Source organism: Oncorhynchus clarkii, chromosome 16 (genome assembly GCF_045791955.1).
Source record: "Oncorhynchus clarkii lewisi isolate Uvic-CL-2024 chromosome 16, UVic_Ocla_1.0, whole genome shotgun sequence".
Classification (NCBI taxonomy): Eukaryota; Metazoa; Chordata; class Actinopteri; order Salmoniformes; family Salmonidae; genus Oncorhynchus; species Oncorhynchus clarkii.
Genome location: NC_092162.1, coordinates 49460757 through 49749114, shown reverse-complemented (window position 1 = coordinate 49749114; position 288358 = coordinate 49460757). Strand labels below are relative to the sequence as shown.

The 288358-nt window shown below is 42.0% G+C and overlaps 4 protein-coding genes and 2 pseudogenes across 6 annotated transcripts; 3 read left to right on the top strand and 3 right to left on the bottom strand.

The window, feature by feature from the left end:
• The first annotated feature begins 59796 nt into the window (after window positions 1–59796).
• LOC139367336 (uncharacterized) lies at window positions 59797–60501 on the top strand (annotated as a pseudogene).
• A 10074-nt stretch (window positions 60502–70575) lies between these two features.
• On the bottom strand, window positions 70576–261489 carry LOC139367676 (nephronophthisis 4). Its single transcript, XM_071105959.1, has 29 exons — window positions 261158–261489; window positions 260810–260968; window positions 225299–225468; window positions 221589–221653; window positions 214001–214150; window positions 200986–201122; window positions 189128–189318; window positions 180893–181022; window positions 155942–156133; window positions 155641–155773; window positions 149966–150021; window positions 144424–144561; window positions 137064–137245; window positions 133044–133235; window positions 129911–130098; window positions 126239–126399; window positions 124095–124263; window positions 103731–103868; window positions 101514–101737; window positions 95453–95679; window positions 93449–93638; window positions 92990–93073; window positions 91458–91614; window positions 91025–91101; window positions 90516–90601; window positions 83828–83999; window positions 83190–83369; window positions 81486–81629; window positions 70576–71009 (listed from the first exon to the last, which is right to left on the bottom strand). The coding sequence occupies exons 1-29, from the start codon at window positions 261305–261307 to the stop codon at window positions 70869–70871; spliced, it is 4383 nt and encodes a 1460-aa protein (XP_070962060.1). The 5' UTR covers window positions 261308–261489; the 3' UTR covers window positions 70576–70868.
• Window positions 261490–263073: 1584 nt separating this feature from the next.
• On the top strand, window positions 263074–267485 carry LOC139368638 (DNA fragmentation factor subunit beta-like). Of its 2 annotated transcripts, XM_071107758.1 has the most exons (7): window positions 263074–263238; window positions 263389–263515; window positions 263967–264152; window positions 264306–264385; window positions 265796–265969; window positions 266072–266172; window positions 266332–267485. In XM_071107758.1, the coding sequence occupies exons 1-7, from the start codon at window positions 263116–263118 to the stop codon at window positions 266534–266536; spliced, it is 996 nt and encodes a 331-aa protein (XP_070963859.1). In that variant the 5' UTR covers window positions 263074–263115; the 3' UTR covers window positions 266537–267485. The 2 variants fall into 2 exon arrangements, with proteins under 2 accessions (XP_070963859.1, XP_070963858.1); XM_071107757.1 differs by having other exon boundaries at window positions 263967–264385; window positions 266332–267264.
• On the bottom strand, window positions 267368–271353 carry LOC139368639 (UPF0688 protein C1orf174 homolog). Of its 2 annotated transcripts, none has more exons than XM_071107759.1 (4): window positions 270322–271353; window positions 269939–270031; window positions 268909–269280; window positions 267368–267858 (listed from the first exon to the last, which is right to left on the bottom strand). In XM_071107759.1, the coding sequence occupies exons 2-4, from the start codon at window positions 270029–270031 to the stop codon at window positions 267724–267726; spliced, it is 600 nt and encodes a 199-aa protein (XP_070963860.1). In that variant the 5' UTR covers window positions 270322–271353; the 3' UTR covers window positions 267368–267723. The 2 variants fall into 2 exon arrangements, with proteins under 2 accessions (XP_070963860.1, XP_070963861.1); XM_071107760.1 differs by having other exon boundaries at window positions 269957–270031; window positions 270322–270543.
• Window positions 271354–274555: 3202 nt separating this feature from the next.
• On the top strand, window positions 274556–277369 carry LOC139368637 (UDP-GlcNAc:betaGal beta-1,3-N-acetylglucosaminyltransferase 7-like). The gene has a single exon (XM_071107756.1). It carries the CDS (start codon window positions 274897–274899, stop codon window positions 276142–276144), a length of 1248 nt encoding a protein of 415 aa, XP_070963857.1. The 5' UTR covers window positions 274556–274896; the 3' UTR covers window positions 276145–277369.
• Window positions 277370–281899: 4530 nt separating this feature from the next.
• The window catches only part of LOC139367335 (centrosomal protein of 104 kDa-like), a 9462-nt pseudogene continuing 3003 nt past the window's right edge, over window positions 281900–288358 (bottom strand).

Here is a 288358-nt window from a genome sequence, read left to right as displayed (position 1 = left end):
GTTAGCAAACTATAGTTTTGGCAAGTCGGTTAGGACATCTACTTTGTGCATGACAAGTCATTTTTCCAACAATTGTTTACAGAAAAATTATTTCACTTATAATTCACTGCATCACAATTCCAGTGGGTCAGAAATGTACATAAACTAAGTTGACTGTGACTTTAAACAGCTTGGAAAATTCCAGAAAATGATGTCATGGCTTTAGAAGCTTCTGATTGACATAACTTGAGTCAATTGGATGTGTACTCAGTGCCTTTTTGCGTGACATCATGGGAAAATCAAAAGAAATCAGCCACGACCACAGAAAAAAATTGTAGACCTCCACAAGTGTGGTTCATCCTTGGGAGCAATTTCCAAACACCTGAAGGTACCACGTTCATCTGTACAAACAATAGTATGCAAGTATAAACACCAATTGGACCACGCAGCCATCATACCGCTCAGGAAGGAAACGCATTCCTTCTCCTAGAGATGAACATACTTTGGTGTGAAAAGGGCAAATCAATCCCAGAACAACAGCAAAGGACCTTGTGAAGATATCTATATCCACAGTAAATGAGTCCTATATCGACATAACCTGAAAAGCCGCTCACCAAGGAACACGCCACTGTTCCAAAACCACCATAAAAAAAACAGACTACGGTTTGCAACTGCACATGGGGACAAAGATTATACCTTTTGGAGAAATGTCCTCTGGTCTGATGAAACAAAAACAGAACTGTTTGGCCATAATGGCCATCATTATGTTTGGAGAAAAAAGGGGGACGCTTGCAAGCCGAAGAACACCATCCCAACCGTGAAGCACGGGGGTGGCAACATCATGTTGCTTTGCTGCAGGAGGGACTGGTGCACTTCACAAAATAGATAGCATCATGAGCCAGGAAAATGATTTGGATACATTGAAGCAACATCTTAAGACATCAGTCAGGAAGTTAAAGCTTGGTAGCAAATGGGTCTTCCAGATGGACAATGCCCCCAAGCATATTTCCAAAGTTCTAGCAAAATGGCTTAAGGACAACAAAGTCAAGGTATTGGAGTGGCCATCACAAAGCCCTGACCTCAATCCTATAGAACATTTGTGGGCAGAACTGAAAAAGCGTGTGCGAGCAAAGAGGCCTACAAACCTGACTCAGTTACACCAGCTCTGTCAGGAGGAATGGGACAAAATTCACCCAACAATATAAAGGCAATGCTACCAAATACTAATTGAGTGTATGTAAACTTTTGACCCACTGGGAATGTGATCAAATAAATAAAAGCTGAAATAAATCATTCTCCCTACTATTATTCTGACACTTCACATTCTTAAAATAAAGTGGTGATCCTAACTGACCTAAAACAGGGAATTTTTACTAGGATTAAATGTCAGGAATTGTGAAAAACTGAGTTTAAATGTATTTGGTTAAGGTGCATGTAAACATCTGACTTCAACTGTATGTGGAAATATTTCAAACTGAATTCAAAATGGTGGATCGTGTGACACAGTGGCTGTTAGACTTTGGACAGCCGGTCATATTGGGACCGGGGTGGAGTTGCTGATTGGCAGCAATGCTTCACAGGCCATCTGGACCCTGCTGATGACAACAGTGTCAGAGACGGACCACACACCGCTGGAACCCAATTAGTGTGGGTCTCTGGAGGTCCCTTAGGAGAAGGTGGTGGCAACCCAGGACACATAGGCTGCACTGCTGTTCCTGCCCACCCCATCTACACGAGATGCACACTGGGTGCTACAGGATGCTGCCTTGCTACTACAGAACTTACTTTGTTATAGGCTGAGCTGAGACTAAGTGCTAGCAACATCTGGCCCTGAAGATCATCCCTCTAAGAAGACACATCCACACATCCACACATCCATTGTTTGCTCCTTTTTTGCATTTGTATAATTGTTTCTTGCCTAAGTCAGAGAACAATTAGGGGCCGGTGTGTAGGATCCATTTGGGTTGTTTCTGTATTGTGTATATGTTGTCGGTCAAGGGTTATTTTATATTATTTTGTACACTAGAGGGCACCATATGTTGGGATCACTGTTCGCATGTACTGTATATACTGTAGGTAGCATAGGTGACCAGGAAGGGTTAGCACAAGTGAGAGGAGAGGACATACAGTTCTTACCTTATCAAAGATACAGCTTATAGAATGCATCTTTCTGCACATTTTGTATAGGAGTTATAAATATTTTACATGCACAATAAATAGAAAAGAGCAATGTTTGGAAAGCTGATTCTACTGAACTCGTTTTGGACGGCTCTCTCCTGTGCCAGTGGCTTTTCAAAGGGAATTGCCACTACAGATAGCACTAGCTAGCTAGCATGCGGGGGCTCTTCGTCTGCTTCAATTGCTAAAACAACATGCCTGTTCCCATAAAAGTGTATTTTCTAGGGCAAAATGAAGGCTGGTACTTGTCTATCCTAAGTGCCAGTCTTTTTAACTAACATGCTACAAATACATGTCAGTGTCACACCCGTATCTGTTTCACCTGTCTTTGTGCTCGTCTACACCCTCCTCCAGGTGTCGCCTGTCTTTCCCATTATCCCCTGTGTATTTATACCTGTGTTCTCTGTCTGTTGCCAGTTCGTCTTGTTTTGTCAAGTCAACCAATGTGGTTTTCCATATCTATATTTTCTAGTCCTCCCTGTTCTGACCTTTGCCTGCCCTGACACTGAGCCCGCATGCCTGACCATTCAGCCTGCCCTGACCTCGAGCATGCCTGCCACTCTGTACCTCCTGGACTCTGAACTGGGTTTGACCTTTTGCCTGTTCACAACCATTCTCTTGCCTACCCCTTTTGGATTGTTTAATAAATATCAAGACTCAAACCATCTGCCTCCCGTGTGTGCATCTGGGTCTCGCCTTGTGCCCTTATACAATTACCAATATCTTCAATAGAGGAAGTTTTCCATTCAAACCAATCAAAAAATAAATTCTCACTCATTTGTAAGCAATAAAATGCCATTTAGCAGCGCATACCAAGTACTTTATGTAAGGCAATATTATGCTAGTAGAGAATAAATAGATTTTCTGGAAGTAGGACCTCATGAAGGCTAATAAGGGAGTTGGATGGCAAAGTATGTGTCTGACTAAAAATGTTTTTCATCAGCCCTCCCTAACTTAAAGCAGTTAATTCTGTCAGCGTTAGGAGATTTTTTTTTTGGGGGGGGGGGGGGGGGGGGGGGGGGGGGGGCTTAAAAAAAAACTCCTCCACTCTCTGACCAGACCGACAGAGCCTAAAGGCTTTGCTTATTTAGTAGCTTGTTTGAAGCAAGATCAACGGCGTTGAATTTAAAATAAATAGTGTAATGCCTCTTTAGGAGGAGATGAGAATATTTTTTCCCAAAAGCTTTTTCCTTGTCTTCAGTCACAACCAGCCAGCTAAATGCCTTTGCTCTTTCCCTGGCTACCTTCAGTCCCATTAGGGGATCAGAGTGTGCAAACAGAGGCCTGATGGGAGGCTTAATCAATCCCTTAAGCACACAAGTCACCGCCGTGCCGAATATAAATGTTGTCCGCCATCTCTCCCCGGGCACCGCCTAACAGGGTCTTAACATTCCCGGAAGAAGGGGTAAAATATTTCCATCATGGGGCTGGTGATGGGAGAAGCAAAGCGAAACACCTGTCTAGAATGACTAATCGGGGGAATGTTAAGATAAAGCCAGGGCCATGGACTGTTGACCTCCCGTCAAAAACAAACACTGGTGAACCAGGGCACATATCGCCACGCTGCACACTTCTGATGGAGAGAGGAAGTTTAAGTGGAGCACTAGAGATTGAGATGAACACAAACTATCTGCATGGGAGGAGGAGCCATAAGTGACAGAGAGAGAGAGGAGGCTAGCTGCCTTGTTTTCTATTCTGCTCGTCTCTCCTTTCAGCGCAGGCAGGTTGGAAGACTAAATACTCGGAAGCCTCAACTTTGTTTCATGTTGCTTGGAGGGGGCTTTGATATGGGGCCTTAATCTTTTCTCTTTGTGATTCTCTCTCCACCTGCTGCATGATGCTAGCTTCACTGTGTGGGGCTGAGACCCTCTGTTCTCCCCGAAACTGTGGAAGGTGGTCCAATTAGGGCCAGCAACATGGAACACTTCCCTAAACACACATGGCAAGTGGAAGGTTAAAGGATGGGAGGATGGCGTCTACAGGGGCCAGAGCCATCTCGCCTCCTTAAATCACTCGTTAGCTACCCTCTTCTTCTCCTTATGCTTTTCTTCTTTCCCTCTCCCAAACATCTCCTGCCCTCTCATTGATGCGCAAATGCTCTTATCTGTCTGGGTTTTTTGTGTTTGTTTTGTTGTTTGCAGTAGCAGGAAAATAACACATTTTTTTGAAGAATTGTATCTCCCGTGAAATGGAATTATGACTGTGGTCAATGCAAGTAATTATATCTAAAAACATGTCACAGTAATTAACCTAAACCCATAGACAATTTCTTTTCACGAGACCCCTGTGTGTTCAGTAGAGTTACCATCACTCAACGTTGACGAGATATCACTCCTCCGTTTACCTTCATTAGAGATACAATTACAGACTGTAATTATGTCATCCAATCTTAATTTTGGGAAACGTACCAACATTTTGCAACTCTATCTGGAATACATTTCCATCTAAAGTCAGCAGGCTATTTAAAGTTGTATAAATGGCTGCCATGCTCGTCGATGGTACGGTTAGACAGACAAAACCTTACCTCGTCGTTATCCCAAACAGCATGTGGACAGACTACGTAAACATAAATGGTACCGTAGATCTGTCATGATACAAGAGACTACATGAGATAACGAGCAGCATTAGTTCCGATGCTTTGGGCAAATCATGATTTCGCAGGTGTTAGAATCTTTAGAATTTCAGAAGGGGAGGTGACATTTGGCCCATAGACTTGCCCATAACGCAAAGAGAGAGGGTGGAGCTCTTCGTTCTGGTTCTGATCCTTGTTCTCTTTCTTCTCTTAACATGTAGAGTATGACCCAGAACTAATCGAGCATCTGAACAATTACGCAGACTTTAGTTCTGGCCTAACCGAGATTATGCACTAAGTGACAAGCCTTTAGAAAAGAGACTGAACGAGTTTCTCTCTATATATTCAATACAGAGAGGACAGTTCATTATTTACTCTGCTTTCTGTATGGACCTTGCTTTGTGCCCGGGGGCATTGTTATGCTAAAACAGAAAAGGGCCGTCCAAAAACTGTTGCTACAAAGTTGGAAGCACAGAATAGTCTAGAATGTCATTGTCTGTTGTAGCATTAAGATTTTCCTTCACTGGAACTAAGGGGCCCGAACCATGAAAGACAGCACCAGACCATTACTCCTCATCCACCAAACTTTACAGTTGGCACTGTGCATTCGGGCAAACCCAGATTTGTCTGTCGGACTGCCAGATGGTGAAGTGTGATTCATCACTCCAGAGAACATTTCCGCTGCTCCAGAGTCTAATGGCAGCGAGCTTTACACAACTCTTAGGCTTAGGCTTGTGTGCGGCTGCTAGGCCATGGAAACCCCATTTCATGAAGCTCCCGACAAACAGTTCTTGTGTTAACGTTGCTTCCAGAGGCAGTTTGGAACTCGGTAGTGAGTGTTGCAGATGATTTGCTCTTGTGGCTGAATGGAAACAAGTCCCCGCAACAATGTTCCAACATCTAGTGGAAAGCCTTTCTAGAAAAGTGGAAGCTGTAATAGCAGCAAAGGAGCGACCAACTCCATATTAATGCCCATGATTTTGGTATGAGATGTTCGATAAGCAGGTGTCCACATACGTTTGGCCATGTAGTGTACCTAGCGAGTCAATCTGGCACATTAAATCACTGGCATGCAGCACAATCAAGATGGAAGGAAGGGGGAAAGACGGTGGAGCCTGCTATATGAAGAATATAAATTCAACTCTTTTGTCTTCCACATTTTGTTGTGTTACAGCCTGAATAAAACAATGGCTTAAATTGAGATTTTGTGTCAGTAATCTACACAAAATATCCTGTTGTGTCTTTGGCTATGCAGGATTAAGTGATATGACATGCTATTCTATAAAATAATTTATCCGTAATTAATATTACCTGATTCAGCTAATCATGTAAATGTAATTACAGTGCCTTGCGAAAGTATTCGGCCCCCTTGAACTTTGCGACCTTTTGCCACATTTCAGGCTTCAAACATAAAGATAGAAAACTGTATTTTTTTGTGAAGAATCAACAACAAGTGGGACACAATCATGAAGTGGAACGACATTTATTGGATATTTCAAACTTTTTTAACAACAAAAACTGAAAAATTGGGCGTGCAAAATTATTCAGCCCCCTTAAGTTAATACTTTGTAGCGCCACCTTTTGCTGCGATTACAGCTGTAAGTCGCTTGGGGTATGTCTCTATCAGTTTTGCACATCGAGAGACTGACATTTTTTCCCATTCCTCCTTGCAAAACAGCTCGAGCTCAGTGAGGTTGGATGGAGAGCATTTGTGAACAGCAGTTTTCAGTTCTTTCCACAGATTCTCGATTGGATTCAGGTCTGGACTTTGACTTGGCCATTCTAACACCTGGATATGTTTATTTTTGAACCATTCCATTGTAGATTTTGCTTTATGTTTTGGATCATTGTCTTGTTGGAAGACAAATCTCCGTCCCAGTCTCAGGTCTTTTGCAGACTCCATCAGGTTTTCTTCCAGAATGGTCCTGTATTTGGCTCCATCCATCTTCCCATCAATTTTAACCATCTTCCCTGTCCCTGCTGAAGAAAAGCAGGCCCAAACCATGATGCTGCCACCACCATGTTTGACAGTGGGGATGGTGTGTTCAGCTGTGTTGCTTTTACGCCAAACATAACGTTTTGCATTGTTGCCAAAAAGTTCAATTTTGGTTTCATCTGACCAGAGAACCTTCTTCCACATGTTTGGTGTGTCTCCCAGGTGGCTTGTGGCAAACTTTAAACAACACTTTTTATGGATATCTTTAAGAAATGGCTTTCTTCTTGCCACTCTTCCATAAAGGCCAGATTTGTGCAATATACGACTGATTGTTGTCCTATGGACAGAGTCTCCCACCTCAGCTGTAGATCTCTGCAGTTCATCCAGAGTGATCATGGGCATCTTGGCTGCATCTCTGATCAGTCTTCTCCTTGTATGAGCTGAAAGTTTAGAGGGACGGCCAGGTCTTGGTAGATTTGCAGTGGTCTGATACTCCTTCCTTTTCAATATTATCGCTTGCACAGTGCTCCTTGGGATGTTTAAAGCTTGGGAAATCTTTTTGTATCCAAATCCGGCTTTAAACTTCTTCACAACAGTATCTCGGACCTGCCTGGTGTGTTCCTTGTTCTTCATGATGCTCTCTGCGCTTTTGATGGACCTCTGAGACTATCACAGTGCAGGTGCATTTATACGGAGACTTGATTACACACAGGTGGATTGTATTTATCATCATTAGTCATTTAGGTCAACATTGGATCATTCAGAGATCCTCACTGAACTTCTGGAGAGAGTTTGCTGCACTGAAAGTAAAGGGGCTGAATAATTTTGCACGCCCAATTTTTCAGTTTTTGATTTGTTAAAAAAGTTTGAAATATCCAATAAATGTCGTTCCACTTCATGATTGTGTCCCACTTGCTGTTGATTCTTCACAAAAAAATACAGTTTTATATCTTTATGTTTGAAGCCTGAAATGTGGCAAAAGGTCGCAAAGTTCAAGGGGGCCGAATACTTTCGCAAGGCAGTGTAACTAGAGAGTCGGGGCACCACAAAATAATATTTAAAGAGCTGTTATCTTCCGAAAAACTCTTAAAGACCTAGTAATATTTTACATCAATAGCAGTCAATATTAATCGTCACCTTAATTCAGCCTCATCTGAAAGTTGTAAATTCTTGGTTATCTTCACGAACCCTGGCTCACAAGTTGAATCAGCAATACAAAATTGGGTAAATTTTTTATTTACTAAATACCTAACTAATCACACAGAATTACACATACACATAATTAATCATAACTTGATTACAAATTACGTCATAAATGAAATGTCCCTAGCGGGCGGAACAGATATGACAGCTTGTTATTAAGGTTAATATACAAAAAACAAAGGGGATGGGTTTGAGTGAAAGAGCGGGAAGACTGAGGAACAAAGGGCGAAGCTGTGCTATCGTAAATACAGTATCTTATGCATTCCAAATTACCGCCCATTTGGAAAAGGAAAATGCAATAAATATTTACTCTGAGCTGCGCTTCGGTAGGTTGGTGGTAGATGGAAGGCTGTGTTGCCCAACCAAGTCCTTTGAAGAATGTCTCTGCTGGTAAATTGAATACGTTGTAGCAACGTCGTTGTGTGGTAGACGGGATACTCTGTCTGTTCCTTCCTAACCCATGTTTGCAGCGGCTGTTGCTAACTCAACGGCTAGGAGGTATCACTTCTGTAGTGAATAAGAGTTCAAAGTTCATACCATTCGCAACCAAAGCTCACGCTGAGGTTAGCTTCATTCTGTAGTTATTATCTGTACCATTCTGACATCGGACCATCGTCCTCACGTCCTCGGAACAGCAGGTTATATTGTCGTCAAGGCTTTATATAGGAAGGGAGAGGAGGGCGTGTTTGAAAAGTTTTATAGCCCATGTCCCTTCACAGGGGCGGGTCACTGATTGAGCAGAGCCCTATCTTATGAAAACCCAAATCTCACATTTTAGAAGCTAAAATCACATTTAATCTCATCACAAATAATCTCATATTCAAACATTTAAATTGAACAACAATTCCATGTGAATTCGATAACTCTGATGTGTAGACTTTCCACTGTAGAGTTTATGTCATCTTATCATTGATGTGAATGTCTCAGATGACAACCGAACCGATATCATATTCATTAAGTACCACCACATATGTTCGGTTGGTCGGATTACCAGAATATTGCTCATTTCCCCCCACCTTCTGATGTTCCCAGAATCTCTATGTTAACCAAGGGTTTTGCAAATGTAACATCAGTAGGGTAGAGAGAGGTATTTATGACTGTCATAAACCTACCCTCAGGCCAACGTCATGACAATCCCATAATGTCAAAGTGGAATTTTATTATATTTATTTGTATTAATCCAAAACTTAAAGCTGAAATACCTTTAGTCAATAAGCATTCAACCCCTTTGTTAGGGCAAGCCTAAATAAGTTCAAAATTTGCCTAGCCCCATCTCTGTACCCTTTAAGAGCGAGTTGGCTCAGGATTAAAAAAAATAATGGAATAGAGACAAGCACAGGCAAAATCCGACACGAAAACTTGGTTCAGTCTGCTTTTCAACAGACACTGGAACACAAATTCACCTTTCAGCAAGACAATAACCTAAAACACTAGGCCAAATCTAGTTACAGTATTGACTTAAATTGTCTTGAAAATCTATGGCAAGATTTGAAAATAGCTGCCATGCAATAATCAACAACCAACATGTATTGACTGAGGGAGTTGAATACTTTGTTGAATCTAATCAAGATATATTAGAGTTTTGTTTTTCATAAAAATAATTGTTAAAATAGTTATTCTACTTTGACATTAGAGTATTTTGTGTAGATCATTGACATAAAATAATTAAATCAATTTTACTCCCACTTTGTAACACAACTAAATGTGGAATAACTCAAGGGGGTCTCTCCATGAAAATGAATACAAATATTGTACTATTATAACATTTTACAAATGGTCTGCTATGCTTTTAGTCTATATAAGAGCTAGATAGGATCTTGTGTATTTCAATATGTAAAGAGGATTTTAAATCATATTAGAGCAATCTTCTCAATGTTACAGGGGTATAACCTCAATGTCAATAGTACACCATTGCTTTTTAACTCTCTGTTCTGCTCTGCTTTCAGTCTATGAAGGGCTATAAAATATATAAGTCCAAGACACTGCTGTGCTGGCTATCACACGTGGCTCTCCCAGTGCCACAGAGGCTCTGGCTTGGCCCTTGGCCAACCCTTCCAATTAATTTAATCGATGCTAGCCCCTGCGAGAGCCCGCTTCACCTCTAAAATATACAGCAGGGGTTGCGGCAAGCAGGACAATTATTAGAAATGCTGTAACGCGGGCTGACAGAAGTGTAAAATCTGGGGCCCTTCACTGGTCACAGTTCAAACTACTGTTGGAAACGCAGGAGATAAGCAGGGGGGGCAGGATGCAGGGCCACAATTACTGGTTACTGGGAAAAATGTAAGCTGATCTGGCCATACTCTGCATCCAAAAGCATCGCCTTGGCAACCGTTCAAATGACACAGGGGAGAAGAAAACAAGAAAAAAAAAGTATCGTAAGTACGTGTTAGGATGTGATATTTCCATGGCTTGAGACACTGAATTATAGTGCGTTGAAAATTGAATCATGTAAAAGAGGATGTAAAGGTAAAACCTGAAATTGGCCCCAAAACAAATAGGAAAATGACACCGTAAATTCATTTTTCTCTCTAGGGAAAGGCAAGGGAGATTTGCGAGGTGGAGATGATAGTTTTCTGAGCCCTTCAACGCAATTTCACACAGTCTCTGAGTTTACCACAACACCCTGTTTGTGTACAGTATATCCGACCGAGGAATCACTTTATTCCAAGGAGAGTGTAAAAAATATATATATATAAAGACAACAGCTGCCACAAAACCATATCTCTTTTGAAACCTAACCAATCCATTCTTCATATCGATGTTATCTTTTCGATTCTAGATTCCACACTTTGAGGTAGAGTTTCAAGTACTTTTTTACTTTAAAATGATCATCCTCAAATGGGCAGAGATTGTGCTGTGCATAGCAAGAAACCATATTTCTCTGATAAATTTGTCTTCAGCCTGGTATGTGTGTAGTGTCCTGTGGAGAGGGAGTGTGACACTGTGTGTACAAAGGCAGCAGGTTAGAAGTCCTGACCTATGACATTAAAACTGCTGTGACTAAGATCACTTGGCTAATGTCCATCAGGTAGGCACTGCGGTTGGTGGGGAAGGTTTAAGGTTAATGACGAACAAATGGACTTAGACTCTGCCTTCTCCGCAAGCTGAAGGCTGTAGTTCACACTTTAACTTACGTGTAAGCAAACCTGCAGTTTTTAGGGAGGCTAATTTGAATGAGAAAATAAATATGTTTGAGTGACTTCTAAGGATGTACACTTGTCGGAATAACATGTAACGTGCTACAATGAAAATCTAAAATTAAATGACAGATTGACCCCTCCCAAAAGTGAAACATTTATGAAATTATTAAACGGTTTGCAATGTACAGTACCAGTCAAAAGTTTGAACACACCTACTCATTCAAGGGGTTTTCTTTATTTTTACTATTTCCTACATTGTAGAATAATAGTGAAGACATCAAAACTATTAAACAACAAATATGGAATCATGTAGTAACCCAAAAAGTGTTAAACAAATCAAAATATATTTTATATTCTTCTAAGTAGCACTTGGCATTCAGACCAGAGAATCTTGTTTGTCATGGTCAGAGTATTTAGGTGCCTTTTGGCAAACTCTAATCAGCTGTCATGTGCCTTTTAATGAGGAGTGGCTTCTGTCAGGCCACTCTGCTATAAAGGCCTGATTGGTGGATTGCTGCAGAGATGTTTGTCCTTCTGGAATGTTCTCCCATCTTCACAGATGAACTCTGAAGCTTTGTCAGATTGACCATCGGGTTCAATCTGACAAAGTAGGTTTGGACAAACCTACTCATTCAAGAGTTTTTCTTCATTTTTACTATTTTCTACATTGTAGAATAATAGTGAAGACATAAAAACTATGAAATAACACATATGGAATCATGTAGTAACCAAAAAAGTGATTCTACAAAATAGCCACCCTTTGCCTTGATGACAGCTTTGCACACTCTCGACATTCTCTCAACCAGCTTCACCTGGAATTATTTTCCAACAATCTTGAGGGAGTTCTCACATATGCTGAGCACTTGTTGGTTGCTTTTCCTTCACGCTGTGGTCCAACTCATCCCAAACCATCTCAATTTGGTTGAGGTTGGGTGATTGGGAAGGCCAGGTCATCTTATGTAGCATTCCATCACTCTCCTTCTTGGTCAAATAGCCCTTACACAGCCTGGAGGTGGTTGGGTCATTGTCCTATTGAAAAACAAATGATAGTCCCACAAAGCACAAACCAGATGGGATGGCGTATCACTGCAGAATGCTGTGGTAGCCATGCTGGTTGAGTGTGCCTTGAATTCTAAATAAATCACAGACAGTGTCACCAGCAAAGCACCCCACACCATCACACAACCTCCTCCTCCTCCATACTTCGCGGTGGGAACCACACATGCGGAGATCATCCGTTGAACTACTTTGCGTCTCACAAAGACACGTCGGTTGGAACCCAAAATCTCAAATTTGGGCTCATCAGACGAAAGGACAGATTTCCACCGGTCTAATGTCCATTGCTCGTGTTTCTTGGCCCAAGTAAGTCTCTTCTTATTATTGGTGTCCTTTATTAGTGATTTCTTTGCAGTAATTCGACCACGAAGACCTGATTCATGCAGTCTCCTCTGAACAGTTGATGTTGAGAGATGTCTGTTACTTGAACTCTGAAGCATTTATTTGGGCTTAAATTTCTGAGGTGCAGTTCTCTAATGAACTTATCCTCTGCAGCAGAGGTAACTCTGGGTCTTCCTTTCCTGTGGCGTTCCTCATGAGAGCCAGTTCCATCATAGCGCTTGATGGTTTTTGCAACTGCACTTGAAGATTTTTCTGATTGAATGACCTTCATGTCTTTAAGTAATGATGGACTGTCGTTTCTCTTTGCTAATTCGAGCTGTTCTTGCCATAATGTGGACTTGATATTTCACCAAACTATCTTCTCCGTACACCACCCCTACCTTGTCACAACACAACCGATTGGCTCAAATGCATTAAGAAGGAAATAAACTTTTATCACGACTTTTGTTTGACTGCGGTTACAAAGGTTGTATGAATCGACAACCCTATAGCCTACTCCAGGTGCACTCTGTGTGTCTGAGCGTGCTGTTTCGAGATACAGTAGCATAGGCCTACTCCTGAAATGCTTTGAATTAATTGAGGAGCATGATAATGCTCTGAATTTATGAACGTCCTGTTTCGCAATTCACAACCATGTCATTGGCGATCAAAATGACTCTATCATTACTAAATATCAGTTTCACTTGCTGTGAAGCCTTTAAATAGTGCCGCAGCAAAGCCGGTGTTATGCCGAAAATCCCCCCTTCTAATTTCCTTCATTTTGTGGCTATAAACATTTCAGAACAACTATGGCTGAATTATTATCCTTACACTCTCAAAAATACTAGTCAAATAAGACATGGGAGAGATTATGAATTTTGGCAAAGAGATGTATTTATAGACTAATACAAATCAGTAGAGGATTTAGGTATGGGCGACATGGACAGCCACCCCGGGTGGCATCTTGCCGCCCCCCTTGGGCAGGCGGGACCTTAAGGGGGTGTTCGCCCAGCGCGCCATACAAGCTAGAACCACCACATACACATGAAACAAATAGCCAAACCGACAACTGCAGACAAAAATGCTTTCTGCTACTAAGATCAGTGAAATGTAAGCTAAGCTAGCAAGCAATTCGCAGCAATGAAGAACGCGAAGGGGGGGGGGGAGATTTTCTGGCAGGGGGAGATTTTCGGCACAACACCGGCAATGTGGTCCAGCGACAATTTTATTATTGACCATATCTTGGTTTTAAATACTTTAAATGGCCACTTCCGTTTTTTTTTATTTTTATTATTCCCGATTATGCTTAATCCCTACTCTGTGCTCTTTATCATGCTTGACCAAAGCCACCTTCATTATACGTTTGTAGTGTTTTGTCCCATTTCTTCCCCACATTAGTTTCAAATCAGGAAGATATGTTATTTTTTATGCACAATGGTTTCCCACTGTCATGGATGGTGTTTCGGTAAATGTTGTATTTATCCTTTGAAACACATCAGTAAAGTAGGTTTTCTAATTAACCTCATTGCATATGCGGATTGAGGCTAGTGGCGGCCTGACACTAAACTGGTCTCAAATGTGTTTTCTATTTTATTAAGACCTAGTTATATAGCCCAAAACACAACTACTGTAACTGCGAATTTACAGTAGCCTCCAGTAAACCTTTGCCAGAACTACAATGCTTTGAGAATATCCTCTAGTTTCCCTTTAAAAAATTTACAAACATTTACTCTCATTTGTTTCACTCCTTTGCACTATAAAAACATACCATGTTATACTTTTAATGAAACATTAGCCAACTGATGAAACAGCAGCAAACGATCTGAAGGTCATTGGCCCACTAACCAGGCTTTTTTCATCAGACCCAACGTTCTGTGGCCCCCTCTTTTTTTCTCCCTCCTCCACTGTTTCCTTCCACTGTGTGCTCTGTTTTCCACATCTTTTGTGTGCTCTCTCTAGTCTGACAGCCAAAATAACACATTTGATGACAGCTGCACCTTTGCAGTGTCAATGAAAGCCCTGTAGCCAAAGACCTTGGGGGGGGGGGGGGGGGGGAGACAGTTCCATCTATTATCTTGTTATCTCGTGTTAGGAAATTGAATTGGATGAGAGCGTCTATACAGTAATCATCCTGCCAGATTCTATACATTTTGTGTTTCAGTAAGCGTGATGCAAACAACCTCCTTGGTAGACTAGCAGTGAATATTTGTCCCGTAACTGTTGAAGCGCATATTATTTGACATTCTATCAGTTTGTCAAGACGCAAAGGAACAAATATTCCCTCCAGCGTGTCAGCCACGCTGGCAAGGAACAAAATAGAGAATGTGATATGAAAAGAAACTTGTTAGTCGTTGTTAATATGGAATGGGAAATGTGTGGATATGTATTATATTCCGGTTGAATGCTATGTGCAATAAGAGGACACTAGATCATCTTGACTCCAGCATACAGTATAGTGCAATTAACATGTCAAGTGACTCATGGCTGGAATAACTTATAAGCACTGTAGCACAATAGCTCAACAAGCCTGCGTGTATGACTGATGCTTCCACTCTGTAAACAGCTTTGTTAACAACATTACAAAGAAATGGCAAAGTTCATGTTTCAAGCTGGGTGGCTGTTATGGTTGACAAAACATTGATCGATAATACTCAAACAAGTAACATAACAGCTTGGAGGATGTTTATGGTTTATCATTTTGATTTATCTGCCTTTTAAAAATCTGTACCACAAAATGTTGGAAAAGGAATCTGTGTTTTTTGTATTTCCAAGAAGGTAACCTTGAGTGAAAGAGTGCATTGCTGGAAAACGAACATTGTCGCACAAACCCTTGCTGTTCAATTGAAATTCACATGCAGAGTGGACTATATGTTTGAAGGTTGCTCCTATCAAACAACAGCTGAACAAAAGAAAACAGTGTCTATGTTTGCCTGGCCTCTTGCTTTGCAGGATCATGACCCTGATCTCATTTGATGTTAACATCCATTTAACAGACCGGCTTATCATGACCAAACCTTTGACTCAATGTTGCCTTGATCAGAGGTTGCTTTGAATAAAAAAAATTGTGGCCAACACTATATTCCAAGCCCTAAAAGTCATCTGTCCACAATGCATATTCAAAAGGTTAGACGTTACACTCAACATCATAGGCAGGACATACGCAGATCATTAATATGGACCCAATACATTTCTCCTTGATGCAAGATCATTTCATTCAGTCTGCCAGATTCTTCCCATGAAAGGTAACAGGCATGCTTCATCCCCTTCAATATAAACCAATACTTTATTATTGTCTTTTTTTCCCCCTGAAGCTTAGGAGTAGGTAGACTAGGCACATCACACACAGACTGAGTTTACTTGATGTTCCGCAAACATCCCAGAAAGGAAAACCTAACAAAGCATGAGAGGGAATGTGAGTGGCACCTGTCACAGATATGGGTCAAAGCATGAGAGGGAGATGCCTTGTGAGTGACATATGAGACCCGAGCACAACATCGAGTGAGGCATGGAAAACGAAGACTGACACAGCAAAGTCAATATTCACTGTGTGTGCGCCTGCTCTGAGCTCGTTGGTCTGCCTGTCTGTTGCTGTTACGGTTGCTAATTCTACCGGTTCAAATGATAGGTCAAACATATGAATGACAACAGCGTGAATGGAAAATTCATCACCAATTGCTGTTTTGGTAAATTGGTTCAAGTGTGCCTCTAAATATTTGCCTTTTATTCTAACAAATTGCGAGACTGTTTTATGTTTCTCATATCATCCAACTGCTGCATATTGTGAAGCATAGAGCTCACACCTTTAGGGACTCAATCAGTAAACAGTTTGATGAATCTTGAGCTATGATTTCCATGCTGCTACAGTACCTGAAATACAGACATAAATCTGTATGTTGCCAAAGTCAACTTGTCAGAGTTGTAGAGGAATTGTAAGTGGCCTGCTTTACTCTACTCCTACAATTATTCTATAATGGGACAATAACAATGTCCTTCTGGAAATGTAGCCATAATAATTAGTTGGAAATTCTAAATTGTAATAGAATGTGGGAAGAGTACATTGTTGATATATTTTTTGTTGTTGCAATTGTTCACAAGGTCATGAATTCTGACCTTGGTTGATAATTCTGTAAGTGTTTGTGTTATCCAATCAGATCAGGGTTTAAATACCCACTCTTGGGAGTGCCCATGTTATTGTTCTAATACTGGCTGGTTTCCCGGAGACAGGTTAAGTTTACTGTAGTCTTTGACAAAAAAGCACTTTCAATGGAGATTTTACATTCAGTATGCTTTTTAGTCCAGAACTAGGCTTAATCTGTGTCTGGGAAACTTGCCCATACTGTAGAGAAGCATGCACTTATTTGTTATGGGAATCCCCCATCATTCAAACCCATAATTCTATTGATAACATTTTGTGCAGGTTTTCATGTCCTTTTAGTTTCATAAAAGATTACAAATATAAACAGCCTTTTACATAACCAAATTTGAAAGACTCTTATTAGCAAAGAGATTCAAAATCAATATGCAATACATTAAACATTTCCAAGTAAGATGTTAATTTTATTTATTTTTTGTTACGGTAGGAAAAATGAAAAAGGCTTTTGGGAAAAGTGTTATTTGGAACCTGGTATTGACCACTATGTTAGGTGTAACATCCTGGCCGAAGGGTATTATTGAACTCATCCTAATACCATAGATCCTACTACACCACCCAAACATTAAGCACATTTTACTGTATTTCAGTGGCTGTGAGATTACAGTAGAGCATAAAAGCAACATTCATCAGAGAAATAAAAGACTGAGCGATAATATGTCTACTACAGGGAAAAATTATAAATGAACAATATTATGTGCTATTGAGTAAGTGTAATGAGAATATGAGGAAAGATGGGTCATCCAGAAAACCCACACGCAATGAATGTTAAAGCCAATGTCAAACCCGAGCTCAGGCCAATCTGACATGTACGGGTGCGGAGACTCCGATGGCAAATCTCATTTATGTTTGATTGATTACTGCTCTTGCTACTTAATTGGGTAGGCAAGCAGGCTAATAACTGATGTAGATACATAGGGCCATTTCCTAGAGCCTCTTTGTACATGTCATCTGGCTAAGGCCACTTATCTGTTGGAGTTGTATCCTCTGTAATTTGATTAAATTGATAATCAGTTAATTCCATTCCCAATTTTGCAGGCACATGAAATCCGTCTTTACTCAATGAACTCTGAGGTCTTTTACATGTCTTCCCTCCATGCCACAATCTTCCGTCAGGTATGTGAATGACCTCTCCGGGCAAAGAACACTTGACCTTGTGATGCTTAAATCACGCAGGGAATTTACACAGGACAGAGAGCTGTTGGACCTGTATATACACTGAACAAAAATGTAAACGCAAAATGCAACAATTTAAAAGATTTTACTGAGTTACAGTTCATATAAGGAAATTGGAATACATTTATTAGGCCCTAATCCATGGATTTCACATGACTGTTAATTGTTTGTGCATGGTGCAAGAGTGACTGCAATGAATTAGTTATTGGATGTTATGATGGACACAGCTTTGTAGAACCATAACATACACAGCCTCTGCTCAACAGACTCAAACTCAAGAATGAATAGACATTGCACTTATCGCCCTCACCGCAGTCAATCAATGCATTCTGCCAAGAGTCGTTCACATTATAGTCCGGTTGCGGCCACAACTAGACCTCGTTTAAAATGTATCCAAACATAATCTTATTTGTATGCCTAGCATTCACAAATGTACATCGTTTAAAGCACACGTTTATAAATCTCAGTTAAAAATGAAAGCTCCAAAAAGCCACCTATGGTGAACGACGTGAATGAGAGGCTTGTAGAATAATGACTCTTTTGAGTTTTCAGTTCATTGTTCGCCGGTAGGGGGTCCTGCGTGCTCTGGGCATGACTGACTCAAATGAACGAAATGAGTAGAAAGATTAGAGACAGTAAAAAGAGCCGAACGTCCCATCACTATTGGCTGAGTGACATGACTGACTCCAGGAGGTTGGACTGCATTCATTAGAAACTGTTGAGTGATGTCAGAGAGACAGATGGTAATGTAAGGAAACGCAAGACCAGACTCAAGCCATGACAGCACGCCACTGTGTGCTTTTGTAGAGTTGTTGTTTGGTCTGACCCCGGGGAGAAAGTCTTTCCAAAGGAAGAGGAGCCCGTCCTGACATTGACACGCTAACAGGGGGATGTTCAGGAAGGTGAAACATTCAGAACGTAGCAGATAAAGCTGATTCGATTCTGTATTCTACATAACAGACAATCTGCTGAACACAATACATTTTTATCTGAACTGGCCTTCTTGAAAAAGTAGGTATATGTATACAGTGCATACAGTAACAGAATGGGTTCTGACCTAAGCTTGAACCAGGGACCTTCTGCACAAAAACACTTCATATTCAATAAGCATCGTAAATACCACTGATGCACATAAGCCAAGGCAGGCAACAGAATCCCAAACATAGCCACAATCCAATAAATCGAACAGCAAAGAATTAAAAAAGCATAACTCTTACCAGTTCAGTTCTGCTCAATATGTGTTCAGTAAGCCAAAGGAAAGTAATTATTGTAATCCAGTAGGCTTTAGAAATAGCCTCAAGAGAAGTTTCTCCTGTGGAGAAACTTCACTTGATTAGCAACACTCTAAAGATCCAGTGCAGTCAACAACGTATGTTTTTCTGTGTTTTATATATATTTCCATACACACACACACACACACACACACACTGTATATGTATATACAGTTGAAGTCGGAAGTTTACATATACCTTAGCCAAATACATTTAAACTCAGTATTTCACAATTCCTGACATTTAATCCCAGGAAAAATTCCCTGTTTTAGGTCAATTAGGATTACACTTTATTTTAAGAATGTGACATGTCAGAATAATAGCAGAGAGAATGATTTATTTCAGCTTGTATTTCTTTCATCACATTCCCAGTGGGTCAAACGTTTACATACACTCAATTAGTATTTGGTAGCATTGCCTTTAAATGGTTTAACTTGGGTCAAACATTTTGGGTAGCCTTCCACAAGCTTCCCCATAATAAGTTGGGTGAATTTTGGCTCATTCCTCCGGACAGAGCTGGTGTAACTCAGTCAGGTTTGTAGGCCTCCTTGCTCACACACGCTTTTTCAGTTCTGCCCACACATTTTCTATAGGAATGAGGTCAGGTCTTTGTGATGGCCACTCCAATACCTTGACTTTGTTGTCCTTACGCCATTTTGGCACAACTTTGGAAGTATGCTTGAGGTCATTGTCCATTTGGAAGACCCATTTGCGACCAAGCTTTAACTTCCTGACTGATGTCTTGAGATGTTGCTTCAATATATCCACATAATCGTCTTTCCTCATGATGCCATCTATTTTGTGAAATGCACCAGTCCCTCCTGCTGCAAAGCACCCTCACAACATGATGCTACCACCCCCGTACTTCATGGTTGGGATGGTGTTCCTTTACTTGCAAGCCTCCCACTTTTTCCTCCAAACATAATGATGGCCATTATGGCCAAACAGTTCTATTTTTGCTTCATCAAACCAGAGGACATTTCTCGAAAAAGTACGATCTTTGTCCCCATGTGCAGTTGCAAACCGTAGTCTGGGTTTTTTATGGCGGTTTAGGAGCAGTGGCTTCTTCCTTGTTGAGCGGCCTTTCAGGTTATGTCGATATAGGACTCGTTTTACTGTGGATATAGTTACTTTTGTACCTGTTTCCTCCAGCATCTTCACAAGGTTATTTGCTGTTGTTCTGGGATTGATTTGCACTTTTCATCCAAAGTACGTTCATCTCTAGGAGACAGAATGCATCTGCTTCATGAGTGGTATGACAGCTGCTTGGTCCCATGGTGTTTATACTTGCGTACTATTGTTCGTACAGATGAACATGGTACCTACAGGCGTTTGGATATTGCTCCCAAGGATGAACCAGACTTGTGGAGATCTACAATTTAATTTTCTGAGGTCTTGGCAGATTTCTTTTGATTTTCCCATGATGTCAAGCAAAGAGGCACTGCGTTTGAAGGTAGGCCTTGAAATACATCCACAGGTACACCTCCAATTGACTCAAATTATGTCAATCAGAATCTTCTAAAGCCATGAATTAATTTTCTGGAATTTTCCAAGCTGTTTAAAGTCACAGACAACTTTGTGTATGTAAACTTCTGGCCCACTGGAATTGTGATACAGTGAGTTATAAGTGAAATAATCTGTCTGTAAACAATTGTTGGAAAAATAACTTGTGTCATGCACAAAGTAGATGTCCTAACCGACTTGCCAAAACTATAGTTTGTTAACAAGAAATTTGTGGAGTGGTTGAAAAATGAGTCTTAATGACTCTAACATAAGTGTATGTAAACTTCTGACTTGAACTGTATATATATATTTTTTTTTTAACCTTTATATAACTAGGCAAGTTAGTTAAGAACAAATTCTTATTTTCAATGACAGCCTAGGAACAGTGGGTTAACTGCCTGTTCAGGGGCAGAACGACAGATTTGTACCTTGTCAGCTCGGGGGTTTGAACATGCAACCTTCCGGTTACTAGTCCAACGCTCTAACCACTACGCTACCCTGCAGCCCGTATATATACTTACACACCGTTCAAAAGTGTGAGGTCACTTAGAAATGTCCTTGTTTTTGACCATTAAAATAACATCAAATTTATCAGAAATACAGTGTAGACATTGTTAATGTTGTAAATGACTATTGTAGCTGGAAACGGCCAATTTTTTAAATGGAATATATACATAGGCGTACAGATGCCCATCAGCAGCAATCATCACTCCTGTGTCCCACTGGCACATTGTTAGCTAATCCAAGTTTATCCTTTCTAAAGGCCAATTGATCATTAGAAAACCCTTTTGCAAATATGTTAGCACAGCTGAAAACTGCTGATTAAAGAAGCAATGAAACTGGCCTTCTTTAGACTTTTGGGGTTTGATTACAGGCTCAAAATGGCCAGAAACAAATAACTCTCTTCTGAAACTCGTCAGTCAATTCTTGTTCTGAGAAATTAATGCTTTTCCATGCGAGAAATTGCCAAGAATCTGAAGATCTTGTACAACGCTGTGTTCACAGAACAGCGCAAACTAACCGGAATAGAAAGAGGAGTGGGAGGCCCCGGTGCACAACTGAGCAAGAGGACAAGTACATTAGAGTGTCTGGTTTGAGAAATGAACACATCACAAGTCCTCAACTAGCAGCTTCAATAAATAGTACCCGCAAAACACCAGTCTCAACGTCAACAGTGAAGAGGCGACTCTGGGATGCTGACCTTCTAGGCAGAGCTCCTCTGCCCAGTGTCTGTGTTCTTTTGCCCATCTTAATCTTTTATTTTTACTGGCCAGTCTGAGATACGGCTTTGTCTTTGCAACTCTGCCTAGAAGACCAGCATCCCGGAGTCGCCTCTTCACTTTTCATGTTGAGACTGGTGTTTTGCGGGTACTATATAATGAAGCTGCCAGTCGAGGACTTGTGAGGTGTCTGTTTCTCAAACTAGACGTATGCAAGTACAAATCTCCAGCAATACGTGGTGGAAAGTACAGTTGGCCACCAGGAAAGAGGAAAAGACACTGATTGTAAAAGACTTCTTAAGTACTTTGAATGCTGTCATTGGTGAAATGTCTGAAGAATTCAGTGAACGCAACAGCCAACAAGTGTGTGCCCTTGACCCAGAGAGCCTTGACTTTCTAGATGTGAAAAAGGTGAAACCACTGCTGGATCTAAGCAAAACAGATATGGTGGAAGCGGAGTTTAGTGTCGCTTGCCAGGTTTTGCAGACTGAAATCCTTCAATGATTCTCTGGGACTCTCGGCTGTGCCGACCGTGCTTACTGCACTGAAACATGGATTGACTTTTGGAGCGTCCACAGCTACATGCAATAACTAATTTTCCACTTTGAGAAATGGGTGGAGCAACTGCGGCCCCTCATGATGAGTTCAGATTTTGTGGCCCCCACCACCATCAAAGTTGCCCATCCCTGCTTTAGTGTGTAGGGCGCTGTCCATTGCACAGCAGAGATGGGCTACAGATTTCCAACCTGTCACTTCAAAAGCAGTCAAGGGTCTCGGAGTCTCTTCATTTAAACCTTTAGGTGTATTGTGGTATTGCGTAATATAATCAGAATTCAATATAATTCCAATGCAAGAATCCCCCAAGATTGTGCCCCCTCGCCGATTTCAACTGCCCCTTTAGTCACTTTATACTGGCGCCGGGACTACTGTAGCTGCTATTGAAACTACAGGGTTATTTCTTGGTTGGCTCTGGTGTGGCTGCCCTAACGAGCCTGAGTGGCATCAGATGTGAATGCGGAACTGCAGCCTAGCTTGCTAGGGGAAGCAGCTTGTGGTTGGGAGTGGCTGGAGCTTGAAATAAAGGGCAATTCTCTGCCTGTCTGCCACAAGACAGACAGACACAGCCAGACAGACAGAGAGAGAACATACTAAAATAAACAAGAATCAATACAAGAATCAATGTATTCCCCCCACACACACTTTATATATTACTATCCTTGTGGGGACCTAACATTGATTTCCATTCAAAATCCAATTTTCCCTAAAACTGACACCTAACCTTAACCCTAAATGTAACCCCTAGTGGGAACCTGGGAAATATCCCCACGAAGGAAAATGTTCCATGTTTTACTATACTTGTTTTACTATACTTCCCCCCCCCCCACACACACACACACTCAGATACTTCTCAGGGGATACCATGCACACTAGCTTGTGATTTGAAAATAAGCCAGCTTAATTAGAGGAAACTATTGGCTGTGCCCAAAGCCATAAATTACTTTTCATGACAAGGGCATAAATCGATTAGTTACATCTCATGCAATATCTATCAACTACTTAAATACAAGCAGCAAGTCCAGAAGTGGAGAGCACACAACAACCCTATCAGCTGAGATGGATGGCTCCACCCAGTGTAAATCAATATGTATCCAGCACATGTCGAGAATCAAGCAACTGCTCAAACTGAGCTGGCTTTAAATGAATCAGATGGATAATGTTGTGGTCAGTGTGCTTGGAGCAACTTCAAGCTCTGACTGTGGATTTCTTTCAGATAAAAGACAGAATTTCTTTGAGACATCTTCAACAGAACAGGAGCCATGTACACATACTGTAGGATGTGAAACTGATCACTGAAAAGAGAAACACAAAAACAAATATAGTCAATGCACCTGCTGTTTCAAAACAACGCAGAAGTGTACAGCCTATCATCAGAGGGCAAGATGAAGAAATGGCAGCCGTTTTACGGGCGCCTAACCAATTGTGCTATTATGTAGGGGTTTTTCGTGTAATTTGTAACTTATTTTGTACATAATACTCCAAACACCCGACAAGGCTAACATCCCAGTTATTGGCAAGAGGAAGAGACACAGATATAGAGGACACAGGGCGGGGTGCCCTGTAAGGACCCGCCGACAGCGAGTGGGAAATCTGCCTTGACCATCAATATTACTTGCCAACATATAATCATTGGACAATAAATTAGACGAGGTACGATCACAAGTATTCTACCAACAGGACATCAAAAACTGTAATGTCTTATGTTTCACCAAATCGTGGCTGAATGACGACATGGATAACATTCAGTTGGCGGGATATACGCTGCACCGGCTAGATAGAACAGCACACCCCGGTAAGACGAGGGGGGGCGGTCTGTGTATATTTGTAAACAACAGCTGGTGCACGAAATCTAATGAAGTCTCTAGATTTTGCTCACCTAAAGTAGAGTATCTCATGATAAGCTGTAGACCACACTATCTGCTGTTTATTTAGCACCACAGACAGATGCTGGCACTAAGACCGCACTCAGTCAGCTGTATAAGGAAATAAGCAAACAGGAAAACGCCCACCCAGAGATGGCACTCACAGTGGCCGGGAACTTTAATTCGGGAAAACTTAAATCAGTCTTACCTAATTTCTATCAGCATGTTAAATGTGCAACCAGAGGAAAAAACTCTAGACCACCTTTACACCACACTCAGAGACGCATACAAAGCTCTCCCTCGCCCTCCATTTGGCAAATCTGACAATAATTCCATCCTTTTGATTCCTGCTTACAAGCAAAAACTAAAGCAGGAAGCACCAGTGACTCGGTCAATAAAGAAGTGGTCAGATGACGCAGATGCTAAGCTACAGGACTGTTTTGCTAGCACAGACTGGAATATGTTCCGGGATTCCTCCGATGGCATTGAGGAGTACACCACATCAGTCACTGGCTTCATCAATAACTGCATCAATGACATCGTCCCCACAGTGACTGTACGTACATACCCCAACCATAAAGCTGCCGCTTTCAAGAAGCGGGACTCTAACCCGGGCGCTTATAAGAAATCCCGCTACGCCCTCTGACAAACCATTAAAGAGGCAAAACGCCAATACAGGACTAAGATTGAAGCGTACTACACCGGCTCCAACACTCGTCGGATGTGGCATTGCCTGCAAACTATTACAGACGACAAAGGGAAGCACAGCCGCGAGCTGCCCAGTGACACGAGTCTACCAGACGAGCAAAATCACTTCTATGCTTACTTCGAGGCAAGCAACACTGAGGCATACATGAGAGCATCAGCTGTTCCGGACGACTGTGTGATCCCTGATCCACCTCTACACAGACGACACCATTCTGTATACTTCCGGCCCGTCCTTGGACACTGTGCTATCTAACCTCCAAACGAGCTTCAATGCCATACAACACTTCTTCCGTGGCCTCCAACTGCTCTTAAATGCATGCTTTTCAACCGTTCGCTGCCTGCACCCGCACGCCCGACTAGCATCACCACCCTGGATGGTTCCGACCTAGAATATGTGGACATCTATAAGTACCTAGGTGTCTGGCTAGACTGTAAACTCTCCTTCCAGACTCATATCAAACATCTCCAATCTAAAATCAAATCTAGAGTCGGCTTTCAATTCCGCAACAGAGCCTCCTTCACTCACGCCGCCAAACTTACCCTAGTAAAACTGACTATCCTACCGATCCTCGACTTCGGCGATGTCATCTACAAAATAGCTTCCAATACTCTACTCAGCAAACTGGATGCAGTTTATCGCAGTGCCATCCGTTTTGTTACTAAAGCACCTTATACCACCCACCACTGCGACCTGTATGCTCTAGTCGGCTGGCCCTCGCTACATATTCGTCGCCAGACCCACTGGCTCCAGGTCATCTACAAGTCCATGCTAGGTAAAGCTCCGCCTTATCTCAGTTCACAGGTCACGATGGCAACACCCACCCGTAGCACGCGCTCCAGCAGGTGTATCTCACTGATCATCCCTAAAGCCAACACTTCATTTGGCCGCCTTTCGTTCCAGTTCTCTGCTGCCTGTGACTGGAACGAATTGCAAAAATCGCTGAAGTTGGAGACTTTTATCTCCCTCACCAACTTCAAACACCTGCTATCTGAGCAGCTAACCGATCGCTGCAGCTGTACATAGTCTATCGGTAAATAGCCCACCCAAATTTACCTACCTCATCCCCATACTGTTTATATTTATTTACTTTTCTGCTCTTTTGCACACCAGTATCTCTACCTGTACACGACCATCTGATCATTTATCACTCCAGTGTTAATCTGCAAAATTGTAATTATTCGCCTACCTACTCATGCCTTTTGCACACAATGTATATAGACTCTCTTTTTTTTCCTACTGTGTTATTGACTTAATTGTTTACTCCATGTGTAACTCTGTGTTGTCTGTTCACACTGCTATGCTTTATCTTGGCCAGGTCGGTTGTAAATGAGAACTTGTTCTCAACTAGCCTACCTGGTTAAATAAAGGTAAAATAAAAAATAAAAAATTAAAATGCTCTCCGTAGCCGACGTGAGTAAGATCTTTAAACAGGTCAACATTCACAAGGCCGCTGGGCCAGACAGATTACCAGGACATGTGCTCCGGGCATGTGCTGACCAACTGGCAGGGGTCTTCATTGACATTTTCAACATGTCCCTGATTGAGTCTGTAATACCAACATGTTTCAAGCAGACCACCATAGTCCCTGTGCCCAAGAACACTAAGGTAACCTGTCTAAATGACTACAGACCCGTAGCGCTCACGTCCATAGCCATGAAGTGCTTAGAAAGGCTGGTCATGGCACATTACACCATTATCCCAGAAACCCTAGATCCACTCCAACACCACTCAAACAGATCCACAGATGATGCAATCTCTATTGCACTCCACACTGCCCTTTCCCACCTGGACAAAAGGAACACCTATGTGAGAATGTTATTCATTGACTACAGCTCAGCGTTCAACACCATAGTGCCCTCAAAGCTCATCACTAAGCTAAGGATCCTGGGACTAAACACCTCCCCCTGCAACTGGATCCTGGACTTCTTGACGGGCCGCCCCCAGGTGGTAAGAGTAGGTAACAACACATCTGCTGATCCTCAACACTGGAGCCCCTCAGGGGTGCGTGCTCAGTCCCCTCCTGTACTCCCTGTTCAGCCATGACTGCATGGCCAGGCACGACTCCAACACCATTATTAGGTTTGCCTGATCACTGATAAAGACGAGACAGCCTATAGGGAGGAGGTCAGAGATCTGGCCGGGTGGTGCCAGAATAACAACCTATCCTTCAACATAATCAAGAAAAAATTAAATGATTGTGGACTACAGGAAAAGGAGGACCGAGCAGGCCCCCATTCTCATCGACGGGGCTGTAGTGGAACAGGTTGAGAGCTTCAAGTTCCTAGGTGTCCAACAAACTAGAATGGTCCAAACAGGGCACGACAAAGCCTATTCCCCCTCAGGAACTTAAAAAGATTTGGAATAGGTTGTCCTCAAAAGGTTCTACAGCTGCAACATCGAGAGCATGGTTGCATCCCTGCCTGATATGGCAACTGCTCAGCCTCTGGCCACAAGGCACTACAGAGGGTAGTGCGTACAGCCCAGTACATCACTGGGGCTAAGCTGCCTGCCATCCAGGACCTCTATACCAGGCGGTGTCAGAGGAAGGCCCTAAACATTGTCAAAGACTCCAGCCACCCTAGTCATAGACTGTTCTCTCTGCTACTGCATGGCAAGCTGTACCGGAGCGCCAAGTCTAGGACCAAAAGGCTTCTCAACAGCCTTTACCCCCCAAGCCGTAAGACTCCTGAACAGCTAACCAAATGGCTACACGGACTATGCATCCCCCCCCCCCCCCCCCCCCAGTAGACTCGCTACTGTTATTTTTTACTGTTTTATTTTTTAATAATGTACCTGTTGTATTCGGCGCACGTGACAAGTAAACTTTGATTTGATGAGGCTATAAGATACCTTGCTCCCCAACCCTCTCAGATCTTCTGGAAGTTGAAGTGCATATGGGGTCGGGTAAAAGGGGTCGATTTGGGATTGGGCTTTTAAAGGCCATCTTGAAGTTAGGTTATCAAAGTTGCTAACAACCATATGATTGCTAGTGGATTCCAATGTCACAGTCAATGTCTGCAAAGAGCAATTGTGCTTCTCCCCTGTAATATTTTTGCCGCAATCCATTTGAGCACAACATAGGCTACAGCACCTGTTACAACTGAAAATAATGACATTTTCTCACAATTCAAACATTGCCTAAGCAAAAGATAAATACTTTCATGACTTTTGAGCTCTATCTGATCCTTCTCAACCATGTGGCAGAAAGTCCAAGGTCCTTCCCCTCAGGCCTTCTACTTATTTTATCCAGATTGACTTACAGTAGTAGTAAGTGCATACATTTTTGAGAGCTTTAAGTTCCTTGGTGTCCACATCACCAACAAACTAACATGGTCCAAGCACACCAAGACAGTCGTGGGCACGACAAAACCTATTCCCCCTCAGGAGACATGGGTCATGGGTCCTCAGATCCTCAAAAGGTTCTACAGCTGCATCATCGAGAGCATTTTTGAGCATTACTGCAACCAACCTGGTATGTGGCAACTGCTCAGCCTTCAACCGCAAGGCACTACAGAGAGTAGTGCGTACGGCCCAGTACATCACTGGGGCCAACCTCTATACCAGGCGGTGTCAGAGGAAGGCCCTAAAAATTGTAAAAGTCTCCAGCCACCCTAGTCATAGACTGTTCTCTCTGCTACCGCACGGCAAGCGGTACCAGAGCACCAAGTCTAGGTCCAAGAGGCTTCTAAACAGCTTCTACCCCCAGCCATAAGACTCCTGAACATCTAATCAAATGGCTACCCAGACTTTTTGCATTGCCCCCCCCCCCCCTTTTACGCCGCTGTTACTCTGTCATCTATGCATAGTCAGTTTAATAACTCTACTTTTATTTTGCATTTTTTTGTAGGTCTTTTTCTTACAACTGCATTGTTGGTTAATGGCTTGTTAGTAAGCATTTCACTGTTGCATTCAGTGGATGTGACAACATTTTTGTTGTTGTTGGGATTTTATACTTTTTTTAAATACTGGTCTCCCGTGGGAGTCAAACCCACAACCCTGGCGTTGCAAGTGCCATGCTCTACCAACTGAGTCACATGGGAAATTGTATTTGTCACATGCTTCATAAACAACATGTGTAGACTAACAGTGAATTGATTACTCATGAGCCCTTCTCAACAATCCAGAGATAAAAATATATAAATAATAATAACACCAGGAATAAATACACAATGAGTAACGATATAGGGAGTACCAGTACAGATGTGCAGGGTACAAGCTAATTAAAGGTAGATATGTGTATATATAGGTAGGGATAAAAATGACTAGGTAACAGCAAAGATAACAAATAGTAGCAGCAGCATAAGTGTTGAGTCAAAAGAGTTAGTGCAAAAAAAACAATAGCTACCCGGACTAACTATTTAGCAGTCTTGTGGCTTGGGCGTACAAGTAGAAGCTGTTCAGGGCCATGTTGGTTCCAGACTTGCATCAGTAGCAATTGCTGTGAGATGGCAGAGAGAACAGTCCATTACTTGGGTGGCAGGAGTCTTTGACAATTCGTAGGGCCTTCCTCTGACACCGCCTGGTATAGAGGTCCTGGATGTCAAGGAGCTCGGCCCCAGTGATGTAATGGGCCGTATGACCTACCCTCTATAGCGCCGTGCAGTTCGATGCCAAGCAGTTGCCATACCAAGCGGGAATGCAGCCAGTTAAAGATTCTCATTGGTGCAGCTGTAGAACTTTTTGAGGATTCAAGGGCCCACGCTGAATCTTTTCAGCCTCCTGAACGGGAAGAGGCATTGGAGAAGGAGGTGAGAAGAGAGCATGAGATGAATCGAGGAAAGAAGAATTGGAAAAAGTCTCATCTCTATTGCCATTCCCAAAAGTGAGTGATTTCTGTTTTTACTCCCGTTTACAAAGCCTCAAGAGGATGTTGATAATCACTACAATTAGCAGCCAGCTAATTAAAGATTAGCTTCCTGGTGCCTGAATGGGCACACAATACAGACAAATTAATCAGTGCTTGGATAATAAATCTGATTTGACAAAACAAGAAACCATTAACCTCCTGACCCAATGACAACACCAGACAAAAGTCTAGGAGAAGTCTGATTGGCTGCAGCTGAGATTGGCAAGGATCCATTCTTAGCATAGGGCAAATAAGGCAGACCAACTTTTTTTCAGTGTTTGCTTTTGAAAATCAGTATTTGTATTGTAGGGAACGGTTGCATCTTACTGTACTTGTCAAAGTTCTTGTAAAAAAATCCTCTGACAACTTTTTTTTCTTCAAATTTTGGAACATGCAACTTATCTTGACAGCCTTGAGTTCCCCAGAGTATATCAAGCCTAAGGGTCTATACTGCTGTTTTTCCTGATGTTTATCGCAGTACAGAACCAACTTTATAGCCCCCCCCCCCCCCCCCCCCCCCAAACACTAGTACTGGAAACCGTAGATATCAGTGTGACATCACATGTTCTGCATTGTTCCTTGGGATTTCAATTTTCTTCTGCAGTATATCCCTTCAGAGATTCTCCGTATTCCTCTCCTCCGTGGTCGCCATAGGAGAGCGTCAATTGCTCCTCTTCTCGATTGCCTCCTCCTGTTGAGAATACTCAGGTGTATCCTGCCTGGAAGAGTTAGGAAATCAACCACACCACCCTTTAAAACAGATGTTGTTTTCTCAGATGAGAAAGCATGCACACGTTTAAAAACGATACGCTACTTACATTTTTTTTCCCAACTAGCTACATTTATTTTTTACCACTTTACACATGTATTTTGGGATTCCACCTCTGTAAACATAATTTGCCTGATGACGTGCTAGAGAAGGAGTCTCATTTCATTCAAGCTCATTTGTTTCCACATTTCCTCTCATCCACTCCTCAATTATCTTTTACCTTTTCCAATAGGAGGCGAGGAAAGGACTGAGGAGAGGATAAGAGGAATCAAGGAAATCCAATTGAGATTCTCCCTTTGTTGTGCTTCCTAATGAGGGGGGACACCACTGGGCAGTGTACGAAATGTGAATAACATTATCCTGACGTTGATCTAAAACCAGTGAGCTTGTCGCTGCCGTTGGTTGGAGCTCAGAGGAGGCTGAAGCCGGAGTACTGTGATTGCTAAATTAAGCAGCAACCGACATGCTTTGTGGTGCAGATGACTCCCACTGAAACAGGTCAGACGTTAAGAACAGAATTTCATGTTTTGCGCCACATTCCCAAAGCATCCTTTACTGGGATGGCTAACGTGTGATTTGGGGAGAAAACAAAGTCGATATTAATAAAGGTAGGCTTTCTACGGAATGTTGCCTTGATGATGTGCAGTGTGTTAAATTCATGCTGTGCAGTATAGTCATTCCATTCCATAAGTCTCATCTCATAGGATGAAGGAGGGGTTCTTGAATTCAACCATGCACATTTACTGAAACAGGTTTACTGCAACAACGTTGAATACACACAATAGCAAAAACAAACATGTAGGCCTATCGACTATATCAGTCTCCAACACCTTAAAATAACAAGAACCTTCAATTACCATGAACCTCTCGACCTTTACTGAGATTTATAGAAATGCATTGATTGCCTATGTATGAAATGAAGAAGCAAACACACTAATGGTCTGCTGTTCCATGTACATTGTAGTGTAACTATACACACCAGCAATTCAATAATAGTTCCATGAGATATTGGCAGTGAAATGATATACAATGTGACCACCATGGGGAATAGCACTTAAACCTCATCTCAGATATTGCTTGTTTGGTGCCTAGTCAATATGGTGGCAGCTCTATCTCCATGATTGATAAGTCTTGGGGGCGTGGGCCTCGGGTTTCCATTAGAGAAGAATGGCTCCCTACTGATTTATGCTGCCAAGTGAAGAAGCTCATTTCCTCATAATCCATTGTTTTCACCCATGTTTACAGGGATGGTATTCATGAAGAGGTATCCTCTCTCTCTGTGTTTGTGTGAGAAAGACCACACACACACACAGATAGAGACACAAATGTACACACACACACACACACACACACACACACACACACACACACACACACACACACACACACACACACACACACACACACACACACACACACACACACACACACACACACACACACACACACACACACACACACCATCTCGTTAAATGTATTAAGGGCTCTTTGCTCCAGGGAAGTGTATTAAGTGTTGAATACACTTCCTCGTTTCATTTATTTACCCATTTGAGCATGCAGCCTACACGCCTCTCTCTCCAGGCTGGGTAAGTTTGTCTGTTAGTCGGCTGACAGACATATTTATGGTGGGGGGGGGGGGGGGGGGGGGGGGGGGGCTGGGGGAGGGCAGGCAACATCTGTTTCTGAGGAGGTAGGCTCTCCCAAGCAGAAGGAGCCACCGGTTTCAGTACAGGAGGGCAGGTGCTTAAGGGATTGGCTGGGGGGAAGGGGGCATATTCACATAGCATTGCACTTTTTGGCAGAGGCACTCTGTGTACATTCACATTAGACGAGAGCTGAGAAAGTGAAGGGAATGTGATCACGGCAGCGCATTGTTTCTCCACCCTGTAATCATTATGCTGTCTCAGTGCTGCACCTACTAATTAGACTCAGACGGAATTCTTCAGCGCATTCATTTCCTGAAATAATCAGGCATCTTTCAATGCATTTTGGGGTGAGCGAATTATCACCTTAAAACAATAGGATAGTTAAAGTGGAAAAATTCAAAAACCTCATTCCTCAGCTCACCCAAAGTGCTGTTGCTGTGTTCCTCTCAAAACCCTTCCCTGATGCTATAAGAGAAAAAGAGGGGCCAAACACAATTGCCGCTGTATTTAATTCCGTAAGTAATGAGAGTGCACACTCAAGCTGCATTGGGATGGGCAAGCTGGAATTGTAAATGTGTTTTAGCACACTGATGCGTGGGTCCTTGACATTCTGAATTCATTGTCAATATCCTTGGGTTGTAAGTAAGATGCTTTGCCTTGTTTTGTAATGCGGGCGCAGGCGGCTGGTGTGTTTCGGGTGGAGAGACGATGTCTAATTGACTTCTCCAGTCCAGGGGTGAGGATGACAGCACAGAGCAGTTGAAGTGCTTGAGACACTTGACTCGTGACAGAGGTCAATCAAAGATGGGAGGCCGGCGGGCAGCCCAGCCCACACAGGTGATTTGAATTTATAAACAAACACACACACACACACCACCCCCCGACTTCATATTATGTTTGCATACCAAATTTTGTAGAGCAGCGTTATACAGTTTGACAGAACTAGAGCAAATACAGGCCACCACAAGAGTTCGCACACAACCGTTTTGTGATACAACACCAAACTTCACACTGCATTAAAATAGCATGTCATAGCATTACAAATGAATGACGCAGACATGTGAGAGAAGTGAAAGCAGCTCAACTCTTTGTAGGGAGAATTAATCATTTAAGTGAGGCTGGGGGCAAATCAGTCCATAGGTCAATTTTAATCCATTTCCTGGTTGCTACTACTAATGATTCTATAGGTAACTGCCAAAATAAAGGAAACATTTGAGTAAATGAGGGATGCAAAGTATATTGAAAGCAGGTGCTTCCAAACGTGTGGTTCCTGAGTTAATTAAGAGATTAACATTCCATCGTACTTAGGGTCGTATAGAAATGCCCATTGGCCATTATTTTGTCTACCATGGCTAGAAGAAGAGATCTCAGTGACTTTGAAAGAGGGGTCTCAAAGGAGCATAGGGGTTTAAAGGGTGTGTGTGTGTGTGTGTGTGTGTGTGTGTGTGTGTGTGTGTCTCAGTCACCAGATCTCAACCCAATTGAGAGATTGGGTTGGGAGATTCTGGAGCGGAGCCTGAGACAGCGTTTTCCACCACCATCAACAAAACACCAAATTATGGACTTTCTTGTGAAAGAATGGTGGCTCATCCCTCCAATAAGCTGTTCTGGCAACTCGTGGTGGCCCAACACCCTAAGACATATTGTCGATGTTTCCTTTATTTTGCCAGTCTGTATATCATCCCTACTAAAGGCTATGTTTGAGGCAAAGAAAACATGCTTCAAATAAGGCCTTTGATTCAATCCCTGCGAGTTGAATTCACTAAGTATGGATTGTTACCTCTTATGATCTATCTTTATTGTTCTTTGGATTTTCCCCGGAAAAGTTAAGTTAATGCAAAAAGTATACCATATGTTCCTTTGAAGGTTGAACACAATCCCCTTTCACATGTTTTATCAGAGAAATTTCAGTTTGAAGTCAATCCCAAGTCAAACGGTATGTAAGTCGCTGGCTAGATTTTGTGGATTTTTTGGAAAGCTATTACTCACATCTTCCTTAGACTGTGTTATCTCCATCTAAGACCAAATGAAATTATGTTATACTGCAATACATAGCCTCCACCCATACAAATATACATAATTACCATATCCAGCAACTCAATCAACATTTAATGTCTGTAATCAGTGCGACAGCACGGGTGAGTTGTTTGTTGGGTTTACCACGTGAGTGTTCTGTAATTGTAGAAAAGAGCACTTGAAATCAGACAAGGCTGGTGGGAGGAGCTATAGGAGGATGGGTTCATTGTAACGTCAGGAATGGAATAAATTAAACCGTATCAAACGTGATTTTCTAACCCTTGTGATGTGCCCTCAGGATGAGCAACTGAGCTGCCAAGACCAATGAGTCAGTACTAATATTATTTTCTGAATGCCATGCAAGAGTGCAACAGGTACAGTATACTTGGAAATTGTATCCATATGACACTACTATATTATTGATAGGTAAACAATTGTCGTGTCTGACTATGATTAAATTATATGACATGCAATTTTATCAAATCGATTACCTAACGTTCAATTGATTACGTGATTGCATTAAACCATGCAACAATTAAACCATTAATAAACCTTGGGCATGACAGAAGCATTCATTTATATAGAGCGGTTATCTTTCCAATCCACTCTCTTAAAGATCTGAAGATCTTTTATATCAATATCAGTCAATTATTAATCGACACCTCGATCGGCCTAATTCTGATTGCCGTAAGTACTTGGTTGTCTGCACAAACCCTAGCTAATAAGTTGAATCAGCAATGCACAAATTGGCTTAATTATTTATTTACTAAATACCTAAATAATCACACATAATTACACATATATACACAGGGGATAGCTCACAGATCGATTACTAATCATGACATGAAAAGCCACTAGCGGGCTAACCTGGTATGACGGCTTTTTACACAAAGGAATGGGTTTGGGTTTGAATGAAAGAGCGGGAAGAATGAGGGACAAAGGGATTGAATCTATCGGATCATGAGAAGCTATGCTACAGTAAATACAGAATCATATGCATTCTAATAACCTCCCATTCGGAAGAGGAAAATGCAAGATATATATAATTACTCTGAGCTGCACTTCGATAGATGGGTCGAAGATGGAAAACTGGTTTATCCAGCAGAGATCGCCATTGTCCTTTGAATAATCTTTCTGGTCGTAGTGTTGTACAGCGAATACGTTAAAGTACCCTGTCGTTCTTCGGAGATTGTCTGTCCTTTCCTAGGCCAAGTACACTTACAGCTGCAGCTGATAACTCAACGTCGAGGAGGTATTACTTCTTCTTTAGTGAATAATCGTTCAAAGTTCATACCAAGTTGCCATAATCAGCACGCGCTGTATTCTGGCTGGTCTAGTCGAAATTCACCATTCCAGTGTGGTGATCGTCACCTCCACGTTGAAATTTGCCCTTTTAAACGTTAGGACAGCAGTCCTAATATTTCTGGAACTAAATGCTAATTTCGTTAGGTTGTAGTTGAAATTAGCCCTTTTAAACGTATGGACACCAGTCCTCATGTCATCGGGAACTAAGGTTGACTTCCATCAACAGGCTTTTGTACTGTGGGAGAGAAGGGCGTTTCATAGTTCTCAACCAATTTCTGTTCACTTCGGCGTGGCCACTGAGTGAGCATAGTTTACTTATGAAATCCCATTTAATCTTCTCACAAATAGTTTCAAATTTAAACATTTAAATTGCACAACAATTCCATGTGAATCTGATAACTAGAATGTGTAGACTTTCCAAGATACAATTTATGTCGTCCTATCATCAGATATAAAGTCCCAGACAACAACTGATCTGACATCATATTCTTTAAGTACCAACGGACACTTTCAACTGGTTGAGAAAGGGAAATATTGTTCCATTCCCAAACCTTTTGATGTTACCATACTCTCTTTATGTTAACATAAGGCTTTCCAATAGTCCATTCTGTAGAGTGGAGAGAAAAGGGGAAAATGTATTTATGGGGGGGAGGGTCATAAACCTCACCCAACAGGGCAACGTCATAACACAATATTAACAAAAAATATGCACAAAAATGCACCACTGTATACTAGGTTACATAATTCATTGGGAACTTTCCTATTGTCCAGGAGACCATTGAAATGTTCTGAGACAATTTCTCCCCTGAAAGAGAGTTGTGGCTCCCATTCTCAATATGTTCAAACTGTGTAAAAGTATAATTTGATCAAGCCTTTCCACAATGAAAATAACAGAGTTTGTTTATCAGATTTCCACCTGTCGCTGAGTAAGAACTATTGCCCTGAGGTGCTGAGTTGCCATTATGTAACAGCCAATATAGAGCATTGTGGGACTGAACTGGAAAAGACTGGAGGAAAGAAAACTTTGCCTTTCTCAAGAGATACGATCCATGAGGCAGAGAAGGAAGCCATAAAATCTTAATCTCACTGTGAGAGGAAACCTGAAGTCGTTGTTTGACAGCTAGACAGTCTAGTATTGAAAGACCGGAATTACAGGCATGTCATTTGATAGACAATAATACACAGAGGGGGTGGCTGTAAAAGTTAAAATGTTGTAGAATTTAAAACAATATCCTGTGGCCCTTTAATAATTATAGTAGACAAAGCAACAGATTGTGGGTTTTGGCACAAACAAATAATCAAGTAAAAATAAAAGTGTAAAATGTAATTTTACGAGGCCATGGTACACTCTCTTATCTTGCTGTGCCAATCAATGAAGAGCAAACAAAGAAAAAACCTAAATATTTTATTCACTAAGGTGGAGTAATATCAAGCCCTCATCTGTCCCATGGGCCCGGACTTGCACTGTGCTAATGGATTTTGGATCAAGGGTGCATCTCTGGGCGGTTTGAAGATGCAATTATGCCAGTAATAGTGGTGCCACTGTAATATAAAAGCATCAGCAGGAGTGCAAATGATAATACACAGAACCCCACCAGTGTCCTGCATGATTGGTTTAATCACACAGCGTCTCTGATCCAACCCACAATGGTCGTTCCTTTGCTGTCAACTGAGAAAAGAAGGGTTGTTCTGCCGCGAAACGTACAACAACAGTGATAGATAATCATGATCGAGATTATCGTGATTTCGGGAGCCGCAACACCTGCTGGGTTTTTGTTGATTATGATGAAGTGAGCGTGCAAAACAATCATATGGCTCTGTGCGCTGCAGGGCTATAATTCATGCAGTGTCACCAGAGGATGCATTTTTCTTTATTATGCATGGTGTTTTTGGAACCAGAATTTGGATTTACAGGAGATGTTGAATATGGCGATTCTCCTTTAAGCCCAGGAAGCAGCCATTCAACTTGTCATTCACCAGCTTTTCAAGCTTAATAATGTCAAAATACATTCGGAATGGAGTTTCGCTGAGCAACTATTGTCCTTACTGCCGTTACAGTCGGTATGTACTTCCCTCCAAAAAGTTACATGCTCTGAAAAAATGCCAATACTTAAAAAATGCCTCTAAGTATTGTTTTTGATCAAGTACGCATGCGCCAAATCCACCTCTTGGGCACCTCCAATAAAATCCATAATTAAAATGCAATATAAGTAATGGAATTAAAATAACCTACATAAAGCTTATCTAGAAATATACAATCACTGTAAAAACTTACCCTATACAGTGTTCAGAAAGTATTCACACCCCTTGACTTTTTCCACATTTTGTTGTGTTACAGCCGGAATTTAAAATGGATTCAAATGCGATTGTTTTACACTGGCCTACACACAATACCCCATCATGTCAAAGTGGAATTATGTTTCTAGAATTTATTTTACAAATGAATTAAAAATGAAAAGCTCAAATGTGTTGAGTCAATAAGTATTCAACCCCTTTGTAATGGCAAGACTAAATAAGTTCAGGAGTAAAAATGTGCCTAACAAGTCACATAATACGTTGCAAGAACTCACTTCGTGTGTAATAATAGTGTTTTTCAATGACTACCTCCTTTCTGTACCCCACACATACAATTATATGTAAGGCCCCTCAGTCGAGCAGTGAATTTTAAACATAGAATCAACCACAGAAACCGGGGAGGTTTTTCCAATGACTCGCAAAGAAGGGCACTGAAAAAAAGCAGACATTGAAGCACCTTTGAGCATGGTGAAGTTATTAATTACACTTTAGATGGTGTATCAAAACACCCATTCACAACAAAGATACAGGCGTCCTTCCTAACTCATTTGGCAGAGAGGAAGGAAACCGCTCAGGGATTTCACCATGAGGCCAATGGTGACATAAAAAAGTTTAATGTCTGTGATAGGAGTACACTGAGGATGGATCAACAACATTGTAGTTACTCCACAATACTAAGGAAGCTTTGCAGTGGCAAACAAATTAACTGTCCTGAATACAAAGCATTACGTTTGGGGAAATCCAACAACACATCACAGAGTACCAATCTTCATATTTTCAAGCATGGTGGTGGCTGCGTCATGTTATGGGTATACATGTCACCGGCAAGGACTAGGGAGTTTTTTAGGACCAAAAAAAAAACAATAGAGCTAAGCACAGGCATAATCCGCTGCTTTCCAACCGACACTGGGAGACAAATTCACATTCAGCAGTACAATAACCTAAAACACAAGGCCAAACATACACTGGACTTTACAAAGACAACATTGAATGTTCCTGAGTGGCCTAGTTAGTTTTGACTTAAATAGGCTTGAACATCTATGGCAATACTTGAAAATGGCTGTCTAACAATGATCAACAACCATCTTCACAGATCTTGAATAATTTTTTGTAAGAATAATGTATCAATATTGTACAATCCAGGAGTGCAAAGCTTTTAGAGACTTACCCAGCAGACTTACAGATTAAATTGCTACTAAAGGTGATTCTAACATGTATTGATTACTTATGTGAATACTTATGTAAATTATATACATTTCTGTATTTAATTTTCAACACATTTGCAAACATTTCTAAAAGCATGTTTTCACTCTGTGCAATAATAGTGTTTAACATGTGCAATATTCTTATGTGTCAACATACTGAATTGTAAATTGGTTGAGACCACCCAGGTTGAGGTCAATTTCTGTTGATCATGGCTGTAGGCACATGAACAAGCTAGTTATAGCTAGCTAATAAAGAGCTACGTTTTATAAAGATCCTGTCGTACTGCATTGTATTATTTTGTGCAAAGCATGCAAAACAAGACATGGTGTCAGAGTAAAAGGACTAAAAGATGGATTTTGCTGGAGTTCCTTTACCTCAAATGCACTTACCCGATGCATGGCGTAAGTTCAAACAGCATGTGGAGCTAATGTTCACGGGTCCTCTGAAGGAAAGCGGAGAAGAGGGAAAATGCAGCTACCTGCTCCTGTGGATTGGTGAAAATGTACATTTACCAAGGCTGAATCAAAAGTACTGACAACATACTACGACCATTTTGAAGCATATGTTGTGCCAAAGACCAATACGATTTTTTTGTTGGTACAAATTCCATGAGAAAGTACAGGGAGCTAGCAATCGTTTGAACAGTTTTGACTGAGCTGCATCGGCTTGTGAAAGACTGTGATTACGCAAACAAGGATGAGATGGTCAGGGACTGTATTGTATTTGGAATGCACTCACCACGGGTTAGAGAGAAACTTTAGAATTATTGGGTCTGAGCTAACGCTGGACAAAGCTATCAACATAGCCAGATCTCATGAGCTAACACAGGCTCAGATGAAATCCATTTCGGGCTACAGCATGAGTGCATTATTAAGCAGTGCACCCAGTCAGGCAGACATCAAAGCACACCTCCAGTGCCCAGAGAGCTTGCTCAGAATGGAGAGTGACAGAACTACAAAATAGAGCGACACAGACTCAAAACGCCCCAAAACATGTGGATATTGTGGATACAAAGTGCATGGCGAACAAGAAAATTGCCCAGCTAAAGGCAAACAGTGTACTAAATGTGGAAAATGGAAACACTTTGCAAAAGCGTGCAAATCTTACCGTGGGAAAATAGTACACACAGTGAGTGAAGATGAAATCAAAGAGTCAATCAAAGAGTAAAATGCTGATGAACTGTTTACTGATTCAGTGGCACAGAAAAGTCAGATATCAGAGACAGAGCAAGCCTTTGCTGACATTGAGATAGGAACAGAAGGCACAGAGCTAAAGTTCAAATTAGACACTGGTGCACAAGTAAACAGCATTCCTCTGAAAAAGTACCGCAGCTTGACATCTGAGTGCGAGCTACATCCCACCACGTGCAGACTGAATAGTCATGGTGGTGAACAGCTCCTAGTGAAAGGCACATGCAAATGCAAATATAAGCAAAGTGACATGATGTTGGACTTCTACATTGTTGACATTCGAGGACCTGCAGTGCTAGGTCTTTATGCATGTTTAGACATGGACCTCATCAAAATAGTTTTATCAGTGACAGCACCAGAAGCGACAGAGAATGTCATGGATGATTTTGCTGGTGTTTTCACAGGAAGAGGACTATTCCCAGGAGAATGTACCATTCACCTTGACCCAGATGCAACCGCTGTGGTCTACCCACCAAAAAAGAGTATATCTCAACCCAAGAGACTTGAACAAGGCTATCAAACACCCCCATTATCTCTTACCGACGCTAGATGACATCACACACAAGCTAGCGGGAGCAGACTACTTCAGTGTCATGGACTCCAAATCAGACTACTGGGCTATTAAGCTCACAGAAGAGTCATCTAAGCTCACAACGGATGCTACAGGTTTTGTCACCTGCCTTTTGGGATTGTCTCAACCCAAGATGAGTTTCAGTGAAAGATCGACAAGATGTATGAAGGCCTTGACGGAGTTGTGGCAATTATGGATGACATCCTCGTCTATGGTTGAACCACAGAAGACCGTGACAGAAACCTTCGTGAGATGCTGCAAAGGTCCCGTGAGAGAGGAATCCGGCTCAACCCTGAGAAGAGCACAGTCGGTGCTACAGAGGTCAGCTACTTCGGACATCTAATCACAGCGAAAGGAATCAAGCCAGATCCACGGAAGATCTCAGCCATAAAGGAAAATGGAGCCACCAAAGAACCAAGCAGAGATGGAAACTGGCACCCAGCCTCTCCAATGTAAACGTACCCCTGCATCAGCTGCTAAAGCAGTCCGGTGAGTCCCTCTGGGTCAAGCAACACAACATTGCTTTCCAGAAAGTGAAAGACTTGGACCAATCCTTGAATACAATGACCCCAACAAAGTGGACGCGTCGAAGTTTGGACTAGGTGCAGTGCTACTGTAAGAAGGAAAGCCCATCAGCTACGCTTCAAAATGCAATCAAATATGCTCAAATCAAAACGGCATTTTGTTTGGATGTAAGCGTTTTCATCAGTATATCTATGGACAACAAGTCATTGTGGAATCCGACCACAAGCCCCTCGAGTCAATCATGACGAAACCGCTACCCGCAGCCCCGCCAAGGCTACAGAGAATGATCCTTCAACTTCAAAAATACAACTTCACAATCTGAAGGAGATCTGAGCGGAAACAGAAAAGGACACAACTCACACAGCTGAGGAATGTCCTACAGGATGGACGGCCTAAGGAGAGGAGAAAATGCCCTCTGAGCGTCTGAGTTCTGGAACCATCATGATGAACTTTCACAGATCAATGGAATGGAGAAAATCATCATTCCTACCAGTCTCAGAGAATAGATTTTGACAAAGATTCATGCTGGACACATGGGCATGGAAAAGAGCAAACAGAGAGTACGGGACATTTTGTTTTGGCCCGGAATGTGCAAACAAATAGAAGACATTGTTGGTAAATGCCCCACCTGTCTCGAACAACGCTCCTCAAACACCAAAGTGCCAATATTACCCCACTGTATCCCAAACCGACCCTGGCAAGTCGTGGCAACCGATTTGTTCACATGGAACAACTAGGGATACATCATACCAGTGGATTACTACAGAAGACACTTTGAACTTGACAAGCTTCACAGCACCACATCCGCAGCTGTGATCCACAAGCTGAAATCAGCCTTTGCCAGGCAGGGCATTGTAGACTTTAAGATCTGACAATGGCCCCTGTTACAAATCAAAGGAGTTTGAATCCAACACAAAACCATTGGATTTCACACGTCACCACAAGCCCACATTACCCTTAAAGTAATGGCCTTGCAGAAAAATCTGTGAGGATTGCTAAATCACTCATGGACAAAGCAAAGGCAGACAAGAGAGACCCCTACCTCAGCCTCCTTGAGTACCACAACACTCCAGTTGACATCTTAAAATCACCAGCCCAGCTGCTGATAAGACGCAGACTTCGCTCCCTCCTGCCCAGCATCAACCAGCAGCTGCAACCTGAGGTCGTCAGCTACAAGGAAATGCATGCAGCAACACCAAAAGCGATACTTTGACAGGTAAGCTAGACCACTACCACCACTGAACAACAGAGCATGGGCATGGCTACTGGAAGCCAGCAGTTGTCATCCAGCCAGCTGACAATGAACGTTCATATCACGTCCGCACCGGAGAAGTGACGAGGTGAACTGTTTCCCTGAAAGAGAACATGATGGACTAAACACACAACACAACACACACCATACCCACCTGCAACACCACAAGAACTGTTGACTGACACAGAAGCATGCTCAGCTTCATACCATACAAGGTCAGGAAGAGAGGCCAAGCCTAGAGCTGTCCTAGACCTGTGAAATGTCTAGGACAACTAACATATGGAACTGTTTTAAGACGATAATATCGAGGATCACTAAGACATTTTATTTGGAATTTTATGACCCTATGTTATCAAAAAAATATATACAAAAACTATTGGATGAAACATTGAATTTGGAATCACTGCTATTAGCCAATAGATACGCATTGAATAACATTTTCACTACATTGAACAACGTGCTCAACGGGATTGAGATCCGGGCTCTTCGCTGGCCTGTCTTGCAGGAAATCACGCACAGTATGGCTGGTGGCATTGTCATGCTGGAGGGTCATGTCAGCATGAGCCAGCAGGAAGGGTACCACATGAGGGAGGAGGATGTCTTCCCTGTAACGCACAGCTTTGAGATTGCCTGCAATGACAACAACCTCAGTCCGATGATGCTGTGACACACCACCCCAGACCATGATGGACCCTCCACCTCCAAATCGATCCCGCTCAAGAGTACAGGCCTTGGAGTAACGCTCATCCCTTCGACGATAAATGTGAATCCGACCATCACACCTGGTGAGACAAAACTGCGACTCGTCGGTGAAGAGCACTTTTTGCCAGTCCTGTCTGGTCGTGCGACTGTGGGTTTGTGCTGTTAGTGTCTTAACGACGGTTCCACAGGTGCATGTTCATTAATTGTTTATGGTTCATTGAACAAGCATGGGAAACAGTGTTTAAACTCTTTACAATGAAGATCTGTGAAGTTATTTGAATATTTACGAATAATCTTTGAAAGACAGGGCCCTGAAAAAGGGACGTTTCTTTTTTTGCTGAGTTTATTTGTCCCCTTAGTTTAGTGCCTAAAATATCTCCACACATACAATGTACTTCATTTTTTTTAAATGGTCCTGGGGACCTTCAGATGAGTCTTATGAGGCTTGTGGGTGTCCTAGAGCAAAACAGAGAACACTTTTGTGTTCACGAGAGTCTCAGCTTTCAATATATTGGTAATAATAGTCTCATGTTCTGACAAACACCACTCTAGATCTGCCACCTTTCACTGCAGATATCAGTGATATCAGCAGATACGGTGGATTGAGATGTAGCCCATGCAAAAAACATCTCCAGTTCAAGCAGATGGATTTTGATAGGGATTTTCTTTTTTAATTATGTCAATTCGATTTCCGCGGGGGCGCAACCATTGTAGGTCAAGGGTTAAGGACTGGGAAGTTTTTCCAGGATAAAAAAATTAACTGAATGGAGTTAAGCACAGGCAAAATCCTAGAGGAAAACCTGCTTCAGCCTGCTTTCCACCAGACACTGGGTGATGAATTCAGCGGGACAATAACCTAAAACACAAGGCCGAAACTATACTGGAGTTGCTTACCAAGAAGACAGTGAATGTTCCTGAGTGGCTTGAAAATAATTTTTGAAATGAATAATGGGCAAATGTTGCACAATCCAGGTATAGAAAGCTCTTAGAGACTAACCCAGAAAGACTCACAGCTGAAAATCACTGCCAAAGGTGATTCTAACATGTATTGACTCAGGGGGTTGAATAGTTATCCAATCAAGCTATATTAGTGTTTAATTTTTCATAAATCTTTTACAAAAGTTAAAATGTTTCTTCCAATTTGGCAGAGTATTTTGTGTAGATTGTAGACAAAACAATTCAAATGAAATCCATTTGAATCACACTATGTAACACAACAAAATGTGGAAAAGGTCAAGGGTTGTGAATACTTTCTGAAGCGACTGTCTTGTCTGCTTAATCTACTTACATGAAATAGTATTGCTTTCCATGTAGCGTGGGAGAAACAACAGATTGATATGACGTTCATACACTGTTGTAGGTGATAAAATCAGTGACCTTTCCTGCTGCTGGATAAGCCGACCTGTGCATGGCAGTAATGACACATTTTATTGGAGGTGCAGAAGAGGTGCCGTAACTGTAGTAATAACAGTAATGAAGATAGTTGCTCAGCGAAACTCCATTCTTTATTAAGTAGAAAACATATTTTGACATTATTGAGCATGAAAAGCTGGTGAATAGCAAGTTGAATGGCTGCTTCCTGGGCTTAAAGGAACATTCCATATTCATGTTCTCCTGTAAACCCAAATTCTGGTTCAGGTGTTTGTGTGAAAACACTGGACCTAAATAGGACCTAAATAGGCCGTTTAAGTAAGCAAAAAAATTAAGTTTTATTGTATGTGACATTTGAAAATCAAGTATACTTTAAACACACTGATGTCATACTCATTCATGCTTTGACAACAGCTTATTAATTATATATGGAGATGCGTTACCGAAAGCAACGAATAGCAGGAAACAACGCAAACGTGCATGGCATTATCAGTACGCGAAAACATAACATTTTATAGTATGGTTTAAATGCCACAACGTTATACTCAATTCGGCTTTTCATCGAGTAGAATTAGCTGCACATATCCACAATGCATTTTGCTCCCGAGTGGCGCAGCAGTCTAAGGCACTGCATTGCTAGAAGCGTCATTACAGACCCGGGTTCGATCCCAGGCAGTATCACAACCGGCCGTGATCGGGAGTCCAATAGGGCGGCGCACAATCGGCCCAGCGTCGTCTGGGTTAGGGGAGGGTATGGCCGGGGGGGCCTTTACAATTAGGCCATCATTGTAAATAATACATTTTTCTTAACTGACTTGCCTAGTTAAATGAAGGTTATATACAACCCCCACCCCAAAAATAGTGTGTGGCCGCAAGTTTTGATAGCTAGATCTCTTCAAGTAAACAACAAAACAACTTGGAAGATGGTGTATAGCGAAGCTTCTGCAGTGGTGTTCAAATGGAAGTAATTTATGTTGTCCTTAAAATTATCACGAGTTACGACTATTTCATCTTAACGTTACATTTTTGAATACAGATTTGCACCCTGCTGCCTGCCGTGCCTTTAGCTAGCTAGCTACGTGCTTTAGTAGCAGCAGCATACCACCCTGTGCTTTAGTAGCCAGCAGCATACCACCCTGCATACCACTGCTGGCTTGCTACCACTGCTGGCTTGCTTCTGAAGCTAAGCAGGGTAGTTCCTGGATGGGAGACCAGATGCTGCTGGAAGTGGTGTTGGAGGGCCAGTAGGAGGCACTCTTTCCTCTGGTCTAAAAAAATATCCCAATGCCCCAGGGCAGTGATTGCGGACGCTGCCCTGTGTAGGGTGCCGTCTTTCGGCTGGAACATTAAACGGGTGTCCTGACTCTCTGAGGTCATTAAAGATCCCAGGGCACTTATCGTAAGAGTAGGGGTGTTAACCCTGGTGTCCTGGCTAAATTCCCAATCTGGCACTCAAACTATCACGGTCACCTAATAATCCCCAGTTTACAATTGGCTCATTCATCCCCCCTGTAACTATTCCCCAGGTTGTTGCTGCAAATGAGAACGTGTTCTCAGTCAACTTACCTGGTAAATAAAGTAGGACTAGAGGTTATAACTGTTTGAAAGTAATGTTAGCAATAGGGTTTGTTGTTGAGTGACAACTTTGGCTAATAAAGTTCCCCTTTTCTCTGAGAGCAACATCAATTTCCCATCTATTTCCTATGCTTTTTGTAAGTGTGAATATATATATATACACTGAGTGTGTAAAACATTAGGAACACCTTTCCATAACAGACTGACCAGGTGAAAGCTGTGATCCCTTATTGATGTCACTTGTTAAATCCACTTCAATCAGTGTAGATGAAGAGGAGGAGACAAGTTAAAGAAGGATTTTTAAGCCTTGAGACAATTGAGACATGGATTGTGCATGTGGATTGTGCATGTGTGCCATTCAGGGGTTGAATGGGAAGAACAAAAGATTTACGTCCCTTTGAACAGGGTATGATAGGTGTTTTTCACGCTCCCCAGGCATCCAGCCAACTTGACATGACTGTGGGAGGCATTGGAGTCAACATGGGCCAGCATTCCTGTGGAGGCTTGACACCTTGTAGAATGCATGGCCACGACGAATTGAGGCTGTTCTAAAGGCAAAAAGGGGTACAACTCAATACTCAGTGTACATGTTAGAAAGGTGCAAGTATTCAATAGAAATGCACTGCAATTGGCATAATACATTTTACAGGGCTTTAAATGTAGTATGTTTGATGCTGAAAGATGATCATTTCCAATATTTTTCAGGAGTTAAAAGCTCCCTTCAGTCAGCACGGTGGGATGGGAGGCCACAGCCATATCCTGGAAGTGATATATGCTGATGGATGAGGCGCTGCCACTCCGTCACCCCACCGGTCATCATCTCCTCCTCTCCCTTCCGGAAGGGTCCAGATGTGGATGTGGTGACTGCCAGGGAAGCATGACTTATGGACATTTGAGGCCATGATTATTAAGAAGTAGTTTTATGTATTTTGTAAAAATAGTTAGCTTATTGAAGCTTACGTCTTGGCCTTTAATCAGAGCTTTTTGCTTTACTAAACTAAATAAACCAGCTTTGGTATAATAATAATTTATTACATTTCGATAGCGCTTTTCATAATCTCAATGCTCAAAAGCAAAAAAACAAGCAATACCTCGTCATGTGTAAACTGGAAATAGTTGGCTAGGATAACCAATAAGAGGCCAAGTCTGAGTGCATGCATCCGTCCAAAGATGGAGTTAATGGCTTGATCAGAGAAAGGTGGTCAGGGAGATGGTTGATGAAGATGGAGTCTGGTGATTATCTTGTAAAGGGCTAGATACTCGGAACCAGCCTGATTCGTGTATAACTTCACAGTATATGGCATCCACTTTAGGTGATGCCTCAGCAGCTTTTGGCGCCAGAAAACTCACCATAGACAATTCAGAGTAGTAGCTAGCTAGTCGTCCTCATTACGAGCCCTCTGCCTCAGCATTGCATTCCTTTACTGCATCTCTCATTCCTCTTGAGCTTCAGGTGACTCTCCAATTGATACAAGCTTAGGCCTACGGTTAACTCAAGTTTACTCCAAATACGTAAACTACTTAGCTAACGTTAGCCCAAAACAACAACATTCCGGTGCTCCGCTGTAGTGAAAGGTCACTGGATGGGGCTACAGGCGATCCTTCCCGCTTCATATGCGAAGCCATAGCTGATGGTGTGTTCAAGACAACAAAGAACTCTGGGGGAAAAAAACATGGTCCCACTGGGAAAATCGTTTTGAACGGTCATCCAACTCGCAAATACAAGTCGGAACGTGGGCATCATCCTAGAGCTCCGACTTCTCCATCCTGAAGATGACTGACACTGCAATATTTCCCAGTCTGAGCTCGTTTTTTCTGTGTTCCCAATTGTCTTGAACGCACCAAAAGTAGTACATTGCGGCATACTACATTCGTTTTACTAAACGGTATGCGCTAAATAGTACGTAGTATGCAGTTTAATAAGTAAGTAGTAGGCAAGCCAGATTTAGGACAAGGCGATTGTTTTACTGTGAATAAATTAATATTCTTACCCATAAAATTGATATGTAGAGTAACAATTACAAGTAGAAAATGGTACATGACGAATGGAGAAACAATCCATGGACGGGATTCAATAAAAGGTTGTCAAGAGAGCAGTTTGCTTGTCGACAATGCGCCTTGATTGAATCTCGGCCCATGAAAGGGCATCATCAAATAACGGTATAAATACATTTACTTGGAAGATAGTGGAAAAGAGAGTTTTCTAGAAGTCACTTTGTCTCTAAGAGCCTTTGTTTTCATAGGTAGGTCAAGGATTATTCTCAAGGTCTGTGTTAATATCTTCACTCCTGGAAACAGGTTGATAGGGCCTGGGATGAGGGCTTTTGCAGATTATTGTAGCAGATATATTTATGTCCTTATGGTGAAATTGTTTTGTTTTTTTTACATATGTTTCCTGCTGTAGATTTTGACCCATCCCACTGGGCACAGACATCATTTCAAAGTCTAGTTGGGTGACAAATAAATGTAATGGAATTTAGTCTATGACTTTTTGCAAATCCAATCAGTTTCCCACACTGATTCAATGTCATCAGATTACATTTTTTGTTGAAAGAACATGGAAACAATGTTAATGCAACCAGTTTTTGCCCAGTAGGAGGCTACAAATAAATATAGTTGAGACAATGCAGACACTTTAAAATGTTCAAGACATCTCAGGTTATACAGTGATGGTGATTTGGTTAAAGTTGTGTTAGACTTTAAAAGAGCCTGTCTGTGACTGTGTGATGTGAGAAAAATCCAAAATGTGGTTTACAATTCAACATTGTGCATCATTTTTTTTTCAGTCCTGTACCTCAACTGTTTTAAAGCGCTCCAAAGACTTTGATTACTGTCAAGGGAAGTAGCGAGAGAACAGCTTCGATAGCTGTCACTGAAATGCCACTCAAACCAAGGAGCCATGTTTATTCACAAAATAAATCAGAAAGTACAGTATACTATACTTTATCTGTTTTTTTGTTTGTTTGTTTTTTACTTCTCAGTGGTAGGCATATGTCTTTACCTTTGATAGCCTGGGAAAAAATATTTCTCAAAATAAACATATATTCGGAACCCAATAAAAGTCACTATGTTCACTTCAGAAAAGTGTAACTTTTTGGAGGGGAATGTATTCAGAAAAGCTTGGGCTTCTGTCCCCACTGAGGCATTTAGTATATAAAGTGCATTCTGAAAGTATTCAGACCCCTTTACTTTTCCACTTTGTTACGTTACAACCTTACTCTAAAATTGATTAAATCGTTTTCCCCCCTCATCAATCTTCACACAACACCCCATAATGATGAAGCAATCAATTGAATTTACCACAGGTGGACTCCAATCAAGTTGTAGAAACATCAAGGATGATTAATGGAAACAGGACGCACCTAATCTCAATTCCGAGTCTCCTAGCAAAGGGTCTGAATACTTATGTAAATATGGTATCAGTTTTTTATTTTTATTTTATAAATTAGCAAAAATATCAAAAAACCTGTTCTCACTTTGTCATTATGGGGTATTGTGTGTAGATTGAGGAGAAAAACATTTAATTTAATCAATTTTAGAATAAGGCTGTAATGTAACAAAATGTAGAAAAAGGGAATGGGTCTGAATACTTTCCGAATGCACTGTATATCCTGTCGATTGACAACAGAAAATGGGAAATGACTGGTAAATGGTAAATGACCTGTGCCATGACAGTTGGTTGGCTTGATGACCAGTAAGAGTCAATTTATAGTTTTTAGAGTTAAAGAGATAGTTTCAAACTAAAAAACTTCTACTCCGGTGAATTGTACTCCAGTGAATCACAAACATGTCAGCTGGTAAACCCTGTACAATTGTGTTTAAGTCAAATAACTTTTTCTTCAATCAGTTTTGTGCAAATTAGATATTATGTTGATTACTCAAAGCATTCTCTCATTATCCTAAAACTCAGCCTCTAGTTTGTTTCACTAGCTTATCTGATGGTGCATCTGAGCAGCCAGTGTCACGTTTTCACCGAGACATGGCTGGAATCTCATGGTCAGGGACGTGTAATGCAGGAGCACAAAGTTTGACAGTGTTATACCAGCAGGCCCTTGGTTGAGAATAAACACACAAGAGAAATGGAACTGCCGATCACTGTCGTCACGGATTGACGGAGGTATGTGTTTGAATAGTCATGCCATTTTCTCAACATAATGAGCAATGTCATGTCAAATGTCAGCGTCTCAGAGAGCTGAAGTCCCTCCTGCGAAGAGCATCGCAATAGAGGGAACTACTGACTGCGGGCAAAATGAAAATCAAGTACAGTACGGCTCAATAAGGTTATTTTTAAACGGATTATGCAAGTCAATGAATTCCACAAAGTCCTCACCAAAATGTCTTCCAAACAAAATATGTGCAAGTTTAATCAGTAGCAGCAGCAGGGACAGACAGCTAGCTTACATGTTCAGTTCCCTAGACCCTAGGATCATCTCTAGTATCATCTCTATTCCTCCCTCTCACTGGTGTACCTGTCAAATACAAGCATAGATGACAGCATCAGACAAAAGCCTCCCTTCCTCTTTCTTGGTAGAACACTAAGAAGGGTTTGGAAGGCGTCCAGTGCACATCTGGGGAAGCAGGTGGTGGAGAGGAAGGCCCTGGGGAGCAGTCAGAGGAAAGGCCCTGGCCCGTGGGCAGCCTACAGGTGCCTCTGCTGTCATGGCTAAATTGACAGGCAGAGTGTCTTTAGTTCCCTTTGATAATGCCATACCTAAGCCCCCCTCGCACTCTAGCCCACTGTGAGGCAGCTACAGTGCATTGGGAAAGTATTCAGACCCCTTGTCTTTTTCCAAATTCTGTTACGTTACAGCCTTATTCTAAAATGTATTAAATCAAAATAAATTCCTCATGAATCTACACAAAATACCCCATAATGACAAAGCGAAAACAGGTTCTTAGAAATGTTTGCAAATGTATTACATTATTTACATAAGTATTCAGACCCTCTGCTATGATACTCGAAATTGAGCTCAGGTGCATCCTGTTTCCATTGATCATCCTTGAGATGTTTCTACAACTTGATTGGAGTCCACCTGTGGTAAATTCAATTGATTGGACATGATTTGGAAAGGCACACACCTTCCACAAAGAAAACCAGTTGACAGTTCATGTCAGAACAAAAACCAAGCCATAAGGTCGAAGGAATAGTCCATAGAGCTCCGAGACAGGATTGTATCGTGGCACAGATGATTTATTTATTTAACTAGGCAAGCCACTTAAGAACAAATTCTTATCTACAATGACAGCCTACCGGGGTCACAGATTTTTACCTTGTCAGCTCAGGGATTCGATCCAGCAACCTTTCGGATACTGGCCCAACGCTCTAACCACTAGGCTTCCTGCCGCCCCAGGTATGAGTACCAAAAAATGTCTGCAGCATTGAAGGTCCAAGAACACAGTGGCCTCCATCATTCTTAAATGGAAGAAGTTTGGAACCACCAAGACTCTTCCTAGAGCTGGTCGCCCTGCCAAACTGAGCAATTGAGGGAGAACCGCCTTCATCAGGGAGGTGACCAAGAACTTGATGGTCACTTTGACAGAGCTCCAAAGTTCCTCTGTGGAGATGGGAGAACCTTCCACAAGGAAAATCATCTCTGCAGCACTTCACCAATCAGGCCTTTATGGTAAAGTGGCCAGACAGAAGCCAAAGGAAAGGAAAACTCAGCTTGGAGTTTGCCTAAAGGTCTCTCAGACTATGAGAAACAAGATTCTTTGGTACAATGAAACCAAGGTTGAGCTCGTTGGCCTGAATGCCAAGCGTCACGTCTGGAGGAAACCTGGCACCATCCCTACGGTGAAGCATGGTGATGGCAGCATACCTAGCAGTGTCTGAATACCTCGGAGTTCCAGAGCAATTGTTAAGATTCCCACAATACAGGGACCATTATTGGCGGCCGAGGCGAGCGTTTGGGGAATGAACAGCCATCCATGGCAATGATGGAGTCAATTATCCCATCTAGCCAGCAACTGACAGTGTGTAAGCATTCTCCACTCCCTCTCTCCCTCCGACAGACAATTCCCCCGCAGGTGGATTAGGCCTTAATGGCAGCTAAGGGACTGTGTTTGAAACAAGCCAAGAACACTACCAGCGGTGATGTAGCCCAGCTCCCTGTTGTTATTAAAGGCATTACTCTTCCACAGAAGTGGAGAGGAGGGGGGCTGGCGCTCAGTTTGGTAGCATCTCAGTGTTTAGCCCCCTGGGCTGGTGGCAACAGGAGGGTGACACATCCACGGACACACACCTGCTGCGACGTCACGAGGGCTCAACTCAATCCCAGACATAGGAGAAGGAAGATAGTGGTGCATCAGTGGAGGACTTGTTGTTATGACTCTGTCTCAATGGAAGCTAGCTCCTATGAGCAGACTTGCTGCCTCAAGACATCCATGTACGTGTCGCAATGATCCGATTTGTTAGGCATGGTGTGTTGTGTTCAGACACCATGCATTTACACAATTGCTTGGATTGATGTTTTCGTGGTTTTCCTCTCAAAACTAGACAACTAGAAATCCAATAGTCAGTTTCATGCTGTTCTACTATATCAAACACATGCAGATGAATGTGCTGCTGATTCTCAAGGCCTTTCCACTTGGAAATTCCAGCACAGCGGTTGGTCACGCTTTAATGTCATCATTAACATTCTAAAGTCTAAGTAAAATTAACATTGAAATTAATCTTAACAGTATTCTCTCTCACCTAGCCAGACTTGAAGAAAATATTTGACTTAGTAGCACTTTATTGAATACCAATGTTGTCTCAGGGATATATTACATTAAGTTACATTATGAATGGAATATCGGTCGTACAATATCAAACGAATTATAGGATGTACAGCATCATACGTCTTACAAAGTCGTACGAATTGGATGATGGATAGTATTTTACATCTTTCTCAGAGAACAGGTTACTTGTTGCGATGTAACAACAAAGGAGAAATACAGGAAGAATTTACATTGATGGTTAGGGGAACTAACGACAAAGGTCATGTGAGTTTATGTAGTAGGTTAGTTGAATTGGGTTAAGCTTAGCTAAAATGCTACACCTGACCATCCTGCCTACTTTCATTTCTGTCTAAAGTAACTAGACCATTAGTAGGTATCATACGTCTTGTAGGTGCTCAGAAATACGTAAAGTATGTTTTGTATGGCTCTGAGACCAAGCTGATAATACACTTACCACTGTTACGGTTTCCCCTTTCAGCCTACACTAAAACACTCCAGCACTGAACTGACAACTGAAGACAAAGAATTTATGAATCCATTTGAGACAGAAATGTGTCTTCTGCTGTACCCAACCCCTCTGATTTATACAACCTACACACATTAGGTTGGAGAGGATGGAGCAGAGAGCAGCACCCAATGAGCAGTTAAGGGGGTTAAGTTCCTTGCTCAAGGGAACATGGGCAGTATGAACACTGTCACAACAGTGGGAACTGTCCACAAATGTCTGTCGAATCCAGTGGCGACCTGTCATTCAGGGCAGTTAGGGCGGAGCCCCACATGTTTTGCATGTTATTTTGGCATTAATAAGTGTCACATATCAGTTTGCAAACAATGTAAAAAAATATATATATAGAGTCAATAAAGCTGCATACAAACATTCTCTTGAGTAAGACAGCTCCAAATGCAGGTCTTTCAGCCCAGCTCAGTGCTTTCTGTAGTAGAGGGGCAGCCATTGGAAAGTACAGAGCGTAGGGGTTGGTAATCTTCTCTAGTTGCGCCGTGATTGGCTCAGTGTTCTGTCACTCATGGGAAAACTACATCGCCGCAAAATCTACAGGGAGAGCTAGAAAGTTCGACCCCTTGGGTGCTGCCATGCAGTTACATTAGTAGTGCCCATCCAAAAGAGCACAAGGTCATTGGCAACAGATAAAATGACGTTAAATCACGTTATATCTACAGTAGCTTTGATTGGACTGATCATGTCAACATCATACTTTCAAAATCTTTGCTAGCAAGCTAGACAAGCAGTCATCTCCATAATTCACGTCAACGGCAGGGGAGCCTAGCGGAGCGGCAGGGTAGCCTGGTGGTTAGAGCGTTGGACTAGTAACCGAAAGGTTGCAAGTTCAAATCCCCGAGCTGACAAGGTACAAATCTGTTGTTCTGCCCCTGAACAGGCAGTTAACCCAGTGTTCCTATGCTGTCATTGAAAATAAGAACTTGTTCTTAACTGACTTGCCTAGTTAAATTAAAATCTACCGGCAAATTGTTTTCAATCCTTGTCACATGAAGAGAAATTATAGATAAAACGTATCGGTGCTCATTGGCAATAAACAATACACAAGTTGGAAATCGCAAATTCAACAATGAGTGGTTTGGAAGGAATCAGTGGCTAACTGCAAGGGTTGCAAAGCAATAACTATTTTGCTTCCCTGCTATTTGGTGGAAAGGATGCGTGGTCCAAGTCTGGGTTTAAGGGTCTCTTTTCCAAGCTTAAAAGGATAAACATTTACACGCAACACCATGGGCCAGAAAATGTTCAATACATTGGCCTTGCTTTCAATCCAGCATGATTTCTGCCGGGTTCAAAACAACTGGAAACTGGAAACTGGAAACTGGGAAACCTCAGACTTCAGTGAGGTCAAGACAACTGCGAACTCGGAAAAAACTAGCTCCGACTGGGAAAATACGTTTTGAATGGTCATCCAACACGGAATTCCAAGTCAGGAACACGGGCCTCTTTCTCGAGCTCTGACCTGAAGATCACTGATGTCATGATTCGATCTTGTTTTTCCCCGAGTTCCCAGTTGTCTTGAAAGCACCATAAATTTGATAACAAAGTTTCATGACAAAATTTGCCCACAAGGACCGAGTGAGCACAGCACAACGGTGTGTCCAAAAATGTCTTGTATGCTGCTGCATAAATTATGTAATATGGCAGGGAGATAGTATTACTTTCTTAGCTACAGTATACATAAGTGTATGTTGTGAAGAATGCTGTTAGTAGCCCATGTGCCTTACCCAAATAATTGGGTACCTTTCCCCCTCATAACTTAGCCTACTGTTCTGACTTGGTTGTGTAAATGTAGCCTATAGCCTGCTGTAGAAAAATGTCAAATCGAATATTGTAAGAGCTTTCATTGTCTGCTTATATGCCCCCTTTATTAATCCTATGGTTCTAACTTGGTGAACAGGGAGAATACTGTAAAAACAGCACATATTCTGAATTCTGTCGCTGTACATTTCAAAAGTGCTGAAAAAAATTGTTATTGACTATGTCCATCTTAGCTCGCTCATTAATGTCTTAATCAAAATTACGGATTGCCTCTTATCCACTCTTCGTTCCCTTGTGCCATAGTTTGTACATCTCAATTGTCAGTATAAGCCACATTTGATTAATTAAGCAAGTCAGCCATATCAGCTATGTTTTTTAAAAAGGTAGTAAATGAGGGTGAATGAACTGTTTCACTGCCAGACAAGGCTCCGCTGATAGCCAGGTGTAGGGGGGGTAAGGATTCACTCCATGGTTCTGGAAAGAAAGCTCCGCTGTTGGGACAGTTTTATGTTGGCCCTAACAGTTTGTGTGCACCGTTTGCCACCGTTATAGCGCAATGAATATGATGTTTAGTGTTGTGTAGTGGCTTTGTCCCACCAAGATTTACATGCTAAAATTGCCACTGGTCGAATAATTTCTGATGATTAAATGTTCTTGGCCTTCCGGGGTCATGCCAAAAAAAAAGTTACATGTTGGTATGTGCCTATACAGTGCCTTAGTGTTCAGACCCGTTGAATTCATTCATATTTTGTTGTGTTACTGCTTTATTCTAAAATGGATTAAATAAAAACACTTCCTCAGCAATCTACCCACAATACCCCGTAATGATAAAGTGAACAGGTTTTTAGAATTAAAAAAAATTAAAAATACCTTATTTAAATAAGTATTCAGACCTTTGCTATGAGACTCCAAATTGAGCTTAGGTGCATCCTGTTTCCATAAATCACGCATGACTTTCAATCTTCGTCTCTCCCGAGCCCGTACGGGAGTTGTATCGATGAGACAAGATAGTAGCTACTAAAAACAATTGGATACCACGAAATTGGGGAGAAAAAGCATCCTGTTTCCATAAATCATCCTTGAGATGTTTATACAGCTTGATTGGAATCCACCTGTGGTAAATTCAATTGATTGGACATGATTTGATACAGTGCCTTGCGAAAGTATTCGGTCCCCTTGAACTTTGCGACCTTTTGCCACATTTCAGGCTTCAAACATAAAGATATAAAACTGTATTTTTTTGTGAAGAATCAACAACAAGTGGGACACAATCATGAAGTGGAACGACATTTATTGGATATTTCAAACTTTTTTAACAAACAAAAACTGAAAAATTGGGCGTGCAAAATTATTCAGCCCCCTTAAGTTAATACTTTGTAGCGCCACCTTTTGCTGTGATTACAGCTGTAAGTCGCTTGGGGTATGTCTCTATCAGTTTTGCACATCGAGAGACTGACATTTTTTCCCATTCCTCCTTGCAAAACAGCTCAAGCTCAGTGAGGTTGGATGGAGAGCATTTGTGAACAGTAGTTTTCAGTTCTTTCCACAGATTCTCGATTGGATTCAGTTCTGGACTTTGACTTGGCCATTATAACACCTGGATATGTTTATTTTTGAACCATTCCATTGTAGATTTTGCTTTATGTTTTGGATCATTGTCTTGTTGGAAGACAAATCTCCGTCCCAGTCTCAGGTCTTTTGCAGACTCCATCAGGTTTTCTTCCAGAATGGTCCTGTATTTGGCTCCATCCATCTTCCCATCAATTTTAACCATCTTCCCTGTCCCTGCTGAAGAAAAGCAGGCCCAAACCATGATGCTGCCACCACCATGTTTGACAGTGGGGATGGTGTGTTCAGCTGTGTTGCTTTTACGCCAAACATAACGTTTTGCATTGTTGCCAAAAAGTTCAATTTTGGTTTCATCTGACCAGAGCACCTTCTTCCACATGTTTGGTGTGTCTCCCAGGTGGCTTGTGGCAAACTTTAAATGACACTTTTTATGGATATCTTTAAGAAATGGCTTTCTTATTGCCACTCTTCCATAAAGGCCAGATTTGTGCAATATACGACTGATTGTTGTCCTATGGACAGAGTCTCCCACCTCAGCTGTAGATCTCTGCAGTTCATCCAGAGTGATCATGGGCCTCTTGGCTGCATCTCTGATCAGTCTTCTCCTTGTATGAGCTGAAAGTTTAGAGGGACGGCCAGGTCTTGGTAGATTTGCAGTGGTCTGATACTCCTTCCATTTCAATATTATCGCTTGCACAGTGCTCCTTGGGATGTTTAAAGCTTGGGAAATCTTTTTGTATCCAAATCCGGCTTTAAACTTCTTCACAACAGTATCTCGGACCTGCCTGGTGTGTTCCTTGTTCTTCATGATGCTCTCTGCGCTTTTAACGGACCTCTGAGACTATCACAGTGCAGGTGCATTTATACGGAGACTTGATTACACACAGGTGGATTGTATTTATCATCATTAGTCATTTAGGTCAACATTGGATCATTCAGAGTTCCTCACTGAACTTCTGGAGAGAGTTGGCTGCACTGAAAGTAAAGGGGCTGAATAATTTTGCACGCCCAATTTTTCAGTTTTTGAAATGTTAAAAAAGTTTGAAATATCCAATAAATGTCGTTCCACTTCATGATTGTGTCCCACTTGTTGTTGATTCTTCACAAAAAAATACAGTTTTATATCTTTATGTTTGAAGCCTGAAATGTGGCAAAAGGTCGCAAAGTTCAAGGGGGCCGAATACTTTCGCAAGGCATTGTATAAGGTCTCACAGTTGACAGTGCATGTCAGAGCAAAAACCAAGCAAGGAGGTCGAAGGAATTGTTCGTAGAGCTCCGAGACAGGATTGTGTCAAGGCACACATCTGGGGAAGGGTACTAAAACATTTATGCAGCATTGAAGGTCCCCAAGAACACAGTGGCCACCCTCCATCATTCTTAAATGGAAGAAGTTTGGAACCACCAAGACTCTTCCTAGAGCACGCAGCCTGTCCAAACTGAGCAATCGGAAGTGAACAAGAACCAGACGGTCTCTCTGACAGAGCTCTAGAGTTCCTCGGTGGAGATGGGAGAACCTTCCAGAAGAACAACCATCTCTGCAGCAGAAACACAATTCTCTGGTCTGATGAAACCAAGACTGAACTCATTGGCCTAAATGCCAAGGGTCATGTCTGGAGGAAACCTGGCACCATCCTTACGGTGAAGCATGGTGGTAGCATCATCATGCTGTGGGGATGTTTTTCAGCAGCAGGGACTAGGAGACTAGTCAGGATCAAGGTAAAGATGAATGTAGTAAAATACTGGGAGCCTTGATGAAAATATGCTCCAGAGCACTCAGGACCTAAGACTAGGGCGAAGGTTCACCTTCCAACAGGACAACGACCCTAAGCCCTGTCACGATTTTATCAAATCAATTCTCTGTAATTATTATTACGTGATTATTCTAATCATGTATATGTAATTAACTAGGAAGTTGGGGCACCAAGGAAAATATTCAGATTACAAAGTTATAATTTTCCTAAAACAACTTTTCAGATATTTTAATATTCATTAATTAGAAGACTAATTGTTCTTTACCTCACGTTAGTCTCATTCCAAACGTCGTAAATTGTTGGTTATCGGGCCTCCCGGGTGGCCATGCCTGTGCTCATGGGGCGGGCCTATGACATAGTTAAACTCCAAAGGGAATTGGAGTTTCCTTCATTATACAGTCTAAAATCACATTACATCATTTCATAAATCATCTTAACTCATTCATTTTATACAACAATTAGATGCAAGCCTAACAACTGAGACTCTTGTATAAACAGAGTTATGGTAATGTGCCTGTATTGTCTCTCATGAGTTTCACAAACATTAAACGAAATGGACCGGTCGTAGCTGGATTCTCCCCCGACCGTGTACACATTCTCCAAAACATGGACATTGTTCAGCTCTCAAGTTCTGTGATGTGGAAGAGGTTCCTTTGTTCTCCTGTGAAACTCACTCTCTCTATACTGCATGACCACGAGGAGAGACTCCTCTAGGAATTTATGACCTGCGATAACAGAGCCAGGGTGTAGGGGGAAGAGAGAGGTGGTGAGAGAGAGAGAGGGGGATGGTGCTCGATGTACCCAAAGAGGGCCACGTCATGGCAGCACACCGCCAAGACAAAGCATGAGTGGTTTCGGGACAAGTCTCTGAATGTCCTTGAGTTGCCCAGCCAGAGCCCGGACTTGAACCCGATCAAACATCTCTGGGGAGACCTGAAAATAGCTGTGCAGCAACACTCCCCATCCAACCTGACAGTGCTTGAGAGGATCTGAGACAGAGCTATGCATGCAAAGATATTTAGATTTTATTTTCATTTGAGTTTTGAAAAGAACATCGATACACAATTAACAAAAATTGCTTTAATTTTTGGATTATGTTACTAAACTCAGCAAAAAAACAAACATCCCTTTTCCAGGACCCTGTCTTTCAAAGATAATTTGTAAAAATCTAAATAACTTCACAGATCTTTATTGTAAAGAGTTTAAACACTGTTTCCCATGCTTGTTCAATGAACCATAAACAATTAATGAACATGCACCTGTGGAACGGTCGTCAAGACACAGCTTACAGACAGTAGGCAATTAAGGCCACAGTTAGGAAAACTTAGGACATTAAAAAGGCCTTTCTACTGACTCTGAAAAACAGCAAAGAAAGATGCCCAGGGTCCCTGCTCATCTGTGTGAACGTGCCTTAGGCATGCTGTAAGGAGGCATGAGAACTGCAGATATGGCCAGGGCAATAAATTGCAATGTCTGTACTGTGAGACGCCTAAGACAGCGCTACAGGGAGACAGGACGGACAGCTGGTCGTCCTCGCAGTGGTAGATCACCTGTTGCAACACCTGCACAGTATCGGTACATCCGAACATCACACCTACGGGACAGATACAGGATGGCAACAACAACTGCCCGAGTTACACCAGGAACGCACAATCCCTCCATCAGTGCTCAGACTGTCCGCAATGTGCTGAGAGAGAATGGACTGAGGGCTTGTAGGCCTGTTGTAAGGCAGGTCCTCACCAGACATCATCGACAACAACGTCGCCTATGGGCACAAACCTACCGTCACTGGACCAGACAGGACTGGCAAAAAGTGTTCTTCACTGAGGAGTCGCGGTTTTATCTCACCAGGGGTGATGGTCGGATTCGCGCTTATTGTCGAAGGAATGAGTGTTACCTCGAGGCCTGTACTCTGTAGCGGGATTGATTTGAGGTGGAGGGTCCGTTATGGTCTGGGGTGGTGTGTCACAGCATCATTGGACTGAGCTTGTTGTCATTGCAGGCAATCTCCACGCCATGCGTCACAGGGAAGACATCCTCCCGCATGTGGTACCCTTCCTGCAGGCTCATCCTGACATGAACCTCCAGCATGACAATGCCACCAGCCATACTGCTTGTTCTGTGCATGATTTCCGGCAAGACAGGAATGTCAGTGTTCTTCCATGGCCAGCGAAGAGCCAGGATCTCAATCCCATTGAGAAAGTCTGGGCCCTGTTGGATCAGAGGGTGAGGGCTAGGGCCATTCCCCCCAGAAATGTCCGGGAACTTGCAGGTTCCTTGGTGGAAGAGTGGTGTAACATCTCACAGCAAGAACTGGCAAATCTGGGGCAGTCCATGAGGAGATGCACTGCAGTACTTAATGCAGCAGGTGGCCACACCAGATACTGACTGTTACTTTTGATTTTGACCCCCCCCCCCCCTTTGTTCACGGTCACATTATTCAATTTCTGTTATTTACATGTCTGTGGAACTTGTTCAGTTTATGTCTCAGTTGTTGAATCTTGCTATGTTCATACAAATATTTACACATGTTAAGTTTGCTGAAAATAAACACAGTTGACAGTGAGAGGACGTTTCTTTTTTTGCTGAGTTTATACAGTTGAAGTCAGAAGTTTACATACAACTCAGCCAAATACATTTGAACTCAGTTTTTCACGATTCCTGACATTTAATCCTAGTAGAAATACCCTGTCTTAGGTCAGTTAGGATCACCACTTTATTGTAAGAATGTGAAATGTCAGAATAATAGTAGAGATAATTATTTATTTCAGCTTGTATTTCTTACAACTTAGGTTATATTGATATCGGACTCGTTTTTACTGTGGATATAGATACTTTTGTACCCGTTTCCTCCAGCATCTTCACAAGGTCCTTTGCTGTTGTTCTGGGATTGATTTGCACTTTTCTCTAGGAGACAGAACACGTCTCCTTCCTGAGTGGTATGACGGTTGCGTGGTCCCATGGTGTTTATACTTGCATACTATTGTTTGTACAGATGAACATGGTACCTTCAGGCATTTGGAAATTGCTCCCAAGGATGAACCAGACTTGTGGAGGTCTACCATTTTTTTCTGAGGTCTTGGCTGATTTCTTATGATTTTCCCATGATGTCAAGCAGAGGCACCGAGTTTGAAGGTAGGCCTTGAAATACATCCACAAAGCCAATTGACTCAAATTATGTCAATTAGCCTATCAGAAGATTCTACAGCCATGACATCATTTTCTGGAATTTTCCAAGCTGTTTAAAGGCACAGTCAACTTAGTGTATGTAAACTTCTGACCCACTGGAATTGTGATACATTGAATAAGTGAAATATTCTGTCTGTAAACAATTGTTGGAAAAATTACTTGTGTCATGCACAAAGTAGATGTCCCAACCAACTTGCCAAAACTATAGTTTGTTAACAAGAAATTTGTTGAGTGGTTGAAAAACGAGTTTTAATGACTCCAACCTAAGTGTATGTAAACGTTCAACTTCAACTGTATATCAATGTTGCACTAAAGTCCTAAGGCATAAAAGTTTAAAGAATCAACGTGCATCATTAATTAAAATGACAATGGAACAGGTAAAGAAATATGCTCTGGATTGCAGGAAAAAGCTGTTTCAGGTGTTTGAAAAAAAATGCAATTCTCCACATTCCAGACCACACCCTCCTCCATCCTGACGTACTTCGTTCCCCCAAAAATAATGGGTGCATGACGTCCCTGGTCTCATGCATTATGTATCAAGGAAATTTGATTAATGCCATATTTAAAAGTGGGATTCAATTTCACTGAAATTAACACTGGAGGCTGTGGGTCTCGTGCGATCCATTTAAGACCGATTGAATAGTTATTTGTGTTCGAGATCAAGATGTAACTTTGAACTGATTCAATGGAGTTGAATGACTTGCCAGTCATCTTCTCAAACAGGAAAATTCATGCCAGGGCTATACTGTATGGATTTCACTATTTGAACAGAACTAGAATCACAGTAGAACACACTTTACATTGAAAACCTGTTATTGTTGGAATACTAATATACAGTCATATCATAAAACATATGAGCTGTGTTTACAGTATGCTATGTATAAAGCAGCCTGACTAACAATGACCTCGTTATTTTGCTGTATGGTAACATGGTCTCTCCCTCCATTTTTAATTCAAAGTTATTTATAAAAGGGTGATGGATCTAATCCCCGAGCTGACAAGGTAAAAAAATAAATAATAATTGTCGTTCTGCCCGAGCAAGGCAGTTAACCCACTGTTCGATTAAGGAAGCCCCCGCACCTCATTGATCCAGAGGGGTTGGGTTAAATGCGGAAGACACATTTCAGTTGATGGCATTCAGTTGTACAACTGACTGGGTATCCCCCCTTTTCCCAAATTCATTCCTTGCGTTGGTGTTACCGCTCTAAAATGACAGGGGTACAACTATAAGACATCGTCCCTGTATAAAAGCAGAAGAAATGTGAAATTCCGTGTTGGTGAAGGCCTCGGGAGTGTGATGAGTTCAAGCTAAACCAATTGTTCTCAAATTATGTTGAACAGCATCAGAGGCATGCCAGGAAAAAACAAGTCTAATGTGATTGGACTCTCACTGTGTGTACCACCGACCCGCGCGGCACAGGACGTTCAAATTACCTCTGTTCCCGAGCTAGAAGAACATGCTTTAGCTTTTATTAATGATTATACAATTATTGTTGAAGCTCAAAACAGAGTGAAGGGAAAGTGCTGGAATAAAAGCTTTCCCACTCTGACTCTCTCTCTGAGGGCATTGTAAAGCTACAGGGAGCTGTTGAGAAAAGAGTCTGAAAGAAAGATCACGTCTGCTGTGGTTGTGTGTATAGTCTGTTGACTTCCAGAGTTGTGTAAACGCGTAGGTGTTGTACGGACATGTTGAATAAGTGTTGTTGCAGTGGTTCTCTGTAGTTGTGTGTAGAGCGTGTTCCTGTGTGTGTGTATGTGTGTGTGGGGGGGGGGATACAACAAGTATCTACTTCATCAAGATTACAATTTGTAAATCGTCTTTGAACGTGGATGGACGTGAATCTGAACATCTTTTCCTTATGTCCATAATAATAGAACATAAGAGAACGTAAACTCTCCCGTTTGAAGTCTTAAAACATGCAGTGTTTTCCTAACTGGGTGCATGTCCACACACATCTGATCATAAGATGGCTAGAGGGGAGAAAGGCCTCCATTAACTCTGAGCTCCGGAGGTGAAACAGGGGCGGTGGATTTGGCCCTGAGCATTTGGTGATGCTTGGCCCTCTAACCGGGAGCACAAAAACAATCTCTCTAAAGAGGCCGTCAGGATGCAGAAAGCTCTGGGGGAACTGGACAACGTGGGCGCACAACACTACAGCGGTTGGCAATACAGGAAGTGTACGCAACTATTTTGTTTGTTCATCTTCCTCATAAGAACTGAACTGGAAACTGAATTGAAAAGGAACTTACTTAATATAACTGATATTGGTGAGGCTACCCAGACTATTTGCATTGCCCCCCCGCCCACCTTCTACGCTGCTGCTACTCTGTTATTATCTATGCATAGTCACTTTAAGAACTCTACCTACATTACCTTGACTAACTGTTGCCACCGCACATTGACTCTGTACCGGTACCCCCTGTATATAGCCTCGCTATTGTTATTTTACTGCTGCTCTTTAATTATTTGTTACTTTAATTTCTTCCTTTTTGTAGGTATTTTCTTAAAACTGAATTTTTGGTAAGGGCTTGTAAGTAAGCATTTCACTGTAAGGTCTAGTACACCTGTTATATTGTGACAAATCAAATGTGATTTGGTGAAATGTTGGTCTGCTAAAAGGAATGTGGACACCTGTTGAATCAACAAGACAGCTGAAGACATACAAAATGACGCACTAGAAGAACTAACATGATGGTAACCATAGAAATGGTAACCATTTCACAGCAGATCGGCAATCGTCAACATGGGTCAATAAGGTTAACATACATGTTGAGACGACTGCATTACTCTATCATAGCATGATATGAAAGCCAATAGCCTTCTAAAATACAAAGTGTTAAAATAAATTGCAATACTATAACATACCGGTAGATAACGGACCTATTGACCCGTGGATCTCAAGCAGGTAGTGCAATAGTGTGTTACAAAATCCTAATTGTCTGGTTAGACTGTAAACTCCCCATCCAGACTCACATTAATCATCTCCAATCCAAAAATAAATCTAGAACCGGCTTCCTATTTCGCAACAAAGCCTCCTTCACTCATGCTGCCAAACGTACCCTCGTAAAACTGACTATCCTACCGATTCTCAACTTCGGCGATGTCATTTACAAAATAGCCTCCAACACTCTACTCAGCAAATTGGATGTAGTCTATCACAGTGCCATCCGTTTTGTCACCAAAGATCCCTATACTACCCACCACTGTGACCTGCATGCTCTTGTTGGCTGGCCCTCGCTTCATTTTTGTCGCCAAACCTACTGGCTCCAGGTCATCTATAAGTCTTTGATAGGTAAAACCCCGCCTTATCTCAGCTCACTGGTCACCATAGCAACACCCAACCGTAGCACGCGCTCCAGCAGGTATATTTCACTAGTCATCCCCAAAGCCAACACCTCCTTTGGCCGCCTTTCCTTCCAGTTCTCTGCTGCCAATGACTGGAACGAATTGCAAAAATCACTGAAGCTGGAGTCTTATATCTCTCTCACTAACTTTAAGCAGCTTACCGATCATTGCACCTGTACACAGCCCATCTGTAAATAGCCCACCCAACTACCTCATCCCCATATTGTTATTATTTTTGCTCTTTTGCACCCCAGTATCTCTACTTGCACATCATCATCTGCACATCTGTCACTCCAATGCTAAATTGTAACTATTTTGCCACTATGGCCTATTTATTTTCTTACCTCCCTAATCTTACTACATTTGCACACACTGTATATAGACTTTTTCTATTGTGTTATTGACTGTATGTTTGTTTATCCCATGTGTAACTCTGTGTTATTTTTGTTGCACTACTTTGCTTTATCTTGGCCAGGTCGCAGTTGTAAATGAGAACTTGTTCTCAACTGGCCTACCTGGTTAAATAAATAACATGTATGTGTGTCTACAAGTGTGTGTGGGTGAGAGATTTTGCCTGACCACATTTCTCGCTGTAATGACTCTTCAATGACAGCCGAAAATAGGGAAGTGATGTAAAGTAGAAGCCTTCGATTACCCGTGGAACTAGCACATACTGGCAGACTGTGCCGTGACCACAAAATTATCTGACCTTGGACCCCAAGCCTGATGGGATGTCACATTGAATAAGGGAGAGATCAGAGGGCCACATTATCTCTATGGGCCATAGGAGTGCTCTGTCATTTGTGAATATTTATAAGGAACATAGGTCAGGATACCTTCTAAGGCCATACAACAAAAGTAATTAAATGTTTGGCAGATTTTTTTCTGAGGCAAGTGAGCGAATAAAGATTTTTTAATTTTTTTAAGTGGACATACTTTTTAAAATACTATAGCGAGCTTTGTTCACACCTAGCGAAGTAATCAAAAGACTTGAGCCTCTTGGGGAGGCCAAACAATTATTTCAATTGTATAACATTTTTGAGAAAACAGAAGAGGGGCATCTGTAATACATTTAATTAAAATGTATATGGCCTAATTGATGTTTAGCAAGGTGATTGGTTAAGAGGAGGGCGTAAATGTGTATTCTATAGAGTACCACAGTATGAGTCATAATACCCATGAAACCTAATAGTCAAACAAGGAAATCGTTCCAATCGTTTTTCCACCATTTATTTTAGAAAATTTCCCTGTTTGACCGCTAGGAATAATGGGTATTATGACAGCTCTGCTGTGGGGCTCTATAACACTATAATCTAGTGCGTTACTTCCGTGTTAAAGGGCCTCTGTTCAGGCTGTTAGGATGACAAGTCAAAATATAATCATGCCGACACTGTGACACATCAATCACAAGACAGACTTTGGTACACGTATGCCGGCACGCTTGTCTCTCTATGATCAATGCTGCCTTTGTTGTCAGGCTGAATTTGAATGCAGTCTTTGAGTGAATGAATGGTTGGGAAAATAAGACATATAAAAAAAGAGTGACTGGCAGCAAGATACTTTGTACTTTGACGCTGATGTGTGATTCTATGTATCAAAAATGACACTCTATTCCCTATAAAGTGCACTACCAGAGCTTCAAAAATAGTGCATTAAATAGTGAAAAGGGTGCCATTTGGGAAGCATCCAGTTCCTACTGGATGGGGCCCCAGTCGCCATAGCTACAGTAGCACCTGTTAGAACGGGCAGGGGGTCAGAGGTGGGATCCTTAACAGCCCCGCAACAGAGCAGGGAGGGGAGCTGCAAGCTGGAGCAACATCAAAGCACCTCTCACTTTGAACATGGGGAACTATTGTACCCGCTATCCTAATTATGCCAGAACATTCTGCTGACAGAAGGTGTACCGCCGGCCGCTATACCCCAATCAGGACTTCATATTTCATTTCCTTTCACTACCGTTTGGACCGGCTGTATATTAAAACACATCTCCGGTGGCCAGTTTTCAAAGCCCCCCTTGATGAAATCCAGGAAATGGGACATGATTTTCCCATTTAAAATTCATAATGGGGAAAAACTTAAGTCATTTAAATCCCTTTCCACTGTTTGAGCAGTTGATATCTACAACAGATTGAATAATTTAATTTTAACATTACGACATTCCATTTCATTTTCATTCCGTCAAACAAGTTGATGCAACCAACCTCATTATATACAGAGCATTCAGTATTCTTTCTTTGCTAAATATTTGCCAATCAAAATACTAATCATACTGCAACACTTTATAGTACTGTGCATAATTCAGTTGATGTAGCCTTTCCCATTCGGGTTGATTTTTATTAAAGACAGAATAAATATATTGGTGGGCTGCTTGTGTGTATACTCCATTACTGTTAAGAATGTCCTGAGCCTATTGTGCCTGTCTGTCTGTGCAACCTGAATTACATCCTCAATCTTCTGGGCACAATGACAGTCATGCTTTCATATTTCACATTGCAGTTCCATACCTAAAGCTGCTGTACTCAGTAAAGTGCTGTCCTTATGTGGAACATACAGTACATGTTCAGTATTTACTGATGGAAAAGAGTGTGAATAGAGTAAACACAAATGCCTCAATCAAAGCTATCTGAAGCCAAGACAATAGTAGCTCACTGAGGATTTGAATTGCAACAACCACATGATTGGATAGGGGCCATGCTAGGGGCCAATCAAATAGTCCTTCTGTAAACCTGAATTTGCTTTAGTAAGTAGTGTGCTCTCCTTAAGTATCCTTACATGTGCAGTATTCTCTCAAGAAAGACTAGTGGACAGAAAGGACAAAAAGGGTTATTTCCATCGGTCACCATCCAAGCTGATTGAAGCGGAGTTGCTCACAGAGTTGCCCGCTGAATTTTTGAATGGCAACAACAATTCGATTGGCTGTGGTTATATCTGGGTGTCATGAGTCTATTTGTGGTTATGGCTGTATTGATGGGTGTCATGAGTCTATTTGTGGTTGTTATGGCTGTATGTGTCGATGGGGGTTATGGCTCTACGTTTTATGGTTGCACCTATGGCTTATATGTCAAATCATGTCATGACTCATCAATCATGTCGACCCATCAGTCAATACTATTCAATCAAATTGGCAACAGGGAATTCAGGCAAAACACTATATTTGCAGCTGTTACAGAGAAAGGTTGAATAAATATCCAGTTCCATAAAGTGCATAAACATGAGCACATAGAAGACAGAACAACTACTGATGGCGATGGACAATATCCGCATGATTTATTTGACAAAGTGAGAAAATGGCCATGAAACAGTCCATGAAATGAAAAGCAAGATACATGTATTGTGCTGAATAGTATGTTCTATTGTACGGTTTGTTCAATAGGAAAATGCCATGTGTATTTGTTCTTGTGAAAGGCACACAGTGACAGTTTGTTGTTCGGTGAGACACTGCTTACAGAGAGCAACAATGTCAAAACTTCTTCAGAAAGGTATAACAAATGACATTCATTACTTGAGGCATTTTTGTTGTAAGCCCAGACAGTGGCTTATGTAGAGAGACCCTCAAGCCAAACTTTAGCTCCAGGACTATCACGAAAGGACACTGGGTTAAAGGTGTGTGTGTGTTTGTGTGTGTCTGTGGTACACTTTCACTGCAGCAGCACAGTAAGTAAAGTATGATCATTTCTCAGCAGTAAACTGAGATACACAGTTACACAACAAAAACATATTGCATATAGAATTATAAATCAGTTTTCATAGATGTCCCACCTCTTTCTATGGTCCCATCCTTACAGCACTGGAAGTGAATTAAAGTGGTGCATATTGGCTGACTATATTTAGGATCTGACTGAGCACAAGCTAGTGTCATACCATGCATGGACATCAACAGAGCAGAGTTTGAAACAATATAAAGTGTATTACATAGCGCACGCAGGATTATCAAGTAGATTATCAAAAGTATAAATACATTAACCAAAATAAAATACAAAAATCATGGGCACAAAAATGTAGCTCAATCTGAAGTACACAGAAAGCAGTCAAACATGAATCTAATCTCCGTAGAAGCACTAGATATTGAAGAGTTCCTCATCCAATTTGAGGTCAAAGCTCAAACGTCATTCAGAGGAGAGAGGAGGGGGATAGGGGAGGAGAGGGATGGTGAGAGAGACCAATTTGCTAGCTACAGCTCAACAGTATACTTGAGAATTGCTTGGAAAGCACAGATGCGCTGACCTTGCTGAATGCAGGTGTCAGTGTTCTGACAAGAGGAACAGACAACTACTGGACCAGAAGCTAATGAGGTTCAGTATAGCAGTGCCCTCATGGGGGAGAAACAAAGTGATATTGATATTCATGATTTTATTTAAAAAATATATGTCTCTTTCCGAATTAGCACTCCATTCCCAATATCATGTACCAAGTAGTATATTAAGATTACACTATATAGGGAATAGGGTGCCAGTTAAAGCCTTAGAGGGTGGAAAATGTGAAAATGAACTAAAGGATAGTGGTGGTAGATGGTCCTAAGCCTAAGGAAGGAGGCTGGATTTTATATTAATTACACTGTCTATGTGAGAAGTCTTAGAATAGCTATTAGAATTTTTTTTTATATTTAAAAGGAGAATAAGAAATGGACAGCCCTCCAGCCCCGTAAATATTTGAAGCAATGTTAACTTCCCATTTTGTATCTTCAATTTAATCGCTTTTTTCTCCTTTCTCCTCCTCTTCTGAGTACAAGCAGTACTGGCTTTTGGCAGCCTGCATTCTAATGAGGAAGAGAGAGCGAGGTTGTGTAACGAGGCGGTATGCTTATATAAGACGGGGGTTGTTGACAGAATGTGCAGGACCTGGGCTCTGATAGGGAAAGGGAGGCATGTGGAAAAGGAGAGAGACAGTGAAAGAGAGAGAGGAAGAAGAGGGGTGCTGCCCTTGCTAATAAGAGCTATCTGGAGAAACGCGAGCCTTGTCGGGAAAAAAGGGGGGTGGGGTCGTAAGTAACAACTGTAGAGCATGGCACTTGCAACGCCAGGGTTGTGGGTTCGATTCCCATGGGGGACCAGTACAAATGAAAATGTTTCCACTCACTACTGTAAATCGCTCTGGATAAGAGTGTCTGCTAAATGACAAACATTATAGAAAGAAAAAGTAAATGTCTGGGGGTCTTCTGATGTTAGAAAAGATTACGTACAGTACGCCACCACCCAAATAAAGACATATCTGACCCTGAATATGATTTGTGAACTATTGGGTGTGTGTTTACCTCTGGCCGCTGCAAGAGATAACAGGCTCTCTCTTTAGGAGCTTTTCTTTTGGCATCCTATACTGTATTTGCGTTTGATTCTTGAAACATGACCTATTTAGGTGGAATGCTAAGCAAACACAACAGCATGGCTTCCCATCACATCACACTGTGCATTTTAAAGTTGTTTTTCCTCATACATGTATTCCTAGACATAAATATCTTACTTACAGATAACTCAATCAACACGGTCGCACTGAAGCATCACTTCAACTTTAACATATACAAGGAAAAGATTGTCTATCAAAAATATAGTCATGTGTAGTAAGACTTTCAGTGATAGAGTACTTAATCTAGACTGCATGTTTGAATTATACAGTTGTTTATATGTAATAATATTTCAATTAGCCTACAGTCATATGTCCCGGACCTTTCAGTTATAAAGTAACTAATCTATACTAAATATTCTACAGTCATCCATATGCATCAAGCCATCGTGTAACAATATATATCTATACAGAAGTTGATGAGTACTGAATTGAGCCGTCTTTCATAAGTAGCAAAGTGTTGAGTTCTATACAGTAGTTGATGAGAACATTGTTGAGCTGTCTTTCTTAGCAAACAGCATTGTTCTGTACGGTAGTAGTTGATGTGTACAGTACTGCGTTGAGTTGCCGTGTGTTCAGGTGTATTTCACTTTCACACAGAAGGTCTCCTCCGTGGTCTCCTCCTGGTTGTTGATGTAGATGAGGATCTCCTGAGCACCAGGACTTTGGCTGGGAGCGAACCGCAGCCCGATGCGGTAGGTCTCCCCTCCCCCAATCTACAGGGAAAGAACAGGGTTGTGTTCATTAGGTACCAAATTGAAGAAAAAAAGGACAAAAACAGGGACGGATTACCTGAACTCGTTCAATAAGAAACTAAAATGTTTGGTTTTCTGTTGCACAATGTTTTGTTAAAACCTGTTAAGCCTACCCCCTCCTTTTTCGAACATTCTGTTAAAAATCGCGCAACTTTTCAGCGTCCTGCTACTCATGCCAGGAATATAGTATATGCATATGATTAGTATGTGTGGATAAAAAAACACTCTGAAGTTTCTAAAACTGGTTAAATCACGGCTGTGACTATAACAGATCGTGTGTTTCATCGAAAAGCGCAAGAAAAACTGCTCACAGAAAGCTAAAAATAATATCCATGCGTCACTTTCATGGATTGTTAAAAGGGCACAAAATTAATTATGGACCTGCATGCAATTCCTACAGATTGTCGTCATTATCCGGGGAGTTTTTTGTTGGTAAATCCAACTAACTGGATTCCATTTCTTCCGGTCTCCGCCAGGATGTTTTGAAGTGCACATTGTCGGCCATTGATTTGAAGACGAGGAGCTATTGAATACACATCGCCCTGTAATCATTTTGATAGATTATAAACGTTTACTAATACCTAAAGTTGGATTACAAAAGTATTTCGAAGTGTTTTGTGAAAGTTTATCGTCAACTTTTTTAATTTAAAAAAATGACGCTGCGTTTTAAAACTATGTTTTTTTCTGGATTACACAGCTTCCATAGATGGCTATTTTGGGTATATATGGACCGATTTAATCGAAAAAAAGACCCAATAGTGATGTTTATGGGGCATATAGGAGTGCCAAGAAAGAAGCTCGTCAAAGGTAATGAATGTTTTATATTTTATTTCTGCGTTTGTGTATCGCCGGCTACGCTAAATCTTTTGTTTACGTCGCATTCAGGCATTTTGAAGTGTTGCATGCTATCAGATAATAGCTTCTCATGCTTTCGCCGAAAAGCATTTTAAAAATCTGACTTGTTGGCTAGATTCACAACGAGTGTAGCTTTAATTCTATACCCTGCATGTGTATTTTGATGAACGTTTGAGTTTTAACGAGTACATTTAGCATTTAGCGTAGCGCATTTGCATTTCCAGGTGCCTAGTTGAGACATCTGCGTCTCAAGTAGGATCAAGAAGTTAAGTTTAGCTACAGTGTGACAATTATATTGGGCAGACAGACCAGTTCCCTACTTCCTCCTGCTGCCACCTCCCTCCTCCATTTTTGGGGTAATGCTGTAGTCAATTGGTTGTACTCTTGGATTGAGCAGAACTTCCTGTACAATTCTGATAACTCCATGAAGGACATAACTCTACCATTACAATTTACAATATCATTTAAGAACAAAATACACTTTTCAAACATCTTTTCCATAAATACAGGTATTTTATCAACCAGCACATTTCAGTTCAGCCATAATATTTGTTGTAATATTTGTTATGCAATGCTTGTTTCAATTAATCAAAAATGATTTTTTTTAAACAATGCATGAGCATTTCTTAGTAATCTACTTGAGAAGCAATTAGGGTTCAAGTAAAACTTTTGAATAAGTGAAGCTTTTAGAGTGGTTTAGTGCTTTTATATTTAATAATCTCAACCCACCCAATTCATATTTATTATATAGATAGGCACGCTTTATTTTATCTGGTTTAGCATCCCAGATGAAGTGAAATATTTTTTGCTCATATGATTTGAAAAACTAATCATCAGGAGTAGGCAGCACCATAAGTAAGTGAGTAAACGGAGATATGACTAAGGAGTTAATCAGGGCAATTTTTCCATAAATAGACAGGTATTTACCTCTCCAGGGTTGCAGGATCTTGTCTATTTTTACAAGTTTTCTATTGAAATTCATCTCGGAGAGCTTATTTATATATTTTGTGATATGAATACCAAGTCTGTCCACTTCACCATCAGCCCATTTTATAGGTAAACTGCAGGGTAATGTAAAAGTTGTATTTTTTAAAGATCCAATACGTAATATTGTACACATCATAATTAGGTTTTAGTAAAGAAAAGTTATCCAGATCTTCAATGAGACATAGCAGGGATTTAGTTTGCATACTTAATATAAAACTTGAGTCATTGGCATACATGGACACCTTTGTTTTTAAACCTTGGATTTCTAATCCTCTAATGTTGTTATTGGTTCTGATTTTAATAGCTAGCATTTCAATGGCCATAACGAATAGATATGGTGACAGCAGACACCCTTGTTTAACTGCTCTTGACAATTCAAAACTCTGAGAAGTAGCCGTTATTTACTATATTACACCTGGGGTTGCTATACATTATTTTGTACCCATTTTATTAGAGAATCACAGAAATTGAAAAAATCCAGGCATTTATAAATAAAATCCAGTCTTACTTTATCAAATGCCTTTTCAAAATCCACTTTAAATACCAGGCCTGGCTTCTTATATGTTTCATGATCTTCTATTATTTCTAGTAGTTGTCGTATATTATCTCCAATGTATCGTCCATGTAAAAATGTCTGGTCAGGATAAACAATACCTGGTAAAAACCCTTTAAATTCTGAGTGCTATGCATTTCGCTAGTATTTGACGTGTAAGGGGCCTCCAGTTTTTTTTTTTAGATAGAATGGGTCTTTATATTTGCCATCTGGGTCTTGTTTTAATAATAGAGATATCAGACCTTCCTGCTGAGTACCTGACAGACTACAATTTCTATAGAAGTAGTTAAAACAATCTAACAACGGAGCTTTTAGTAGATCAAAAAAGCCTTGATATGCCTCTACCGGTATGTCATCAACCCCTGGGTTTTTTACAGACAAAGGATTTAATAGCCTCAAAAAGTTTGCACTGATCTTTCTGTAAATTTGTTAATTTTCCATTTTTTATATTATTTGGAAAGAATTCCTTACCGTAATCTTCATTCAGTGGGAGAGGATGAGACGAAAAAGAGAACATCTGCCTAAAATATTTAGGTTGCTATTTTAAAATACAATTCAGAGAATCATAGAGGACTCCGTCTTCAGTAGCGAGTTTCTGCAAATTATTTTTGTTAGAGTTCCTGTATTGGAGATTTAGGAAGAATTTTGTGCATTTTTCTCCATATTCCATCCAGTTTGCTTAATTTTTGTAATAGATTACTTTAGATCGTTCTTGAATAAAATCCTCAAGTTCTTTTTGTTTTTCTTCCAACTTATTTTGTATCTCTGTAGTATCGTTTTTATTGCTAACTACCTGTACTATTAGTTAATGGATTTCCCTTGTTAGTCTTGTCTCTTTAGCCAGAAACTGCTTTTTTATTATTTTTATTATTGATGAATATTGAATTGAATGACCTCTGAAGATACATTTAGGTATCCCAAACAATAAGGGGATTTGCTGCACCAATATTATACTGGAAAAATTGAGTTATAAATGATTTTGTCTTATTTTTGACTAAGTTGTCCTCCAGTAAACTTTGATTAAACTTCCAATATCTCCGTCCACGTGGAAATAATTATGTGAATGCAAATTAGATGATGAGCCGATCACATTCTGACTCCTATTAAAACTTTTTTAACCTTTGATGCAAGAGAGAAAGAGACAAGAAAGTGGTCAAGACGACTAGCTTGATTAAGTCTCCTCCACGTATATCTCACTAGGTTGGGTTTTTTTAGTCTCCAAATATCCACTATTTATAATGTGTCCATAATAATTGTGATTTCCTTAAGGGCACGGTGATGATAGTTTGTAGAGTTGAGGTACTTAACACTGTGTTATAGTCTCCTACCATAATGACTTGTTGCCTGTAAGTTCAATAAATTGATATAAATGTTTTCAAAGAAGTATGGATCATCCTGATTTGGACCATATAGATTAATGAGCCACATCTCTTATTTCGTCCACTTTCATATTCAAAAGGATCCACCTTCCTTGCGAATCATTCCTGACTATTTGCACATTCAGATCAAAATTGTTGTTAATTAATATCATCACACCTTTTGAGTTACTTTGTCCATGACAGAAAATGATTCCACCACCCCATTCCTTTTTCCACACAACTCCATCTAAGGATGTAGAGTGAGTTTCCTGTAAACAGTATGATAAATTCCTTTTAGCCACGTAAAGACTGATCTTTTTTTATAATCTGCTAAACCGTTACAATTATAACTGGCTATACTTATTTCACCCCTTATCGTTAACTAGATACTATTCTCAGTCTAAATTGACCATAATTTGTGTTTGTGAAGTTACTGCCACCAGAGGTAATATGACAATCAAAATTTGAGCTTTCAAATGTCTGTTATTTAGAATTCAAGAAATAGGTTCTTGCAATATTTGTTTTATTCCCTTGCCTATTTGCCTGTGAGCCAATGCCACAGATGTTAGAAAATTGAGACAAGATATTATGTGTGTAGTAAATCTGAGTAGGTTGATGTGTATGATATTGGATGTGATTTGGTGAGAGTGTGTACAATGTCTGTATAAGAGTAAGACTATAATGTGTGATGTCCAAGTAAATAATAACTCTGCCAATTTGCATGGTTGAGTGTCTATGTGTGTAACATTTAGTGCGTATTACCTTAATATTCATGATGATAATTGTAATCCATATTGTATCACCGTCATAGTTGCGTCATAATTATCTTTAACATCATCGAAAAACACATGCCAGCATTTCCATAGCAATTGACGTTTCACATGATCATGAAAGAGACCTTGCATTACTCTAGAGAACAAACAGTACTGTACAAACACTACAGTACAAATGTATTCCGTACAATATGTTATTATTCCCCAATACTGATATCTTCCCTTTTCTTGTTGTAGACATATATAAACTTGAAGACAAATACATTATAAAGATAGACAAACAATACACATTCAATTACTGAACCCGACCCTGGACATATCTCTTCTTTTATACTGTGACTTCAGAAAGTATTCACACCCCTTAACTATTTCCAAATTTTGTTTTCTTACAGCCTGAATCTAAAATGGATTAAATTGAGACTTTGTATCACTGGCCTACACACAATACCCAATAATGTCAAAGTAAAATTGTAAAGCTGAAATGTCTTGTCAAGTATTCAACCCCTTTGTTATGTTAAGCCTAAATAAGTTCACAATTAAAAATGTGCTTAACAAGTCACATAATAAGTTGCATGGACTCTGTATGCAATAATAGTGTTTAACATTGTTTTTCAATGACTACCTAATTTCTGTACCCCACACATACAGATAATTGTAAGGCCCCTCAGTCGAGCAGTGAATTTTAAACATAGTCTCAGTCTCAACCACAGAAACCAGGGAGGTTTTCCAATGCCTCACATAGAAGGGCATCTTAAAAAAAAGGCAGACATTGAAGCTACTTCGAGTATGGTGAAGTTATTAATTACACGTTGGATGGTGTATGAAAACACCCAGTCACCACAAAGATACAGGCATCCTTCCTAACTAGTTTCCAGAGAGGAAGTAAAACGATCAGGGATTTCACCATGAGGTCAATAGTGACTTTAAAACCGTTATAGTTTAATGGTTGTGATAGGAGAACACTGAGGATGGATCAACAACATTGTAGTTACTCCACAAAACTAACTTAACTGACAGGGTGAAAAGAAAGAAGCCTGTACCCGATAAAAAATATTCCAAAACATGCACCAAAATATGCAATAAGGCACTAAAGTAAAACTGCTAGAAATGTGGGACACAAATTATATTTTTGTCCTGAATACAAAGCATTATGTTTGGGGCAAATCCAACACAATATATTTTCAAGCATGGTGGTGGCTGCATCATGTTATGGGTATGCTTGTCATCGGCAAGGACTAGGAAGTTTTTGTATTTCATTTTCAACACATTTGAAAAAAGCATGTTTTCACTTTGTCATTATGGGTTATGGTGTGTAGATGGGTGAAGTTATTATTTAAAAAAAAAAAAAAAAATGAATTCAGGCTGTAAAACAACAAAATGTCCAATAAGTCAAGGGGTATGAAAACTTTCTGAATGCACTGCAACCCTAATATTCTAAATGACATTTAAAAGAAGCATGTGTGATGCATTTTTTGAACATTGCTTTTTAGGTGTATTTCACTAGAGTACTATAGTACATTGTTTATAATCTTCTGCCTATATTTACGCCACTTGACTGTGATTACAACACATAACGTCTAGGGATGTGTGGCGATACGACAACAATAGATTTGTGTAAAACCTCAAATCAACAAAACGGTTTGCCACTATAATTGGCTCATTAGAGAAAAGTCAACCAGAATTAGAGTCATTTTGTAAAAAAGGGAAATTGTTTTCTACAACACCTGGTGTTCCCACCATAAATTGAAAGCTCGTAAAACTACATGCTCTTGTATTGTTGTTTTCTTCCTCCAAATTAACTACAGCCAGTGTGTTGTGTTGTGCTTTGATTATTAGCGGAATTCATATGGTTATCGTTTGTTTGCGGCTCGCCACTCTGTTCATAAGGTCTTATTTGGACATTTTAAGAAAAACTAATTTCCAATGGTTGCATTCCACGTAATGGCCAGCTAAAATATATGGTTCAATGTGTGAGATTTATCTGGTAATTTCTGGAAAACTAATATCGATCCTTGCTCTGCTTTTTTTGCTTCCCAAATGTTTTTATTATGGCAGCGTAGTTAGTTTTTGGCATAGGGAAAATTACTCTATTCAAAGTTAAGATATAAACCCCATAAATTGTTTAGAGAGCATTGAGCCTGAAGCTATGTTGACTAAATGGAAAACACAGTCGGTTATTTTTCTTGCCCCTCTCTCTCCCTCTGTCTCTCTCTATTTGGTTAAGCATCATATCTGTATGCAAGTCGTAGACACATAAACAGAGGAGTTCATTTTCCATTTACACCGCTGCATGCTCTAGGAGACCGTCTTGCAAATGACAGCGAACGAAAGCCAATGATGTTGAGACGACTTGTTTATGTCGAGATGCTTATGAAGTCAATGAATCTCCTATGAGACACTGGGGCTAATGACGGAACACGGAAAAAAAATCAACAGCTATATTGGACGTGTTATTCATATTAGGTAAATGTTATCGCAGGTGCAGCGAAATGCTTGTGTTTCTCGCTCCAACAGTACAGTAATACCTAGCAATAACAAAATAACAATACACATAATCCATAAAAATAAAGAAATTAAGAAATATCAGGACAAGTAACGTAACGAGACCAGAATATAAATAAATATATATAAATAAATATATATATTTATATATATATATATATACAGTGCCTTGCGAAAGTATTCGGCCCCCTTGAACTTTGCGACCTTTTGCCACATTTCAGGCTTCAAACATAAAGATATAAAACTGTATTTTTTTGTGAAGAATCAACAACAAGTGGGACACAATCATGAAGTGGATTGACATTTATTGGATATTTCAAACTTTTTTAACAAATCAAAAACTGAAAAATTGGGCGTGCAAAATTATTCAGCCCCTTTACTTTCAGTGCAGCAAACTCTCTCCAGAAGTTCAGTGAGGATCTCTGAATGATCCAATGTTGACCTGAATGACTAATGATGATAAATACAATCCACCTGTGTGTAATCAAGTCTCCGTATAAATGCACCTGCACTGTGATAGTCTCAGAGGTCCGTTAAAAGCGCAGAGAGCATCATGAAGAACAAGGAACACACCAGGCAGGTCCGAGATACTGTTGTGAAGAAGTTTAAAGCCGGATTTGGATACAAAAATATTTCCCAAGCTTTAAACATCCCAAGGAGCACTGTGCAAGCGATAATATTGAAATGGAAGGAGTATCAGACCACTGCAAATCTACCAAGACCTGGCCGTCTCTCTAAACCTTCAGCTCATACAAGGAGAAGACTAATCAGAGATGCAGCCAAGAGGCCCATGATCACTCTGGATGAACTGCAGAGATCTACAGCTGAGGTGGGAGACTCTGTCCATACGTCAACAATCAGTCGTATATTGCACAAATCTGGCCTTTATGGAAGAGTGGCAAGAAGAAAGCCATTTCTTAAAGATATCCATAAAAAGTGTCGTTTAAAGTTTGCCACAAGCCACCTGGGAGACACACCAAACATGTGGAAGAAGGTGCTCTGGTCAGATGAAACCAAAATTGAACTTTTTGGCAACAATGCAAAACGTTATGTTTGGCGTAAAAGCAACACAGCTCATCACCCTGAACACACCATCCCCACTGTCAAACATGGTGGTGGCAGCATCATGGTTTGGGCCTGCTTTTCTTCAGCAGGGACAGGGAAGATGGTTAAAATTGATGGGAAGATGGATGGAGCCAAATACAGGACCATTCTGGAAGAAAACCTGATGGAGTCTGCAAAAGACCTGAGACTGGGACGGAGATTTGTCTTCCAACAAGACAATGATCCAAAACATAAAGCAAAATCTACAATGGAATGGTTCAAAAATAAACATATCCAGGTGTTATAATGGCCAAGTCAAAGTCCAGAACTGAATCCAATCGAGAATCTGTGGAAAGAACTGAAAACTGCTGTTCACAAATGCTCTCCATCCAACCTCACTGAGCTCGAGCTGTTTTGCAAGGAGGAATGGGAAAAGGAAAAAGGCACTGTATATCATGTACACTGAGTAAACAAAACATTAAGAACACCTGCTCTTTCCATGCCATAGACTGACCAGGTGAAGGATCCCTAGGATCCCTTATTGATGTCACTTGTTAAATCCACTCCAATCATTCTAGGGGAGAAAACTGGTAAAAAAAATAGACAATTTAGACATGGATTGTGTATGTATGCCATTCAGAGGGTGAATGGGCAAGACAAAAGATTTAAGTGCCTTTAATTGGGGCATGGTAGTACTGTAGGTGCCAGGCACATCGGTTTGAGTGTGTCAAGAACTGCAACCCTGCTGGATTTTTTATGCTCAACAGTTTCTCGTGTGTATCAAGAATGTTCCACCACCCCAAGGACAAGCAACCAACTTGACAACTGTGGGAAGCATTTCACATGGGACAGCCTCCCAGTGGAACACTTTCAACACCTTGTCGAGTCCATGCCCCAACGAATTGAGACTATTCTGATAAAAAGCAGTCCAACTCAATATTAGGAAGGTGTTCCTAATGTTTTGTAAATTCAGTGCATATAAATATAATAGTCTGTTTTGTATGTAAATATTATTAAAGTGACTCTGTACATAGGGCAGCAGTCTCTAAGGTGCAGGGTAGAGTACTGGGTGGTAGCTGGCTAGAATGGTGCCTGTTTAACAGTCTGATAACGTGGAGGAAAGAGCTGTGTCACTCTCTCGATCCCGGATTTGATGCACCTGTAATGCCTTCTCTGTGATAGTGGGGCGAACAGGCCGTGGCTCTGATGGCGGAGGTCCTTGATGAACTTCTTGGCCTTCCTGAACTTCTTGTCCTTCCTGTGACAACGGTTGCTGTAGATGTCCTGGAGGGAAGGCAGTGTTCCCCAGTGACGCATTGACCGCACCACCCTCTGGAGAGCCCTGCGGTTCCGGACGGTGCAATTGTGTACCAGGCGGTGATACAGCCCGACAGGAGGCGCCTTAATGGTCCATCTGTCCAAGTTCATGAGGGTCTTAGGGGCCAAGACAAATGTCTTCAGCATCCTGAGGTTGAAGAAGCGCTGTTGCACCTTCTTCACTACATTGTTTGTGTGAAGAAGGCTGTTGGTAATCAGGCCTAGCACTGTTGTGTTGTCAGCAAACTTGATGATTGAGTTGGAGATGTGCGTGGCCATGCAGTCATTGGTGAACAGGGAGTACAGGAGGGGGCTGAGTACGCACCCTTCAGTGGCCCCCGTGTTGAGGATCAGTGGCGGAGGTGTTGTTGCCTACCTTCACCACTTGGGGTCGGCACGTCAGGAAGTCCAGGACCCAGTTGCACAGGGAGGGGTTCAGACCCAGGGCCCTGAGCTTAGTGATGAGCTTGCAGGGTAAGCTGTAGTTGATGAACAGCATTCTTACATACTGTACATATTTCTCTTTTCCGGGTAGGATAGGGCAGTCTAAAGAACAATGGGGATTGCGTCGTCCGTGGTTCTGTTGGTGGCGAATTGTAGCACTTCATAATGACAGAAGTGAGTGCTAAGAGGCGATAATCATTTAGTTCAGTTACCTTCGCTTTCTTGGGTACAGGAACAATAGTGGACATCTTGAAGAAAGTGGGGACAACAGATTGGGATATGGAGAGATGAAATATGTCCGTAAACACATAAACTAACGACTTGTTAGTGTCACTGGTCTGTCCCAGAGCCAATAACTACAGAGAGGCAGAAGTTCTTTCCAGTGTCAGTAATGAATACGGTCCAGGTACAATACAACACCCGATTCATGTTTGAAAATAGAAAAGGATGGTCTCCCCCCCCCCCCCCCCCTCTCCATCCCATTCTCTCTCGCTCTCTTTTCCTCTCTCTCCCTGTTGCTCTCCCTCCCTCCATTCCTCATTAAATGTCAGTTTGAACAGAGACATGACCAGAGGGCAGTGTTGTGCTTTGTAGTGGTGCTCACCTCAAAACTGTCCTCTTTAAACTGGAGCAGGTCAGGGTGGTCTGACCGTAGCAGGAGGACACGGCTGGTGGGGTAGGGGTTGGTGTAAGTGATCTTCCGTGTGCTCCCCCGACCCCCTCCCACAGGTGCACACATTTCAAAAGCCTGCCAGAAGAGAGATATCAGTTAAGATCAGTTAAGCCTCCTCAGAATTGTATCCTTAACAATTAAGGGGGAATAAAAAACAGACCTTAGATCAAGTCTGTGGGAGAAACTAAATGATAGAAACACACAACACTCCTAGTAGAAACAAGCCCTGAGAAACAGGTCTAGGATCAGTTTAGTTTTGATCAGATCCTAAACTCAACCATTAGGGGGAAAAATGACTTTAGATCTGTCTGTAAAGAAGAAAAAAAATGAAATACGAGACGAGACAGAATCCAAATGGTGCAAAATAATTCATATCAGTGTAGAATGCAACAGAAAGACACATGACATTTGAAGCAAATAGCTGGTATGGATGAAACAGAGTGTTATTCATTAGGCACCGAACTGAACAAAATGGACTGAAACAGGGATGGACTACTACCTGAACATAACCAATAAGAAACGCTTGTTTTCCTTTTCCGTTGCTAAACTTTTTTTCTACGCGTGCACTAATGAATATGAAACCTTATCTGTTCATCTTTCGCCCCTGAGAGATAAAAGAGACGGGGCACACTATCAGATTGTGAATCTAAAATCACTTAGGTGATTATATCAATGTTTAGAAGAAGGTGCCCAGATTGACAATACAGAGAGATAAAACACTGTCAGAACCACTGAGGATCAAAGTCACATAACATTATGTGCATATAAATTCGTACAATCTCACAGACGCACCAAAAACATATGATACTGTGATTGTGAGCTCCACAAAGATTTCACATAAACAGATTCTTCATTCATAATTTAGCAGAGGATCATAACAGTGGAGAGAAACCAAATAATGTTATTTTGGGTGTGTTTCTTGTCATCGTGACATCATAAGGGGAATAAGGGTTCCACTGCATTGCACACGTCTTTGTGAGACTGCACTGCGCCATTCAATCGTTCAGACAGTTTCACTACCCATCTAGGAGATACTGTATGCTAAGGTTATTACAGCCAAACTACAGGAGACACCTTTAAAGAGCATGGCACAAATTCCAAATGGCACCGTATTCCCTATTTAGTGCACTACTTTCGGCCAGGTGTGCACTACTTTTGGCCAGGACCCATGGTGCTCTGGTTAAAAGTAGTGCACTATGTAGTAGAATATAGGGTTGACATTTGGGACGCAGTCCATGTCTTCACCCAGACATCTCCGTTGCCAGGAATCCCTCTCGCTCCCTCTTCCTCTCTCTCCCTCCCTCTCTTTATCTCGCTCTCCTTAAACTGCAGGTGTCCTCTATTGAGCATTTTTTGGGGACACATTATCCTGCTTTGAGCCGCAGTGCAAGCGTCTGAGTGAGTGTGTGTGTGTAATAGGTCCATATGTCGGTGTGTGTGAGTGTGAATAAGTGTCTATGTGAGAAAGACAGAATGAAAGACTGTGTATGGGAGAAAGAGCCAAAGACAAAGAGAGCAAGAGAGAGAGAGAAAAAGATAGAGATGGATAGATACTGAGAGAGAGTGAGAGACAGGCAGAGAGAGAGCGAGAGAGAGAGAGGTAGAGAAAGACAGAGCTTCAGTGGGTGGTTTCACCTTGGAGACGATGGGCAGGCGACAGGTGAGGCTGAGGAGCCAGCAGGCCACCAGCGTGTGTTGCTCCACGTCCACCACGGTGAGGTAGCAGAAGCGGCTGCCCGCCCGCAACGGACACACACACAGCTGCAGGTCCTGTACCACACCCGGGAGGAGGACAAACACCTCCGCTGGGTCCACCTGGGAGAGGGGACGAGGGAGGGAGAGAGAAGGAGGGAAAAGGGGGGGGGTGAGATGGGGAGAGAGAGGAACATTGCTCCCATTCAACCCGCTCAAAACACAGAACCTGTTCGATGGGTTCAACAGCCTTTGTAGGACTCTCTCTCATGTAACAATACATACTACAGTCAGATTACCTGCTAAGAGCAACAAAATAATCCATTGAAATATAGTCTTTGAAATATAGACTAGAACCAGCCTCTAAATCAGTTATTCTTTAAATATTTATCTTTGGTGAAAACATATAAAACATACATATCGTTCTCTACAGTGAGCATGACTGTATTCCATTCTGACAACAGCCCATAGGGTTCTAGTCAAAAGTAGGGCACTATGGAGTGAATAGGGTGCAATTTTGGACACACAGCCTAACTTTTATCAACCAGGGTGGCAGAGAGACACCGGACAGCCAGTTGTACCTTGAGCTCCTGTGGGTGCGAGGTGTAACACCGGACCTTCCGGGTGGCTTGGGTGCCCCGTATCAGCAGTGATTGACAGGTCCGCTGGCCAGTCACACAGCTGATATCCACCCGTTGCAGGAAGTGCACATATACTTGCCAGACTTGGGCGGGCACCGCCAGCCACTTATCACTATGGAGACATCAGACGAGAAAACAATTAGGTCTCAGAGCGAATCAACTTATAATGAGAGAAGGAGGGGCGGAACTAATGATGAGGTGATTTATCTCTGTAGCGATAAGAGACATCAACATTTTATTCATTTTTGAGCACCTCGTCTGATAGCGGGGGCTACATCCCAAATGGCACCATATTCCATATAAAGTGCACTACTTTTAACCAGAGCTCTATGGGCCTTGGTCGAAAAGTGGTGAACTATATAAGGAACGGGGTGTGATTTGTGACGCAGCCCCGGGCTAGGAGATATCATAGGAATCATTTTTATTGCGTCGAGTTCCAGTTGACTCTAATAATGGTGATTCCAGAATGAGCTGTGGCTATGGAGGTCAAAGGATGCCCCTTAAGCCTAATCATCCCTCCCCTGAGATTACAGGCCGGGGAGAAGACAGAAGTCAGCCTGTTCGGAGATTGATGAGGAAAATGGATTCTGCCATGTGAAGCAATCAGCCCGGTGAATCCGACATACTGATTAAATCAATGAGATTAAGGCCCCGCATGAGCAATCTAATCAGAGGATCATCGCCGGAACCAACGGCCATCAGTTTCATCCACACTGGGAAGGGTAGGATGGGGTGTGTGTGTGTGTGTTAGTAGCGAACCGTTTATTAGGGCATTAGGAGCGGCGACGCGATTGGTCCAACAATGTATAAAACAAATAGTACAAATGTATTATTTGTACAATTTATATGGATCCAATTCTTTTGTGCACAATTTATATGGATTAAAATGCTTAAAATGCTCATAAAAGTGTGGTAAATGTGTGTACATTTTACTCTTTCAAAAATATATTGTTCAAAATAAGCTGTTCACTTCCGGCGCCGACAGAGATGGCCGCCTCGCTTCGCGTTCCTAGGAAACTATGCAGTTTTTTGTTTTTTTACGTGTTATTTCTTACATTAGTACCCCAGGTCATCTTAGGTTTCATTACATACAGTCGAGAAGAACTACTGAATATAAGATCAGCGTCAACTCACCATCAGTACGACCAAGAATATGTTTTTCGCGACGCGGACCCTGTGTTCTGCCTTACAAACAGGACAACGGAGTGGATCCTATGCAGCGACCCAAAAACACGACTCCGAAAGAGAGGGAAACGAGGCGGTCTTCTGGTCAGACTCCGGAGACGGGCACAGCGCGCACCACTCCCTAGCATTCTTCTTGCCAATGTCCAGTCTCTTGACAACAAGGTTGATGAAATCCGAGCAAGGGTAGCATTCCAGAGGGACATCAGAGACTGTAACGTCCTTTGCTTCACTGAAACATGGCTCACTGGAGAGACTCTATCCGAAGCGGTGCAGCCAACGGGTTTCTCCACACATCGCGCTGACAGAAACAAACATCTTTCTGGTAAGAAGAGGGGCGGGGGCGTATGCCTCATGGCCAACGTGACATGGTGTGATGAAAGAAACATACAGGAACTCAAATCCTTCTGTTCACCTGATTTAGAATTCCTCACAATCAAATGTAGACCGCATTATCTACCAAGAGAATTCTCTTCGATTATAATCACAGCCGTATATATCCCCCCCCAAGCAGACACATCGATGGCTCTGAACGAACTTTATTTAACTCTCTGCAAACTGGAAACGATTTATCCGGAGGCTGCATTCATTGTAGCTGGGGATTTTAACAAGGCTAATCTGAAAACAAGACTCCCCAAATTTTATCAGCATATCGATTGCGCAACCAGGGGAGGAAAGACCTTGGATCATTGTTACTCTAACTTCCGCGACGCATATAAGGCCCTGCCCCGCCCCCCTTTCGGAAAAGCTGACCACGACTCCATTTTGTTGATCCCTGCCTACAGACAGAAACTAAAACAAGAGGCTCCCACGCTGAGGTCTGTCCAACGCTGGTCCGACCAAGCTGACTCCACACTCCAAGACTGCTTCCATCACGTGGACTGGGAGATGTTTCGTATTGCGTCAGATAACAACATTGATGAATACGCTGATTCGGTGTGCGAGTTCATTAGAACGTGCGTTGAAGATGTCGTTCCCATAGCAACGATTAAAACATTCCCTAACCAGAAACCTTGGATTGATGGCAGCATTCGTGTGAAACTGAAAGCGCGAACCACTGCTTTTAATCAGGGCAAGGTGTCTGGTAACATGACCGAATACAAACAGTGCAGCTATTCCCTCCGCAAGGCTATCAAACAAGCTAAGCGCCAGTACAGAGACAAAGTAGAATCTCAATTCAACGGCTCAGACACAAGAGGCATGTGGCAGGGTCTACAGTCAATCACGGACTACAGGAAGAAATCCAGCCCAGTCACGGACCAGGATGTCTTGCTCCCAGGCAGACTAAATAACTTTTTTGCCCGCTTTGACGACAATACAGTGCCACTGACACGGCCTGCAACGAAAACATGCGGTCTCTCCTTCACTGCAGCCGAGGTGAGTAAGACATTTAAACGTGTTAACCCTCGCAAGGCTGCAGGCCCAGACGGCATCCCCAGCCGCGCCCTCAGAGCATGCGCAGACCAGCTGGCCGGTGTGTTTACGGACATATTCAATCAATCCCTATACCAGTCTGCTGTTCCCACATGCTTCAAGAGGGCCACCATTGTTCCTGTTCCCAAGAAAGCTAAGGTAACTGAGCTAAACGACTACCGCCCCGTAGCACTCACATCCGTCATCATGAAGTGCTTTGAGAGACTAGTCAAGGACCATATCACCTCCACCCTACCTGACACCCTAGACCCACTCCAATTTGCTTACCGCCCAAATAGGTCCACAGACGATGCAATCTCAACCACACTGCACACTGCCCTAACCCATCTGGACAAGAGGAATACCTATGTGAGAATGCTGTTCATCGACTACAACTCGGCATTCAACACCATAGTACCCTCCAAGCTCGTCATCAAGCTCGAGACCCTGGGTCTCGACCCCGCCCTGTGCAACTGGGTACTGGACTTCCTGACGGGCCGCCCCCAGGTGGTGAGGGTAGGCAACAACATCTCCTCCCCGCTGATCCTCAACACTGGGGCCCCACAAGGGTGCGTTCTGAGCCCTCTCCTGTACTCCCTGTTCACCCACGACTGCGTGGCCACGCACGCCTCCAACTCAATCATCAAGTTTGCGGACGACACAACAGTGGTAGGCTTGATTACCAACAACGACGAGACGGCCTACAGGGAGGAGGTGAGGGCCCTCGGAGTGTGGTGTCAGGAAAATAACCTCACACTCAACGTCAACAAAACTAAGGAGATGATTGTGGACTTCAGGAAACAGCAGAGGGAACACCCCCCTATCCACATCGATGGAACAGTAGTGGAGAGGGTAGCAAGTTTTAAGTTCCTCGGCATACACATCACAGACAAACTGAATTGGTCCACTCACACAGACAGCATCGTGAAGAAGGCGCAGCAGCGCCTCTTCAACCTCAGGAGGCTGAAGAAATTCGGCTTGTCACCAAAAGCACTCACAAACTTCTACAGATGCACAATCGAGAGCATCCTGGCGGGCTGTATCACCGCCTGGTATGGCAACTGCACCGCCCTCAACCGTAAGGCTCTCCAGAGGGTAGTGAGGTCTGCACAACGCATCACCGGGGGCAAACTACCTGCCCTCCAGGACACCTACACCACCCGATGTCACAGGAAGGCCATAAAGATCATCAAGGACATCAACCACCCGAGCCACTGCCTGTTCACCCCGCTATCATCCAGAAGGCGAGGTCAGTACAGGTGCATCAAAGCTGGGACCGAGAGACTGAAAAACAGCTTCTATCTCAAGGCCATCAGACTGTTAAACAGCCACCACTAACACTGAGTGGCTGCTGCCAACACACTGACACTGACTCAACTCCAGCCACTTTAATAATGGGAATTGATGGGAAATGATGTAAATATATCACTAGCCACTTTAAACAATGCTACCTTATATAAATGTTACTTACCCTACATTATTCATCTCATATGCATACGTATATACTGTACTCTATATCATCGACGGTATCCTTATGTAATACATGTATCACTAGCCACTTTATACTATGCCACTTTGTTTACATACTCATCTCATTTGTACATACTGTACTCGATACCATCTACTGTATCTTGCCTATGCTGCTCTGTACCATCACTCATTCATATATCCTTATGTACATATTATTTATCCCCTTACACTGTGTACAAGACAGTAGTTTTGGAATTGTTAGTTAGATTACTTGTTATTACTGCATTGTCGGAACTAGAAGCACAAGCATTTCGCTACACTCGCATTAACATCTGCTAACCATGTGTATGTGACAAATAAAATTTGATTTGATTTGATTTGAGTACTACTCTGCCAGCAGCAGCCTGGTGCCCAGTGCTCGGATTGCATTGCCAGCTTTTACATTGCTTGTTATGTAGCTGGGGGGGGGTGTTTCAAGTCAATGCACAACGTAAACGGACAACAGTCGAAGGATACAGGGATGCACAAGCTAGAACTTTCTCACAGACCTGGTAGGACAAAAAAAGCCCAGCTCTATGGCTGTCAGCAAGCTGTTCATCAGATGCTTACTAGTGGCGACATGTTGTGTGGACTAAAACAAAATAAAACTGGGTGTGTCACAAAGCATGATCAACTTAATTAGCCAGCTACAGTAACTAGCTACCGGCAGTTTGCTATCTCGCATGCCAGTGTAGAAATGTAGAAATCACTCTACCATTTCCTGGTTGAAAAATTCTAAATGGTTTGCCTCATTTCAGTTTATTTGACAAAACAAGGAAGTATAGAGTAAATAATCATTGTACCATCTAAGGAAGTATAGAGTAAAGAATCATTGTACCATCTAAGGAAGTATAGAGTAAAGAATCATTGTACCATCTAAACCGCTGTTAAATATATTTTCCATAACCAAAAATATTTTATTTTCAGCTGTTTGAAGCTGGTGTAAAAAAAAATGAAATTAAGAGACGCAAAAATGAAACTTCATGGGAAGCATAGAAATAGTGCACATAGAACATATATACAGCTCCTTAGACTTGCTTTCAATGAGAATGACAGATACAGTACCAGTCAAAAGTTAGGACATACCTACCCAGTCCAGGGCTTTTCTTTATTTTTACTATTTTCTACATTGAATAATAATAGTGAAGACATCAAAACTATGAAATAACACATGGAATCATGTAGTAACCAAAAAAGTGAGTATTTAAACTGTGCCTTGATGACAGCTTTGCACACTCTTGGCATTCTCTTAACCAGCTCATGAGGTGGAATGCATTTCAGTTAACAGGTGTGCCTTGTTAAAAGTTCATTTGTGTTAATTTGTGGAATTTTTTTCCTTCTTAATGCGTTTGAGCCAATCAGTTGTGTTATGACAAGTTATGGGTGGTATACAGAAGATAACCCTATTTGGTAACAGACCAAGTCCATATTATACAACTCAAATAAGCAAAGAGAAACGACAGTCCATCATTACTTTAAGACATGAAGGTCAGTCAATACGGAACATTTCAAGGACTTTGAAAGTTTCTTCAAGTGCAAACACGATAACCACTAAGTGCTATGATGAAACTGGCTCTCATGAGGATAAGTTCATTAGAGTTAACTGCAACACAGATCGAAGCCCAAATAAATGCTCCACAGAGTTCAAGTAACAGACACATCTCAACATCAACTGTTCAGAGCAGACTGCGTGAATTCATGGTCGAATTAGCTGCAAAGAAACTACTACTAAAGGACAAGTCAGGATAAAAGGAAAGAAATGTTGCCCATCCTACGTCAATGGGCCGTGTGGTGCATTCTGGGCGATTCTGGGACAAAGAACGCTTTCCTTCAAGGAGTGAATGAGAATCTATTGGGCACTAGCTCTGTTATGAGATGTGAGATCTGTTCTGAAATAGACAAATCCACTCATTTGAAGGGGTGTCCACATACTTTTGTATATATAGTGTATGGTGGGGGAGGAATAATGGTCGTGGACTGTTTTTCATGGTTCAGGCTTGGCCCTTTAGTTCCATTGAAGGGCCATCTTCAGCATACAATGACATTCTAGACAATTCTGTGCTTCTACGTTTGTGGAAACAGTTTGGGGAAGGCCCTTTCCTGTTTCAGCATGACAATGCCCCTGTGCACAAAGCGAGGTCCATACAGAAATGGTTTGTTGAGACCGGTGTGGAAGAACTTGACTGACCTGCACAGAGCCCTGAAGTCAACCGCATCGAACACATTGGGATGAATTGGAAGTATAGTACTTCCTGGCCTGCAAGCCAGGCCTAATCGTCCAACATCAGTGCCTGACCTGACTAATGCTCGTGGCTGAATGGAAACAAGTCCCCGCAGCAATGTTCCGACATCTAGTGGAAAGCCTTCCCAGAAGAACGGAGGCTGTTATAGCAGCAAAGGGGGGACCAACTCCATACTAATGCCCATAATTTTTGTAATGAGATGTTCAACGAGCAGGTGTCGACATGTAGTGCATCTATGTGTGCATGTGTCGTGTGTGTGTGTGCTTATGTAGGATACATACGTGAACACTGTGACGAAGAACTTTCGGATTTGCGGGCTCGGACTGCCCGGCACTTTTAAATACACATCTTGAGGCTCCCCTTGTGCCTGTCAAAGAGAAATCACATTGAGGTTTATTGAAGCATTTAGTGGAAATCCACTCTTTCGTGGAATGTTTTCAGTGGCCGATACCCATGTTATGCAATTACAAATGTCTTCGAAACACAGCAGTTAGCCTCTTTTTGAATTCTGAAACCTTGCACATTTTAGTTTTCCTTAGCAAATCAGTTCCATAATTTAGTATCCATTCCTCGGGGAACACCTTTCCGTTTCATCCCAGCACTAACAATTTAGATTAAACTAATCAAGGGCTCGGTGAACAGATGATTAGTGCTGGGATAGATAGAAATGTGAACCCCCTGAGGTTGCCCCCGGGAAATGGAGTGAGAGCTGCCGTCGTAATTAACTCACACACCCCAGTTTCAGTGCTGGCCCGATTATCAGAGCAAATTATTCCATTCATTCTCTTACCAACATCTTTGTTTCACAGATGACGTTGGGGTCACTGCAGCGCACTGAGATCTGAGACCCAGCATCTGTGTCTCCAACTGTTGGCCCCGGCCGGGCCAACACGCCAGACAGAGAGAGAGAGAACATTGTAGAGGGAGAGAGATAGAGGGGGATAAAAGAGAGGGAGAGAGAACAAACTGAGCATTTAGTGGACAACTGGTGACGAGTGTGTGTGTGCGTTTGTGTGTGTTTGTGTGTATGTCTGTGACTGCATCTCTTTCTCTGTGTTTGTGTGTGTGTGTGTATGTACAGCATGTGTGAGTGTCTGCAATTGCATTGTGTGTGTGTTAGCATGTCTGTCTATTTGTGTGTGTGTGTGTGTGTGTGTGTGTGTGTGTGTGTGTGTGTGTGTGTGTGTGTGTGTAGCTAGGCTAATGGGGCTAATAGTGGGCACCTGGCGTTCTCTCCCAGGAGGGAAGGCGCAGGGCCTTCTTCAGAAAGGACAACTCTGGCTGGTAGAAGCGGAATGTCTGGTCAATGACGTGAGGCGTGGGCTCCACGCTCACCTGGCAGATGGCCAGCGGCTTACCATCCTCTGCCCTGAATGTCACCTGCGAGTAGGGTTGGGGAGAGGGAAGGGTGGACGACAAAGGAAAGTGGAGATTTCATATTGAAAAATAATAATGCTTACTGTTGCCTGTAGCGATAGTAAACAACGGATTATCGTGGATGCTGTCACTACTGGCCCACATAGACAACTCAAGGTAACAATTTAAGGTAGAGGAGGATGCTTTATGTATAGCAGTCTTGATACAGTTACAATAAACTTAAAACATATACTATTTGAACCCAAGTCTGGTATTGATACACATTGTTATAGAATGCAAAGACAGGACCTCTCATTTGCGTTATCACACATGCATGCACACACACAGTACTGCTGCTGTGAGAAGGATTTCTGTCTGTCAGAGGTCAGTTTCCATTTAACCCACTGTCCCAGTGAAACTGACACACAACCCCAACAGCTGTCAACAGGCCAACACTAACACAACCCACAGCACTTTCAGACGCATCATCAAAGGGGGACAGAAACTTGGGCCTGTAGGTAATCGGGGGCACACAATGTGTTTAAAGTCATGCTTGACTGTGTTTGAGAGTCTCGCTTTAACAATATACTGAATGTGATGATAGATTGGGTTGGCATATGTTATCATAACGTGTTTAGCAGGTACTATTGGGCATAAGTCCAGCCGATTCCAGAATTGATAGTGTAGGTCAAAAGAGGGTTGTTGGCACAAGTTATAAAGCATTATATACCTGCAGGCTTTAAGTAGTGTTACCTTAGTTCTTATCCAAAAACGTTGAGCATTTGGTTGAGTGTGCATGGAGTGCCCAATGACAGGGTTTGCACTGTTCCATTTATTCCAATGCGTCAGGCAATCAAGTGCAGCTACTTGTCCCACACTGTTATAACAATGCGAGTGTCTATGGAACTACAGTACCATGTAAACACATAGGTATTTGAGACACTTACAGTACTTTAAAGTGAGACCAAATAAACATTTGATGGACACCATGTGGTAAACACTAAACCAGGCTTAACTAAACTTAATTGAGGAAGGCAGGTAAAGTCGGAGATGTATCTCTAAAACAAGTTCAAACTCAAGATTGACAAGGTTTATAAATAATCTAGTTTGTGAGAGGTTTATTTATAATCATGGGAAGCGAACATCTGTGACGCATCACAAATACAAACACTAGCTAGCATATTCCCAGCCTCCAGAGACACAAAATAGGATTCTTCAACTATACAAAAGGAAATAAACAGTGAATATAAATAATTATCATATGGCACTCTAAGGCACACACAATATTCCCTCACACGGCACACTGGAAATCCTTTAAAACAGAGACCGCATTCATCCCAATGCAAAAAAACAACCCCTGGACATGTTTTTATCCAGAGGTTGGGTTGTCCATGTATACCTTGATTGACTTGGCCAGCACAGTATTGGATAGATGTTTCTTGGCCACCTGAGTACTTCTGCCACTGGGTATGAGACTCGGCCCCTGCAAGACATAGATAAACAATCACATAAATAATACATGTATACACCTTTTAAATTGACCAAGACAACTGGGAATGTACAGCAGGTTATAAAACTGTAAAGCACCAGTGTACAATCTGTAGGGACAGAGAAAGACGTAGCAGCCGATAAGATGTGCGGACAAGAGAAACTCTAACTTGGTATTGTTAACCTAAACGCTCAATGACGTTAACCCAATCACATGGCATTAATCCTATAATATTTACCCTATATTTGCATTTTCTCACCCTAGTAATAGAAGTCAGGCTCTGGCTAATATCCCTGGGCGAACTGATGAACTAAAGCCTGTGTTCTAACGTCTGACTGTCAGGGTTGTCATGGCGACACATTAGGTTACCTGGGGAACCACAGAGTTGTCTGAGACGAAGGTCTGGTATTTGAGGGGGACGTGCACACTCTCCTTGGGCCGCAGGTACACCTGGGGGGCAAGCGTGCCCTCTTTGAGGTGGAACATGCCCTCCTCCAGGGGGGTTAAGGTTTTGGTCAGTGTCTTGAAATACCTCCACTCGTCACAGTCCGTTATGACACTGAACAGACAAAGGGGAGTGAGAGAGAACACTGTTAAAAGAGAAAGGGATGGGGGGGTGGGGGAGAAGAATATAGGGAGAGAGAGAGATGGAAAGGTAAGATAAAGGAGAGACAGAGAGATGAGAAGAAGAAAGAAGAGAGCAAGAGGAGCATCCTCGCTGGTCAGCAGTCGGTCACACCTCCAAAGGCCAACCGTTTATCGGTACACTGCTCTTCTTTCAATTACATACGGCCTGATTGGTAAACGGTAGGCAAGTCATTGTAAATCTTCAAACCTCTTCACAAAATGGAATCCCGGGGAGAGATCTTGGGGAACAAAAAAGTAACACAGACTGGGCGGTATAGAGAAGTTATTTTCTTTGAGTACACAAATTTAATGCGCAAATACATAAAGGAAAAGGGGGCTCCTTTTAACTTCAAAGGCTCAACCTCCAGGCATGGAGAAGGGACATTTCTCAATAGACGACGAAAAATTTATGAATTTTCTCCAAAACCCCACCTTCTAAATAAAGGCTGGAGCTAGTCGACCATTTCAATGAGCTCTTACTACTACAATTTCCCATTCTCCAGTCTGGTAGCTAATTAGAGAACAAAACTTCACACGCACACACACCTTTTCGAAAAGTATTTTTTAAAATGTATGTGTATGCGTGTTTCAGTAGGGAATGAAAGGGCATCAGGAGTGGAGAAAGAGAGAACAAGACACACACACACACACAGAGAGAGAAAGAGGAGAGAGAGAGCGAGAGACACACACAGAGAGAGAAAGAGCAAGAGACACACACAGAGAGAGATAGAGAAGAGAGAGGGAGAGAGACACACACAGAGAGAGAAAGAGAAGAGAGAGGGAGAGAGACACACAAAGAGAAAGAGAGAGAAAGAGAAGAGAGAAAGATGACACAGATGGTTAATAATACAGGGCCAACCCTGTGCTGGCTAAGATATATATTTTTCCGTTCCAACTATTGTAGATGTGTAACCAGGCCAACACATCTCAGTTTGGCTCAGTCGTGTGAAAAGGGTAATAGTATAATAGTAAGCATCTATAGAAAAGACCTCAATGTCTCACTGTTTACTCTCTAATGCCTCTTCGAGAGACGGCAGCCGGTTCTGTGTTAAACATGTCGGCAGCGGCAGTGTGTCATATCTGGTGGTTAACGTTGGCACGCAGCCCTTTAAGCGGCCTGGGATAGGAAAGCTTGCAGATCCGTAGCACAGCTCTGGTGTTTCCTGATCCCCAATTAGACCCGGAGAGCCTACTGGCCGGTGCTAATGCTATAATGATTCATTCCCCCATCACACCGCTACTCTCCTCCAGTTCTCCCTCTTCTGTTTATCAACATGAAGAACGCTTATCCAGCCAACACCATGCAGATCTGAGAAGAATCCATAATGGGAGACTATGGTGGGGGAGTGTGCGGTGTGTGTAGTGGGATATGTGTGGGTGGTGGTTAGTGTGTCTGCGTGTGAAATAATGGGTTATGGGGAGGAGGGAGAGAGAGACTGTATTTATCCAGCATTATCTATGTATCTGGTTCAAGGGCAACTGATAGCCAGTGTAAGACTTCACCTGTTCTCTCCTGGTTAAACGTGCTGTGGAATATAAACAAAGTCTGATTCTGAATATAAACTAATATAAAATGAATATAAACGAAGTCTGATGGTATTTTGCAGCCTGCTTAAATACAATTGTTTACAATATTATTTCTCTCTCTCAACCCCCCCAATATAACACCAGGCACACACAAACTCTAACAAACACCACACCCCACACACACACTCCACTCCCCCCAGCATCCCTTCCCCTGCATACCTGAGCTCGGGGTCTTCGCTATAGATGGTGACAGTCTGTGGGGTGTTGAAGGGGTTGCGGAGGACGTACTCCAGGTACTCGGCGGTGCCCAGCGTGGCGTAGAGGGTGTGGTGTATGGTGATGGCCTGGCTCAGGATGTGGGTGATCCCTTCTGCCTTACTGCGTTCCCTGTAGGCATGCATCAGGCGCAGGTCCCGCGCCAACTGGGCACGCTCTGCTCGGCGGCCCTGAAGGTAAAAGAAGTGGAGAGACCATAGAATCAGTGCTTTATTTGAGCTGGATCTGACGTCACCGCCGGCACCTCTCATATTTGACTTTGTTTGTACTGGCACTCATTTGCCCAGATCCGGTACCTCTCGCAGCATGATTCATTTATTGTCTCACTATTTGTACTGTAAACATTATACTACAAGCGATCAGAGTTAAATCAATTGTCTATTCATTATTTCTCTAGCCCCCCCAAGAAAACCTTCACGTAAAAGTGTGATGATACTACTGTGTAATCATCCTATCCTGCCACACTGATTTCAGACATGATCTCTTCTTTGTACATACAGGTTATGGGGTAGGCCGGCCTGGTAAGTAACTGATCTTGAAACAGGTTTAACCTAGCTAGTAGACCCCTCGACAACATTCCGGTGAAAAGGCAGCGCACAAAATTCAAAAATATTTTTTTTAAATATGTAACTTTCACACATTAACAAGTCCAATACAGCAAATTAAAGATAAACATCTTGTTAATCTACCCATCGTCTCCGATTTCAAAAATGCTTTACAGCGAAAGCACAACATATGATTATGTTAGGTCATAGCCAAGTGAAAAAAACACAGCCATTTTTCCAGCCAAAGATAGGAGTCACAAAAAGCAGAAATATAGATAAAATCGATCACTAACCTTTGATGATCTTCATCAGATGACACTCATAGGACATCATGTTACACAATACATGTATGTTTTTTTCGATAATGTGCATATTTATATCCAAAAATCTCAGTTTACATTGGCGCCTTACATGCAGTAATGTTTTTTGGATTCCAAAACATCTGGTGATTTTGCAGAAATACTCATAATAAACATTGATAAAAGATACAAGTGTTATTCACAGAATTAAAGATAGACTTCTCAACCACTGTGTCAGATTAAAAAAAAAAAACTTTACGGAAAAACCATAATCTGAGAACGGTGCTCAGAGCCCAATCCAGCCAAAGAAATATCCGCCATTTTGGAGTCAACAGACACTATAAATATTCACTTTCCTTTGATGATCTTCATCAGAAGGCACTCCCAGGAATCCCAGTTCGACAATAAATGACTGATTTGTTCCATAAAGTTCCATAAAGTCCATCATTTAACCACTTGTTGTTAGCGTGTTCAGCCCAGTAATCCATCTTCATAAGGCGCGAGCACTTCGTCCAGACAAAACTAAAAAAGTTCCGTTACAGGACGTAGAAACAAGCCAAACTATGTATGGAATCAATCTTTAGGATGTTTTTAACATAAATCATCAATAAGGTTCCAACCTGAGAATTTAATTGTCTGAGGAAAAGCACTGGAACGAGAGCAAACTCTGTCGGGAGCGCGCGTCACAAGCCCTGCCAGACCACTGACTCCTTTATACTAGAATCCTCAAACCAGTTTCTAAAGACGGTTGACATCTAGTGGAAGCCCTAGGAAGTGCAACTGCATCCATATCTCACTGTGAATTCAATAGGGACTGGGTTGAAAATCGACCAACCTCACTTCCTGTTTGGACTTCTTCTCAGGTTTTTGCCTGCCATATGAGTTCTGTTATTCTCACAGACATAATTCAAACAGTTTTAGAAACTTCGGAGTGTTTTCTATCCAATACTATTAATATGCATATATTAGCATCTGGGACAGAGTAGGAGGCAGTTCATTCTGGCACGCTATTCATCCAAAAGTGAAATGCTGCCCCCTATCCCAAAAAGGTTAAGTGGTGGTCAGCTAGTGAAGAGGCCCCTACGTAGTCACATCGCATAGCCTAGGCTAGCTAGCTGTCTCCCTTGTCTACTGATAATTCTGAATTTGAAACGTGGGATAGTCACCTTGGTAAGAATAAAAAAGGATAAGAAAAGGCCATCTAGGTTGATGACATTTGTCAAGTCCAAAAATCCAGAGAAAGATGGTGAAGCATCTAACCTGAAACGAGCCAGAGAACTGCCAGAGAGGAGTGAGGAAGCTGTTCCTGATGGCGCCATTCTTTAGATAGCTAACATCGCTGCTAATTCTGCATCACCACTGGCACCTCCACTAGCTAGTAGACCTACTAGCGAGACAGATTTGGCGCGAGAGGGGGAGGGGAGGACAGTGCATCCACCAACGAAGTGCCCGGAGCAGGTTCAATTTGGAGGCTCAGTTCAAGCACAAGCAAACCAAGCAAGCAACTTGACTTGTCATGTAAAATACGAGGCTGGGCTGTGCAACATGCAATAAAGTAGGGAGCTTGGGTCTGGAAAAGACTGGAGGGATGAAACTTGCAAAAGACCAGATGGAGTGTACAGTAGCCACCTCTGCCTCAGACATGACAAATAAACTAAGAGTCCTCAGAATCTCTCTGCCAGCGGTTTGGCATTGACAGTCCATGCACGGTCATACAGGCATACAGACAGTACAGGGACACCAATGGTAAAGGAGATATTCCAGGTGGACTGAAATACCTGTTGGTGGCGGCCAGCAGTGCAGAATGCGAGTGGGGATTTGAAAAAAACAACCTGATTTGTACCTCAACCCGTGCCTCCCTGTACACCTCCACCATATCAGGACTACTTATTGCCCCCCCTGACTAAATTCAACCCAGTCCCCTAAGTGAGGTCATGGATTGCTAAAGGACACAGATGTGGCACAGACACCAAGAGCAAAATACGAATGGGGGAGAAGACGCATGAGGGAATGGGAGGTTGTGGGAGGTTTTGGAAAACTAAGGTAGGCAAATATTTTCTATTAACTGGTTCTGTGAAGTTAATTTGAATATGCTCTTGATATTATCACAAAGGCAGGAAACCTATACATTCTGATGTGTGTTTTGATGTATTTTATTTGAAGATATACGAAGTTTGGGTAAGCCTCAAAGCTGAGTAGGGTTGCAAAGGGTCCGAAAGTTTCCGGTAAATTTCCAGTAAATTTTCCACGGGAAGTTAAGCCTGGGAATTTTGCAGAATTGAATCAATAAAGTTAGCTTATAACAGTGAACCTTTTTTGTGGGATACACATATGGCAATTCTAGGTCTTGTGGCATATTTTGGTTAAACTATCCCAAATTCAATGGAATTGCAACCCTCTGCATGCTCAGTGCATTCTTCCATCACATGCACAGTGCATTTCCTCCATCACATTTACAGCTGATTCTCAAGATCTTGCAAACTAATGAGATGCTATTGAGCCCACATTAATACACTGTCTGAGCCAAGGAGTACATGCTTTCTGGCAAGTTTTGATTACAATACTGGGTGGGGTGAAACTTTTTTTATACGACATACATGATTTTTTTGTTAGTAGTAAATAGTAGCCTACAGCAAAGTGTGTTTAAATCAATTCTAACTTGTTAACAATTGCTGCAAGTTAGTTTTTGCTACCATGTGGGTTTTAGCTTGCTTGAGCCTTCTAACTGAGGAGTGTTAATACACTTGTTTCCATACATGTTTCATTGTAAAACATTTGTCTTACAAAGGAGTTGTTTAACTGCTTAACCTCTCTGCGCTTATATCTGTTTATTATACCTGTTGATACAGGGCTCATATGTGAAACTATTCTAACTGAACATTTTCTTTCACAGTGACACTGACTCCAAATGGGAGCCCCCAGTGCCAAGGTGTCCATCCCCCACTGAAGCTGGTCCATCCAGCTCCTGCCACGAGTGGTGTTCATCTGCCCAAATGTATTTCTGCAGGCATGGATGTGCTATGGCACCTGGCATCAGCAGCATAATATTGTGTAGAGGACTGAGGGTCTTCCAAATATTGAAAGTGTTATTTTGTAAATGTATATATATATTTTTTCATGTTTTTTTCTCCATTTTTTGGGGGGGGGGGGGGGGGGGGGTGTTAGAATACCATTTTGTATATAGTTATTCCATTCAAAATGTATAACTTCACCAATTTGGCCACTTGGGTACATTTGGGCTACTTGTGTGGGACACCTGGGTGACTTCATGATAAGTGTCATGTAGCACACACATTTTGGAAGTTATCATTCTGAAACTTTGCATAAGTACTGTTGCCCTCATGTTTTTCACTGAAATTGTCCACACCATCCTATCTGAATGTATGTTTTATCTTGTTCATTTTAAAGATGATACAACCATAAAAAGAAAAAAAACATATGTTTTTTTTCATTGTATTATCTAAACCAGATCTATTGTGTTATATTCTCCTACATTCAATTCACATTTACACAAACGCTTCCTTTATTGGGGGTGTATTGCTAAATGTCTATAATTTCCACCTGTAGTCTTTTCCATTTGCACAACAGCATGTGAAATTTATTGTCAATCAGTGTTGCTTCCTAAGCAGACAGTTTGATTTCACAGAAGTGTGATTGACTTGGAGTTACATTGTGTTGTTTAAGTGTTCCCTTTATTTTTTTGAGCAGTGTATATACTGTACTCTATACCATCTACTGCATCTTGCCTATGCCGTTTAGCCATCGCTCATCCATATATTTTTATGTACATATTCTTATTCGTTCATTTACAACTTGTAAGGTAAGGTAGTTGTTGTGAAATTGTTAGATTACTTGTTAGATATAACTGCATGGTCGGAACTGGAAGCACAAGCATTTCACTACACTCGCATTAACATCTGCTAACCATGTGTATGTGACAAATACATTTTGATTTGATCTGGTGGAAGGGACTGTGGATCTGAGGCTCTTTTCCCCTGTTTCCTCCATCATCCTCCAAATCCCACCAACATCAGTCGCCTCGGAGCGCAACGGGTCCTTATTTGAGAACATACACACCAAAGCACGCAACAGGCTGACCAATACAAGGGTTGAAAAATTGGTGGCCATCCGGGCAAATTTGAGGATTTTTGACCCTGACAACGAGCCATCCTCAACAAGGTTGGAAAGTGACAGTGAAGATGTGCCCTCAGAGTCTGATGTTCAAGAGGTGGACATTGAGAAGGTCCAGGAAGAAGACATGGAAGCCTGAGAGGAAGACAACCAAATCTTTAGTTTCTAGACTATCATTTTAGAGATGTATGTTGAAAATGTTTTTTGGGAGATGCGATGGATCATTGGGGATCATTCAATATTCCCTTTCTTTTGTTGTTCAGTGAAATCATCCCATGTGAAGAGTCAACTCATTTAATTAAAGTTCAATTTGTAACTAAATAGTTATTTTTATTTCCATTGGAATGATTTAATCATTTGCAATGATGTCTACTTATGATAAAGTAAAAGGTTTATGGTTCTGTCTCCACATGATATGGTAAATATATCCAATGCAAAAAACATCTACATTTAAATGGTATTAATATTAATTTGCATATATTTCCATTAATTCCCACAGAACGTTTCCACCTCTGAATATTCCCCAAAAAGTGCAACCCAAATCAAATCAAATCAAATTTTATTTGTCACATACACATGGTTAGCAGATGTTAATGCGAGTGTAGCGAAATGCTACAGCTGAGTATGGGCATATGCGTATGGCGAGTGTTAAACAGTGACGTATAAAATGCTTTGAGTTAACCATCCCCTTGGAGAGTGCTGTCCATTTCAGCACCATATATAGTAGGCTATAGGCTACCTGGCTGTTTGATCTGTCTGTTGCATTGCTACGTTGTTTGCCAATTTTTGTTCTTATATGTTCGGGTATTGTGATATGAGTGTTCTGCTGCTACATTGATGTGAATATTAGAAGAATTTTGGCCCTGTAAGTCCCCACAGCTGCATGTGGCCATATTTGTATGGCGTGTGTTCTGCAGTGACGTCTAAAGTTTTGCTGTACATTGATGTCTTTAAATGACTTTGGGGGAAGGGGAGAAGGCCAAGTGGGCTTCTTAGTAGAGAGCCAGGTGGCCATGTTGTTGACTTTACCGTGACCTTCGTCTTGACCTCGCTGCCGGTGCCATCTTGTCCCCCCTCGTGCTGCCGCACGGCCACCATGCGATTGAGTTTGCGCTGGCGTACGTCGTCGGTCTCGCCCCACCAGGGGGTGTTAGTGCAGGGCGTCCCACCGCCCTCCTTCATATGGCTCTGGAGCAACGGCACCAGGTCCCCGTCCAGCTCCACCAGCCTCTGGGCCCGTGCTGCGTTACGCACTGCAACACATTCACAAAAGGCAATCTTACAGCAACGCATTAACAGCCTTACTGCAACGCACTCACAATATTAACAACCTTACCGCAATGCAATCACAACCTTACTGGAACACATCAACAAACAATTGTTTTGATCTGCATTGACCCATTAACTTGTTGGGAGCATTCTTTAGTTTACTACTCCGTTAGTCAGCACCTCTACCAACATTTTTTGGTGTCCGTCAGCTTTTTAGTGCTAGGCTGAAACATCAGTGTACACACCCTGTGGCTCTCCAGAGTTATAGTGACCACTGTTGTAATGAAAAGTATCTTTGTAGCTATCAGCCGTAGACAGAGAAGAGACCTAGTAACGACCATGAGAACCACGAGCCATACATACCGTATTTATTTGTTTTGTCAGATGTTGCCAACACAGCACTTACTGTAATGATGCTGATGGGATTGAGTATGCATTAAGACAGCACCCTGAACCAATTGGAAGATAAACATCTGACTGATATCAGCCCACAAATAATCTGGGAACCAAGGAAGGGGAGGAGGGGAGCAGCCCAATAATATAAAAGAGAGAGATAAAGTAAGTGGAGGATCAAAGGAAGGGGGCCTCAAGTACTGTTTCTCATCTAAAGCCCTTCTAGAATAGTGGAGGCTCTGCTCTCACTCACTGATAACTCACCAGGGGGATATCTCCCCCTCTATCTCTCTCTTGGCCTCTCCCTCTCTTATCCATCTCTCCCTCTCGGTCTCTCTTACCCTCTCTCTTTCCCTCTCCCCTTCTCTCTCTACACGCCTCTCCATTGTTATCGTTACCTCTCCATCCCTCTCCCCCTTCTGTCTCTCTCCCAGTCTCTCTACCACTTCCCACACAATCTCCATCTCTCCCGGCACTTCTTCGCATTCTTCCTTATCAGAATGGCGTCAGCGATCTGCCAATCACTTTGCTGGATAGTCCCCGGGTAGTAGGTATTCACTACAGGCTTGGAGAGAATGGTACAGTAATGGAACTGTAGTACTTCAGCGACTAACTGAACAGAACTACAGTCATTCTGTTGGGAAGTCATTTGCAATAACGTTAATCTATAAAATAAAGTGCATTTCTTATCGTAAGCACACACCATGGCCTGATTCACACTATAGGGCAAACCGAGCCAAGCCAAGCTGTACTATACTGGCCTGGTTACACATCCACCATAGAACAATGTGAAAAGAAAAGCCGGGACAGTACGAGTCAGGTCAATCCTTTAGTGTGAATCAGGTATGTCTAGTTGTTTTCATACAGTGTTTGTAGACTGGATTTCTTCGGTTTGTTGGACATTCATTTAATGGATTGAGTCCCGCCTACCTAATTTCTATGAGCCACCTCACGAGCTCTGCTTCAGCAACTCACCACGGCTTCAAGTCCTTAGACACGTCGCTGCACTATGGGGGTCCGAGCTTTCTGCTCCCTTGCCCCTCGCCTACGGAATGCTCTCCCTGATCATCTGAGAGCCACTCCATCAATCGGAACTTTTAAAACAGGTCTTAAAACACAGCCTGTATTTCTTACAGTCCTAATCTGCAAAGGTACTTTAGTTCCTAGCTTACTACTGCTATTTCCTGCCTTGATTCTAAATGTTTGATGTTTATTGTTTTTTTGTGTTTTTTCTTATCATTGTTTGAAATTTTGTAGAGCTTTGGAATAACACTGTAATGAAAAGTGTTATAAAAATGAAATGTATTATTGTTTTCAACTGTTATTATTATTATTCTTCACACCTCTGTTGTGGTGTGTGTGAGGCGCTGAACACTGTGTGACCAGCCACCAGATATGCTTGGGCAGGCTCAATTAGGCTGCAAATTGAGTGTCTCAGAGCTGAAGAGAAAGGGCAGAATGTATAATGGATCTGGATGAGACAGTCATGAATAACACCGCCACCGCCGCCCTGTAAATCAACCAACAGCACACACAGATAAAAACACAAGTTCACATACACAAACAAAGGTGTGGGGGTCCTACCGCTGAGTCGTTGGATGCTCTTGGAGGACAAGCTGCCCCCGGTGAAGCCACTTGTGGCATCCGGCGGTGAGATGATGTGGGAGCGTGACGGAGGAAGACACTGGGGCTTGTTGGGTTTGTTCTGGTCTACAGGACATCCTAGAGAAAACCAAAGGACGCCATTTTGAAAGAGTAGACACAGTTCACTTTATTTGAACAATTTCTCAAAAGGGCCATATTTTGGGATACGGGACCTGGACTTTGATAAAACATGTGTTACTTCACTTATTTATTTACCTCGTGTTTTTGATGTCCGTGCTGTCGGACTGTGTTATTGGCTGTTTCTGTGTTATTAGCTAACATTAATTTAGCTAACATTAATTTCATTTAGAAAAATATATTCACTAAATACAATAGCTTTATGTTGTGTTGATCCAATCTGTCAACACAAGCTTCCAGGTTACCTCCAGGTAACATTCAGTACACTTTGCCTCCTCGGACACCAATTTGAGAGCTTAACTAGTGGAATCCATGTTCGCTTCCCACTCATGGCGGATAAAGGGTGAGTGAGTTGTGCTCAACGGTGAACGTTGATTGATTCCAGGGTCTCCTCTGGTGGAGAGCAGACATTAATTAATTTAGTGCCGAGCTACAGCAGTTGTGTGTGGCAGTCGAGTCGCCCGGGCTGTCGAGCAAAGCTTCACACCTGGTAATGGGAGAGTGGGAGAAGCAATTGCTCACTGTGAGGAGTAGTGCGAGTGCCAATGCCAAGCAGGGTTCGCCGGACCTTCTATTCGCTGCCAATAGCAGAGAGCGCATATCCCCCCCAAAAATGGCCTCAAAGAGAGATTGTTTTGTAATTGGTGGTTATGCTGTCTGGCAGATTCCAGGTAGAATTACAGGAAGATGACTGAGGCTCTAATTAAAACTAAAGGTTAGAATTAATGAAATTGTTGCATGCAGTCTTTCTCTGCTACAATTCGAGCATTTCACTCGAGTTTGGCAACATCCACTTTGGGGAAAGTGACTTTTCTAATGTCTAAATTTTACAGACACTTTTTTACTGTGGAGCTCGGAAATGATGCGTACTTTATAAAGTGTGAGCATTGCAATTAAGCGGCTTTATCACAGTACGACACATCTCCGTGGGCTTGTGGAGTTTTTAGTGGGAATTAAAACCACTCTCCGCGGCTCGGCATCCTTCAGAGCTCCAACTCTTTCATCAACAGCTGATAATAGGGAGGCCCAGTGAGTAACGAAGAGATAGGGTTGCCATGCAAACAGACACCGACAGACACAATTGCGCAGATTAATGGCCGAGGTGTCTCTGCCTTCTCCTCCGTGATTCCTCCGAAATCCATCTTGTTATGTCGCCACTGCCACAATGGAATCCGACCGAATTATAAATATAAACGTCACATTTTGTATAAGTTATAATTCCACAGATATTATATAGTAAAGACATAATGGGTAAATGTCTTGGATTGGTAATAAATGCTATCCGGATGGCCATTCCACGAAACATTCGTTACATTCTTTCAGTGCATTCCCGCTAGCCAATTCTCCTTTTATTGATAATAGTCCTCACTAGGGCCTGAGACGTAGGCTAGCCTACATGTACAAATGAGTAATCACTGTCACAACAAACGACTGGGTGGTGAACTAATGGCAAACAGTTTAATCATGCTTATTCATGAACTATAACCATGATTATCATCAAATTATGACCAATGAAATAATTTCGGGTGACATCGACAACAGTACTTTTCACCCTCCTGAGTCATTTTTCATTCCACACAATTTAAAATCATCCTCGCAGTGCAAACAGTGTTGGGTCGTCCCTGTGAAATGGAATGCAGGGATGTATTTAGTGATGTGAAAACTACACGTTACAGATAGAAATAGAATGAATAGCGTGAACATGATTCCCTATTCTACATGACAGACAATAATATCTGTTCTACACAAATACATTTCTTTCTGAACGTTCTGTTCTGGAGGAGGCTCAGGCATGTCTTGTGTTGGGCAACTGCTATAAGCTGTCTGTTGAGATGAGACTAATTGTAAAGAGAGTGCCAGAGGGCTCAATTCTATTAAAATCAAATCAAATGTTATTGGTCGCGTACACACATTTTGCAGATGTTATCGCAGGTGCAGCAAAATGCTTGTTTCAAGATCCAACAGAGCAAATATATATGTGTTATTTCATAGTTTTGATGTCTTCACTACTATTCTACAATTTAGAAAATAGTAAAAAATAAAGAAAAACCCTTGAATGAGTAGGTGTCCAAACGTTTGACTAGTACTGTATGTATATAATATATACATATATATAGTGCGTTCAGAAAGTATTCATTCCCCTGTCACTTTAATAATGTTTACATATTGTTTTAGCCACTTCATATGAACACAGAGTATGCAACACATTAAGAACACTCTGTTCTTTCAATGACAGACTGACCAGGTGAATCCAGGTAAAAGCTATGATCCCATACTGATGTCACTTGTTAAATCCACTTCAGATTGGTGTAGATTAAGGGGAGGAGATGGGTTAAAGAAGGATTTTTAAGCCTTGAGACAATTGAGACATGGATTCTGTATGTAAACCATTCAGAGGTTGAATGGGCAAGACAAAAGATTTAAGTGCCTTTGAAAGGGGGATGGTAGTAGGGGCCAGGCGCACTGGTTTGTGTCAAAAACTGTAACACTGCTGGGTTTTTCATGCTCAACAGTTTCCCGTGTGTATTAAGAATGGTCCACCACACGCCAACTTGACACAACTGTGGGAAGCATTGGAGTCAACGTGGGCCAGCAACCCTGTGGCACGCTTTCGACACCTTGTAGAGCCCATGCCCCGACCAATTTAGGCTGTTCTGAGGGCAAAAGGGGGCACAGGGGTGTGCGACTCAATATTAGGAAGATGTTCCTAATGTTTGGTATAGTACATATCAAATGGGAAAAACAGTATGTAAACATTAGTCATTGAACACTTCATGACAAGATGGCGCCGGAGAACAAGGCTGATGTTTTACATATTCCTAACCAATTGTAATTTTTTGTTTGTTTCTTTGTGTTTTTTGTAACTTATTTTGTAAATAATGTTCCTGTTACCGTCTCTTATGACCGAAAATAACTTCTGGGCATCAGAACTGTGATTACTCACCACGGACTGGCAGAATCCTTTTTTTCTTTTAACGAGTCCGATGAGCCTGACGTGATATACTGCTTCCCCAGGAACAGGCCCAGATCCCCATCATTTGAGTGAAGAGAAGGCGGAGAAAAAGGGGCCAGAGGGCGGGCTGCCTTCTGAGAATTCGTAGGCGATAAAATAAACCCGCACTTCCTTCCATTTTGCTAACAAACGTGCAATCTTTGGAAAATAAAATTGATGACCAACGCAGAAGATTAGAGTAAACTGCAATATCTTCGACTCCGACAACATTGTCAAAATACAGTGGCTTGCGAAAGTGTTAACCCCCGTGGCATTTTTCCTATTTTGTTGCCTTACAACCTGGAATTAAAATATATTTGGGGAGGGTTTATATAATTTGATTTACACAACATGCCTACCACTTTGAAGACGCATTATATTTTTTTTATTGTGAAACAATAAGGAAATAAGACAAAAAAACAGAGCTTGTGCGTGCATAACTATTCACGCCCCCAAAGTCACACTTTGTAGAGCCACCTTTAGCATCAATTACAGCTGCAAGTCTCTTGCGGTATGTCGCTATAAGCTTGGCACATCTAGCCACTGGGATTTTTGCCCATTCTTCAAGGCAAAACTGCTCCAGCTCCTTCAAGTTGGATGGGTTCTGCTGGTGTACAGAAATCTTTAAGTCGCACTACAAATTTTAAATTGGATTGAGGTCTGGGATTTGACTAGGCCATTCCAAGACATTTAAATGTTTCCCCTTAAACCACTCAAGTGTTACTTTAGCACTATGCTTAGGGTCATTGTCCTGCTGGAAGATGAACCGCCAGTCCCTTTTAATATCCGGGCAATGGCACACATTTCAGAAAATAAACACCTGCTTCAAATAAACGCCACGCTCTGAATGAATTGTTTACAAGTTTATATAAACGCCCGCTCTAAATGAATTGTTTACAAGTTTATATAAACGCCCGCTCTAAATGAATTGTTTACAAGTTTATATAAACGCCCGCTCTAAATGAATTGTTTACAAGTTTATATAAACGCCCGCTCTAAATGAATTGTTTACAAGTTTATATAAACGCCCGCTCTAAATGAATTGTTTACAAGTTTATATAAACGCCCGCTCTAAATGAATTGTTTACAAGTTTATATAAACGCCCGCTCTAAATGAATTGTTTACAAGTTTACCTTGAATTGTTTACAAGGTTTAATGTTTGATGTCACATAAAATAATTCAGACTCCAAAAAATAAAATAGAGGTATATTAAGACTAAATAAACGTGACCCTGTGAGTAAATTATAACACAGTGCAGGAAAATAAGAAATTGCTTAAAATGCTGGAAGTGAATGCTGGAATTAAGCAATTAAGTATGCAAATGAGCAAAATGTGTGTATTAATAGACGCCTGGCTCAAATCAAAGCCTGTCTCTAATAAATGTCTGTTGTGTCCAGTGATTTAAGCAAATGAACGCTCAGGCTATTAATTTAAGTTTTACGGTATTTAACAGTCTGCTGGTCCCAGCAGCTTTGATGCACCTTTACTGTCTCTGCCTTCTAGATGGATGGTCCTTGATGATCTTCTTGTCCTTCTTGTGACACCAGGTGCTGTAGATATCCTGGAGGGCAGGCAGCATGCCCCCGGTGATGCGTTAGGCTGACCGCACCACCCTCTGGAGAGCCCTGCGGTTGTGGACGGTGTAATCTCTGTTACGCAGAAATAATATTCTCACAAAGTTTACAAGTGAGATTACGGACAGTGCAATTAACGTAGCAGGCGGTGGTGATACAGCCCGACAAGATGCTCAATGGTGCATCTGTAGAAGTTTGTGAGGGTCTTAGGGGCCAAGCCGAATTTCGTCAGCCTCCTAAGGTTGAAGAGGCGCTGTTGCGCCTTCACAACACTTTGTGGATGGATCATTTCAGTTTATCAGTGATGTGCACGTCGAGGAACTTGTAGCTTTTCACCCTCTCCACTGTAGTCCTGACTATGTGGATAGGGGCATGCGCTCTCTGCTGTCTCCTGAAGGCCACAATCAACTCCTTTGTTTTGTTGACGTTATTTCCCTGGCACCACTCCACCAGGGCACTCATTTCCTCCCTGTAGGCGGTCTCGTCATTGTTGGTAATCAGTGTTGTGTAGGTCACCAAACTTGATGATTGAGTTGGAGATGTGCATGGCCATGCAGTCAAGGGTTAACATGGCGTACAGGAGGGGGCTGAGCATGCACCATTGTGGGGCCCAGCATGGCGGAGATGTTGTTGCCTACCTTCATCACTTGGGGTTGGCCTGTCAGGAAGTCTAGGACCCAGTTGCACAGAGCGGGGTTCAGTTCAGACCAAGGGCCTTGAGATTAGTGATGAGCTTGGAGGGCACTATGGTGTTGAAGGCTGGGCTGTAGTCGATTAACAGCATTCTTACATAGGTATTCCTCTTTTCCAAATGGGATAGGGCAATGTGCAATGCAGTGTGCAGTGGATCTGTGGGTCTGTTGGGGCGGTATGTATGTAAGTTGTAGTGGATCTAAGGCACGTGTCAAACTCATTCCACGGCGGGCCGAGTGTCTGCGGGTTTTCGCTCCACCCTTGTACTTGATTGATGAATGAAGGTCACTAATTATTAAGGAACTATCCTTATCTGGTTGTCTAGGTCTTAATTGAAAGGAAAAACCAAAAACGTGCAGACACTCTGCCCTCCGTGGAATGATTTTGACAACCCTGGTCTATGTCAGTGTTTTCCAACCTTGGTCCTCCAGTACCCCAACAGCACACATTTTGGTTGTAGCCCTGGACAAACACACTTCTTTCAACTCATTGAGGGCTTGATGATTAGTTGACAAGTTGAATCAGGTGTATACTCAATATGGGTAATTATATTTCTATGCAAAGAAAGGGGGGTCCTGCATTTAATTATTCCATTTCTTACTTACTAGAAATAGTCTGCATTTACAGAAATCCATCTCTCTAGATTCTGTGGTTCCATGCAGGCAACCTTTTAAAAATAAACCACTTTATTCTCATCTGGATGAAGGGGGCATGTGAGTGGTTTTGATATCTATAACCTTAGACGGGCAGTGGTAGCATATTACATCACTCTGAAACATTTGTATCTGATCTGTGCCCTTTAGGCAAAGAGCACAAAGCACTTAATTCACCTTACAAATATTTGGGGGAGGACAAATGTCCTCTCTGTGTTTGCTCCAATTTGTTGGTTTCAGGAGGAGTTCATGTGATTAGTTCCTCTCTCTCGCTCATGCTGCAGTCCTGCCAGGGCTTATCGGTCTGCTGCAGATGAGGAGTGTTGAAAAGGCCTGGAGATGGACCTAATCGCTCTTCTCTCTCAATGTGGCCACATACTTTCCCCCCTGTGTGTGAATGTCTGTGTGTGTGTGTGAGTGAGTTCATTAAAAATACACTGAACAAAAAATATAAATGCAACATGTAAAGTGTTGGTCCGATGTTTCATGAGGTGAAATAAATCATCCCAGAAAGTTCCCATATGCACAAAAAGCTTATTTCGCTCAAATTTTGGGCACAAATTTGTTTACAGCTAACAGGTGTGGCATATCAAGAAGCTGATTAAACCGCATGTTCATTACACAGGTTCACCTTGTGCTGCGGACAATAAAAGGCAGCTCTAAAATGTCCAGTTTTGTCACACAACACAATGCCACAGATCTCTGCAGGAATGTCCACCAGAGCTGTTGCCAGAGAATTGAATGTTAATTTCTCTACAATAAGCCGCCTCCATCGTCATCACACAAAACAATTGACCAGGGCGGGGTTCAGACCCAGGGTCCTGAGCTTAGTGATGAGTTTGGAGGGCACTATGGTTTTGAGCTGTAGCTGATAAACAGCATTTGTACATAGGTATATCTCTTGTCCAGTTGGGATAGGGCAGTGTGCAGTGCAATGATGATTGCGTCATATGTGGATCTGTTGGGTCGGTATGCAAATTGTAGTGGTTCTAGGGTGTTGGTTAAGGTGGATGTGATATGGTCCTTAATTAGCCTTTCAAAGCACTTTAAGATGACAGAAGTGAGTGCTACAGGTGGAGAGTAATTTAGTTCAGTTCCTCCCATTCTTGGGTACAGGAACAACGGTGGACATCTTGATGCAAGTGTGGACAACAGACTTGCAGCTGCTCTGCACATGCTCTGAGGATGCGGCTTGGGATGCCGTCTGGGCCTGCAGCCTTGCGAGGGTTAACGGGCTTAAACGACTTACTCACGTTGGCCACGGAGAATGAGAGCGCACATAGTCCCTGTTAGTAACGGGGGCTCGCGTTGGCGGTTCGATGTTGTTTTCCTCAAAGCGAGACTTAGGGTTATGTGATGTGACTGGATTTCCCTTTATAATCCGTGATTGTCTGGAATTTCTGCCACATAATTCTTGCGTCCGAGTCGATGAATTGCAACTCGACCCTATACTGTCGTTTTGCCTCGGATTGCCTTACGGAGGTCATAGCTGTTCTGTTTCTACACGTCCATATTTCCTTGCCATGGTTCAATGCAGTAGTTCGCACTTTCAATCTTGCGCGAATGCTGTTATCTATCCACGGTTTTTGGTATGGATAATCATCACAGTGGGAACAACATCCTCTATGCACTTCCTGATGAACCCAGTCACCAAGTCAGACATTTTTCTCAGAGGCGACACGGAAAATGTTCCAGTCCGCGTGATCAAAACAATCTTGAAGCACAGATTCAGATTGGTCAGACCAATGCTGAACAGTCCTCACCACGGATGCTTCCTACTTTCCTACCTAAGTTTCTGCCTATAGGTGGGGAGGAGCAGAAAGGAGGTGGGATCGGATTTGCCGAATGGAGGGCAGGGGAGGGCCTTGTAGCCGTCCTGGAAGGGAGAGTAGCAATGATCTAGAGTCCGTGATGCGTGTGTGGCACAGGAGATGTGTTGATAGAATTTTGGTAACATTTTCCTCAGAAAGTGTAACTGACAGCGTTTTAACTACTTTGCAGATATGAAACAAACAGCCAATGATAATATCAGTCAAATATATACAATTCCCAGTTTGTGCTACAAAGACAACTTAAAGAGGTTTTAAAATAGGTTATATTTGACTCAAAATTCCATGACGTAGAGGCATTGTTGGCAGATAATATCGACACAGTTCAATGCATGACTGCTATTAGATTGTAAACCACAGCTGGCCTGGTACATCGTTTTCTACCTCCAGCCGTTCGGGATGCAGTTTCAGTTTCAATTACTGAATATTTTGGACAAAAACAGACGAATGTAACCAAGGCTGGGAATATCATTACAGTCAAACTAGCGAGGGTAATGATCACAAGTCAGTCATAACGTGGCTAATAGGCTAGCTTATCTATTTATGTAGCTTTTTATTTAGCAAGCTAAAAAGACTGAGCCTAATGTTAGCTAGCTAGCTTCTGGGAGGATGTCATGTCATTGGACGAGTGGGTCAGTGGCTGACCCCCATCGTTTTTCTGTGGCTACAGCTAGAGATGCAGGTGTCATTTGGTTAGCTAACAAGAAATGTGAATCACTTTGCTAGCTAGCTCTGCTAAGTACTAAGTACTGCAGTGCATCTCCTCCTCATGGACTGCCCCAGATTTTCCAGTTTTTGCTGTGAGATGTTACCCCACTCTTCCAGCAAGGCACCTGCAAGTTCCAGGACATTTCTGGGGGGAATGGCCCAAGCCCGACCCCCCGGATCCAACAGGTCCCAGACGTGCTCAATGGGATTGAGATCCGGGCTCTTCGTTGGCCATGGCAGAACACTGACATTCCTGTCTTGCAGGAAATCACGCACAGAACGAGCAGTATGGCTGGTGGCATTGTCATGCTGGAGGGTCATGTCAGGATGAGCCTGCAGGAAGGGTACCACATGAGAGAGGAGGATGTCTTCCCTGTAACGCACAGCATTGAGATTGCTTGCAATGACAACAAGCTCAGTACGATGATGCTGTGACACACCGCCCCAGACCATGACGTACCCTCCACCTCGATCCCCCTCCAGAGTACAGGCCTCGGTGTAACGTTCATTCCTTCGACGATAAACGCAAATCCGACCATCACCCCTGCTGAGACAAAACTGCGACTCGTCAGTGAAGAGCACTTCTTGCCAGTCCTGTCTGGTCCAGCGACGGTGGGTTTGTCCGCATAGGCGACGTTGTTACCGGTGATGTCTGGTGAGGATCTGCCTTACAACTGGTCTACAAGCCCTCAGTCCAGCCTCTCTCAACCTATTGCAGACAGTCTGAGCACTGATGCAGGAATTGTGCGTTCCTGGTGTAACTCGGGCAGTTGTTGTTGCCATCCTGTATCTGTCCCGCAGGTGTGATATTTGGATGTACCGATCCTGTGCAGGTGTTGCAACACGTGGTCTGCCACTGCGAGGACGATCAGCTGTCCGTCCTGTCTCCCTGTAGCGCTGTCTTAGGCATCTCACAGTACAGACATTGCAATTTATTGCCCTGGCCACATTGGCAGTCCTCATGCCTCCTTGCAGCATGCCTAAGGCACTTTCATGCAGATGAGCAGGGACCCTGGGCATCTTTCTTTTTGTGTTTTTCAGAGTCACTAGAAAGGCCTCTTTAGTGTCCTATTTGTTCATAACTGTGACCTTATTTGCCTCTGTAAGCTGTTAGTGTCTTAACGACCGTTCCACAGATGCATGTTCATTAATTGTTCATGGTTCGTTGAACAAGCATGGGAAACAGTGTTTTTAACCCTTTACAATGAAGATCTGTGAAGTTATTTGGATTTTTACGAATTATCATTGAAAGACAGAGTCCTGAAAAGGGGACGTTTCTTCACAAGCTGAAAAACTTTGAGAGGATTTATCTATGGTTCCCTTGTTAAGATTGTAGCTCACCTCGCTCTGGCTAACATAAGTTGTTGATCTTGTTGTTGATGTGCATACGCAACTGAAGGAGAGATGGCCTACGTGTTCATGGTTGTTTGATCAATAGGACTGTAAGGTTAACAAATGTATGAGGACTGCCTTGGTATTTACATAGTTGCAGATATCCATTCAGGAGTATTTTGTGGCTTTTGGTGAATGCTTTCAGTAGCTGTTGCTACTGCCTTAAGTCCAGTTCAAAATTTATTATGGCAGGCCCATGTGACAAATGGCTTATATGCATATAGGCCTACTGTAGCTCTGATTGGTTATTGCACACCGGTCGTTGTATAGTCCGGTCCTGGACAAGACAGATGTTTTTATTAGGTTTAATTTACTGCAGTGTCTATTAATTGTCCAAACTCACAGCCACTTTCACACTCTATATTACAATATAATTTTCACAGATTGCTTACTCTACGTCATCCACAAACATTCTATGAAAAAAAGTGAAAGTATAAAAAAGTGAAAATGACCATATCTAAGTTCTCACTTCTCAAAAAATGTTTTGCTTGAAAGCTGTATACAAATCTAATCTGATGTAGTGATCAAAATACAGTAGCCATATCTAGGAAAAGCAAAGTTCCAAAGGCTGAGCCAAATATAGTATATAAGAGGTCATACAAGAAGTTTGTTGTTGTTAAGAATATTTGTTGGTCCGTGGTGTATAATGAGGAGCAAACATACACTGCACTTGAAAGATTTATGAAATTGCTTATTTCAGTTACTAGTAAGCATGCACCCATTAAGAAAATGACTGTAAAAACTGTTAAATCCCTGTGGATTGATGAGGAATTTAAAAATGTTATGGTTGAGAAGAATAAGGCAAAAGGAATGCCAAAAATGTCTGCCTGCATAACAGATTGGCAAACGTATTGCAAATTGAGAAATCATGTGACTAAACTGAATAAAAAGAAGTAGAAAGTAGGCAGTAGGCATGACATGCCAGTAACAAACACCAACACTACACATCCAAGTATATCTGACCAAATTATGAAAGACAAGCATTGTAATTTTGAATTACGTAAAGTGAGTGTGGAAGAGGTGGGAAATGATTGTTGTCTATCTACAATGACAAGCCACCGGGGTCTAACAACTTGGATGGAAAATGACTGAGGATAATAGCGGACGATATTGCCACTCCTATTTGCCATATTTTCAATTTAAGCCTACTAGAATTTGTGTGCCCCCAGGCCAGGAGGGAAGCAAAAGTCATTCCGCTACCTAAGAATAGTAGAGCCCCTTTACTGGCTCAAATAGCCGACCAATCAGCCAGTTACAATGCTATTTTACAGTAAACAAATTGACAACAAACTTTCAGCATGCTTGTAGGGAAGGGCATTCAACAAGCACAACACTTACATAAATGACTGATGAATGGCTGAGAGAAATTGATGATAAAAAGATTGTGGAGGCTGTTTTGTTAGACTTCAGTGCGGCTTTTGACATTATCGATCATAGTCTGCTGCTGGGAAAACGTATGTGTTATTTCTTTACACCCCCTGCCATATTATGGATAAAGTGTTCACTCTCTATAATAACACAGTGTTCTTAAATGAAAGCCTCTCAAACATAATCCAGGTAGAATCAGGAGTTCCCCAGGGCAGCTGACTAGGCCCCTTACTTTTTTCAATCTTTACTAATGAGATGACACTTTGAGTAAAGCCAGAGTGTCTATGTATGCAGCTGACTCAACACTATACATGTCAGTACTACAGCGACTGAAATGACTGCAACACTTAAAGAGTTGACAGTTAGTTTCAGAGTGGGTGGCAAGGAATAAGTTAGTCCTAAATATTTCTAAAACTGAAAGCACTGTATTTGGGACAAACCATTCACTAAACCTCAACTAAATTCAGGGATGAAAACTGGTGAAATATGCAAAAAACATTCCCCATGCTTGGGGGAAATGCAGATTAACTAATTAAACAACAAAAAATATTATCTACATGATCAGAATCTGTGTGTAAAATAAAGTGGTTAATGTAAACCTAACTCACAGTTAAAAAATGTAAAGAAAGCAATCCAATGTAATTTCTAGCCTAGACTTTACAAGTCTTGAGAAAAAACAATCCACTAAATATTTCAGTTAGCCATGACAGCCTTTATAATAGAACGCTTATGACCACACACATCTAAATATTGCACATCTTAAAGAAGAAATCGAATGAAACAAACATGCATTCTATTTTTGCTCCATTATAGTGGCCACTATAGTAGACATCGATCAAGTGCACAATGCTACATGCGTTTAAAAATAACGTTCACTGAGTAAAACATTTTATAATCCCCCCTCACTCACACACGTGTTACTATCAAATTCAACACAACAAAAGCATCATGTTTGGGCTACACTGCACATTATACACTTTCTGCCTATGGACATCTGTTCTACAATGTGCCAGCAGAGCATGACACCCTTTGTTGGAATAATTGATCTCTTTCAGGCAGAGAGTACAGCTGGCATACCCCTTCTTATCCACTGTAAAAAAGTGAGAAAGAGGAAAAGTCTATGGTGTTCCTTTCACCTCCATCTTAAGCCAGGCCCAGCTCCAGATACACTTGTTTAGTAACAAGCAACGCCTACTTTTCACCTAATTCTCTCATTCTGAAAATTAACCACAAATTATAGAGGGAAAACATTAGTTCACAGATAGTAGTTAGTTCATTGGCTAGTTAACTAGTTAACATTTCACACAGATTGCCTGAGTACAGTAAGCAACGAATGCGTTATAACGTGAGGAACGGCAAGGAGTCGTATACCAGTTAACACTATAGCGAATTGGTTAGGTTACTAATGTTAGCTCATCTGATGTAACGTTAACTAGCTAACGTTAGCTGACTTTATTAATAAGCTAAATTTCACACCATGAACTCAATTATTTGATCAGATAAGTTCGCTAATGTTGCTCAACATTTCTCTGGCTTGCTAATGGAGAGTTAAATCCAGTTAGCAAGATACTTAACAATGCTAACAATACTTGTTCCACCACACTTTCTCCCTCACCTCAAACTTTCCAAATGCCAGTTGTTTTTTTATTTACAGCTCATGAAGTACGCTTCATCACCTTCTCACCCGGTCTCTGTGGTCAGGCTTCTCACCAAACGTTACCTCTTCCTTATAGTTCATTGGACATGCTGCTGTAACTGGCAAGCTGCCTATCTATTCTCCGCTGTCCCTCGAGCGCACGCTGATGCTGTAACTAGCAAGTTGGTTGTCTCTTCTCTCTTCAGTCGCGTGCTGCACTGCATTCTGTTATGTGAACGATTGGCTGAGCCTTGGATTCAGCCAGTATTTTTCCAAACGTGTATCATTTGTTTGCTTACAGCCAGGAGGTATCCAAAGCCCCCCCAAAAAACGTTTCTCATCAGATCTATACGAATCACGTAGGTCACTTATTTTGGATTCAAAATGGCGATTTTCGACAAAAGGCAAAATCTTTGAGCAAGTTGAGGTGTGTCCATAATAAAGCAAGTATGTCCATAATAAAGCACGGCTAACTTCTTAACAGCACTGTCAACAATGCAGGTTCTACAAGCCCTAGTTTTTTTGCACCTGGACTACTGTTCAGTCTTGTGGTCAGGTGCCACAAAAAATGACTTTTTTGCAATTGGCTCAGAACAAGGCTGGCCCTTGGATGTACACAGAGAGCTAATATTAATATGTCAATCTCTCCTGGCTCAAAGTGGAGGAGAGATCGACTTCATCACTACTCGTATTTATGAGGCGTATTGACATGTTGAATGCACCAAGCTGTCTGTTTGAACTACTGGCGCACAGCTCTGACACCCATGCATACCCCACAAGACATGCCACAAGAGGTCTCTTTTAGAGGTCGATCGATTATGATTTTTCAACGCCGATACAGATACCGATTATTGGAGGACCAAAAAAGCCGATACCGATTAATCTGATGATTTTATTTATTTATGTGTAATAATGACAATTACAACAATACTGAATTAACACTATTTTACCTTAATATAATACATCAATAAAATCTATTTAGCCTCAAATAAATAATGAAACATGTTCAATTTGGTTTAAAAAATGCAAAAACAAAGTGTTAGAGAAGAAAGTAAAAGTGCAATATGTGCCATGTAAGAAAACTAACGTTTAAGTTCCTTGCTCAGAACATGAGAACATATGAAAGCTGGTGGTTCCTTTTAACATGAGTCTTCAATATTCCCAGGTAAGAAGTTTTAGGTTGTAGTTATTATAGGAATTATAGGACTATTTCTCTCTATACGATTTGTATTTCATATACCTTTGACTTTTGGATGTTCTTATAAGCACTTTAGTATTGCCAGTGTAACAGTATAGCTTCCGTCCCTCTCCTTGCTCCTACCTGGGCTCGAACCAGGAACACAACGACAACAGCCACCCTCGAAGCAGCGTTACCCATGCAGAGCAAGGGGAACAACCACTCCAAGTCTCAGAGCGAGTGATGTTTGAAACGCTATTAGCGCGCACCCCGCTAACTAGCTAGCCATTTCACATCGGTTACACCAGCCTAATCTCGGGAGTTGATAGGCTTGATGTCATAAACAGCGCAATGCTTGAAGCACAGCGAAGAGCTGCAGGCAAAACGCACGAAAGTGCTGTTTGAATGAATGCTTACGAGCCTGCTGGTGCTTACCATCGCTCAGTCAGACTGCTCTATCAAATCATAGACTTAATTATAACATAATAACACACAGAATTACGAGCCTTATGTCATTAATATGGTCGAATCCGGGAAACTATCATTTCGGATTTTTTTATTTTTTATTCTTTCAGTGAAATACGGAACCGTTCCGTATTTTATCTAACGGATGGCATCCCTAAGTCTAAATATTCCTGTTACATTGCACAACCTTCAACGTTATGTCATAATTACGTAAAATTCTAGCAAATTAGTTCGCAATGAGCCAGACAGCCCAAACTGTTGCATATACACTGAGTCTGCGTGCAATGAATGAAAGAGAAGTGACACAATTTCACCTGGTTAATATTGCCTGCTAACTTGGATTTCTTTTAGCTAAATATGCAGGTTTAAAAATATATACTTCTGTGTATTGATTTTAAGAAAGGCATTGATGTTTATGGTTAGGTACACGTTGGAGCAACGACAGTCCTTTTTCGAGAATGCGCACTGCATCGATTATATGCAACGCAGGACACGCTAGATAAACTAGTAATATCATCAACCATGTGTAGTTATAACTAGTGATTAAGATTGATTGATTGTTTGTTTTTTTACAAGATAAATTTAATGCTAGCTAGCAACTTACCTTGGCTTCTTACTGCATTCGCGTAACAGGCAGGATCCTCGTGAGGCAGGTGGTTAGAGCATTGGACTAGTTAACCGTAAGGTTGCAAGATTGAATCCCTGAGCTGACAAGGTAAAAATCTGTCGTTCACCCCCTGAACAAGGCAGTTAACCCACCGTTCCTAGGCCGTCATTGAAAATGAGAATGTGTTCTTAACTGACTTGCCTAGTTAAATAAAGGTAAAAAAATACAGATTTCCGATTGTTATGGAAACTTGAAATCGGCACCCTAATTAATCGGCCATTCCAATTAAATCGGTCGACCTTTAGGCTCTTTACAGTCCCCAAGTCCATAACAGACTACAGGAGGCGCACAGCACTACATAGAGCCATGACTACATGGAACTCTATTCCACATCAAGTAGATTTAAAAAAAATATATATAAAAATACACCTTATGGAACAGTGGGGACTGTGAAGCAACACAAACATAGGCACAGATGCATGCATACACACACACATAAACATGGATTTTGTACTGTAGATATGTGGTAGTGGTAGAGTAGGGGCCTGAGGGCACACAGTGTTTTGTGAAATATATGAAAGTATTGTAATGTTTTCAAAAGTGTATAAAACTGCCTTAATTCTGCTTTGGCAGCAGCTAATGGGGATCCAAAATAAATAAAAATCCATGCTCGTGATAATTAAAAACGGATATCATTTGATGTTTGATATATTTTCCTTGGATAATGAAAGTCTTCCAGACACTCTGTGTATAGACACACTGTTTCCATATACTGTATTCTTCACATACTGTAGCTCATTTGAATGTACACAACATGGCAAAAGTATGTGGACACACCTTCAAATTAGTGCATTTGATTATTTCAGCAACACTCGTTGCTGACTGGTGTATAGAATTGGGCACACAACCATGACATCTCAATAGACACACATTGGCAGTAGAAAGGACTGTACTAAAGAGCTCATTGACTTTCAACGTGGCACCGTCATAGGATGCCACCTTTCCAACAAGTTAGTTTGTCAAATTTCTGCCATGCTAGAGTTGCCCCAGTCAAATGTAAGTGCTGTATTTTATTTTTTTAATATATATTTTGTTTTTTGGGGGGAGGGTTGATTGCTTTAATATTGCTGATAGATTGTAGCTTTTATCAACTGCATCACTTCCATCACGTCCAATACATACAGTACTAGTCAAAAGTTTGGACACACCTACTCATTCCAGGGTTTTGATTTTTTACTATTTTCTACATTGTAGAATAATAGTGAAGACATCAAAACTATGAACTTACCTATATGGAATCATATATTCTTCAAAGTAGCCACCCTTTGCCTTGATGACAGCTTTGCACACATTTGGCATTCTCTCAACCAGCTTCACCTGGAACGCTTTTCCAACCGTCTAGAAGTAGTTCCCACATATGCTGAGCACTTGTTGGCTGCTTTTCCTTCACTCTGCGGCCCAAACCATCTCAATTGGGTTGAAGTCGGGTGATTGTGGAGGCCAGGTCATCTGATGCAGCACTCCATCACTCTACTTCAAAGGGTGGCTACTTTGAAGGATCTAAAATATGATTCCATATTTGTTATTTAATAATTTTGATGTGTACTGTACATCCACCCACCCACAGACGCATATAAATACATATTTAAAAAAATATATATATCCTTCTTACTTTCTAACCCTACCACCCCTCCCCTAATTGGAGTAAACTGCTGAACAACACCGCTTAAGCCTCTACTTCCAGCTTATACATACATTTTATGGACACAGTCTATTATACAATAGTTCTCTTATGTTTGTTTTTACTCATGTCCTTCCTCTACCCTCAACTTCTCCCATCTATTTCTGATGTCCATCCAATTTGATTTCTATTTGCCATTTCTTTCAAACTGTGCTCTTTTACAAAAGTTCTTAACCTATAAACGTTTTATGGACACAGTATGTTTTACATTAGTTATCTCGTTGTTATTAGTTGTTATTAGTCCCAACTTTCAGCTCCATTCAACCCGTCCCATCTATCTCTTAAAGAAAATCGTGATGAATTAAAAAGCTGTGCCATATAGATGGCAAAATAGTTAGGAAGACATTTTTGACGTACCGATTCCATGGCACATGGTTTATGAACTGATCGACGTCAGATTCTAAACATATAATTTTTCTATTTAAATTATTATAAAAAATTCTTGCAACCAATAGAATGTTATTTATATGTGGGATACAACCTTCCCAGCTCTGCAGATTTTGCTGCGAAGAGACAGAATCATTAGATAATTTGTTTTGGTACTGTCCATATGTAGCTGGTTTTGGGTAACTGGTCCAGGAATTGCAACATTTACTTGGAGCAAACCCTGCAGATAGCACTACTGGGTGATCTGAAAAGTCATAGTTAATCGATCAATAATATAACAATACTTTTAGCAAAAAAAAATATTTTCAATTTACAATATGTAGAATCAATGAGAATAGCAAGGATATGCATATTCTTGATACCATTTGAAAGGAAACACAGTTTGTGGAAATGTGAAATTAATGTAGGAGAATATGCGCAATTTAGATTTTGGCCACTAGTGGGCATCAGTTTATGTGCAAAGTTTTAGACTGATCCAATGAACCATTGCATTACTGTTCAAAATGTTGTATCAAGTCTGCCCAAATGTGCCAAATTGGTCAATTTATACATTCTCAAGTACATAACTATAGAGAACATACAAAAATGATATGGTAATAATTGTTTTTAGTTTACACACTCCCAGGAATGTCATAAATAATGGATAGTTAATGGATTAGCTTCCCTACTGAAAAGACACTAACCTTCACACATCTAGTTTTGAATATAAAAATAGATTTTATCAAACAAAACTATGCTACATTTATCTCTGGGAACCTCAGGATGAAAAATCAGAGCAAGATTACTGAATGTAAGTACATTATTTACCTTCAAAGGTGAATGTATCAAACCAGTTGCCGTGATACATTTTTTTGTTCTTGTGCACTCTCCTCAAACAATAGCATGTTTTTTGTTTTACTGTAATAGCTACTGTAAATTGGACAGTGCAGTTAGATTACTAAGAATTTAAGCTTTCTGCCCATATAAGACATGTCTATGTCCTGGGAAATGTTCTAGTTACTTACAACATCATGCAAATCACATTAGCGCACGTTAGCTCAACCGTCAAACACTCCTCACTATTTTCTCTTTACTTTTTTTGTCTTCTCTCCCACCACCTCCTCGATCTCTCTCAGTCTCGCTCTTTCCTTCTCTTTCTTTACCTCACTCTTCCCACCCCTCTCTCTCGCTACCCCATTGTTGTTGGGGGTACTGTGCCGAGAGATAGGGGCCCTGGTGAGCTTCACTAACAGAACATAATCTCTCCACCACCTCCATCTGTCTTGGCAGTAGGTAAATTCCAGCTCTCCTTCAAACACGCTAATGACCATCTCTCACAGAGGAACAAATAAGATGAGAGATTCATTAAGGCTTGATGAGAGCCAACAGAGGAAGACGGGGGACGGGGGGGTTGGAGAGAGAATTGGAGTTAGCAAGAGAGAGAAAGAGAGATGGAGTGAGATAGAGAGTGGAAGCGAGCGAGAGAGAGTGAGTAAGGTAGGGATGGAGTGAAATAGAGCTAGAAAGAGAGCTTCAGAGACAGGGAGAGAGGAAGTGATAGAGAGGTAGCTAAAGAGAGAGCGCGAGAGAGAGAGCTAAAGAGAGAGCGCGAGAGAGAGAGAGCGAGAGAGAGAGAGAGCGAGAGAGAGAGAGAGAGCGAGAGAGAGAGAGAGAGAGAGAGAGAGAGAGATGGATGGAAGGAGAGAGCGCTACAGAGAGAGATGGAGGTGCTTGGTGTGCACAGGGCTGATTCATGGGCATCCTCGTCTGTTAATTGATTCCAAATGTCGGCTGCTGGGAGACAAAGCCAGGCCTGATGGATATCTAAGTCTTGATTGGAAATTACATGCCAGACGTTTCCAATTTCTCACCGCGCTCTTACCCTGCTTTAGGAGATAAGCAGGGAGGAAGCGAGTCGTATTAGAACCACAATTACTCTGTCGGAAAATTGGGCTTTTCGAGGCCCAACGGTGATATGTACTGTTTATGAGTGGGTATTATTTATTCCGACAACGAACGGCGAAACTATCGACAGCTGCCGTGACACTGTGGGGCTAAAACACTTCAATTGGATGACTGCTTGAAAAGCGGGCGTCGTGTCCTGAAAGTCCAGCACATAGACTACAATCCAATGTCACCCAAGCACACAGTGTAACGTATGTGAAATACAATCAAGCTTTACTACTGTGTGCTCCCATCCAAGTCTGTAGTTCGTTACAGTATGTGTGCTCTCCAGACTCCTTATCCCTATCCATATTGTCCTGGTAGACAGAATGAGTGTGCTCTCCAGACTCCTTATCCCTATCCATATTGTCCTGGTAGACAGTATGAGTGTGCTCTCCAGACTCCTTATCCCTATCCATATTGTCCTGGTAGACAGTATGAGTGTGCTCTCCAGACTCCTTATCCCTATCCATATTGTCCTGGTAGACAGTGAGTGTGCTCTCCAGACTCCTTATCCCTATCCATATTGTCCTGGTAGACAGTATGAGTGTGCTCTCCAGACTCCTTATCCATATTGTCCTGGTAGACAGTGAGTGTGCTCTCCAGACTCCTTATCCCTATCCATATTGTCCTGGTAGACAGTATGAGTGTGCTCTCCAGACTCCTTATCCCTATCCATATTGTCCTGGTAGACAGTATGAGTGTGCTCTCCAGACTCCTTATCCCTATCCATATTGTCCTGGTAGACAGTATGAGTGTGCTCTTCCTAAACTTCAGCCAACCATCTATTGAGGGTAAATAGAGTAGGTGTACTTTTCTTAATACTTACTTCCTTCCTTAGGCTACTTCATTTCTACCTTCACTCTTTGTGGAGCGCAATGCCTCACCAACCGTACCATTTCACTGTTCCAGTTTAAGTTTCCTGTTATTGATACCTGGTTACAATTGTAACCCAATTAAATCGGCATTGAATAGTAGATTAATATACTTCAGTAATAAATGCAGTGCTCTCGTCCTTACCCACGTTACCCAGGCGCAGATGGAGCCGACCTTTGATGGTGGTGAAGACACTGATCGGGTTGGGGGCCCGGTGCAGGCTCACCGGCACACCTTCACCCATGTACTCTGTGGTGATGACCTCCAGCTCATGAGTGGCCTGTACAGCTGGACGGCCCTGCCGCAACATATGCTGAATGACAGAGATGCAGGGGTGCGTTCAGAGACACAACAAGATAGGGGCGTGTTTAGAGACACAACACAAACAAACAAACAAGCAAGCAGGAGGGCTCTGACACAACATATGCTGTGCGGAGACACAGATCAGCGTTTCGGAGACATGACAAGATAGGGGAGCGTTCAGAGATCAGGGGCAGAGATTGGGGCGCGTTCAGATCCAAATAAATAAACAGCCAGGACGGCCCTGACACAACATATGCTGCCCGGAGACACAACACCAGACAAACTACTGACGCAACATATGCTGCACAGAGACAGATCAAGATAAAAAAAAACATAACCTGACCATCCATCTTCTGCTCCTACTGGCTTTTGCAGGTTCTGCCATTACTCTCCTGAAGTTGCCGGTAATAGGCTACATGAGGAGTCAGCGGCAGAGCTAGAGCGGTGTTTGTCAGACCATGAGACCCCGAAGATTTTAAATCCTGAAAATCGGTCTTCTCACGAAAACGTCTATAGAGTCCGAACAGTTTGACCTACAAACTATTATGACCCCTCTACGGAAAGGGAAGACTCTCACGGACATGATGGCACTCTCCGTGTCAGGAGACTTGGCTGAAGTCGGTACCGTCGATGTGCCAACTTCTTTTTGGTAGCGTCCGAACCGATTGGCCTACAAACTAATGGGACCCCACTGTGGATAGGGGAGATTCTTACAGACAAGATGGTGTTCTCCGGTGCCGGATTTAAGAAACAATTTACGATTTATTTAAGTGTGAAGGTAGTTTTGTGCCTACCCCAAAAAAGTGGTTATATTTATATACAGTTGAAGTCAGAAGTTTACATACACTTAGGTTGGAGTCAACGATTCCACACATTTCTTGTTAACAAACTATAGTTTTGGCAAGTTGGTTAGGACATTTACTTTGTGCATGACACCAGTAATTTTTCCAACAATTGTTTACAGACAGATTATTTCACTTATAATTCAATGTATCACAATTCCAGTGGGTCAGAAGTTTACATACACTAAGTTGACTGTGTCTTTAAACAGCTTAGAACATTCCAGAAAATGATGTCATGGCTTTAGAAGCTTGTGATAGGCTAATTGACATAATTTGAGTCAATTGGAGGTGTACTCTTAAGTATTTCAAGGCCTACCTTCAAACTCAGTGCCTCTTTGCTTGACATCATGGGAAAATCAAAAGAAATCAGCCAAGACCTCAGAAAAACAATTGTAGACCTCCACAAGTCTGGTTCATCTTTGGGAGCAATACCACGTTCATCTGTTCAAACAATAGTACGCAAGTATAAACACCATGGGACCACGCAGCCGTCATACCGCTCAGGAAAGAGACGCATTCTGCCTCCTAGAGATGAACGTACTTTGGTACGAAAAGTGCAAATCAATCCCAGAACAACAGCAAAGGACCTTGTGAAGATGCTGGAGGAAACAGGCACGAAGTGTCGATATCCACAGTAAAACGAGTCCTATTTTGACATAACCTGAAAGACCGCTCAGCAAGGAAGAAGCCACTGCTCCAAAACCGCCATAAAAAAACCAGACTACGGTTTGCTGCGGCACATGGGGACAAAGATCGTACTTTTTGGAGAAATGTCCTCTGGTCTGATGAAACAAAAATGGAACTGTTTGGCCATAATGACCACTGTTATATTTGGAGGAAAAAGGGGAGAAAGGCAAGCCGAAGAACACCAAAAAGTCAAGGGGTCTGAACACTTTTCGAATGCACTGTATATACTATAACAAATTGGCTGAGTCTGGCCAAAAGTAGAGCACTTTATGGTGAATTGGGTGAGCCTGGTCAAAAGTAGTGTGAATAGGATAGCCAGAGTGCCAGTCTGTTTCCCAGGCTAGATATAGTGAAACATAGGGTGTCATGTGTGGTAGAAAAAAACAAGGACAACTGCCAGTCAGAGTGTGCCGTCTGACCATGTGAGGTGAGGCTAATAGGCCTGTCTTACTGTACCTTGAGCCCCAGGGCTGTGGAGCCGATAAGCAGGAGGGATTGGCTGTCCCACACATCCACCTGCAGAGTGTGCAGGGCCAGGTAGCGCAGGAACCAGCGTCTCTCACCCGGCTGCAAGAATGCCCCGTCCACACGGAACTGCAGCTGGAGCCCCGGGGAGCCTGGAAAGAGGGAGATGATACCATAGAGATAAAATTACAAGAACTGCATCCCCATTCAAGTCAATGGCTCTGTAATGAGTGGACCGGCAGCCATTTTGAATGTACCCGTAGTAATTCTATTTCTATGAAAGATATAGCACATTGAAGAGGGAGGGACACGGATACGTACACATTCACATATTTGAAACACAGAGAAAGCATACACACTCATATGGAGTCATACTATATGACAGTTACAGTGGGGCAAAAAAGTATTTAGTCAGCCACCAATTGTGCAAGTTCTCCCACTTAAAAAGATGAGAGGCCTGTAATTTTCATCATAGGTACACCTCAACTATGACAGGCAAAATGAAAAATCCAGAAAATCACATTGTAGGATTTTTAATGAATTTATTTGCAAATTATGGTGGAAAATAAGTATTTGGTCACCTACAAACAAGCAAGATTTCTGGCTCTCACAGACCTGTAACTTCTTCTTTAAGAGGATCCTCTGTCCTCCACTCGGTACCTGTATTAAAGGCACCTGTTTGAACTTGTTATCAGTATAAAAGACACCTGTCCACAATCTCAAACAGTCACACTCCAAACTCCACTATGGCCAAGACCAAAGAGCTGTCAAAGGACACCAGAAACAAAATTGTAGACCTGCACCAGGCTGGGAAGACAATCTGCAATAGGTAAGCAGCTTGGTTTGAAGAAATCAACTGTGGGAGCAATTATTAGGAAATGGAAGACATACAAGACCACTGATAATCTCCCTCGATCTGGGGCTCCTCGCAAGATCTCACTCCGTCAGGTCAAAATGATCACAAGAACGGTGAGCAAAAATCCCAGAACCACACGGGGGGACCTAGTGAATGACCTGCAGAGAGCTGGGACCAAAGTATCAAAGCCTACCATCAGTAACACACTACGCCGCCAGGGACTCAAATCCTGCAGTGCCAGACGTACTGGCTTAAGCAGGGGACACATGTCCAGGCCCGTCTGAAGTTTGCTAGAGAGCATTTGGATGATCCAGAAGAAGATTGGGAGAATGTCATATGGTCAGATGAAAGCAAAATATAACTTTTTGGTAAAAACTCAACTCGTCCTGTTTGGAAAACAAAGAATGCTGAGTTGCATCCAAAGAACACCATACCTACCGTGAAGCATGGGGGTGGAAATATAATGTCTTGGGCTGTCTTTCTGCAAAGGGACCAGGACGACTGATCCGTGTAAAGGAAAGAATGAATGGGGCCATGTATCGTGAGATTTTGAGTGAAAACCTCCTTCCATCAGCAAGGGCATTGAAGATGAAACGTGGCTGGGTCTTTCAGCATGACAATGATCCCAAACACACTGCCCGGGCAACGAAGGAATTTGCAAATAAATTCATAAAAAATCCTACAATGTTATTTTCTGGATTTTTCCCCTCATTTTGTCTGTCATAGTTGAAGTGTACCTATGATGAAAATTACAGGCCTCTCTCATCTTTTTAAGTGGGAGAACTTGCACAATTGGTGGCTGACTAAATACTTTTTTGCCCCACTGTATATCGTATCGGCACATAAGTATTGTGACACTATTGTATTGTGAGCTCCCTGGTAATTCCCAGCCCTAGTGCACACACACATACTGCCCTATAAGGTCAATTCAGGATAAAAGGTCACATTAAATTAGGCTAATGAATTGAAAATGGCCTTTTTTAGGCATCGAATTTCGATTAATCTAAAGTATATGTGTGTGTGTGTGCTCGTGTTTGCCTGTGTGTATTTGGAAGCAAGGTGCAAACGTCTCGTAAACAGTGCCTCGTTAGTACATAACACATCAAACACCAAAGCAACCCTTCAACCCCCCCATCGACAATCGATGTTATACCAAGGTTACACCAATGTTTAATTGAGGGTTTAAAACAAAGACTTATCAAAAGACCAGACACAGCGGTCTTGGCGCAGTGGTCTAAGACACTGCATCGCAGTGCTAGAGGCGTCACTACAGACCCGGGTTCGATCCCAGGCTGTATCACTACCGGCCGTGATCGGGAATTCCATAGGGCGGCGCACAATTGGCCCAGCATCGTCCGGGTTAGGGGAGGGTTTGGCCGGGGACGCTATACTTGGCTCATCACGCACTAGCGACTCCTTGTGGCAGGTTGGGTGCCTGCAGGCAGACCTGGCCATCAGTTGGCTGATCATGTTTTGGAGGACGCATTACTTGACGTTGAAGACAATGAGACGATGAGACAAGATTGAAATTGGGGAGAAAAAAAAAAAAAAAAGACATGATCTTATTCCCCCCAAAATGGGGAACGGAAAAAGAAAAGCCATGGCCCCCTATTCCCTATGTAGTGCAAGCATTACTTTTGATCTGGGCTCTATAGGGAATAGGGTGTTATTTGGGATCCCTATGACGCATGTCCTCAGCCCCGTGTCCCTAGACACCTCCGTGCAGCCGTGTCACCCCTGACGTCACCTTGCCGTATATCTTTCATGCTGCCATGGTACAGTACATAATGTCTGGTCTAAGAGCTTCTGAGAGAAGCAGCTTTTACAATATCTTATGCTTGAAGACACATCTTGCATGCTAAAGACAATTCCATCCTGCTCTTAATTTGAGAAAGTTTGCTACAGCAGGAAAAAAAATATTGCCGCAACAGGAAATGTGAATTATTATGTGGATTATAATTAATGTCCATTTTTGTCGGGTTCATGCATTTTTTTGTTATGGTAAATCAAGTAAAATTTCAAAGTGGAAATCATAGACTCCAGAAGCCTTTTTAAAACTCAAATACACTACAGGTTTGGATTTCCTGATGTGCAGGAAAATTCTCAGCAACAAATGAGTGGTCAAATTAAGATCCTAAGTCTGTAATACAGTTATACACACACAGAGACAGAGAGACAGGGAGACAGAGAGAGAGAGAGAGAGAGAGAGAGAGAGAGAGAGAGAGAGAGAGAGAGAGAGAGAGAGAGACTTGGAGCTTGCATACATATGTAAATGTGTTCATGATCATGTACAATATGTTCTGGGCACACATCATGGGTGGGTGCAGAGAAGGAGGTGGGCGTGGGACAGAAGCAGGGGTGTCATTCAATACCACTCAGGGATTGCATTCCAAATGGCGCCCTATTCCCTATATAGTGCAATTCCTTTGATCAGAGCCCTATAGGCCCTAGTCAGAAATAGTGCACTACATAGGGAAAGGGTGCTATTTGGGATGAACGCACAGTAGCGGTACTAATATCTAGGCCGTTTCCTTAGGCCCTATGCATGAGCTCTATGATTGAATATGAGTGTTTGCAAATATTCAACAGACATGGGTTCAAATACTATTTGAAATACTTTGTGTTTTCTTTAGCCTGCTTGGAGTACCAGATCAGCAGGGTTTGCAAGTTAGCGCAACTATTCTACTGGTTCCTTTGAGCCAGGCAAACTCAACCAAGCCCAGCTAAAATATTTGAAATTATTTCAAATAGTATTTGAATTCACATCTGGTTGGTACAGTTCAAAATGTTTCCTCTGGTCCCCTTACCAGAGTTGACTGTTCCATCCTTGTTAATGACGGCCAGGACACAGGGTGGCGTCTCGCTGGATTTCTTCGGCAGCTTGTCGATGCCCAGTAGTTTCAGGCGCTGTGTGGTCACTGGTGGGAAGCGGTAGAGCTGGAAGGTGAAATGAACAGAGTCTGGCCAGTTGCTGCTCCCCCCTTGCTGTGGTATCCTTTGGGCAAACAGGAAGAGAGGAAACAAAGGTTACACAGTTTATTTATGCTAAACCCTTACATTACATGATGTAACCTGCATGTACTGTAGTACACACTATTCACACTGAACATTACTTCATACACTACAACATAGCTTCATACACTAAATCCTAATGTTATATGACGTTGACTTCATGTACTCCAACATACAGTAGGTGCTATTCACAGTTTTTAACCCTGACTTAGTCTACAATGTATTCCACATTCACCATTCTCAAACTACACTATTCCTATTACGCTAAAAGCTATATCAGTTAAAGTAGGCCATCTTGATTTTTTATGAATTGATTACACTTTTGCTTTGCTATATTTAGTCTTTATGTTGTATATATTCTATATGTTGTCAATGTATAGAATTTGTCTATTTTCCGTATAGCAAATTGCCCCTTGGGGGATAATAAAGTCTGCTACTCAACACAGTACATAAACATTTGTTATATTCACTTTAATATTACAATCTACTTGGAATACCATCGCTGAGCTTCTGCCAAGTATGATATTTTTTTTATCGAACCAATCCATGTGCAGTGGGAGAAGCACATTTAGGATTTAATAACACCCATTTAAAAATGTCATTAAATCAAATTGAATCAGAGAGTCAGATCAGTCAATCATTCAGCTTCGTCGGTTTCCTGGAAACAAAAATCAACACTTTTCCCCCACATCCCCGTCCCTACAGACGTGTCCTTTTTACAGTTCCTTAAAACGACAAAACCAATAGTGTTCTGAGATTAGGAGGGCTAAATCACTTAATGAAACCCCCATAAATCAGAGACTGATAGAAAAGGTGCCCTCTCCACAGCTATAGGCCTACAGCATCACACCTTATACAACCATAGATGGATTCATCTTCGGTGATAAAATCAATGGCCCTCCTCTATCAAAACCTGTTGTAACCCTGTCTCTGGGGGTAAAATCCTATTTTAGTTCAATTTTTTGTACAATGAGAAAACATGCTTGTTCTGATTGGCAGTGAGAAGTATTATTTTCTTCGTTGTAATGATGGGACCAAATTACTTGCTTTCAGAGCAAGAGGAATGTAGCTTTTGTCCTAGTCTGGAAATCAACTATAGGTGGTAGAGTGATTGAATCTAAATCAGTCCTCAACTTTCTTCTATTTCACACGACTTAAAACGACCACCCTGTGAGTGTATTAGCACTAAACACACACAATCTCCACACACATACTCTCCAAACCGTGGGTGGGCCCAAACTCTCGCCCGCCGTCCCCTCAGTCTCGGTGCTTGGAATAAATGAGCTGCGAGTGAGATTAGGGACGGAAACGATTACTTCTCTATTTCCCCGCGAGAAGATTAGCAATCAATCATTGGGCATTATATAAATGGGAGGAGAAGCGTTTAGGGTGAGGCAGTCACTGTGAGGCCCACCGAGCACGAACGGTATCAAAACCACCACGTTGAAGTGGAATTTAATAAGAGCAAAGTCTGACCCCGGAGACACACAGGCTGAGATTCCCGTGATAAAAAGGCCGGCGCAAGCTAATGTCTCTATGTGGCTACAGAGATTGGGGTTGTGTCCCAAAAAGCACACTATTCCCTATATAGGGCACAGTGCACAATATAGGAAATAGGGTGCCATTTCTGACACAGCCGGACATTAATATTCTACCAGTAAACAGACAAGATTGATAATTACAGCATTGTAGAGAGAGACGCAGAAATGATATCAGTCATTCCGGAGACTCGTTGGTTCACAGTCATTCCCCCTTGCCCGCTGTAACCGTTCATCATGTTTATTAGGTAATTTTGTTAGGGAAACAAAGTGTGTCGTGCCCATTGTTTCAGAGCGAGCCGCAAATACCGAGGACTCTTGGAGAGCCTTCAAGTTGGCATGAAGTATGTATTTGTGAGGTGGTTGAAATTGTTTTAGTGAAAATGCTGAAAGGCCTACAAGCCTGACAGTATTGAGCAGCTGAGGTGGCAGGAAAAAGGATAACGTCGAGCTTTATAAAATTAAATACCCTTTTTTTTATTACAAAATGTCTCATCCTTAATTTCCCCCCACTTATGGCACTGAGCGTATCTGTTGATTCCTTTTATGTGAGGTAAATTGCCAGCCTGCAATTCAGTCAGAGAGGTAATCATCAAAACATAAAAGCTACCATTATGTTTCAAACTGCGCTGAAGCCTCAAAGCTGCAGCCACAAAAGAAGTGGCTGTACCTTGCTCGCAGGGCCGTCGGTGATGCATATGACAAATGCCTGATTCTTTTATCTTGGGGATGACAGAGCTGATGACAAAATAAAAGTCAGGCTTTGGCAGAGGGGACAGCTGCAGGACCTGGGATGTATTTGACAAGGCTTTGTGTGTGTGTGTGTGTTTTTGTGCGTATGTTTTCATGCGTGCGTGTGAGCCTTAAATCGCCAAAAGTAAGTGTGTGTAAGTGCACTGAAGTAATCTTGGCTGGACGTCAACATCACAAAGCACCGTATGTCCTTGGCTGGAGACCAAGTGCACACAGGAAATGTCTCTTCTTATATTTTCATACTAAGTGGTGTGGAGGCTCATATAAAATGTCATTTCTTTCAAGCCCATTACTCTTATTTGCAGACAAAAATAGTCAAGCTCAAATCCTCATATGTGGTTTCATCACTATGGGGCGAATCCTAGCTTTCACTTAAGTCAAATGTTCACTTATTTGCCCAGTGAGATCAATGCATAACAAAGTGAACATTTGACTGAAGTTATGATACACCCTTATACTTGCATTGCATTCTGGAGGCACAGGGCAAATCCATCCTATATGAATATTGGAAGACAATGTACAGTTCAACAGAGTACATAACATGCTGATTAGAATCAATCTCAGCCTACACTACATGGGTGATGTTTATGCATGGTGCCGTAGAGCCACAAACATGACCAGGCGGCTGTGGGTTCACCTGGAAAATGCCAGAAACTGCAGCAGGAGCACATTGCCCTGCAGGGGATCCGCCTCCTCTCTCTGGGGGTCAAAGTTGACTGGTTCTGTCGGGTCCTGCACTTCAGCCACCAGCCCACTGGGGTCTGTGATGTTGGGGAAGCCGGCTGAGTAGAGGTGGGCCAGGGAGCTCCTGGAACTCACAAAGGAAGAGCTGCAAAAAAAGAGGAAACAATCCTCAAACAAAAAGAAGAATCTAGGCTTCGTCTGAAATGGCATCGATCCTATTCCCTATATAGCACACTACTTCTGGCCAGAGCCCGTTAGGAAGCCCATGAGGCTCTGGCCAAAAGTAGTGCACTATATATACTAGGGAAAATGGTCTCATTTCAGACACAGCCCTAGAGAGCACAAAGCTATTTTGTATTAGCAACCAAACTTAATGGAAAAACGCAGTGACATGGGTTGGGTTCAATTCCAGTGAAATAGTCTTAATACTATACTCTATATTCATTATACTGTATTCAAAGAGGGTTTGTTTTCAATTCACGAAGAGAGCAATTGACCCCAACCCTAATACTCAGGTTGGAAATCGAAACATGGTGGGAGAATGATTAAGATGGTTAGAGGATGTTGGCATTCACACTCTGTTCATCGATAACACACAGAGAGAACCCCATCTGGGGGGAGAGGAGGACCAGTGTCAAAACGCTCCCTCAGGATTTCAACCATAATCTGTAGATATCTCTAATCACAGTTTTTAGGAAACCATGGTAACATCCATAACTTATATTTTTGATACTGACATGGACTACTCCGTGCATGATAAGTAGCAGAGCAGCAGACACAGATGGTTGGTTAAAGTGCACATTCAGGGAAAGGAAAATGAACAATCTGTTGTTTACCATGAGAATGTCAGTAAGACGAATGTGACAAATCATATCAGTAAATACAATTTACTTCAAAAGTAATACGAAAAAACAGACTCATAACTAATTACGTTTTGGGCTTATTCAGAGGGGAATGCCAAAGACCTTATCAAATGAGTGAGTTTGCCATGGCTATATACACACATTTCACACTTCTGTCTCCCCATCTTAATTCACCCCGATAGGATTAATATTTGAGCCACTGTCTTAATTTCAAAGGGGTTCAATCTGACACACAGTTGTGATTATTGAAATGAAATTAATAAAGTTATTTGAAGTTCATTGTGATCCTCCTCAAATAAGTGGGTCATTCCGCTCAGAATATATTTTTTTTAAAGACACAGTCCCATAAGTTACATCCCAGCGAACAGCACTACGCCTGTCTGTGTTCCAGACACTGTGCCCCCTTACAGTGCATTCGGAAAGTACACAGACCACTTGACTTTTTCCCCAATTTGTTAGGTTAAAGCCTAATTATAAAATGGATAAAAAAATATTGTCAATCTACACACAATGCCCCATAATAACAAAGCAAAAACAGGTCTATAGAACTTTTTGCAAATGTATTAAAAAGAGAAAACAGAAATACCGTATCTACATAAGTATTCAGACCCTTTGCTATGAGAATCAGCTATGAGAATCCATTGATCATCCTTGAGATGTTTCTACAATGTGATTGGAGTCCACCTGTGGTAAATTCAATTGATTGGACATGATTTGGAAAGGCACACACCTGTCTATATAAGGTCCCACAGTTGACAGTGCATGACAGTGCATGTCAGAGCAAAAACCAAGCCATGAGGTCGAAGGAATTGTCCGTAGAGCTCCGAGATAGGATTGTGTCAAGGCGCAGATCTGGGGAAGGGTAGCCAACAATGTCTGCAACATTGAAGACCCCCAAGAACACAGTGGCCATCATTCTTAAATGAAAGAAGTTTGGAACCACCAAGACTCTTCGTAGAGCTGGCCGCCCGGCCACACTGAGCAATTGGGAGAGAAGGGCCTTGGTCAGAGAGGTGTCAAATAACCTGATGCTCACTCTGACAAAGCTCCAGTTCCTCTGTGAAGATGGGAGAACCTTCCAGAAAGACAACCATCTCTGCAGCACTCCACCAATCAGGCCTTTATGGTAGAGTGGCCAGGAAGACACTCATCAGTAAAAGGCACACGACAGCGTGCTTGGAGTTTGCCAAAAGGCACCCTAAGGACTCTCAGACCATGAGAAACAAGATTCTCTGGTCTGACGAAACCAAGATTGAACTCTTTGGCCTGAATGCCAAGCATCACATCTGGAGGAAACCTGGCACCATCCCTACGGTGAAGCATGGTGGTGGCAGCATCATGCTGTGGGGATGTTTTTCAGCGTCAGGGACTGGGAGACTAGTCAGGATCGAGGGAAAGATGAACAGAGCAAAGTACAGAGAGATCCTTGATGAAAACCTGCTTCAGAGCGCTCAGGATCCCAGACTGGTGCACCTTCGAACAGAACAATAACTCTAAGCACACAGCCAAGACAACGCAGGAGTGGCTTTGGGGCAAGTCTCTGAATGTCCTTGAGTGGCGCAGCCAGAGCCTAGACATGAACCCGATCTAACATCTCTGGAATGACCTGAAAACAGCTGTGCAGCGACACTCCCCATCTGCATCCCATTTGCAGATAACAATGGGAGAAAATCCCCAAATACAGTTGTGCCAAGCTTGTAACGTCATACCCAAGAAGACTCGAGGCTGTAATCGCTGCCAAAGGGGCTTCAACAAAGTACTGAGTAAAGGGTCTGAATACTTATGTAAATTAAAACAATTATAAAAACCTGTTTTTGCTGTGTCATTATGGGCTAAAGTGTGTAGATTGATGATGTAAAAAAATAATTTAATACATTTTAGAAAATAAGGCTGTAATGTAACAAAATGTGGAAAAACTCAAGGGGTCGGAATACTTTCCGAATGCACTGTATGGTCCCTGGTCAAAGATAATGTGTGTCATTTGGGACACAGCCTGTAAGACTGGTTTCGATGCCAGCCAATTGTTTTCATCTGATTCTGTGCTAATGCAATTGTTTGCTCAGTTGGTAGAGCATGGCACTTGCAACGCCAGGGTTGTGGGTTCGATTCCCACGGGGGACAAGTACAAACAATATGTTCCTATCCAGAGTGTATGCACTCCGGATAGGAGCGTCTGCAAAATAACTCAAATGTAAATGTAAAATGTTTGTTTGAGCGCCGGCCGCCGTGTCTGTTATTTGCACGGTGTCATTTCTCATGTGGTATTCCTCTGTTACACCATGACTGTACTATATTATGACTTCTACTATGATAGCCTACCGCCTACATTATATTAGCTCTATATTATCTATTTAGTAAACAGATATGCTGTTAGTACTCATAGGTTATTTAAAGAATGGCCCCCCTTTAAAAATGACTACTGCACACCGTCTTTTATCGTAAATAGTCACTTGAGATGCTATTTTAGAACAGGGCAGATCCTACTCCTCTAAATTGTCTCCTAACTGAATGTTCCACCTACTGTATACTACCCACTGCACATTAGACAAATTAGCTGACCCATAGACCTCTCGGTAGATAGCAAGACAGGAGAGAATTGTGGTGTAATGGACCGATGCCCAAATCTTTGGACGGAGATAACACGGCAGCTAAAACAAGGCATGTTCAAAGCCACGGTGCGAGGCCGGTTAGCATTCAATAGCCTTTTAATCACACTTCAGTAACAGCCGCAAGTGTGGACCGTGAATGCTACTCAAGCCTGACCGATCAGATGCGAGTGACTTATCATGGTTGTAAAATACCAGGGTCGAGACTAGTGTAGAACTGCATTAGCGCCGGCGATAAAGCCCTTTACATGACAACACCACTTGAGATACAGTACTAGTAATCCAGCTGTAGTTAGCTTTGAAGGGTCACGGTTAACTAATTCATTTTGTCCTGCCGTTTATGCAATTCTTCCCAGAACACCTCCTTGTAACGTCGATATAAAGGACCTTGAGGACCCTATCCTTCCATTAACATGCAGGCATTCTGTGAGGCACCCTAAGCAGGCGAGGGACCGATGTGTGAAACCGCTGGCTGTGACAAGGACCCTGGCCTCTGGTGCTCACCTAGGCGCAGCATGTGTTCCCATGGTGATGATGGGGGCATGGATGGGGGTGAACGGCAGCTCTTGGAGCTCCAGGTGGCCCTCGTTGGCCAGCGCGGCAGATTGGTATGCAGGGAGGCGGTCCCTAGGGGACACGTTTAGGTCCACCTCAAGGTGGGTGATGTTGCTGGCAGCTGGGAGCTCCTGTCACAAAGAGAGAGAGAGAGAGAAAAGCGAGAAAGAGAGAGAAAGAAGAAATTAGCGAAAAAAAGGAGACAAAGAGAGAGAGCCTTATCAACGTATAGCGGTTGACATAAAAACTAACATTAGGTCAAACTTGACATAAAGTCACCATAAAACGACCTAATTACAGGGAATGTAATGAAATAAATTGAATAAACAAATTGTACTAAACTATTATTGTACTAAACAAACAGATTGGTCAGTTTCCCTTACTACGTTAATGGAACGCATGTAGTTAGAGTAATGACAATTTATATGGGGAACTTAATGTAAAATGTTTCCCCGAGTATGACTCCCCTGAATCATTGACACATGCATCACTGAGAACGATGTATCAGGGTTGTAGTCATTAGCGCACACCCGAGCAAAACGGTTTGCAATGGAAAAAGATCAGATAGTCCCTCCCCGTTTGTCAATTTTATTTTGTTTAGTGGCTAATGAACACAACCTTGCTGCTAATTAGCTGTGTAGAGGTAATGACGTAATTTTCCAGTCCAGTCCTCACTCTCCTGTCCTAGTGGTGATTGGTGGAAGAAAACACCTGCCAGGACATTACAAGACCTTCCATCACCCTCCTCCTTAATGACTTCCATCAAAGTCCCACTGTGACGCCCGCAACACACAACCGCCATGATGGAAACGTATACAATGACCTATAGTAGTTAGTTAGGCCCACAGAAAAGCACTAGGCACTGCAGTCGAGGGTGATTCAAGTAAATTTAAAAAATGGCTGACACTTTACTTGAATGCCTACTACATTGATGTTAGATTATTATGTCCTCTGTCTGTTTGATATACATTTGGAAAGTATTCAGACCCCTTGACCTTTTCCACATTTTGTTACGTTACAGCCTGATTCTAAAATTAATTAAATAAAAATGTTTACTCGTCAATCTACACACAATACCCCATAATGACAAATTAAAATCAGGATTATTTTTGTGTGTGCAAATGTATTAAAAATAAAAAACAGAAATACCTTATTTACATAAAAGTATTCAGACCCTTTGCTGTATGAGCCCGAAATTGAGCTCAGGTGCATCCTGTTTCCATTGATCATCCTTGAGATGTTTCTACAACTTCATTGGAGTCTACCTGTGGTAAATTCAATTGATTGGACATGATTTGGAAAGGCACACACCTGTCTATATAAGGTCCCACAATGCATGTCAGAAAAAAAAACAAGCCATGAAGTCAAAGGAATTGTCCGTAGAGCTCCGAGACAGGATTGTGTCGAGGCACTGAGCAATTGGGTGAGAAGGGCCTTGGTCAGGGAGGTGAACAAGAACCCGATGGTCACTCTGACAGAGCTTCAGAGTTCCTCTGTGGAGAACCTTTCAGGAGGACAACCATCTCTGCAGCACTACAACAATCAGGCCTTTATGGTAGAGTGGCCAGACGGAAGCTACTCATCAGTAAAAGGCACATGACAGCCTGCTTGGAGTTTGCCAAAAGGCACCTAAAGGACTCTCAGACCATGAGAAACAAGATTCACTGGTCTGACAAAACCGAGATTGAACTTTTTGGCCTGAATACCAAGTGTCACATCTCGAGGAAACCTGGCACCATCCCTACGGTTAAGTATGGCAGGGACTGGGAGACTAGTCAGGATCGAGGTAAAGATGAACGGAACAAAATACAGAGAGATCCTTGATGAAAACCTGCTCCAGAGCGCTCAGGACCTCAGACTGGGGCGAAGGTTCACAGTCCAACAATATAACGACCGTAAGCACACAGCCAAGACAACGCAGGAGTGGCTTCTGGATGACTCTCTAAATGTCCTTGATGGCCCAGCCAGAGCCGGACTTGAACTCGAACTCGAACATCTCTGGAGAGACCTGACAGAGCTTGAGAGGATCTGCAGAGAAGAATGGGAGAAACTCCTCAATACAGGTGTGCCAAGCATATAGCATCATACCCAAGAAGACTTGAGGCTGTAATCACTGCAAAAGGTGCTTCAACTAAGTACTGAGTAAAGGGTATGAATACTTATGTACTTTTGTTTTTTATCAATTTGCTAAAATGTCTAAAAACCTATTCTTGCATTGTAATTATGGGGTGTTGTGTGTTGATTGATGAGGGGGAAAACATTTTTTTTTTTTTATCCATTTGAGAATAAGGTTTTAAGGTAAACTCTCAAAGTCAAGAGTCTGAATACTTTCCGAATGCACTGTACACGCAGGTTAGAGTTTTTCGTCATGAATCTTGTTCTGGAGGCAGCTATGCAGAGTGGTCACTAGCTAGCAAAGCCCTAAAATCTGATTCTAAACCTAACCACACTGCTATACCTAATGCCTAACCGTAATGTTAAATTAAGACCAAAAGGCATATTTTTTCAATATAGCCAATTTCCACTTTGCAGCTGGCCCATCTAGGACAAGACTCATCCCAATAAACGTCAACCTGCGATCTAGATGTGGTTCTGGGTCGGTTGGAATGTTTGTCTTGAAAAAGGTCTACTGCCAGAGACCTGAGGTGGGTTTAACAAGGCTTTCGTTTGCAGAGAACATATTTCTAAGTAACAATTTCAATTGTCTAAGTAACAATTTGAATTGAACGATTTGAATTGACATCCCATAATGTTACAGTGAAGCCGCAAATAGCTCATTTCTACTGTTTTACTGTGGCTTTTTATCAACAATATTCAAACTTCGCTATTCTTACTACATTTAATAGAAAGGCTACATGGCCACTTCTATTTGTAGCAGCAGTTTAGAACCTAAACAGACACTTAGGTTAGCTAGCGGTTGCGAATGTTCGCTGCTGACACAAAACAATTGAAATGTTTGCTTACATTAGATGAACATTCACAAAACATTTCCCTTGAAGCACATCTACATATTTGTGTTAGTTCCCTGAGCAAATGCCTAAGTTTTAGCTCAGCAGGCTAACATTGTCTTGTGGCATGCAGGAGACCCAGGCTCAAACCCTGTTTGTGTTATGCTATCTGCAATCTGTGTTGTGTGTTATGCTATCTGTAATATAAATATGATGTGTACTAGTTCTGTGTGTCTCTACTGTCCTGGATACAAGAATGATAATGACATTGATTTGGCGATACAAGCGGTAACACTTGCAGCTATGCATATCTTTAAGTCTGTGAGAAGAAGGATGTTCTTGTTGGCATCTAAATTAAAGAGACATATTGGAGCACATTTGAGTCGGTTTAAACGGATTGTAATGAGAATGAAACACATATCCAACAGTTGAACTCAAGACACCCCGAGATTAAACCCATAATGTACTATTTTCACACCATTCATTTTAAGAAGAAAAAAACACATTGAATGGACGCCAAATGTACGCATCCTTGTGAGTGTGTGAGGAAATCAAAAAGCAACATGGTTGTAACAGGAAAAATGATTACCGTTCCTATTTTGCGAGAAGTTACTCAACACGATTAGTACCACAGTTCCTGTTCCTGCACCCCAGCTTTACAATTATCTTATTTAAAGCAAAACTGCCCAGTGTTTCCAGATTTCTTTGAAATATGACCTATAATTACTTACAATATGAGTGAAATAGTTTTCCATTCATTTTTATTTATTTAAATATGTTAAAAAGCAGCTTTTCTGTGTTGGAATGGTGTGGGCGTACCCCAACAACAGAAGGGTGTGGGCGTACCCCAACAACAGAAGGGTGTGGGCGTACCCCAACAACAGAAGGGTGTGGGCGTACCCCAACAACAGAAGGGTGTGGGCGTACCCCAACAACAGAATGGTGTGGGCGTACCCCAACAACAGAAGGGTGTGGGCGTACCCCAACAACAGAAGGGTGTGGGCGTACCCCAACAACAGAATGGTGTGGGCGTACCCCAACAACAGAATGGTGTGGGCGTACCCCAACAACAGAAGGGTGTGGGCGTACCCCAACAACAGAATGGTGTGGGCGTACCCCAACAACAGAAGGGTGTGGGCGTACCCCAACAACAGAATGGTGTGGGCGTACCCCAACAACAGAAGGGTGTGGGCGTACCCCAACAACAGAATGGTGTGGGCGTACCCCAACAACAGAAGGGTGTGGGCGTACCCCAACAACAGAATGGTGTGGGCGTACCCCAACAACAGAATGGTGTGGGCGTACCCTAACAACAGAATGGTGTGGGCGTACCCCAACAACAGAAGGGTGTGGGCGTACCCCAACAACAGAATGGTGTGGGCGTACCCCAACAACAGAAGGGTGTGGGCGTACCCCAACAACAGAATGGTGTGGGCGTTCCCCAACAACAGAATGGTGTGGGCGTACCCCAACAACAGAAGGGTGTGGGCGTACCCCAACAACAGAAGGGTGTGGGCGTACCCCAACAACAGAAGGGTGTGGGCGTACCCCAACAACAGAAGGGTGTGGGCGTACCCCAACAACAGAATGGTGTGGGCGTACCCCAACAACAGAAGGGTGTGGGCGTACCCCAACAACAGAAGGGTGTGGGCGTACCCCAACAACAGAAGGGTGTGGGCGTTCCCCAACAACAGAAGGGTGTGGGCGTACCCCAACAACAGAAGGGTGTGGGCGTACCCCAACAACAGAATGGTGTGGGCGTACCCCAACAACAGAATGGTGTGGGCGTACCCCAACAACAGAACGGTGTGGGCGTACCCCAACAACAGAAGGGTGTGGGCGTACCCCAACAACAGAATGGTGTGGGCGTTCCCCAACAACAGAAGGGTGTGGGCGTACCCCAACAACAGAATGGTGTGGGCGTACCCCAACAACAGAAGGGTGTGGGCGTACCCCAACAACAGAACGGTGTGGGCGTACCCCAACAACAGAAGGGTGTGGGCGTACCCCAACAACAGAAAGGTGTGGGCGTTCCCCAACAACAGAATGGTGTGGGCGTACCTCAACAACAGAATGGTGTGGGCGTTCCCCAACAACAGAAGGGTGTGGGCGTACCCCAACAACAGAATGGTGTGGGCGTACCCCAACAACAGAATGGTGTGGGCGTTCCCCAACAACAGAATGGTGTGGGCGTACCTCAACAACAGAAGGGTGTGGGCGTACCCCAACAACAGAAGGGTGTGGGCGTACCCCAACAACAGAAGGGTGTGGGCGTACCCCAACAACAGAAGGGTGTGGGCGTACCCCAACAACAGAATGGTGTGGGCGTACCCCAACAACAGAAGGGTGTGGGCGTACCCCAACAACAGAATGGTGTGGGCGTACCCCAACAACAGAAGGGTGTGGGCGTACCCCAACAACAGAACGGTGTGGGCGTACCCCAACAACAGAAGGGTGTGGGCGTACCCCAACAACAGAATGGTGTGGGCGTTCCCCAACAACAGAATGGTGTGGGCGTACCTCAACAACAGAATGGTGTGGGCGTTCCCCAACAACAGAATGGTGTGGGCGTACCCCAACAACAGAATGGTGTGGGCGTACCCCAACAACAGAATGGTGTGGGCGTTCCCCAACAACAGAATGGTGTGGGCGTACCTCAACAACAGAAGGGTGTGGGCGTACCCCAACAACAGAAGGGTGTGGGCGTACCCCAACAACAGAAGGGTGTGGGCGTACCCCAACAACAGAAGGGTGTGGGCGTACCCCAACAACAGAAGGGTGTGGGCGTACCCCAACAACAGAATGGTGTGGGCGTACCCCAACAACAGAAGGGTGTGGGCGTACCCCAACAACAGAAGGGTGTGGGCGTTCCCCAACAACAGAAGGGTGTGGGCGTTCCCCAACAACAGAATGGTGTGGGCGTACCTCAACAACAGAATGGTGTGGGCGTACTCCAACAACAGAAGGGTGTGGGCGTACCCCAACAACAGAATGGTGTGGGCGTACCCCAACAACAGAATGGTGTGGGCGTACCTCAACAACAGAATGGTGTGGGCGTACCTCAACAACAGAATGGTGTGGGCGTACCTCAACAATAGAATGGTGTGGGCGTACCCCAACAACAGAATGGTGTGGGCGTACCCCAACAACAGAATGGTGTGGGCGTACCTCAACAACAGAATGGTGTGGGTGTACCTCAACAACAGAATGGTGTGGGCGTATCTCAACAACAGAATGGTGTGGGCGTACCTCAACAACAGAATGGTGTGGGCATACCCCAACAACAGAATGGTGTGGGCGTACCCCAACAACAGAATGGTGTGGGCGTACCCCAACAACAGAATGGTGTGGGCGTACCTCAACAACAGAATGGTGTGGGCGTACCTCAACAACAGAATGGTGTGGGCGTACCCCAACAACAGAATGATGTGCGATTATACCGGTCATTACAAATATTTATGCAAGTAGATCACTGATTGGCTAGCTCATCCTCCTCAGGGAGATGACATCCTGTTCTATGAGGAAATAGCAAGCATTTTTTTAACTGTTAGAGGTACAAGTTTGAGATGTTTTTTTTTTTTAAGTGTTTTGTTTTATTCAATTTATGCTTTGGCCATAATTACGAGTATAGGACTACTCAACAACATTATTTGGATATGAATTAACAGAATATTACCTTTTACAAGTATGATTTTGACTGGTCAGTTACTTTAAGCCACAAAAACATTTTAACAAAATCAGTGAGAACTGGGTCTTATTCTGTAATCAGTATACTCAACATGAAAAGACATCAAATTATCTAGGACAGGGACTTTGCATCAAACTTGGAATGGAATGCATTTGTAGTGTGTCCAGGTAGTGTTAAATGGAAAATCACAGCTTGTAAAAAACTGGATACCTTGAGTAAATTGGATCAGCCTTTGCACAATGATGTGAGTGCAGAGTCAGAGTGTTTCTTTTGATTTAGAAGATGAAAAACCTTGTGTAGTCCCAAAGACAAAGAGCATGCCAGAGTTCAGCAAAAACTGTACTCTCAAGGTTGTGTGTGTGTGTGCGCGCGCGTGTGCCTGTGTGTCTGTAGGTATGTGTCTGTACATAGCTTTGTGTTAGAAAGGTGAGTGAGCCTTTGAATTCAAATCGCTGTGGCTGTCTGCGTATCCATGGAAATTATACATGAGTGTGTGTGCGCACACTTATACGTGAGTGTGTCAGAGACCTACAAAGCGCCCATATGTGTTTATGTAGCAGTGTGTCTATGTGTGTATGTATCCGTGTGTCTGCGTGTGAGTAGCACTGTGTGTATCCCCATGCGTGTTTGTGTCGGTGTGCGCGTGGGAGAGGGTATGGGGGTGGAATCTTACGACATGTGACAGCTGGTGGGCCGATGCCAATGGGGAAGGATAGAGCTGAGAGGAAAACGGCTGTTGCCATGGCGACACGGCAGTGGAGTGGCTCATGGTCGGGTAGCGTGAAGTAGCTGCCAGCTGAGACATAGAGAGCTAGGAGAAACAACAGGAATTCACATGAACTATTTAGACTTTATTAAAACAATATGACAATGCATATCAATGCTGCAAAATAAAGCAAGATTAGAGTCTTATGAAGAGCACTATGTGGGGAGCGTTCTCTATGGCTAGCATAACAGCATTGCCATATATAGGCTTCTATAGCTGCAGCATATTATATATAACACGATGGGAATGTGTGCCGTCAAATCATATCCACCTGTCATTTCAGTTTCCAATGAGACTGAACTAGACCAGACATCAAACAAACAAGTTCTAATAAAAAGGGACAATATTTAAATAACAGTGATGACAAACAGGGCCAATTTCAGTAGAACAGTGATATGAGCCACAACCATCTCAGTGAGCAGCTGACTGCTCTGTTGTTGTCTTCTCTCCCATTATGTGTCAGGGCAAACAGGCTGGGTAGAGAGTGTTGGCAGTACCGCTCGCGCTCAAGCCTAACGCCACCATTAATTGCCTTCTTCTCTGCCTGTTCCCCTGCTCCTGTGTGTGTGTTCTCACACACAGAGGCGCCTCGCTCGTGTCTGGTGTGTTTCACACCCACAGTGGCAGGCTGTGGTGACTTGCGATGTGGGATTGTGTGCGTGTGTGTGTGTGTGTGTGTGTGTGTGTGTGTGTCGCCGTTGTGGAGTCGACCTCTGAGCTGGCGGTTGTCATCATATGTCTCTTAGTAAGTGAGAAAACGAGAGGAAGTGGGAGACAGAAGGAAAAAGATATGGAGAGGGAAAAAATATTTGAAGATTGACTGAGGGGGGAGAAGAAAATATACATTTGTCACAACGAGTGAGATGAAAATTGGAGAACAGAGTTAGGGAAAGAGAGGGCGAGAAATGGAGAGATACAGAAATAGAAGAAAGAGAGACACACAGAGAGCGAGACAGAGAGAGACAGAGAGCATCACCTCGGCAACACTGTTGACTGCCAACACAGGTAACAACAATAACATAACCCAAGACCGGCCTATGATGGAAGGGGGCATCCCAGGCAATACACACACACAGTGCTCTATATATTAGATAAAAATAGTCTTATAGAGCCTTAGCATTCTGCTCAAAGTGAACCAAAAGTGTCAGGAATCAATAATTTATGCAGAAAAACAAAGTTGTCAGATCCTACAATGCTTGCAGATATAGCAGTGAATACATATTGTTTACAGTCCTATTTCTGTGCCGGGTGGCATTGATTAAATGGTGTTTGACAGTAATGCAGGGTAGGAGACTGAGGTTGATTCCCAAATTGCACCCTATTCCCTATATAGTGCATTACTTTTGAACAGAGACCTACTGGCTGTGTTCCAAAGTAGTGCACTAAATGGGAAATAGGGTGCCATTTGAGACACATATATGGCTGATGAAGAGGGTTATTTCTATCGACATAAATTGGAACTGTGCATCAGGGAGAGTTGTGCCAAAACCATGAGTTATACTGTAGCTTTTGTTTATTTATTCCCCCCATTGTTGAATACTCGACTTTGATCTGACATGTATACATGTAGACTCGCGTCTGTTGTTCTGATGGCTCAGTTGGTTGGTGCCTGGTGCTTGTGGGGGTGGCAGTTAGCCTAAGGTTAGAGAAATGGACCAGCAAGCGGAGGCTCGCCGGTCCAAATACCAGCTCCGGGTTTGTAAGCAAATACAAACATTTCTGTTCTTTCCTGCAAGATAATAGGCTATTATAATTTTTCTTTAAAAAAACGGTGTATTTATTGCATTTCTGTATGTCCGTGAGTACGTTTGACAATAAGAACTTGGGAGCTGCAGGTACAAGGCTACTAGAATATGTTTCAGGCATTGGAACCAAAATTACTTTCCAATCGTTTCGTTCCACTGTTCCGACCTGCAAAATAAAGTTCTGAACTGGTTTGAACCAACAAAAAAAGTACAGGTTTATATCGTTCCTTTGTAAAACTCTGAAATATTTTTTCAAGTGTATTTAACACAATATTAAATTACTTCATCAATAATGCTGTGCAGATAGAGAAGATTGCTGTGGAGCGGGCAAGGTATAGCTCAGTGAGTTGTTTACATGCCTGATGGAAAGACAAGTGTAGTGCGCAAGATGCAACTGAAATTTTGTGGGTGGGGAGAGAGTGAGAGAACCTTGAAGCGCTGGGCATCTTGTTGTGATGAAATGCATTATCTTCATTAGGCCCACAGAATTATACCTACGGAGGAGTGGCTTCTATAAAGGAACTTTGAATGTCTTTGAACTTCAGAGTTGACTAAACGTTAGCTAGCTAACAGGCTTGTGTGTGCAGAGCATCACCAGAATTTTTGTAGTTCATAAATACAATGTGAACTATAGTATCCCTAACTAGCATTGAAAAAGTGAATCCATTCTTCTCTAGCTACAAATTTCTCTACCCATCTTCTGAATCACGCGTGTAACGTCGGTAGGCTACAGATGGGTCGTTCCAACCTTAAAAAGCACATAAGAGGATTTCGACACCCACCATCTCAGATTGTTCTGATATAGTTTATTTGTTATTTATTTGTTATTTAACCTTTATTTAACTAGGCAAGTCAGTTAAGAACAAATTCTTATTTACAACGACAGCCTACCAAAAGGCCTGGGATTAAAAATACAAATTAAATACAATATAAACATATGACAAAACAGACATCACAACAATAGACGACAACACAACACTACATAAAGAGAGACCGAAGACAACAACCTAGCAAGGCAGCAAAACATGACAACACAGCATGGTAGCAACACAACATAACAACAACATGGTAGCGACACAACATGGTAGCAGCACAAAAGATGGTACAAACATTATTGGGCACAGTTATAATAAACAGATGACAATAGCATATTTTGTTGAAATATAATCTGATATCTGAGAAATTAAGATAATTGATTGCATCCAAATTGGCCATTTTAATTTAAAGGATTAATATAATAGTCAATAAATATAGTACCTAACATTTGATTTGGACCAAACCAAACGGTCCCTCCACACCCCCCGCCAATCCCACCCCAACAACGAGAATCTAGTATCAGTTCTCTTTGTCTGACAAGTAGTAGGGAGCTGCGGCTCTGAGTATTATTTCTTCATCCTATGTAATGTATCTCCAGTGATTTTTATTCATTTTTTCCTGTTCAGGTAGATTTGTCATTTTATTTACCATTATTTTAACAGGTAAACTGACTGAGAACACATTCTCATTGACAGCAACGACATGGGGAATAGTTACAGGGGACAGGAGGGGGGTGAATGAGCCAATTGTAAGCTGGGGATAATTAGGTGACCGTGGTGGTATGAGGGACAGCTTGGGAATTTAGCCAGGATAAGTGCCATGGGATCTTTAGTGACCACAGAGAGTCAGGACACTCGTTTAACGTCCCACCCGAAACACGGCACCCTACACAAAAGTTGTTAGGTATATGTTCCATCCTACATCCTGATATTACCAGGTTCTGACTACTAGATGATGCTGTTTCTGAAAAAGTGAAGAATCCCCCGTGCCCCAATGTTAAAGGGATAGTTCACCCAAATTACAAAATGCTGTTGGTTTCCTTACCCTGTAAACACACTATTGACAAGGTATGACAGCAACCCGTGCTTAGGTTTTGTTGGCCAATGCTATATTTTTAGCATTTGTGGCAGAAATCCAATGCAATTCAATAGTACCTATATTATCATTTTCATGCTTCATGTTCAAATCATCCTAAAGTATCAAAAAATGTATTGTGTAACTCAATGATGGTACTTATGAAGCACAGAAATGCTAAAATAGATACCACTGACATGCATTGGATTTGTGCCACAAATGCAAAACATGTAGCATTTGAAACGTTGGCCAGGTAAACAAAACCAAAGCATGGGTTTATGTCATAAATTGTCAATAGACTGCTTAAACCAATATGTAATTAGGGTGAAATATCCATTAATAGCAGGAACAGCACCAGCTAGCGGTCAGAACCTGGTAATATCAGGACGTAGGATGGGACATAAACCTAACAGCTTCAATGACTAATTTCTATGAACGGGGGAAAAAACATCACCAAATTCACTGAGAATAAATTACATAGGATGAAGAAACAATACAATACTGATACTATACACTCGTTGTTGGGTTGGGATTGCTGTGGGGTGTGAGTTTCTAACTACAGAAAATAACTATATTAAGCAGTTTCCGTGCTTTTAAAATAATGGTCAACCGTATAGATCCCTTTTGTTCCCAGTTCTGATTCTGTTCCTTGAAACATTTAGTTATTTTCCTTTTTTTGGTTCTGTTCCCTTTACCTGTTCCAACCCGATATGTTTAGCTGCAAACTTAATCTAGAGGCAGGAGAGCAGACCCAGGCCCTCATTATGGCCCATAGATCCAGCACTGAGACAGAGCTAATCCTTCTCCTCTACTGTGTCTGTGGGGCCTTATCTCTGTGAGAGCTGCATCCATCACAGGGCCCGGCCCCTCACTTGACAGCCCCACTCAGCCTGAGAGACATCACTCACACCCCACCATGCCCCAGACACACACACACACACACACACACACACACACACACACACACACACACACACACACACACACACACACACACACACACACACACACACACACACACACACACACACACACACACACACACACACACACACACACCTTATGCAAACTCAGACACATTAATGTACATACATTTACAAACATGCAGAGACGCACACAGCAAACATGTACTCACAATCACATGTGCAGAAACACACACACACAAGTGCATATGTACCAGCACACACAACTGAAAAACATGCGCCCATGCAATTAACACACACTCGTCATTAAAAACCCTCCCCACAAATATTAAGTGGATGAAGCTCTCTGCTCCATAGTACCACATCATATGCTGCAGGATATTTTTATAGACCTGATCCCTAACACTTATGTACCAAACAACCTTACTTAAACAGCCCGTTAGAACAGAGATGACCATGTTTCTTTCAAGAGATAATCATGTAGAACTGGGGCACAAAATGCTATTTGTCTAACTGACTTTCTTAGCATTAGGTAGCAAACAGAGGCATTAATATACATTATGTATTATTATGTAGTATTATTATGTAGTATTATTGTGGTAGCAACTAACACTAAGTCCTATATTAGTTTACTAGTGAAGGCTGGTTTTCATGAAGACTCTCAGATATGATCAGTTTTCCTTTAAGATCACAATGAATATGATTACATGGACAGGTGGGACCTGATCCTAGATCAGCACTTAATAAATGCTCGGGAGCCACTATGACAGTATGGAGACCTATGCTTCAAAACAGAGTGGAGTTGACCATGGCTTCAGGGAACGGTCTATCCATGACTGATCATGTCTGACCATGTTAGCGGCAACTGATCTTTGAGACAGTCTTACTTACCCCTGGGCCTTGTGGCGATCCCGGAGGAGATGCTTGAGAGGCACGCCGACTTTGACCTAAAGAGAAAGAGAAAAACAGTTCAAAAACACAGCTCTTATTTACTGTTCCTTTTAGTTCCATAGAAATATAAATCCTAGAAGGGAAATAGAGCCTCTGACCATATCAAATTGACTGATAAACGTATGGGTAGACTCAATACGGAATTCTATGGCAACCTTCTCACATAACTATTCTCATTCAGCCCGCATTGCCTTCCTTCTGCCGTGACTTCTGTTCACTCCACTAAATACAAACACTTCTTCATTATTCCTACGATCCAAAGTTAATAACATTGAGTCATTTCCTCCTCGCAGTCCAATAATAGAACATAACCAGGACTACGTCCCAAACGGCACTCTATTCCCTACACAGGGCTCTGGTCAAAAGTAGTACATTATAAAGGGAATAGGGTACCATTTGGGACATATCCCAGGTGGTGGAGGAAAAGGGATGTAGTTAGCTGTAAAATGTACATTTTACTTGCACAGTCATAATCTTGGCTGAATTTGCCATCCAATGACATCCCTATAAGATGCATACACAGTAACGGAAAAGTGACATATACATAGAACTACAATGATTTACAGTGCATTCGGAAATTATTCAGACCCCTTGACTTTTTCCCCCAACTTGTTATGTTACAGCCTTATTCTAAAATGGATTAAATAAAAAATGTTCCTCATCAATCTACACACAATACCCCATAATAACAAAGTGAAAACGGGTTTTTAGAAATGTTTGCAAATGTGTAAAAAAAACAACAAACAGAAATACCTTATTTACATAAGTATTCAGACCCTTTACTGTGAGACTCGAAATTGAGCTCAGGTGCATCCTGTTTCCATTGATCATCCTTGAGATGTTTCTCTACCTTGATTGGAGTCCACCTGTGGTAAATTCAATTGATTGAACATGATTTGGAAGGGACACCTGTCTTTATAAGGTCCCACAGTTGATACTGCATGTCAGAGCAAAAACCAAGCCATGAGATCTAAGGAATTGTCCGTGGAGCTCCGAGACAGGATTGTGTAGAGGCACAGATCTGGGGAAGGGTACCAAAACATGCAGCATTGAAGGTCCGCAAGAACACAGTGGCCTCCATCATTCTTAAATGGAAGAAGTTTGGTTATTCAATCATTGCACCCACACTGCTCTCATGTACCAGCGAGCGTCTGCGTTGCCAAGTGCTAAAATAGAAGTCAGTTCTATTTGTGACGCTGAACACGGTGCAAGTCCTGCCTCTCCCATGTCCTCATTGGTTTATAAAAGCATATACCCACGTGCTATCTCCTTATTGGTTATACCCACGTGGGTGATTGAAAGACGAACTGAAGCCGCTCGGTCGTGGTAATACACCTTCTTATGAAAGTTAGATGCCAATCGCCATATAAAGTCCAAAGAAGAAAAAGCTTGGAAGGAGGAGATGACTAGAAACAATTCGGTTGACCGTTTCATGTGTGGATTAATTGTTTGAGTGCATTTCAGGTAAAATAACAACTTAACGTTTATATCCAAGGACAAATTAGATAGCAACAGCAAGCTAGCTTGCTAAATTGCCATAAATGTTTAATGCTTTTCGACCTGTCCCCAAATTAATATAATTGGTTCAAAGTTTGTTTTGATATTCAACCTGTGTGTCATGATCGCGTTTGGTGTGGGGGGGACAAAATCAATTTGCGCACAACGCACATGTGCGTCCAGTTTGGGCATTGTGTGAGACAGCGTTTTTCCACCACCATCAACAAAACACCAAATTATGGTATTTCTCATGGAAGAATGCTGTTTCATCCCTCCAATAGAGTTCCAGAATCTTATAGAATCTATGCCAAGGTGCATTGAAGCTGTTCTATTTTATTAACACTTTATGTTGGTGTTTCCTTTATTTTGGCAGTTACCTACCCTACAGTGTAAGGTGAAGTTGGACCTAGATGCTGATCATGGATCAGTTTAGCATTTTCCTAACCAACTGCTAAGGTTGGAATTGGGGGAGGAGAAGCTGATCCTAGATCTGTATCTATAATGTCACCCCGGAGCTGCAAGTAACTGCCAAAATAATGCAAACACCAACATAAAGTGTTTTAATAGGATGTTGGGCACCACGAGCCGCCAGAACAGCTTCAATGCTCATCAAACCACTCAGTGACTACTCGACTCGTGCCCTGTGGATGGAGGGATTGTCATCCACTCCAATCAGGATAGAAATTATTCACCATACTATAGGTTGAAAGTAATCACTCAAATTGGCTATGTATTTATTGCCGTTTACCTTGCCCTCTAAAAGGGTTAAGTGAACCTAAACCATACCAGGAAAATGCACCCCACACCATAAGAGCTGCCAGAACCGAGCTGCCAGAACCCTCATTTACTCAAGTGTTTCCATTATTTTAGCAGTTACATGTTTCTCTACATTCAACTTCTATGAACCACTAGAATTGTCCTATTGTAGACTAGATAGTAAGCACACAGTGGAACATCACTCAGACAATCTGTGACAGTGTTGTCTTTTAGACACAGTCACAGTCTGATTCAAATGTCTGGGTGAACTGCACCGGTAGCCATAGTGATGGCGAAATGTAAGGCTCCCCATTTCACTCTCGCTTTTCTCTCTCTCTCTCTCTCTCTCTCTCTCTCTCGTTCTACCTCTGTCCGTTTTCCTCTCTCTCTTTCTATAACTCTCTCACAGCTCAGTTTCTCCTCTCTCACTCACCCCCCTTCTCTGTGACTCTCTCTCTCATTCTTTCTCTGTTGGCTCAGACTGGCCTTTTGGAAATGGCTAGAGTAGCCTGGGGTGCAGGAGCCTTGCTGTAGCATCCATCTGCTCAGACTACAGTAAGTGTGGACAGGAGGACACAGTAGTGCTGGATGATGAACTAGTACCATGACACTACCATGGCACCAACCTACTCTATGGCATCCATTTTGTTTGAAGTGCTTTTAAGTGGCACTGCAGACTCTACTTTTCAAATCATTAAGTGGATTTATCAGTGATAAACAGATGTTGACAGCTGAGAAATCAGGGAATTGTGAATAATGCAAGTATGGGCCATTGGAATGGATTATTTAATAATCTAAGAGGACACAGCTAGATGTTTTTTCCCCATTTTGCTTATCATTAGCCAAGTTGGTACACGATGGCGGTCAAGCAAACAGTGCGGGTTCTGTAGCTACTTCCCTGATTAATGGGAGTGCATGGACTGTGTGAGAATGCATAAGTCACACCCCACAAGACATGCCACCAGAGGTCTCTTCACAGTCCCCAAGTCCAAAACAGACTATGGGAGGCGCACAGTACTACATAGAGCCATGACAACATGGAACTACATTCCACATCAGGTAACTGATGCAAGCGGTAGAATCAGATTTATAAAAGTAGATAAAAATACACCTTATGGAAGAGCTGAGACAGTGAAGTAACAAACATAGACACATGCATACACACACACACACACACACACATTAACATACGCACTATACACACACATGGATTTTGCGTTGTTGATATGTGGTAGTGGAGTATGGGCCTGAGGGCACACACTTAGTTTGTTGTGAATTCTGAAATGAATGTGCCGTAATGTTTTTAAAATTGTATAACGGCATTAATTTTGCGAGACTCCAGGAAGAGTAGTTGCTGCCATGGCAGCAGCTAACGGGGATCTATAATAAACACAAATACTGAACTCGGTTTAATGCCCATCATACATTTCTCACGGAAACATCTAAAACGGTATGAATCGATAAGTGTCTTACTTTCCTTATTTCAAATTACTGGCTGAAGGGGTAGGAATGCAATGTGGAATGTTTGATCCTCCTTTGATCCTCCTTGCTTGTCGGATGCAGCCATGGGGCGACAAAGACATAAATTACACATCTCGGCTTGTAAATGAGCTGTTGTTTCTATCAGCCTTCCAGAGAAACATACAGATGAAAACACAAACATACAAACACACACATTTATACACAAGCACACACACGCACACAGATGCGCACACGTACACATGGCCAAGAATGCACAAAACAAACAAATACACATGAGAGCACGTACTGTACACACCGACACATACACCCCTCTGTCTAATCAGAGAACAGTCAGCACTGTTCAAACCACCAAATCAAAATAATGACAGAGATTCATGATATTGTACATCCTTAACAGCAGCCAACACAAAATAATTTAGGCGACATGTTCAGAGAAGGCTTTTCGAGGACACTTCATCCGCTGATTCAACTGTCATTAAACAGACTTTGCAAAGAAGCAGCCACCCCAACTGAACCTCAATCAACTCCATTCTCCGTGTAGGAAGATAAGCTGGCTAGCGACAACATTAGGATGGAAATCATTGGCTATGTAGAGTCCATTCAGAGTCAAGATATACCCTCTGTCAACGACAATGGACTGAGTGTCTGTGTGCCAAGTGTTTACCAGGATTTTATAAATCAATTCCGTGACAGACAACTGCTCGGAGTTCCAATAAGTGACACTTGTAAGTTATTATTATTTTCTTTCTTTTTATGTTCAAATAAAATGAAATGAAATAAATAAATCGCTTTATCTTTCTAAAGCTCAGTATGGGAGATAAATAATGCAATTCATCTAACCTTTCTTTTACCAGGAAATCTCTCGAGGTTTCAACCTCTTTTCTGGGAAAGACCTGAAATAATATAACTAATAGAACAAGAGATCTAATAACTGTGCCTTCAATATAGGTTGCAACTGTACCCTAATACAATAGTGTCATATCATTAGCCTTTGTTGTTATGAGTGCCATACATAGACAGTAACATATCAGTGCTTTCACATATGATAACAAAATATGTCTCCGGTTCTACTGCATACATAGCCTACCAAAAAGGCTCAAGTCTGATGAGTTCGGATCGCAACTCAACTCTTTTCCGGAGCAGAAGCTAGCGTGAGATACCGATGTCAGGCTTGTTCAAAATCAAGGGGCCATATCGGGCCCTGGCCAAAGTCTCTTCCGGGTACTCTACTTCTTTGTCGGTGCATTCTAATCCTGGAGAGAGCAGGTGGTGCCAATGAGATAACACTACAGTGGTTGGGAGTCCCATTATGCATATTGCTTCTGATGGATGGTAGTCAGAACTTTGAAGCCCTTCTCCAGGGGTGACTAACTGCAGCAGTGTGTGTGCCTGAAAAGTATGTTGGTCTGCGAGCAGCCTTTCTGTCATTCCATGCTTTCCCTGTTACGATAAACAAAACCTGTTATGGTGAGGAAACAAACACAGGCAGTGACGGTTGAAGTGATTTCAAAGTCCAATTCAAACTAGAAATAACCTTTTCTATGTCAGCCATTTTCAAAGGGAATCTCTTCACTACTTAGGAGTTCAGAATGTGTCAGTCGTTTGGGGAAAAAAACAATATATTTTTTTTTTCTTTAGAAGACTAAAGCCATTATGAGAAATAAAAGGACATTGTGACTGATGCTGCTGATACATGTCAGCTATGTGATTAAGACAACATAGAAAAGCAGAAAAAGCTGGATGTTGGCTATTGGATACTTCAGTTCAAATAAAAATGTTAATAAGGATAATGTCCAGAAAAGCAGGAATTCCTGATGAATCAGGAAGAGTCCCATCCATGACTGATACAGATGGAGATATCCCCCCGTGATGATATGTACCTGGTGAGGGTGAGGGAGGTTTCCTCTGCTGTCCTGTCCTGCTCCTCCTCAGAGACACGGCTGTGCTGGACGAGGCCTTCTGCACTGAGCTGGAAGACAGACGGAACCTGACCATGTCCCTCTCATCGACCACCTCCGAGAGAGGACCAGAGAGAAAGACAGAAAGCGAGAGAGGCAGAGCAAGAGAAAGACAGAAAGGGAGATAGAAAGAGAAGTCAGTGTGGGACTTCCAAATGATCAGCTGATCCATCAACTCATCTAATGAATTGGTTAATATCACATATTATGAGAAATATGTTACCTGGGCAGGACTTTGGCTGTTGGAGGAAGAGGTATAGGCCATGATTCCATAGGGGTTGGGCGTAGAGCCGCCCTGCAGACTAAGCTTCACTTCTTCGGCCCTCAGGGCACCCCACTCCTGGAAGGGGCACCACACCCCCCAGCGCAGGCACTGCATGAAGGCTGTCCGGGAGATTGTGGAGGTCGAGGAGAGCTTTGGAACCCAAAAACACAGTAGAACCTTTAGCGGTAAAGAAATACTTCAAGCCTTATATGTAGTGTGAGGCACAACACGTTGCCAGACAGGAAGAAGTGTAGAGAGCTCCTTGTGACCTTATGTTCCCGAAGGGGATGAAGAGGATTCATAAAGTAAGTAAGCAAGCATGTGTAGTCTATATGTTATAACTGCTGCTACACAATAATTCAACGTAGAAAAATAACCGTTTGTGAATACTAGCTATCTTTATTTGTGGGAGTTTATACCATTCCTGTTAGTATTCCGATCAGGAGCAGTGGAAATTGTTTCGAAGTCAGTATACCGTCAGAGGTCCTTATCAGTCAACGATCTTCTCGACAGTCGAAAAAAGTTCAATTTGCTCCAATGGCTTTCTCAGCAAATATTGTATCATGGTTGAAAGAGGCGAAAATTAAATGGCTGAGGAAAAACAATAGTGGTGCAGCAATTCCAATTTGAGGGCATTGTCCTTTCGCTCCAGGCAAGTCTGGAGTCCAAGGTTATTATAGTTGTGATTTTCTATTCGTTTTTTTATTTCTATTAGTTTGTTTATTTCTAGTTTAGTTTCAGTTAGTTCATTCTTGATTTACTACTTTTGTTTTAGTTTGAGTTTTATAACTTATTATATTATTTAGTTTCAGTTTTAGTGTTAGGGAAAGAAAGTAGGTAGGCTAGGAGCCATTTATGTGTTGTAGGCCTATAGCTTGTGTTTTGGGGGACATCAAATTTTCCCACTGGGGGGCCGTAATACACAAGGTGATGAGTCAGGTCATAGGTTTGGTTATGTTTAAATTAGAAATCAATCTTAATGAGACTTGACTATGTTGCCCAGTTGTCAGTTACGACGAGTAAGACCTTCTCTTGTAGGTTGAGCAACACAGATGCTGTGCCTCGTTGAAGCAGGCTGATATGCCCATAAACTAAGCACTCTGTCCTTTCTTGCTCCATCCGTCTACACACATGGTTATTTCGATGTCTCTTTCAGAATCTCCTGAACTTTCTGGGTTGCTGTATCCATTTGCAAAGCAATCACCTCGTTTACTCTAGAAGTGCCAGGAGTATTACATTTGGGATCAAGTGTTTGGTTGAATTTTCTGAAGGCTGGCTAATAGCACAGTCTTGTGGACTTGCCAGACTGGATGAATACATGAATGAGTGCTTCTTCTTATTTTTTTTTAACTCATTTGAATTAGGTTTCTGCTATTTTCAGGCAAATGGCTAATGTGCGTTGTCCTAACGTTACGGTTGATGTGCAGCTACTAAGAGCTGGTGGCGCTCTCACCTTGTCTTTATCCTGAAATTGTTTGTATTTCTTTGTGGGCGGTGTTCAGATTAACTTTGAGGTTGGTTGGCTTTTCCAGTTCCACACACGCTGCTGATACTACAACACATTTGCTTTTGTCCTTTCCAGCATTGCTTTACTTTTTGCTGCCACCATTGTTCACACCTATGGTTCACACTCACACACAGCACGCCCTCTGATTTCTTCCCTATTAGAATTATCACTAACTCTACTGATAGCTATAGTGATGCACAAGCTAGCCTATTTGAAATGTCGGCATATACTGGCAGCATTTACCCACCAGATTCAGAAGCTTGAAAACTCCGTAAAAAAAATAAGATTGAAAACCCCCTTTCATTTTGAAGTTTAGAAGGAAAAAAAAAACTATAACTGAACAATGAGTTTTTCATTTTAGTTAGTTTTGCAGTCAAATATAGTTTCAGTATTGTTTTCGTTTTTCAAATGTTTTTCTTAATTATTTTATTTCAGTTTACTAAATTGTTTTCCCATTTTAGTTTTCATTTACTATAATAACCTTGCTGGAGTCCCAGAGGAATGTTACTAAAGCATGTTCAGTCTATAGGACATTGGTCTATAGGCCATAGTATGAGCAATGTGGACATGATCAGGGGTTCTGTAACTGGGGGTCGATAGAAACTAGAGGAACAAAGAGGTGTAATGGGTTCGCACTCAAAAATATGTTGCATAAAGCTTATTTCATTATTCTCTATTTTACATTTTTTACTGCTTCAGTGATAGTGTACACAGACGTTTCAGATTTACAGCCTTCTTCAGTGTGTAGGTACAATTAGATGTCAATCTCCTGGCATTTCGCTTGTTTACCTTGTTAACCACCTGAATCGAATTCAGGGATAGTTTTGGTGTTTCAAATGAAGTAAGTAAACTGAAAGGGGAAAAACATCTTTGAAGGCAAACTGAGGGGGAAAGAGGACTATGTAGAATTTTTTTTACACCATTTAAAGGTATACTTCAGGATTTTGGCAATTTACACCATTTAAAGGTATACTTCAGGATTACTGGAAGTCTATGGTATCTTCTAGCATGCTAGCAGTTACAATGGACTTCTAGTCCTTGCTCTAATGCTAGTTAGCAACTTCCTTCAAACTGCACCAGACATAAAAATGGTATCCACGAGTTCATTGGACTCTGGGGAAGTAGATAAAGGGCTTCTTTGCCAAAATCCTGAAGTATCCCTTTAATGTTCATGTTGTGATGTACAGCACTTGTAATAGTCATTGATATTTGCGTCATATTAATTACTGATATTGCACAGCTCCTCAAATATCATGAGCCTTCTATGTTTGAACGAATGCACGCACGCGCACTTCCTAGCTAGCCCCGTTCTACAGTAGGCCTTAATACAAGTGATACATCTCCCCCATCACCTGAGAACAGTCACACGTGTACTTTAGGAGCAGATTTGTTGTGCTTAAACATGATTTAAAATGAGTCCCGTGGCGCCTCTACTTCACTCTGAAGACAGCCATTCATGGAAAAAATTTAATTCCCGCGAGCAGTTTCGCAGAATCGATTAATAAGCCGGTCAGCCTCAGACCAAAGTAATCAATCACAGGTAGGGAGGACGAAATACATAAGAAACCCTGCATGTGCCAAGGCCACGTCAGATACAGTATTCTAGAGAAATAAAACCATTCTGAATGTGTTCCGTTCAACAACAGATGAATAAAGCCCCTCAAGGTTGCATCCTGACCAATTTTGTATACAGCATAAATAAACCCTGGATTGCTGATGCTATGTATTGGCCAATGAGAGGCTTTGAAGCCACCGGTCCGCCATACAGAGCTTGCCAGCTTGTAGTCTTAAAAAATGGAAATGAGTTACATCAGATTCGTTCAGCAATTCCAATGTGGAAAATGAATTGGGAAAGAATAGGGTTTTGGGATAAACGCCGAAAATAAGGTCTGAGGTTAACACAGGCTTAGTATACATTATTTTGGGCTTTCATCCAATAACACTACAAAAACTCCATTAATTTCCCCAAAGGCTTTGGTCAACAAGCCATTGAGGAGTTAGTGCCTACAAAAAGACGCTGTTACTATTGCTCTCTATTGGCACTCCCCAGAAGAAGCAGGCCTTTCATAAGAATAAATGAAATTCTACAGTATTTCAATGAAATGTTTCAAGTGGGGACAGTAACATTAGAATTACACTTAAAGGAAATTGTTTATATATCTATCTTAATTTAAAAAAAATGTTTAGCACACAATATAATTACAAATGATTCATTAGGGTGTCTGTAATAGAATAAATGTGGCAAAAACAAATGTAGACATTAATAAATGCATTTCTATAGGTTCCCCAAAAATGTTACAATGGTGGGGGAGTGTCAAGATGAAGGTGCAATGGCTTTTAAATGGGACCCATACAGTATCATGCAAAAAGTTGACCAAAAAGCACCTAAAAGCAACTGGATGATCAAGACTCTTGGAAGAATGGTCTATAGACAGATACATCAAAAGCATAACTTTTTGGATGACATGAGTCCCATTATGCCTGGCGAAAATGATGGTTTTGGGATGCTTTGCTGCCTCAGGACCTGGACAACTTGCCTTAATAGAATGAATAATTAATTCTGCTATCTATAAGAGAATTCTACAGAAGAATGTCAGGCCATCCGTTTGTGAGCTGAAGCGCAGCTGGGTCATACAGCAAGACAATAATACAAAACACACAATCAAGGCTACATGAAAATGGCTAAAAAACAACACATTTTAAGTTTTGGAATAGCCTAGTCAAAGTCCAGACCTAATCCTAACTGAGTTAAAGCAGTTCTGCATGCAAGGGTGGGCCAAAAATCCTCCACAGCGATGAGAGACTGATCAACAACTACAGGAAGCATTTGGTTGCAGTCAATACAGCTACTTAGTGGGGGCAATTTTTTTTTTTTTTTTTTACTTTTTCACACAGGGGAATTGAGTGTTGCATAACTTTGTTAATTAAATATATATTTTTTTTAGATTCCCTTTATCTAATATTAGGTTTTGGTTGAAGATCCGATAACATTCAGAATCAAAAATATGCAAAAATTTAGAAAATCATAAAGGGGCAAAAACTTTTTCATGCCATAAAGTGCATTCAAAAAGTACTCATACCCTTTTCCCACATTTTGTTACGTTACAGCTTCATTTCTCAAATTGATTAAATAAAAAAATGTCCTTATCAATCATCACACAGTACCTCAATGACCAAGCAAAAACAGGTTGAGAAATCTTTGCAAAACAAAAAAGGTCCCACAGTTGACAGTGCATGTCAGAGCAAAAACAAAGCCATAAAGTCAAATTAATTGTCTGTAGAGCTCCGAGACAGGATTGTGTCGAGGCACAGATCTGGGGAAGGGTACCAAAACATTTATGCAGCATTGAAGATCCCCAAGAACACAGTGGCCTCCATCATTCTTAAATGGAATATGTTCGGAACAACCAAGACTCTTCCTAGAACTGGCTGCTGGCCAAACTGATCAATCAGGGGAGAAGGGCCTTGGTCAGGGAGGTGACCAAGAACCAGGTGGTCACTCTGACAGAGCTCCAGAGTTCCTATGTGGAACATCTCTAGAGACCTGAAAATAGCTTTGCAGCGATGCTACCCATTTCAACCTGGCAGAGCTTGAGAGGATCTGCAGAGAAGAATGGGATAAACTCCCCAAATACAGCTGTGCCAAGCTTGTAACATCATATCCAAGAAGACTTGAGGATGTAATTGCTGCCAAAGGTGCTTCAACAAAGTACTGAGTAAAGGGTCTGAATAATTATGTAAATGTGATATTTCAGTTCTTATTTTTAGTATATTTGGAAACATTTCCAAAAACCTGTTTTTGCTTTGTCATTATGGGGTATTGTGTGTAGATTGATGAGGGGGGAACTATTTAATCCGTTTTAGAATAAGGCTGTAACATAACAAAACGTGGAAACAGTGAAGGGGTCTGAATACTTTCCGAATGCACTGTATTCCCCCCGCAAGTGCAGACATTAACTGCTACTTCACTGAATTGAAACTCGAAAATGGGGGCCGTAAAAAAGATAGCCATATATATTCCCAGGAGGCACTGCCTGTTTTTCCATTTCACGAGGTCGAATTAATAAGATGTTTCATAAGAAACATTAATTCAAGCGAGTCCATTTGAAAGTGATGATTATGTAAAAATTACTTAACTAGGGAGAGATAAGTTTGTGTGGTGGAAGTAGCCAGTAAAAAAATATAAGGCAATTTATCTAATGTGTCTGTTTTCTACACCCTCTCTTTTGAGCTCTCGCTCAGAGCAGACTGTCGTGTCTAGCACATGTTCTAACACTTTGTTCTGCAATGTTTAATGAATATTCTCGGTTTGGGTTTGACCTGTGGGAAGAAATGCTGGTTGGATATCTGAGGAGCAAATGTGAGGGGAAACAAAGCACCAATTACAGGCGTCTTCTACAGTGCAGAGAATGCTCTTATCAGCCCAGCGTTCGCCTCTTATCACAAACTTCCAAAGTCTTCCAACTGTAGAAAACTGCTCAAACTCAAAATTACTGTTAGTGCATTTTATATCCACACGAGCTGGAGGCGAACAACCCTTTGAAACTGGGCATGTTTCTGCATAGATAGCTCTTCAGCACAGCCTTCAGAATTCAGAACTGCCACGATAGCATCAACATGAACCCAAACACTCTTATTAACTGGCACAGAGAGGGTTCTTTCAACAAGATACATTCCAAGAAATCTTTATTACACAGTTTACCACCACCAAACACAGCCCATGGATAGTATACAAGCAATGGAACAAAAGGAACCCATTCAGGGGACAGTTAACTCCCTAACACAATTTTCTGTGTGAGGTTTTGAAAGAACACTCCGTATAGGCATCAACGTGGTGTGATCTACACAAACTGCATAGAGCAGCAACTCAACTGGGCAGACAAAAGCATCTTGTGGAGATTCTCAATACGGATCTTCAATCATCATCTGAGTAAACAAACAAACAAACAAACAAACAAACAGGGACATTATAAATAGGTACTGTACGGCTGAAGCCGGGTGGGAAATGCAACATTTATTATGCGGCTAATCTTTGAACACGAACATACTGTATACAGAGAGTCAACATCGTTCAATGGCAGAAGTAAGCTCTAGCATTGTGTTCTCTCACTGAGTGAATATTGCAATCATCTAGTAGAGGGAGCTCAACACTATGCCAAGGAGTGGATGTAGGCGGTTTAATTGTGATGGCTTGAGGGGGGACATTTGGCCATTGGTCTTAGTAAGCTCAAGCCCCCCTCCTTGGATCAACACAGTGCAAATGAGTAGGTGACACCTCCAAGATCAGGGGCACTGACTCATTCTGTAATCTTACTCAGTGAGTCATGTTCAGCTACAATACAATGAACGACCTGTCGTGACAACAGAGCGATGTTGTCTCCATGCCATCAGATTCCAGGGTGATAATACTGAATGTTGGTCTATGCCCTCAACTACCATATTCAGATGAACTAATTAAAAAAAAGCTTGCCTTTAGCTATGCAAATGTGTAAATGTTATGTGACAGTCATTGGTTTGAAAAACAATCCTTTCAGAAACTAACTAGGGTCAAGAAATCCCTTCAGATATTTTGAAAATATATAGTCAAGAAATTGGGTGTATATTTAAAAAAGTGTCATTAAATTGCATTTTGGAAGCAAACACGCATATGGTAATGCAACAACAGTGGAGATGAGAGAGAAAAAGAGAAAGGGTCGCCTGAGGCAAAGATGAGCGAGAGGGAAACTTTTTCAGAAAGTTATACAGAAAACAATAACAGCAAGCGATGTCACTGCACACATAGGCCTCATTGCTGAAAATGGCAAAGAATTTTTCTGGGAGAAGAATCCATCAAGCGTGTTTAGTCGAGTAAAATGCAATGTTTTGGCATCCGCAGACAAAACAAGTATTTCATTGTCAAATGTGAAATTGGGGGAAAATATAGATCTCATGTCTGTAACCTGGGGCCACAAAATCTTCAAACTTTGAAAGAGAGACCACCTAAATTACAGACAGTGACCAATTCAGGACCTCTAATACAAAGATTAATTTATTAACTTTGCCTGAGTTAAGCACATGCTGACTAGACCGGCCACGTGGGTGAGTTCACCATCACGCTCATGTTGATTTTGTACATCCACTCCAGAAGTGATTGAGACGCGCAGGTTGAAATATCAAAACAACATCTAACCAACTATATTAATTTGGGGACAAGTCGAAAACACATGAAACAATCATTGACATTTAGCTAGCTAGCTTGCTGTTGCTAGCTCATTTGTCCTGGGATATAAACATTGGGTTGTTATTTTACCTGAAATGCACTTTGGATCTCTGTAGAATTGTTGAATAACATGTACAGTATGTGTAAATGTATTTTGCAACGCTCAAACACTCAACACGAGCAGTGTCGTCAGCATGTTAAGTAGTCGAATCTATGGAAAGATAAAAACAATTATACATTAATGTATGCAGCCTTTGAGATTCCCAAAAAGTAGCCCGACTTTCAACGACTCAGGCTTTTTCGCAAGCAGTGGGAGATTGGGAATTATTCCTAAATTAGAGGAAAGAGCATTGATGGGAGACTGAGTCTGATAGTTATTACTATTAGTGCAGTCTGCTGGGCGGTTGGAGTCATTATTTCAGCCAAAACCCTGTGACAGGAAGAGGCCCAGAGCTTTCCACTACTTATTCTCCACAATGAGCAGCCCAGCAGAAAGTGAAGAAACATGCACCGAGATCATTAACTTAACATTTTCATCCATCTGCTAGAAGACTCAGTCACTCGGATTCTGTGTTCGTTTCAACTCAGCCCCACCAAGACCAAATAATGCTTAGAAGAGCTGAGTCGGGTGTCAGATTCAGCCTTCACTGATTGCAAAATCCTCAAGGAGAGTTCATGAGAGCTGGGACTTTTGCTGAAACCAATTTATTGTGGAATAGACAGTCATTGTTATTTTCTGGGGATTCCAGTGCAGGCCTGTGGAGTGAACATGCATGTAGTCTATTCATCTGTCTACCTTGTGAAGTGAACATAAGTGCAAAGAATACAAACATCCAAAAGCAACACAGGAATTTAATAACGGTGGGTGAAGGCTTTGCCATAGCATAAAGAAGGGGATCACCTCTTCTGCGCCAAAGCAAATATTAGTATATCAACCACGTCCCTTCAAAGCAGTCAGTGGGCACAATCTAACTTTTCATTTAGCCCAGAATATGATTGAATAAGATGTCGTTCGGAGGGTTGAATTGTCGAGTATGTGAGAAAAAGTAATTATAACTACCTCTGGCCATTTCTGCACTTCAAATCAAACTGAAAAACCAGCAAATGATTATGTAAATGGTACAAAAAACTGTCTGTAATTGTATAAGGGTACACGTGTACTGTAGCAAAGTACTGGAGCGTATCCATTCCATTAACTGTACTGTTCCATCAACTACTGTAAACCCAAGCCCTTGTTTTTATTTGTTGGCTTTATGTAGGCTATTTTTACATAGTTGGTAATGGCAATATCAGTTACTTTTTAGGTTTGTATATCATTTTCATTTAGGTTTGGATATAATGTTTATTAACTACATGACAATGACTGAGATATGAAGACGTTATTATAAATTAAATGAAACTATTTCACGGAAATTTGCATATGAAAACCATAACTGGTAAGCAGAACGGTAGAAATTGTAAGATAAATTGGTATTCCACCTGAGAAAGGTTGCCGAGTACCAATGTAGCCTATTAACGGGAACTTCAGGAGTAATGGCAGAATCTGACAAAGCCAGCTGGAGCGGGAGGAAAATAGTTGGGTCAGGTTAAAAGTAAGCTTAGTGTCAGACTAGCGCAATGCATATAGTTCATTTCATTAAAACACATAGGGTGTGTCTATACAGTGTAGTCGGAAAGTATACAGTGTAGTCGGAAAGTATACAGTTGTAGCCAAAAGTTTTGAGAATGACACAAATATACATTTTTACAAAGTCTGCTGCCTCAGTTTGTATGATGGCAATTTGCATATACTCCAGAATGTTATGAAGAGTGATCAGATGAATTGCAATTAATTGCAAAGTCCTTCTTTGCCATGGAAATGAACTGAATCCCCCAAAAAACATTTCCACTGCATTTCAGCCCTGCCACAAAAGGACCAGCTGACATCATGTCAGTGATTCTCTCGTTAACACAGATTTGAGTGGTGACGAGGACCAGGCTGGAGATCCCTCTGTCATGCTGATTGAGTTCGAATAACAGACTGGAAAGCTTCAAAAGGAGGGTGGTGCTTGGAATCATTGTTCTTCCTCTGTCAACCATGGTTGCCTGCAAGGAAACACGTTCCGTCATCATTGCTTTGCAAAAAAAGGGCTTCACAAGCAAGGATATTGCTATCAGTAAGATTGCACCTAAATCAATCATTTATCGGATCATCAAGAACTTCAAGGAGAGCGGTTCAATTGTTGTGAAGAAGGCTTCAGGGCACCCAAGAAAGTCCAGCAAACGCCAGGACCATCACCTAAAGTTGTTTCAGCTGTGGGATCGGAGCACCACCAGTACAGAGCTTGTTCAGGAATGGCAGCAGGCAGGTGTGAGTGCACAGTGAGGCGAAGACCTTTGGAGAATAGCCAAGTGTCAAGAAGGGCAGCAAAGAAGCCACTTCTCTCCAGGAAAAACATCAGGGAAAGACTGATATTCTGCAAAAGGTACATGGATTGGACTGCTGAGGACTGGGGTAAGTCATTTTCTCTGATGAATCCCCTCCCCGATTGTTTGGGGCATCTGGAAAAAAGCTTGTCCGGAGTAGACAAGGTGAGCACTACCAACAGTCCTGTGTCATGCCAACAGTAAAGCATCCTGAGACCATTCATGTGTGGGGTTGGTTCTCAGCCAAGGGAGTGGGCTCACTCACAATTTTGCCTAAGAACACAGCCATGAATAAAGAATGGTACCAACACATCCTCAGAGAGCAACTTCTCCCAACCATCCAGGAACAGTTTGGTGACGAACAATGTTTTTTCCAGCATGATGGAGCACCTTGCCATAAGACAAAGGTGATAACTAAGTGGCTCAGGGAACAAAACATCGATATTTTGGGTCCATGGCCAGGAAACTCCCCAGACCTTAATCCCATTGAGAACTTGTGGTCAATCCTCAAGAGGCGGGTGGACAAACAAAACCCCACAAATTCTGACAAACTCCAAGCATTGATTATGCAAGAATGGGCTGCCATCAGTCAGGATGTGGCCCAGAAGTTAAATGACAGCATGACAGGGCGGATTGCAGAGGTTTTGAAAAAGAAGGGTCAACACTTCAAATATTGACTCTTTGCATCAACTTCATGTAATTGTCAATAAAAAGCCTTTGACACTTATGAAAGGCTTGCAACTATACTTCAGTATTAGATAGCAACATCTGACAAAAATATCTAAAGACACTGAAGCAGCAAACTCTGTGGAAATTAATATGTGTCATTCTCAAAACTTTTGGCCACGATAGTACAGAATCCTTTAATTTTTCCACATTTTGTTATGCTACAGTCTTATTCTATAATTGATTAAATTGTTTTTTCCCCCCCCATCAATCTACACAGCTTACACATAAAAACAGCTTGTTAGACATTTTTGCAAAATATAACATTTACATAAATATTCAGACCCTTTACTCAGTACTTTCTTGAAGCACCTTTGGCAGCAATTACAGCCTTGAGTCTTCTTGGGTATGACTCTACAAGCTTGGCACACCTGTATTTAGGGAGTTTCTCCCATTCTTCTCTGCAGATCCTCTCAAGCTCTGTCAGGTTGGATGGGGAGCGTTGCTACACAGCTATTTTCAGATCTCTCCAGAGATGTTTGATTGGGTTCAAGTCCGGCCTCTGACTGGGCCACTCAATGAAATCCTGAAACCACTCCTGTGTTGTCTTGGCTGTGTGCTTAGGGTCGTTATCCTGTTGGAAGGTGAACCTTCGCCCCAGTCAGATCCTGAGCAGGTTTTCAACAAGGATCTCTCTGTACTTTGATCCGTTCATCTTTCCCTCGATCCTGACTAGTCTCCCAGTCCCTGCAGCTGAAAAACATCCACACAGCATGATGCTGCCACCACCATGCTTCACCATAGGGATGGTACCAGGTTTCATCCAGAAATCACGCTTGGCATTCAGGCCAAAAGTTCAATATTGGTTTCATCAGACCAGAGAATCTTGTTTCTCATGGTCTGAGAGTCTTTAGGTGCCTTTTGGCAAACTCCAAGCAGGCTGTCATATGCCTTTTATCGAGGAGCGACTTCCCTGTGGCCACTCTACCATAAAGGCCTGATTGGTGGCTTACTGCAGAGATGACGGTCCTTCTGGAAGGTTCTCCCAACTCCACAGAGGAACTCTGGAGCACTGTCACAGTGACCAGGCCCTGGTCACCTCCCTGACCAAGGCCCTGCTCCCTCGATAGCTTATTGTGGCTGGGTGGCCAGCTCTAGGAATAGTCTTGGTGGTTCCAAACTACTTCAATTTAAGAATGACAGAGACCAATGTGTTCTTGGGGACTTTCAATGACGCATACATTTTTTGGTAACCTTCCCCAGATCTGTGCCTCGACACAATCCTGTCTCAGAGCTCTACGGACAATTCATTCGACCTCATGGCTTGGTTTTTGCTCTGACATGCACTGTCAACTGTTGGATCTTAAGTGTGTGCCTTTCCAAATCATGTCCAATCAATTGAATTTACCACAGGTGGACCCCAAGCAAGTTGTAGAAACATCACAAGGATTATCAATGGAAACAGGATGTGCCTGAGCTCAATTTCGAGTCTCATAGCAAAGGGTCTGAATACTTATCTTATACGTATCTGTTTTTTATATTTAATAAATGCGTAACAATTTCTACAAACCTATTTTCGCTTTGTCATTATGTGGTATTGTGTGTAGATTGATGAGCATTTTATTTTATTCACCTTAGAATAGGCTGGAAAAAGTCAAGGGGTCTGAATACTTTCCGAATGCACTGTATAACCCTAACCCATCTGTATAACCCTAACCCATCTGAACAAGAGGAATACCTATGTAAGAATGCTGGTCATCGACTACAGCTCTGCATTTAACACTATAGTACCCTCCAAACCCGTCATTAAGCTCGAGACCCTGGGTCTCGACCCCGCCCTGTGCAACTGGGTCCTGGACTTTTTTACGGGCCACCCCCAGGTGGTGAGGGTAGGAAACAACATCTCCACCCCGCTGATCCTCAACACTGGGGCCCCACAAGGGTGCCTTCTCAGCCCTCTCCTGTACTCCCTGTTCACCCATGACTCCGTGGCCATGCATGCCTCCAACTCAATCATCAAGTTTGCAGACGACACAACAGTAGTGGGCTTGATTACCAACAAGGATGAGACGGCCTACAGGGAGGAGGTGAGGGCACTCGGAGTGTGGTGTCAGGAAAATAACCTCACAACATCAACAAAACAAAGGAGATGATCGTGGACTTCAGGAAACAGCAGAGAGAGCACCTCAAAATTGTAGACCTGCACCAGGCTGGGAAGACTGAATATGCAATAGGTAAGCAGCTTGGTTTGAAGAAATCAGTTGTCAACCCTCCTTCCATCAGCAAGGGCATTGAAGATGAAACGTGGCTGAGTCTTTCAGCATGACAATGATCCCAAACACACCGCCCGGGCAACGAAGGAGTGGCTTCGTAAGAAGCATTTCAAGGTCCTGGAGTGGCCTAGCCAGTCTCCAGATCTCAACCCCATAGAAAATCTTTGGAGGGAGTTGAAAGTCTGTGTTGCCCAGCAATAGCCCCAACACATCACTGCTCTAGAGGAGATCTGCATGGAGGAATGGGCCAAAATACCAGCAACAGTGTGTGAAAACCTTGTGAAGACTTACAGAAAACATTTGACCTCTGTCATTGCCAACAAAGGGTATATAACAAAGTATTGAGATAAACTTTTGTTATTGACCAAATACTTATTTTCCACCATAATTTGCAAATAAATTCATTAAAAATCATACAATGTGATTTTCTGGATTTATTTTTCTAATTTTGTCTGTCATAGTTGAAGTGTACCTATGATGAAAATTACAGGCCTCTCTCATATTTTTAAGTGGGAGAACTTGCACAATTGGTGGCTGACTAAATACTTTTTTGCCCCACTGTATATACTGTACTCTATACCATATACTGCATCTTGCCTATGCCGTTCGGCCATCGCTCAACCATATATTTTTATGTACATATTATTAATTCCTTTACACTTGTGTGTATAATGTAGTTGTTGTGAAATTGTTAGATTACTTTTACTGCATGGTCTGAACAAGAAGCACAAGAATTTCGCTACACTCGCATTAACATCTGCTAACCATCTGTATGTGACCAATACAATTTGATAAGATATACAGAAACGAGTAACACTTGCACACCACAACGCTGACCCAGGGGACTGAGTGATCTCGCTCTCAGAAGCCATGAGTAAGGTTTTTAAAATCAGGTCAACACTCGTAACGCCGCGGCAGGCATATTCACTGGCAGGCAACCTCTTGTCACAGTCCGTTATCCCCACATCTGAAGCTCATCAAGAACTATGAGGCTACCTGCCACAATGACTACCGCCCTGTAGCACTAAAATCAAGAGGGCGCTGAGAGTGCTAATAAAATCAATCCGCAAAACACCAGTCTCAATGTCAGCAGTGAAGAGACGACTCCGGGATCCTGGCCTCCTAGGCAGAGTTCCTCTAGTGTCTGTGTTCTTTTGCCAATCTTAATCTTTTCTTTTTATTGGCCAGTCTGAGATATGGCTTTTTCTTTGCAACTCTGCCTACAAGGCCAGCATCCCGGAGTCGCCTCTTCACTGTTGACGTTGAGACTGGTGTTTTGCGGGTACTATTTAATGAAGCTGCCAGTTGTGAGGCGTCTGTTTCTCAAACTAGACACTCGAAAATACTTTTCCTCTTGCTCCCACTCCTCTTTCTATTCTGGTTAGAGCCAGTTTGCGCTGTTCTGTGACTGGAGTAGTACATAGCGTTGTACGAGTTCTTCAGTTTCTTAGCAATTTCTCGCATGGAATAGCCTACATTTCTCAGAACAAGAATAGACTGACGAGTTTCATTAGAAAGTCCTTTGTTTCTGGCCATTTTGAGCCTGTAATCGAACCCACAAATGCTGATACTCCAGATACTCAACTAGTCTAAAGAAGGACCGTTTTATTGCTTCTTTAATTCGGATAACAGTTTTCAGCTGTGCTAACATAATTGCAAAATAGTTGTCTAATGATCAATTAGCCTATTAAAACGATACACTTAGCAAACACAATGTGCCATTGGAACACAGGCTTGATGGTTCCTGATATTGGGCCTCTGTACAACTATGTAGATATTCCTTTTATTTATTTTAATTTTAAATCTGCCGTTTCCAGCTACAATAGTCATTTACAACATTAACAATGTCTACACTGTATTTCTGATCAATTTGATGTTATTTTAAATGGACCAAAATATATATATATATATTTCCAAAACAATACATTTCTAAAGTGACCCCAAACTTTTGAATGGTAGTGTATATATTATAGTAGTACTGCATTGTTAGGAAAGGGTAAGCCAGAAATGCATTTCAATGTAATAGTGCACAAGACAATAAAATCTTGCATGTGGACAATGTTTGTTCTCACCGGGTTCATTGTCAGTCGTGATAGGCAGTGAACGTCTCCACAGGGCAGTTAGCAATTCTGACGCCTTCCATGTGGAGTAAGCAAATGGGCCAGCCAGGGCATAGCTTTTCTACACTGGCAGCAGGCTTCAGAACTAGGGCCCGGCCACATGGCGTCCATTAGGCACACAAACATTGGTCCCCTCTTGCTCGCTGCCAAGGCGGCATGTACCCGTCTGGAAAAGGATGGCTTTGCTGGCACGCTCTCACAGGGTAAGACTCACTCTGGGCCCATCAGGGGAGATTGATGCACTTCTCAGTGGGGAAAGCTGACATTCATTTTAATTAGGCCAAGCATTGTGTCTCCAGCATCGTGGTCTCTACTGCTCTCTTCCAGCCGCTTCCCTCAGCGTGGAGATAAAACCCCAGGGAGAAATTACCTCCAGCATCAGCCGAATCAGCTAAATACATCCTTTCAAAATCCTGATGACATTACTATGTGTATGATGTTTGATTAACATTTAATTAACATTTATGTGACATTTGAGAGGCGGAACAAAACAATCCGTTTTTTGTTTTTTTTCCAAGCTAGGGCCCACGCTAACCTGAAGACTCTTGAGTCTTGACATGCATCTCATCCAGAAAGCCAGGCAGCCAGACAACCGGGGTTAGGGCAAGAGGGGGGGTTATTGTAAGTGGCAATTTTTTAATGAGCATGTGAATGGAGAGATTTAAAGAGGTTTTCATTCTGCAAACATCATTAAAGCCTGCAGGGACACGCGTCTTCTTAAGAGAAGTCACAGAAAACACACACAACGATCCATACAAAGTCTACCTGCACTGCAATCCAATTAAAATCCAAACAAGAGTCTCTAAGGCACAGAGAAGCAGCCATACCAAACAACTTTAACAACCACTGGCACCCATGTCAGTGGTTCCTGATCTGATGTTGTTGTTAACATCCTATCCCTCCCTTTGCAATCATATTAGAAATATAGATACAAATACATGAATAGATACAGAAAGAAATACACAAACTAAACTAATGAAAATATTAAATCTGAGCTTTAATTACTAAGCCACAGTCAAGAGGAAACCATCCACATACTGTATATATTCAGCCGGCTACAATCTACCATTCCCAAAACAAGCAGAAGATTACTACTTTCACTCTCATTTCCTGGACTTTGAGTTGATGTAGATGTCACTTTCCTTAGGAGGCCTTCAACTGAGTGTGTGTGCTTGTGGTGCTCGCAAAGTTAACCGCATAGTTAACACTGAGTGAGCTGGGTGGTGGCTGTCTGAAATGAGCTGCAGACACATAACCACCCTGTGTCACTGTGCACCCTTGTGTATGTGTGTGTGTATACGTGTGTGTGTGTATGTGTGTGTGTGTGTGTGTGTGTGTGTATGTGTGTGTAGCCGGGTGCTCGGTAAAGGGCACATCAGTGCTCATGTTTAAATCACTTTTGGAGGAATCAGAAAGGTCACACGTTAATGGTTACACTTCCTCAGACGCTCTAATCAAGCGTGCCAGTCACCCAGCCAGGGTCAAAGGGCACCTGAAATCAGACGTGACTAGTGGCACATTCATTACCAGAAGCTAGCTTTCAGCTTCTCTCAACCTCCTCAACACAAAGCAGTTCCTCAACAGCCTGCGTGTCACAACTGTCAGGCCCCCTTCTATTCCTTGACACCTAGTTTACTGCAGTGTAACAGTCTTGGCGATTAATTACTGATTTGGGTGTGTGCCTCAGCGAGTGAGACAACGACAAGGATGAGAGACGAGGAGGGGAGGATGAAACGGGCCCTCATGACAGACGCCACCACCGCCATTCTGCCTCAGCTTCTCAATCTGTGACCTGGCGCAGTCACTCGTTCCTCGTGTCAACGTCCTGGATAACTGCAGCTGTCACGCTTCTCCAACAAATTGCTTGGAGGCAAAAGGACAGGAACACATGGCCAGCGCGCCTGCCTTCTCCCAGACCGACCTCCATTAGAAATGAGCTAGTGCCTGTCAGAGGGAGGCAGACAACAATATGCGCCATCGTCTTACATTAGGCTTTATATGACTGTGTTGCATGGCTCAACAGCTAACTGCGTTTGATAAAGGCGGTGATTGAAGGGAGCAGAGCAAGGGTGGGGAAAGACAGCAGGGCTAAATTGGTGTTGACAGAATGAAATTAGGAGCCGTCGACGCGGCCGCGTGTCAGTCCCCCGTTCTAGTCATATAAGCTATACTGTAGATGGAAACCTACAGTACAGTAGTCCAAGGATGACATCTATGATTAGCCCACATACATATGTGATGTACTGTGCTGGGTATTTTCATGCACTTTTCATGGCTGGTTGGAAGTGAAATGGTTTGATTCTATTGGTGAAGATGTAGGGTTCACTTCAAATGCATGATTTTTTTAAATTTAATTTTGTCTTTTTACCACTACTTACTAAAATATTTCCATATTAAGTTTTTAATCTCATTCTCAAGGTTGATGTGTATTTACAGAGCCTTCAGAAAGTATTCACACCGCTTGACTTTAACCACATATGCTGTTGTATTACATCCAGAATTTAAAATTGATTAAATTGCGATTTGTCACTGGCCTACACACAATTCCCATTCATGTAAAAGCGGAATTGTGTTTTTATACATATTTACTGGTTAATTAAAAATAAAAAGCTGAAATGTCTAGAGTCAATAAGTATGAGAGTATTCAACCATGAGGCCAATAGTGACTTAAAACAGTTACAGAGTGTAATGGCTGTGATAGGAGAACACTGAGGACGGATCAACAACATTTTATTTACTCCACAATACTAACCTAAATGACAGTGAAAAAAGGAAAGACTATACAGAATTAATATATTCCAAAACATGCATCCTGTTTGCAATAAGGCACTAAAGTAAAACTGCAAACAATGTGGCAAAGTAATGACCTTTAAGTCCTGAATACAAAGCGTTATGTTTGGGGCAAATACAACAAAGCACATCACTGAGTACAGTACCAGTCTTCATATTTTCAAGCATGGTAGTGGCTGCATCATGTTATGGGTATGCATGTCATTGGCAAGGACTAGGGAAACAGGATAGAGCGAAGCACAGGAAAAATCCTAGAGGAAACCTGGTTCAGTCTGCTTTCCAACAGACACTGGGAGACAAATCCACCTTTCAGCAGGACAATAACCTAAAAGCCAAATATATACTGGCATTGCTTACCAAGACAACATTGGATGTTCCTGAAAAGCCTAGTTAGTTTTTTTTTTACTTAAATGGGCTTAAAAACAAAACAATGGCAAGACTTGAAATGGTGGTCTAGCAATAATCAACAACAAATTTGTCAAGAGCTTGAAGAATTTGAAAAATAATAAAATGTGCAAATATTGCACAATCCAGGTGTGCAAAGCTCTTAGAGTCTTACCCAGAAAGGCTTTGAGCTTTAATCACTAACAAAGGTGATTCTAACATGTATTGACTCAGGGGTGTGAATACTTATGTAAATTAGACATTTCTGTATTTAATTTGCAATACATTTATAAAAACATGTTTTCACTTTATCATTATGGGGTATTGTGTGTAGATGGGTGTGATTTTGTATTTATTTAATCCATTTTAAATTCAGGCTGTAACAACAAAATGTGAAATAAGTCAAGAGGTCTGAATACTTACTGAAGGCACTGTATGTGGCTACATGAAACGTGCACAATGTGTATGACATGGGTAACGTGCAATGTACGTATTATGTTGAGTGTGTAATATAAAGTTTATATTATCTATACAGCAGTCTAAGACAATTTCCCCCTCGTGACATTAAAGTTCATGATGTCCAAGAAAGGGAGCATATTAAAATACAGCATCTAAATCAGTGCTTCCTAAACTTTTTCACTCATGCCTCCCTTTCATTATTGGGGCACATCTAGCAACGGCATAGAACTTCTCCCATTTATTTTTTTTCAAAGGCAAATACTAAGCAAATAAGTCAAATTAACCACAGCTAAATAACAAAAAAAGATATTGTACATCTACAGTGCATTTGGAAAGTATTCAGACCCCTTGACTTTTTTCACATTTTGTTACGTTACAGCCTTATTCTAACATTTATTAAATAAATCCACAGCAATCGACACACAATACCCCATAATGACAAGGCGAAAATATGTTTTTAAAATGTTTGCAAAACTGAAATACCTTATTTACATAAATATTCAGACCCTTTGCTATGAGATTGGAAATTGAGCTCATTTGGCATCCTGTTTCCATTGATCATCCTTGAGATGCTTCTACAACTTGATTGGAATCCACCTGTGGTAAATTCAATTGATTGGACATGATTTGGAAAGGCACACACCTGTCTATATAAGGTCCCACAGTTGATGTCAGAACAAAAACCAAGCCATGAGGTTGAAGGAATTGACCGTAGTGCTCCAAGACAGCATTGTGTCAAGGCACAGATCTGGGGAAGGGTACCAAAAAATGTCTGCAGCATTGAAGGTCCCCAAGAATATTGAATGGAAGAAGTCTGGTACCACACTTCCTAGAGCTGGCCGCCTGGCCAAACTGAGCAATCGGGGGAGAAGGGCTTTGGTCATGGAGGTGACCAAGAACCCGATGGTCACTCTGACAGAGCTCTAGATTTCCTCTGTGGAGATGGGAGAACCTTCCAGAAGGACAACCATCTCTGCAACACTCTACCAATAAGGCCTTGATGGTAGAGTGGCCAGAGGGAAGCTACTCCTCAGTAAAAGGCACATCACAGCCTGCCTGGAGTTTGCCAAAAGGCAACTAAAGATTCTCTGGTCTGATGAAACCAAGATTGAACTCTTGGGCCTGAATGCCAAGCGTCACATCTGGAGGAAACCTGGCACCATCCCTATGGTGATGTATGGTGGTGGCAGCATCATGATGTGGGGATGTTTTTCAACGACAGGGACTGGGAGACTAGTCAGGATTGAGGGAAAGACGAACGGAGCATAGCATAGTAAAGTATAGAGAGAACCTTGATGAAACCCTGCTCCAGAGTGCTCGGGACCTCAGACTGGGGCGAAGGTTCACCTTCCAACAGGACAACGACCCTAAGCACACAGCCAAGACAACGCAGGAGAGACTTCAGGACAAGTCTCAATGTCCTTGAGTGGCCCAGCCAGAGCCCGGACTTGAACCCGATCGAACATCTCTGGAGAAACCTGAAAATACAACAACAATACTCCCCATCCAACTTGACAGAGCTTGAGAGGATCTGCAGAGAAGAATGGGAGAAACTCCACAAATACAGGTGTGCCAAGCCTGTAGTGTCATACCCAAGAAGAATCAATGCTGATATTTCAGATCTTATTTTTTATAAATTTGCCAAAATATCTAAAAACCTGTTTTTATTTGTCATTATGGGGTATTGTGTGTAGTTTGATGAAAACAAAGCAACTTAATCAATTTTAGAACAAGGCTGTAATGTAACAAAATGTGAAAAAAAAGTCAAGGGGTCTGAAAACTTTCTGAAGGCACTGCATACTTAAGAATTGCCCCACTTTGATATTGCACATTAGGGTAACATAATATTGTGTATAATTTATGGGAGTGATGTTTGAACGTTTAAACAAATTTGGGATCGTTAGTTTAGAATTATTATCCTTTTTTTACCAAATTAAAATCACAGTGCAGTTATCACAAAACTACCATTAAAAAGGTCCCGATCGTCATCATTAACAAATACTTAACGCAAATTCTGTATGTAGGGGGAGATATGCATCTTTCAAATGATTTGCCACGGATAAAAAGCTTAGTTTGACCACATTTTCCTGGTCCTAGAGTCCTGAGGAGAGTTTTTACTTTCAATAATTGTAAAAAATAATAATAATAATTCAAATATAAAAATGGGCATAAATGTTGTTACGAGGCTTTCATCAGACAGCGAAGTAATTACAATAATACTATGGTATCAGAGACCGAGAATTACCACTGCACTATCACTATAACACATTGTGGCAGACGGTAATTACAGAGTGTACCAGGGTGGGTAATTGCACGTTTTCTGCACACGTTTTCCTTGCTCGCCAACATTCTGTGTCTCAGACCTTCCTCCTGTGCGGTTAAAGGAAAAATCCACCCCAAAACTATATTTTTGTATTTATTTTTAATTAGTCCATTGTTGATACAGTCCCAAAATGTTTTGCATGTCAGCAGGCAAGTTTTCAAGATATTGGACTTTCAAGAAGCAAAGTGTCACTTGCCACATCATCATGACATTTTGGGACTGTATCAACAGTAGAGTAATAAAAAATGATATAAATATATATTTAAGAAAAAAATCCCCCTTTTCATTACTCCACTGTTGAGTGATACGGCACTAGTTTTTGAGTATAGTTTTCCTTTAAGTAAAGTTGAGGTGGGGGGACCCTCCCTCTGTCTGTCTGAAGCCTATGAAGCCCCCTACGAAGGCCCCTATGAAGGCTATGAAGACCTAGTAAGCTGACTGAAGATTGCTGAGTAATGCAGGTCCTTGAGGAGCAGAGAGAGAGTGGGCAGTCGATACGTTTGACTGCAGGCAAAGTTGCTTGTTTGAAGTTCGTCAACCTCAGTGGCTAGGCTCCTCCGGGCTCAACCAGCTCCCATGCCTCTCTTCTCCCCCTTTCTCTCCGTCTCGCTCTTTCCCTCCCTTCCTCTCTCGCTCTCTCTGTGTCACTCGTTCCCTCCACTGATGGAAACATAAAAAATGTGGGTTCAAACATTCTCAGGGAAAAGGGGAAGAAAATAGAGAACTGGGGGGGGGGGGGGGGGGGGGGGGGGGGGCAGCCAGCCAGCAGAGGAACCTCTGCAATTAAAAATCAAATGAGGAGAACAATGACACAGCATGGTTTTCCTTTTGGGGGTGCTGGGGGGAGGCTGAGGGGCCAAATAAGTTATTGCGAAATGAAGGACGTCATCCACACCCTCAGGACGAGTCAAGACTTTGTCTCACTTTTCAATCTGCAGTTGGTGAGTGATGCAGTGTTGGAGGTGATCAGAGCGTGTGAACTGTGGCAGTCTGGCCATCGAGTCACTGTTGAGCGATTGGTACCCGACTGCATTGTGTTACCATCTGAGTGAAAGCATTTTAAAAGTTGTTTACTCCACCACCACCTTGCTCAATATGAGGAAGGTGTTCCTAATGTTTGGTATAGTCAGTGTATAATCACCAAAGTAAGCAGAACACATACACATACACGATCATAACAGGAACCAACTTATATATACAGGATCATTGGGGTTTTGGCAATTTGGCCAAAGAGTACAAACATAGACAGTGCACAAGGAATACTTGAATATGGTAGAACAGCGAATTAATTTGATGGATGGAAGTGGGGCTCGAAACCACGCTGCCAAAAGGCTGAAATGTCCTAAATGACAGAAACTGTGGTACTATGAACACATAAACTGTATAAGTTACGAATGACACCATCAAATATGAGATCTCATCTACATGACAGCTGAACAAAGCTAGAAGGCAGCTTGCCACTTGCAGCACAGAGACAGAGTATCAAAAGATGTGTTATCTGAGGAGTTTGACATCGATGCACAGGGTCGTTGTTGAGCTCACTCCTCTCCTCCACTCCCCATCGATGGAGAGATAATAGACCCCATCAATATTCCAGACCTCCCTGAACTTTGGAGCGGGTCACAGTCCCCCATACCCCCCGCGCGCCTTCCCCCATCCTCAGGTGGCGATACCTACCCGCTCCCCTCATCACTCACCCTCAGGCAGATCATGACAGAGCTCTAAATATACCTATGCACCGCTGACTGCAATTAAGCTCCCTGCCTTCCTCTCGCAAAATAGCTCTCACCTCATGGAATATTCATGAGGTGTGGTGCTGTTGGGTGAGGGGGTTTGACATGTCACCAACACTTCATGTCTATCTTCTCCGCTGAGTGACATATGTGACTTTGTGCAGTGTGCAAGAGATAGGGGATAGGATCGATACAGGGTAGGGTATACAGGCCACTCTTTGCATCTCTCTCTCGCACTCTTTGCATCTCTCTCTCGCACTCTTTGCATCTCTCTCTCGCACTCTTTGCATCTCTCTCTCTCTCTCGCACTCTTTGCATCTCTCTCTCTCGCACTCTTTGCATCTCTCTCTCTCGCACTCTTTGCATCTCTCTCTCTCGCACTCTTTGCATCTCTCTCTCCCGCCATCTTTGCATCTCTCTCCCGCCATCTTTGCATCTCTCTCCCGCCATCTTTGCATCTCTCTCCCGCCATCTTTGCATCTCTCTCCCGCCATCTTTGCATCTCCCTCTCGCCATCTTTGCATCTCTCTCCCGCCATCTTTGCATCTCTCTCGCCATCTTTGCATCTCCCTCTCGCCATCTTTGCATCTCTCTTTCTCGCCATCTTTGCATCCCTCTCTCTCGCCATCTTTGCATCTCTCTTTCTCGCCATCTTTGCATCTCTCTCTCTCGCCATCTTTGCATCTCCCTCTCGCCATCTTTGCATCTCCCTCTCGCCATCTTTGCATCTCTCTCTCGCCATCTTTGCACATCTCTCATTGCCATCTTTGCATCTCTCTCGCCATCTTTGCATCTCTCTCGCCATCTTTGCATCTCTCTCTCTCTCGCCATCTTTGCATCTCTCTCTCTCTCGCCATCTTTGCATCTCTCTCTCTCGCCATCTTTGCATCTCTCTCGCCATCTTTGCATCTCTCTCTCTCACTCTTTGCATCTCTCTCTGTGTGTGTGTGTGTGTGTGTGTGTGTGTGGCAAATGTTAGTTTTTTTTATCAGTTTTCGAACCATTAAGCATTATCCAAGCAGGCAAGTCAACAGAGAACCTGTTTACATCAACAGTAAACGTCTGACTGGCTCTCGAGTGGTGAGATTGTGAGGATGGGCGTCAGTAAGTGGTTGCGTCCTAAATTACCTTCTATTCCCTATATAGTGCACTACTTATGACCAGAGTCCTATGTGCCCTGGTCAAAACTATTGCACTATGTGCACTATATGTAGAGAATATGATGCCATTTGGGACACAGACAGTGAATGAGTGAAAGCAGGCCTACAGTATACTGTGTACATGGAGTGGAATGCTTGTTATTGTTTCGGTATTAATTGGTGGCTCATTAGCCCAGGAGTTTGCAAGGGACAGCACATTCACAGACACTAAGAGCGCCCACCCCTAGCACACTGCATCAAGGCTAAAGCCCACCAACGCACATAATTGGCCAAATATTTGGTGTTGCCATACCGTCTGCGTCTAGCTAACTAAACCACCCGTATTGTAAATGACTTCCCTAGGGACATTTTGATTCTTGGATTGTTGATTTTTCTCTCTCTTTCTGTGTTGATGATGTCTCTCCAACAGACTCTTTCTCTTCCAGTTAGCCTTTTTGTAGATAATGGATTCCTACCCTTGTCCTGGTTCCTCCCTGTTTCAATTGGGAGGGGATAATCTTTCCCATGCTCTCAGGCCATGCGTGTGTGTGTGTACACGTGTATGAGCTAGGCAGCGAGGATGAGAGGCTACCTTGGCTCTGTTCTCCTCAGCTGCTTGCCTTGAAACCTATCCTCTCTCCCCCTCCTTTTCTCTGCCAGTGTTGTGTTTGTTCTTTTACTAAGGTTGTCTGGCCAAGGATGCCTCTTTAATTTCCTCAGGGAGGAGACAAGGGGAGATGGATCCATGCTCCAAGGACAGGAGAGGATGGCTGGCAGGACAAGGGGCAGTGGGGGGGGGGAGTTCAACAGGGAAAGATGTTCAGTCCAAGGTGCTTGGATCTGTTGTTCCTCTGACTGGGGGATTTCTTAACAGAGCAGACAGAGGAACCGGAACACACCACCCTCTTACCTTTCCGTCACCAATGAGCGACGAGGAGAAGACATACTCAAGCTGGAGGGCGATCCCCACAGCCTGGTGACTGGGCAGCTTGAGCTCCAGACTGCTACGTAGAGCCAGGCTCTGACTAGGACTGGAGCTGCTGGAAAGATAGCACACAGGGAGAAAGAGAGGGAGACATTAAAAGAAAGAGGGAGAGAGAAAGAAAGAGGGGCGGGAAAGAGAGAGAGAGAGAGAGAAAGAAAGGAGATAGATGTGACAAGGGTTGCGAGTGGACAAGTGATCCATGTGGCAGTCACCATACAGTACATGACAGCTTGTCTTGCTAACAGAAAAAAACATTTAAAAAAAATAAAAATAAAAAGAATAATAATCGCTCTACACCAGGTGTTCAACCTGGGGTCCTCTAGGGGCACAACAGAGGTACTGCAGGGGGTTCGCAAAAATATACAAAATAAAAACATGGAATTTGGATTTTATTAGAAAGTTTATGAATATCGCAAGCAACAAGATTTAGAACACTTACTCGTTCAAGGGTTTTTCTTTATTTGTACTATTTTCTACAAGAATCAATCAAGACAAGATGGACAAAGAGTGAATCACAATAGACACTGATACATTTTCTTAGAATAGCTTCTTGTGTGTCTATTATACAGCTTTATCTGTGTTCTGTGGATGTTAGATGACTAAGACGGGTGTCACATCAAATCAAATCAAAATCAAATTAAACACAAAGTGCAAGGCACTTCTCTGTCTGTAAGGTTAGGCTATGTGCAGGAGGCAGGAGCATTGGAAAGTTCAAATCATTTGAACTTGGCGCTTGGGCTGGGCGATATGGCCCAAACATCATATCTGGATTTTTTCAAATGTATTTGCGATTCATGACATACAGTACCAGTCAAACGTTTGGACACACCTACTCATTCCAGAGTTTTACTTTATTTTTACTATTTTCTACATTGTAGAATAACAGTGAAGACATCAAAACTATGAAATAACACATATGAAATTATGTAAATCAAATCAAATCAAATCAAATTTTATTTGTCACATACACATGGTTAGCAGATGTTAATGCGAGTGTAGCGAAATGCTTGTGCTTCTAGTTCCGACAATGCAGTAATAACAAGTAATCTAACTAACAATTCCAAAACTACTGTCTTGTACACAGTGTAAGGGGAAAAAGAATATGTACATAAGGATATATGAATGAGTGATGGTACAGAGCAGCATAGGCAAGATACAGTAGATGGTATCGGGTACAGTATGTACAAATGAGATGAGTATGTAAACAAAGTGGCATAGTATAGTATAAAGTGGCTAGTGATACATGTATTACATAAGGATACCGTCGATGATATAGGGTACAGTATATACGTATGCATATGAGATAATAATAATAATAATAATAATAATGTAGGGTAAGTAAAATTTATATAAGGTAGCATTGTTTAAAGTGGCTAGTGATATATTTACATCATTTCCCATCAATTCCCATTATTAAAGTGGCTGGAGTTGAGTCAGTGTCAGTGTGTTGGCAGCAGCCACTCAGTGTTAGTGGTGGCTGTTTAACAGTCTGATGGCCTTGAGATAGAAGCTGTTTTTCAGTCTCTCGGTCCCAGCTTTGATGCACCTGTACTGACCTCGCCTTCTGGATGATAGCGGGGTGAACAGGCAGTGGCTCGGGTGGTTGATGTCCTTGATGATCTTTATGGCCTTCCTGTGACATCGGGTGGTGTAGGTGTCCTGGAGGGCAGGTAGTTTGCCCCCGGTGATGCGTTGTGCAGACCTCACTACCCTCTGGAGAGCCTTACGGTTGAGGGCGGTGCAGTTGCCATACCAGGCGGTGATACAGCCCGCCAGGATGCTCTCGATTGTGCATCTGTAGAAGTTTGTGAGTGCTTTTGGTGACAAGCCGAATTTCTTCAGCCTCCTGAGGTTGAAGAGGCGCTGCTGCGCCTTCTTCACGATGCTGTCTGTGTGAGTGGACCAATTCAGTTTGTCTGTGATGTGTATGCCGAGGAACTTAAAACTTGCTACCCTCTCCACTACTGTTCCATCGATGTGGATAGGGGGGTGTTCCCTCTGCTGTTTCCTGAAGTCCACAATCATCTCCTTAGTTTTGTTGACGTTGAGTGTGAGGTTGTTTTCCTGACACCACACTCCGAGGGCCCTCACCTCCTCCCTGTAGGCCGTCTCATCGTTGTTGGTAATCAAGCCTACCACTGTTGTGTCGTCCGCAAACTTGATGATTGAGTTGGAGGCGTGCGTGGCCACGCAGTCGTGGGTGAACAGGGAGTACAGGAGAGGGCTCAGAACGCAACCTTGTGGGGCCCCAGTGTTGAGGATCAGCGGGGAGGAGATGTTGTTGCCTACCCTCACCACCTGGGGGCGGCCCGTCAGGAAGTCCAGTACCCAGTTGCACAGGGCGGGGTCGAGACCCAGGGTCTCGAGCTTGATGACGAGCTTGGAGGGTACTATGGTGTTGAATGCCGAGCTGTAGTCGATGAACAGCATTCTCACATAGGTATTCCTCTTGTCCAGATGGGTTAGGGCAGTGTGCAGTGTGGTTGAGATTGCATCGTCTGTAGACCTATTTGGGCGGTAAGCAAATTGGAGTGGGTCTAGGGTGTCAGGTAGGGTGGAGGTGATATGGTCCTTGACTAGTCTCTCAAAGCACTTCATGATGACGGATGTGAGTGCTACGGGGCGGTAGTCATTTAGCTCAGTTACCTTAGCTTTCTTGGGAACAGGAACAATGGTGGCCCTCTTGAAGCATGTGGGAACAGCAGACTGGTATAGGGATTGATTGAATATGTCCGTAAACACACCGGCCAGCTGGTCTGCGCATGCTCTGAGGGCGCGGCTGGGGATGCCATCTGGGCCTGCAGCCTTGCGAGGGTTAACACGTTTAAATGTCTTACTCACCTCGGCTGCAGTGAAGGAGAGACCGCATGTTTTCGTTGCAGGCCGTGTCAGTGGCACTGTATTGTCCTCAAAGCGGGCAAAAAAGTTATTTAGTCTGCCTGGGAGCAAGACATCCTGGTCCGTGACTGGGCTGGGTTTCTTCCTGTAGTCCGTGATTGACTGTAGACCCTGCCACATGCCTCTTGTGTCTGAGCCGTTGAATTGAGATTCTACTTTGTCTCTGTACTGGCGCTTAGCTTGTTTGATAGCCTTGCGGAGGGAATAGCTGCACTGTTTGTATTCGGTCATGTTACCAGACACCTTGCCCTGATTAAAAGCAGTGGTTCGCGCTTTCAGTTTCACACGAATGCTGCCATCAATCCACGGTTTCTGGTTAGGGAATGTTTTAATCGTTGCTATGGGAACGACATCTTCAACGCACGTTCTAATGAACTCGCACACCGAATCAGCGTATTCGTCAATGTTGTTATCTGACGCAATACGAAACATCTCCCAGTCCACGTGATGGAAGCAGTCTTGGAGTGTGGAGTCAGCTTGGTCGGACCAGCGTTGGACAGACCTCAGCGTGGGAGCCTCTTGTTTTAGTTTCTGTCTGTAGGCAGGGATCAACAAAATGGAGTCGTGGTCAGCTTTTCCGAAAGGGGGGCGGGGCAGGGCCTTATATGCGTCGCGGAAGTTAGAGTAACAATGGTCCAAGGTCTTTCCTCCCCTGGTTGCGCAATCGATATGCTGATAAAATTTGGGGAGTCTTGTTTTCAGATTAGCCTTGTTAAAATCCCCAGCTACAATGAATGCAGCCTCCGGATAAATTGTTTCCAGTTTGCAGAGAGTTAAATAAAGTTCGTTCAGAGCCATCGATGTGTCTGCTTGGGGGGGGGATATATACGGCTGTGATTATAATCGAAGAGAATTCTCTTGGTAGATAATGCGGTCTACATTTGATTGTGAGGAATTCTAAATCAGGTGAACAGAAGGATTTGAGTTCCTGTATGTTTCTTTCATCGCACCATGTCACGTTAGTCATAAGGCATACGCCCCCGCCCCTCTTTTTACCAGAAAGATGTTTTTTCCTGTCTGCGCGATGCGTGGAGAAACCTGTTGGCTGCACCGCTTCGGATAGCGTCTCTCCAGTAAGCCACGTTTCCGTGAAGCAAAGAACGTTACAGTCTCTGATGTCCCTCTGGAATGCTACCCTTGCTCGGATTTCATCAACCTTGTTGTCAAGAGACTGGACATTGGCAAGAAGAATGCTAGGGAGTGGTGCGCGCTGTGCCCGTCTCCGGAGTCTGACCAGAAGACCGCCTCGTTTCCCTCTCTTTCGGAGTCGTTTTTTTGGGTCGCTGCATAGGATCCACTCAGTTGTCCTGTTTGTAAGGCAGAACACAGGATCCGCGTCGCGAAAAACATATTCTTGGTCGTACTGATGGTGAGTTGATGCTGATCTTATATTCAGTAGTTCTTCTCGACTGTATGTAATGAAACCTAAGATGACCTGGGGTACTAATGTAAGAAATAACACGTAAAAAAACAAAAAACTGCATAGTTTCCTAGGAACGCGAAGCGAGGCGGCCATCTCTGTCGGCGCCGGAAGTAGTAACCAATAAAGTGTTAAACAAATCAAAATATATTCAAATAGCCACTATTTGCCTTGATGACAGCTTTGCACACTCTTGGCATCCTCTCAACCAGCTTCATGAGGTAGTCACCTGGAATGCATTTCAATTAACTGGTGTGCCTTCTAAAAAGTTAATTTGTGGAATTTCTTTCCTTCTTAATGTGTTTAAACCAGTCGTGGGGGGGGGGGGGTTACAGAAGATGGTATTTTACCAAATAGGGCTAAGTCCATATAATGGCAAGAACAACTCAAATAGGCAAAGAGAAATGACAGTCCATCATTACTCAACACATGAAGGTCAGTCAACACGGAAAATGTCAAGAACTGAACGTTTCTTCAAGTGCAATCGCAAAAACCATCAAGCGCTATGATGAAACTGGCTCTCATGTGGACCGCCACAGGAAAGGGAGACGCAGAGGTTCCTCTGCTTCAGAGGATAAGTTCATTAGAGTTACCAGCCTCAGAAATTGCAACCCAAATAAATGATTTGCTGATGTTGAGATGTGTCGCAGTTACAGACACATCTCAACATCAACTGTTCAGGGGAGACGGTGTGGATCAGACCTTCATGGTCGAATTGCTGCAAAGAAAGAAGAGACTTGCTTGGGCCAAGAAACACGGCCAATGGACATTAGACCAGTGGAAATTTGTCCTTTGGAGATTTTTGATTCCAACCGCTGTGTCTTTGTGAGACGCGGTGTTGGTGAACGGATGATCTCTGCATGTGTATTTCTCACCGTAAAGCATGGTGGAGGAGGTGTTATGGTGTGGGGGTGCTTTGCTGGTGACACTGTCTGTGATTTATTTAGAATTCAAGGCACACTCAACCAGCATGGCTACCACAGCATTCTGCAGCAATACGCCATCCTATCTGAGTTGGGCTTATCATGTGTTTTTCAACAGGACAATGACCCCAACACACCTCCAGGCTGTGTAAGGGCTATTTGAACAAGAAGGAGAGTGATGGAGTGCTGCATCAGATGACCTGGCCTCCACAATCCTCCGACCTCAACCAAATTGAGATGGTTTAGGATGAGTAGACGGAAGGAAGAGCAGGCAACAAGTGCTCGGCATATGTGGGAACTCCTTCAAGACTGTTGGAAAAACATTCCAGGTGAAGCTGGTTGAAAGAATGCCAAGAGTGTGAAAAGCTGTCATCGAGGCAAAAGGGTGGCTATTTGAATAATCTGAAATCTAAAATAAATTTGTTGAACACTTTTTGGATGTCTTCACTATTATTCTACAATGTAGAAAATAGTATAATAAAGAAAACCCCTTGAATGAGTAGGTGTTCAAACTTTTGACTCGTAGTGTACCTAGAGTAGAATTATGTCAACCGTATTTCTCAACTCCTAATACTGAGCTAATTACGCTCACTGGAGTATCTGACATAGACTTTGAATAAGGAAAAGTACTTGGAAATACATTTTTTGCCAAAACACATCTATAACCTTTGTTTAACCAGCTAGACAGCTGCTATTAGCTAAAATGTGCTTGGAATTACCATTCTAGCTAATAGGTTATGCTAGAGTTTACACTTCCTCTTCCAATTATAATGTGGGGAGGTCAAAATAATGAAAAAGTATCTCCCAAAACTATTAATTTTAAAATGGTTCTTGCCATTATCATTCACCTGATGATAATACCAATATGTGAAAATAAATTTTTTGTTAACATATAATTACTCCGGTTCAGCACCTCAAACTACAGAAAGGTATCCAAATTGCCCAAGAATCCACTACACAACAGTATTGTAACTATTCTGAGAGTAGTGGCACAGAAATAGCTGCAACAGTCACTTGTCAATTGAAAAGTTTCTATTTGATGTAGTTTGTTAAAATCGATAAGTCTTCTTTCAACCACTGCTAGAATCATCATAAAAAAGAAAGTTAAATAACTAAAGTAATCATCGTTCAGACTGAAGGTCAAACAATGGCTCTACCAAAAGTAAACGATGGACTGTTCAACTGAGCGTTGTGCCTACTTCCTTACAACTGTATTAAAAGGTACAGTGAAGTGGCGTCATTTCTTCTTAGAAAAGGAAAATCACTGCCGATGACAATGATGTTGAGCGGTGCCCACTCCACGCGCCATGTGTTACTGGCCCCATGTGATCCTCGCATTCATATTATTTAGATTTTCATCATTCACAGTTTGCATACAGCCCTGACTGCCAGCATATTGACGAAGTGAGGAAATGTTGTGAAGGTCAGCCGAGTTGCGCTACTCTCCGCAGGCAGAACCCCCCAGGAGACTGGAACAGGCGTTGCTTTGAACTGGGCCCACGAGCAGCCCTGTGTGTGTGTGAGCGTTGGCTTCTTTCTCAGGCGAAACGACGACAAAAAAAATAAAATCTCCAGAATAATTACGGCCTACGCTGTGCTATTCATAACAGCGCTTTCAAATTCTGTGTGACCAGCAAGGGGGGGAACAAGAGAGTTCTACCTACCTCTTTATAAAAGGAACTAAAACACAAACGGCAGTAGCGTCGGATAATGTAGTGTCATTATGATTATTATGGTTTATTATGTATGGTGTGCAGCCCAAATGGCACCCTATTCCCTATAGAGTCCACTACTTTTCAACAGAGCCCTATGCGCCTTAGTCAAAAGTAGTGCACTATATAGGGAATAGGGTGCCATTTGGGATATAAGCAAGGAGGTGATAGAAACAGGGAGGCCACTTTATCTGACGGGGGGGGCATACTTGACACGCCCACATAGTTGCTATAAATGTGGTAGCATCAGACAAACAGCTTTATTATAAGCGATATGAGATGAATTGATGTTTAGTTTCCTTTTGTTGAGTAAATTGTGCGACACCACTCACAAATACCTACTTTGAATATCACATGATCATCAAATTAGAATGTAATTTGTTTTGTTCGATGTGCGTTCACTAATTCTAAACTAATAACTGAACCAACTCATGAAAGCTGATTTGAATATTGTGTCTTGCCATTTCTAATATGTTGGTATGTGGCCTTATACAAGCACACAGTCATACTAAGTAGTATGTGAGCATCTAAATCTTGATTGGTCATTTGTCTATTACCGTCTATCGATACAGTATATAGATCATTGGTCAAGAGATTAATTGTTGAATACGATGTGTTGGTGCTGGACTGGAACAAAGCCCTGCACAAGGGTTGGTGATCAGTGATCTAAACAGTGTGTGTGTTGGTTTTTTCCTCTCTCATCTAATGTCAATCCAGAGTGTGACTCCATCACCAGGGAGGCTTGTGGGTTCAGCACCACAAGGAGGCCACTATCACTATGTCAATGGCAGCAGGGTCATTCTGATTAGTGCACACTGTAGCAAAACATTTTCCAACGAAAGACAAAAAAATACTGTGTTTCTTATTGGAACATTTCAATTAGTAGTCCCTCCCTGTTTCAGTCCGTTTTCTTCCTTATAATGCCAAGTGAATAGGACCCAGGAAAACCATGCGCTTACAAATACATGAACAGAAAGTGACAGAAACCCACGGTGTCGTAACAACCCTTGCTGTAGGGTTTGACGTGCTGAAGCCATCCATCGGAAGCTGATTATGTGTGTTTTAGTGCTGATCAGAGTGGAAAAGGGTACGGAACCTATTGCTGACCTTGCATGATCAAACCCAGTTGACGGGGTTAATGTACCAAACCCTGCACTCAAGGATGTAGCCTACCGCTACCAGCCCAGTGAGGCTCCACTCCACTCACCAGTCTCTGGTCAGTGTGCCCTGTCGGGACGTGCCCCCTTTGGTACGTCCCCTGCTCCAATCGGTGGCCTCGGTTGTCTCCAGCACCACCACCTGGGGGCGCTCCAAGAAGCCCCAGCCGTTGTGGACCCCCACGTGGAGCCTCCGCTCCTGGATGACCACCACCGATGAGCTCTCTGGACCCGAGTGTTTCTGCAGGAGAAAAGAAGAGATCCAATCAGGATGTATTGAACCAAGGTAGCTCCTCATCCACACACATGTGAACAGACACACACCCACACACTTGGAGTGAGAAGATCCCTAATTGCATGTTGTATAGATAATGAATAAGATCTAGCATAGATGGGGATTTAAATGACACTTACATCTGTCAGGTTGTACAGTTGAGGCCATTAAACTATAAAAGTTGGATACAACTAGGCTATAAAACAGTGCTCACAGACAGTACAAATGTATTTTTAGGTGTACAGAACCCTCTCTACAGCATTCCTCCTGGTACCACCCCAGGACACTGTCACCGTCCCCGTGTGATGAAACATGACGAGACGTCACCCTCACAGCCCGACTTCTCAGCCCGTCTCACAAAGTCTCACACTCTGAGGTCTCACTGATTGCTCTGCTCTGCAAGTACTTTGACTCTGTCTGCTCATTTCATCTGCTGCTCAGCCTCTTAGTGGAGAAGGGGAAAGACGAGAGCCCCATACATGTTTAAAGGAGTGGACCCTTTGCATATAATAGGAGGAGAAAGCTGTGACAATGGAAATAGAAAACAAAAAATAAGATGATTACACTGTGCACAAAGGCATACAATAGCATACATTTTTTAATTGCTTTCTTGCGGCCCTGTTACAGCGTATACATTATCATAATAACAGCAATGATTCATACTAATGCTGTGATTACGCAAATTGTAACTAATTAATCAGCTAATAATTATTTTAAATCAAACATCTGGGAACCATTGGTTCTTTTTTTGCATTTTGTTTTTCGCTCGCTCTAATAACGTGACAATCAATCACAGATAAACCGTCATTACAAGCTACCCTATGAAATGAAAAATGTAAATGCGAATGAAGAAGTCAATATGTTTAACAAATAAGTCAATCAACGGGCGGATTGGTTGTCAGCTGTTTTGGGAGTTTGCGCTGCAGCGTGGCACTTGCAGCTGCTAAGTAACTCGGAGAGAGCAGTGAGCGAGATGATTGACTGTAAACTCTCTAACCCTGGGTTCTGGTCCTAACTTCTGTTCCTGTGTTACTGCCTGCCTCCCCAGCTTCTGCCTCCCTTTATCTTTCTCATTGCCTCTCTCTCTCTCTCTCTCTGCCTAAACTGTCTCCATATCCACCCACACCTTCCCAATCCAATTAGCATATCAATTGAGCATCAGTATTATATACAGCTGCACGCTGTGCAGCCCACGTATCCTCATCATTCTCTCAATCTTCCTCTCTCCGCCTCTCCTACTCTCTCCCTCTCCCCCTCCCTCTCTCCCTCTATCCCTCTCTCTATCCCTCTCTCTATCCCTCTCTCTATCCCTCTCTCTATCCCCCTCTCTATCCCCCTCTCTCTCTCTCTCTCCCTCTCTCTTCGCGGCAACAGTAAACATCTCTCTCGTCCATCTCTCTCAAGTGGCCGGGGAAGATACAGTAGTCTGGGCTTGTTTATACTCAATGGGGAAATTGTGTTTAACATCTGAAACATTCCCATTTAGATCCGTCAATGCCTTTCGAGGGTCTGCGATAAGAGACCCGAGGCACAAACCCTGGAAAGTTGTGAGATACACTACATGACCAAAAGTATGTGGAAACCTGCTCGTCGAACATCTCATTCCAAAATCATGGGCATTAATAAGGAGTTGGTCCCCCTGTTGCTGCTATAACAGCCTCTTCTGGGAATTATTTCCACTAGATGTTGGAACATAGCTGTGGGGACTTGCTTCCATTCAGCCACAAGAGCATTAGTGAGGTCTGGCTGAAAGCACAAAAATTACTAGAATGTCGTTGTATGCTGTAGCATTAAGATTTCACTTCACTGGAACTAACGGGCCTAGCCTGAACCATGAAAAACAACCCCAAACTTTACAGTTTGGGCAGGTAGCATTCTCCTGGCATCCGCCAAACCCAGATTAGTCCGTCGGACTGTCAGATGGTGAGGCGTGATTCATCACTCCAGAGAACGCGTTTCCACTGCAACCAAGGACAGACAATTTTCACTCACTACGCACTTCAGCACTCGGCACCCATTCTGTGAGCTTGTGTGGCCTACCACTTCGTGGCTGAGCCGCTGTTGCTCCTAGACATTTCCACTTCACAATAACAGCACTTACAGTTGACCAGGGCAGTTCTAGGAGGGCAGAAATTTGCCGAACTGACTCGTTGGAAAGGTGGCATCCTATGATGGTGCCACGTTGAAAGTCTGAGCTCTCCAGTAAGGCCATTCTACTGTCAATGTTAGTCTATGGATATTGAAGGGGTGTCAACATACTTTTGGCTATGTAGTGTATTGTGGACACCCCTTCAATCTCCATAGACAGGCATTGGCAGTAGAATGGCCTTACTGACGAGCTCCGTGACCGTGTAGGCCACACAAGCTCACAGAACAGGACTGACGATTGTTGAAAGCCGTTCTTCTCATTGAAAATACTGAAGGCCGTTATTCTCATAACCAAAAATATTGCATTTTCAGCTATGTAAAGATACTTTTGGCTATGTAGTGTCTTTCCATAACCAAAAATATTGCATTTTCAGTTGTTTGAAGCTGGTGTACAATCCTGAAAGTAAAAGACGCAAATATGAAACTTAGTAACAGATCTACCGCTTCTTCGACTTGCTTTCAATGAGAATAACGGCCTTCAGCAATTGGCGGTCCCATTCTGTGAGCTTGTGTGTGGCTTATACGGTCACCACGCTCTTCAGTAAGGCCATTCTACTACCAATGCTTGTCTATGGAGATCGCATGGCAGTGCGCTCGATTCTATAAATCTGTCAGCAACAGGTGTGGCTGAAATCGACAAATCTACTAATATGAAGGGGTGTCCACATACTTTGTAAATATACTGTATAATGAGGCTGATGTGGCAGGTAGCCTAGAGGTTAAGAGTGTTGGGCCAGTAACCAAAAGGTCACTGGTTCGAATCCCCAAGCAGGCAAGGTGGAAAATCTGCCTATCTGCAAGGCAATTAACCCCCAAAAACAACTGCTCCCCTGGTGTGGACGTTGATTAAGGCAGCCGACTCCGTACCTCTCTGATTCAGAGGGGTTAAATGCGGAAGACACATTTTAGTTGAATGCATTCAGTTGTGCAACTGACTAGATATCCCCTTTCCCTAAATATACACTGGCTCACTGTGCCTAGCTCGGGCTAGGCAGTCGTTTTCTGGGCCATTGCCTGTTTGAAATAGAACGCCCATAAAATGTCACATACGATTCTTCTACACCTAAATCGTATGTCTTTAGGCATTAAAAATCTTACAAAAAAAGCACATGAGCCTAGTTTGTTAAATGGAGTGGCTGCAGTTCCAGATTCTCTGGAAAACCGATTTGCCGTGGCTAAAGATAATGAGATTTCTACGCATGTGCAGGATTTGTATTTTGTTGATATAGCTGGTGCCCACCTCCACTGCCTATGTAGCTGCTGCTCTGTGCTCCGCTGCTGCTTCCCCCTCCTTGAAAGGCGATGAACGCCTTTGTCTGGTGCAGCCTACAAACTTCATGTCGTACACAAAGTCCATGTTCTAACTAACTATGGCATTCCATGCCTCAGTAGGCTATTAAGCATAAGTGCGATTTCATGTTCTTATTCTCAGGAGAGGAGTTAGGCTACATGCAGCTATTTACATGTTGTACACAAAACATGATTAATTTTTTTTCCACCCCCAATGCAAAACTCAAGTCGTGAATTACATGCAGCCATCTAGGCAGCATATCAAACACGAGCAAGACACAGACACGCAGTCTAATTAGCGATTGAAAATGTATTTTTTCTTTGCAAACATTGGCTATGCAGAAGGCAGACAGGCAGTCAAAGTAGTAGTGTTATTCATTAGTGTCTCTGGCTAGTGGCTACGATATGGCAGCAAATACAAAAATCTGCCAACATCATCAGACAAAACGCAGATTGTTTTTGCTCCAGTGCAATGTGTAGGGACTGCATCCTGCTTGTGCAACTGCAATATCCATTACAACAGATAGAGAAGGTTTTAGCCTTCATAATGGCCTTGAATGTTTAGCTGTGCATAAAAATGAGGCAGACATAGGATGGGTTCGAAAGCATCAACACTGTGATGCATCATGGGTAAATTGTGGCTGACTGACTGATCTACAAATAATCGTTATTTTTGATGCAAGGGGATTTGTAGAGCAGTCAGCCTCGACTAGCCTTTAAAGTCGGCTGCAATGTCGAACGTGTCCACAGGCTACATCATCATGGTTCAGAAGAGGGTAAATAAAGAGAGAAACGTGAAGAGAGGTGGAGTGTGAACAGCAGCGAAGTAGAAAAAAGTGTGTGCCTAAAACAACCCGTGGAGAAAGAGGATTCCAGAGGGGGGGGTGAAAACTCTGCATTCACAGCCATGGCCTTTGTTAAAACAACAGGCTCCATCCTCTAAATATCCATAACCTTTTTCAGTCAAATACAATTACCAGCAGTCCTCATCACAAACATAGCATACAGTTTGAGTATGACAACCATGACAAGAAAATAATGCAGAGAGAGACAAACAAAACAGCCGTCATTCTAATTACAATTCTTATTCTATCTATGCTGGAGGCAACTCAACACTGTGATGATTAAAAAAAATCATTGCCTCTAAGTTCCTTCTGACAACAGAGTGGCGGCTAGCAGTATAAGTGTTACAAGAACCCCTCAAATGATTGCTTTCAGCTACTTATAGATTACAATTATGATTATGCCTTCTCTGGAATCTATCTGTTCGCTCACTCTTTCAACATCTCCAGTGTGAGGAGATGACAGGAGATGGCACTGTTTTATCTAGGACAGGACTGTAATGAAGTGATTGAGGGAGAGAGAGTGCTGTCTGAAGCTTCTAACAGGCAACATCTGTTAAAACCCATCCCCTCTCTTGTCGCTCCTTCCACACGCACCCTTCTCTCATATCTGTCTATCCACCTCTCGCACTCCATCTGACATGCTTTCTTTCTCCTATATCCCTCCTATATCCCTTCCTCCCTCCAACTCTGTCTATCCTCTGGCTGCTGCCATCACAGATTTGTTTTCCGATCCTAAAATGTCAATATTTTAAAGCTAAGAAGCTTACAGGGAACAATTAAATGGTCCCTAAGTTAAATTATACTCCATTTCCTCTGTCACAGAAGAGGGGAGTAGTCCGAGTGATGAGCGCATAGCGTGGGGCACAGGCGAGCCAGAGCTCAGGACACCCTGCAGCTCCTCTCGCTCTCTCCCCACTAGACAGCTTTTATGTCTCATCTGTAATAAATAAACACATTTATCATCATTATGATGTAACCCGGGACACTTTGCTTCATGAAAGTCCAATATCTTGAAAATATTACTGCTGACATGTGACTTTATCAACAGTGGACTAATGAAAAAAGTGAATTTCCCCTTTAACTGGCCATCCACGGGAGATGTCCATGGGTCTCTCTCTGTCGCTCGCTCTCTGAGAGTCACCACCTTTGTTAACAGTGGTGGTAGAAATTGTGACCCGGTCTCATCATGCTACCGTGCGTGCGTACAGCGTGGTAGACTAGTCGTAGACACGTGAGCACAGTGGATCAAGCCGCTGTGACAGCGCAAACGTCTTAGTTATTTCAACTACCAGAATTACAGTTTGTTTAAAAAAAAGAGAGTCTCATCTGTGCATATTAGGAGGCAATTTATTGCCATGCTTTGTTAACAGTGTAAACAAAGTAGTTGGTTGCTAGAGAGTAGGGTTGTTGTTGTTTTTTTAGCTTCCAATTCGTGCAGTAGCCCAGTGTGGGAGTTGTTCAGAGAAACCAGAACATTCTGTTCAGTCAGGAGTTCAGACGAGGAGAAAATTAACTCTTCTACATTCCAGCTTTTTCAATGGCTGTGTATGTCTGTTATGTCGTGTCAAGAGTAAGAAAATGATGCCTTAATAGACATGGCCTTGGGGGCCACGAGAATAAATGCTTTTTCTCTGCAAAAGACATAGGTTCATAATGCTCCTTAGAAATCAGTGAGAGAAATAAACCTACAAGTCAAAGACAATTATATTAGAATAAGATATCTTATCTTTTCACAGGACAAAAAAGGAAAGAAAGTGCAAGCTATACATTAATGCTGAGTGCTGTAGTGGTGCACATAAAGGTAACACCTCAGACCCACCTTGGGATGAGGATTGAGGCATATTAGCACTTTCTTTCTCAGGGTTTCAATATTTACATTTCGATTACAATTAAAAACAAATCCAGGATTTGAACATACATCTCGAATATTACTAGCCTGTTTCAACCCGGCATTTAAAAAGGAGACCAAGGCGTTATCTCAGTTACTTATCGCCAGTGCAGAATCTTGTTGATTCAATTTGTACAATGTACTGGCTTGGCAAAAATTGAAATATTTGGTAAGCAAAATGTACTTTTACAGAAATAACTGTCAGTTGAATAACATGGAACTGACTAGAACGTAAGGTAATTTAAACAAGGGAGAGAGCAGGCAGTGTGCAGAGTCTTGTGCTGTTCATTTTGAAGAAATTAAATGGGATCCTTAAGGAGAATAAATTGGTTTTTGAAGGTTATTTGTGTTCTGATGCTGCAGATGAAGTATGTGTGCAAGTTATTTGATTGATTGAGTCGGGGGTTTTAGTCAGTCAGACAGAATGAGACTATAAAGTAGGTCCAGCGTCTGGAGTACAGAGGATTTAATAACATGACATAATACCAGTCGTAACCATTCATACAGGCTTATGTCACCCCTAAATCATGTCTATGTTTTGGCACAGAGATTAATTTGATGTCAAGTGCAAAATTCAGCAAATACAAACTGTGATTAATTACAAACTGTGACATTCTAGCTATCCTGGGTGTTTGTACTAGTGTGTGTGTGTGCGAGCATGTTAGAATGTTTGTGTATGTGCATGCTAGCTTGTGCGCACGTATGCTAGCATGTTTGTATGTGAGCGCAAAACATGCTACCATATGTGTGTGTCTGTGTGGCGTGTGTCTGTGTGGCGTGTGTGTGTGTGTACGTGTGGCGGTGGAGGGAGATGCCCAAGCTGTGGACGTTAGCTTCCTCACACCGAGGTGAGTCATCCTTCCCAGGAAACACAGTTGAACAATCATTAGCATGCTGTTGTCATCCGCCCACTCCTCTGCTCCTTAACACATTTTAACTGGCATATCGCTTCTGCTGATGAATCGCATTGCCCTCCTGGTGAAAACGCAGCCCACGATTCACTATCTGAAAATATTGAGTCACAAGTCGACCAATATAGCCAGCTTATAAAATTATCCCACTTTTTTGTTGCTGTCCTTTTCACCAGAGTATACTGCTTTAGTTAGGGTGGTTGGGGTTTCAGGAGGTACCCTATTCCCTGATTTAGTGCACTACTTTTGACCAGAGCCCATAGGGTTAAAGGTCACTTGAGATGGACAGCATTGAGTGTTCCCTGACGACTCCACTTGACTAGACACTAAAATCACTGGCAAGAGAACATATTAACATAAGGAAATCTTTTAGGAGGTGGTAATGCCCATTGATCAGTCCTGGCCAGGAGGGTTCGGTCAATGGCGCCCACTCACGCCGCTTCCCTGATGCTCATTTGTTTTGACTGCTAAAGTGAGACAACACACGCTTGAAGATGATTAAAAAGAGCCGAGTCCCAGACTGTCCGACATAGGTTCAGATGCCATTATAGATTTGAGTATTCTGTATTATAGTTGTTGATACAGAATGCTGAATCTGGACACCTCTACTGCTAACCTCAGCTCATTATTAGAAGGTTATTATAAGGTTCAGATGTTTCCTAGAACACACTCAGGTCTTCCCTTTGCATGTCTTTTTTTTCTCCATTGCTCATGTTGTGTAAAACAAATACTCTTCGGTGCAATAAAGGTTTCAATCATCATCATCATCATCATCATCATCATCATCTAACCAGAGGAAGGAAGAGCTATAATAATGAAATAATAAACAGTAGGTTCAGAGACTTTGTATGGGGGTGGCAGGTAGCCTAGCCATTAGAGACGCGGGCCAGCAAAGGAAGGGATCGTCGGTTTGAATCCCAGTTCAGACTGAAAAAAATTAGGTGCGGAGTGAGCTGGCAAACGAAGAGTTTTATGGGTATTATTCACTGCCCTTGAGCAAGGCACTTGCTACTATTGCTCTGGGTGCGCTGCACTGTGGCTGACCAATTACTTCAAACCGCTACGTGTGTGTGTCTCAGGTGTTTGGGTTGTGAGCAGGAAGATATGTTTCTGTTCTCTGTAAGTTAATGGACAATAAGGTATTCTTCTTACTGAATATTTGGGGGGAGTAATATTTTTGTTATTCTTCTAGAGAGAGATAGCGAGGGGAGATAGGCTTTATAAACGTCCAATACAGGCAGGCCTACTGTATCCAATACAGGCAGGCCTACTGTATCCAATACAGGCAGGCCTACTGTATTCAATCACACTGCTCGTTCTATAATCTGCTTTGGAAGTTGTAATGATTAAGGATAGCAGGAGTCAGTTGGCATATGTAGAGGTGTACCGTACCCTAACCCGTCCAAGCATTCTCCCAGGGCAAAAAAAGAAAACGTTTCTGAGTGACGTTTTCCTTTTGGGCTTTTTCTTTGGCACACAAACAGCAGGGGCAGTCCTACTTTGAGCGTGTTTCCTTTTATTCTGGAAATGAAAAACTTTATTGAGTTTTTGCTTTGCTTCTCGCAATTGATGAGATTTGCCTAGGGGCATGCAGTTTTGCCTGCGGCACGGTGTTTGTCCTCTTGCTTTTTTTTTCTCCTGCTCCCATTTCGGTCCTTTGATCGCTCGCCAAGACATTGGATACAAACATCATGGGTCCTGACTGAGACAATGGGCCTGGCCTGATTTATTGTTCTAGGTCTAGGAGCTCCGATGGCTGTGAAAGCATCTAGGGGTAGATTAGACAAATACAGTTTAAGTGTCCCCAAGCCTGGGGCCTATGTGCAGGAGGACCAAATAAAGAGACCACTTTGATCGACTCTCTACCCTACCTTATCACAGAGGGTTGTAAGAGCCACCGAGTTCTATGGATTCTGGATGGCTCAAGCTGCAGAATGTATAGACAAAATAGCCTGTCAAGATAGCAGTTATGCAAGTGTTGGCATTCTAATTGCACTACAACAAAGCCATGGCATCTACAGTAGCTACAGAAGACCTAAAAAACAGATCCACAAGGCCTTTATACTGTATGCCAAGTGGAAATGTGCATTTTCAATATTGTTTTGTTCTCAATACAATGTATTTAAGAACTGTAAAGGGAGACATTTTGGAAAGAGAAAACAAATACTATTCTCTTCCTTCACATCCACCGTTCTCCATTTGTGCTTTAGTCTGCCTTTCACTGAGCACTTGAGGCTGATGCAGCAGGTACGGTGTCAGCATCACCTCCCAGATAGCTGGATGATGACAATCTAGCACAAGGAGTCGCACTTCTCAAAAAGCTCACACACCCGTACATACATACGCACACAGGTATGTACGCGCACAATCGCTAATTAAAGTCTGCCGTCACCCTCGATGCTGCATACATTATCACCTTCCTCAAGACGAGGTGCGGAGAGAGGCGTCAGCCCCACTGAAGTTTCACAATAGAACACAAACTGAAGTCATTCTGACTGTTTTAACAAAATCCACATTACCCAGTTATGAAGACCCACAAAGGAACAAAAAGGTGTCAATGCTGAGGGAGATAATTCGTTTTGTGATTAATTTCATCACATTTTGTCTTCCTAACTCACAAAAGGCAAAAGGGAGTATTTTTGTCCAACAGCCTTTCATTTGAGCCGTTTTGCCTCTTCTACTCTACCGGAGACGTGTTTCTCATAGTTTCATTTCAAAGTGAGCTAGGCCCAGCATGTGTAGCTTGGTAGTCACCAGATTATTTTTCAAGAAGACATGGTACTGTAGATAATCATGTTAAAAAAGGCTACCCCGGAGCCGCCCAAATCCCAATTGTCCAATCAATCTGGATATATGCACGCTCACCTGTCCAATGGCATCCTTGTTAACGTCCTTCGAGCGACAACAATAGTTAGTTTGCTTCGTATGAGACACTAATGAGAAATCCATGTACCAGTGGGTCTTTTGTTATGAGTTGTTCTGTACAGTGCAGATTGGTGCATTGACTAGCGTAAAGCACTTATAACAAAAACCTGAGAGCAATGTCAGAACTGATCAATGTATGAGTACATGAATAGCAGAGCAAAATATAGGCCTGCTAGCTTTGATTTTTAATCTCCTTCACTGTATTCAAGTTCACAGGTTCAAACTGTACTGACGGAACACTTTCTTCATGAAGTGGAAAAGCTTCAGGTAAAATGATTAATTGCTCCGTGTAATTGTCTCTAGTTAGAAGGTTACAGCCAGGTTGTGCTCACTAAAGATGAACATATCGATGCACTAGCTTTGGTAATCCATAAAGGACATACATTCCACTAAACTGTCATTTCAGTGTGCGCACCAATGACAATGTCTGCCTGTGTCAGAGTTATGTGTGAAGGAGGATAACAGATTGAATGACCACCTATCAAACACATATCTTTAGAAGGTTAATGCCAATAATTGCCAATTTGCAAATAAATGCAAATAATACAGCACCAAAAGGCCAACGTTCTAAATAATCCAAAGTTGCTCAGAGGGTGTACTCCAAAGCCTGACACACACTAGCACAGCCTCTAATGGCCAAGATACTACAGTGAAGCCCTTGATAAAACATAACGGTGAGACGTGCCTTATCAAAACTGCACGTGGCTCAATACTGCTCCATCAGGAGGGTTCAACAGCGGGGGAAGAGGCCGTGCTGAACACTGGGACAGAGATAAAGGGGATTGACAGCATCATGATATCAATTTATCCATTTTCTGCCGCACGTCACTTAAGATAGAGCAGATATATAAATAGGACCGACACAACTGCACTGCGCACAGAATAGCGAGCGCATGGCTGCACCTGTCAAACATGGTTACGTCTCCTTAGACGAAGAGAATAGACAAGCCCTGATTTGCTTTTGGTAGCTATAAAAGGACTGTGTTTGTGACAAATTTTCAAGGGCAAAAATTGAAGGTAATTGGCAATACATGTTTTGTATTGAGTGAGAAATGCCTCTTGCATGTGTGTAGATCTTTGTTTTGGTCGCACTGTGTGATGCGTTGTCATCTACTTCTACACGTGGCTGCAGACGCGTTACATAGAAATCTCAGAATCAAGAAGGAATACAGTACTGCCAAGAGCAGGTTAGTAGAATCTGTAGCTAGGATCTGAAAATATTCTGTTTGGAGGAATGGTCTAAGATCCCTCCCAAATCTCATAAAACAATTTTGAAAAAGGCCCAGTGTCATTATCCTCGTAAGGGGAGGGTGCTAGAGTATTGAAAACAGGGGTGCCAATCATTTTGACCCCCATCTTTTTAGCATTTATTTTTATTACTTGTTAAATAAAATCTATCTGAGCAAAATAAAATAACTTCACCATTTTTTGGAACATACAGAACAGCTCACTATTTGCATTATTTATTTTATACACAGTCTTTTTTTCTCATCTCTATCAATGTTGCCAATAATTATGGACCCCACTGTACGTCAGAAAAACTAAGAATTATTGTAAACAATCACAACAAACGGTGCCCCATGTGAGTAGCATCATTTCCACTCGGATCATGTAACATGGTTCCTACCGTGTTGTGGCAGTCCGTGCTGACATGCTGCAGCAGCTGGCTCTCAAACTTCTCCAGGGAGGGATGCAGAGAGATGGACAGCCTGTCCAGGAAGCAGGTGAAGCTCTTCACCATGTGGGGCTTCAACAGGGAATCTCCTAGAGGCAAAGTACAGGTAACTGCCAAAATAAAGGAAACACCAACATAAAGTGTCTAAATAGGGCATTGGGCCTTGGCATAGATTCTACAAGTGTCTGGAACTCTATTGGAGGGATGCGACACCATTCTTCCATCATTTTGTGTTTTGTTAATGGTGGTGGAAAATGCTGTCTCAGGCACCGCTGTAGGGCAGCCCAGCCCCTAAAGTGACTCTTTACACTATATGAAAAGGTTTTGTCTTCTCGGGAATTCAGCCTTCTCTGTGATGCTCTCCACATCCCTCATTCTGTCACACATCTGTGAAGTACCTGTTGTCTTTACATCCGGTAGGTCTGATATCTGATTGGAAGTTCACTTTTACAGTAATACTATTGGCCAACAACTCCCGAGATGGAATCCAAACAGCTCTGATGTTATAAAAGGCACTCAGATTCATTGTCTCTTCTCTATGTTTTTGACATGCTGTGGTGAGATACACTCTCAATCTTCCTCCCTCTCTCCACCCAGAGCTATTGGCCATTGGTCATGCTATGGTCTCTCTTTCTCTCCTCCCAGAGCTATGGGCCATTGCTAATGCTATGGTTTCTCTCTCTCTCTCTCTCTCTCTGTTCATGCCTAGACTAATGCTTGTTAATGCCTTGTAACTTAAAGCTTTATGCCTTGTATAATATAATTATTCATTAATTCTAAAATGTTAATAAATCTATTTGAAGTATTCCATTCTCAGACCCTTCTTGACATCCCTATTTCCATAACTCAACTATAGTTACTTGCATATTGCTAAAACATCTTTATGGAGTCCGATAAACATTTTTAATAGACTTTGTCATATTAATACATAGTCTTATTATAGGTCACATGAGGTATATACTGTATATAATATAGCCTATATAATAAATATTACTTCAATACACACACACACACCATTTAAAAAGGCAATGCAGCCCCTATTTCAACGTAATTCCTGTTCTAGAGCAGCGATGCTCGTTTAGGTTTCACCTCCGAAAAATGATGCAGGCTACTTATACCTGTTCACAAATTGGGATTGGGAAGGAGTTAGATATCTTTGACCGAAGTCCCCACTTAGGGGATGCACTGTTGAGCGCAACATCCCGAGGGGTCAGTGCTGATTGTACAGAGATTGTGACAGCTGGTTGAATGGCGTCCCTTGACAAGGCAAGAACAAGGTGTATGTCAGGAGAAGTGCAGAATTATCAAAAGGAGAGTTATACTTGGAATATAGAGGAGGAATGGAGGGAAAAAGAAGCAGAGGAGGTCAAAGAGAGAGAGGGAGGAATAGGGTGAGCTTGAGTCAGTGAAAAATGGCGGGAAAAAGGGAGATGGTTTGTTAAAGAAGAATGGTAGAAAGGTGAGTGAGATGAAGACAGGAGGAGAAATGGAAGTGAATGAGGTCAAAGTATCGTGGGTGGTAGGTGTGTTGAAGTTCCTGGAGCCCGAGGCTTGCACCAAGGGTCAGGATAAAGATGAGTCTGACAGTAGGAGGCAGTTAAGAAAGTAGAGGAATATGGGTCATGGGGGAGGGATCCTGAGAGGAGTGGTGTGAGTAGTAGATCTGTACCAGTACAGAGGGGTAGGCCAACAAGTAATATGTTTCAGTAAGATTGTTTTAACATTTATAGTAATGGTTATCAACAGTCCTGCAGGGGTGGAACGTAGGTCACAGAAAATAGAGGTTGTGGTGGCAGCTACAAAGAGGTATTTGCGTGTGCGTGACTTGACATCGGAAAAGTTGCCATGCACCTGTAAAAATGATTGCTCAGATGTGCGAGTGCCTTTTGAATTTTGAAGGACTTAATAGATTAAAATAGTGGAGTAGGGTGAGTGTAGTAGATGGTAGGGTATTTGTTTATTTATTTTTTTCAAGGGAGTTATACTCCAGCCTAGTAGGTGGCGGTAATGCAACATTTATTGGATGCCAACCGCCCTTAAACCTCGTGGAAGAAGAAGCTAGGACAGGCGGGAGGCAGGGGCGCTTCAGTACAGTTAATAAAGAAGTTAAAGACGCTGGAAGTCAGCCGCTGATAAACCCCACAGAAGACACTTTTTAGCCAGCTAGTCTGGTACACAGCAGGCGTTAGCGACACCGTTGTGCTAGCTAACTACTTGAGCATCGTGTCTTACTTTGAATGCACTTTATAGGCCAAGATACTTGGCAAAACAGCGTGGTAGTTTATGATTTTTTTTAAAAACGACACAAGTTTGACCCAATGTGCGCACTGCACACACCTCTCAACAGACGTTAGACAATTCCCCCAAACCTACACACAGGGGTGCTAAAAGCTTGATTTTCCTCACACCTTCCCTGGAGTTACACTGTTTTGGCCCCGGGGGCTATTCTCACACACATATCTATATTTGTGTTAATGGAGATTGCCGCAAAACACATTTCCCCAGTAGATTCTAATCAAGTTTTCTGAAGCTACTTTGATGGGCAATTCACAATATTATATAATACAGTATAACGTTATGATCATTATAATATGACAATACATTACAATACTTGAAAAATAAATAGCATAGGTGCAATCAAATGAACAATATAGCCTCTACCTTAGACTTCGTTTTTTCAAGTATCCTATGACATTAGATATCTAGCCTTGTCGATGTTCAAAGTCTGGTGAACCAACAGGACGCGCAGTCTAGTGAGCCACCTGTGATGTGAAATAAGAAACCTTCATTTGGTCACAGAAAAGTGTAGTGGGGAGGGGAGAATTAAAAGTGAGTAAGGGGAGAAGCTCGTAGGCGACAGTCACTTTTCAAACCAGTCTGCAGGTGGTAGACTATCTCTCATTGAATATTTTTTATTTTTTTTGCATGATGTAACAAAGATTGTTTTCTCAACGAAAATAAAGTAATTGTAAGGGAATAGCACGGTGGCGTAGCCAGTTTATTTTCAATGTAGCTGGACACGGAATAGTTGCTCTGTTGACTCTGTAGCCAGCCTATATTTTACACGCAGCTCTCCATTTTTCAAAGGATAATGATGGACTTCAAATGGACACTAATGAGTAATTAAATGCTATGAAAATAGGGGTGCCTATTCAGTTGAATTTATAGTAATGGTTATCAACCGTCCTGCAGGGATGGAACATAAGTCACAGAAAATACAAGTTGTGGTGGCAGCTGCAGAGAGGTATTTGGGTGTGCAAGACTTGACATCAGAAAAGTTACAAGGTGTGTTAAGTGGTGGTGTACCATCCTTTCAGGATGTTGGCCTGAAGTAGGACTAAATCGATTTAAATAGTAGAGTAGGGTGAGTGTAGTAGAGGGTAGGGTATTTTTTTATATATTTTTTTTAATACTCCAGTCTAGTAGGTGGCAGTAATATAACATTTATTGGATGCAAAACGCTGTTTAACCTCATCAAAGAAGGGATTGGAAAGGAACGTTGAGGGATTTCCACGTGGAGTGGAGAAACATCAACAATTAGGGCATTAACAGCTGTGAGAATGTAGGTAGCTTGTATGCCAACCTCATCTAGTTAGATAATATTGTCGTTTGTTTCCCTTTTTGTTAACTAAACTGTTTCCAAAAGATAATCCTTCTAGCTAGGCTATGGCTGGTTCTGGATTTATCATAAGCGTTTGGGGAAAACTTTGCCAGATGGAAAACAGTATATTTCACTTCTATTGTGATCTCCAAAGTTTGGGCATTTTCCATAAATTGCGGCCTCAAATCCGACATAGAAATAATGAAGATGAAGCTCAGGTAATATGGATAATAGGGATGTAACAATTCACGGATACGCATCGGTCCCAGGTTCAAAAAGATATGAGTGCATCGGTCCATTGGAATCCAAACCGATCCAAATAAGCATGCGTTGGTCAGAAAGCCAATTCTATGAATCACGGTTTCACTAATGATTTTTTACTCATATTGTTCTATTCTGAAAACACCGCTTATCTGCTGTGACTGAATTGATGCGTCCTCTACTTCCGTTCAGTAGCCTTTCCAACGTGTATGCATGTAACCACCTATGACTGTTAGATAACAGTGCGCACACTGCGGGAGACAGCTGCTTGCGCCAACAAGGTAGGCCTGTGAAACACTTTCAACATTCTGATGCTTTTAAAATTGCTTTTGTAATGTCAAATCCTAGGCTTTATTAGTTGAGTGACGACAAATGGAATTTGCTTGGTCATTGTTACCAAATGCGCTGTAGAAAATTGTGTTTTACGGTAGTTGTGTTGCATACCGGAGTGGACGCAACTCACATCCAACTGCTGATTGGGGTTTTCAAATCATTCCGATTTTATTTAGATTGCTGAGGTTCACCATAATAAATAGTTTTGCTTTAAACTGTCCGTGTATTTGGTCATTTTTACATGAACTGTGTAATTTCATAAAGGACAGAAATATTTCTTGCGAGGAGTGCGTGGTCACATTCATTAGTCGGAGCAGGAGAAGCGTTCCGTGAAATTCCAAACGGTCTAAACCACATATGTCAGAGTCAAGGCCCGCGGGCCACATCCGGCCCGCAAGAAGGTTTTTTACGGCCCCTGGGATGATCTTGATTTATTATTAGAACCGGCCCGCAGCAAGCCGGCAGCCCGCAGATCTTTTACACGCACCAATACTACATTTCCCACAATGCAAAGGTGACGCACCGAGCAGTAGGCTGCTTCATTTCAATATTTATTGGCACAGCAGTCGTCAGCATCACAGTAAAATTAACTTTCAGATACCCATCAAAAATGGCAAAACGGAAGGTGGATACTGAGAACCGGGGGTTTCAAACAAGGTGGGAGTCGGAGTATATGTTCACGAAGGTAGCTGGAAAACCTGTGTGTCTTCTGTGTGGAGAAAGTGTGGCGGTACTGAAAGAGTATAATCTGAGACGACATTATGAAACGAAACACGCGGACACACACGCGGACGCAACTGTCAAGGCCAGTTTTATTTTGGCAGAAGAGATCGCTAAATCAGCCCGGCCATTTACGGAGGGGGATTTCATCAAAAACTGCATGATTAAAGTTTGTGACGAAGTTTGCCCAGAAAAAAGGCAACTCTTTTTAAATGTGAGTCTGAGCAGAAACACCATTGCCGAGAGAGTAGACCAGTTGTCCATCAATCTAAAAGAGCAGCTTGTGAAAAAGGGAAAAGATTTTATTGCATATTCCTTGGCTGTGGATGAGAGCACCGACATTTCTGACATTGCCCAGTTGTCAATTTTCATCCGCGGAGTGGACTCCAACCTAAGCGTGACAGAGGAGTTTTTGGCTTTACGTCCTATGCATGGCACAACTACGGGGCATGATTTGTATGAAGAGGTGTCAAGATGTGTAAATGAGATGGAGCTGCCTTGGGAAAAACTCGTGGGTTTGACAACCGACGGAGCACCTGCGATGTGTGGACACAGGAGCGGACTGGTGGCGAAGATACGGGAAAAGATGCAAGAGGAAAACGCGACAGGTGAGCTGACAGCTTATCATTGTATCATACACCAGGAAGCGTTGTGCGGTAAAGCCTTGAAAATGGAGCATGTAATGAGCATCATCACGCGCACAGTTAACTTTATCAGAGCCAAAGGTTTGAATCACCGCCAGTTCAAGGCATTTCTGACGGAGTTAGAAACGGAGCATGGTGATTTGCCTTATCACACAGAGGTGCGATGGCTAAGCCAGGGAAAGGTGCTTCAAAGATGTTTCGAGCTTCGTGAGGAGATTTGTCTGTTCTTGGACAGCAAAGGGAAAGACACAACACAACTCCGAGACGAAATGTTTCTGTGTGAAATGGCTTTTCTGTGTGACATTACGAGTCATCTGAATGCAATAAACTTGCAGCTGCAGGGTCGGGATCGTGTCATCTCTGATATGTACAGTACAGTGAAGGCATTTAAAACCAAACTGACTCTGTGGGAGACGCAGATGCGGAAAGAAAATTTGAGCCACTTTCCCAGCTGCCAGACCATGAAAGAGAAGCTCTCTACCAGTGCGTTCCCGAGCACACAGTTGGCTGATAAAATAGGTATGCTTGCCGCTGACTTTCGACGCCGATTTGCTGACTTTGAAGCACAAAAAAGCAGGTTGGAACTGCTCGGTAACCCATTTGCTGTTGACGTGGAAAGCTCACCACCAAACCTCCAAATGGAGTTGATTGACCTCCAATGCAATGATGCACTGAGGGCAAAATATGCGGCAGTGGGTGCTGCGGAGTTCGCCCGTTTCCTCCCCGGCACAATGCCCCAGCTGCGCATCCAGGCTGCTCAAACGTTGTCTATGTTTGGCAGCACATACCTGTGTGAACAACTGTTTTCTTTGATGAACCTGAACAAAACATCACACAGAAGTCGACTTACTGCTGAACACCTCCACTCAATTCTGAGGATTTCTTCAGCTCAGAGCCTTACCCCGAACATTGATGAACTTGTGGAAAAGATGGGACACCACCAAGTATCACCCTCAACCTCAAACAAGTGAACATTACTGTGCAATCACATATTTAGAGTTTTTACTCAGTTCAAGTTTAAAAGTTAAAATTTAATATTTGTTTTCACTGCATGTTACTTCTCCTTAAACAAAGTGTTGTTTTTGATTAATAGATTTTTGCACTTTATTTTTTTGTATTTCAATCCAATTATATTTTAAAAATATTTCAGTTGAGTGGATGATAGAAAATTGCTATTATTGTTTTTTCTTTGAAGTAAATTTAGCCCACTTTTGCTAAAATAGAAAATATAGTCTACTGATGGTGCCTTGAATACCGGTTTCTTTCATTTAATGTTCATGTTATGGGGATATTTATATAAAGGAAATTTGTCTTTTGTGTCTGTTGAAAATTAAAGATTACTGACAGAGCCATAAGAAAATATTGCTTTATTTATCTGATCATATTGTAATATATTTGTTAGGTTTTCAGTAGGTTCAATTAGGTTCACTAGACTATATGCGTCATTTAAAAATTTTTCAATGAACATTCGAACAGTCCGGCCCTCGTCTTGTAGCTGATTTTTTTATTTGGCCCTCCGTCCATTTGACTTTGACACCCCTGGTCTAAACCATTGGCTTTTTAGACTAGATTACAAATCCAAAATTGCATTACATTAATTGTCTAAATGCCATGCTACTTTCTAAAGACAAAAATGGACATAGCTAAAAAAACAAAATAGTACTAGCTAAAAACATTTATCTGCAAAAATGCCAAGTTAATCAGTGGGTGATGGTGATTTCGGATAAAAATTGCCCCCACCCATGATAGTGGGTGGTAGATGCTATGTCTGCCCTTTTGGTTCAGCTCAGGTGCACACACCTGCACAAACATGGCCACTGAGTTTAAAGAAGTAATTTCAGACAGATCCAGCTTAGCCCATCAGCAGCATATATTCATTTAAAATGACAAATGTTTTCATGCAAAACATTTGCGGATCGAATCATATCACATCAATTCGTTCCCTTAAACTGAATCGCACCAAATTGTTTCAAACTAAAACATGCCGTTCCTGTATCGGAACCCATGTATCTAGATGCGTATTGAATCATTCATGAAAGGAGAGATGCACATCCCTAATGGATAAGGTTTAGAGACATGCGTTGTTCTACATTGTAATGGACATGGTGCAACCTTTGGTAGTTAGGCTGTGGCTGCAGTACAGCAATGTCAAATACGCTCATGGTTCTCATAGGGGAAGTGAAATGATAGGCTGCAATGACTTTCCTCATGATGCACACAGCAAATGACATGTAACAACACCGAGAGCATCGGACACGAAACACCAATACAAATGTAACAGCTAAACAAAATAGATAAACAAGTTCCTTGAATTTATTTGCTGGTGCTCTTTCATTATAGGATGGACACTTGTGGTTTCAAGCGGCACCAATCAAAGTAGTGCAGCGTCAAACCCACATATCTTGGGGTGATATTAGTTTGCACCCTTTATTTTAATTTGCTCCATGGCTCAGGCGGCCAATTCGACCCAGGGCTGTTTGTCTCAGCTCAGTTGCGGAGAGGAAGAACTCTGCAGCGGTTTCTGAATAATAAACAATGCCATGCCGGTGTGTGGTAACATTCAAATAAAATCCAGCCCCAAAAACAAACGTTGTCTCATAAGGAAACACACGTCATTGACACAGATATCCATGAATACCCCACTTTGGATTTCCAACTTCAAACTCAAATACACTGCTCAGAAAAATAAAGGGAACACTTAAACAACACAATGTAACTCCAAGTCAATCACACTTCTGTGAAATCAAACTGTCCACTTAGGAAGCAACACTGATTGACAAATTTCACATGCTGTTGTGCAAATGGAAAAGACTACAGGTGGAAATTATAGGCATTTAGCAAGACACCCCCAATAAAGGAGTGGTTCTGCAGGTGGGGACCACAGACCAGTTCCTATGCTTCCTGGCTGATGTTTTGGTCACTTTTGAATGCTGGCGGTGCTTTCACTCTAGTGGTAGCATGAGACGTGCATGAGAAGTGGCTCAGGTAGTGCAGCTCATCCAGGATGGCACATCAATGCGAGATGTGGCAAGAAGGTTTGCTGTGTCTGTCAGCGTAGTGTCCAGAGCATGGAGGCGCTACCAGGAGACAGGCCAGTACATCAGGAGACGTGGAGGAGGCCGTAGGAGGGCAACAACCCAGCAGCAGGACCGCTACCTCCGCCTTTGGGCAAGGAGGAGCAGGAGGAGCACTGCCAGAGCCCTGCAAAATGACCTCCAGCAGGCCACAAATGTGCATGTGTCTGCTCAAACGGTCAGAAACAGACTCCATGAGGGTGGTATGAGGGCCCGACGTCCACAGGTGGGGGTTGTGCTTACAGCCCAACACCGTGCAGGACGTTTGGCATTTGCCAGAGAACACCAAGATTGGCAAATTCGCCACTGGCGCCCTGTGCTCTTCACAGATGAAAGCAGGTTCACACTGAGCACATGTGACAGACGTGACAGTCTGGAGACGCCGTGGAGAACGTTCTGCTGCCTGCAACATCCTCCAGCATGACCGGTTTGGCGGTGCGTCAGTCATGGTGTGGGGTGGCATTTCTATGGGGGGCAGCACAGCCCTCCTTGTGCTCGCCAGAGGTAGCCTGACTGCCATTAGGTACCGAGATGAGATCCTCAAACCCCTTGTGAGACCATATGCTGGTGCGGTTGGCCCTGGGTTCCTCCTAATGCAAGACAATGGTAGACCTCGTGTGTCAGCAGTTCCTGCAAGAGGAAGGCATTGATGCTATGGACTGACCCGTCCGTTCCCCAGACCTGAATCCAATTGAGCACATCTGGGACATCATGTCTCGCTCCATCCACCAACGCCACGTTGCACCACAGACTGTCCAGGAGTTGGCGGATGCTTTAGTCCAGGTCTGGGAGGAGATCCCTTAGGAGACCATCCGCCACCTCATCAGGAGCATGCCCAGGCGTTGTACTTTGACTTGTTTTAAGGACATTACATCAAAGTTGGATCAGCCTGTAGTGTGGTTTTCCACATTAATTTTGAGTGTGACTCCAAATCCAGACCTCCATGGGTTGATAAATTTGATTTCCATTGATAATTTTTGTGTGATTTTGTTGTCAGCACATTCAACTATGTAAAGAAAAAAGTATTTAATAAGAATATTTCATTCATTCAGATCTAGGATGTGTTATTTTAGTGTTCCCTTTATTTTTTTGAGCAGTGTATATACTTTGACAAAAAAAGTGACTTATTGACTTAAATCACTGTGCGACATTAATGGGAAAGCTCCAGGCATTGTCTTTCAGTTTAAAAAAAGTTAATTTCTGCTGGTACTTTAAACCTCCTATGCTCCTTTGAGACCCCTCTTTCAAAGTCACTGAGACCTCATGGTAGCCAACATAATGGACAACTGAACATTTTTAAACATGACTCAAAGTATGATGGGATGTTAATTGCTTAATTAACTCAGAAACCACACCTGTGTGGAAGCACCTGCTTTCAATATATAACTCAAGTGTTTCCTTTATTTTGGCAGTTAACTGTAGCTTCATGGAACCAAGTGTAACAGTGACTCTCCATTTTAATCTGTTTTAATCATGTTTAATGAAGTTCCTGTTAGCCAGAGCTGACTTCATGTACAATTAAGTCTGTCGGTCCTCATGCTCATGTTCACAAAATGGATGTTTGGGGTTTATTTGAAACTTGTTTGTTCTCGGTCTGAAGGACTCCAATGCTAGGAGTCATTGATAAGACAGAGCATGCCCTGATGTCCTATGTGCAAAGTATACAGTCGTGGCCAAAAGTTTTGAGAATGAAACAATATTAATTTTCAAAGTTTGCTGCTTCAGTGTCTTTAGATATTTTTGTCAGATGTTACTATGGAAGACTGAAGTATAGTTACAAGCATTTCATAAGTGTCAAATGCTTTTATTGACAATTACATGAAGTTGATGCAAAGAGTCGATATTTGCAGTGTTGACCCTTCTTTTTCAAGACCTCTGCAAACCGCCCAGGCATACTGTCATTTAACTTCTGGGCCACATCCTAACTGATGGCAGCCCATTCTTGCATAATCAATGATTGGAGTTTGTGGGGTTTTGTTTGTCCAACTGCCTCTTGAGGATTGACCACAAGTTCTCAATGGGATTAAGGTCTGGGGAGTTTCCTGGCCATGGACCCAAAATATCGATGTTTTGTTCCCCGAGCCACTTTTGCCTTTTTTTGGCAAGGTTTTCCATCATGCTGGAAAGGGCATTGTTCGTCACCAAACTGTTCCTGGATGGTTGGGAGAAGTTGCTCTCAGGGGATGTGTTGGTACCATTCTTTATTCATGGCTGTGTTCTTAGGCAAAATTGTAAGTGAGCCCACTCCCTTGGCTGAGAAGCAACCCCATACATGAATGGTCTCAGGATGCTTTACTGTTGGCATGACACAGGACTGATGGTAGTGCTCACCTTGTCTTCCCCGGACAAGCTTTTTTCCGGATGCCCCAAACAATCGGAAAGGGGATTCATCAGAGAAAATGACTTTACCCCAGTCCTCAGCAGTCCAATCCCTGTACCTTTTGCAGAATATCAGTCTGTCCCTGATGTTTTTCCCTGAAGAGAAGTGGCTTCTTTCCTGCCCTTCTTGACACAAGGCCATCCTCCAAAAGTCTTTGCCTCACTGTGCACTCACACCTGCCTGCTGCCATTCCTGAGCAAGCTCTGTACTGGTGGTGCCCCGATCCGCAGCTGAATCAACTTTAGGAGATGGTCCTGGCGCTTGCTGGACTTTCTTGGGTGCCCTGAAGTCTTCCTCACAACAATTGAACCGCTCTCCTTGAAGTTCTTGATGACGGCACGTGTTTCCTTGCAGGTAACCATGGTTGGCAGAGGAAAAACAATGATTCCAAGCACCACCCTCCTTTTGAAGCTTCCAGTCTGTTATTCAAACTCAATCAGCATGACAGAGTTATCTCCGGCCTTGTCCTCGTCAACACTCACACCTATGTTAACGAGATAATCACTGACATGATGTCAGCTGGTCCTTTTTTGGCAGTGCTGAAATGCAGTGGAAATGTTTTTTGGGGATTCAGTTCATTTGCATGGCAAAGAGGGACGGGACTTTGCAATTAATTGCAATTCATCTGATCACTCTTCAAAACATTCTGGAGTATATGCAAATTTCCATCATACAAACTGAGGCAGCAGACTGTGAAAATTAATATTGGTGTCATTCTCAACTTTTGGCCACGACTGTAGTGTGGACCCACAGCTTCATTCTTTAATGCGTTTCTAAAGAGTTTACTTTGCCACGGATAGCTGCATACGCACCACAACTACAGCTGAATCACTTGCCCATCGATTGAACTAAGCCAACAGTGTCGGTCCTGAACTATTTATGAGATAGGCCTGAGTATCAGTGCCTAAGATCCCACAACTCAGATAACACTAGTTATTTAAAAAAAAAAAAAAAAAGTATGAGGGACAATGGATAAGCTGTGATTGTCAGTGAAGCTGCTTGCCGCCGTGTACTACAGCAATCACCTCTTTCAAACACCTCAGACACCAAATCTCGGGTGATTATACTCGTCAGCAGTACAAAGCGGCAGCGAATGTGAATGAACTAAATGCAGGTCCAACATCCAGACAGTGGCAGCTTACTGTAGGTCGGTATGCTTATAGACCCAGAACAGGAAATAGAGGATTAAGCTACCAAAAACCTTCCACGGACTCATCTTATAATAAACCCCACACTGTCAAACGGCATTACTGTACATCCTTGTATAAACTTGGTTTTACGCAACATTTCAACTTTGGAGGATGATTAAAAAAAAGTGTGTTTTGAGAGATAGCTTCCTTGAGAAATCCTGTGAAGACAACTACCTAGATGAAATGAGAACGCTGTCGCGAAATCCTCCCACTGTCGAACATAGTGGCCCGAATGGAGAACGCATTTCAAATCATTCCATTTTGAGTGTGAGTTTCGATTAAAGCCCAAATGAGAGCAGCTGATTGTCTATTAAATGTTTACATTCCCAGCGCCTCTGATTAGTTTTTTTCAATTTGGAGACGGTGCTAAGTGGTTGAAGGATTACCTCCAGATTGCACTATGGGATTCTTTCAAATGGCTTTACTGAGGTGTTTTTCAGTCAAATATTTATATAAATTCAGCAGACGATTACATTACAAAAGCCTTTAAAATTAGTTTGAACTAAGGTAAGCAAATGCATTACTGGATTAACAAAGGAACTGGCGGTAGTTTTATTTTTGTTAATTAGTTTTTATTTTTGTTTTCCGGTTTGATGTTTTGTTAGTTGGTGTGCGGAAATCCTCAAAATATATTGGCCTGCCAAGTTACAACATCACATATATTGAGACATGACATAGCTTGACAATGGGCCGCCTACTGCAAATAACAACAATGTTAACTATATGAGGGAAGCACTGGCCTGCGGTTTCCACTGTAGTCTTACCTGTAGGGGAGGGCGTAACCCCAGGGATGTTCTCATCTCCAGACACCAGCATGTTCTGGGGGAAGAGGTGCATGGCAGGTGCTAGAGCAGGGTGAGGCTTCAAGCTGCACACCAAATGAGCACCATCGATGGGCCTCAACAGCTTGTTCTCTACACGGACAGAAAAAACACAACATAACACACAGCACATTGTTTTAATCAATATTCCTTTTATCGCAAGAACTTTCATATTACTGGCAATGTCACCAGAGGACTTAATGTTCCGCTACTCTGTAAATGAATATATGATTCCAATCAGCTTTATAGGGGACATGTAGTAATGCCTGTCACGCGCTCCTCACAAACAACTGTCACTCGTCCTGCCGGTGTTAAATAGGCTGCTGTTCCATTTCTAAATATTCTATTTGGCTGCCGAGACCCAGGTCCATGCTCCATTACGTTGGGGGGCTGTTTGCAGGCGAACCTGGGCATGTGATTTGCGAAATGACAGCATGGAAAAGCATTCCCTCGTCCCCTGAGAGGATATGAAAGAGGAGCGCGGGCGGCTGCTTAGGAAATGGCTCTGTGATGTGAGGGATGGGTTGACACGTCGATCCTTCAAACAGTCATCCAATGAAAAACCCGGCCCCATGATGCTTTTCATCAACACACAGTCGACGGTGTTGAGCAACAACCTGAGAAAGGCTGCACAGTGAATTTCATGGGTTCTGTGTGTTCAGCAGTACATCCCAAGATCTCTGCCTTGGAATGCGTGGTGATCGCTCACTCTGACAGCTCTGATAATTACATCTTCAAAGGAGACAGTGATGATCATTAATCGAAGCTCTATTCACTCCCAGTGACCGCCTCTTTATCAGGTTGACAGTGATGATGTATTTTGGAAGCGCCTCCCAATAGGACATTTGGAAAGGTTGATAGGGTTAACTGATGACGGGTTGGTTTATATTCAAGTCAATAATCAATGTAAACATGGGGGGGAGGGGGGGGGAAGGTGGGAGTGACAGTGTGTTACACCTCCATGGCATCATACATCTCCCCTGAGTGGTACACTACATCACCAAAAGTATGTGGACACCCCTTCAAATTAGTGGATTCGGCTATTTCAGTACACAGCCATTGCTGACAGGTGTATAAAATCATGCACACAGCCATGTAATCTCCATAGACAAACATTGGAAGAAGAATGGCCTTACTGAAGAACTCAATCAACATGGCACCGTCATAGGATGCCACCTTTCCAACAAGTCAGTTCAGCAAATTTCTACCTTGCTAGAGATGTCCCATTCAACTGTAAGTGCTGTTATTGTGAAGTGGAAAATGTCTAGGAGCAACAGCGGCTCAGCAGCAAAGTGGTAGGCCACACAAGCTCACAGAACGGGACCGCCGAGTGCATAAGCGCGTACAAATCGTCCGTCCTTGGATGCAAGACTCACTACCGAGTTCCAAACTGCCTCTGGAAGCAACGTTGGCACAATAACTATTCGTCAGGAGCTTCATGAAATGGGTTTCCATGGCCGATCAGCCGCACACAAGCCTAAGATCACCATGCCCAGTGCCAAGCGTCAGCTGGAGTGGTGTAAAGCTTGCCGACTCTGGAGCAGTGGAAACGCGTTCTCTGGAGTGATGAATCATGCTTCACCATCTGTCAGTCTGACAAACAAATCTGGGTTTGGTGGATGCCAAGAGAACCGTACCTGACCCAATGCATAGTGGCAACTGTAAAGTTTGGTGGAGGGGGAATAATGGCCCAGGGTTGTTTTTCATGGTTCGGGCTAGGCCCCTTAGTTCCAGTGAAGGGAAATCTTAATGCTAAAGCATACAATGAAATTCTAGACAATTCTGTGCTTCTAATTTTGTGGCAAAAGTTTAGGGAAGGCCCTTTCCTGTTCCACCATGACAATGCTCCCGTGCACAAAGCGAGGTCCATACTGAAATGGTTTGTCGAGATTGGTGTGGAAGAACTTGACCGGCCTGCACAGAGCCCTGACCTCAAGCCCATTGAACACCTTTGGGATGAATTGGAATGCCGACTGCGAGCCAGGCCTAATCGTCCAACATCAGTGCCTGAGCTCACTAATGCTCTTGTGGCTGAATGGAAGCAAGTCCCCGCAGCAATGTTCCAACATCTAGTGGAAAGCCTTCCCAGAAGAGAGGAAGCTGTTATAGCAGCAAAGGGGGGACCAACTCCATATTAATGCCCATGATTTTGGAATGAAATGTTCAACGAGCACTTTTGGTCGTGTAGTTTGTTTGATTAGGGCTCAAACCTGGTTTACAGTTGTTTCCTCCATTGTTGTGCAAATGTGCAGGTACGCTACTTTGGGTTAATTTCACATCCATCAATTCCATCTTTACAATATGAAACTGTACTGGATGGATGTTCATTTAAAGTGCTCTCACTGTGCAGTCATATTATAATTTTGTCTCTTCCAATTCCAGCAACAGGGCCCAGGGGTCCAACCATAGCTCCAAATGAAGGTTGGTACAATGTTGTAGGAGGGTAGGAGCCTTGGAGGATTAATTTCCAATATATGTCCACAATCCAATATCTATATCAGCAGCAGGAAGCTTTAAGCCATTCCTATAGGCCTCAGAACCTCCAAAGCCAATGATAGGGATTTCAGAGTTAAAGCGGTGAAAAAAGAGGAGGAGTATATCCCTGTTCCCCGAACCGTCTCACCCCAACCTTTAACTTCCTCTGACAGGCGGCTGCTCGCAAATTCACTTCATCAGGGGAAAACTGCTTAACTCAAAATGGTGCACTCAAATGTGATAAAAAAGTGAACAGAACACTCAAACATGGTTTGAGGACGTCGTTGAAGCCACAGCTACACTTGCTGCGCTGCAATTTCAGCATACGGCAGTGCTTTCATGGAAAACTGGCTCTTGCTGTAGTGGTAAAAAAAAAATATGGAGGCGTAAAAATGAAACGTTCAAAGCGTCTAGCTAGCTGAACACAGATGGGCGCACAGGTGTCGAGATCTCGGTAACTTTTTCATCATTTATTTCATATTATTCATAATGCATCAAGCTTGCCTCTCTGACGCAGCACATGGATTAGGGACTCCAGAAATTCTTCAAGCAGACATCTTGGTACCTTAGTGTCAGGCGAGCAAACTTGGCAGGAGATGAAGCGGAGGTAAAAATGGAAAGGTAGATCAGCAGCATCAGAGGGCTGGTGGATTTCCAAGGGTGAAGGGGAAGAAACCGCGTAATAATCAAGATGAAAAGCAGATGGACTCCATGTGAAAAGAGGGGCTTTACGGGCAAAGTCAAACACTGTTGCATTGATTCAGGCTATTCAAAAGGAGAAACAAAATAGCAGATTCCGATAGAGTAGCAGTGATGGCTCAACCGAATGCTTTCAGTACAGTGATCATTAAAACATATTTTACATTTCAGCCCTACATTCAACCCTGCATCGATTGCGTTTCCGCCATGATGACAAGCTAAAACCCAAGGCACTTTCCAGTCCGTGGCAGCAGTGGATTTCAATACGGTAATGTGAACACAATGTAGTCTCACTGCACCAAGGATCACTGTGCCATCTGGTTGCCCCCCATTCCCAGAGTGGGCCCCAGAGCAGCCCATTTTCCCCCGTCTCTTTCTCCCCCTCTGCCTCCCTTCCTTCTCATACTCTGCTTCCCTCCCGGTCAGATTGGGGCTTAGGTAAGCCAAGAAGTAACACCATCTCCTCCATGATCCCTCTACCCCCCAAGGTCCGTCAAGGAGAAGAGCTTCAGTGGGCCCCAGAGCGACCCCATATCTTCCTTCCCCACCCCCCTTCTCTTGTTTCCCCAGGTGGCACCGGCAGAGGGGCTTAGGTGGCGGCTGGCCGGGGCTCGGCAGGAGAACACAGACTGAGGAGGCTGGCAAGCAGAGCAGCACAGAGGCTCCCTTGGTTGCCACGGTCCCTGTCCCCCCTCCTCCTGGCATTGAATAACCCCTACCCCAGGCACTCTACCTGGCATGCTGGGCACACACACGTGCAACGTGGTCATGCACACAGACACACAGTGCTGACTTGACAGGCTGACTGGAGGGGCCCCATATGAAGAGCCCTGCACAGGCATGAATTTTAATGCACGAGCCCTATCCATGCCTGTGACGTTCAGGCCCTACCCAGGTCCGATTTCTTTTGACAAATTTAAGACCCAGCCCGAAAATCTGAAATAACTTCCTTTGTTAGTATCCATTAGCTACTCGTCTCAGTCTGTCCTCCCCCTCCCTGCACTGCTTGCCTTGCATGTGCTCTGCTGCTGTGTGAGTATCCATAGCAACAGCCCCGCCTTGACCTGTTCAATGACGAGAGATAAGTGTTAACTAGCTACTTTACGTCACTCTAAACTCCGGAAAATTATTATTTTCTGTGAAATCATTTCTCCTGTCGACTCTGACAATGTTGTGGTATTATATTTGATGAGGTTGAAGCACTTCTGACACCATGTTATGATCTTAGTAAGATATCACTGTAGGCTACTGCTCAGCAGAGCACGAGCAAATGGCTCAGATTCAAAATGTTAGTGATCAATTTAGTGATGCCCTGCCCGTACCCTAGTAATTGATGAAAAGAACTGTCCGTAACCCGATGTATAGTGTCGGAGCCGTCGGCCTCGGACCGGGTAGCAGCGCTCTACCCAGGTGTAGACTGTGCACTCCAGACCCGTCTTCCTGTATATATGTCTGTCTGTCTCTATCGGGATGATTAGACAGGAGTGGAGGCTAGATTGAGGAGTACACACTAGAGGAGAAGTGAGAGGTATACTGGAGGACATTGTACTCAAAATCCTGTCTCAGTGGGAAGAAAATACCACATATTATACCACAAGTAACTAATGTTGAAGCAATGCCTCTTTTGAACTCTTCATTTCACAGCACGTCCTCATCGAGGTAAACAACACTTTTCTTCAAGTGTGAAGAAGAAAATATGCTCTCTTCCATTGAATAGCAGATGAAGCTCTTCCTCAAGAGAACAGGACAATACACGATTGCTGGCCTTCGGCTCCAGAAATAAGGCTCCATTGTGAAAATTAATAGGGTTTCCTTTGTTTGGTCTTGTTATCCAAAGCAGCAAGGTAAACAGCTGTCCTCCTCCTGCCGTGTGTGTGAGGAAGAGAGATGCCTGAACATGAAAGCACGCATCGTCGACACGGCCTGAGTGAAAACAAAAAAGGCATCCTACCCCCCAACAGACACTATTTTAATAATTAAATGTACACAAAAGTCCATTTGAGAGAAAGATGCCTTTCCAATATTCATGTGACAAGATAGCAAACACTGCTTCTTGGGATTATAGATGTAGGATCTTAATTTGATCACACTGTTGCAGGAGAACCTTCCTGCAATACAGGATATTTCAAACTTAGTGTATTTAAGGTTTAAAAAAAGCTTCTGAAGATTTCAATTTTCAGACTAGATTTTCCCTAAAAATGTAGCAATCCCTAAACATTTTTTAAATTATAATCCACATTTCCTGCTGCTGCAGGATTACTTTCCTGCTGTAGCAAACTGGCTCAAATTAAGATTCTACATCTGTATGTTGTTATTCATACATGAGCACAGGGGTTCCCAAACTTTTTTGGACCACGGCCTCATTTAGAGATTAAAAAAATTATGCGACAACCACCATGTAAAAAAAGTGATGTAATCAATACAATGTTTCATTTTTTCATTGAGGCTACGAGTATTACAAATCAGCCTGACCGTACTTTTGACAGCATTTCAATCTGAAGGAAGTATGGTTTGAAGTGACAAATGCATCAGAAAGGCATTGGGAAGTTCAGAAGATCATCACGCAATAATTTTGTATGATCTTCTGTATAATCAAATTAAATGTATTTATAAAGCCATTCCCCACATCAGATGTCACAAAGTGCTTATACAGAAACCCAGCCTCGAACCCAAAACAGCAAGCAATGCAGGTTTAGAAGCACGGCTAGGAAAAACTCCCTAGAAAAGGCAGGAACCTAGGAAGAAACCTAGAGAGGAACCAGGCTCTGAGGAGTGGCCAGTCCTCTTCTGGCTGTGCCGGGTGGAGATTATAAGAGTACATGGCCGTTAAGGCCAGATTTGTTCTTCAAGATGTCCAAACATGTATACATGACCAGCAGGGTCAAATAATAATCACAGTGGTTTTAGAGGGTGCAATAGGTAGAATAATGATTCATTCCCCCCCCCCCCCCCCCAGTCTGATTTAGTGCCTATTCTTGTCCACTCTTTTCTAATGAGTTCTGTGCAGCTTATGGCATTGTAGAGGGAAACAGACACATGCGTGTTCCTGCAAGTATTCTCCTTCAGTGATGGGGTCATACTATTTTGTAGCTTATACCGTTCAAAAGATAGAACCACTTTGGTAGTAAGAAAACAGAAATTGCTCTGTTTATTACAACCACATCTAGTGGCTACCGAGGTTATATGAACCAAGCATACAAAAAAACTTTTTTTGCAGTTTCTCTTGTGACCCCCTTTTCAAATCCGGTGACTCCACATGGGGTCACAACCGCTGGTTTGGGAAACCCGGCATTAGTAAATTGTACTTGGCAATTCTTTGCATTACATTGGTATTATTCCGTCACTGTAAGGCCTTTTTTCATATTCATAGGAATGACATTCCTGAAGGGCCTGAAATGAGCTCGATAGCAACAGAGTGACTGGTGAATGTTTTTGGAGTAAAGAGCCCATTTCAGGCCACAGCCTAAGTGTAGACTATAATATGGAAGATACAGCATCTTCTTGTTGATAGTGTATACTGCACCCAGTGGAATAAAATGTTAACACAATTAAATATTGCACAGCTGAATAAGGTAGGCCTATTCTAACATGGTTCAAATGGAAGATGTGGTTAACACACGCTAAAGTTGTGTTCACTCCATTTGAATTGGCTGAGATGGTTGTGGCTCACTAGACTTACTAAATGTTAGGGTTGTGATACCAGTATCGTAATATTTTTTCCATGGCAAAGATGAAAACACAAAGCAGGCTAAACTCTTTGGTCCTTTAAAAACCTGTTGTATGTAAAATATTGTGTGCTATATCTTGGAAAATAAATAAATGTGACTCGATGACTGTTTTCCTAAAGTTAAAACCGCTTTGTGTTTTGTTTACTTGCCACGATACTAACAAGTATCGCGATAGTGGTATTGTCCCGGCCCGACTAAATATGATACATGTAATCAGACAGTGGCACCGCCTTTCCCAATTAAGAAAGCTTTGTCATTGGCACTCGGGCGCTGAGATCTTTATTAAACACAGCAGACAAAACACAGTGTAATTATAATCAACACAATTGGGGCCCACTACACTTGGATTAGAGTGTGTCTGCAAGGGTTCCTCGGAGACTCAATGTTGACATCAACTAGTTGAATTAAATTGCGAAGCGGACCGCAGCGTTTCTGAGGCAAGGTAAGATCTAGCTTAGTGTATCGCCTGTGTGTGTCAAATGGCATCCTATTCCCTTTATAGTGCAAATCTGGACCAGGCCCCATAAAAAGTAGTGCACTATAAAGGGAACAGGGTGCCATTTGGGACGCACCCTTAGTGGTTGTTGAACAGTGTGCTGTTGTAAGAGAGCATATAAAAAGACACTTACGCTCTATAGGGTCCCTCACTAGTGGATGGAGTAGGGTCCTTGGTGTTCCGTGGTGCATACTTAGCCTAGGGACAACAACAACAAAAATGACGTTGAGAATCAATCAAAACAAGATGGACAAAGAGTGAATCACAATAGACACTGATACATTTTCTTAGAATAGCTTCTTGTGTGTCTATTATACGTTTTTCAGGTTTATCTGTGTTCTGTGGCTGTTAGACGACTAAGACGGGTGTCTCATTAAACACAAAGTGCAAGGCACTTCTCTGTCTGTAAGGTTAGGCTATGTGCAGGAGGCAGGAGTATTGGAAAGTTCAAATCATTTGAACTTGGCGCTTGGGCTGGGCGATATGGCCCAAACATCATATCTGGATTTTTTCAAATGTATTTGTGATTCATGACATACAGTACCAGTCAAACGTTTGGACACACCTACTCATTCCAGAGTTTTACTTTATTTTTTACTATTTTCTACATTGTAGAATAACAGTGAAGACATCAAAACTATGAAATAACACATGGAATTATGTAGTAACCAAATAAAGTGTTAAACAAATCAAAATATATTTATATTTGAGATTCTTAAAATAGCCACCATTTGCCTTGATGGCAGCTTTGCACACTCTTGGCATCCTCTCAACCAGTTTCATGAGGTAGTCACCTGGAATGCATTTCAATTAACTGGTGTACCTTGTTCAAAGTCAATTTGTGGAATTTCTTTCCTTCTTATTACCTTTGTGACAAGGTAGGGGTGGTATACAGGGCTAGCTTCTATTTGGTAAAATACCAAGTCCATATTATGGCAAAGATAAACGACAGCCCTTCATTACTTTAAGACAAAGGTCAGTCAGTGTGGAAAATTTTGAGAATTTTTTACGTTTCTTCAAGTGCAGTTGCAAAAACTATCAAGCGCTACGATGAAACTGGCTCTTATGAAGACCGCCACAGGAAAGGAAGACCCAGAGTTACCTCTGCTGAAGAGGATAAGTTCATTAGAGTTAACTGCACCTAAGATTGCTCCCCAAATAAATGCTTCACAGAGTTCAAGTAACAGACACATCTCAACATCAACTGTTCAGAGGAGACTGTGTAAAACAGGCCTTCATGGTTGAATTCCTGAAAAGAAACCACTACTAAAGGACACCAATAAGAAGAAAACTTGCTTGGACCAAGAAACACGAGCAATGGACATTAGACTGGTGGAAATCTGTCCTTTGGTCTGATGAGACCAAAATGTATATTTTTGGTTCCAACCGCCGTGTTATTGTGAGACGTAGAGTAGGTGAACGGATGATCTCCGCATGTGTGGTTCCCAAAGTGAAGCATGGAGGAGGAGGTGTGATGGTGTGCTTTGCTGGTGACACGGTTTGTGATTTATTTAGAATTCAAAAGGCACACTTAAACAGCATGGCTACCACAGCATTCTGCAGCGATACGCCAAACCATCTGGGTTGCTCTTAGAGGGACTATCATTTGTTTTTCAACAGGACAATGACCCAAAACACACTTCCAGGCTGTGTAAGGGCTATTTGACCAAGGAGAGATTGAGTGCTGCATCATAATCACCTGACCTAAACCCAAATTGGGATGAGTTGGACCGCAGAGTGAAGAAAAAGCAGCCAAAAAGTGCTCAGCATGTGTGGGAACTCCTTCAAGACTGTTGGAAGAGCATTCCTCTTGAAGCTGGTTGATAGAATGCCAAGAGTGTGCAAAGCTGTCATCAAGGTAAAGGGTGGCTACCTTGAAAAATCTAAAATATCAAATATATATATATTTGGGTTACTACATGATTCCATATGTGTTATTTCATAGTGTTGATGTCGTCACGATTATTCTACAATGTAGAAAATAGTAAAAATAAAGAAAACCCCTTGAATAAGTAGGTGTTTCCAAACTTTTGACTGGTGCTCAAAATAAGCGTTGTACACATAAAAGGTCAAATACACTGCATTTTAAACAGTCCGTAATAATCGAATGAATTCAGGACTTGTGAAGTTATACCTAGGCTATAACTATAAGCCTTCCACAACCATAAAGACCCACCAATAATTTAATTATTTTATCAAAATAGTTTAACCTGCTTTATTTGCAATAATCAATGATCTGGTTTTCAAGGTTGTCTATGAAAATGCCCTTTTTTGTTAAATGTAACTAGAACCATGCATAATGCACATTCACTAATAATGACTAACTTCTTGTCGTAGGCATTAGACTACAGAAAATTAACACAGGTCTCACCAACAATCTCTGAAGTCCACGTGCTAGTGATTAGCCAGCTTCAAGTTTAGCCAAAGCCCAACTTGGATCTATTTGCTAGCTAACAAGGATGAACAGTTGATTTGTTATGAACACACCCTTCTGTCGGTCTCCAACTGTTTGAACAGCATGCTGGCCTGTCCACTTTGTTCAGATGTTGAAATAAAGTGGTCTACCTTATTTCTCAGAATGAGAACGAGTTGCCAACTCCTTATATAATTGTGTCTTATGCTTATTGCACATTTATACATAACAGACTAGACAGCTAGTATGACAGCCTGGCTAAAATGCTGCTCGCGGTATGTGGTAACCCCAATGCCGTGTGCGACAAACTGAGCATTCATTTTCCAGAATCAATGTTCATTGATACTCCTGTTTTGTTGGTGTCTGCTCTGTGCACAATTTGAGTAGTTGAGACATAAAAAGGGTATCATTAGAAAAGGTCATTTCTCTTTTACAGTAAAATAATGTCTTAATGTGTTTCAGTGTCCATATGACCCATTCTGTTGGATCAAACCTCAAATGCAAATAGCAAGCTGAAACCGCTTGTCAGAGAGGAAGATGTGATCTCTCAACTTTGTTAGCCTGAGGGGCTTGGTGTCTGTGTAACTCAGAGGAAGAGGCAAAGCAAAGAGTGAGCTAAAATCTGTCCAAAATAAGGCCAATGCGTTTCTATGGGGTTATTTTGGACCTAAGCTTGTTGACTGCCTTTCCGCCTTTGGGACAACACCCATTGTAAGGGTGGAGACATCTTGCATCTTGTCATTATATAAAGATCTCTGTTGTAAATGGGAAGGTGCATAGAGGACCGAAAGAGACGAGACCAAAAATACAACACGAGAACAAGCAGACAACCACTCATGAAAAAGAAAAATAACAAAAACCTTGATTCTCATTAAAACATACATTTAGAAGGAATTAAATATATCGCTCAGCCCTACTCGGAGCCCCCAAATACTCTCGGCACGTGACACTGATATAAATGCCACCCTTCAGAGCCTATGCTCCTCCTCCAAAGGAAAACCAATGGCTGGCCCAATGCTGTTGATGCAAATTTACTGCGAAACTCCCTAAGGCTAATAGAGGTAGAAGTATACATTAATAATACACGTATTATACCTGTCGGTTTTAAGTGTTACACAACATTAAACAGACCTATTTCCTACAAGGAAAAGTACACTGGATTTTTTCTTCCCTCAATGACGGAAGGGGTCTTGATTCAGTATCAATCAATTCAGGAATCAAATATTTTTCTATTGTTGAATTTACATTTAAATTCATCTTCCTTCGTGTGCTAAATTGATGGTGAATTGACCTCAACCCTGTAGTGGTCTAGACAACAGACTAACTACAAGTTGATAATCTCCCATGATAATCCTTCACATGGCTCTTGATGGGAAAATTCTGAGACTGTAATTAAGGTGTGTGTTGTGTATCGGGACATAGATAATCACCTTCTGTCCCCCTCGGTGGCCTGAGGTTCTGTCATGCTGGAGAAGAGGTGCAGGATGGCGAAGCCACACCCCAGTGCATGCTGGGAGCCCTCTGCCCTGGGCTGTAACGCCACCAGCTCCACCACGGCCACCACACTTGGCAGACGCAGAGAGGTGTGGAGGTACACCACCTTCAATGGAACACACACAGGACAAGACATGTTTGAATGAGTGAGTGAGTGCCAAAATCAGTAGTATTGAGGTTAAACAGTGGGGTACGCAAAAGAAAACAGACGGGCACAATTTATCATGAACTACTACACCACAAGGTAAAATAAAAGTGAGCTAGTACAGAGCGATAAATGCCTTTTGAGGACAGTTCGGTTAAAAAAAATTATAATCTATCACGGTTTTTGATTTAGTTTCCATAAAATAAAATGCAAAATTAAAACAATTAATAAAAGTCCCATGATGGTATTATCCATAATTTATTATATAATTTCAGTTGTGTATATTAGATTTGCTTTATTCGCTGACTTTATTTCATTCCAAGTCATCATCTCATCTCTGTAAAGCTGCTGCCTATGCTGTCTGACAAAATCAATATTTTAGTAGTTCTTCAAAATAAATAAGGTATATTTTTGACTGCTAAAAACAAACGATCAATTGCTTCGATCATGCATTTTCAGGCAGATACCTCAAAGCAACTGCTCTCTATCCCTCTCGATCGTGCATTCTTCCGTCTCCCTCTCCATGTCTGCCCCACACTAAACTAACGTAGCAGGCGTAATAGAAACACACAGACCAGACAAGTAGGCCCGCAATGGATTATGGTCATTGTAATTAATTACCTCGGTTTCTGCGCTAAACTACTTTGCTGGTGACATGACATGCTTTGCTGGTGACACTGTCTGTGATTTATTTAGAATTCAAGGCACACTTAACCAGCATGGCTACCACAGCATTCTGCAGCGATACGCCATCCCATCTGGTTTGCTCTTAGTGGGACTATAATTTGTTTTTTAATGACCCAACACACCTCCAGGCTGTATAAGGGCTATTTGACCAAGAAGGAGAGTCATGGAGTGCTGCATCAGATGATCACCTGACCTCAACCCAATTGAAATGGTTTGGGATGAGTTGGACCACAGAGTGAAGGAAAAGCAGCCAACAAGTGCTCAGCATATGTGGGAACTCCATCAAGACTGTTGGAAAAGCATTCTAGGTGAAGCTGGTTGAGAGAATGCCATGAGTGTGTAAAGCTATCATTAAGACAGGTGGCTAGCTTGAAGGATCTAAAATATATTTTTATTTGTTTGACACTTTTTGGTTACCACATGTATTATTTCATAGTTTTGAGGTCTTCACTATTTTTCTACAATGTAGAAAATAGTAAAGAAAAACCCTTGAATGAGTAGGTGTGGCCAAACGTTTGACTGGTACTCTATGTTGAATATTGGCCTGTTGGAAAGTACAACTCCCTACTACAATCGCACAGTTCTGTCTTGATCTGATTTATTTCTAGAGAAAGCGAGTGTTCATCTCAAAGTTAACTGAATGACTGACACATTGAGATACAGATGAACTACATATTAAATTCAGGTACTTATGATAAATGTAGGTATTATTGCACTTGATGTGAAGAAACAGAAACATACACTTTCAAAGAGAAAGAGCCGTGGGTGTGAAGAATATGGACGAAGTGGGTGAAGAAGATATCAGAAAATCACACCTTTATTTTCAAGCAAAGAGGTAGCCAAAGTCCTCACATTCATTTTGATAATAACAAGTATTTTCAATAGCTTAATGCAGTTAGTATGGGGTGATTCTTTCTCATGAAAACACGTGTTCTTTTATATTTGTCCTTTTTGGTGAAATTGTCTCTGGGTATGCCAGTGCAGTCTGTCTCCAGATATTTCCCTGGTTTGTAAATGAGAGCCAAACAGACACCCAGGGTTGCAGAGATCCTATCTCATTGGGGGGAGGAGAGCATCAACTATAGCATCCTAATAAAGAAGGCAGGGGCTTTTTGGAAATTCTCACTTAACTTCAAAATAGTGGATTCGGCTATTTCAGCCACACCTGTTGCTGACAGGTGTATAAAATCGCTCGCACAGCCATGCATTCTCCAAAGACAAACATTGGCAGTAGACTTTCAACATGGCACAGTAATAGGATGCCACCTTTCAAACAAGTCAATTTGTCAAATTTCTGAACTACTAGAGCTGCCCCGGTCAACTGTCAGTGTTGTTATTGTGAAGTGGAAACATCTAGGAGCAACAATGGCTCAGCCGTGAAGTGGTAGGGCACACAAGCTCACAGAGCAGGACCGGCGAGTGCTGAAGCGCTTAGTGCGTAAAAATCGTCTGTCCTCAGTTGCAACACTCACTACAGAGGTTCAAACTGCATCTGGAAGCAATGTCAGTACAAGAACAGAGCTTCATGAAATGGGTTTCCATGGCCAAGCAGCTGCTCACAAGCCTAAGATCAAAGCTCATTGCCAAGTGTCGGCTGGAGTGGTGTAAATCTCGCCACCATTGAACTCTGGAGCAGTGGAAACGTGTTCTATGGAGTGATGAATCAGGCTTCATCATCTGGCGGTCCGACGGACGAATCTGGGTTTGGCGGCTGCCAGGAGGACACTACCTGCCCGAATGCATAGTGCCAACTGTAAAGTTTGGTGGAGGAGGCCCCTTAGTTCGTGTGAAGGGACATCTTAATGCTACAGATTAAAATGACATTCTAGACAATTCTGTGCTTCCACCTTTGTGGCAACAGTTTGGGGAAGGCCCTTTCAGCCTAGTGGTTAAAGCGTTGGGCCAGTACCCGAAAGGTTGCTGGATCAAATCCCCGAGCTGACAAGGTAAAAATCTGCTGTTCTGCCCCTGAACAAGGCAGTTAACCCACTGTTCCCTGGGCGCCGAAGACGTGGATGTCGATTAAGGCAGCCCCCCGCACATCTCTGATTGAGGGGTTGGGTTAAATGTGGAAGACACGTTTCATTTGAAGGCATTCAGCTGTACAAATGACTAGGTATCCCCCTTTCCTCTTTCAGCATGACAATGCCCCGTGCACAAAGCAAAGTCCATACAGAAATGGTTGGTCTAGATCAGTGTGGAAGAACTTGACTGGCCTGCACAGAGCCCTGACCTCAACCCCATCAACACAGTTGGGATGAATTGGAACGCAGACTGCGAGCCAGGCCTAATCGCTCAATATCAGTGCCTGACCTCAATAATGCTGGTGGCTGAATGGAAGCAAGTCCCTGCAGCAATGTTCCAACATCTAGTGGAAAGCCTTCCCAGAAGAGTGGAGGCTGTTACAGCAGCAAAGGGGGGGACCAACTCCATATTAATGCCCATGATTTTGGAATGAGCAGGTGTCCAAATACTTTGGTCATGTATTGTATTTCCCGAAAGAGCATTGCTAGCCTATGCCTTCATAACAAATTAGACTAGGAGAATAATAATATAGGTAAAAATAACCATCTTCGATGCCACACACAGCCTACAAGTCTATATTTGCATTGCTTTAAATGTACAGCATGAGAGTTAAGCATGGTAAATTAGCCAACACACTCTATGATCTATTGGTCCCGTAAGCCTGTTTGTTTCTAACATCCAGAACAGGAAAAATGTAATTGAGTGAAAGACGACAAGAGGTAAGCAAGCTTGAAATACAGAGGCAATTTCTGATGACCCCCCTTGCCTCAGCCTGTTCATTTTTACTCTGTCGGCTGCTCCGAGTAGGCGGAGATGTATTCAAATTTTAAACCACAGGGGCATCGCATTTTACCCACATCAATCTTTTATCTTCGCCATTTAGTGCACAACATGTTTTAACTCAAAATCACCTCCTGGACGTTTTTCAAATGCAGCTGCATAAAAATGGAGAGAAGTGAGAGGTAAAAAAAAGGAAAGAGAGAAAGAGGTTGGCTTGTCAGCCAAGCCTTTGCTATTCGGAGGATAGCATCAAGTACATTGTGCCTCGCAGTTTAAAGATCTAGACTTGGTACATGATTCATCATTAACACATTGTGCACTTGACCTTGTCAAGAACAATTCAATGATCCAGAAAATGATGGTTGACAATGTCTTAGAATTCTGCATGGCTGACTGAATTAGTATGGAGAAATACACTACTAAAACACCATGGAAGAGTGTGTGTCCCCCCAAAGAATGTATTTAATTCAATATCCATATATTGAAAACTTTCCCTCTACTTGGTTTGAATCCATATTCAAACCAAGTAGGAATCCATATTTTAGGAATCCATATTTTCTATAATGTTTACTCAAGTTTACTTCCCTGCGATAATACTGATTTGAATTGTGGTGGACATGGTTCAGAACATGGATTTCCAATTCAAAGACGGAGTCCTCCTTTGTCGAGAACTTCTCTTTGATTCTCCTCCAAATTGATTCCCTTCCAATTCCTCTAAATTCAGCCAAAGGTATATTTTCCATAACCCAAAATATTGTACTTTTCAGGTTGTGTACAAAACTGAAAGTAAAAAACGCAAAAACGAAACTTCATAACAGGAAGAATAGAACAGATCTACCGCTTCTTAGACTTGCTTCAATGAGAATTACAGATCTATTGAACTGTGAATTTGGTTGGGTTGCACAAAAAGTTACATATTGCAGTTTTTTTTTTTATTAAATAAAGATTGGTCCACAACAATGCTTAAACCACATCAGGAGACCACTTTTAAGGTCTGGGAAAAAAATAGAAGACTTTTGGATTTATGGGTGTAGTGATCTTTTAAATGAAGTGCAACAATGTTCCTGTAGCGCTCATGTGGTTGCAGAGTTACCAAAACAATTTTCAAAATGTGATGCAATTTATAATGACATCATTCTGCCAAGTAGGCATAGGCTACTTTTGTAGGTTTTTGGGAAAGCCTTTCCATGTCTACCAGAATAAGTTTATCATTAGGGTTATCGCTAACAGCTGTTCATGTGCGAGCACTGCATACACACAGACAGGGCACTCCTGTGCCGTTTCAAAAAGTTGCAGGAAAATACAAAAAACTGATGCTAACTGACTGAACAGAGGGAAGCCTATCCTCGGTAAAAAGGCACATGAGAGCCAACTACAGTTTGCTAAAAGGACTCTCAGACCATGAACTGAAATAAGTTCACACACACACACAACCAAACTGAAATAAGTTTTCCCCTTTAGCATACTTACTCAGATTAATATACTGTGTTGTTATTAGGGGTGTGACAACCTGGCTATACTTCTAATCGTATACATAAATTGACAGTTGATAATCGTGATCGGAAAAAACTGAAGTGTTTATTATGCCTAAGTAGATGTCAAAATATGTATCTCCCTGCAGGGTTACAGTCCAAAAAAATCTGTAGATTAGGAGCAGAGGGCTTGGAGGTGTCTGCGTGTCATGTCCTCAAAACTTGCAGCGGCCAGACAAGTTTGCTGTAACTCAGAATGCGCATTAACGTTTCTTCCTCTTTTCTACGTTGTGTAATAATTTTTTTTAAAGACAGGAAGCGAAGTGTTTGCAATAACATCTTCGGTATGCATTGTGTGATTTTAACCAATTATGAGTAGGTCTTATGTGGAAACACTTATCTTCCGCTATCTTTTTTCCTACAAAACATAGTATAGAAATCTGCCTTTTCACATATGTTGATGTTGGGGTGGTGCTGGAGAGGATGTATATGAAGCAGGAAAAAAATGACATTTTGAATTAAAACAGTGTAAAAGTAGCATGCTAAAAAATAACTAGATGGTAACATTACATGAAGTAAAGTTGTTGAATTCAGAAAGTATTCAGACCCCTTCACTTTTTCCAATTTGTTATATTATAGCCTTATTCTAAAATGGATTAAATAAAACCTCATCAATGTACACAATACCCCATCAAAAATATTGGGAAAAAAACACACAAAAAACAACAGAAATACCCTACTTACATAAGAATTCAGACCCTTTGATTGTCAGTAGAGCTCCGAGACAGGATTGAGGCAAGGCACAGATCTGAGGATGGTACCAAAACATTTCTGCAGCATTGAAGGTTCCCAAGAACACAGTGGCCTCCAACATGATTAAATGGAAGAGGTTTGGAACCACCAAGACTTTTCCTAGAGCTGGCCACCCGGCCAAACTGAACAAACGGGGGAGAAGGCCCTTGGTCTGGAAGGTGACCAAGAACCTGATGGTCACTCTGACAGAGCTCCAGAGTTTTTCTGTGGAGATGGGAGAACCTTCCAAAAGGACAACCATCTCTGCAGCACTCCGCCAATCAGGCCTTTATGGTAGAGTGGCCAGAGGGAAGCCTATCCTCGGTAAAAAGGCACATGAGAGCCATCTTAGAGTTTGCTAAAAAGGACTCTCAGACCATGAGAAACAAAATGATCTAGTCTGATGAAACCAAGATGGAAATTTTTGGTATGAATGCCAAGCATCACGTCTGGAGGAAACCAAGCACCGCTCATCACCTGACCAATACCATCCCTACGGTGAAGAATGGTGGTGATAGCATCATGCTGTGGGGATGTTTTTCAGCGACAGGGACTGGGAGACTAGTCAGGAATGAGTAAAAGATGAACGGAGCAAAGTAAAGAGAGATCCTTGATGAAAACCTGCTCCAGAGCGCTCAGGACCTCAGATTGGGGCCAAAGTTCACCTTCCAACAGGACAACGACCCTAAGCACACAGCCAAGACAACGCAAGAGTGGCTTTGGGGCAAGTCTCTGAATGTCCTTGAGTGACGCAACCAGAGCCTAGACATGAACCCGATCTAACATCTCTGGAATGACCTGAAAATAGCTGTGCAGTCATCCCCATCCAAACTGACAGAGCTTGAGAGAATCTGCATATAAGAATGGGAGAACCTCCCCAAATCCAGGTGTGCCATGCTTGTAGCATCATACCCAAGAAGACTCAAGGCTATAATCGCTGCCAAAGGTGCTTCAACAAAGTACTGAGTAAACGGTCTGAATAGTTATAGTTGAAGTCGGAAGTTTACATACACCTTAGCAAAATACATTTAAACTCAGTTTTCACAATTCCTGACATTTAATCCTAGTAACAATTCCCTGTCTTAGGTCAGTTAGGATCACCCTTCATTTTAAGAATGTGAAATGTCAGAAAAATAGTAGAGAATTATTTATTTCAGCTTTTTTTTCTTTCATCACATTCCCAGTGGGTCAGAAGTTTACATCCACTCAATTCGCATTTGGTAGCATTGCCTTTCAATTGTTGAACTTGGGTCAAAGGTTGCGGGTAGCCTTCCACAAGCTTCCCACAATAAGTTGGGTGAATTCTGGCACATTCCTCCTGACAGAGCTGGTGTAACTGAGTCAGGTTTGTAGGCCTCCTTGCTCGCACACGCTTTTTCAGATCTGCCCACAAATTCTCTATAGGATTGATGTCAGGGCTTTGTGATGGCCACTCCAATACCTTGACTTTGTTGTCCTAAAGCCATTTTGCTAGAACTTTGGAAATATGCTTGGAGGCATTGTCCATTTGGAAGACCCATTTGCGACCAAGCTTTAACTTCCTGACTGATGTCGTGAGATGTTGCTTCAATATATCCACATAATGTTTCTGCCTCATGATGCCATCTATTTTGTGAAGTGCACCAGTCCCTCCTGCAGCAAAGCACCCCCACAACATGTTGCTTCCACCCTCGTGCTTCACGGTTGGGATGGTGTTCTTCAGCTTGCAAGCCTCCCCATTTTCCCTCAAAACATAACAATGGTCATTATGGCCAAGCAGTTCTATTTTTGTTTCATCAGACCAGAGAAAATTTCTCCAAAAAGTACGATATTTGTCTCCATGTGCAGTTGCAAACCGTAGTCTGGCTTTTTTATGGCGGTTTTGGAGCAGTGGCTTGTTCCTTGCTGAGCGGCCTTTCAAGTTATGTCGATATAGGACTCGTTTACTGTGGATATAGATACTTTTGTACCCGTTTCCTCCAGCATCTTCACATGGTCCTTTGCTGTTGTTCTGGGATGATTTGCACTTTTTGCACCAAAGTACATTCATCTTTAGGAGGCAGAACGCATATCCTTCCTAAGCGGTATGACGGCTGCGTGGTCCCATGGTGTTTATACTTGCCTACTATTGTTTGTGCAGATGAATTTGGCACCTTCAGGCGTATGGAAATTGCTCCCAAGGATGAACCAGACCTCTGGAGGACTACACATTTTTTTCTGTCTTGGCTGATTTCTCTTAATTTTCCCATGATGTCAAGCAAAGAGGCACTGGGTTTGATGGTAGGCCTTGAAATACATTCACAGGTACACCTACAATTGACTCAAAGTATGTCAATTAGCCTATCAGAAGCTTCTAAAGCCATGCCATCATTTTCTGGAATTTTCCAAGCTGTTTAAAGGCACAGTCAATTTAGTGTATGTAAACTTCTGACCAACTGGAATTGTGATACAGTGGATTATAAGTGAAATAATCTGTCTGTAAACAATTGTTGGAAAAATTACCTGTGTCATGCACAAAGTAGATGTCCTTACCGACTTGCCAAAACTAGTTTGTTAACAAGAAATTTGTTGAGTGGTTGAAAAACAAGTTTTAAATTACTCCAACCTAAGTGTACGTAAACTTACGACTTCAACTGTATGTACATTTGATCGTTTTTTGTGTGTTTTTTTTACATTGGCAAATTTCTAAAAACCTGTTTTTTGCTTTGTTATTATGGGGTATTGTGTGTAGATTGATGAGGGGGGGAAAAATATTTTATTTGTTCTAGAATAAGGCTGTAACGTAACAAAATGTGGAAAAGGTTATGGGGTCTGAATACTTTCCGAATGCACTGTACGCTAGATTTAGAGATATTTGGCAACTTTAGTTGTGAATGATACAAACCTTAATGTCTTAAAAAACAAAATATATATGGGCTGCATGATGAGACTATAGGCGATTGATGATTTGAGGAAGTCGCTAAAAAAGCTTGCGCTCTGTTCGCTGTTCTCTCAGCAAGAGTTCAGGAATATCGATAGTAACATGTTGTTTTCACAATGAAACATATTTCATTAAACTGTTGGCAGCCCCCCTCTCTGCACGCTGGAGAAGGGAATAAAGGACAGAGAGAAGGAGATGGTAACATGGTGATGAGATGTTCTGTAGCTAAAAGGTAAATATGTCAGCCTATTAATTATGAAAATATAAAAAATGGGCTATTACTTGGCTATTCAAAATCAAATTGAAATTCATTATAAAATGTAGGGCTTCCTCTGTAAGCTAACCTGCACAATCAATGAACCAACAGCATGGCCTAGGCCTACATGTTTTCTCGCAGACTCGTGGATAGAACGTTTGGAGCATTGCATAAGCTAACCAGTCCCCCATTATGCATAATAATACAGTCCACACAAAGGTGATTACTATAATTGTTTACATTTTGGAGTATAGGCTAGACCAATTACCAAAAACACAGTTAAAAATAATAATAATAATAATAATTGTGTGCATAATATGGGGTAGACTATGCATTATATAATGGCACAGTCATTATTTGAATTCGGGGGGGTTCGGGCTTGGGCTCATATATAGGCCTATAAGCTCTAATATGCGTATGGTTGATTTGAATGAATCGTCACCTTAGAAATTGCTGTCCATTTAGTTTTGTTAGGCTTTGAAACTAACACCCAAAACGACCCCGTTTTCCTCTCATTTTCAACCTGTTGTTGAACTTCTTTCTTCAAATTGATCCATCACATTAAGATCAGTTTTAAAGCATGATAATGTTTTGATGATAAGTGATAGATGTGATTTTTGATATAATTTGCATTAATATCAGACTGGTTAGAGGGACAATAGAGCCCTGAGTACCAGGCAATTAGCGACCTGATGGTCGTTAGTCAGTTGGGTACTACCGATGCATGACCAGAGAGCATAAAAGGAGATTACCATGGAATTGTACTATGGTCATGACTCATACGGTCACCGCAACAGCCCTAACTAATTCCCAGTATTGTAAAACATCATCATTACACATTCAAATCAATGATGTGTGTATTCTACCTGTGTTATCAATGATAATACCACTAATTATTGTGAGTTAACTGATTAATATAATGTTTGATTTAAATGCTGTGCAAGAAGAATGATTTTCCTAATAATCGTGTTCACATGAGCACATTTGATGATCAGGCTACCTGATGGGACATTGAAAAATGAAACTCACAAGGCAGGTGGTGTTAAGCTCTCCCAAGCTGTAAGAAAAAACTAAATAAACAAACAATGTAGTGTTTTGAAAAATAATAACCATATTTCAACTTGTTTCACCACAAGAACACCACTAAACTCTTGTTAAGTTTAATCATATAGGTTAGAGCTAGATAAAAGCAAAATATTCCATGAGAGAGAGAGTCCAAATTTACACAGCTGTGTGCAGGTTACCTTTGAACTGTAAAAACGGCTACTAAATGTCCTCCAACACTACATTGTGTGGCTTACCTCTGTGTGAGTGTGTGTCCCTAAACTGTGAATAGAATATGATTGAGTGAGAATATTACAATTTCTAACTGAATCTATAGGATTTAGTGTATGTCAATCACTGTAAATCACAGCCTGTTGATTTATTTTCTGGCAATGTTTATGACATTTTAGCTGACTTACGAATGGTGAAAGCCACGAAAGATGTTCCGATTTAAGGGTTGGGTACCCAGGTGTGTGTGTATGTATGAGTGTTGCTTGTTGAGGTACATTACTGTTGTTAATTGCTACAGTGTGTAGTGTGAGGTGATATGTGATTATTCACCGAGGATATAGACCTACAGCAGATGTGCAAGGACAGAACATCCTTGTGTAACGGATGTGAAACGGCTAGCTAGTTAGTGGTGGTGCGCACTAAATAGCATTTCAATCGGTGACGTCACTTGCTCTGAGACCTTGAAGTAGTGGTTCCCCTTGCTCTGCAAGGGCCACAGCTTTTGTGGAGCGATGGGTAACGATGCTTCGTGGGTGACTGTTGTTGATGTGTGCAGAGGGTCCCTGGTTCGCGCCCGGGTATGGTCTAAAGGTATACTGTTACATTGGTGCCGTGACCCGGATCACTGGCTGCTGCGGAAAAGGAGGAGGTCAAAAGGGGGGTGAGTGTAACAGATGTGAAACGGCTAGCTAGTTAGCGGTGGTGCGCGCTAAATAGCGTTTCAATCGGTGACGTCACTTGCTCTGAGACCTTGAAGTAGTGGTTCCCCTTGCTCTGCAAGGGCCGCGGCTTTTGTGGAGCGATGGGTAACGATGCTTCGTGGGTGACTGTTGTTGATGTGTGCAGAGGATCCATGGTTCGCGCCCGGGTATGGGCGAGGGGACGGTCTAAATTTATACTGTTACACTTGCCGGTCGTTAACTACTCCAACAAACAGTCTGGAATGGATAACTGCTAAGGAGAAAGACAGTTGTATAAAAATGTGTCCATTTACAAAGATTAAAAAACGTTTATATTATCACACAATCAAAACAATGATGATATTAATTGTGTGTTCTGCTTGTGTTCTAATCTGTTGTCAATGTTCATAAACACACACACAGAGACTGTGATGACTCTTCTTAAGATAACCACACTAACCTATATATGAAAGGGAAAAGTAGAAAGAATGACAGCCAAGGGTTTTACTCAACATACAGGTAAAATCAATTTAGTTAGCTAGTTACAGACAACATGAACAACAAGCAAGCTAACGTTACTCAAAGTTCATTAGCTAGTTAGCTAAATAAACCCACAGGTCAGGCTAGCTAGCTAGCTAAAATTATGAACATGAGTTACATCATGTGCATTACACTCAGACATTAGCTAGCTAGCTAACATACATTAAGCCAGATATAGCTAGCTAGGCAGCTAACTAACATTAGCTATTATAGCTAGCTAGCTACTAAGTTAACACTAACACTAGCTAGTAACACTTGTCTTACCAATCAAACCAACGGTGGAGGACACTGTGGAATATGTTTTTTATTAGCTAGCTATCTCGCCAGCTAACGTTGGATACCTGCTGGTAGTTGCTGCTTAACCAACTAGCTAACTACACTAACCAAATGCAGGCAGTCAACTAATGTTATAATCAGCTGTGTGTCTCTCTGTGGGTAGCCTGCCTGGTAGTCCTAAAGTTAGTTTGGAATTTGTTTGCGTGCTTGGAATCTTAGCTGTGTGGGCATGTGATGTTGTGTTCCATCTTTTACATTGGACGACAGTGAATGTGTAAAGTAAGGTGTGTGATAGATGGCTAACTAACCAAAGGTTTGAGAAGCATCCAGCTAAAAGATACTGATAATTTACCTCAGTACTCAGTTTATTCACTAGGAAACAAATACGATGAAATGGAGAGGGACCATACCAATAGAACCTAGAATTGTATTATATAGGAATCACCTTGTTGGCATTATGCAGTGTAACATTAATCAGGTGCAAAAGTAGCTGTCTCATTTTCCTTCATTCATTCAAGCTTTGCTAACATGCTGTTTCTAGTTGTTGTGGCCTGTCAAAAAGTGCAGTCTGTGTTGAAACGAGAGAAAGTAATGATGGTTCTGCGAATGAGTATTCAAGCATTTCGCTACACTCGCATTAACATCTGCTAACCATGTGTAAGTGACAAATAAATTTGATTTGACATAGTAACAGACATGAGAGCTGTTACTTTTCAACACCCTAAACTCTGATAAACAGCTGTAACTTGATTGGTAGATGATATTTCTGTTCTGATTTTGAGATTTAAATGGCAGAGAAGTAGACAAAGATTTCATATGCTCGAACTTGTCTAACTTGTTGGGGGAGTGGTCAAAATGGCAGTTGTTTCCAAAAGTTCAGAGAAAATGTCGTCAATGCGGTTACTAAAACAGCTGTAACGTTTGATCAGTACCAGATCATTTTGTTACGACTTCAGATTTGAATAGCAGGGAAGTAGTCAAAGATGTCATACCACCTAACTTGTTGTCTAGGTTGTTGGCAAACAACTGCAAAGGTTGCATTGTTTACAGTGAATAGAATAGAATGTTGGGAGAGAAGCTGTCACAATGGGACCTTTAGAATGCTGAAGAACTCCCATGAATGTGGATGGAAGACAAAAAGAAGCACAAAAAAGTATAAAAGATATCAAAAAGTTGTATACAAGCAACTCAATCCAGACCAGTCTACACGTTTTAAATAGTTTGAACTGCGTTTCTAGCTTAAAACGGTAGAGGAGTAGCATTCAAAATATTAAGAAGTATGTAGAAGATTAAATGTGGGGACTCCTGCTTCGCAAGCCCCATTAATAAAGAATTTATCTGCATTGCATGTTTGTTATCTGGGCAGCCACACAGTTTTAGAGAAATACATTTTTTCCAATTAACTACCAATATGCGAACATACCATTCAAACAATGCAGTCAATCCACAGCCATACTGGCTATTAAGAGTTAAGGTATCTTTGTAGTGACTGGGTGTATTGATACACCATACAAGTGTAACTAATAACTTCACCAAGCTCAAAGGGCTATTCAATGTCTGCTTCTACCAATAGGTTCCCTACTTTGCGAGGCATTGGAAAACCTCCCTGGTCTTTGTGGTTGAATCTGTGTTTGAAATTCACAGCTCGACTGAGGGACCTTACAGATAATTGTGTGGGGTACAGAGAAGAGGTAGTCATTAAAAAAATCATGTTAAACACTATTATAGCACACAGCGAGTCCATGCAACTTATTATGGGACTTGTTACTCCTGAACATAGGCTTGCCATAACAAAAGGGGTTGAATACTTATTGGCTCAAGTCATTTTAGCTTAAATTGTTTTATTAAATTGTTTAAAAAACTATTAAAATATATGATTCCACTGACATTATGAGCTATTGTGTGTAGGCCAGGGACCAAAAATATCAGTTTAATCCATTTTAAATTCAGGCTGTAACACCACAAAATGTGGAAAAAGTCAAGGGATGTGAATACATTGTAAAGGCACTTTATTTTAGAGGCTATTTATACATGACAGAAAATTGATAGGATCTATGTCACCAACATTGTCTAGGCAACAAGCAGAGGCAACTCATTCCAAATAGGCCTACTAGCACCGCACTGTCACACACTCCGAACCTTGCAGAAATGCTGTTTGACATCTTGCCCCTTCCCGTCGCCACAGGAGTGCGAGGATGTCAATGAGAAAACAGCTTGCGCGCCGGCAATGCCAGGGATAACATATGTTTTACCTAATGAGAGGTTATTCTCAAGCAACTTAGTCAACAAAACCATTAATCGAGTGTCACATGGGTAAATATTCCTGTGAATATGACAAAGGCAAAAAATAACTGTAATAGGGCTGGATTCAAACATCATCATCTAGACTATAGCTCTAAAGCCCAGGCAGCACCAGCAAAGGCAGAAGCAGCAGCAGTAGCCTGTCAGTGTCAGCATATAGGGGATTATAGTCAGCCGCTGTGTTGTGGGTGACAGATAAATTAACTATGTGTGAGAGGGGGTTTGTTATACAACATTGAGTACATATCATCGGGGCTCTCCGTGTTATAACAAACCAGAGCTTTTTACTGTTTTGTGGGACGATGTTATATGGCATCTGACTGCCATCGTTGTAAATGTGTAGTGTTTGGAGAGAATTAATCCCAGACCAACATGGATGTGATAGGAGTGGGCCCTAAACTACTGCCTCACTGACATTTCAAATTCATCACCTGCGTATTCCCTCTTGGATTTTGGGGTAGACGTCCTATCCCCTTCGTATTATTGTTCAGAATGTCATTGTTATTATAAGACCTAACAAGTTAAGGTAGCGGTTATAGCTTTGGGCCAGTAACTGAAAGGTCGCTTGTTCAAATACCCGAACCGACAAATTGGAAAATGTACACTACCGTTCAAAAGTTTGGGGTCACTTAGAAATGTCTTGTTTTTGAAAGAAAAGCAATTATTTTGTCCATTAAAAAAACATCAAATTTATCAGAAAAACAGTGTAGACATTGTTAATGTTGTAAATGACTATTGTAGCTGGAAGCATATTTTTTTTATGGAATATCTACATAGGCGTACAGAGGCCCATTATCAGCTACCATCACTCCTGTGTTCCAATGGCACGTTGTGTTAGCTAATCCAAGTTTATAATTTTAAAAGGCTAATTTATCATTAGGAAACCCTTTTGCAATTATGTTAGCGCAGCTGAAAACTGTTGTCCTGATTAAAGAAGGAATAAAACGGGCCTTTTTTTTAGACTAGTTGAGTATCCGGAGCATCAGCATGTGGGATCGATTACAGGGTCAAAATGGCCCGAAACAAAGACCTTTCTTCTGAAACTCGTCAGTCTATTCTTGTTCTGAGAAATGAAGACTATTCTATGCGAGAAATTGCCAAGTTGCCTCACAAGTCCTCAACTGGGCACTTCTTTAAATAGTACCCGCAAAACACCAGTTTCAATGTCAACAGTGAAGAGGCAACTCAGGGATGATGGCCTTCTAAGCAGAGTTGCAAAGAAAAAGCCATATCTCAGACTGACCAATAAAAATAAAATATTAAGATGTGCAAAAGAACACAGACACTGGACAGAGGAACTCTGCCTACAAGGCCAGTATCCCGGAGTTGCCTCTTCACTGTTACGTTGAGACTGGTGTTTTGCGGGTACTATTTAATGAAGCTGCCAGTTGACGACACGAGGCATCTGTTTCTCAAACTAGACACTCTAATGTACTTGTCCTCTTGCTCAGTTGTGCACCGGGGACTCCCACTCCTCTTTCTATTCTGTTTACAGCCAGTTTGTGCTGTTCTGTGAAGGAAGTAGTACACAGCCTTGTACGAGATCTTCAGTTTCTTGGCTATTCCTCACATGGAATAGTCTTCATTTCTCATAACAAGAATAGACTGATGAGTTTCAGAAGAAAGGACTTGGTTTCAGGCCATTTTGAGCCTGTAATCGAACCCACAAATGCTGATGCTTCAGATACACAACTAGTATAATAAAGATGGACAGTTTTATTGCGCTTTAATCAGGGCAACAGTTTTCAGCTGTGCTAACATAATTGCAAAAGGGTTTTATGATGATCAATTAGCCTTTTAAAATGATAAACTTGGATTAGCTAACAACATGCCATTGGAACACAGGAGTGATGGTTGCTGATAATGGGCCTCTGTACGCCTATGTAGATATTCCATTAAAAAAATTGCCGTTTACAGCTACAATAGTCATTTACAACATTAACAATGTCTACACTGTATTTCTGATCAATTTGATGTTATTTTAAATGGAGGGGGAAAGTTTTTATTTTTTTTAAAGGACATTTCTAAGTGACCCCAAACTTTTGAACGGTAGTGTATATTTTTTGTCTTTCCCCATTCCAGTCCATTCTGTTCCATTTGGTACCAAATGAATACAACCTAGGCTGAGCACACAAGGGACTTCACTCATACTCAAAATACAGTAAACAAAGCCCTTGTAAATGTATTTTAGAATGGAGGGTTCTTTGTAAGGACGCTCTAATTAACAGAGGCTGGTCGTCAAACCAAGGAGATTCCCCATGAGAAAGTGAAAGAGAGAGACAGAGCCGGAGATGGGGCGAACACAGGGCATTTACATGCAGGATGCGGAGACAGGCACAGGTAACACGAGTCAGCTACCTGAGCGTCATACAATAGCAAAGCCGTAATGAGCAGAGCAGGAATCATCTGTTAATTTGGGCCGAACATGTACACACGCTGCCCTTTGAACATATGGCACTAAAACACTGCTATGTAACCTGAGTGAGCAAGTGAGCTCCAGTTGCTTCCAGAGAATATTTAAATATGCAAGAGCTGGGTTATATTCATTAGGCCAGCAAATTGACTGAAACAGGGAGGGACTAGCTGAACCTGTCCAATAAGAAATGCTTGTTTTTGTTTTCCATTACATTTTTTTTTGCTAAGGTACAGTGAGCCCGAATGAATACAATTAATACTTAATTCTGTGATTTAGTCCACATATGTCGGTCTGTGTGGTAACATAGGGTTTTACATTATTCACTTGCTCATTGCTGCTTAGACTATACAGTGCATTCAGAAAGCAATCAGACCCCTTGACGTTCTCCACATTTTGTTACGTTACAGCCTTATTCTAAAAGGGATTCAATTGTTTTTTCCCCTTATCAATATCAATACTGCATAATAACAAACCAAAAACAGGTTTAGAATTTACTAACTCATAAAAAAATAAAACATTTACTGATATCACACTATATAAATATTCAGACTCTTTACTCAGTACTTTGTTGAAGTACCTTTGGCAGCGATTACAGCTACAAGCTTGGCACTAGAGGTCGACTGATTACGATTTTTCAACGCCGATACCGATTATTGGGGGACCAAAAAAAGCTGATACCGATTAAATCGACCAATTTTTTTCATTTATGTGTAATAATGACAATTACAACAATACTGAATTAACACTATTTTACCTTAATATAATACATCAATAAAATCTATTTAGCCTCAAATAAATAATGAAACATGTTCAATTTGGTTTAAAAAATGCAAAAACAAAGTGTTAGAGAAGAAAGTAAAAGTGCAATATGTGCCATGTAAGAAAGCTAACGTTTAAGTTCCTTGCTCAGAACATGAGAACATATGAAAGCTGGTGGTTCCTTTTAACACGAGTCTTCAATATTCCCAGGTAAGAAGTGTTAGGTTGTAGTTATTATAGGAATTATAGGACTATTTCTGTCTATACCATTTGTATTTCATTAACCTTTGACTATTGGATGTTCTTATAGGCACTTTAGTATTGCCAGTGTAACAGTATAGCTTCTGTCCCTCTCCTCGCTCCTACCTGGGCTCGAACCAGGAACACAACGACAACAGCCAACCTCGAAGCAGCGTTCCCCATCGCTCCACAAAAGCCGCGGCCCTTGCAGAGCAAGGGGAACAACCACTCCAAGTCTCAGAGCGAGTGATGTTTGAAACGCTATTAGCGCGCACCCCGCAAACTAGCTAGCCATTTCACATCGGTTATACCAGCCTAATCTCGGGAGTTGATGGGCTTGAAGTCATAAACAGCGCAACGCTTGAAACACAGTAAAGGGCTGCTGGCAAAATGCACAAAAGTGCTGTTTGAATTAATGTTTACAAGCCTGCTGGTGCCTACCATCGCTCAGTCAGACTGCTCTATCAAATCATACACTTAAGTATAACATAATAACACAGAAATACGTTCCTAGGCGGGCATTGAAAATAATAAAATAATAATTGCCTAGTTAAATAAAAATATGAAATAAAGGTGTAGATTTTTTTTATTTTTTTATTTTTTTAAATCGGTCAAATCGGTGTCCAAAAATATAGATATCCGATTGTTATGAAAACTTGAAAATCGGCCATATTTAAAATCGGCCATTCCGATTAATCGGTCAGCCTCTACAGCCTCTTCCCCAACATTTGGGGAGTTTCTCGCATTCTTCTCTGCAGATCCTCTCAAGTTCTGTCAGGTCTCTGTCAGGTCTCTCCAGAGATGTTCGATCGGGTTCAAGTCCGGGCTCTAGCTGGGCCACTCAAGGACATTCAGAGACTTGTCCCGAAGCCACTGCTGCGTTCTCTTGGCTGTGTTCTTAGGGGCATTGTCCATGCTGCCACCACCATGCTTCACCGTAGAGATGGTGCCAGGTTTCCTCCAGACATGAAGCTTGGCATTCAGGCTAAATTCAATCTTGGTTTCATCAGCCAATAGAACTTACTTCTCATGACAGAAGCAAGCTATCATGTGCTTTTTACTTTGGAGTGGCTTCCATCTGGCCACTCCACTATAAAGGGCTGACTGTGGAGTGCTGCAGAGATGGTTGTCCTTCTGGAAGGTCCTCCCATCTCCACCGAGGAACTCTGGAGCTTTGTCAGAGTGACCATCGGATTCTTGGTCACCTCCTTGACCAAGGCCCTTCTCCCCCGATTGCTCAGGTTGGCCGGGCGGCCAGCTCTAGGAAGAGTCTTGGTGGTTACAAACTTCTTCCATTTAAGAATGATGGAGGCCACTATGTTCCTGGGGACCTTCAATGATGCAGACATTTTTTGGTACCCTTCCACGGATCTGTGCCTCGACACAATCCTTTCCCGGAGCTCTACGGAAAGTTCCTTTGACCTCATGGCTTGGTTTTTGCTCTGACATGCACTGTCAAATGTGGGACATTATATAGACAGGTGTGTGCCTTTCCAAATCATGTCCAATTAATTTAATTTACAGGTGGACTCCAATCAAGTTGTAGAAAAATCTCAAGGATGCTCAATGGAAACAGGATGTACCTGAGCTCAATTTCAAGTCTCATAGGAAAGGATCTGAATATTTATGTAAATATTTTTTTTATTTTACCAGTTTTTTTGCTTTGTCATTATGGGGTATTGTGTGTAGATTGATGAAGAAAAAATATGATTTAATCAATTGTATTATAAAGGCTGTAACGAAACAAAATGTGAAAAAAAGTCAAGGGGTCCGAATACACTGTACCTCAAGGCAACCTCCTGCCATGAGACTGTGCCTATGGCTGCTTGTTAAAGTGAATAAAACAAGAACTTGTCACTCGGTGCATGAAATCCTGCACGAAGACATGTGCTCAGCTGTGTTTGATGTTACCGTCACTAGTACAACCATCAGGTATGGTGATTAGATTTCTTAATTGTGTGTTTAAGCATTACACAAAGGTTCATTAGACCTACTTATCTCACATGTAACCACTACTGAACCCAAGACATGGGAACAAAATCTATTTATCAGAGGCTACATTAGGGAAGGAATCTAAAGTGTTGATGGGTCAAAAGAACATCGTTAACAAGCAGTGGCTGCTAAATGATTTCCTAGGTGACCCACACCTCATAATTACTGCCTTGCTTTAAGTTGCATCTCCTCATTTAGTGTCTTGCTTGCCCTATTAGTGACCGTAAATTGCAAGCAATCATGCATTTTAGGTGCAGTATCAGGAGCAAGGCTGGGTTTAATGTACTGTAAAAATGGCTAACCTTCATTTGGGAGAGCATGAGTTCTGGCACGTGTGACTCAATGTATATACACGCATGTGTGTGTCCTTATATACACACATACATACATACATACACATACACACACTCTTCCTTGAGATGACACAATATAATTTTGGGGGGAGAAAAGCGACTTTCATCATCTTTGTTTCATGTTGTGCTCGAGGAGACATCCTAGCTGTCCACATAGTCTGACAAATGAAGGACATAATTGAAAATTAAAATCATGACCAAAAATTATTCCTGTGGGGTAGGCCTACAGTATATTCCATTAAACAAACTGAAGCAACCTAGTCCTCTCAATCAGCAAAGTTATTGTCACCTGTGCCCCATACATCTCCTCTGCTGGCTGTCATTCCCAGACAACAACAACAACTAGGACTTTAAATGCCCGCAGCTATGTCACAATGACAGAATCTCATACTCATGGATGAGGTGATAATATGACGGTGTCAATATGTCACCGGGTCGACCCTGACACTTTAGTCCCCGGCAAAGAACTGCCCTCTTAATCTCTGACAGGGACAACAGGCTGCTGCATGCATTCTGGAGAGGCATGGAAACAATGATGAGAAGGGGCTACTAATGCCACCTCTCCAACTCAGCCCAGGGACTACATTTACATGTCAAAGCCCCAAGCCACTCTGTACTAGGAGGAGTCTCATCTTCTCTCCCTCCCGAATCTCGCTCGTTCCTCTGTTCCATCTCTATTTCGCGGTCTCCCTTTATCCCCACACACAGTCAGAGCAGACCCCTGGGGAGTGATAGCAGAATAATGGGCCAAGCACATTGCATTGTGTTTGTGTGCGTGTGTACGCACGTATGTGAGAGGGAGAGAGAGTACAAAACAAGAGCGAGAAAGACCTCTCCTCTCATCGCCCCTCTGTCCTGGCTGCTCTGGTGACGATGGCAGGGTCTGAAATGCTCTCTGTGGTCACACAGCGGTAGATTATGGAGCATGGCACTGGAGTGTGGAAAGCCTTTAAGGAGCAGCTGCTCCACGGGATGTTTACTCCCACAGGAGCTGAAATATTGATCACTCCCAGCCAGGCAAAGCACAGGCCCCAACCAGCTCCATGTATAATTGAAGTGGGATCTCTCTTGAGCACAGCAGTCAAAAAGGGAGAAGAGGAGTTAACCAGAGAAACCCAAAGTCCCACCAGTTCCCTTTTTGATGTACATAAATCATATGGAATTTCAGATGTGTGTGCTTTGATCAGTCGTCCTGCTTGGATTGGGGGAGAGCAGAGGTGAGAGAAGAGTACAAAAGGGATGTAACATGTTGACGAGAACTTGGGAAGTGAGGAATTTGGGTTGTTTTCGACAACTGGTTGCACTGGTTTTATTTGATCAATTTTGGTCCGGGGGTTAAGTTTAGTTAAATGGACAAATGTGTGATGTCTACCATTACCGCACATCTGCTATTATGTGCTCTAAGCTCAGTGGGGATTTCTCCTTAAGAAACCACTGTGCTCTTTTGAGAGCTCGAACACAAAAACAAAATGATTCAACTCACTGATGTTCAAATGTTCTCAGTGACTCACTGCCTTTCAATACATACCGTTTTGAAGCTATGTAATGGTGTGTGTTCAGAACAAAAACTCCTATATCACTCAAACATAAAGTACAGTGCATCAAAGCTGTGCGTCCTTCCAGGTACAATTTCTACACTATTGAATTGTGCTTGTTTTTGGAAAAAGATGGAATAAAATGGAGTGATCAGAATGAGAGGATGAACTACGGAACAGAGCTTCCAACTCCATTAGCCTAGCTCAATCCTCAGGCCATCTATGGCACAACAGTGCCATCTACTGCCCAAAACTGATATTCTCCACCTTAAGTAAGTTTGAGACTGAAAACTGTTAATATCACCAGAGGAAGAGGCGAAGCGAGAGAGCCCACACCCACCAGAATCTGTCCACGTGGAATACTGCGATAAGCAGACCGTCTGCCTTCCAGCCTTCGACTCCCATTGTTAGGAAGGAGACAAGACCATCTTGTCATTATATACAGCATCTCTGATATCACCAAAACAACTTAAAATGTTAAGTTTCACCAATAAGCCCACCAGGTACTATTAACAAGGCCTACAGACAAAATGAGTGAAGGAGCTGGTTTACATAACTGGGACACTTGAGGAACCAGTTAATCATGAATTAAAGTATAAATATCATACCCCCACAAAAATTCTAACCTCCCCTTTTATTGTAATGGTGAGAGAGAGGTTAGTATGTCTTGGGGGGTATGATATTATTCCCGATTCATTCAGGATTATCTGTAATCATGGCAGCATCCACATTAATGTAGAAGTGTTCAGAAACATTCTATTCTCATTTACACTAAAAGTGACTCCAAAATGACACACTACATTATTTACCACTCATTTCCATTGGGCACAAAAATAATCTGAAACGCAACCAAAACAAACAGCAAATGCATCCAACAAGTTTATAGAGAGTCACTTGATGTAATCATTGTGTGCTAGAAATACGTGGCCAAATACTAAAACTTTTGACTACTTTAATACACATAAATTAATTTGTCCCAATACTTTTGGTCCCCTAAAATGGGGAGACTATGACAAAAAGTGTTGTAATTTTGAAACGGTTCACCTGAAATGGATAAAAAATATCCTCAAATGAAAGCTGACAGTCTGCACTTTAACCTCAGTCATTGGAGGGGGGAAAAAAGTGTCACTGTCCCAATACTTTTGGAGCTCACTGTATGCATCATTGTATTCTATGGTTGCAAATGCAATTGCAAACCTTACGATCGCTACAATCTTTTACTGATAGCATTCAACAAAACATAATTTCTGTTTTCTCTGCTCATGAATAGGCAATTAAGCAACAATAGTCTACATCTCAAATCTAAACATGGAAAGTTAAACACTGAAATAAAAGTAGTTATTATGTGATTAAAAGTTCCTTTTAAGTCAATTCTGTGTCCATAAACATGAACATCCTCATTGACATGATGATAATGCCTCACTTATGTCTGGAGAAAGAGCGAGACAGAGAAGAGAGATTTAATAGGAGCTTTTTCCTTCTGCCTTTAATCCCTCTGATTGTTTGAGTCATTCTCCTTGCCTGATATTAAAACCAATCCATCATGGCTGACAGGACCTATGCAATTTCACAGAGCTCCCCCGCTGCTCAGCTAGAATGCCGAGACTTTATTTGGATATCAAACAGCAATTTGCCACTCATAAACACCAACATGAATGCAGTGCAGCAGCCCAAATCAAATGAAAATGAAAGTGCCTCATGCAGCCTGAAACAACCAGACCTAGGCCACTTTATAATCCTGATAGGATGTGATATGTGTTACGACTGTCTGGGGCTGATGGGATCTGAAATGCGATTTGTTAATTGTTTCTGACCATTCAGGTGGACCTAAACTATGCCTTTTGCAGTAGAGTAACCTTCAATATTTTTGGTTAATATACCAGGAGTTCTGAAACATGGTCAATTATTTCAGAGCATCTATTGTCAAATGTCTCAACATCCATAGTAATGATTTCCTTTTTCAAGTCATTCCAAATTTCATCAAATAACATTCAAAGTGCATTCTACAATTTTTGCATTAAAGTGGCACGTTTTTTGCTCCTTATCATCATGACTTGAAATGTTTGAACAATATGAACAAAACATTCATAAACCAAGGCATGTAAAAGAAAGGTGGAATTATAGAAGTATGTGTCTGACTGTTGAATGCAGTATTTTTGCCACTTAACTGGTGTTTGAACAATAGGTTAATTCAATTTTATTCAATTCACGAATAACAGAAAATTTGCTTAATTTATTAACTGAAAATGGCCGTTCAACTCATCAATTCAATGAGCACATCATCCTAAATTGACCCCAACCTTGGTGAAGAAATCTATTTACATCACTTTTATTATCAAGCAGCTGACAAATTCAGTCTGTGAACATGCCTTCAGGGTTAACATCATATAAGGCCAGCTATTCAATCCTAACAAAGGTTGGGCTACTCATAAACGTTGATGGCACCAGCAAAACTTCTAGATTGGTTTTTGCAAGGGGAACACAGGCCCAGTCGTAAAATAGCCCTTCAGCAGAGCAAATAGATTAAAAACATTGAGTGCTAAAACATTGTCACATTCTTAATAGCTTGTCGTCTGAGGGTTCTAATGTGAAATACATATGGCATATTGAGTCAAAACAGCATTGGCCAACAGCTAGCCCAGTTACCCAGCTAACAATTCTAGGGAGAGAACGTTTTTGTAATGTCACGTGTAATGTTCACTTGATGTTTGAGTGTCCAGTTTTACTTTAGTTAGGGGAACATTTTACAATATGTTACAACAACAAAACACTGAGAACCTATTTAGAATGTTTTGGCTTTAGAGTTAGGAAAACGTTTCCTTCGTGTCAAACTAAAACATACCCAGAACGTGGTTACCATGTTCTCAGAAAATCCAAAATTAATGTTCTAGACACGTTTCATGGTACATCGCAAAAACATTAATGTGCCCAGTAATGAGAGTTAGGAGAATATTCCATCAACGTCACACCAAAGAAAACACAGAACACGGTTGCCATGTTCTCTGAATTTAAGATCAAATCAAATGTTATTTGTCACATGCCTTGAATATAACAGGTGTAGATTAAAGTGAGCTGCTTACTTACAAGCCCTTAACCAACAATGCAGTTTTCTGAAAAAGTTTTACAAAAAAAATAGATAAGTAATAAAATTGAAAATAAAAGTAACAAATAATTAAACAGCAGCAGTAAAATAACAATAGCATGGCTATATACAGGGGGTACCTGTACAGAGTCGATGTGCAATGGAAGCGGTTAGTCGAGGTAATTGAGGATAATGTTCTAGAAACGTTTCATAGGACGTTGCAAGAACATTCATGTCTCCAGTAATGAGAGTTAGGAGAATATTCCATCAATGTCACACCAAACATACACAGAACATGGTGGCCATGTTCTCAGAATAAAGACATTAACCCAATGAGTCCCATCGGCGTGATTAAGGATTTCTAAACCCTTTAAACAGTGTGATTAACAGGGGCTGAGTTAGAGTGGTGTTTGTGAGACATGGGTGGATCCTGTAGGGGCCATGGGCCAGGTCTTTTTACAAAAATGTATGAAGGTTTGAGCTACAAACAATTACAAGCCATCTATGAAAAGCTGAGACTCTTTGCTCTGTGATGCTCACAAGCTACACGAGTCGTTAGAAGGTAAGGAGTTCTTCTACATAGAAGATCCCAGGAAATCCCAGGACATAGTGCCTATAATACTGTAATAAGCTCACATAGTTGCTGTCAAACTCTAAATGCCACACAGTTGTCACTGACTAGTTGGAATACCTGACATGATGACTCCTTGCTGTCCCCAGTCCACCTGACTGTGCTGCTGCTCCAGTTTCAACTATTCTGCCTTATTATAATTCGACCATGCTGGTCATTTATGAGCATTTGAACATCTTGACCATGTTTTGTTATAATCTCCACCCGGCACAGCCAGAAGAGGACTGGCCACCCCACATAGCCTGGTTCCTCTCTAGGTTTCTTCCTAGGTTTTCGCCTTTCTAGGGAGTTTTTCCTAGCCACCGTGCTTCTACACCTGCATTGCTTGCTGTTTGGGGTTTTAGGCTGGGTTTCTGTACAGCACTTTGAGATATCAGCTGATGCACGAAGGGCTATATAAATAAATTTTATTTGATTTGATTTGATATTCATTTCCCACTGAGCAAACCATTTCTGTACTTACAACATTCATACACATTCATTTTTACAGGCTTTTGCCTTGGCGGACCTTATTTTTTAATTTACATTTGTCAATAAAACTAATGTATGCAACTGTTTCATGCCTATCGGTCTATAGGTTAAATTTGCATAATTCTGTGGAATGACATTGGAGTTTTTATCATAAAACCGGAACACTGGAAGAGTCTGTCTCTAGTCAGAGTGAGCCATGAGCAAACCAGAGAAGACTCGTTGCTAGGCAACTCAGATGCAGGCTGTAGCACAGGGAGCAGCAGCACAGAGGGAGAGACAGAGAGGTGCAGCATACATGCAGCAGCTAACAACAACAGCTAAGCTAGCAACCAAAAAAAAAAAAGTTTCTCTCCTGTTCTATTGGTTTTTATATCAACTTTCTGTCGTTGTCCAGAAGCCAACTGCATTATCCGAGTCATATCGACAACCCATGGTAGTTGTTGAATATTTAGTATATTGTATATCTGTTTTTTTAGTATATTGTTCATATCTGTTTTATAACACAGCTCGCATCAGATGGGTCTTTTAGAACAGTGTTTTCCCGCAAATTGCATTTTGGCAAATGTAAAACAATTACACTATATTGCAAAAGTATGTGGACACCCCTTCAAATTAGTGGATTCGGCTATTTCAGCTACATCCGTTGCTGACAGGTGTATAAAATCGAGCACACAGCCATGCAATCTCCATAGACAAATATTGGCAGTAGAAAGGCCTTACCGAAGATCTCAGTGACTTTCAACGTGGCACTTTCACCCTTCCAACAAGTTACTTCGTCAAATTTCTGCCCTGCTAAAGCTGCCCCGGTCAACTGGAGGTGTTGTTATTGTGAAGGGGAAACGTCTAGGAGCAACAAATGCTCAGCGAAGTGGTAGGCCACACAAGCTCACAGAACGGGACCGCAGTGTGCTGTCCTCGTTTGCAACACTCACTACTGAGTTCCAAACTGCCTCTGGAAGCAACGTCAGCACAAGAACTGTTCGTCGGAAGCTTCATGAAATGGGTTTCCATGGCCGAACAGCAGCACACAAGCCTAAGATCACCATGCGCAATGCCAAGCGTCAGCTGGTGTGGTGTAAAGCTCGCCGCCATTGGACTCTGGAGAAGTGGAAACGTTCTCTGGAGTGATGAATCACGCTTCACCATCTGGCGGTCCGACAGGGCGAATCTGGGTTTGGCAGATGCCAGGAGAACACTGCCTGCCCCAATGCATAGTGCCAACTGTACAGTTAGGTGGAGGATGAATAATCGTCTGGAGATGTTTTTCATGGTTCAGGCTTGGCCCCTTAGTTCCAGTGAAGGGAAATCTTAACGCTACAACATACAATGACATTCTAGAAAATTCTCTGCTTCCAACTTTGTGGCAACAGTTTGGGGAAGTCCCTTTCCTGTTTTAGCATGACAATGCCCTCGTGCCCAAAGCAAGGTCCATACAGAAATCGATTGTCGAGATTGGTGAGCTCTGACCTCGATGCAGGCCAGTCAAGTTCCTCTGTGCAGGCCAGTGAAATTCAAGGTAATTATAGCAGCAAAGGGGGGACCAACTCTATATTAATACCCATGATTTTGGAATGAGATGTTTGACGAGCAGGTCTTCACATACTTTTGGACACCCGTCTGATTTCACACCCATCTCAGTGAACTAATCCATTGCAGAGAACAGGGGATGGACCAGTCCAAGAAGAAAGGGGGTGTGGCTAAGATGTCTTTCTCCAGTGTGCCCTCTCCCGCCAATTTGTGCACATTCATTGTTTTATAACTTAATTTTATGAATTGTTTGCGTATATCAATTCCCCATTACATACACTGCCTTGCGAAAGTATTCGTCCCCCTTGAACTTTGCGACCTTTTGCCACATTTCAGGCTTCAAACATAAAGATATAAAACTGTATTTTTTTGTGAAGAATCAACAACAAGTGGGACACAATCATGAAGTGGAACGACATTTATTGGATATTTCAAACTTTTTTAACAAATCAAAAACTGAAAAATTGGGCGTGCAAAATTATTCAGCCCCTTTACTTTCAGTGCAGCAAACTCTCTCCAGAAGTTCAGTGAGGATCTCTGAATGATCCAATGTTGACCTAAATGACTAATGATGATAAATACAATCCACCTGTGTGTAATCAAGTCTCCGTATAAATGCACCTGCACTGTGATAGTCTCAGAGGTCCGTTAAAAGCGCAGAGAGCATCATGAAGAACAAGGAACACACCAGGCAGGTCCGAGATACTGTTGTGAAGAAGTTTAAAGCCGGATTTGGATACAAAAAGATTTCCCAAGCTTTAAACATCCCAAGGAGCACTGTGCAAGCGATAATATTGAAATGGAAGGAGTATCAGACCACTGCAAATCTACCAAGACCTGGCCGTCCCTCTAAACTTTCAGCTCATACAAGGAGAAGACTGATCAGAGATGCAGCCAAGAGGCCCATGATCACTCTGGATGAACTGCAGAGATCTACAGCTGAGGTGGGAGACTCTGTCCATAGGACAACAATCAGTCGTATATTGCACAAATCTGGCCTTTATGGAAGAGTGGCAAGAAGAAAGCCATTTCTTAAAGATATCCATAAAAAGTGTCATTTAAAGTTTGCCACAAGCCACCTGGGAGACACACCAAACATGTGGAAGAAGGTGCTCTGGTCAGATGAAACCAAAATTGAACTTTTTGGCAACAATGCAAAACTTTATGTTTGGCGTAAAAGCAACACAGCTGAACACACCATCCCCACTGTCAAACATGGTGGTGGCAGCATCATGGTTTGGGCCTGCTTTTCTTCAGCAGGGACAGGGAAGATGGTTAAAATTGATGGGAAGATGGATGGAGCCAAATACAGGACCATTCTGGAAGAAAACCTGATGGAGTCTGCAAAAGACCTGAGACTGGGACGGAGATTTGTCTTCCAACAAGACAATGATCCAAAACATAAAGCAAAATCTACAATGGAATGGTTCAAAAATAAACATATCCAGGTGTTAGAATGGCCAAGTCAAAGTCCAGACCTGAATCCAATCGAGAATCTGTGGAAAGAACTGAAAACTGCTGTTCACAAATGCTCTCCATCCAACCTCACTGAGCTCGAGGTGTTTTGCAAGGAGTAATGGGAAAAAATGTCAGTCTCTCGATGTGCAAAACTGATAGAGACATACCCCAAGCGACTTACAGCTGTAATCACAGCAAAAGTTGGCGCTACAAAGTATTAACTTAAGGGGGCTGAATAATTTTGCACGCCCATTTTTCAGTTTTTGATTTGTTAAAGAAGTTTGAAATATCCAATAAATGTCGTTCCACTTCATGATTGTGTCCCACTTGTTGATGATTCTTCACAAAAAAATACAGTTTTATATCTTTATGTTTGAAGCCTGAAATGTGGCAAAAGGTCGCAAAGTTCAAGGGGGCCGAATACTTTCGCAAGGCACTGTATATCACCAGTAGTTAATTTACCATTAATTCCTAATCTACAATATTTGTTTGGTTATGGTTGGGGCGACAGGTAGCCTAGTGGTTAGAGAATTGGGCAAGTAACCGAAAAGTTGCTAGTTCGATTCCCCGAGCTGACAAGGTTAAAAAAAAATTGGTCGTTCTGCCCCTGAACAAGGCAGTTAACCCACTGTTCCTAGGCCATCATTGTAAATAAGAATTTGTTCTTAACTGACTTGCCTAGTTAAATAAAAAAAGGTTATTTATTTATGTTAATGCATCAAATATATTATTATTCCAGTCTTTTACCATTCTCTTACCATTCTCATTGTCTGAGTGGACACATTGCTTCTGAGAAACAAGTTTTGGTTTATCTCATTCCATTTACGAGTTTTGTCAATTTAGTCATTGTCTTTTGTTTGGAGCGCACCTGTCAATGTTGAGCAAGAACACGCACCTGATTATGCATAGAAGTAGGCCTATAGGCTACCTGGCCTAAGCGCAAATATAGGCAAATAAATGTGCCCATTTGGGGATCCGATAGTATTTCTCTTTGGCCTTAATGCGCTTTTGAACATCTCAAAGTAATTTTTCCTTCACCTCAAACAGCAAGCAAACAAAGTCTGTTTTTACATCCATTGAGAATGACAATAGTTGCTTAATGTCTTTGAAAAATCTTTCCAGCTCTCTCCCTTGAGGATTACCACTGAGTATGAAAGGGAAAAATGTAATGCTCTGATCCAGTGGAAACGTCATAAAACAGGCCTGCCTGATTACTTCTTATCCCTTGCACAAATAGCCTACAGCTGTGTCTGTCCCGAGCTTTGAGGGCCCAGAAAATGTTATACAATGTTGCAAGTTTGCTAATGCAAGCTTCAGGCCAGACCCAAGTTAATAGTTGATACAATGCTTCAAGTTAATTGCAGAGAGGCCAACCTAGCCAATGTAATTCATATGATATTTATTTTTATCAGGATATTTTCTACCTGCAGGCTGCAATGTTTTTATTTGTTGGTTTTATGTAGGCTATTTTAACATAGTTGGCATTGGAAGTTACTTTTTAGGTTTATAATTTTAATTCAGATTTGGATATCATTTTGATTAACCACATGACAATGATTTTGAGATACTTTTGGTCATGTAGTGTATGTGGACACCTGCTCGTTGAACATCTCATTTCAAAATCATGGGCATAAATATGGAGTTAGTCCCCCCTTGCTGCTATAACTGTTCTGCCTTATTATTATTCGACCATGCTGGTCATTTATGAACATTTGTACATCTTAGGCAATGTTCTGTTATAATCTCCACCGGCACAGGCAGAAGAAGACTGGCCACCCTACATAGCCTGGTTCCTCTCTAGGTTTCTTCCTAGGTTTTGGCCTTTCTAGGGAGTTTTTCCTAGCCACCGTGCTTCTACACCTGCATTGTTTGCTGTTTGGGGTTTTAGGCTGGGTTTCTGTACAGCACTTTGAGATATCAGCTGATGTACGAAGGGCTATATAAATAAATTTGATTTGATTTATAACAGCATCCACTCTTCTGGGAAGGCTTTCCACTAGATGTTGGAACATTGCTGTGGGGACATCAGGTTGGGCACTGATGTTGGGCGATTAGGCTCGCAGTCAGCGTTCCAATTCATCCCAATGGTGTTTGATGGGGTTGAGGTCAGGGCCCTGTGCAGGCCAGTCAAGTTCTTCCACACCAATCTCGAGAAACCATTTCTGTATGGACATCCCTCTGTGCATGGGGGCATTATCATGCTGAAACAGGAAAGGTCCTTCCCCAAACTGTTGCAACAAAGTTGGAAGCACAGAATCATCTAGAATGTTACTGTATGCTGTAACGTTAAGTCTTAAATCCAAGATGGCGTAGAAATCAGACGTCTTTGTCTTGTCCCATGTATATATATTTTTCTTCGCAATCTTTTTTATATTTTCCCTAAAAATCAACTTCAAAATACTCTCCTGCAACACACCTCACCCAATGTGGTGTGGATCTGTTTTTTCCCCCAAAGTATTTCTATTTACCTACGAACTTGAATACCTCAACTAGCTACCAGCTATCAGCTATCAGTCAGCTAACCTTTAGCTCGGAAAGCTCTCGCCAATTCGTACAACTCGTTTCAAACCAGAGCATACCGGACCTGTTCTCTCTCCATATCCCCGGATTCCTACCGCAAACTCTGAACCCTTTCATCTGGATCATGGCAGCTAGCTAACCGCAACCCGGAGTTGACTACTCCTGGCTAACGTTTCCATCCCGGAGCAAGCACCAACTAGCCTGGGGCTTGCCCTTGCTAGACCCATCTCCGGGCTAGGGCTCCTGGGCTACTCCTGAAGCCCACTCCTTGGCTACAATATCTGGACCCCTTCTACTGCCGGTACGGGGCACGGAACACCGCCGATCCTTCACGACTGGAATACCGACATAATCTGCCCAACAATCCCCTCAGGCGCGACATCACCTGAAGGCCCATTCTGCTATCCGCGGCCTGCTAGCTATCTATAGCATATTGGACTGTTAGCTGATCCACCGGCCAGTTTCTTGAACCACTATACTCATTTTGCTACCCCTCTGCTACTTGGAACCCTACTAATTCCACACCCGGTCTATCGACGTCACCGCACGAGGAGGCAAAAACAGACTTTTCCCCCATCGTGACGTCCCTCTAAGGCCGGTATGCTAGCTTGCTATCCCCGGGCTGCTAACTGCTAGCTTGCTATCCCCGGCCTGCTAACTGCTAGCTTGCTAGCCCCGACCTGCTAACTGCTAGCCCCGGCCTGCTAACTGTCTGAATCGCCGTGTCCCCAGCCAGCCCAACCACTCACTGGACCCATACAATCACTTGGCTACGCATGCCTCTCCCTAATATCAATATGCCTTGTCCATTACTGTCCTGGTTAGTGATTACTGTCTTATTTCACTGTATAGACTATAGCCCTGCTCAATATGCCTTAACCAACCATGTTTTTCCACCTCCCACATATGTGATGACATCACCTGGTTTTAACGACTCTAGAGACTATATCTATCTCTTCATTACTCAATGCCTTTACCTCCAATGTACTCTCTTCCTACCATACCTTTGTCTGTACATTATGCCTTGAATCTATGCTATCGTGCCCAGAAATCTGCTCCTTTTATTCTCTGTTCCCAGCGCACTGGACGACCAGTTCTTATAGCCTTTAGCTGTACCCTTATCCTACTTCTCCTCTGTGCCTCTGGTGATGTAGAGGTTAATCCAGGTCCTGCACTGCCTAGCTCCACTCCTACTCCCCAGGTGCTCTCATTTGTTGAATTCTGTGACCGTAAAAGCCTTGGTCCCATGCATGTTAACTAGATTATGATTATGATTTTTCAACGCCCAATACCGATTATTGGAGGACCCCAAAAAAAGCCGATACCGATTAATCGGCCAGATTTTTTACTTTGTAATAATGACAATTACAAAAATACTGAATGAACACTTATTTTAACTTAATATAATACATCAATAAAAAAACAAAGTGTTGGAGAAGAAAGTAAAAGTGCAATATGTGCCATGTAAGAAAGCTAACGTTTAAGTTTCTTGCTCAGAACATGAGAACATATGAAAGCTGGTGGTTCCTTTTAACATGACTCTTCAATATTCCCAGGTAAGAAGTTTTAGGTTGCAGTTATTATAGGACTATTTCTCTCTATACCATTTGTATTTCATTAACCTTTGACTATTGGATGTTCTCATAGGCACTTTAGTATTGCCAGTGTAACAGTATAGCTTCCATCCCTCTCCTCGCTCTTACCTGGGCTCGAACCAGGAACACATCGACAACAGCCACCCTCGAAGCATCGTTACCCATGCAGAGCAAGGGAAACAACCACTCCAAGTCTCAGAGCGAGTGACGTTTGAAACGTTATTAGCGCGCACCCCGCTAACTAGCTAGCCATTTCACATCGGTTACACCAGCCTAATCTCTGGAGTTGATATGCTTGAAGTCATAAACAGTGCAATGCTTTAAGCACAGCGAAGAGCTGCTGGCAAAACGCACAAAAGTGCTGTTTGAATGAATGCTTACGAGGAGGCAAAAATACTTTTCCCCCATCGTGACGTCCCTCTAAGGCCGATATGCTAGCTTGCTATCCCCGGCCTGCTGCCTACCATCGCTCAGTCAGACTGCTCTATCAAATCATACACTTAATTATAACATAATAACACACAGAAATACGAGCCTTAGGTCATTAATATGGTCGAATCCGGAAACTATCATCTCGAAAACAAGACGTTTATTCTTTCAGATAAAATACGGAACGGTTCCGTATTTCACTAACGGGTGGCATCCTTAAGTCTAAATATTCCTGTTACATTGCACAACCCTCAATGTTATGTCATAATTACATAACATTCTGGCAAATTAGGCGGCCCAAACTGTTGCATATACCCTGACTCTGCGTGCAATGAACGCAAGAGAAGTGACACAATTTCACCTGGTTAATATTGCCTGCTAACCTGGATTTATTTTCGCTAAATATGCAGGTTTCAAAATATATACTTCTGTGTATTGATTTTAAGAAAGGCATTGATGTTTATGGTTAGGTACACATTGGATCAACGATACGCACCGCATCGATTATATGCAATGCAGGGCACGCTAGATAAACTAGTAATATCATCAACCATGTGTAGTTAACTAGTGATTATGATTGATTGATTGTTTTTTATAAGATAAGTTTAATGCTAGCTAGCAACTTTCCTTACGCAGACGACACCATACTGTACACCTCTGGCCCTTCGTTGGACACTGTGTTAACAACCCTCCAGACGAGCTTCAATGCCATACAACTCTCCTTCCGTGGCCTCCAACTGCACTTAAATGCAAGTAAAACTAAATGCATGCTCTTCAACCGATCTCTGCCCGCACCTGCCCGCCCGTCCAGCATCACTACTCTGGACGGTTCTGACTTAGAATATGTGGACAACTACAAATACCTAGTTGTCTGGTTAGACTGTAAACTATCCTTCCAGACTCACATTAAGCATCTCCAATCTAAAATTAAATCTAGAATCGGCTTCCTATTTCACAACAGAGCATCCTTCACTCACGCTGCCAAACATACCCTCGTAAAACTGACCATCCTACCGCTCCTCGACGATATCATTTACAAAATAGCCTCCAACACTCTACTCAACAAATTGGATGCAGTCTATCACAGTGCCATCCGTTTTGTCACCAAAGCCCGATATACTACCCACCACTGCGACCTGTACGCTCTCGTTGGCTGGCCCTCGCTTCATACTCGTCGCCACTGGCTCCAGGTCATCTACAAGTCTCTGCTAGATAAAGCCCCGCCTTATCTCAGCTCACTGGTCACCATAGCAGCACCCACCCGTAGCACGCGCTCCAGCAGGTATATCTCACTGGTCACCCCCAAAGCCAATTCTTCCTTTAGCCGCCTCCCCTTTCATTTCTCTGATAATTACCTATATTTTCCTAACCCTCAGAAAAATGGACACTGGCATATTCTTGCAACGTTCCAAGGAAACGTGTCTAGAACATTGATATTGAATATTCTGAGAGCATGGTAAACACGTTCTGGGTAAGTTGTGTTTGACATTAAGGGAACGGTCTCTTGGAAACAGTCCTTGTCAATAAAACATCACAATACGGTGCAGTGTTCGATTTGGCTGCTGGGGGGCAAGGAGACCCTCAGCTTTGCTAAAACATTGTCGTTTTCAAGGGATTGTTAAATACATTTGAACTATTTGGTTTTAATATCATCACCTCTTGAAGAGCCTAGTCTGAGCTACACATTTCCGAATATTCCACATTTAGCTCTATCATCAGAGTTGAATATTCAGAGAACATACTGTATGCTTTTCAGTAAACATCAATTCATCATGTATTTTCAGATACGTGAGGGTAGCCTCTCCATTTCACATGAAGAGGGTAGCCTCTCCATTTCCTATCAAAACGTTAGGTAATGACATGAGACTCCTAAAGGAACCTTCTCTAAAGTTGTGAAAATTTTTCTTATTAGCAATTCAGCTAATTGTGGGCCAGCTCTCCCTTGAACAAACTCCTTATAACTGGTGTAAATACTGACCAATGGAAGCCTTTTTTGACACTTCCATTTTCCTTGGACATTCTAGCCCTGTCCAAAAACAACCATTGGCAACTACAAACTGCTCAAAAACGAAGGCTCTCGTACCAGAGATGAGGCAAAAAGTTAACTTTTTGACATGTTACCCAACTGCCTTCAGTTCTGCAGTCAGCTTTGTTGGTAATTCGCAGAGAAGTCAGCAATCGCTTGTTGTTGTTTGCTTCTTATCATCGGTCTATGGTGCATAAGTACAAGGTATCAAATCCAACGCAAATTATTGGCTTTCTTGTACCTCAGCAAATCCAGAGCCGCCTATCGTTATGAACAGTTGTATACCTCATTAAACATTGCCCTGTGGACACCACTCATCTGTTGGGGTGAGCTCTTCAACGTTCTCCCGAAGAAGTGCTGGTGGCTGGTATCAAACAGGGAAACACTCAGCTGGTACTTGACTGGTTCCCTCTTTCGATTCCCTTCTGACTCCCCTTCCTTCTTCTCCTAAGTGATGAGGGGAGTAGAAATGTTTGTAACTGGAAGTCAATTAGAAACGGGTCCCTAGCTAAACATTTGCAACTCTACTAACGTTTGTCTACCTACCAGGCTGGGCTAGCATCAAACTTGCGAATGGCATTAGCTAGCTAACTCTTCGGATGCCAGGTTTATGCAAATAAGGCGTAGGCCTACCTGTTGAATGTGAGGTCCATCAAGATGCTTCAGGATGATTTGGAAGCCTTGAGAATGGGTGTGGGATGAGTCCTGTGCCAGTCGAACAGTCTGGCTGTGTGGAGGAATCATCCGTCCTCTCTCAAACAGTCCTTTCCAGTCGTCGGTCATTGAGAGGATATTTCGAGTCTGCAGCAAAGTCAAATTTCGCTAGCTATATTTAGCTAAAACAACAACGCCTAGCTTGCTAGTTAGTGGGTTTTGTTTTGTGTGTTTGCTATCAGTAAGTAACGTTAGCTAACATTAGGACTTGTTCATTAAGATACCAAAGCGAACTTTGCACTATTCTCAAACCTCAGAAAATAAGATTGTTACCCAAACTAGCTATGCTTGTAATTGTAGCAAGTAAAATGTCGCGCAGTTGTATAAAAATCACTGTTTTACCCTCGCTTATTTGAAATCCTAGCTATCCAGGCATGTTGGCAACAGGGGAAGCAAAATAGCTGACTTTCAAAAGGGGGTAAAGATTTAAAAGGTAAATAAATGAAGGTACGAATAGTAAAAATATATATTTTATCAAATCGACTGATATATTCAAAGATTAAAGATGTTCATTTTAAAATTGATTATGTAAATGCAGGATTACCAAATGACCTGAATGAAATTGTTCTATTACCGTATGTTCCCTTTAAATTGGTTTCTCCCGTCACTTGGCATCGGTTACTACGGTGATATTAACGTTGCTATGCCTTTTCTTCTTATTCGTTCAAAATGTACTAAAGAGAGCGGGAGACCAGCACGTGTCCATATCGCCACCCTCTGGTTTGGGAAGGATACATACTGTTGGACATTGCATATTCTCTATGCAAAACGATCCTCATCCACAGACCCATTTGCATTTAAATACAGCCTTGTGTATACTGTAGTGGTCAGGGTGAGGGGGACCATAACAAATCCTAATAATTTGGACATCATATTCTATCTTCCTAGGGATTGACTGTTAAAATACACTGGCCAATGCCACCACTAGGAGAAATGGGGAGAACTTGCATAGCACACTCACCAGCTGTTTTATTTAATCTTTATTTAACTAGGCAAGTCAGTTAAGAACAAATTATTTTGTACAATGATGGCCTACCAAAAGGCAAAAGGCCTTCTGCGGGGACGGGGACTGGGATTTCTTTATTTTATTTGATTTAATATAGGACAAAACACACATCACAACAAGAGACAACACTACATAAAGAGACACCTATGACAACAACATAGCAAAGCAGCAACACATGACAACACAACATGGTAGCAACACAACATGGAACAAACATTATTGGGCACAGACAACAGCAAAAATGGCAAGAAGGTAGAGACAACAATACATCACGCAAAGCAGCCACAACTGTCAGTAAGAGTGTCCATGATTGAGTTTTTAAATGAAGAGATTGAGATAAAACTGTCCACTTTGAGTGTTTATTGCAGCTCATTCCAGTCGCTAGCTGCAGCGAACTGAAAAGACGAGCGACCTTTAACAGAATGACTGACAGGATGGGTGTTGTATGTGGAGGGTGAGGGCTGCAGTAGATATCTCAGATGAGGCCTAAGCTTAGCTTGATGGTCTGTGAACTCTGGTCTAAATATGTCTTTGCTCTGGACCAAAACTTGCATCCTAGAGAGCACATTTGTAAGACGGATAATGTGGCCACACAATAGAATCAAGTAGGATACGGTTACCTATAAAATCAGGCCCCTGACCTACAGAATATAAGTACTATAACAATTGAGATCCTCTTCATCTTTTTATCTGCATCTGCTACTGGATATTCTAGAAGCAGCTGAGTGACACTGTCAACTGTGTGCACGTGCAGTTCTAAAACGCTAGATGGCAGTATATTGGATAATTTTCCAACCTGTCCTGTAGCTGGCAGCATGCATCGTTTCTTTGTGTGTTTCTGCACATTGGTCTTCATAGAAGAAAAGACGCAATGTTTGGACTTCAAAGAAAAAAACAAGTTGTCAAAATAAGAAGCCTGAATGAAACAAAAAAATATGGTGTGGCTGCAACAAGTCTGAAAGAGCTTCTCAAAAAGGGGAGTAAACTTCTACAGGTACGATTTCGTCCAGTAACTTGCTATGTTTAGCACATTCTACTGCTACTACCATACCATAACAGCGGGTCTAGACTTGCAACCAGGAAGTGGCGATAATGAAAGTTACATTATTTTGTTTGAATTATTATGCGAATAATTTTCTTCTAGGTTCCACTCGTCGGTTCGCATATTTCCTTGTATGAAGATGGAACAGAATTGACAGAGGACTATTTCCGAAGTCTTCCAGACAATGCTGAACTTGTCCTTCTTGCCATGGATGAGAGATGGAGCGGCTGTGAGTGAAACATTAAAAGTAACTAAAAGACTGTAAAAAAGAAACATAGTAACTAGCCAACTAACAACCTAAGACTATGTGGCATGCACAATGCAAATTCATATAGGGTTTAGGACCTACTTTATGTAGCTGTGCATGGTAAATAAATGATAACAATACTAACTAAAATATGCACTTATACAAATATGCATAACCTTGTGGTGATTGATTTGAAAGGGATGCATTGGTAAAAGTAATAGAAATATAGCCTTGCTTTCACTCGTAGGAAGAGCGGTTAACCAGGCTCATGTATTGAGTAGCCTAACCATGCCTGCCAGTGATACTTGCCAGTGAGGCTGTCTGGGCTTCAAATACAGTCGGTTACATGGGTGCCATGACTCTGATGTTTAGGTTAACAGAGGCTGTTCTGTGAACCAATTGAAATAACTGTTATGATTTGTGATTATTTCAGTTGTCTGCGACATAGGCCGGTTGCTGGACACCGACAGGAACTCAGATCTTCTGATTGATGCGGCTAAGGGGCTTCTCTCAAACGAGCGGTCTCCAAAGAGACGCAGACTCCTGGGGGACCTGCTCCTGCACTTGAAGGACAGCTCTGAGGCTGAAAACAGAGAAGACGATGAAGACTGGTTCCAAGGTAACAAGTCTTCAATCTTGGGATGGATAGAAATCCTGCAGGAAACGATGTGGCAGCCAAAAGAAAGATGGAGAAAAACAAGGACATTTTTATTTTTTAATCTGAAACAAACTGTCTCTTTACGGTTATACCGTTCTATTTTTGGGCTTTCAGGAATTGATGACAGATTTAAGACCAAATCGGCCTACATGAAGTACAACTGTGAGAGCAGGATTCGTGGATACATGAAGGAGGTGAAGCTACAGTGCCTTCAAAGTATTCATACCACTTGACTTATTACACGTTGTGTTACAGCTTGAATTCAAAATTGATTAAATATTTTTTTTATACATCTACACACAATACCCTATAATGACAAAGTGAAAACATGTTTTTAGAAATGTTGGCAAATGTAATACAGAAATATCAAATTTACATAAGTATTCACACCCCTAAGTCAATACTTTGTAGAAGCACCTTTGGTAGAGATTCCAGCTGGCAAGTCTTTAAGAGCATTCCACACATGGATTGTGCAGCATTTGCTCATTGTTCTTTTCAAAATTCTTCAAGCTCTGTCAAGTTGGTTGTTGATCATTGCTAGAAAACCATTTTCAGGTCTTGCCATAGATTTAAGTACAAACTGTAACTCGGCCACTCAGGAACATTTGGCTTTTTGGTTAGCAAATCGTGTAGATTTGACCTTGTGTTTTACATTATTTTCCTGCTGAAAGGTGATTTTTTTAATCTCCTAGTGTCTGGTGGAAAGCAGACTGAACCAGGCTTTCCTCTAAGATTTTGCCTGCGCTTAACTCCATTTCTTTTTTATCCTGAAAAACTCCCCAGTCCTTACAAGCATACCCACATGATGCAGCCACCACCATGCTTGAAAATATGGAGAATGTATTGTATTTGCCCCAAACATAACACTTTGAATTCAGGACAAAAAGTTAATTGTTTTGCCACATTGTTTGCAGTGTTACTTTGGTGCCTTGTTGCATGTTTTGGAATATTTTTTATTCTGCACAGGCTTCCTTTTCACTCTGTCATTTAGGTTAGTATTGTGGAATAACTACAATGTTGTTGATCCATCCTCAGTCGTCTATGCCATTAAACTCTGGCTCATGGGATATTCAATGTCTGCTTTCAAAATATATATATCTACCAGTAGGTGCCCTTCTTTTCGAGGCATTGGAAAACCTCCCAGGTCTTTGTGGTTTAATCTGTTTGAAATTCACTGTTCCGTTGAGGGACCTTAGATCATTTTACGTGTGGGGTACAGAGATGAGGCAGTCATTCAAAAATCATGTTAAACACTTATTGCACATAGTTAGTCCATGCAACTCATGTGACTTAAGGACATTTTTACTCCTGAACTTTAGGCTTTCCGAAAGAAAGGGGTTGAATTCTTGACTCAAGACATTTCAGCTTCAGTGTGACAGCAACAATCTCAATTTAATCCATTTTAAATTCCGGCTGTAAGACAATGTGGAAAAAAGGGTGTGAATACTTTCTGGTGGCACTGTATATTACTGTGGCACTGTCAAGAAGTGATCCTCAAAAGCCGTACCTCATAACAAGCCTACTCCATACATACTGTCAATTGTAATCTGCCCTATTTTCTGAGGAAAGAATACACGTGACAGACTTTATTCTCTTATTCACAGGTGCATAGTTATGCTCAAACCATCCAAAAACCTAAACTCAAGGACGAATACAAGAAGACTGCAGAGTGCTTAGTGATGCAGCTGAAATCTGACAAGTACAATGGTTGCTACTTCAACAGGAAAGAAAAGGAACAAAATCGACTATGCACCCAGGAAGGATGGTTCTCCTGTCAGGTAACATTGATAGCATAGATATTATAATGGTAACTAACAGGACCAGATTATGTTTGGCTCAGTAGCATCCTGTGTCCTTTCCCATCTCTCTCCTTTCCTCAGGGTGCTTTTGACCATGATGAATGCAAGTCCCTTCACTCAATCAACCCCTATGGAAACCGAGAGAGCAGGATTCTCTTTAGCACCTGGAACTTGGACCACGGGTGGGTTTAGTGAATAAAGGTTATAAATATTCAGAATGTTAAGCTCAAAATTGTTTGTAAACAGTAACAAAAAAGCTTGCTTGATTATCAATTGCAATTGTTAAGGTCGTTTAAGGACAAGTTTTATCAAATCTAGACTGAAATCTGTTTCTGTCCCAGGATTGAAAAGAAGAGGACAGTCATTCCTACCCTGGTGGAAGCACTGCAGAAACACAAGAGCAGCAACATAAACCTGGACTATTTTTACAAACTGCTGTTTACTCGGGAGAATCTGAAGCTGGTACATATTGTATGCCATAAGAAAGGTGCCCATGACTTGCTCTGTGACAAAAGGAAAATGTACAAACAGGGCAAACGAAAATGATTCTCTAAAGTGAAGGGTATATGTTTTTCTACTGTTTATTCTTGAATTTTGTATTTCTTTATTAACTAGCTAACGGATGAAGTGCAAGACGCATGATAACTGGTAAATAACTAAATGTAATTATGGACAGGGAACATTTCTGCTACTATCAGAACAGCTTATTTATTGATCATTTTGTGCTAGTGATTTTAAAGCACTCCATCATGAGCTATTGTTTGGGTAATAGTCAATGGACCAATTGCAAATCGTCCCAAGCCCTACACACGGGTATGTTCCGTTCGATTCAACGTTTGCTACGTCGCGTGTCAGTTTGTACTGAACAACACGTTCCCCCAATACAGCGCACACCAGTCTTCAATAGCCTTTGAGGTACGTTTGGTGGGTGTGGCCTGATCAATATGGATGTGACCATTTCAAATGGCAAAATGTGTGTCGCACACCATACAGTAGCTCTCTGGGCCACCATAATGACACCGTTCAACTATTTGCTCAGAACAATACTGCTTCCATTGAAATTAAATGTACATTGTTCTGTACTACTGAATGCACCCCTGGTGATTTGATTGGTATAAGCAAATGGTGAAACTTCCACCCAGCCTATCGGTGGAGCTATTACCATATTGATTACATCTGTCAAATCCTCTGAACTCCAGAAGAGCATAGGGTGGGGGGTTGAAATATTAAAGGTTTGACTATTGTTGGAGTCAAGCAGATTTGATGATTACAGCTGATTTGAGCGCAGCTCCATGGCCTGTAAGTGTAATTAGATAATTATGTGATAAAGTTCTGCTTAGTTTCAATAGCACAATACAAAACAGCAGACACAGGTAATTGAACATTTAAGTTATTGTATTGGCAATGCAACTTTGACTACAAATATTGTGCATACATAAGGCATTCAGTAACAATATTGTAAAATATACAATATAAATAAAACAATCTGAGCACTTAACCTGTACCATTTAAATATACAGTATAGATAATTGAAAAGCAAAGTTTTGTTAGTGCAAATATTAATACAAAGATGTATAACTTTAGGGTATATGCTGGCAAAACATGAACTTGATACCCTGGTTCTGTTGAACGAATCCACTTTATCAGGCTCAACTGTGACGTTAGGCTTGTTAAGGTCGTTTAAGGACAAGTTTTATTCCATCCTATTGATAGGAATGAGTTATTTCTGTAAATTAAGTGCCAACTATTTCATCTTGCTGCATTTCTGTGTAGCCCTCTTCATCACTGTCCTCTTTGGCATAGTACTGTCGTCTCCTGTGCTCCCTCCTGCTGAAGGTCGAAGTAGCCGTAGATCTTCGTGGACAATCCTACAAGGCAAATAACAGCATGTCAATAACCATGTTTCCATCCAGTTTTTATGCGAAAAAAGTCATATCATATAAAAAGACGATCACGACAGCTGTGATGGAAACAACGTTTTGGTACAATTTTATAAATACAGACAGAATTTGTTTATTTGACATGGTGGGATCTTTGTCAGTAAAATTATGCAAGAATTGGCCATGGAAATATTGATAGAATAACTATCATATCGAAGTAAACTTGGGAGTCACACAATGTTATGGTATGTGATCCTCCCACTACAACTCTGGAAACCATGCAGTTTTAGGCTACAGATTAAATAAGTTATGAACTTCACAAGGTGATGAAAGTGCAGTGATCTTGATGCTCCTTTCCAATAAATATAGATGGGTCGGATTCTGGTGGCATGATCGATGCTTGACAAATAAAAAATATTCTCACCCTTATCCATAATAATCTCATCATATAGACTAGCTTACCCCCACTGTATCGGAGCTGTTGGCTAGAGCTCATGTGCCAAGACCAGAGTAGGTACAACACATGAGTTTCTGCTGCCATTTCTCACAATTCATTTTACAGACAAAAATATCCCAACTTGTCTAGTGTATTTAGTTTTGTCGACATTTGGAAAGTTTACCGACAAATGTTTCCATCAGGCCTGTTGTGACTTTTTCACGCGCTTGTCGGAAATAGGAAACTCGGAAATGTCCAACTTGCTAACCTGTAATAGTGATACACGTGCCGCATTCAACCAGTTAACTGTGAAATTTCCCACATGCTTTCTTGTTCCGACTAGCACATGAAAGCAGAATTACTCGCATAATAAAGGTTGGATGGAAACCTTTATTGGTTTACACAGGCAGCCCAATTCTGATCTTTTCCCCACCAAAAATAGCTTTTCTGAACTGTACCGATTGGTCAAAAGACACATTTTTGAAGATTAAAAAAAAAAAAAAAATAGTTGCTGCCTGTGTAAAACGCAGCCATTGTGCTCCAAACATCAGACCAGGATCTTGTTTATCACACCTAACACTTGTTATAAAATCTCATCTCACCTGCACAACTTCCATGTTTCCGAAGAACTTTTCCACAGGAAGAACCTGGTTACTGTCATCATCAAGGAAGACGCTCTTGTCAATCACAACACCCTCTTCTGTTTCGTCATCCTCCGTCTTCTCTGGCAACCCGTTTGTTCGACAGTAATTCAACTCTAATCGCACACCGTTCTCTTTACCCTCCCACAATTCCTCCAGGTCTGGTGGTGCTCCACAACTTGTCTTTTCAGGCCTCTCGCAACCATCGCAGCTGAGCCTCTCAGAAATGGTTGTTGACTCCCTACAACCACCAACCATCCAGTCATTCAGGGCCATTTCTGTTTTTGAGTCTTCAATTTTCATTTTTTTAACATGCCTCCTCTTCCCTGAACTCTATAAAGTCAAAACAACAACTTATTAAAAATAATAAACAGGCTTCCATGACACTATTAATGACAATCCCAGTGGTGTAAAAAGTACCCAACTGTCAAACTGGTGTAAAAGTAAAGATATCTTAACAGAAAATGACTCAAATAAAAGTTACCCAGTAAAATACTACTGGAGTAAAAGTATTTGGTTTTAAATATAATTAAGTATCAAAAGTAAATGTAATTGCACTGTTGGTTAAGGGCTTGTAAGTAAGCATTCACAGTAAGGTCAACACTTGTGGTATTCAACACGTGACAAAGTTCGATTTGAATTGCTAAAATCTACTTAAATATCAAAAGTACAAGTATGGATAATTTCTAATTCCTTATTAGTCCGCCAGATCATAGGCAGTAGGGATGTTTTCTTGGTAACTGAATTGGACCATTTTCTGTCCTGCTAAGCATTCAAAATGTAACGAGTACTTTTGGGTTTCAGGGAAAATATATGAAGTGAAAAGTACATTATTTTCTTTAGGAATGTAGTAAAGTAAAAATACTACATAGTAAAGTACGGATACCCAAAAAAACTAAGTAGTACTTTAAAGTATTTTTACTTTAGTTCTTTATACTCTTGCGTAATCCAAATGGTAAAATGAAAACAGAAGAACTAAACGTTCACCGACCTTATCTGAACTCTTCACCTCGAGATGGACCCTGCTTGAGGAAACAGCGCACATCCCCTTTCGCCGCTTCAAGTTGCTAACTCGACTCGGCATCTGAAATGAGGAGTTCACACATGTTGTTAACTCAGTTGGACAACTGGACATTAGCTAACACTTCTAGCTGGCTAACCAACTGTTACTGCCCCACTTTTAGCCGACTAAACTCTGATGTTACTGCCCCACTAGCTGATAAGACTATAAACAATTCCCAAAGACAATGGGAAATGTAATAAATAACTACCCGAAGTGTTAAAAATAATATAAATACTGTTGTGGGAGGTTAACTAGCTAACTTAACGTTAGTAGCTGCAGTAACTAGCCAACTCTGACAAACTTAACGTTACCTGGATAGCTATGTCGGTCGCTGGCTTGCAATCTTGTAAACAGTCGCTTTTTTCAGTCAGTGGATGTAGCCAAATTAGCTAATAAAATCCAGTAATTGTGTTGTAAATACAGGTAGTCAGCAAACTGTAAAATCGTGGTTCTGATAAAGCGCCGCCGTGGTGAACCGAGACAGCTTCCGAACCCGACTAAATGTTTCTGTATAGAAGTCACGTGCAAGTAATTATTTTCCGTTTCCAGTTTTGGAGAACAAAACAGCATATGCGTCAGTAGGGTTACCTCGACTTTACACCGGGCTCAATGCTGATTGAGGTGATATGCTGGCTTCCACTAGTTAGCACAGCCACAAAGTCAAAATTGAGAGGGGGCCAGTTGCGACATTATCTCAGTCATCCACCAGGGTCTCTATGCTGCCACCTACTGATAGGCTGCCAACTACGCTCAGTGCAGTGCATCTCTCAGGAATACTGGGGGGTGTCGAAAGGAACCATATAAGGATTAGTGTGGGTTTCAAAATGAACCATAAAAGGAGAAGTGGGGGATTTCGAAAGAGTATTTTAACACTAGAAGCGCTGGAATTCCATAACTACTAGGACCGTCATGACTTGATATTTCAATTATTATTATTATGATGATTGTTATTTCAAATATTCAATAATACATAATTGTAAAGTGAATGTGAAATAAGTTAATGTAGCTAACGTTAGCTAGCATTTACATTTACAAAAAACATAACATTACGTACACGGCTACCTGTAGGTAATGTTCAAAGACAACTCACAGTGGGTTAATCTTTTTTGTTGTTGTTGCATAAATTGCATTCCTTCATTTAATTTCTGCAGACCATGACTGACGTCCGATAACCCAAACGGCGTCTTGAGTGGCATATTTCAAAACCACCACTTCTCCTTATTGGTTCCTTTCGAAACCCCCACTTTATCTGAGAGATGCACTGCACTGAGAGATAACATATTAGGCAGCAAAGGTAACCTGCCTAAATTATTACCGCCCGTATCACTCGGTAGCCTTGAAGTGCTTTGAAAGGCTGGTCATGGCTCACATCAACACCATCATGCCAGAAACCCTAAAACCACTCAAATTTGCATACTGCCCCAACAGATCCACAGATGATGCAATCTCAATCACACTCCACACTGCCCTTTCCCACCTGGACAAAAGGAACACCTATGTGAGAATGCTGTTCATTGATTACAGCTCAGCGTTCAACACCATAGTACCCTCAAAGCTCATCACTAAGCTAAGGACCCTGGGACTAAACACCTCCCTCTGCAACTTGATCCTGGACTTCCTGACGGGCTGCCCCCAGGTGGTGAGGGTAGGTAACAACACATCTGCCACACATCCTCAACACTGGGGCCCATCAGGGGTTCGTGATTATTCCTCTCATGTATTCCCTGTTCACTCACGACTGCGTGGCCAAGTACGACTCCAACACCATCAATAAGTTTGCTTACGACACAGCAGTTGTAGGCCTGATCACCGACAACGATGAGACACCCTATAGGGAGGAGGTCAGAGACCTGGCAGTGTGGTACCAGGACAACAACCTCTCTCTCAATGTGAGCAAAACAAAGGAGTTGATCGTGGACTATAGGAAAAGGAAGGCCAAACAGGCCCCCATTAAAGTTGACGGGGACTGAAGTGGCCAGCTGGACTATTTAGATTGACCCTATTTACATAATAAACAGCAAGTAGCAGCAGTTTATCTATGCATAGTCACTTTACAAGTCACCTTGACTAACCTGTCCCCCCGCACATTGACTCGGTACCGGTAACCCCTGTATATAGCCTCGTTATTGTTATGTACATTTCTTGTGTTACTTTTTGATTTATTCGTAGATTTTTTTTTAACTGGAGTTCATTTAGTAAATATTTTATTAACTCTATCTCTTGAACTACATTGCATTGTTGGTTAAGAGCTTGTAAGTAAGCATTTCACGGTAAGGTCTTCGTTATATTCGGCGCATGTGACAAATACAATTTGATTTGATCAGTAGGTGGCAGCATAGAGACCCTGAGGGATGACTGCTCTGAGAGATGACGTCGTAGCTGGACCCTATTGAGGATCAAAATTGGCTAGATTGTAAAAATGTAATAGCCCACCCGTGACAAGGACCGACGAGTTCTGAGATGCCGTTCTGCACACCACTGTTGTACTTGTCCGTTATTTGTCTGTTTGTGGCCCGCCTGTTAGCTTGCACAATTCTTGCCATTCTCCTTCAACCATTCACTGTCTTCTTGGTAAGCAACTTTAGTGTAGATTTGGCCTTGTGTTGTAGGTTATTGTCCTGCTGAAAATTGGTTTTCCTCTAGTATTTTGCCTGTTTCTTTTGATCCTCAAAAACTTGAGTGTTTGCCAGTGTCAAGCATACCCATACCATGATGCAGCCACCACCATCCTTGAAAATAAAGAGGCAGTTACTCAGTGATGTGTTGGATTTGCCCCAAACATAAGGCTTTGCATTTAGGCCAAAAAGTGTGTTCCTTTGCAGTATTACTTTAGTGCCATACAATATGTATATTTGTATTCCTTTTCACTCTGTCATTTAGGTCAACACTACAATGTTGTTGATCCATCCTCAGTTCTCCCATTACAGCCATTGAACTCTGTAGCTGTTTAAAAATCACCAATGGTGTCATGGTAATGTGTCTGAGCAGTTTCATTCCTGTCCTGCAGTTCAGAAGGACAAGTAACTTGTATGTGTCTGGGTGGTTTAATACATAATCCACAGCATAATTATTAACTTGACCGTACTTAAATATATATTAAATGTCTCATTTGTTATTGTTACCCATCTACCAATCACGGCCCTTCTTTATGAGGCTTTCGAAAGGCTCCCTGGTCTTTGCAGTTGAATCTGTGCTTGAAATTCAATACTTGACCTTACATATATTGTATGTATGGGGGACAGAGGAAGAGCTAATCATTCAAAAATCACTTCAACCCTTATTATTTCACACAGTGAGTCCATGTAATTTATGGGATTTGTTAAGCCAAATTTGACTCCAGAACTGAACAAAGGGGCTGAATACATATGCAACGACTAGGCATATACAGTGCCTTGCGAAAGTATTCGGCCCCCTTGAACTTTGCGACCTTTTGCCACATTTCAGGCTTCAAACATAAAGATATAAAACTGTATTTTTTTGTGAAGAATCAACAACAAGTGGGACACAATCATGAAGTGGAACGACATTTATTGGATATTTCAAACTTTTTTAACAAATCAAAAACTGAAAAATTGGGCGTGCAAAATTATTCAGCCCCCTTAAGTTAATACTTTGTAGCGCCACCTTTTGCTGCGATTACAGCTGTAAGTCGCTTGGGGTATGTCTCTATCAGTTTTGCAGCCTAGTAGGTGGCGGTAATGCAACATTTATTGGATGCCAACCGCCCTTAAACCTCGTGGAAGAAGAAGCTAGGACAGGCGGGAGGCAGGGGCGCTTCAGTACAGTTAATAAAGAAGTTAAAGACGCTGGAAGTCAGCCGCTGATAAACCCCACAGAAGACACTTTTTAGCCAGCTAGTCTGGTACACAGCAGGCGTTAGCGACACCGTTTTGCTAGCTAACTACTTGAGTATCGTGTCTTACTTTGAATGCACTTTATAGGCCAAGATACTTGGCAAAACAGCGTGGTAGTTTATGATAAAAAAAAAAGACACAAGTTTGACCCACGCACCTCTCAACAGACGTTAGACAATTCCCCCAAACCTACACACAGGGGTGCTAAAAGCTTGATTTTCCTAACACCTCCCCTGGAGTTACACTGTTTTGGCCCCGGGGGCTATTCTCACACACATATATATATATAGATATATATTTGTGTTAATGGAGATTCCCGCAAAACACATTTCCCCAGTAGATTCTAATCAAGTTTTCTGAAGCTACTTTGATGGGCAATTCACAATATTATATAATACAGTATAACGTTATGATCATTATAATATGACAATACATTACAATACTTGAAAAATAAATAGCATAGGTGCAATCAAATGAACAATATAGCCTCTACCTTAGACTTCGTTTTTTCAAGTATCCTATGACATTAGATATCTAGCCTTGTCGATGTTCAAAGTCTGGTGAACCAACAGGACGCGCAGTCTAGTGAGCCACCTGTGATGTGAAATAAGAAACCTTCATTTGGTCACAGAAAAGTGTAGTGGGGAGGGGAGAATTAAAAGTGAGTAAGGGGAGAAGCTCGTTGGCGACAGTCACTTTTCAAACCAGTCTGCAGGTGTTAGACTATGTCTCATCGAATATTTTTTATTTTTTTTGCATGATGTAACAAAGATTGTTTTCTCAACGAAAATAAAGTAATTGTAAGGGAATAGCACGGTGGCGTAGCCAGTTTATTTTCAATGTAGCTGGACACGGAATAGTTGCTCTGTTGACTCTGTAGCCAGCCTATATTTTACACGCAGCTCTCCATTTTTTAAAGGATAATGATGGACTTCAAATGGACACTAATGAGTAATTAAATGCTATGAAAATAGGGGTGCCTATTCAGTTGAAGTATTTCTCATTCATTCATACGCGTTTGGCGCTATAATTATGGATAATTTTTTCAGGAGAAAGAGGATATTGAAAACTCTCCTGAGCTTGTCTCTCGTTTTTGCGTCTTTAGTGATGATTTCAAAGTTCAAGCTTGTGGATAACAGCATCAAGGACGATATGGAGGTTAAAAGCATGGGACACGCCGGTTGGTGTGGACCTGAGTGTGATTTATACAAAGGAAAACGCATATTGAAAAGCAGTTTGGGAAACTACTCGCCGCCAGTTATTGGTGATGATTTGGATGCGCCACGGATGACCGTCTCCAACACTACTGCTTCTACTTGGGATGTACACGTTATGAACTGCAGTGAAGATTCAGCCGTAAGGGAAAACGATTGGTTTCGACGTTTGGACACGAGGTTCCACCAGTTTGTGTTGCATAGACATTGTCGATATTTCCCAATGTTGATAAACCATCCGGATAAGTGCAGGAATGGAGACGTGCACTTGCTCATGGTGGTGAAATCCGTTATAGAACAGCACGATAGGCGAGAGGCAGTGCGTAATACCTGGGGTAGGGAACAAACTATTGATGGTAAGAGAATAAAAACGCTGTTTCTCCTTGGAAGCGCTACAAATGGCAAAGACACTAAAAACCTTCAAAAGTTGATTGAGTATGAGGACATGATATATGGAGACATTCTCCAATGGGATTTTATGGACACATTTTTCAACCTCACCTTGAAAGAGGTAAATTTTCTGAAATGGTTTGATATTCACTGCTGCAGTGCCAAGTTTATATTCAAAGGGGATGATGACGTTTTCGTGAATACAAATAACTTGCTGGAACTTATTCGTTTCAAGACTGAGGACCGCAAAGTTGTAAATGTATTTGTTGGGGACACCATCTCCAAAGCCATCCCCATCAGAAACCGCCAGAGCAAATATTACATCCCCAAAGAGCTGTTTGACAGACCGTACCCACCTTATGTTGGTGGTGGTGGGTTTTTAATGTCCTCACAATTAGCTCGGAGACTGTTCGTGGTTTCAGAGGACTTGGAGCTCTATCCGATTGATGATGTCTTTTTGGGAATGTGCCTCCAGAAGCTTCACTTGGCACCTGAGATGCACCCGGGATTTAGGACCTTTGGCATCATGAAACGCAGAGTGAGCCCAATGAACAGCGAACCGTGCTTTTTCAAAAACCTAATCGTAGTCCATAAACTGAGCCCTCAGGAGCTACTCATGATGTGGAGCGTAGTAGAAAATAAGGAGCTGGTTTGCGCCAAAAGGACTGCACCATGAGTGTCAACCTACAGCTCAAAAGGACTCAAAGGTTATGCAGAAATATTGTAAGATTTTATAATTGAATTGTAATATTTGTATGTAGGCCTAGTAGGGCACTAAAAATATCCAACTAAGAAAGAATGTGAGAACAATCATGCAGTGATTTTTTTTAAACAAATGTTTATGAATGACATTCTTTCATTCTCACCCACCTGTTTGTTAATGTTTTTTCTAATGTAGATGGGTAGACCCAAATCCCAACAGGAAAACCAAAAAAGTAAATGCACATTCCTTAGGTCTACAAGATGAACCACTTTTTCAGCCAAATCTGTAAATAAATGGCAGCCTTTGACACTGAAAAACCCTTTTCATGCTACAGTTTTAGTGCTTTTGAGGGTGATGGATGTGTTTGTAACACTGAAAAGGTGGAGATTACATGAAAATAGAATTAGGTACAAAATCTATAACACATTGAATTATATTTTAAGAGTCAAAACTTGTTTTTGGTTTGATGTTTGTAACAGATTCAATAAATATGTATTTGTTATAGCAGTGTTTTACTGTAGTGCTGGGTCAGAGTTGAGGGCTGCTAGGTGGATATCAAACACTAATTGTTGGTGTAGAAGTGTTGGTGTAGAAGATTGCAACAGGTGCCTCTAAAATACATCTTTGACATCTCAAACAAGCCAGAAAAAGAGCAACATCAGCACTGTCCAGCTTCATTTAGCTTCATTTAATCAAACATGGATGTTTCAATCTGTGCACAAAATGGTTGTAAATCTACAGTCAATACCGATGGATATGTACTCAAAATACACAAGGACAATATATACACCTACGTAATTGAATAAATAAGAGACAAACCTAAGTCACTAATGCAACATTATAAAGGTTTAGGACCCTATTCCGTGTTGTGGAGAACCAGTGGCGGTTCTAGACCATTTCAACTGGGGGGGCCAAGCTGGGACAGTTGTACTGTTAGAAGGGCCAGCTACATTAGACGTTATTGTTGTCATCGTTTTCTTCACTGCATTGCAGGCAACAGACCATGTTCATAATCACCATCGTTGCCACTGTCTAATAATGGATGTAAAAAAAAGTTATGTAAAAATTATTCAATACTCCACGTTTAGGGGGGCCACAAGGGGGTCCAAAATTGTTGTCACAGGGTGACATGATGATCAATGTTTGGCTGGCATTTTACAAATAAAAAATGTTTCCATATCTGTGAGCTGTTGAGCTGTTGGACAGAGCGCGGTACCAAGACCAGAATGGGCACATTCGCTATAATGCATTTGTCTTTTGTGTGACGAACCATCAGTAGAGTTGAAAATGCAATGGAACCCCATTTAACTTGGATATTTTATTTGGTACATGGGAATGTAACCGCAAAAGCATACCTTTATCCATAACAAGTAGGGTAGGAGGGGGTAACCAGCTCCCCTAAGAACAATGTCCAATTGCTGACCCAAAAAAGCAATGTTTGGAGAAATAAAAATGGCATGTGGATGAAGGTCATCAACTATAAAGCTAAATAAATGGCTACAGTCTACACTTCTTCAGTGATTTCATGAAATGTTGTTTTTAGAAAAGTGGCGTTTTTTAAAGTACCGGGGTAATTGGCCCGCTACATTTATTTAGAAATTCTTTAGTAAGTAATACTTAAAAAGCTTGGTCTAGTTGTCTTATTTGAATTATTTGAATTAAATATGGGGGGGAAAGGTGTAGCACGTCACCATTAATAAACCGCACTATGAGGAGATTTGATGTAAAGTCCTTTTTAACTGACCTGCACATTTGTTTTCTTTGTTCTTTCTTTGTTGTTCCTTTTCCATACAATATCCATTATGTACAACTAAACTAAACATGATTTGAATAATGCAAGATTTTAAATCCCAGCAGTCTTTGAAATGACATTCGGGAGCAAAAGGTTTTCAATAGTTGTTTTTAATTAATTAAAACAAATATTATTTGCAATATAATATTGGAATGTAACATAACTAATAACATTAAATAACATTGGTATTGAACATTTAATAACAATACCTTAAATAATTAATTCAGTGTAACATTGATGTGGCAACTCTTATGCACGATTCTAATTTGTACAAAGGTCCAAAATAAATCTATCCACAGTAAAATTGGAGTACAACTCATGAGCCCACACAATACCCCACAATGACTAAGCAAAAACAGGTTTTTCAAAAATGTCAAAAGTGTTTGTTTTTTTTAAACCCTGAAATAACACATTTAAGTAAATATTCAGACCCTTTACTCAGTACTTTGTTGAAGCACCTTTGGCAGCAATTACAGCCTTGAGTCTTCTTGAGTATGACGCTAAAAGCTTGGCACATCTGTATTTGGGGAGTTTCTCCCATTCTTCAGGTTGGATGGGGAGCGTCGCTGCACAGCTATTGTCAGGTCTCCTGTGGCGGCAGGGTAGCCTAGTGGTTAGAATGTTGGACTAGTAACCGAAAGGTTGCAAGTTCAAATCCCCGAGCTGACAAGGTACACATATGTTGTTCTGCCCCTGAACAGACAGTTAACCCACTGTTCCTTGGCCGTCATTCAAAATAAGAATTTGTTCTTAACTGACTTGTCTAGTTAAATAAAAGTAAAATAAAAAAATAAAAAAAGAGATGTTAGATCGGGTTCAAGTCCGGGCTCCTGCTGAGCCACTCAAGAACATTCAGAGACTTGTCCTGAAGCCACTCCTGCGTTGTCTTGGCTGTGTGCTTAGGGTTATTGTCCTGTTGAAGGTGAGCTTTCACCCCAGTCTAAGGTCCTGAGCACTCTGGAGCAGGTTTTCATCTGTTCATCTTTCCCTCGATCCTGACCAGTCCCTGCCGCTGAAAAACATCCCCACAGCATGATGCTGCCACAGCCAAGGATGGTGCCAGTTTCCTCCAGACGTGACGCTTGGCATTCAGGCCAAAAAGTTAAATATTGGTTTCATCAAACCAGAGAATCTTGTTTCTCATGGTCCGAGAGTCCTGGCTTTTGGAAAACTCCAAGCAGGAGTTGTGTCTTTTACTAAGGAGTGGCTTTCGTCTGGCCACTCTACCATAAAGGCCTGATTGGTAGAGTGCTGCAGAGATGGGAGAACCTTCCAGAAGAATAACCATCTCCACAGAGGAACTCTGGAGCTCTGTCAGAGTGGCCATCGGGTTCTTGGTCACCTCCCAAGTACCTTCTCCCCCGATGGCGCAGTTTGGCCGGGCAGCCAGCTCTAGGAATTGTCTTGGTGGTTCCAAACTTCTTCCATTTAATAATGATGGAGGCCACTGTGTTCTTTGGGACCTTCAATGTTGCAGACATTTTTTGGTACCCTTCCCTGGATCTGTGACTCGACACAATCCTGCCTCGCAGCACTACAGACAATTCCTTCGATCTCATGGCTTGGTTTTTTGCTCTGACATGCACTGTTAACTATGGGACCTTAAATAGACATGTGTGCCTTTCTAAATCATGTCCAATCAATTGAATGTACCACAGGTAGACTCCAATCAAGTTGTAGAAACATCTCAATGATGATCAATGGAAACAGGATGCACCTGAGCTCAATTTCAAGTCTCATAGTAAAGGGTCTGAATACCTATGTAAATGTGATATCTGTTTATTTTTAAAACATTTGCAAACATTTCTAAAAACCTGTTTTCTCTTTGTCATTATGGGTTATATATTGTGTATATCGAGAACATATATTTTTTTTAATTGAATCCATTTTAGAATAAGGCTGTAATGTAACAACATTTGGAAAAAGTGAAGGGGTCTGAGCACTTTTCAAATGCACTGTATATGACATAAAATGCTGTGTTAAATAGCTAAAAGGCTATAAAGTAACATTAACTGTTAAGCTCTCAGTCACCATTGGAAACATTTACAACTTCAATTAAGTTACGTTATATTTTTTATGTATTTTAATTCAGACGATCTGGTAGTAAGGTTGTTAGCTAGCACTTATGCTAACTAGCTAACTGGCTAGTATTTACTGCAAGTCAAGTTGCTAGCTAGAAAGTTAGCATAAACTAGTGCTAACTGGGCTAGTCATTGTCTAAATGACTGGTAGAAACACATAACCATGAAGGGGTAACTAGCCCCCATGGTCCAGTTACCCCCTAGTAACAACATATTACTACTTTACTCAAATTATCAAAATGTTTCTCTCTAAACAAGTGGAATATTTTTCTTAAGGCTTTCCTTGTATATTTAAACAAATATATATAGATCTTCATTGGAATATATCTACAAGTTTTTTTTTTTTTTTTTCAAAACATTTGATCAACTTACCACAAAATCATTTTGTTGAAATATCTCAAAGTTGTGATGGCACAGAGGAAATGTTTTGTTGAGCAAGGAGTGTTGGGAAAATCATTTGGTGACATCTTGTGGTCTTAATGTGAATTTGAGGGGGGGCAGTTACCCCAGGGGAATAGTTACCCCCTAGTACCCTACAGTTGATGGAAACATCTCCGGTGAGAAAATGAGCATATTGTTTTTATGCAGATTTGAGAATATTCACATGAAAATCTGCTGTCAGTTGGATGGAAACATAGCTAGTGATTCCTATTTTCATGCAACTTTTTGAAACGACACAGGAATGCCCCTGTCTGTGTGTGTGTCTGGTGCGTGCTTAAGTCTACACTTTGTAGCTGTTAGTGATGAGGTAGAGATGGAAAGGCTTTCCCAAAAATCTTCTTAATTAAACGTTAACTACAAAGTAGCCTATGCCTACCTGGCAGAATTATATCTTGATTATTTACATCAATCCAGTGGCCATTTGTTTGGCAAACTCTGCAATCAAATGAGCGCCACATCAACACCACTTAACCAAACAAGGTATTTTCCTGGTACACACTTGCATTAAAGGGAAAACCCCCAAAATCGACATTTAGAGAAAAAAAATCCCAGACATAAAAATGTTTGAAAAACAAAACAGAGAATTTAGGGGGAAAAAAAATGAAATCAGGCAAAACATGAAACCGATTTTATAGGGCTCTATAAAGGTGCATCTTACCCTGTATTTAGAAAGTATTACAGTGAACTAAGTGCCTAAAATGTGTCATCAAGTGGGACCATTCTCAAATCTTAGCTGTTTGGTTAATTACGGCTTGAACTTACATTACTCCTAAAGAAAAACAAGTGAAGGGGTCCGAATACTTTCCAAATGTATCTGTGCTGTGTGTTAATTGTCTCGAGACACTTCTAAAATATAAACTCTTATTTTGAGACTATAAATAGTTTGACAAAAAATGTGAAAAGCAGTATGAAACAAAAAAGACAAATCTACTATCAAAGTTTTAAAAAATGGATTTGATTAGATAAGACATGTGAAATGTAAACAGATACCATGCATAGAGCTAGTTGTAATGTAATGCTACACTCAGGTAGTCATTGACTTTGGTGTAATAGATAAATACATTAGAATTTGTACTATAATATAATAATTTAGTATACAGTATACTCATATATTTGAGTATAATAATGTAGTAATATATTACAATAATATTCAGTGTCCCTCCATCTGACAGACACAGACGGAAGGGAAATGAATCCATCCCTCCCTAGTCAGGATGTCAACATAGAGCTGTGGCCCAAAACTCTAACATCTCCTTCCCTCATTTCCTCTCCTACTGGTGTAGGGTGACTACATAGTTTGGGTTAAAGCCATTTGATTGAAACCTATCATGTCATTTCAGATTAGTGATTGTAAAGGAAAGGAGACATAGAAAGAAAGGTATTTCATACTGTTGGGATGGTACTGTGGTCCATCCTAATTCCTGGCTCCTGGACAATCTAGGGTTCCCTTGTGCAGGCCCTTGTGTGAGAAGACTGGGGCAGGGACGATTGGGTGTGGGTTCACAGTTTCAAAGGAACCCACCACGCCTGCTTCAGCTTAGCCACACTGCCAGGCTTCCCAGTGCACAGGAGAAAGAGAAGAGAATGACCCACCACCACCATGAGGAAATACTGAGTGTGTTCATGGGATTCTCTGCCTCAAACCCTATTACAGTGGCTGAGTCACTGGCTTACTGGTGCTCTTCCATGCCGTCCGTAGGAGGGGTGCGTCACTTGAGTGGGTTGAGTCAATGACGTGATCTTCCTGTCGTGTGCCGTGGGGGAGATCTTTGTGGGCTATACTTGGCCTAGTCTCAGGATGGTAAATTGGTGGTTGAAGATATCCCTCTAGTGGTGTGGGGGCTGTGCTTTGGCAAAGTGGGTGGGGTTACATCCTGCTTGTTTGGCCCTGTCCGGGGGTATCATCGAACGGGGCCACAGTGTCTCCCGACCCCTCCTGTCTCAGCCTCTAGTATTTATGCTGTAATAGTTTGTGTCGGGGGGCTAGGGTCAATCTGTTATATCTGGAGTATTTCTCCTGTCTTATCCGGTGTCCTGTGTGAATTTAAGTATGCTCTCTCTTTTTCTCTTTCTTTCACTCTCTCAGAGGACCTGAGCCCTATGACCATGCCTCAGGACTACCTGGCATGATGACTCCTTGCTGTCCCCAGTCCACCTAGTCGTGCTACTGCTCCAGTTTCAAATGTTCTGCCTGCGGCTATGTTCACCGGACGTGCTACCTGTCCCAGACCTGCTGTTTTCAACTCTCTAGAGACAGCAGGAGCGGTAGAGAGGCTATGAAAAGCCAACTGATATTTACTCCTGAGGTGCTGACTTGTTGCACCCTCTACAACCACTGTGATTATTATTATTTGACCCTGCTGGTCATCTATGAACATTTGAACATCTTGGCCATGTTCTGTTACAATCTCCACCCAGCATAGCCAGAAGAGGACTGGCCACTGGCCAGAGGACTGGCCACCCCTCAGAGCCTAAAGAGGAACCTTTAGGTTTCTTCCTAGGTTCCGGCCTTTCTAGGGAGTTTTTCCTAGCCACCGTGCTACTACACCTGCATTGCTTGCTGTTTGGGGTTTTAGGCTGGGTTTCTGTACAGCACTTTGTGACATCAGCTGATGTAAGAAGGGCTTTATAAAATACATTTGATTGTATACAGGTAAACTGCAAGGCAAGCAGGTTGTACAGTGTTTGAATGCTGGCTGTGTGTGGGCACATGTTTGGAGTATGGGCATATGTATGGTGTCCACTCATTCTGCCCAGAGTGGGTGACAATGCTCTTTGGTGATGACATTTCACTTCCTTGTGTTGTAAAATACATTTGACCAAGATAAATATGATTACTCATGCTCTGAATCGTTCAGTGGGGCCTTTCTCTAACATTTCATGAATAGTATATCGAAAAAGTTAGATTTCGTAATATATTACATCCGAAAATAAGCACAGCGCTCAGTTGACAGAGCGTGCAGCTTTCTCGCAGCAACTGAGGATTTTACCTGTTGTGGTGGTTGTCTTCAAAGTTGTTTCCGCGGCTCGCAAAATTAGCACAACGAGCTGAATTAAATGTAAAAGGCTTTGAAAAAAAGCTTGCGGTATGCTCATTGCTCCGTTTACATTTCAGAGATGAACTTGTTTTTGTGAGAATTTAGAAAAATAACAGGAATTTTGTATATGAAAAGTGTTTACTAAAATATTAAAATACTACATGTCATGTCTCAAAATCTATATCCATCTTACTTCTATATTGTTATATGTCTTGTGGATTCGATAAGAAAGATGACGAGTTCAAGAGGAAAGTGAGCCCGTCAGGTAGTTAATTCTCGCACAGCATCCAGACGAGCTGAAGCAATGCTCCCTTATTTTTTACCACTTTTTTCCCCTCTGGCCTCCATTGATTTAGTCATCCTAATTTTGGCCATCCTACAAGGGTAAAAACTCCAAAAAACATTTGAACAGATTATCATAGAGACATGAGGTTTGACCATTGTTTATTTAGAGGAGGATCTACACAATAAACATAGAATTTTACCCATTGGTCAACATATGCATGTTTGATTGGACACAAAGGACATCTGAAAGAACATGAAGGTGCCTGTGCTGGCAGAGGTTAGGAGGAAGGGAAAGGACAACAGAAACGTTCAGTGAAAGAGTGTTAACAGATTAAATGCAGTCATGCATGCATGTTACTTGAGCACATACTGATCATTCACATGCACTCATTAGTTTTGCATTTTGAAAGCATTGCTGGCCTTTCCAGTTTTTATGAACTCCCGAAAATGCAAACACACATTATTGACTACACTCCAAATTGACATAAGTCACCATTTCAATGCACCACTTGGTATGAGACAGGAACACCGCTCTATATTTGACCAACAGGTAGCATGGGCCCATTCCATGGGTCTAACACTAGCCCAGGCTTTTGGGTGGAAGAGCAGGGGGGGGGGGTAAATGGGTGTATGAATGGCTTACCTTGTGCCTGCTGAGCTTACTGCGATACCACAGTCCTCCGTGAGTTCTGTTTACAGCCCTCTCTGCCCATGAGGTGAGCCTTCCAGGCCTGGAGGACAAAGGGCAAGTCAGTCTGCTGTTGACCTGCGAGTCCCCTGACTCTCTCCCTCTATCCCTCCCCTGTGCAGCAGCACTGTGGGCCGGTGTCAGACCCCTAATGGCCGACTTGGCTTCAACACTGGGGCTTTTCATCTGGCACACCAGGCGAGGGCCTGGGCTGCAGAGGTTAAACTGCTACTGAGAGTTTTCCTTGCCGAAAGTAAGAAGAAGTGTGTGAGAGGTGAGGGAGAATGAATGGGGCAGAGCTGCATGAGAGCTTCAGTGCTTCTTAAAAAAATCTGAGGACAATGTCCGTGTGTGAGGAGGACACTGTCCTTGTGTGAAGAGAGTCATCGTCGTTGAAAGACACAGTTTCAATCTTTGCTTGACTGTCTGATACACATGACAACAGTAGATGGATGTCACCAAACAAGTTCCAAATGTTATATAGAAGAGTCGCTCACTGTCAAATTTCCCCAAAAAGGAGGCTTAGTGTAGAACATGCATTGAGCATGCAGCTCAAATGTTCTATTCTAATATCCTTCATTAAACAGCATCTTTCTTACTATTTACGCTTTTTTTTGTTTTATGTCCATATGCACTTGACAATCTACTGCCTACCTATTTGAAAACCATGAGTGGCGCAGCAGTCTAAGGCACTGCATCTCAGTGCTAGAGGCGTCACTGTAGACCCTGGTTCGATTCCAGACTGCATCACAACTGGCTGTGATTGGGAGTCCCATAGGGCGGCGCACAATTGGCTCAGCATCGTCCGGGTTAGGGTTTGGCCGGGGTAGGCCATCATTGTAAATAAGAATTTGTTCTTAACTGACTTGCCTAGTTAAATACAATTTTCATAAAGAAATCCAATATGGTCATTCATAGTCAAACCATATCGAACATGGGAAATACTACACTCTCAAATGAATGATTTACTATTTTAAAGTTGCTGTTTTTATAGGTCTTTCTACTACAGCAGGGACACATGATTACTTCAATCTGAAAAATGCCCTTTGCATGTGAACTATGACTATGTACATGTTGGCCATGCTTTGGGCTATTTCAGCAGCTGAAGGTGTTTATTTTGCCCCTTGAACACGAAGGCATTTCATTACTTAAGTGGACAGGCAACGTGTCAGTATCAGATGGAGGGATTGAGTACGGAAGGAGGCGCTTGGCCGTAACACCAAGCTGCATGATTGACGAGGGAAAACAAAGGCAAAAAACAGCAGAGAAGAAAACCGAAAGGCGACACCGCGATCACCGTTTTCACAGCATAACAGTCAAGTGCATCCAAAATCCATCTTGACCTTTCCAATCACAGGGAAGTGAATGGGCTGAACGGATTAGTTCGGACTGCGTGACCCTTACAGAAAAAAACCCACATTATTTCACGTGGAAAATCACATGATTTCATGTCAAATTTAACATATGAAATCATGTTTTTAGAACTCTTCACAGTAATCATGTTTTTAAGATGTGTAGTTTCATGCTGCTTTACATGTTGACACGTTATCACATTAACTTCACGTGATCACATGAAAATGTGTTTTTGGAACCCTTCATAGTGATCACATGTTTTCAGATCTGTAGTTTCATGTTCTTTACATGTCACATCTTATCACATTAACTTCACATTTTTTTTAAACACTTCACATGTGTTCATGTGAAATCCATGTGTTTTTTTCTGTACAGGGACTCGTGTCCATATTTTCTAAATGCTGTTATTGATATTTAATACTCTCACGGTCACTTTACCATGTGGGAGAATTTGCAAAAAGGATAGGGTTGTGGAGGTTGTCACATTTAAGACATTGAATACATATGTACATATGACATTTTAAGTTCACATCTCTATGTCAAATGGCCATCTCTTTAATAATACTTCATTTTTATCCCTCCATAATAAATCAGAATGCAAAAGAGTTGTCACATTTTCTTTTGCTTTGGATGAATAAAATTGCTCTTTTGACTTGAGGGCTTTGGAGTCCGGCGTGACAGACACTGGTTTCCACACAGCTGTTTGGTCCTCAAGCCTAAAACATTAGCAGCACTCGGAGTGGTGGGAGATCGACAGGCAGCCCAATAACAGAGGCAGGAAAAGAAAAAGGCAAGGTAAAACTAGGTTTGTGCCAGTGGTTGTGAATGTCCTTAGATTTTCTAAACCACCTTTATGTCTATCTACATACTTAGCATTTTAGCCTACTGCCTCGTTCACCTTAGGCCTGTATCAGTTTTTTTTTCTCACCTCAAATGGAGACGCAGGCAAAACTAAACGCCACATGCAGCGTTTACCGTGAATGTGGTCTCTGCGAATGCCTTTAAAAGGTGCATAGCCGACAAAGCACGATCGGATTGAATCCCGGCCTAAAACATGCCTTACTGGAAATGGCTAAATATTAAGAAAACTGGTCCCAAGTGATCATTTTAATACAATTGAATGTAATGCTGGCATATTTCTTGATTTGTCGAGAAGTACTGTAAATCATTTCATATCTTACATGCAGTTAGTCTAACAGTGACTTGCTCCAGTGAAAAGGACCAAGGCAGAGTGCAACAGAATCTCAGCTCCTGTCCGGGCATGAAGTTGTTGTGACACAACGGACAATGGTTAAAGCCTTGGCTGAAAGAAAAGAGAAACATGCATTGCCCAGCACAGAACCCCAAAATGCCCACAGAAAATGACAGATGAAATCCCTGTAAGAGCTTAATCTGAAACATGGCAACGTGGCATGGTGTACAACGGAGAAGTAAGGATATACACTATATATACAAATGTATGTGTACACCACTTCAAATTAGTGGATTAGTGGCCCCTTTGCTCCAGTGAAGGGAAATCTTAACGCTACAGCATACAATGACGATTCCGTGCTTCAAACTTTGTGGCAACAGTTTGGGGAAGGCCCTTTCCTGTTTCAGCATGACAATGCCCCCGTGCACAAAGTGAGGTCTATTCAAAAATGGTTTGTCGAGATCGGTGTGGAAGAACTTGACTGGCCTGCACAGAGCCCTGACCTCAACCCTATTGAACGCCTTTGGGATGAATTAGAATGCCAACTGTGAGCCAGGTCTAATCACCCAACATCAGTGCCTGACCTCACTAATGCTTTTGTGGCTGAATGGAAGCAAGTCCCTGCAGCAATGTTCCAACATCTAGTGAAAGCCTTCCCAGAAGAGTGGAGGCTGTTGTAGCAGCATAGGGGGGACCAACTCCATATTAATGCCCATGATTTTGGAATGAGATATACGACGAGCAGGTGTCCACATACTTTTAGTCATTTAGTATATGTTGAATGTCTCTGTAGTTGGCCTGGCAAAACAAACATGTTCAGAGTTGATTTCCTAGTTGATGTTGTGGTTTCTGTTTATTATAACATTACCATGGTATTGTTCTATATGTTCCCATTCACTCTCAAACCGAAAGAATGTTGTCTATACATATTATTCAGCACTATTCAAGCTGTAGATTCAAGCGATTGGACACATAGGTTGAATTCCGCAATATCACCTCCGTGGAGTGATGTTACCTCTCAGTGAGAATGTTTCCTTTCTTCCAGTCATTTACACAGTACTGTTTTAATGAGCTTACTTGACATCCCAACTGGCTTCACTGTTAAGAGCCCTTGAGGGTTAATAGGCAGACATGAATGAAAGAATAACAAAAGCGTACAAGAGTCAAGCACAAAAGACTCAATACCTTTGGCTGTGAGAATACACTTGTTTACAAAGACTAAAAGAAGGGAAGGGATTCTGGCAAGCATGGACTAATGCTGGATCAAGGGTTTGGCAGGGTTAGCTGTTGGCAGGGTTAGCATAGTTAGCAGGGCAC

Coding starts and splice junctions, on each gene's coding strand:
- LOC139367676 (XM_071105959.1), bottom strand. CDS start 261,307: ATGACCGACGACTGGAAAGGACTGTTTGAGAGAGGACGGATGATTCCT. Junction 91,102..91,457: donor CTCCTGGGAGAGAACGCCAG/GTGCCCACTATT, acceptor CGGGGCCAACAG/TTGGAGACACAGATGCTGGG. Junction 90,602..91,024: donor TCTGTGAAACAAAGATGTTG/GTAAGAGAATGA, acceptor TCTCTTTGACAG/GCACAAGGGGAGCCTCAAGA.
- LOC139368638 (XM_071107757.1), top strand. CDS start 263,116: ATGTTTGGACTTCAAAGAAAAAAACAAGTTGTCAAAATAAGAAGCCTG. Junction 263,239..263,388: donor AGGGGAGTAAACTTCTACAG/GTACGATTTCGT, acceptor ATTTTCTTCTAG/GTTCCACTCGTCGGTTCGCA. Junction 266,173..266,331: donor ACCTGGAACTTGGACCACGG/GTGGGTTTAGTG, acceptor TTTCTGTCCCAG/GATTGAAAAGAAGAGGACAG.
- LOC139368639 (XM_071107759.1), bottom strand. CDS start 270,031: ATGCCGAGTCGAGTTAGCAACTTGAAGCGGCGAAAGGGGATGTGCGCT. Junction 269,281..269,938: donor AGGTGAAGAGTTCAGATAAG/GTCGGTGAACGT, acceptor TTGACTTTATAG/AGTTCAGGGAAGAGGAGGCA. Junction 267,859..268,908: donor GAAACATGGAAGTTGTGCAG/GTGAGATGAGAT, acceptor TTTGCCTTGTAG/GATTGTCCACGAAGATCTAC.
- LOC139368637 (XM_071107756.1), top strand. CDS start 274,897: ATGGATAATTTTTTCAGGAGAAAGAGGATATTGAAAACTCTCCTGAGC.